Source organism: Cricetulus griseus, chromosome 7 (assembly GCF_003668045.3).
Source record: "Cricetulus griseus strain 17A/GY chromosome 7, alternate assembly CriGri-PICRH-1.0, whole genome shotgun sequence".
Taxonomy (NCBI): domain Eukaryota; kingdom Metazoa; phylum Chordata; class Mammalia; order Rodentia; family Cricetidae; genus Cricetulus; species Cricetulus griseus.
In genome coordinates this window covers 96,126,521-96,411,476 of record NC_048600.1, presented here as the reverse complement: position 1 = coordinate 96,411,476, position 284,956 = coordinate 96,126,521, and the positions used below count along the sequence as shown (strand labels likewise).

Sequence of the window (284,956 nt, the reverse complement as noted above, 5' to 3'; positions counted from 1 at the left end):
ACCCACACACCCATTCACGCAATCGCGCATACTGGCTCAAACGTATGTACACGAACGTATGTACGTGAGGGCACAGGAGGTGCCGTACTCCACAGCAGGTTTCTGTGCTGGCAGAGCCTGTCACAGTTAGCAGGTGCAAGTTAGTGCAAGTGCCTCAGGCCCCCAGTTGCAGTTTTTGGAATTACAATGTTGAAAGAGATTCTGCAGATGGGACTGAGCAACCCCTGTAAGATACTGTCCTTAACTCAGGGACAGAAGTAGAACTGTTACGAACTAACTCAGAGTTTGTCATCTAGAAGCTATTGGAAAAGAGCCAAGGACCTTATGATTGCAGTTTCTCAAATGTCATTTGTTCTATGGCTCTATTTCTTTCTGTTCTGGTTCTGCCCCAACGTAGCCAAGTTCCCAATTTGTTTTTCGAAGTGTATTGATCCAGCCCATCTGGAGTTTTGTGTGCCCCATCCTTACTCTCCACAGACATCCATCCAGGGCCTAATCTTTCATCAACAGTTTCTACAGAGGTGTGAGGGAGACAAAGATCATCTTTCTCCAGTTCTCATGGAACGGTACTATTTCCTACTGGGAGGCATTCTGCCTAACAAACTGTAGTATAGCTTTATTCTGTGACATATGACATTTTTAACATTTTACTTCCCAAAAACTCTGCTATATGGAGCTGAAGAGATGGCTCAGCACTTAAGAACACTTCTTGTTTCCGAAGTAGACCCAGGTTCGATTCCCAGAACCTACATGGCAGTGAACAACTGTCCATAACTCTGGTCCCAGGGATCCAATGCCTTTTTCTGACCTCCACAGACACTAGGCAGGTGGTGCACAGACATACATACAAGCCAAACACTCATATGCATTGAGCCATCTCTTCAACCCCTTTGTCTTTAAGTTTTTATGTAAATACTATCATAATTTGCATGCCCTGCCATAGAACTGCTTTTCCAAGTCATTATTATGTTTTGTAAATTTATGTGTTTTGGATGCACAAAAACATGGTATAGCAGTGTCCAATGTCAATTTGATGGGATATGGAATCACCTAAAAGAAAGGTCCCCAGGCACAAACCTGAGGGATTATGTAATCTGTAGGCATATCTTCCAGTGATTATGGCTGAGTTAATTGAGAAGACCCATGCTAAAGGAGGCTGGCACCATTTCCAGGCTGTGGTGTCTAGGCTGAATTAAAAAAAAAGAGCCGGCTAGCTGAGCACCGTCAATCCTTGCTCCCTCTTCCTGATGGTGGGAGGTTACACTGTGACTGAGCTGTGTAAACTCCAGCTGCCTTGACTGCCTTGATCAGTACTTCTCACTGTGAGCCAAACCAACCCTGCCTTCCTTAAGTTGCCTTTGTCAGGGCATTTTATCCCAGCGGCAGAGAAGTAACAAAGGCACATGGCTTACTTGTTTTCTCTGTAGTATCTTTCTTTGTGCGCACATCCTTCGCTCCCCATGTGGCTGTGATATTTCTTCAAACTATTTCCACTCTATAGCACTACATTTCTCCTCTTACTGTTTTGGCAAAAGCTTTGTTTTCTAGCTGAAGAGGAAAAGGGAAGGCATTAGAAGACTCTCCCTCTTGCCTCCCCCATAGCTATAAACCTAACCTCACTGCCAACAGTGCTTTTTTCCTCTTTGCCTTCTTCCAGATTCTGAACCACAATCTTTTCCAAACCTTGACTCTCAAGACTCTATTGTTTTAGTCACTCAGTCTCCCCCTCCATCTTTAAGATCTCACTTCCCTACCGGCTTTCTCTCATCTATGATAAATATTGTTAAGCCTTTCCCATTTTAAAGAAAAACAATCTTCAATTTCTCTTCCTCCATGTACATTTCTGTACCTCTCTTTTTTAGTAAGTTTATTTAATGGCTGGTTGTCTACACTTGACAACACTATTACTGTGCCTGGTATTCATTATTTAACCCATTGTGACATAATGACAATTAGTATAGTTTTGTTTACTGGACATTTGTGAACCAAAGCACAGTGTTAAGTGCTTGGTAAGTAATTAATCCTTATACTAAGAGTCATATTAAGATAGATGACCCCTGCTCTGTTAACAAAGACATAAGGTTAGGCATTTTAAGTATCCAGCCAAATATAACAATAGTATGTTATAACAAGTCTTTCTCTGTCCTACCAGTCAACTCCCAAATAATGACATGGAGGATTCTTATTAATTATGAATGCTCTGTCTTGGCTTAGGGTTGTTTCTAACTAGCTTTTATAACTTAAGTTAACCCATTTCTATTAATCAACATCTTGCCTTGTGGCTGGTGGCATGTCCTGCTTCCTCTGTATCTGGCTGACAACTCTGCCTTTCTTCTTCCCAGAGTCCTCTCAGTCCCCAGAAGTAATACATAACCTCTTCCTGCCTAGCTATTGGCCAATCAGCTCTTTATTAATCCAATCGCGGTGGCACATCTTCACACAGTGTAAAGGAATATTTTGCAACAGTATGCGATAGAATTGGGAACCAAGCCACATCTGTTGGCACTTGTCCCTAAGACCTCAGCTTCTGCATCTCTTCAAAGTCACAGTTGTGTCATTTATTGAATCCTTTTGGGGGTGGAGTTTTTGAGACAGGGTTTCTCTGTGCAGCCCTGGCTGTCCTGGAACTCACTCTGTAGACCAGGTGGCCTGCACCACCACCTCCTGGCATTTCACAAAATCATACAATAAGACTTTCCAATCTCAACTTGCAGCACCAGTCAGCAGCTTGCATACCTGAAAAATCACAGCAGGTGGCCTCGTGCCCTATTACCTGATACCATATTCCTTTTGTTTTTCTCCTACCTCTCTGTGTTTTCATGATCTTTTTGACATCTCTCACTAGCATATTCTCTATTTACCCCACAATCCACTAGGAATGTGTTCCAAGCTGTGAAATCTTATGCCACGGCACACCCTTGCATTAGTTGATCCCTCCTGCTTCTGTACCTCAATGCTGATGACTTCACCCTAACAATTCCAGCGAATAAGTGACATTGTCTCCTCCTGGGAGCATTAGTAAACGACAGTTTAATAGCTAAATTGGTTCAGACACCTCTTTAATGTGTTTTTCCTCCCATAGCCTATATCACATGTGATGGTAAGTTCTACTTTCATTTCCCCTCAAAACAATTTCTAAGAGAAAGGACTATTTCTATCTTTACTTGGTATTTTATTGCTTTGATAGGATCTATTTCACTTAGACTAAATTTTTCAGTAAGTAGATGAATGAATTGTGGGCATGAGAAAATTAATCTTAATAAAGGTAAAACAAGTGTTTGGATTGTTTGACTGTAGGACCAACATGGAGACAAATCCCTCCTTAGTGGTATCACAGTCTCACCCAGACTTGGTCATCCATGTAAAAGAAGTGACTCTTGGGGAAGAAAACCGAAAGAAAATGAACTCAACAAAGAGAAAAGTGGAGAAGACAAGAATTGCAATGGTTGCCTGTGCTCTGTTAAACTCCGGAGGAGGAGTGCTTGAGATACAAATGGCCAATAACAGTGATCGTCCTGTGGAGATGGGACTGGATTTGGAAGAGTCCTTGAGAGAGCTTATCCAGTCTTCTGATCTTCAGGCTTTCTTTGAGACCCAGCAACGAGGGAACCAGTTTTACATTTTTATTAAATCTTGGAGCTGCAGCCCTGAAGACAGTTCTGCTAAGCCTCGCATTTGCAGCCAAAATTCTTCCTTGTGCCGTAGGTCAGGAACATCTGTGGTTACCATGAATTCAACAGAGGCATTCATATTTCTAAAGAATAAGAAGAAAGCCAAGTGTAGTCTGTCTGATGAAGGAGCTTCCCCTTTTAAAATTCCCAGAACTATGCATCAGAATTGCCTTGAATCAAATCCTGCTTTTGAAATTTTCCAAAGTGAGAAACTTGAATATGGTCAAAGCTTGCCTTTCCCTGAATCTACATCTATAGAGTTTAAACAATTCTCTACAAGACGTGCTCCAGACTATATAAGAAGTGTAATTCCAGAGTATGTCTGTGCGTTTGCAAACACCTGTGGAGGCTACCTTTTCATTGGAGTGGATGATAAGAGCAAGGTCCAGGGATGCCCAAAAGAAAATGTTGACCGAAACACTTTGGAAACATTGGCAAAGGAAGCAATATCCCAGCTGCCAGTTTTCCATTTTTCTTCATCTGAAGAAAAGGTGTCTCACAAGATCAGAATCATAGATGTGTTTCGAGAGGGGAAATTGCATGGTTATCTCTGTGTGATCAAAGTGGAACCTTTCTGCTGTGCAGTGTTCTCCAAACCTCCCACTTCATGGATGGTAGACAAGGAGAAAGGTATCTACAGCCTGACCACCGAGGAATGGGTAGGCATGATGGTGGATGCTGGTCCAGGTAAGAGGAAAGAGGCCTTCCTTCTTTGTCCTTTCTGCCTCTTTTGAAGTCTTCTGCATCCTTCACACTCTGAAAATCTGAGCTCATTACACCTACTGAAGTTGGCTTTCTCTGTATCTTTATGCTTTCTTGGATACAAGGAATTTGTGTGGCTGGAGAGATAGCTCAGAGGTTAAGAGCACTGGCTGCTCTTCCAGAGATCCTGAGCTCAATTCCCAGAAACCACACGGTGGCTCACAACCATCTTTAATGAGATCTGGTGCCCTCTTCTGGTATGCAGGCAGGACACTGTATACATAATAAATAAATAAATAAGTAAATAAATAAATAAATAATTTTTTTAAAAAAATTGATTTCTTTTGTGGCACCTGAGACCAACATGAGTGAGTCACTTCTCCTTCCACCAAGGGGGTGCCAGAGATCAAACTCAGGCCATGAGGCATGGAGGCAGGCACCTGTCTTGGAGTTTCTATTGTTGTGAAGAGACACCATGACTATGTTTTTTTTTTTAATTTTTTAAAATTTTTTTATTTTTTTTTAATTTGGGGAAAGTATGAATGCAGTCCCTCACTACCCAAATTATGCAGTCAAGTTTCCAGAATTTGGGGATTTCCCAAGGGTCAGCATATCCGGAGTGCAATGGATAAGACTTGGACCATGGCAGCAACTCTTATAAAGGAAAGCATGTAATTGGGGTAGCTAGCTTACAATTTCAAAAGTTCAGTCTATTGTCATTATGGTGGGACATAGCACCATGCAGAAAAATGTGCTGGAGAAGTAGCTGAGGGTCCTACATCTTGCAGGCAACAGGAAGTGGCCTGAGAAACTGGGAAGTATTTTGAGCATATACGAGACCTCAAAGCCTACCTCCACAGTGACACACTTCCACCAACAAGACCACACCTACTCCAACAGGGCCACACTTCTTGGTAGTGCCACTCCCTTTGGGGGGGTCATTTTCTTTCAAACCACCACAGCACCTTTAGCCACTGGGCTATCTCACCAGTACCATGAAAATGGATTTCATATTTACACACATATTATTTAAAATCCTCTCACTGTAATTTGCTGGAACCACATAATAATGATCTCCTGGTGCCAAAGCTTAGCATATTTCCAACTCTTAGAGTCAGGAACCTGCACCAGATATGGTGTATTTTGGTTGGACCTAATTGCTCCTTTTGCTAAGTCTTCTTTGGCTAATCAGTCTTTTGTGCTTCTATGTAAATTTCAGGGTTTTTTTCCTTAGTTCTGTGAAAAAAAACATCATTGGAATTTGATAGAATTTGTTTGTTTTTTTAAGATTTTATTTATTATGTACACGACATTCTGCTTCCATGTATATCTGCACACCAGAAGAGGGCACCAGGTCTCATAACGGATGGTTGTGAGCCACCATGTGGTTGCTGGGAATTGAACTCAGGACCTCTGGAAGGGCAGTCAGTGCTCTTAACCTCTGAGCCATCTCTCCAGCCCAAGGAATTTGAAAGAATTTGTATGGACTCATTAGACTGAGTTTAGTGACAGCCATTTTCATAGGAGGCTTTTTCTTCTGGTTTCTGCCTCACTATTTACAAGTTCTCATTGTAGAGGCCTCTTGCCTCCTTCGTTAGGTATGTTCCCAGGGATTTTTTTGATGCAGTCATTAATGAGATGCTCCAGATTTGTTTCTCAGCAAGTTTGTTATTGGCTTATAGAAAAGCTGATGGGTTTGTCTACTACTGCTACTTTGCTGAAAGTTATCAAATGTAAGAGCTCACTGGTAGTCTTTAAGGTCTTTTCGTTTACGATCAGATCATCTGCAAATGGGGACCATCAACTTCTTTCTGTTCAATTTGTACAAGTGCCTTGAATAAGAGTTAGCTCTTGATTTTGGAGGAGGCAGTACTTCTAGTTATTTCTCACCTAGTATAAAGTTAGGCTTAGGTTTGTCATATGCAGCCTTTATCATGTTGGTGTCTATTCTTCCATGATAAAATCCCTGGTTTCTTCAGGGATTTTATCATGGAAGGATGTAAAATTTCAACATAGACCTTTTTTCTGCATCTAATGAGATGATCTATGATTTTTGTTCCTGACTCTAGTTATGTGACACATTGCCTTTATTAATTTGCCTGTATTAAGCCACCCTTGCCTCTCTGGAATATAACCAACTTGATCATGGCAGGTGATCTTTGCAGTGTTTAGTTAAGTTTGGTTTGCAGGATCTTTATGAGTTTATCATGGAAATCAAGCAACTGATTTCTTTTGTTTTGTCTTTTTATGATTGTGCTACCAAGATAATATGTCTTTATGGGGTGAATTAATAGTGTTTCTCCCCTTCTATTTCAAAATCTAGTTTGAAGAACACTGCTGTCATTTCATCAGTGAAGGTCTATTAGAAGTCAACAATGACTTTTCTTTGCTAGCATTCACTTCATCTTCCTTTTGGTTTGGCACAGATGGGATGCTGTACTTCTGTCTCAGCTCTTTGCAAAGAGACAACACAATCTTCTGCAAATATGAGGAGGTGCATTGAAATGAAAGGGATTTAGCTTCATTTTGGTAGCTGCCACTTCAGTGATCTTGATTTAGTTTGAGTAGGTGATATGTGTCCAGGGATTTCTCCTTTGATTCAAAACCTTCATTTTCTCCCCTTTTTAGAATATAGGTTTTCAAAGTATTCCCTGATGAGCCTCTGGATTTTATCAATATATGTTGTAATGTTATCTCTTCTTTCTTTAGTTGATTTATCTAAGGGTTTATCAATTTTTGTGGGTTCTTTTTCAGAGACAGTTTTTCTGTATAACAGCTCTAGAAGTCCTGATACTAGCTCTTGTAGACCAGGCTGCATCGAATTCACAGAGATCTGCCTGCCTCTGCCTCCCAAGTGCTGGGATTAAAAGCGTGTGCCACCACTGCCCGGCTCTTACCTAATTTTAAAAGGTCTGTTTTACTCATTCTTTTGATTATTATTTTCATTTCTACTTCATTAGTTCTACCCTGGTGATTACTATTTCTTGTCATCTGCTAATTTGGGGCTTGGATTGTTCTTGTTTGTTGGATTGTTTCTGAGTTGAAATTCCATGATGTTTCTTACTTGAGGTGACTGTGACTTTCCCATGTAATCGCTCATAGCTATACACCCCACTGTTAGATATGCCTTTGATATATTCCAAATGTTCCTATAACTGTTGGTTTCATTTTCATTTAGTTATGTGAATGTTTTAAGCTCTGATTTCATCAATGACATGCTGGCTATGTTTAATTTCCATGTATTTGTAAAGTTCTGCAGTTTTTCTTGCTATTGGTTTTATTTCATTTTGGGTCTAACAATAAACAAGATATTATTATTTCTTTTAGGTTTTTTTTTCCTTTTGGTTTTTTGGTGTTTCAAGACAGGATTTCTCTGTATAGCCCTGGCTATCCTGGAACTTTCTCTGTAAACCAGGCTGGCCTTGAACTCACAAAGATCTGCCTGCCTCTCCTCCCAGCTAGCACTCTTGACCTCTGAGCCATCTCTCCAGCCCAAGCCTCAGTTTCTGAGTCTAGTCTCCTACCTGAATTTTTTGGCATGTCAGTGCCCAGTCTGTCCTTGCCCCATGCTTACCTTTCACATCTGTCTCCTAGCCTGGAACTGTGGCAGGCTGACACCAGGATCCCTGATTTGAGATTGTTTCTTGTTATCAGAACCCCTGGGTAGTTCAGTACCAAAGAGTGGGTTCTCTCTCCAGCTGGCACCCAGTGAAGTGACAAAGTGGACCTCCTCTCCACTGCTACCCACTATGTCAGAGGAGCCACTGCCTCCCCAGAGCCTTCAATTGGATTTGAAGCTTTTGAGCATCCTAACTTTGTCATGTGGATGGGACTTCCATCTCTTCATCGGGACTGCTTATATTGCCTTCTGGATCAAGCTTCAATTTCTTCTTTGTGATTTCTGGTGTTCTTCCAATGTTTCCCCTTTGGAATAGAGCCAATGCTTTGTTATTCTGATGGGTTTCTTTCACTGTGTCACACAGAGGCAGCTTCCAATCGGCCATCTGCTCTCCATAACCTATGTGAAGATTTTAAGAGTCAGCTGAGTCTCTCCAACAGCCCCCCACGCTGCAGACCAGTGTATTCTAAGAAAGGACTGGAGCATAAAGTCGATCTCCAAAAGCGTTTATTTCCAGGTATGAACAGCTAGTTTTTCCATTAAGATAAAGAGACTATTTAATACCTTTGTTCTACAACACCAAGTTTATGCTGTACCAGCGCTGCAAACCTCTTGGGAATGAGGTGCAGGTGCCCTTGAAGTCATCTAGCATGGTACTAGCAAAATCTGATAGTTAAATATGCAGAGGTCAAGGACCCCATCAGGAATTTACAACAGCAGTCCCAGGGCTTGAGCATGCTCATTTGAGTCAGCTTCTCAAGGGTTCGGAACTCACTGAACCAGTACAGCCATAGCCAAAGCCTTACTTATACTGGCAGGACCATGATATAGTAGATCTTTGCAGTCAGTTTCTGAGGGATGGAGGGAAGAACACAAGCAGGCATTCACATGGTGGAATAGGTGGGCACAGAGGAACCAAAGAAGGTGGTGAGAATGAATCTGTAAGATCTGGGCTTGGTACAAAATAATAATTTCAGATGATAGAATGTCAGCCTTTAGCTACATGTTGTCTAGGAATTCCTACTTAGAAAAGATCAGGGTTTCTGGAGAATGGAAATAGCTTCTTTAACTTCACACTCTGAATATATGTGATATCTGTTCAACATATATGATACAGAGACATCCTGTGGCTATATAAACATGTATGAAGGCCCAGATAATTAATGTATTAGGATGGCCTAAGGTCCATTTTCAAAGTTAATTTAACTGAACTATTTTTCACTTTTTAACTTATCAGAAATATTTTTAAACTTCCACACAGGAATCTGGTGTAAGAATAACTGCACAGATTTTGTTTGCACTTCATTAGGCTCAATAAATTCCATTTTGGTTGACAGAAACTTTTCTGTAAGATAATGGGGGAGCCACATCATTGTAAAAGTTCTTAATTGGTCTAGATAATAAAAAGCTGGAATCAGAAATAGAGGGAAATGCTGAAAGATAAGAGAGAAAGAGTAAGCCACAGCACTCCTTACTTTCTAAGCATCTCTGCAGAAAAGAGAGCGATTTCCTGTTCCTCCCTGCTTATATCCTGTTTCTGCCCAGCTACATCACTTCCTGTCTGTCTGTACAGACCTCCAGACCTCTATGATTAGCTAGTGGCAAGCTCCATTCTCTGAACCCCAGACAGGCCCTATTTGTTCAAGAAATATATCACCACACATCATTCCATCACTTTGGTGAGATATGAATTAAAGGGGATGTATACAGATGGAATTTTTCTTAAGTTGTACTACACATATGAGCTTAGTTGCCTTTTATTTTAAAATGTTTTATAACTTTAATTTTTATTAAAAACAAATGTTTTGCATACAATATATTCTGATCACAGTTTCCCTTCCTCTAGCTCCTCGACATCTCCCCACCGACTCAAATCTGCAAACTTCCCCCCCTCTCTTTTTTTTAAAGATTTTATTATGTTATCTGAGTGCTCTATCTGCATATACTCTTTTATTCCAGAAGAGGGCACCAGATCCCACTGTAGATGGTTGCGAGCCACTATGTGGTTTCTGGGAATTGAACTCAGGACCTCTGGAAGAGCAGCCAGTGCTCTTAACCACTGAGCCATCTTGCCAGCCCCCTTCCCTCTCTCTCTCTTTATAAAACAAACAGGCAGCTAAAACAAACAAACCAGAATGGGACAAAACAAACCTTAAAAAAGAACCAAACAAAAAGAACAAGAAACACATACAGAGCAGACACACACACACACACACACACACACACACACACACACCATAAGAACACAAAATTGGAAACTATAATAAATAAGCAAAAGACCTGTAAGGTAAGAAATGTACCCAGACAAAGCATATGAGGAAAAAACTCCAAAAATACCATTGAGTTTGTTTTGTGTTGGTTATCTATTTAATTCTCTGTTTTAAACAAAATATGTGAGTCATACAGAGCAATGCAAACACTTATTTGAAATCTTGTCTGTTCTTTCCATGTCCAGTGTCACCAGGATGTTTGACATACACTCCTGAATCTCTCTGGGGGGAGTTGTGCACAGAGAATAAGGAACTAAAGGACTTAATAACCCAGCAAATGCACTCTGTCCACTGTGGTTTGCTGATCCTCTCTAGGAGCTGGGCAGTGGACCTGGACTTGGAGGAGAAGGAGGGAGTCATCTGTGATGCTCTTCTGATTGCAGAGAAGAGCTCCCCCACCCTCTACACCATCCTTAAACAGCAGAATGTGTGGGGACAGGACTACTGTACCCGCACCGCCTTTGCTCTCAAGCAGAAACTAGTGAACACCGGTGGCTACACTGGGAAGGTGTGTGTCATGACCAAGGTTCTCTGCCTGAGTCCCAAGAGCAAAGTAGACACCAGTGAGGGGTCAGCCCCTTCTATAGATTACCCACTCTCCTATAACCTTCCAAACACCCAGGAAGTGGAAACCTTGCTGCAGGCCCTTGTGATTGTCTTGCTCAACTTCAGATCTTTCTTGAGTGACCAGCTTGGCTGTGAAGTTTTGAATCTTCTCACAGCCCAACAATATGAGATGTTCTCAAAAAATCTCCGCAAACACAGGGAACTGTTTGTGCATGGCTTGCCAGGGTCAGGGAAGACAATCATGGCCATGAAGATCATGGAAAAGATCAGAAACACATTCCACTGTGAAGCAAATAGAATTCTCTACATCTGTGAAAATCGACCTTTGAGGGACTTGATCAGGTAAGTGTTTGGATCTTTATGTCTGTGTGTTATCAACCTGTTTGAATTTTTCTTAGTTTACCTTGATTCTTGGGAATTAGACAGTACAATGACCTGTAACAGCAGTGCTGTGTTGCTAGGCAAGTGATGAGAAACAGCTAATAACCTTTTCACTGTTACAGGGCAAAAAATATTTGCCAGGCAGTGACCCGGAAATGTTTCATGAAATGTGAGTTTGAGACAAACATGATCCAACACATCATTGTTGATGAAGCCCAGAATTTCCGCACAGAAAATGGGGACTGGTATAAGAAGGCAAGAGACATCACTCAGAGAGATAACAAGAATCTCGGAATTTTCTGGATCTTTCTGGACTATTTTCAGACCAGCCACACACATGAGAGTGGCCTCCCATGTTTCTCACACCAATATCCAAAGGACGAGCTCACAAGAGTGGTACGCAATGCAGATAGAATAGCCATGTTCTTACAAAAGGAGTTACAGGAAATCAGAAATAACCCTCCACCCAGGATCTCTGCTGAGTCTCTGGAGATACTCAATGAATTTACGTGGGCTAATGGCGTATCAGGCAGCTTTAATCTCAGACACTTCAGCTTGAAAGAAATGGTGAGCTATGTAGCAAATAAATGCAATTGTTTCCTGAGGAATGGCTACTCTTCCCATGATATCGCTGTGCTTTTCAGCACAGAAGAGGAAAAGAGTAAACATCAAGATAAGTTCCTGAGCGAAATGAGGAAGAGGAGAGTGTCTCAGATGGATGATGCGTTCGTCTATTCTACTGCAATGTTTGACAGCATCCGTCGATTCTCAGGCCTGGAAAGAAGCATCGTGTTTGGTATTAATCCCCATGCAGTTGAGCTGGACATTTCCAGCAACCTCTTGGTCTGCTTAGCTTCCAGAGCAATGAAACATCTGTATATTCTGAGGTTTCCTGATCATTCCACACCATCAGTGTAGCTCAGTAGCTTGAATGGGATGCATGAGGTCCTAGGTTCATTCGCTGGCGATAGGAAAGCAAAAACTACATTCAGTACAAAAAGAAAGATAAACAAAGGTAAAGATACAACAAAACTCTTGTCCTGTAGTTTCAGAAAATGCTGACAAAAAGATTACCAGTGGACAGTGAAACTAACTGTGGATCTGATGCTGAAAGCAAAGGTGAAGAGAAGAGCGGCAAAACCATGTGCACACAATACAAGCTGTGAGAACATTGAAACCACAAGCATGGAAACTATAGATAAAAACAATGCAATACAGTACGCTGAATCTTATTTTTAAAACAGACTTCCATTTTAAATTGGTAAATGCATTCATGGAAATTAAACGTATTTACAAGGATAAAGATAAACACACCAGGCTCCAAAGAGAAAACACTGGCCACCCAGTACCTTGCAGCACCAGCCAGATGGACACTATTAGTGTGAGCAGATGGACAGCATGGTGTCTTATGGGAGAGACAGGCTGAAAGGGCTGATCCACGAATGAACTCTTCACCAAATCTCAAACTGCTGCCTTTCCTCAGCGTGGCTGGAGAATGAATGCCTCTCTGAGACGTTGCATCTGTCTTATATACTTCCCTAATGTTGGGATTAAAGGTGTGAGCTATCATTCCCTTTTAGACTGATTCACTCTTGTGTAGCTCTGGGTGGCCTTGGACTCACAGAGATCCGTTTATCTCTTAGTCATGAGTCCTAGTATTAAAATTGTGTACCACCACCTCCTAGCTTCTGGCTGCTGGGATTAAAGGTGTGTGCCTGGCTTTTATAACTTGTGGCTGACTTTGCTTTTCTGAATCCTCAGTCAAGTTTTGATAAATCATAAATAACATATCACTATACAGAATGATCAGGTCCTGTGGACAGAGGCATATCTGAAAAGATGACAGAGGAAGGGAGAGAGCTGATGAACCCTTGACCAGCAGCAACACATGGGAAAGTTTGCCCTGCACTTTGTCTGGGCAGCACAACAGAGAGGACTCTGTTGATGAGAGCATAGGTGAGCCAACCCTGAGAATGTGACTGTGGGAGACCTAGCCCCACCCCTCATCTCCCACATGGAGGCATGGGCTGAGGAGAGATGCCCTTCCCCTACCCCATCCATCGACATCTTGGGCAGGTGGGAGAGCTGGCCCTGTGGTCATAAGAGTGAGAGAGCTGTCCCGACCCCTACCAGCTGCAACACTCGGGAGAGCAGACCCTGCACCTGGGGCAGCACAATACAGCCAACCCTATTAGCACAGGTGTGGGTGAGCCAGCCCCAGAATTGTGACCATGAGAGAGCTGTCTCCATTTCCTACCTGGCCAGGCCCAGACCCAGGGTTATGACTTGGCCTGCCCCAACATCCACCCCATCTATGATCTGATGGAGCACCTGAAGGGACCTGGCCCACAGACCCAAAGCTACAGAATCTCTACAAGACAGGATGCCAGAGGGTTGCCCAGGAAGAGTCCTAGCAGGAGTCCAGCATTGAACATGTGGTGGAGACCAGGGGCCTTGAACCAGACCAATGACTCTGCAAGGAACACTACAAGTAGAGATGTATGGACAAAGGGGTATACAACATGATTTTTTGAGTCAGACTGCAGCTTCCATGATGAGATTTTTAATTTCTTCCTTTTTTTGATTTTTCTCATTTTACCTTCTTATTTTTTTCTCTTCAATTTTGTTTTATTTGGGGGGAGGGTGCATGGGGGAAGGGCGGATGTGAAGGGACAGGGAATAAATGGAATCCAGATACATGATGTGAAAAACACATGGAATAAAAAACAAAGACTAAAAACATAATACTATTAAGTGGTAGTGGATAGTCTGGTCCTTGTTTCTTCTAAGTACTGGCTTTCCTGCAGCCAGGGTTAAGAGGCAGCCGGGTTAAGAGGCCAATGGAAGGATACACTGCACGTGAATTCTGCAGGTCTGTTCTTTGTAATGCTCCAGGTTTTTTGTTTTGTTTTGTTTTAAAGGATTAAAAAAATGATGGGGGGGGTGGGAGGGAAGGAGGGGAGGGAGTGGGAACTGGGATTGAAATGTAAAACAATCTTGTTTCTAATTCAAATTAAAAAATGGAAAAAAATATGATCAGATCAGTTTTTGAAATAATTCCATTCAAAGACAAAGAGGCAGGAAAAAGCAAAGAATAAAGGGAGAAAAGAAATCACACAAGATGAAACCCTGCCCCCAAATGGGAGGAAATCCAGGAAATAAGAAGAGTCAGAGGAGGAGGAAGAACCAGAAGAGGCAAATCTGAAGAAGCTTCTAGGGAAAGGTTGATTCAGACTCTGCAGGAGTTGGAGAGGAGTCATAACAGCAGGCGTCTGAGCAGTGGGGATGGGCTTAGGGAAGTGGATGAAACAGATAAGGAAAAAAAAAAGTAAAGTGATGCTTTGGAAGGCTGGTCAAAACCATCCTTACCCCGATTTCATGTAATTTGCCTTGATGCCTATTTTACCTGATATTATCTTGGTGTGATAGTTTGAATGTAATTGGCCACCATAATCTCAAAGCAGTGGCACTTTTGGGAGGTGTGGCTTTGTTAGAGTGGGTATGGCCTTGTTGGAGGAAGTGTGTCACTGTGGGGGGTGGGCTTTGAAGTTTTCTATGCACAGGATACCACCCAGAGTCCCAGTCAACTTTCTGTTGTCTGCAAGATGTAGGACTTTCAGCCATTCTTCCAGCACCATGTCTGCCTGCATGCCACCATGCTCCCTGTAATGACGGTAACGGACTGAACCTCTGAAACTGTATAGCCCTGGCTGTCCTGGAAGTTGCTGTTTTGAACCTTGCTCTGTAGACCAGGCTGGCCTCTGCCTCCGGGTTAAAGGTGTGCACCACCACCGTATGGCTGACATTTTCAAAGGTTCCCACCAAACATTTGAATGGTTGAATGATATTTTACAGGGTCAATGTGGGGCAGGTCAAGAATGGATCATTCTTGCAAATTGCTCATTACCTAGGAGATAAAGCAACACCCTGGATTCCCCAGGGATTGGTGGGAAAGGAGAGGAGGAGCTGGAGCTGGATACCACATCATTAGGTGTTACAGTTTCTGTTCCAATGACTGCCTACAGATCCAGATGGATCCAGTGTGACAGTGAAGCCAAGGAACCTTCTTCCCAGAGAATGAGCTCAGCCAAAATCTCAGTAAAGAGGGAGGAGACAAAGAAAAACCCCTCCAAGCCCAGGGGGCCAGCAATCCCCCATCCCAGGCTTCAGCTCCAAACCCAAAGTCTAGATGGGAACCCTGTCTGCACCTCACTTTTCCTTCGGTGATGGGCTGTGAGCTGGGCCTCCAGGAACACTCACGTTCCTGGGGAAGGGGTAGTGGCAGCCCTGCTGCCTTTTAGGGACCCAGGTACATACATCCTAACCCTCACTCCTGGCCAAGGGCAAGTGAGACCTGGGTTGACCAGCAGCCTGCCAGTATGCCAACTGGCAATAACTGGGACTTATGGTACAAATGGTATCAGCTAAGGCCTGAATAAACTCAGGCATAAGTCCCTTAAGTAACTAGGTGTCACTGTGTTAAGCAAGGCAGGCACCCTCATGGTAGACTTCTGTAACAATAATATATCTATTTTCAGCCAAAACTTTGTGTGATTCTAGTTGAACAGCCTAGGAGTCTTCCTGCCCAGCACTAATATGACATGTGTGATAAATGCACCCAAAAGTATGACTACTAACTTTTCTTTTAAAATTATGTCCTTAAAATAAAATGCTTTCCAGTATCTAATCCTTAACTGAGCATGCTCAGGAATAGGCCCTGTGATGGTTTGAATGAGGGTGGCCCCCATAGACTCATATATTTGAATGTTTGTTCTGTAGTTGGTGGAACTGTTTGGGACAGACTAGGAAATGTGGCCCTGGGTGCCTTTAATCCCAGCACTAGGAAGGCTGAGGCAAGTGGATCTCTGAGTTCAAGGCCAGCTTGGTCCAGAGCAAGTTCCAGGATGGCCAGAGCTACACAGAGAAACCTGTCACAAAAAAAAAAGCACATGCTGAAAGACCCCCAGACTCCTAAGGGCCTCAGGATCCCGAGGAGCCACCGAGACTCAGAAACCAGACCAAGAGCTGCAAAATCAAGAGGGTTTATTGAACGAATGCACATTCGGGTGTCAGCAATATCGGGAAAGCTGCATAACCCAGCAAGGGTTACAGGCTTCTTATATAGGAAAAAAACCACAGATCAGCATACAGGCAAGGGGCGCAAAGTGATTGATTACAAAGTATGATCTCATGTTAGAGTGGTCACCCAGGTGTGACCTGCTTTTTTATAAAGGAAAAACCATAGAACGTACCCTGAAAAGTCCTTGATTGTCTGTTGGCCAGCCAGGTGTGACCCAAAAAGGATTGTCTGTCTGCCCTCGGGTTGGGGCCAACTTCCTTGTCCTGGGCCAAGGCCTGTGGGAAACTTTTTCTCTCTGTGAACTTTCAAAACTTTCAAAACTTTTTCTCTCAGCAAACTAAAATCTTTCAATGCCATTCTCAGTTAACTCTCTCTGCCTCATGCTTGTGGATCAAGATGTAAGCTCTCAGCTATTGCTCCAGCATCATGTGCTCATCTCACTGAGTGAGAATAAGACCACTACCACAATTTTAAGTCAAATTTAAAGCAAGGACCATGGATACTGGCCACGTCCATACCTGGTATTCCCAGAGTATGGCCCCGAATTACATTAGTCAGAGGTTTATAAAGGCAAACCCCACAAGTCTATGTACTTCACACCTCCGACCAATCAGGGACAAGCACACATCCTGATGTACTCCTGTCTATGTAACTCCTGCCTACATGTAATCAAGCACACATGTTGTGCAATTGGTGCACCCATGTTTGTTTACATAAGTGAAAACACTACACTTGGTATCTTACATGAACCCCCAGCATTCTACCTGTCCTTCGATGAGTGGGACTTACAGGCTAGAGGCATTTTTATCTTACCTATGTCTTAAGCACAGTGATTTATTTATTTATTTATTTATTTATTTATTTTTAGCACAGTGATTTAAACTTAACATATAACTTTGGCCATCACACCCTCCCAACCCCAAGTTATATCCTGAGTCAAATCCTTGTCTCTATGGTGGGTACCTGTTTAACAATCATCAGCTTCATGGTAGCCAGACAGGGATTTCTGTATCTAGTTAAGGCATTAATGATACAAGGGTCAACAGTAATTAGCAGAAATAGAAGGGCCAAAGGCCCTGTGATGGCTGACATCAGAGTCACCATCTAAGAGGAGCCTGAAAATCAGAATGAGAACCAGTCATTAATTTCATTTCTTGTCCCATTTTTTTTTTAGTACATCCAGATTATCTCTAATTATTCCCAAGTGATTTGCATAGAAATGATTTTTCCCTGGGCAGTGGTGGCACACACCTTTAATCCCAGCACTCAGAGGGCAGAGGCAGGTGGATCTCTGTGAGTTCAAGGCCAGCCTGGTCTACAAAGCTAGAGAAACCCTTTCTTGAAAAACAAAAAAAAAGAAAAAGAAAAGAAAAATTTCTTCTTAAAGCCATACGATAACCTCTTCTTTTACATAGAGCAGACTGGGTCTCCTATCATGTTACAGAACTATTTCAGGTAATGAACCTACTTGTTGATAGATCTGGGTCTATTTGGGTTTCTTTTTTTGTTTTTTGTTGTTGTTTTGTTGTAGTGTTTTGTTTTTGTTTTTGTTTTTTTTGAGACAGGGTTTCTCTGTGACTTTGGAGCTTGTCCTAGAACTATCTCTTATATAGGTAGCCATTTTGTCCCCTATGCCAGGGAGTTTCCTTCTGAAGTACACTCCAGCCTTTTGTTGAGGACAAGCAGGAACATATTCCCTTCTGTAACTGGTTCCTGATAACATTAGGATGTCATTGTCAGGGCCCAGGAAGGCTGGACAGTTAGTCAAAGGCCAGGAGGGGATTCAGGTGGTGGGGCATTCTGGGAATGGAGCATTCATCAGAAGCATCTGGTTTGCTGACCCAACTGAAGAGACAGGGAGCAATCACATCAGGTGGACTGGTTCACATCAGCTTTGAGCAAGCCCAGGGCTCACAGTCGTCTGGAACAGTTTGCTGTCTGCAGCTGATTCTTGAATGGTATCTGGTAAGTGAAAACTTGCTGAGACAGATATAGACTAGGGACAGAAATTAAAGTTTAGGAACTTGAAGGAGATCTTGCATTTGTAACTTCCAAGCCCGTGTTCCTGGTAGTTGGGGAAGGGGAGGAGTCCCAAGACCAGGAGAAAGACAGCAAAATCCCACACTCAGGAATAGGCAGGTGGGAAACTTAGACAGTTGGTTGACAAGAGTACTTATCCGGAGTCCATTTGATCTGTGAGAGGTTGATCCAAGTCTTACAACTCCCTCAACTCCCTGAAGCTTACATGAATTGTTTTAGTTTACAAGAATAGATAAAAGGTTTTAGATAGTTTAATGGTGGTATACCTTTAATCCCAGTACTTAGGAGTCAGAGGCAGGCAGATCTCAGTAAGTTTGAAGCCAGCCTGGTCTACAAAGTGAGTTCCAGGACAGCCAGGACCATTACACAGAGAAACCCTGTCTTGAAAAAAAAAAGTTTTAGATATATTAGTATCACCAGTGTTTGTAGTCTGTTCTGAAATACACATTGTAGAAAAAGCAGCTAACAGGTGTCTGTAAAACATCTGGAACAGACTCACGCCTTGGAATCATTTTTTAAAAAAAGCTATGGCTGCTTGGGGTTAAAAAGCATGAACACTCTTTTCTCTGTTCAAAGAGCTGAATATATGGATTGAATAGAGATGTTTTTGCCCGATTAGAAGCACCTTTAACTCTATACTTAGAAGACAACAAAAGGAAATTTGGAGTTTTGAGCTTGTGACTAATAACAGCAGTCGTTTTTCCCAGCATATCAGAACATCATTAATCAACGTTAGAACTCTGAACATTTGAAAGATTAGTATAACCATGTAGCATAGAGAAGGAAAGAAATCTGAAACATGTTTCATATACCTTAAATCACTTCCTTAGATCTTTAGAACTTACTTAGGCTTTCGCATCCTCAGACCTTTAAACACCTTAGAGCCCTTTCTTAGATCATCAGAACTTATATAGACTTGAAGCTGTTTTTTTTTTTTAATCCAGTGAGACACAGGTGGTTGATTATTGAGAACAGTTATTTGCAAAGCAAGTTCCTTTAAATAAGGGAATAGTAAAAATAACATCTGAAACCCGGTTTATCCTTTAAATATGAAGTCTGTAAATTTGTCTTTTTCATCATGAAATGTAGCAGCTATAGAAAAGCAAGGCTGGATTCCCATTTATGATATGTACTGACCAGGCAGCTGCAACCTGTTGGGGAGAAGCTAGGTGCCTTCCGCTGCCAAACTGACAAAGCTACAGTTAGCCTTCAACACCATCAGAGATCTGAGGATAAATTATAGCAGGAAATATAAAACAAATGGCCTCTGTATTGACTAAAATGACAGAGACTTACCAGCCAACTGTACTATTACCCTAGTAGGCTGCTGACCCGTCTCGCAGGTCCAGTCATTCAGGGTTCAGAAGGGGGGCTGCCTGAAAGAGTAATGGGCGAGAGAAAGAAAGGAGACCAAGCGGCACGAGAAAGGACAAGAGTCCGTCTGTGCAATGTCAAGGTCTCGATTTATTGGGGCTTAGAGCGGGCTTAAATAGTCCTGCAACAATAGAATTGGGGGGAATAATAGAAGGAACATCAGGTATTTGCTGGGACTGGAACATTCTTCTTATCAGCCGGAACATCTAGTGGTCTTCCTTGGAACAGCGAACAGAAAAGCACCAGACCCTTTCTCGGAACAGAAGCAGTTAGCAGTTCCGCTTGGCCAAACCGTATCTAATTACAGGTTCCAGGAGGCTCACAGAGCTGGCTTTAAGCCGCAAACTTAAAGGTCATTAAAAGGCTTACAAAGGTGGGCTTTAAGCCGCATAGTTTTGGGCCCACGGCCCCTTACAGGCTGCTGTGGTCTCAATGGCTTCAATGTGGGGCGGAGGTCATAGGTCTCTGGCTGTTAAGCAGGATAGCAGTACATCTTTAACTGCTGCACAGGACACCACAGGCCTTCAACTGATGGACACAGAAGGTCTGAGACTTCCCTATGGATGAAGAACTTGGGAAAAAGACCTTGACTTAGGCAGAGTGGGGCAATCAACCCAGCAATGTCCACAGTTTCTGCAGGACCCTGGAAGCAGGTGAGGCATGGAGAAGTTTTTTCCCAGTGGTTAGTGTCACCACAATCCAGGTCTGCGCCCCATCTGTCTTCTTTGAAGACCTTAGGGTTGCCTCTAGGAGTTGCCATTTCTGTCTACCACAGGGAGTTTTTTCCATTAAACATTTTAAATGTCATGTTCAGCAGCTCTCTGAAAAAGTTTTGAGGACCATCTATTAAGTATGCCAGATTTTAAGTAAACTTTGTTTTTAGCTATTTGCTTTAGTCCTAACCATGAAAACACATACAGGAGGCTAAGCAAAACTTATTCCTGTAAATAAATTACATTTGTACTTAGCGTGACTACCATAAAGAATTTGATCATTTATAAGGTGACTGACCATTAACTTGCATGTCATAATCATCTTTGACAGTTCACAGTAAGTTTAATAGCCTTTATATGATTAGGATTTGCATTTTTATTCCTGCTATGTTTAGCCTTTAAAAAAATAACTATTTTGAATTGAAGCTCTCTTAGTATCAAATAAAACTTTAAATCATAAATATTGTCCATAGGGAGATTGGCAACTTTATCCTGTTCCTTTCATAGTGCACTATCACAGAATATAACTGTTTCTTGTATGACTCAGTTTATCAAAGTAGCTAAAGCTTAACAAAGTAGAAAAGACAAGGAGGCTAGACACACAATCTGAAGTCAGGCTCTGTTGCCTGAATAGATAGACCTTTGGGAAAGAGAGACATTCTATAGGCTCTTAGCCAGGCTGTTTAAGTCATTATCTTGCTGCATCATAAGGCAGGAATATCCCAGTTTCTGGTGGTTAGTATTTGGTGCTCATAGCTGTGGCCCTAACTCTTTAGCATTTTGTCTTCTTAAGTCACATACTAATAAAGACATCATAATATAAAACATAAACATATAATGTCCCATAGTCTCATACATTTAAATATTCTTTCAAACTCCAGGATTTTTATTGAAACTTTTTAAAGACTCTGGAATTTCCTTTCTAAAATGGCTTAAATATTCTCAACTGTGAGGCTCCTACAATATCAAAGACTGAATTAAGTCGCTGTTTTACTTCAAGAGGGAAGAAGCAGGGCACAGCCACAGTCTGGACAAGGCAAAACCAAGTTCCAACAGTGCAAACAACTCCATGCTCAACATCTGGGATTCACTCATGATGCTGTGTGGGCTTCCTCAAGGGGCTCAGGTCATTTCTCCGGCTACCTGGGTGACTTTTACATTACAAGTTCGGCTGCCAGCACAAGGTACATTTCTTGTGTCTGAACACATGGGGAAGGAGCTTTAAGACCGCCTTTAATCCCAGCTCTCAGGAGGCAGAGGCAGGCAGATCTCTGTGAGTTCGAGACCAGCCTGGTCTACAAGAGCTAATTCAGGACAGCCTCCAAAGCCACCGAGAAACCCTGTCTCGAAAAACCAAAAAAAAAAAAAAAAAAAAAAAAAAAAAAAAAAAAAAAAAAGAAGACCTTATTAAACAAGGGTTGTTTTTAAGTCCTATCTTTCATGAACTGTGTTTTTATGACTTTGTTTTTAGGACAAGATTATACAAAAATCCATCCTAATCCAAAATATCTTGGGAACCTGTTGCTACCTCCTTAGTAGGTTTATACCACCTGGTCACCTTTAATCAAAATGGTGGTAAAGTCACATGGCATCCAAACCGATCCAGGCCTAGCAATCGTGTTTGCCAGCCATGTGACTGCCTCCATCCTGATGGGGGACACTAGTCAGGGACCTATAAAGTCAAAACGCACAGGTCTATATATGTCACAGCTTTGTCCAATCAGGGACAAGCACACATCCTGGGACACACTTCCTTCCTATGTACCTTCTGCCTACATGTGATCAAGCACACATCCTGTGTAATTGGTGTGACCACACTTGTTTAGGGAAGTGAAAACACTGTACTTGTTATCCTCTATGAAACCCCAGCATTCCATCTGTCCTTTACCAGTGGGACTTGGAGGCTAGAGACATTTGGTCTTATATATATCTTAAGTACAGTAATTTAAACTTAAAAGATAACTTTAGCAACCACACACGCTCAGCAGCGTGCTGCCATGCTCTCTACTGGAGTCTAACCCTCTGCAACTGTAAACATCCAAATGAAATGCTTTTTAAAATAACTCTTCTTGGTCATGGTATTTTGTCACAGCAGTAAAAAGAGATTAAGACAGGCTCACCCCTATATTTGTGGCTATAGGGTCCCTGAATCCATGTTTGTTTGAGAAAAACCCTATTTTGGAAATGACTTTCATATTTTTTGTCTGCTACATGTAGACACAAGTTTCTGTGAAGGGACCAGCTCCCCCTTTTGGCAGCCATGACAGTAACATGTGCTTGCCATGACCTTGTCCTAGTCACTAGAAGTCAGATGCCTGCCTCGTGGCAAAGAACCAATCAGAAGTTAGCTGGCGGCGCTATGCTTTACAGCTCTGGGTGTGCTTTACAGACAAGCACACAGCAATGATGCGCAGAGCATAGCAACCACCCTGGGAGGGCCTGTGGGCCATAACAACCAGTTGGCCAATCAACACAGGGCAAGCCCTCCAAGCCTGGAGGCACACCAATCCTGAGCCTGTGCGTATCCCTAGACACTCCCCTTACGCTGCCCTACAAGACCTATACAGCCAGTTGGAGCTGTCTTTCTTAGCCATCTGCCATGGTGGGAAGACCCGAGATAACATGGGGTTAGCTCCTTAAACAACTATAAAGCCTCATGCAGTTTGCAGCAAGTTTTTGAATCTGCCTGGTGATTGGGGTGACTGAGGTCCTGGGCTGGGACCCAGGAGGCCTGAGCTTTCTGGGGGTCTAACATCTGTCCTACCTGGTCCTGCAGCTGTTTAGTCCCAAATCAACACATAGAGACATATTAATTATAAACTGTTTGGCCAGTTGCTCAGGCTTCTTACTGGCTAGCTCTCTCTTATTTATTAACCTATTTTTATTAGTCTGTGTATCTCCACGTGGTCTTGACTTACCAGTGATGGCTGGGTCTCTGGCTTCCTCAGCAGCTACATGGTGCCTACCTGACTCTGCCTACTACCTTTCTCTATTCCTGCCTGGCTAAATCCTGCCTGTCCATTGGCCAAAACACCTTTATTTATCAATCAATAAGAGAAATATATATTCGCAGCATACAGAAGGACATCCCCCATCAGCTACAGGCAATAAATCCTTTTTGATTGTGCTCATTTTGGCTTGTGGTTGGTCACCAAGATCTGAGCTCCCATTGTTCTCTCAGTTAGTGTTAAGTTACTTTGCCAAAATGGGAGGAGGAGAGGTAGGGTGACTCTACGAACTCTTAACACTTTTTTTTTTTAAAATCTTTGTGCAATTTGCCTTAACTTTAAATTAAATTGAAGACTGTTTTACAGAAGGGGTGGTCACCTCTTATATACCAGGAAGTAATAGAGAGATTGCTGTCTCTGGTCTAGCAAAACAACACAAGTGCCTCAGCCTTTTAACCTTGCTCAGTGTGTCACTATGGGACAGATTAGGGAAGCTTGACCTTCCTTCCCTAGGGGATATGCTATCTCTCTGCAAAGGCATTCATCTAGAAGTTAAATACTGGGTAAAGTTCACTGGGGGGAAAAGGATTTAATGTTACTTAGATCTTGAAGGAGAATGAGGACATGGCTGCTCCCAGGTTTTGTTGAGGAGATTTTTATTGTAGCTATGAGGGAGAGTACAGCCAGAGGCATCTGGAAGGGTCCAGACTGAACTGGGCCATCAGAGGAAAGGGGGCGGGGAGGAGTGGGAGAGGGAGAGAGATCAGAAGAGAGAGGGCAGGCAGACCAAGAGCCCATTTACCTAGGAATGAGAAGCTGGGCAAAGGGAATGGAAACCCAGCCCCTGGACAGGAGAGAGTAGGGGGTGGGGTGAAAAGGACTGGGAGGAGTCACAGGTACTGAGTGAGCCTTGTCCTAGGTTTCTTTGAGAGCTGAAAGATCTGTTACAAAGACTAAGAAATCTCTCTGTGTGTGCCTCTGTCTCTCTCTTGTTTTTTTTGTTTTTGTTTTTTTGTTTGTTTGTTTGTTTTTTTGTTTGTTTTGTTTTTTTTGAGACTGGGTTTCTCTGTATCTTTAGAGACTGTTCTGGAACTCATTTTGTAGACCAGGCTGGCCTCAAACTCATAGAGATCTGTCTGCTTCGGCCTCCCAAGTGCTGGGATTACAGGAGTGTGCCACCGTTTGCCAGCAGAAGAGTCTCTCTCTTTTAAACAACTGAAACTGTGAGTGAAGAACTTTTGTTGAAATGACCGAAAGTAAGGGAATAAAAAGCCAGATCCCAGAGCCATTACTGTCAACCTCACAACCCCATACCGTTTAATACTGAAAAATCATATATGCGTATTTATTGTGTCGGGAAGGCACATGTGCCAAAGCACTCGTCAGAGGTCAGAAGACAATTGTGGACTCTGCCTTCTCTTTTCTTTCTTTTTTTGGTTTTTCGAGACAGGGTTTCTCTGTGTAGCTTTGGAGCCTATCCTGGCACTTGCTCTGGAGATCAGGCTGGCCTCGAACTCACAGAGATCTGCCTGCCTCTGCCTCCCGAGTGCTGGGATTAAAGGCTTGTGCCACCAACGCCCGGCCTGCCTTCTCTTTTCACCATGTCAGTTACAGGGATCAAACTCAAGTTATCAGGCTTGGTGCCAAGAGCCTCTACCTGCTGGACTTTCTCCCATTCCACTCCACTTACTTTTGTGGAAACTACAGGTGCTGGCAGCCAGGCAGTTCCTTCTTCTGGTGGCTCCTGCTGCCTTAAGTGCCCACAGATACTTGAAGAGACTTGGTTTCAGCAGTACAGGCTGCAAGGAAATTTCCAGAAAGTCACAGAAACCCTGATAGTCCTTGCATATTTCCTACAGAAACCACTTCATCTGTTTCAGAGCAAGGTCCCCATGACGACAACAGCAGCCTAAGGCTGGTCTAGGACAGCCACCACCACTCCAGAGGGTTATCTTAGCACCCCCCCCCCCCCCCCGCTGTCAGCATGTCCAAGTTCAGGAGATCTTGTTCCTGGGCATTGTCCCCCCACCCCCGTGCTACAGCAGAGACCCCAATAAAACCCTATCTGGGTTCCTTTATTTGTCTATGCCTGTGGCCTTTTATCAAAGAAAGAGTGAGCTGGGCTACCTGCATGAAGAGCAGACAGCACCAGGGCTGGTAGAACAAGCACACTGTTAGGGTTTTTACTGCTATGACAAAACACCACAACCAAAAGCAAGTTGTGGAGGTGAGGGTTTATTTTGCTTACACTTCCAGGTACCAGCCCATCATTTGGGGGGGCGGTGTCAGGACAGAAACTCAAATAGGGCAGGAACCTGTGCCCACTTCCCCAGTGCTGGGATTACCTGTGCATCAACATGCCCCACTTCTTTACATGGTTTCTAGGATTTGAACTGACTGATCAATTTCCCCAACCGTCTACTATCTTTATAGTTACTATTGTTGCCATAGAAACCAAATGCCAGTCATCTGAATTCCCAATGTCTTGCCTTCCACCTTCACTTCATTCCAATGGTTACTGTGGTCTGATGCCATCACCTGTGTGTATGTGAAATGCTTAACAAATATTCCAAAGACCTGATTGTCATTGTCCTTGAGGGAAGGAAAAAGAGAGCAATAAGGTGGAAAAGAAGAAAGAATAATTCTATTTCAGTTGTAATATTTTTTCAGTTGTAATATTTTTGTCTTTTATTTTTAAAAAAGCGTGAAGCAAATATGATATTGAGTCAGCACTTCTAAACCCTATGTGGTAAAAAAAAAAAACTATTATGTTGTATGGTTTTTCAAATCCCCCTATATTCACTATGTATATGTATTCACTATACATCAATATTCATTATGATTATGAAATGATTGCCCAGGATACAGGTTGATAAAAACTGAGAAAATAATTCATAAAGCCATTACATTCATAAGTAAAAACACATGAAAAATATCCTATCAAGTATTACTTGGTACAGAATCTAGAGTCATAAAAAGCAAAAGCTGGGTACTGCCTTTGGCATCAATTTCCCTTCCCCAGAGTCAAATACTGCTAAAAATTTTGAAGGTGCATTTCTAAAAATCCTTAATGAATCTACAAACACATGTGTCAACTCTAGAAGCATAAGATAGGCATATTTTGGATGACGCTTTGTTCACAATATAAAACATCTTAAAGATAACCTCACATAAATACAATGAAGACCTCACTTTTTATGGCTTCATGGTATGATGGATGTTGTGACATTCTGCAAATCACTGCTTTCAACCCATTTGAGTAATATTTACTATTATTCTGCATGCTGCTACTAGAAGGAAAACTCTATACTTCCATCCAGAAACCTTTTACACACATGCAAGTTGTCTATGTAGAGTAAGTTCCTTGGAGATGAATCTAAGCTAAAGATTTATAAGCATTCATGCTTTGCATGACCATTGCTAGAACCTTCTGGAAGGAAGTACAATACACAGAAGTAGTATTTCCTACCAAAAGGCATGTCATAACACATGCTGGTTATGTCATACGCCTGCTACCATAAGTAATGATTCTATGGATAGGAACTATTTAAATTCCTGTGCCCTTCCACCCATCACATTCTTTGCCAAGCTTTCTTTTGATCTTGGAAATTTTCTTTTATGCATAGAAAAATTTTTTGAAACAAGGTCTCACTGGGCATCCCTGTCTGGTTTGGGACTCACTATATTAACTAAGCTGGCCTCAAACTCATAGAGATCCCTATGTCTGCCTCCTGAGTGCTGGGATTAAACCTCCATGTATAAGAATTTTAGAGGAGAAAAAAACCTACTTATGGCCTTTACTGCCAGCATTTCCTCAGCATATTGTTTCTCAACCATTTTGTCTTTTTGTTGTTGTTATTTGTTTTTTTTTTTCCAGACAGGGTTTCTCTGTGTAGCCCTGGCTGTCCTGAAACTCACTCTATAGACCAGGCTGGTCTCAGACTCAGAGATTCTCTTGTCTCTGCCTCCTGGGTGCTGGAATTAAAGGTGTGCACCACCACCCAGTTTTTTGACATTTTTTTCTTGCAATACTTTTAATTAATCATTGTTTTCCTTCCTTCCTTCCTTCCTTCCTTCCTTCCTTCCTTCCTTCCTTCCTTTCTTTCTTTCTATCTTCTTCTCCTCCTCCTTCTCCTTCTCCTCCTCTTCCTCTTCCTCCTCCTCCTCCTCCTCCTCCTTCTTCTCCTTCTCCTTCTTCTTCTAGATAGGGTCTCTCTACAGAGTCCTGATCTATCCTAAAGCTCACTTTGTAGAGCAAACTGACCTTAAACTCACAGAGAACCACCTGCCTCAGTCTCCCAAGTGCTGGGATTAAAGGTGTGCACCACAATGCCTTCCCATCTCTCTCTCTCTCTCTCTCTCTCTCTCTCTCTCTCTCTCTCTCTCTCTCTCTCTCTCTCACACACACACACACACACACACACACACAGAGAGAGAGACAGAGAGAGACAGAGAGAGAGAGAGAGAGAGAGAGAGAGAGAGAGAGAGAGAATCTTGATGCCAGCTAATTACCCTGGTATCTCTTACTATTACCTGAATTCTTCACACTTGTACTTACCCCAGGCATCAAGGAGAGTAGCTGATTTAGTAGATGACTATACATTAGATGTTTTGGTGTTTAGATGTTTAGATCAAAGAGTTTCAAAGTCATCTAGAGACCAACCCTGCCTAATTGAAAACTGGTATCTCCCTATCAAAGCAAAAGCTTTATAATATAAAGATGGGTTCTTGCCCTGGAAGCCAGACAGAGCAGAACATTGTAGAAAATGGCTGTCTCGAATTCCGCTGGAATGATCCCAAACACTACGCTTCTTTCCATTCCTGAAAATTGCTGAACACTAGTCAACAGGATGTTATTACCCAGAAATTCCGACTCTTCCCTGACCTGCATTAGTGAACTGGGTTCCTCGATGAGCTGAGACATGTTCCTCCTTCTCAATGCTAGGATAATCTTTTCTTTATATGTTTCTATATCTCTGGCTTTGCTGAAAAGAACAGCAACATCCCTGGGATAATACCCAGACCTCCAGAGATACCGGCACTTCTCTGCTACAAAGATTGCCATCTGTTCCAAACTCAAGGCATCAGTTATCTCTAAATTGCCTGTGACACCTGGAACCCTTTCAAGTTCTTGAACCATTGTCAGGGCCTCTGAGGGGACATTTGGGGGAGGATTTCTTCTGATTTGTTGCATTATTTCTTGTAGGTAGTTGGCTATGTTGTCTCCGCTCCGGAGCATCCTGGTGAGCTTCAATATAAACCTTTGGTGCTGAAGGTCAGGGAGGCCACTGCAACACAAGTGGTTGGTCTGAAAGTAATCCAGAAACACACAGAGAACTCCTGGACCGTCTCTGCCTCTCTGGATGATGGAGTTTGCCTTTGCATACCAGTTCCCATCTTCAGTTCGGAAATTCTGAGCATCATCCACGACGATGTGTTTGATGGTAAAAAAGGTATTTTTCATGAAGTATTTCCGTGACACTGCCTGGCAGATGTTTCTCTGGCTGAGAGTGTAAGAAACACAGTCAGGTTTCTTCAGCAAAGTCAAGCAAGTCAACCCAATCTATGGTTACAGTCCCTGAACATGGCTACTACTACAACCCAGAGCTTAGCCTGTGAAAACCACAACCGCTAACATTTCCCAGCAGAAAGAAACTAATGGAGTCAGGCTGCATACATACCTCACAAACCTCTTCAAAGCATGGTTCTCACAGATGTAGAGAATGTCTTCAGCTTGGCAGCTGAACACATTCCTAATCTTCTCCATGATCTTGAGAGCCAGAGTGGTCTTCCCTGATCCAGGTGAACCATGAACAAACAGCTCTCTGTTCTTGCAAAGATCCTTTAAAAGCAACTGATACTGTTGGTCTGTGAATAGGGTCACCGCCTCAGAGTTTAACTCTTCGTTTAAGAAGGATCTGAACCCAAACAAGACGATCACAAGGGATTGCAACAGAACTTCCATCTGCTGCATGGTTGTGAAGTTATAGGATTCGGGGTAGATGGGTATTTCTAAACCGGCCCTTACTGTGTGATGAGGACCCAGCTGCAAGACCAAGGGAATGATGCCTAATCTCCCAGGGTATCCACCCATGTTCGCCAGCCTCTGCTTCAGGGTACGGGCGACTGTCATAGCATACCACCTGTACCCCAGATCCCACTTGTTGCAAATGGTGTACAGGATTGGAACATTGTTTGGGGAAATTAGAAGAGCATCGCAGATGACACCCCGCCTCCTTTGAAGACCAAGATCCACAGCCCAGCTGTGGGAGAAAATCAATACCCCTTGAGAGAAAGAGCGCATTTCCATACTTATTAAGTTTCTTAGTCCTCTGTGATCCGAGAAGAGGTCCCTGTAGACACTTTCCGGAGTATATGTAATCCTGTCAGGTGACACTAGACAAGGAAAGGATCCAAATGAATTAGAGGCTCACAGGACAAGCTATTAGTCACCAATACTGTGGGAATCTTTCTGGAATAAGCACTCTGACACCAATGAGAGTAGAAGGGAGAAGATGCCACCGGGACAGCTCCTGAAAGCCTTCAAATGCCAGGTCCAGTCCTTACTTACATTTTATATTCTAAAACTACAAGGTGGAGTGGGTAAGCAAGCAAGATTTTACAAAAGGGTACAGGGCAAGTCAGCAGAATTTTAAGGGCCATGACCCATTGTTTCAACTATTTCTCCAGGTCATTCTGTTTCAGGTAGCAAGTGAAGTCATCCTTGGCAAACAAGCAATACAAGCAGTTGTTACCATCCTGGCCCCACCCCTCAGGGACCTGGCACACATGGCAGGCAGTACCCTGGCTCTGTATGCAGGTACAAAGGTCCCTTTAAGAGGAAACCTACACCCACTTCTCTCTGCCATTTCTCTGAGGAGGCAGACAGATCTGTCTCTCTCTCTCTTCTCTCTCTCTCTTTCTCTTCTCTCTTCCCTTCTCTTACTCCCTTCCCTTCCCCCAACAAACTTTCCACATAAGTTCTGCATGATGGTGTATTTGTCTCTCACCTACCATGAGACTCGATGAAGGTCCAACCTCGAGACATATTATTACAGTAGTGCTTTAAGTAAATCACTAAATAAGTTGATAAATCAGTATCTAATAACTGGTCTTTTCTACCTTACTCTACTTCACCATTACATGATGTAGATCCTGACAACCTTTGGGCCCTACTATGTGTTGAGGATCAGTTTTATGTCAGTAACAAAAAGATGAGAAATGCTGTGTCTGGGAAAACCCATAGCAGTTCAACTCTGAGTACAAAGTAGCAAAGGCAGCAAGAAAGAGCCTCACTGGAACTGTGTGAACGAACATTAGTGGAAAATACAGCTTGGCAAAAAAAAAGAAAAAAGAAAAAAGAAAAAAAAAAAAAAGACAGTTGCAAGTCTTTGTGGAAAGCACACTTGAGCCTCAGAGGGTGCTGTCTAGTTAGCCATCAAAAGGATTCGGGAATAGAGAGATAATAAAAGGAGAAGTGTGAGCTGGGAGTTTTGGCACACGTATTTAATCCCAGGACTCGGAAGGCAGAGGCAAGTGGATCTCTGTCGAGTTATAGGCCAACCAGGGCCACATAGTAAGACTGTCTAAAAGAGGCAGAAGTGTGTGTAAACACAGAGGCAACAAACCCCACAGTCGATTCAGATAACCCCACACAGCTTGTGTTTCCAGAAATGAGAGACAAAGAAAGGGAGATGGTGGTGTAGGGAAAGCATTCAAGAGCCATCTGGACACCTGGCAAGAGCCACATGCTGGCTGGTTTGGGGAGCAGATCAACACCTGCCACAGGTTATGAGTCATGGCAGCTTCATTACAGGAAAGGCAGCATGAAGGACATTTCGGTTTGTAAATGATGGAACTGTTTTGTATGTTGACTGTGATGGTGGTTACACAAAACTATGGGTGTGCTAATATCCATAGCTGTACAACAAAAATGTCTATTTCATGCAGGTTAATTTTTATTTTTAAAAGTCCTTAATAAGATTCTTATTTACTGTATATATGAGTATATATAAAGATGCATGACACCTATAAAGAATTTTTGGATGTTATACTATTAAAAAATGATGTATGCCTACAGGGTATATGGTATATGTACATAAGTCTCTTAAAAATACATAAACTCTGATTGGAATCTAGCCCAAACTATGAATACTCTTCAAAAAAATCAAATTCACACTTGAAAGGCAGAGGCAGATGGATCTCTGTGAGTTCAAGGCTAGTCTGGTCTACATAGTGAATTCCAGGACAATCAGGACTACATAGTGAGACTCCCTTCTCAAAGCAAACAAAGACAGAAGCAACAACAACAACAAAAAAACCAAAATCTGTGTTTCAAATTCAAGGTACAAAGTAGAACCAAGGATGAGTCCATATTTCTGTGTTTGGTTGAATGGACAATAGACACTCCAAGTAATAGAATTTTGAACAATTAATTTTTTCATTTTTTTAAAAAAAAGTTTTGTTTATTTTTGCATATATGGGTATTTTTTGTCTGCATGAATATCTGTGTACTGTGTGTGTACAGTGACTGCAGAGGCCAGAAGGTGGTGTCTGATCTCCAGGAACTGGGGTTTCAAATGTTTGTTAGCTATCATGTGGGTGAGGGAAACCAAACTAGGGTCTCTGCAAGAGCAGCAAGTGCTCAATTGCTCAATCATCTTTCCAGCCCCTGAACAATTAATTTTTGAAGTACTAATATAGAGCGATATTCAGATTCTAAAGAAAAATGGGAGGTTGTCATAACAAAAGGTGCATTTTGGTGATGCTTTCTTGGTCATATGGCTGATACATTAGCTGGATGAACTAACAATTTGAACACACCAATAAAGTTTGTCTGGACTGAGAGAAATACTAGACTGAACCCAGTAGTATCCTACTATGTTTGTCTACTGTTATTTTAATTTAACATTATGTTTGGAATAATTAAGCAATGAACTAGAGAAATAAAATTGATAAATAAAGGAAAGGTTACTCAAAATTATCTTTCCTCTTTGTATTAAAATACATTTATTAAGTAAAAACTAAGCTTTTCCTGCATATGGGCAGATCACCATCAGAAATTATAATCATAAAAGAGCCCACTCTAAAAATTACATTGACATATGAAAGAACAATGTTATAAAGCTTTGAAACAACTGTCATATTTCATTGATTGTAAATGTATTTCAATGTTTCATGAGTCACATATCTTATAGTTTAATTAGCAAGATTATTTTTCAGAGCTAATAAAATGATAGAAGGTTGTTTAGCAAATATAAGAGAGAAGATTTGTATAATCAACCAGACAATCCATGTTGAACTATGAGAAAATTTACTATTGTAAAACTGACAATTCTTTCTAAGTCAGCTCACTGGCTGCATATATTGGCCATCAAAATAATATCGGATTCTTCTCTTTTCTTTTTGATACAACAAAATGCTTCTAAGATTCTTCTAGAAGAAAATCACCAGAGTAAGACCATATTGGTAAACATGGGTCTGGGCATATATTTTTGATTGCTCTTTGGCAATATTCATCTAAATTTATAAATAATTGTTAATACTCAGAATTTATCCTTAGATCATGTCAGTTATTGATAGAAAAAAATTGTATAGTACTGCTTAAAATAGAAAAGAGTGCCAGGCTTGTAGCACACACCTTTAATTCTGAGTTCCATGCCAGCCTGGTCTACAAAGTGAGTAGACCAAGACAGCCAGGACTACACACACACACACACACACACACACACACACACACACACACACACAAGCCTGTCTTGAAAAACCATAAAAGGGGGGCTGGGGCTGGATAGATGGATCAGTGGTTAACAGCACTGGCTGTTCTTCCAGAGAATCCAGGTTCAATTCCTGGCACCCACATGGCAGCTCACAATTGCCTGAACTCCCATTTCAGTGGATCTCACACCTTCACACAGACAAAACACAAATGTGCATGAAATAAAAATAGTTTTTTAAAGAAAAGAAAAACCAGAAAAGAGAAAGGAAGGAAGAAGGAAGGAAGGAAAGAAGGAAAAAGTTGTCTCAAAAGAAAGGAATCTGAAAAAGAAATGGCAGAGTGATTGCAGGGTTCTAGTTACTTCTTTTATTTAGGTGGTGGTTACACACATTTCATGGTACAAATTACTTATTAAATTATATCTTTGTTCTGTGTCCTGTCTGTGTGCAAAAGTCTCATAGTGAAATAACTAAAACTAAGAAAAAAACCCATGTTTAGAAACACTAGAATGTTTAGAAACATTTTATAACCAATGAAAGAATCAAGAAAATCCACAAACAAGGTCATGACAAAATGTGCCTCAACACTGTTTACACTCAGCCCTGCACTTGCACATAACAACTAATGAACCCGTTTTCACTGCTAATGTTCTATTCCGTAACTGTATTGCAATATACTTACCCATTGTGGTAGTGGTTGTAAGCCATCATGTAGGTGCTGTGGAAAAGCAGCCAGTGGTTTTACCTGCTAAGCCATAGCTCCAACCCCTCTCTAAACTTTCCATAAGTGGTTTTATATGGACACAGGAATCAAGGGATTTTCCCCCTAAATATAGGAACAACCAATATGTTCCAAAGCATCCAGAGATGACAATTACCTGGGAAGAAATCCTTCTGCAATTCTTCCACACACTTCAAATTCTTATGTATGCACACAGTCCTGCATCGGGGTGTGGTGTCTGTAACACTCCTCGAGATGATCATCTGAGGAAAACGGGAAAGCTCTGAGGAAAGAAGAAATAAGAATTGAGTACACAGTGCGTAGACCCCTCTTCATAGCTGAGCCATGTTGAACTAAAAGCTGGGATCTGCAGATATTTGCATTTCCAATACAGATCACCCAGAAACCAAACCCAGGTCCTCTGCAAGAGCTGTCCATGCTCTCAACCTCTGAGCCACCTCTTCAAATCCTTAATATTTATTCATATTGAAATAAATCGTTTTTTGAATACTGTTTTAAGTATATGTGAGTAGAAGCTATGAAGGTCAATGGTATAGAATCCTATGCAGTTTTGAAATAAACTTTTGTTTGTTTTGTGACTTTTGAAGTTACCATTGGCTTTCTCTCATCTTCCCTTTTCCAAAGCATATGCCTATCATATCCCTGTCATTTATGGTTATCATACCTTGGGTCTTGAAATGGGGAAATCCTGGTTTGTTCATGAAAAACCTCAAAGAAAGGATTAAGAATAAATTTTATAGGTTGTGAGATGGCTCAGCAGTTAAGAGCACTGGCTATTCCAGAGGACCCAGGTTCTGTTCCCAGCACCCTCATGATAGTTCACAACCATCAGTAACTCCGGTTCCAGGGGGATCGGATGCCCTCTTCTGGCGTCCACAGGCACTACACATACATTTTGCACAGATATGCCAGCAAAATACCTATGTATGTAAAATAAATTTGTTTTTAAATGAGTACTTTAAAAAAGGGAAGAGGACACTGTCAGGCGGTTAGAAAGGACACATCTCTTGTCCTTGTGGGAGGGGATTTACTGAGTAACTAAATGCAAGCCGGCCATCAGAAAAGAAGAGCTTTTAACATGCGCATCAGGCAAGCTGTGCTGGAGCCGGGGTTCACACCTGTCATCGAACACTCTTGAAGGATGCAGCGGGAGGGTTTTGAGTTTGAGGCCAGCCAAGGCTACCCTGACTCAAAATTAAACAAGAAAAGAAAGGATGTGGAGCAGAAGTAATTAGTTCCGATTGCCCCTGCACCAGCCTCTAATGGGACTGCCATTCTGATGAACACAGGATATTCAAGGGGAGCAGTCAGGGGGAAGGGCAGTGGCCTCCCATCTATAGGAACTGAGCTCCTACCCCCAGCAAACATTCTACAGTGTCAGTCCTGCTTCCTGACCTGTGTCGGTCTTTATCATCCACGCTGCCCAGTCCTTTGTGGCTAGCTGCTTCATCTGATTGTCCTTCATCTCCCAGGAGTCAGGTGCTCTGGAAAATGCTGCACAGCAGAATTGTTCCACCTTGATCACACAGACATACCCACGGACGGCCCCCTTATCATACACTTCCAGGAATTTGCAGTCATGTTGCACTTTATGGACTTGTGAACAGAAGTGATGGACAGGCATGCTCCTGATACAGCGGTCGATGACATTCAACAAGCTGGAATGATTTACTTTTTCCTTTTCGCATCCAATGACTTGACAGGTCTCGTCATGCACACCAAAAAATACATATCCTCCTTCAGAATTGGCAAGTGCAGAAACACACTTGGGGAGTTTCTCTTTAATGCCCTGGGTAAGGTCTACGGAGAACATTTGAAATTCAACGTGTGGGGACTCCGTAAAGTTGAGTTTTTCCAGGTACAGAAGCTGCTGCTGTTTGCCGAATAAATCAGCAGCTAAGATCATCTGATTATCAACTGGAGCCTCCTGTGGATTTAATGAGCTGGGATCATCAACATTCTCGAGAGCCTGGATCCTTCTTCTGAGGAATAGTAGGGCTTCTAGAGAATCCATGACCTCAGTAAATGTTCCACGTCTGTGGTACAAATTGGAACACAAGGTGGCGAGCTGCACTCCTGAGGGTGCCACCTCCCACGAATTCACAAATATTAAAAAGAGCTTTCCCTGCAACATCTCATCTATATGGTTTCTGAACAATGGCGGCAGATCCAGGCCCACTCCATCGCTCTCATAATTATAGTCTTCGTTCTCAATCTCAACCCTGACCACTCCCCCACCGGAATTCAGCAGAGCACACACTGCTTGCGAGATGGCCTCATCCTGTCTCATCCGGTGTGCGGGGTCCATCCCCGCCCTTTGTCTGACCCCTAGGGTGGCCTTTCCTCCATCTAGGATACATTCAGCAAAGTTCAATTCCAGATTTGCCAGGATACTCATCTTCTCAGCCTTTAGCACCAATGTTTTCCTGGAAGCCAGAAAGAGAGAAACATTAGAACAGGAGACGAATGGGAAGGTGGGAAACCAAATGTAAGGACACCTTTCTGAAGTCAGCCCTTTTATTCCCACACAGCTAAAAAAGCTAAGTCTGTGGATTGCCCACTTTTACCACAGAAACAGCCACAAGGCACTGCTCATCCTGATTTTGCTTTTTTTCTAAAATTTATTGTACACACACACACACACACATACACACACACACACAAACACACATCACAGCACGCACATGTCACGACACTTGCATGTGGAGGACAGAGGACAACTCTCAGGAGTTGGTTCTTTCCTACCTTGTGGGACCTGGGGATGAAATGCAGGTTGCCAGGCCCACATGCAAGCATCTCTACTCACTGAGCCATCTTGGCAGGGCTTACACTGTGATTTTGGGGACCATTTTGGTCAAGTTCTCTGAGTGGTAAAGTCTCTTGGGTCATCTGCAAAACTTGGGAAATTTCCTCATAGTACTCGTGGACTCCAGGTAGGAAGCTTCCTCAGTCAAATGCAATCTCTGCTGGATGCGGATGTTACCGTTTTTTCTTGGTTCTTTGCCTCTCTCCACTGATTGAGAGTGAGGGATTCTTAAGATTATTTTTTAATCCAATCTGATTCTGTTAGGAATTTATCATTGTTGCTATTGAACAGATCATTTTGAATCCTCTGATTCGGGTGGATTCCACTGTAACATAAAAGTTACGCACCCACACACACACACACACACACACACACACACACACACACACACACACACTCATACACACACATTTTAAAACATACACATGAACACACTTGCGTGTCCCCACACACAATGTCCATGCAATGCAAATTTGATCTGGGAGGTTGAAACAGAATACTTGCAGCTATACCTGGCAGAATCTGGAGTTCTCTAAATCATAAGGAAAATTAGTAACTATTTGGAACAATAAGAACGTCAGTTTGATGTAGACTGTAGACATTTAGGAAGATGCGTGACTTTGTATACATGTAAGAAGCAGGTTTTTCTAGATGACTTAGAATACTCTGAAGAGCTGTCAACCATCAGGAAGAATGAGAAGTGTCTCTCCACCTGCATCTCATTATCTCCAAACTTTGACCCCAGACTCAACAATTTGTGTTCCCTCAAGAGGCTGTAAGCTAGATAGGTGACTTTTGGATCAAAGCTAAAATCTCAGGACAAAAACTCAGAGAACCATACCTGGTTTTATTAGTGACCTATGGTTCTTTGTCTAAATGGATACCAGTTAGAAAGAACTGCAAATTCATTGATCTGTAAGGCCAATTCTACCCTGAATATCTCATTGTTATGAGCAACACACACACACACAGAGAGAGAGAGAGAGAGAGAGAGAGAGAGAGAGAGAGAGAGAGAGAGGATAAAAAGGAATAGTCTGATTCTACCAAGGACTTCACAAAATGAGAACCATTAACAAAACCCAGGGACTAAACTGACAGTAAATAGCTGTGAAGTCAATGCAAAAAAAAAAAAAAAAAAAAAAAAAAATTCTGAGTCTGGGCTTGTTTACCACATGAGTGCAGAATCAACAAGCTCCTATCAGAAGTGTACAAGAGGTTCAGTGGACGTTCACCTGGCCAAAGGCTGGATCTAGAGCTGCAAGTAGTGAGACAGTGTCTTGTTGGAACCTCCAGGAAACTATGGATATTGATAAGAACACTCACTTGAGAACCTGGTATTGGAGGTCCCCTGAATGTGGGTGTCAGTTGGGAGGCCTGGGCAGTTTATGGGGTTTCTGGCAGTAACCAATATTTATCCCTAGTGCACAAATAGGCTTTGGGAGCCCATTCCCTATGGAGGGATACTCTCAGACTAGATATTTGGGGGAGGGCCTAGGCCCTGCCCCAAATGATGTGACTGACTTCAATGATCCTCCATGGGAGGCCTCACCCTCCCTAGGGAGTGGTTGGGGAGTGGGAGGGGGGGTTGGTGGGGAGGCATGGGAGGATGGGAGGGAGAGGGAACTGGAATTGGTGTGTAAAATAAGATTGTTTTTAATTTAAATAAAAATATATTTTAAAAGAGAGAGAGAGAAAATCTGGTATTGGTTCTGAACTCCCTATAACAAGGAATTGCATTGGCTATAACTCAATGACAGCCAGGGGAGTAAGGAAGCCTGCTAAGCAACCACAAAGGAAGGCTTGGGTGTGGTCTGACTGAGATTGTTACAGTACGGAAAGAGGCAAGCTTTGAGAAATAGATCGTCCTTCTTGATTAATTTGGGGAACATTATTGACTTCCTGACTTGGAAGTGGAGACAAAATTAGGGAAGTTGTCAGTTATTAGCCAATCAGCTTTTGAACAATCAGAGGTTGTATACTGGTTGCTACAGAGTGTGTGGTCAAATTCTTATTCTCTCTCTCTCTCTCTCTCTCTCTCTCTCTCTCTCTCTCTCTCTCTCTCTCTCTCTCTCTCTCTCTCTCTCTCTCACCCTCCCTCCCTCCCCACTGTTCCCTTGGGTTGGGCAGACATTTCATGTAAATTATATTAAATGCATAATAAGAAAGAAAGGGATGGAGAGATGTCTCAGTGAGAGTACTGGATGCTCTTCCAGAAGACCTAGGTTCAAATCCCAGCCCCACATGGTGTTCATAACCATCTGTAACTCCGGTTCCAGGAGATCTGATGCCCTCTTCTGGCTTCCAAGGGCACTGCATGCACATGGTGAACCAGCATGCATGCAAGTCAAACACCCAGACACATAAAATAAAGTAAGTCTTTTTAAAAAATATTTAGTTAGTTAGTTAGCTATTTGGTTTTTGGTGTTTTTTCAGACAGGGTTTCTCTTTGTAACAGCTCTGGTTGTCCTGGAACTTGCTTTGTAGACCAGGCTGGCCTCAAACTCAGAGAGAGCTGCCTGCCTCTGCCTCCAGAGTACTGGGATTAAAGGCATGCACCACCATGGCCTGGCTTATTTTTATTTTATGTAACTGGGTATTTGGTCCACATGAATGTATGTGTGTGCCTGAAATCTGTGGAGGCCAGAAGAAGGGGTAAGATTCCCCTAAACTGGAGTTACTGATGGTTATGAGCCACTATGTGAGCTAGGAATCAGCCAAAGCCCTCTGGAAGAGTAACTAGTACTCTTAATTGCTGAGCCACCACCCTAGCCCTAAACAAAGAAATCTTTCTTTAAAAATAGAAAAGAAAGCTGTCTTGAAAGATATAAGCACCTGGTTGAAAAAACAGATTTGCAAATTATATATATGATGAAGAATTTGTATCTAAATTGCATTCAGAAGCTGTAAAAGGCATTAAGAAAACAGGAGCGAGCTAGGCTGTGGTGCAGCACTTGCCTCGCACAGGGGATATCCTGAGTTTGCTTTCCATCACCACCAGAAACCAAAACAAAGCCAGGAAACAGGAAGGTGGGCTTGGTGACCACCTTGGGACCTGAAACCCTGTGCTTAGTGGAGGTAGGATTTCTATGCTGGGCTGGGATATATAGCTAGACCCTGTCTAAAGAAAGAGAGCTGAGGTGAAAGATGGAAGGTAGAAAGAGAGGAAGAGTGAGAAGGGGGGGAAGAAGGATGAAAAAGAAGTTTTACAATGGATAAAGGAGATGCTAGAGAGATGATTCAGTGGCTGCTTTCCAGCCAACCTGGGTTGGATTCACTAACGCCTCATTAAATCTAAGACTACACAGATCAAGTATCTTGAAGACACAAATTTAAAATATTTCTTTGGGATATCATAAGTTCAAAACCCACCAGGAAACTAAATCTATGGTAAAAAAAAAATCAATGGCTCTAATTTTACATACTGCACTTTGAGACTTTTTTTTTTTTAAAGGTGGGGTCCCTAGTACTTACTTCAAAGACTGAGTTGGCCTTGAACTCATAGGGATCCACCTGCATCTGTCTCCCTGTTGCTGGGATTAAAGGAGTAAGTCTCACCAGGCACTTTAAGATTTGGGGACTTTTAAATGGCTCCAATTTTTGTTTTCCTGTTCCCTGATTTGTTTTAAGTTTAGACTTCCCAGATCCACCAAGTCCTCTCTCAGTGATAACCTAGTGTGTAGTGCAGGAAACGGCAGCCTTATCTCCCTTACAGTTTCATAAGACCAGGATGTAATCTCCTCAAGGAATTTGAGAATTTTTTTTTCTGTTTTGTTTATTTCATCTGTTTTGTTTATTTCATAATGTGAGGGACATTAGTCCTTCACAAAGTACTCCTCCAAGACACCAGGCTTTCTGAGACTATTGTTTGGATGCAACAGAGACTGTAGAGAGTCCTCCCACCAAGATAATTCTGAAATAGATTTCAGCTTTCTGGTGGGCATAATTTCTATCCGGCCAGGAAAGCACGTAATCACTCTCTTCTTTCACTTTCACAAAGATAGTTTTTAAATGTCTCCTGGCATTTAAACCCTTCCTTCTGGTGCAGGATGCTGTCACACTAAGTAGCTAGCTGCTCTACACACACACACACACACACACACACACACACACACACACACACACACACACACACACACACGAGATCAGTTTCTATTTCCCCCTCAGGACAAGCCCAGTTTTGGTCTTTTGAGTAGAGAGTGCCAGGCAGGCCACCTTCGGAGACTGCACCACTTCCTCTTAGGAGCTTCACTTTGAACCACCAGCCACCACCTCACCCCAACCCTATCAGAAGAGGACCTGAGGAGCTACTACCAAATCCCCTCCCCTCTCTTCCTCACTTCTGCTTTCAGAACCACCCTGTGTTAAAGGGAAACAGAGTCACGCTCTGCAGACCTGCTTCTTCGGACTGCCCATTGAATTGTACTTAACCCGGTTGTCATCAGTGCTGGCGTCTGGAACACTAAACCAGGAGCTTAGAAGCGGCTCTGGTGACAGCCCGGACACTACCCCTCTACTCCCCTGGGACAGACAGGACCTCACTTGGCCTCCTTTCTCAGGACGCCCGGTACCTGTTTGCTCTCAGGTGCCTCAAGACAGATCTTACAAGACTGGGTTTGGGGCGGTTTGAGGTTCCTCTTCCCAAGCCTCCCGGCTGCCCAAGCCTCTGGGCTCCTGGCCACCCAGTGGGAAGCGAACTCTGGAATTCAGGCACCTTACCCTGCCTTCCCACAACCTCGCGCCGCACGGGAGGGCAAGGGTGTGGGGGCGGGGGGAAGACCCTGGTGACCCCAGTTTGAGGAATCTTGTGCAAGGGACCGCGGGGAAGTCGTTACCGGCCAGTGTCTGTCCACCGCAGCGCTCACGCCTCCTGGAGTCAGAGATGAAGTCTCCGCAGTCCAGAGTGAAGACTTCTATCCTGCAGGCTCTTGTCCTTTTATAAGTCTGGTGACATCGCACTGGGTGGGGCACTGTGTAGAAAACAGGAAACCCCCGTGCTGCCAATAGCCTTAACTTTGAAGAGAAAGAAAAGGAATGTTTTTGGTTTCTTTTCTTTTCTTTTCTTTTCTTTCTTTCTTTCTTTCTTTTCTTTTCTTTTCTTTTTTCTTTTTTTTTCTTTTTCACTTGGAAGGAGTGTTCTTACCGCCACTCAGTGAAGGAAACCTGGTGTAATCCCACGTCCCCCAAACCTCCCCGACCCTATCTGGCCCTTCTCGGGACACTCCAAACTCCATTGTTCCAGAGTCCCTCTCCTCGGTGCTTGAAGTCCCTCGGTTTCTGCTGGAATCTGCTCCACTCCCAGCGCTTCACCTCATCAAGTGACAACTTGATTGATTGACAACAATTCTCAGGATGGAGGGAGTGGGTCTGTGGAGGCGTCCAGAAGATCTCAAGACAGAAAATTAAGGCTCTCCTTTATCTCTACGTCCCCAAACGTTCGAGGTTGTTGGTTCCCTGCTTTCTTCTGCGGGTGCTCTACCCTCCAGACGCTGGCCCCTACCGGACACGTTGGTGCAAGGGTTGGGAGCCAAGACAGGCTAGTTCGCTAGGATCCAGAGCGGGATATGCTGCAATTGAGGAGATGCGGGGAGAGACCTGGTCCAGTCTAGATCTCCTGATCTTGTGACACTTGGAACTCCTAAAGCGTTCGCTCCAGTCCTGACTCCAGCTGTCGCCTCTTCTACTCTTCCTTCGTCATAGTCTGACAAGCACACGTTTCTCTTCTCACAACTCAGGCACTGAAGTTGTGAAGTTGCTGAAGCCCAGGAGCCAAGAGAAGTCTCCCCCTCCCCCACTTCTCTCCCCAGTAGACTAAAGAAGGCGGGGCGGGCGGGGGCGGGGGGAGTGTTTAAAGAGACTTAAAGTCATTGATAATCCCTCTATTAGCTAGGGACTCAGCTGCCAGAACTTTTCCTCCTTCCCCAGGCTATATGACACAGCTGGAGGCTGCAGTCAGTCAGTCCTGGTCCATGAAAACATGCAAGGGTACAACAGAGAGATTAATGTTAGGATTCTGTGGCATCGTGGCTGATGAGGCTTTTGTGGGGTGAAGGACACAATGGCAACGGAGCATAGAGCCTGATCAGCTCTTTTATATTTTCTTTTTGAAATCCAAATACTTGCTTTATAATATTCCCTTTTAAGCAAAAACACATTTCCCACTTTCCTTATGTGTGTGTGTGTTCATGTGTGCAGGTAAACATGTGTGTGTACAGATATGCATGCACATGTATGTGCTTATACATGGATGTCAGAGGAACTACAAATAATCGAAGGAACTAAAATCTGAGGGAAAAAGGAATTGACTCACACACAATTGCTCCTCTGTATGTTCCTTTATTTTTCTCTTCCTCTGTCTCTCTGTTTCTTCTCTGTTTCTTTTTCTCTGTTACTCTATTTTCTTATTTCTCCCCAGTTCTTGGGGGTACAGGTATACATATGTTTGCAACAGCGATTCTTTTTTACAATACAATGTGAGGCTTGAGTTTCTCAACATCAGCAAGGCAGATAAGATTAACACACAGAGCAATAAACTAAAACTGCTAGGAGAAACTTTTAGTATCAATTGCTTAGGACTGTAGGTCAAAGAGAGGGTCTAAGTTTAATTTGCAAGAAACAAAGCCTGGTACCTTCTAGTGCTCTAGCCTCAGTGACCCCACAGGCCTTCAGGAAAGTTTGCTTTTACTTGACTACCTTTGTCTTTATCTTCTGCTCAAGATGGAGGGAGTGAATTCGAGTGGGGGGAACATGACAGGAGGGAGCAGTAAATCTCTGAGCTAAAATCTTGGGTTAGCAAAACAAGAAGTTTGAGAATCTTTTAGTGCAGGGTTAGTTTAGGTTATCGTTTCTCTAACTGCCAGTGAGGTAAAGCCAGGGCATGCTTATTTTTTCTATCCATCTAGGCAGCTATGAATCAAAAACTTTGGGCTGTAGTAATTCTATGTCCTTGGATATCTGGGAATATCTTAGATAGGGTGTGTTTGCCTGGGCCCCAAACACTGACCAAATACCTATCAATAAGGATAATTGCAGGAAGGCAGATCTCTACAATTGTAATGGAGAGGGGAAGAAGGACCTGTGGGAAACAGGTCTTATACATAGCTAAGGAAGGTAATCAGTAAACTAAGACCTATTAATGTAGAACAGGTTTTACACATTGCTAGGGAGTGTAATCAGTAAACTCCAAATGCAGGGGAGAAATTGTTCCCAGTAAATGATCAGATAGTGCTAAACTGTGGGAAGTAAATCCCAAGTTTGTTGCAGAAAGGAATAAGCTACAGGAAGAATCTACAGCAAGAAACAGCCAATTCATTCACAAGATTACTAAGCCAACTACAGCTTTTGTATTGGTTTAGCCATCAGAAGAATCCTTAATTCATCTGAGTTATCTCGTGATATCATAGCTGTATAATTACTTGAGGCTTGTAGCACTGAGACAGACTCTTTCATTGGCCAGGAACTCACCAAGTAGGTGAAGATGGCTAGCCAGTAAGCCCCAGAGATGTGAGTGATGGCTTCAAGGGTTGGAACTCAGATCCAAGCTACCTCTCCAAGCCTCTTTACCTTTCCTAACAAGTTAAAAGTAAACTTTTCATAGACATGTTTATGATGCTCCTTACAATATTTGCCATCAGGCCGGGCATTGGTGGCGCACGCCTTTAATCCCAGCACTCGGGAGGCAGAGGCAGGCAGATCTCTGTGAGTTCGAGGCCAGCCTGGTCTACAAGAGCTAGTTCCAGGACAGCCTCCAAAGCCACAGAGAAACCCTGACTCAAAAACCAATATATATATATATATATATATATATATATATGCCATCGGACAAAGTAGAGTAAAGCCTTATCAAAACAAGTTCAAGGGGCTGGAGAGATGGCTCAGGGATTAAGAGCACTGGTGACTCTTCTGGAGGTCCTTAGTTCAAGTACCAGCAGCCACATGGTGGCTCACAACCATCAGTATTGAGGTTTAGTGACCTCTTCTGCATGCATAATAAATAAATAAATTTTTTAAGTTCAAGAAGGAGGATTTCAACATTTATCAACATTTGATTAAATGGACAGTGTGTAGCATAGTTAGTAGAAGGGAGAATTAATCCTTCTTTTTGACCCTCAGATCACCTACACCGAGGTCCAACAGTGTTCTGACATTGTTCCTATCCCAGTGGGTAGATGTCTTCCCAAGGGGGCTTAGTCCCATCTGATACTTAATTTGCTCTTGAAGATACAAGAAAATAGAAGTGGCTTGGGATTTTCTTCCTGTTCTCCCCTCAGGCTGTCCTTTGGGTTGTCAGACCTTGAGGCAGTGGACCCTGAGGTCTCTGAAATTTCCTGGGGAATTACACAGCAGTAAAGGGGAAAGGCTGGCAGCAGCCAGAGGAGAAATCGACTCTCAGGAAGAGATTTCACACACTTCTGACAACTTGTCAGAGCATCTTGCAGGACATAAGGGAGCCCAGACAATGATTGGTCAATTCTACACCCTGGCCAGTACTCCTTAATCATGCACACCCTTTGCCTCTGTTTAAACCTAAGCTTCATGTCAGTGCCTAGAGGGACTTGTGGGTCACTGGGCCTCTTTATTTGTTCCTCTTCCCCAGTATGGCCACAATGAGCAAATTTCTCTGCTTGCCACTATTACTTACTTCTGTAATTGTTGTGTTAAGGACAAGTGACTGAGCTCAGCTTATTGGGGGTTCCAGGGTTCAGGCTTTGTCCCTAAAATCTACAGCAGAGGATCTTTCGTCTACCGAGAATGAATGTTGCTACTGAGAGAAGTGGCTTTCCCAAGGTGTCCACATCCTAGTCCCGAGAACTGGAAAGCATACCGTGTTTGCTGGCAGGGAATTAAGGTGGGAAATGCACCAGAGGCTCTGAATTAACAGAGGTCATCACAGTCAAACATTAGGCAGAGAGAAAGAGCCCAAATTGGAGGCTGTAGGGAGACACCCTAGCCCCGCCCAATAGTCCTGGGACAGGTACCAAGTGGGCCCGGGACTCGCCCATAAGGGCGTGGTGAAGGAAAGCTGGGGTGACGTAAGGGAGCTTCTTAAGGGGCTGCACGTGGGGACCCTGGCCCCTTTTGTTCTGGCTGCGCTTGCTGGGTTCTATAACCTAGCTCTGGCCTGTGTTTTGCCTTGGTGTCTTCTTGAATAAAGAGACTTTAATCAATACAGGAGGCCTCTATTGGGTCCCTCCCCTTGGAGCTCACCTCAGAGGAGGGGGAATAATTGTAGGAGCCCGAGGGATTGAGGACACTAGGAGAACACAGCCCACAGACATCAACTAAGCAGAGCTCATAGGGGCTCACAGAGACTGAAGTGGCAATCACTTCATGCAAAGACCTGCATGAGTCTTTGCTAAGTCATCTGCGTACATGCTGTGGCTATTTAGCCTGGTGTTTTTATTGAACTCCTAACATGGGAGTGGGGGGCAGGAATCTCTGACTCTTTCATCTACTCTTGGGACCATTTCCTCCTACTGGGTTGTCTCACCCAGCCTTGAAATGAGGGTTTGTGCCTAGTCTTATTGTATCTTGCTATGCTGTGTTCATTGGACATCCCTGGGAGGCCTGCTCTTTTCTGAAAGGAAATGGAGGAGTGGATCTGGGGGAGAGAGAGTCGGGGGGGGGGTGGACTAGAAGGAGTGGAGGGTACTAGGGGGAGAGAAGGAAGGGGAACCTGCAGTGGGGATATACTGGGGACATGAGGGACGAATTGAGAGGTGGATGGAGGGGGAGAGCAATGAAAGAGATGACTTGATGCGGGAAGGGGCATTTCAGGGTTGGGTAGAAAACTGATGCAAGAGAAACTCCCACAAATCTACAGGGATGACCCCAGCTAAGTAACTCCTAGCAATAGTGGATAGTTAGCCTGAACCTGCCATCTCCTGTAATCAGATTAGTGATTACCCAAATTGTCTTCAGGAAGCTTTCATCCAGTAACTGATGGAAACGGGTGCAGAGATCCATAGCTAGGTGCTAGGCTAAGCTCAGGGAATCTTATTAAGGAGAGGGAGGAAGGCTTATTATAAGCCAGGTGGGGGTGGGGTCAGGGTCAGCATAAGAGAACCCACAGAAGTAAGTGGCCTGTTCATGGGGGCTCACAAACTATGGACCAAAGGCTAGGGAGCCTGCGTGGGACCAGCCTAGGCCTTCTGCATATGTGTGATGGTTGTGTGGCTTTTTATACTTGTGGGTCTTGTAGCAAGGGATTGGGGTCTATCCCTAAGGCTTTGGCTGGCTTTTGGGAACTTGTTCCTAATGCTGGGTTGCCTTGCCCAGACTTAATACAAGGAGAGGAACTTAATCCTACCTCAACTCGATCTGCCATGCTTTGTTGTCACCCATGGGATGAAGGTGGGGCTTAAATGAGTTCACCAGACCCAAGATAAAAGATAAATAGGTTTTTTATTGGGGAACAACTTACACAGATAAAAGTAAAGAACCACCTCATCCTTCCTGCTCCAGAAGATGCCGTCTGTGCCCTTCCGATGCTCTCCTTGAACCAAGAGAGCATGCACCTGCCTGAGGTTCCTCTACCTTAAAGGGGTCATGTCCGCACCTGAAACCTCACCCAAAGGGTGTGGCCGCTACTACAAGTTCACTGGCAAAGGGTGATGCCACTACAATGGGAGGCCTGCCCCTTTCTAGGCAGAGGTGGAGAAGGGATGGATTGGTGGGAGGTGAGTATGGGAGGCAGGAGGAGGGGAAGCTGCAGTCGGGATGTAAAATAAATGAAAAAATAATAATAAAAAATACATTTTAAAAAAGAATGTAGCATGGGCATTGGTGGCGCACGCCTTTAATCCCAGCACTCAGGAGGCAGAGGCAGGCAGATCTCTGTGGGTTCGAGGCCAGCCTGGTCTCCAGAGCGAGTGCTAGGATAGGCTCCAAAGCTACACAGGGAAACCCTGTCTCGAAAAAAATAAAAAAATAAAAATAAATAAATAAAAAAGAATGTAGCATAAATAAATGGATGGGTAGATAGATGATAGATAGATAGATAGATAGATAGATAGATAGATAGATAGATAGATCGTTCATCCTGGCTGCCTATGATAATCAGAAGGATGCTATCAGTGTGAGGTAGGCAACACAGTGATGGGGTGGGAGAAAGGCCTCCCTAGCTGCTGCTAGCCTTGGAAATGGAAGGTGACATACCATAGTTCTTATCTAGAGAGGCAGTTTGGGGCCAGCAAAATGGTTCATCAGGTAAAGGCTCTCGTTGCCAAGGCTGCCAACCTCTGTTCAATACTCAGGGCCTATATGGTAGAAGGAGAAAACCAACTCCCACAAGTTGTCCTCTGACCTTCATTTACACACCATGACACATGCATGCATAGATACACACACTTACATGTGAACATAAAAAAAATGTAAAAGGTTTTAATGAAACCATTTCTTACAGCCTCTTCATTTTTATATATATATAGAAAGATGCTTCAAGCATGGCTAAAGCACTTGTGTTATGACTTTTCCAGTAAGAAAAAAAAATCAGACTGTTTTCTTGGAGTGTCGTGGGAGTCTAAGCTCTCTAGGCTCTGGGCTATCTTAATATGCATGTGAAAAGCTGGAGAACTTTTTTAGCAATTTGTAAGATGTTCATGATAAATTTTTAAAAATGATTGCTTGGGAGGCTGGAGAAATGACTCAGCAGTTAAGAACACTGGCTGTCTTCCAGAGGACGTGGGTTCGATTCCCAGAATGTGGCCATTCACAACCCTCTGTAGCTCCAGTTGCATGAGATCTGATGCCCTCCCTGACCTCAAAGGGCACGCATGTGCATGGTTCACAGATATACATGTAGGCGAACACACATAAAATAAAAATAAGATCTCAAAAAATATATATATAATACAAACATGCATAACTAAAATGGTTCTTTCTGTGACCTATCAAGTAGGAAGAAATCACTCAGCCCTGAAGTACACGTTTCTAAAAAGAAGTTCATAAAGTCAAAGCACCTTAACTTAAGATATGATGGGATTAAGGGAGACTGAGGTTTTTGTTTAGAACCTGGAGGAGAAGATGTTTCCAAGGTAGCGAGGGATTTGAATCAGCATCGGAGGAGTCCATGGAAGAGACACCAAGTACACTAGAAGGCACAAGGAGTCAGCTCGAGAATGCAGTGTCCCTTACTTGCCCTTCCAGTCACTGCCTGAACACATGCTTTCTTGCGCTCTGAAGTTGTCAAACAAAACAAAAGGTAGGTCCTTTATCAGCCTGAGAAACTTTGAATTCTCAATAATAAGGAAACCAGCTGCTTAACCAACAAACTTCCTGTGTGTGCCACAGCCACTGAAGACCAAGAAGCTACCTTGCTGTCACATTGCTCAGAGGGATTTTAGGGCACTAAGAGACTGTTCTGTGTATACTGCAACAGCAGTGTTTGTCAAAATCCACAGGCCACATGACCTAGAGTGAATCCTAACACAGACTGTGGGCTTTAAAAGATTATGCTATGCCAATGCAGTACACTATGCCAATGTAGGCTCATCAGTTGTAATAAATGTGCCACTGTGCAGCAGACAACCTTGTGTGGGTACAAAAGATATGTGGGAACTCTCTGCATTCTAGTCCATTTCTCTGTGAACATCAAACTGCTCCCAAGGGCTGGAGAGATGGTTCAGCGGTAGAGAGCTCACTGCTCTTCCAGAGGACCCCAGAGTTCAGTCCTCACCCTCAGAGTTGTCCCAACTACCTGTAACTTCAGCACCAAGGAATCTGAGACCTCAGGTCTTCTTGGCACCCACATTCATGTGTACATACTGTACCTCCACATACCCACATACACATAAAAAATAAGTAAAACTCCTCCAGATGACATGTATTCATCTTAAAGTTGTGTGTGTGTGTGTGTGTGTGTGTGATACTACTCAGAAAGGAAGCTTACTTTACATAGCCAGGAGTTGTCCTGTGTGTGTTACATGCACTGAAGATCAGGAGCCATCCTTGCTGGCACAGTGCTCAACTACAGAAGGTCCTCATGCTGATGGACGAGCAAAGTGCATCACGGTGCTCTGATGCGATGCTTTGTTTAGTGCTTTTAAGGTCCATATAAGTCAGTCCATATGAATCAGGGGAAAGGAGCAGGTGGAGGAAGAGGAAGAAGAGATAAAAGAAAGAAAAGTGGAGAAGGATACAGTTAAGGCACAATACGTACAGGTATGAAGATGTCACAGCCGGCCAGCAAGATGACCCAGGGATAAAGGCGCTTACAGCAAAGCCTGATGACCAGAGCTCGCGTGAAAGTAGATGGAAACAAATGACTCCACAAAGCTGTCCTCAGGCCTTTATATGTGCCTTGACATTCACACACACACACACACACACACACACACACACACACACACACAATTATATACATATGTAAATCCTTTATTTTTAATGTTCATGTTTAGCTTGTATGTTTTGCTTACATGGATGCATGTGCCTCAGATTCTCTGGAACTGGAATTAGAGACAGTTGTGATTTGCCCTGTGGGTATTGGAAAATGCATCCTGGTCCTCTGAAAGAACCGGCAGTATGCTTAACTGCTGGGCCATCTCTGTAGACATAAACTGGTTTTCGTTTTCATTTGAAGTGAGTACACATGTGTGGGTGACTGCGCGTTTGTATTTCACACACACATAAAAGTCAAAAAACCACCTCCAGTGTCATTTCTCCTCAAGAGTCACCCACCTCAATTTTGTTTGTATGTGTTTAGATTTTTAAAACATTTATGTTGGTGGGGGTGGGGGTGGCAATGCAGAGATAGCTCTGAAGTTAAAGAGTTTTTGTTTCTGGGCGGTGGTGCCTGCACGCCTGTAATCCCAGCACTCAGGAGGCAGAGGCAGGAGGATCTCTGTGAGTTTGAGGCCAGCCTGGTCTACAGAGTGAGTTCCAGGACAGGCTCCAAAGCTACAGAGAAACCCTGTCTCGAAAAACCAAAAGGAAGAAGAAAAAAAAAAAAAGAGTATTTGTTGCTCTTCCAGAGGACTCAAGTTCAATTTTCAGCACCCACATGGTGGCTCACAACCATCTATAACTACAGTTCCATGGGACCTAGCACCCTCTAGGTGCACAGACATACATGCAAAGCACGTATAAAATAAAAGATTAAAAAAAATATGTGCGGGGGACTGGAGAGATGGCTCAGAGGTTAAGAGCACTGACTGCTCTTCCAGAGGTCCTGAGTTCAATTCCCAGCAACCACATGGTGGCTCATAACCATCCACTATGAGATCTGGTGCCCTCTTCTGCTGTGCAGATATTCATGGAAGCAGAATGTTGTATACATAATAAATAAAATCTTAAAAAAAATTATGTGGGTCTATGTGCTCCCTGTACACTGTATGAATGCTAATACCCAAAGAGGCCAGAGGGCATCACAAACCCTGGTATCGAAATTACTGGCGGTTTCCACCGTGTGGGTGCTGAGATCAGAACACAGGTCTTCTGCAAGTAAGTGCTCTTAACTGCTGAATCATCACTCCGGTCCCTGACTTGTTTTTTGATACAGGCTCACACACTGAGATGTAGGGCTCATCAGTCAGGCTTAGCTGGCTGTACAGCAAGTCCTGGGGATCCATTTGTCTCCTCCCCGAAGCAGTACTATCACAAACATTTACCACCACACCCAGGTTTTTAAGTGGACCCTAGGGATCAAATTCAGGTCCTGAGGCTTTATGGACTGAGTCACTTCTCCAACCCCCTCCCACAGCACTTCTTAACAGACTCACAGGAAGATGCTTCATCCAATGAGAGGCAGCAAAAACCAGATCTAGGAATCTCTTTCCTCTGGAAGTCCATTGGCTTCCCCTGGCTCTTCTTGAACTGCTGTCAGGAAGTTCACACTAAGGAATGCATTCTCTCTAACTCCTCAAAAGATAAGATGTGTCCGACCAGCCCCAGTTAGACAATAACCTCGTGAGAATGAAAATGGGTTAGGCTGTGAGCCTACATCTGAGAAACGTTCCTTGTAAGCAGCTTACTGTACCCCCCCCCCGAAATGTGGGAAAAAAGAGTAGAAGGGGCTTCTGGGCAGAGGTCAAGCACACCATTTAGTGCTAATTAGTGTACATTTTCTAAAAGGCTGCACCCCGGTGTGCACTGTCAGCTTTACCATGACAGAATAAGGGCTCTAGTAAGCACTATTAGAAAACAAACCTGTGTTAGGAGTCTATGTGAGTCTCATTGCTACAGAAAACATCCGAGAAGCTCATTCATGTCTGCTCCCATTCTCTGAGAGCCAAAGGGAACACTGCATTAAGATTTGCCCAGCATTCCAATAACCAATCATCAATCAAACAGTATCTTCATCTCTGCGGCTCTGCCCCACACGCCCCTCTCTCTTCCAGGTGGTGTCACCGGGATATTGGATGCTTATATTTATTGCACCAAAATAATATCAGTGTTACATGGAGGACCAAAAACCTGAATATTACTTTCTTCCCAGAGCTGATGTCAAAAGTGTTGTTTTGTTTGTTTGCTTGCTTGCTTGCTTGTTTTAGGCAGGGTCTTGCTTTGTTGCTCAGAATGGCCTCAAACTCATGATCCTCCTGCTTCTGCTTCTTGTATGCTGCTAGTTCAGATATGGCACTACGTCGGCTTCAGAACCGCTGACCCTTCATTAAGTGTGGGTAGAACTGAGACATACTAGAGTAATGATATGTGACAATAGCTCTCTGTGTTTCTTTGTTTTCATTATCATTTTATACTTATGGGTGGTTTGACCATGTGTAAGTCTATACACTACATCTACGCAGTATCCAAAGAGGCATCAGATCTGCTGAGGCTGAAGTTTCTGACAGCTGTGAAATACCACGTGGGTGCTGGGAATTGAACCTTGGTCCTCTGGAAGAGCAGCCGGTGCTCTCTTAACCATCTCTCCAGCTCCGATGTGGCATTTTTAATCATCCCAGGAAGTTCATATCAACAGAGAAACAGATTTCCACAGCGTACTGCTCTTGTGTGGCTAAGCATAATACACAGAATATGTGTTCTTTTTTATTTGCCCAAAACACACTCCCGTGTGGTGAGACACATTCCTTATTAACCCTAATCAGTTTGTGTCAGATGGGTAGAGGTAAGACTCCTTCTTATCCCCACATTTTCATATAGAACACAGGTGCAGCAATGAACATGCACCTTTGGATATGACTGGTTCATGTATGAAACAGGACCCAAGCTAGGTACACTAGTCATCCGTGGGAATCTGCGAGGCTACTGGTCCTTTTGCTTCTTTTCCATAATGAACCATAACAACTAAGTACATCCAAAGCTGCTGGGTTCTGCTTTTTTTCTAGCACATGCAGAGAGCTCACCACAAAAGAGGTCAACTCAGAGGAATGCAGAGATCAGATGTGGAATAAGAGTAAGAAAAACATACATACAAAATAATGCTGGTAATGGTATTGAACCACTGGGTCTAGCAACATCAGACATTCTCCTGGGTGACTAGCATATATTCATTAATGTTTACCTATCTTGTTTAGAGGACTTTGGGTTGATCTTACTGATAGACATCATATCCATTTTTCATGGAAGACTTTCCCAAACAAATCATGTCCCACGGTTACCATAAACTGTGTTCCCACTGAGGTTGGGTGATGGAAAGTGGGTATGGGGCTTGAACAGGGCACTCATAGCTGAGACACATGGTTTCAATGTATGGGAGAGAGGTCATAAAAATCAGCAGAGATCAGCATCCAAATTGAAAGACAGCATTGATCTTTATGGTCACACACCTGTTAGTTCCTACCTTGCCACTCCACAATTTTTCAAAATACAAAACAAACAACCAAAAAACAAAAACCAGCCTATAGCCCTTTATTCTGCTCTTCAGAATAGACACGACAGAATTGTCCTTCCTGTTTCCTGATCACAGATAGATGTTATCCTAGATATTTCTGGGACCTGACAAATTTAGGGAGTCAGGAAGTAAGGCAGCCAGAGGAACACTCAAACTTCCCCAGGACCAATGGGAAGATTCACAACTCGAGAGACAACCAAGTTTTTCCTTTTTGATGAGAATTCTTTGTCACTGCTGTGGTCCTTGGCTGAACTGACACTTTGGGAGGACCCAGCTCAAGACTCCTGAGAGTTCAGGACCAATCTCAGCACCCCTGTGAACCACTTTCTATGACACTGGCTTGATGAAGCCATAATCCATGCACTTGATGAGACATTCCCGGGCTGTCTGAACCACAGTTGCCCTTTTCTCATCTGGCTCCTGTTTTCCCACCACAGTCAAGATCTCCAGCAGCTCACTCTCCACCAGCTTCCTGGCCAGCTCAGCATCTGCTGACAGCAGGTTGTAGGCAATGACCAGGCCCCGGTGTTGCACTGACAACTGGTCATGCAGGCAAAGCCGCTGTAGGATCTCCAGCCACTGGGTTGTCTGCAGAGTGGAAAATGGGTAAGGAAGGGTTTAAGAAATCAGTGGGGAGGCAGAAAGAGGACTTGACAACAAGAGAAACAAAGTATCAGCTATACCCATAACTTGACTATGACCACATATCTGTAAATAGTAATAAACTAAAATGGGCCCACAACTCACAGAGATCTCCCTGCCTCTGCCCCCTGAGGACTGAGATTAAAGGTGTGTACCACCATCACCCAACTCATTGTACACTTTTATTTGGAGAGGTAGCACCCAAAGCTCACTGATCAGCTGCATTAGCTAGCTAGTTTGTTCCTGGAGTGCTGGTATTACAGGCATCCATGATGCCTGCCTGGTTTTTTACATGGTTGTTAAGGATCCTAACCCTGGTCTTAAGGTTCATGCTTGCACAACAAATACTTTATCCACTGAGCTGCTTCCCCTGCCCCTGCCCATTTATTTTTTTAAGCATCTTGAGAAACAGAATGACAGGCCCACTGAACATCTCAACAGAATGAAGATGCAGAATGCCAAGGAAAGAGCATGCTCGTGTGAGGAACACGGATGATGCCCGCTTCTGTCAAGCCAGGTGCCCTTTGAGACAAGAGCTCCAGGTATGTTCTCCAGCCTTGGCTTCAACTGGAATAAACAAAGAATCCAAGGTGAATTCTCTCCTCATTCCTTTTCCATCCACCATCCACACTCGTGAGGGCAGTCGACTGCTGTATATGAGTGCTCAACCACTCTCGTCACCCTTGGAGACAGTGAGGAAGCTGAAAGCACAACACTGTCATTGGACGTGAGAAAGCAGATAGAGCAAACATCTGTATGAGTTTGGATTCAGAGAGAGCAGTCCTCAGGCCCATTTGGCACTTGCCATCCGCATGGCCTCACCTAAGTTATGTGCCTCAAGATTCTTATCTGACACTGTTCTACTAGCACAATTACTAAACCTGTTTCCCAATGGAAAACGAGGGTATCAATAATCCCTTACCTGCTAGATTGATTGAGAATATTAAATGATGTAGTGTGTGTGTGTGTGTGTGTGTGTGTGTGTGTGTGTGTGTGTTATACATATACATATCCCCTTAGGGCAGCATCCCACTCATGAGAAGTGCAAAGAGTCACCAAAGTATCCTGGTTGGCCATGTGTCCACTGAAGTCATTGTGTCTAGTTGCTCCAGAAGCAAATCTAAGGCACTGCTTTCTAAGTGTGGTCCCAGGGCCTGGAGTTCCCTCCCATACCCCAATCTACTGAATCGGAATACCAAGAGAAGCTGTTTTAACTCTCTCCATGGGTGATGCCTAAAAGCAGGATTGTTTTGAAGAGCTTCCCATAGTACTTTTACTCTGGACTGAAGTCCAGAGTCCACACAGGATGAACAGTATCCAGCAAAGACCTCTGGTGGCAGGACAAAAAAAAAGCCTACATGGAACTCAGACACTACACACACACACACACACACACACACACACACACACACACACACACACACATCCCTTCAGTTGACCATGTAAGGAGCCAGCCTCTACCCCAGATGTGCGCATGTTTGAATTGAGCTGACCTTTTCACTCCCATGGGGATGAATGCCCATGAGCTAGGCTCTGTGTGGGGAGATGGAAACAGTTTTACGCTTGAGACTGACAGTATGATTTCCACTACACTTGCTGAGTTGCCCATAGTCTTACCAAACAGCCTGTCATCCTATCCAGGACAGGGAACCTACAGCCTCTACCAAACCACCACCAGCTTCCTGCAGTGTCCCAACCCTTTACACACTTCCACTAAGAACCCATGAGCCCCTCAGCAGTAATGTACATCATGTTATTACCATGCTTCAGGAGGGATTAAGAGCACCCACAAAGGCAATGGGACATACGGTGGCAAGAGGACTTTAGCTAATGGACTTGGGAAGTCCAAACAGTGGTGGTACTGACCAGCAGGCAGTCTCCTCCCTTTATGTGCTGGGAACCAACACTGATTAGGAAAGTTTGCCCTGCAGCCCAGCCTCCCTAGATGAACAGGGACAGTATGGTCTGAGGGTTAGGAGATTCTGTATATTTCATCCAGCTCCCTTCTGTCCCCAGCCTGCTCTTACCACCTGCGTCATCTTGAGGCACAGTTTCTTATGTGCCGCGGTCAGCATGGCCAGGGCCCCGGCAGCTGCATTCTGCAGTTTGTCATCCTCCTCTCCGCAGAGCAACACCACCAGCTTTAGACGGTCATTCCCATCAGCCAGGAACCTCTCCTGAACCTGTTGCAGGCAGGTGTGTGACTCAGTGAAAGATGCCCCCACCCCTGCACCTCCCAAGGATGGAAAGAGGCAGCTGAAGTTCCCTGACCCAGCATCTCTGGGAGATGTGATTTGAGCTGTTCCTGCATAAAGCTCTTCCACGATTGCCTGAGTGAAGGGGCTACAAATCCCCACAGCCCAAAGGCTAAAGGGGAAAAAAAAGGCATTTCCCACCTCCCCTAGATTGTCTGCCCCTTCTCTTTGCATCTCTACTCTAGGAGAAGCTGCAACTTCTCTTTGGGAAATACACACTGCTTCCCTCACAGCCCTGGGCCTTTGTGGTCTGCTGTGTCATGCATTTGCTGTCCCTCAAAGCATGGGGACTTGTATAGAGTCAAGGGCAATTAGGGAGTTTGATTGGTATTGGGGGTGTCTGTCCTGCCTCCAACAGGTGAAACTGAAGCATCCCAAACACCTGAAAGCAGAAGAGCCACTAACAGCTGCCCAGCACTCTGACCTGTCCCAGAGAGAGATTAAGGCTCCCATAGCATCTTACTGCCCTACTTTACATGACAGTAAAATCTAGTTGGTCAAATTTAAGGACATTCTATGGGAGCAAATATCCAAAATGTAGATCTCTGGAAGAAGATAAAGGTTGCAGATATTCAGGTTAGAGTCTCCTGCATCTCCCTGGATCTGGAGCAGTGGCCATCAGAAGGGAGGTGTGAAAGAAGAGGCCAGCATGACCCTCTCTTGTGGGGCCTAGATGGAAGCCACTGGAAGCCGCTGTCGCACCAACGCCTGCAACCCTCTCCTCTGCTGCACTTAATGTGGCCATGGCCTAGTTCTCACTGATGGAATGGAAGCAGAGTTGAGCTGTGTTACTAGCAGGCCACCTTGGTTAAGTGGCACAGTTCTCCTTCTATTGTCACTCCTACTTACTACCAAATAGAGATCACTCCAAGGTGGCAGGAGGGAGGCTCTACTTGATGGTCCAAAAGATTTGGATTCCTAGTCACTGTGTAGACAAGCCACCAACTCAATGGCATGACAATGTAACCAGAAATGAACTTCTGGTTCTGTTGTTGCAGCAGCAGGTGCTCCCTCCCCCAGGGAAGGTTGCCTCCTCTTCCACACTGTCCTCTGTATACCCCACCACTGTCTCTGACTCCTTGGACACACCCCTTTCCTCCCATATAACTTCCAGGTCCAAGCTCAACCTTAGGCCAGCCCCCTCGTGACTCAATCCCTGCTAACTGACTCTAGCAAGCTTTCATAAATTGGGTTTCCCTCCATGTGGCAGTTAGAGTAAAAATGGCCTCATAGGCTCATATGTTTGATTGCTTGGCTTCAGCTGGTGGAACTGTTTGGGAAGGATCAGAAGCTGTGGCTTTCTGAAAGAGGTGTGTCATGAGGGGGGGCAGGGGACTTTAAGATTTCAAAGGATTCCCTGTGATTCCTACTGCTCTCTCTTTGCATCATGGTTATGGATCAAGATATGAATTCCCAATTGTTCTGTTGGTCTGCCATCATGGACTCTAACCCTCCAAAACTGTATGTCAAATCAAACATTTTCTTTTATAAGTTGCCTTGGTCCTGGTGTTTTACCATAGCAATAGGAAAGTAATTAAGACATTCTGGTGACAGGAGAGGGCCTAAGACTTGAATTAGGTATGGAAGTGAAAAATCTCAGGCCTCACATGTCCTTGCATGAGGGCTCACATTCCAGAAGTGTCTCAGATCTAGACCTGTCTTATCTCTGATGTACCCGGCAAGCACAGTGATGCTTAGTCACCACGAGAAGAAGATATTCATTAGAGGTTCATAATTTGTTCTGTTTCTTGACCATGAAGCCCATGGTATGCCCCTAATTCATTTTATTTTATTTTTCTTCCTTTCTTTTTTTGTTTTTTTTTTTGTTTGTTTGTTTGTTTTTGGGGACAGGGTTTCTCTGTGTAACAGCTCTGGCTGTCCTGAAACTCACAGAGATCTGCCTGTCTCTGCCTCCTGAGTGCTGGAATCAAAGGTGTGCGCCACCACCACCCAGCTCATTTTCTTTTTATATCTTATGATTATTCTATGGTAAGTAAGTTATACTGTGTTGCAGGTATATGTCCTTCGGGTCTTTAGTGACTACAAGTAATCTAGCCTCTTTTAACATCCAAGAGCCCTGATCTCCCAGCCTGCCTTGCTATGACATTAATTAGGTTTAATTAACTTAGAAAAGTGGCACTTCTGCCTCACTAAGATGAAGACTCAGCTTCATTACACTATGAATATGTTTCCTTAGGACTCCTACAGGGAAACAGGGCCCTAATCTAGGTGTGATCTGGGGACTCCTGGGTTCTCTGATCAAATGCTGCTTTAATATCATTTCATGGCCCCAGCCTCATCCCAAAGCCAACATTCATATCTTGGTCACCTCGTCCCCTGGAGCCCCAGCCTCAACCCAAGCCTGATGCTTACACCTTGGTGACCCTGTCCCCTGGAGCCCCAGTCTTACCTCCTTGTTGATCACCATGTTACACATGCATTCAGTGGCTGCCTGCCGTAGCTGGTCATGGTTTTCAAACATGTAGTTCTCAATGTCTGGCAAGGCCTTCTCCTTGAAAATCTTCTGCCTAGAGTGGAAGGGAAGGGTGAGGAACAGAGGGCCTTGAGTACCCCTTCCCCCCAGATGTGAGCACATGAGGTTGGTCATGCAGGGTTCTTCCTCTATCTTCATGGGGTCCCTCCCACATCTCAGCCTGTATCGTATAAGGGGCACTGAGCCCACCCCCAGGTGAGGCACCAATGGATATAAATTAAATGACATGACATTGTCTCCCAGTCAAAGCGACAGGCTCTGGGATGAATGTGTCACCCCACTGGAGACATTTATTATTAATAATTTATATTATTGCAAAAGGAAATTCTCTTCCTGTTCCTGCTGTATGTGAAGTCAAAGGCTACACCGTGACCATGAGAGAGGAGAAAAGCCCATCTGAAAGTTAAGATAACAAAGGGGAGGGGAGAGGAAGGGACTGGATGACCAGCAACCAGACACCTTCGTAATCCCTGCATCAAACCACACCTGGCTCGTTTATCCCAAACTTAATTTTTATGAGTTGGTACACTTCCTTAATTCAAGAGCCAGTTAGGCTAAGTTGTCTGCCACTTAAAACTACAACACAATACAGTCCACCATCCCTCTGCTTCCAAGAAGAGTTACCTATTGATCCTTCCATCTGCCTGGCTGTTCCTGTCTACCTTAGGAGACAGTGCCTTTGGGACATGGGATTTCTACGATCCCTGTGTGTTTTTATAGGGTGCCAGCTCAAACCCCCTGCTATACCCGTTTCATCTTTGACGCTGTCATCCAGAGGAGTCAGTACATGATGGGTATGAATTTCAACCCCACACTCTGTGGGCACTTCTGTGTACCTCTGCCCCACTTACCTAAGTTTGTCACTGCGCCCAGACAGGTTGGTGAGACCTAGGAGAGCCTCATAGTTCTGAAGCCCATCCCTCTGTGTATCCAGGAGACTCACGAGGGGCCGCACCACTTCATACACCTGTGGGGATGACACAGGGAGGGTGAGATACCGACATATCCCAGTCTCTTGCATCTGAAGCCCTGCATCTCCCAAACCCTCTCTTTCCCATACTCTGTCTGCTTTAACCTGCACGGTGGACCTGAGAGGCTAAACTGTTCCCTTTCACTGTTCAAATGAGAAAGCTGAGTTCAAGAGGACAATCGTATCATATCACTAGAGGTAGAGGCAGGCCTAGTGTCCAGGTGTCTCTGACTCATTAACCTCCTGTGACAGCATCATGACCCTTAGCAGAGGAGATGCAGGGGCAGGGCCCTAAAAGCAGTGGGGCACTCTCTCCCTTGATTCTCAGATACCCACCCTTTCCCCAGGGAAGGCGATGTCTGGATTAGAGACAGCCGCAATCTTGGCTAGTCCGTGGGCTGCCTTCACCTTGCCAACATCTGTGCCCTCCAAAGCCAGGGGGATCAGGGCCTGCAAGAGAGAGCACATGCAGTCACTAGCTAGCCACAGATATCCAGAGGCCTCTCTCTCCCTCCCTCCTCTGGCTCCAGATGCCCTCTGTCCAAGTCTGTCTCAGCAGAGATTCAGGATCAGCTCTGAAACCCTGTTTCTATCTAGACAAAGTTCCCAGGCCTCATGTGTGTGATGGGAAAGTGACTGGACCCTGAGAGCTCTGAGCTAATCCTCAGATTAATTGTTGAGCTCACAGCTGAGGGGGCTGCTGGGAGGAAAGCCCTACTTGGACCGGTGTGACTGCAAAGGGCAGTGTCTTGTGTCCCTCCTTCCCTCTCCCCTTTTCTCCGTCCCTCCCCTTTCCCACTCGTTCCTCCCACTCACTCCTGACTCATAAATTGAGCAACTTTGCTTGGCTTCACACTCTGCCACCATGGACCCAGGGCCAGATGATGACTTTTACTAAGTGTGGTGGCACGGGCCTAAAGTCACAGCATTCAGGGGGATGAGGCAGGAAGATTGCAACAGTTTCAAGTCCAGCCTGGATTACATACATGGCAAGAATTTGGCTAGCCAGGGTTACACGGCAAGACTCTTGTCTAGAATTGTAATAATAATAATAATGAAAATAAAAAATAACTATTTTTTTTTACATTTTTCCCAAGCCAAATCTAATCCTAATAGCCACTGTTTATTGAGCAGCTACCGTGAATTGAATGTATCTAACCTGTTCCCCATCACTATCTGGAAAGTGAGACTATGACTACTCTACATTTTGCTGAGTTCAGAGAGAGTAAAGTGCCCAGGTTTGCACAGCTAAAAAGAAGAGCAGTGGGCAGTGGTGGTGCACACCTTTAATCCCAGCACTTAGAAGGCAGAAGCAATGGGATTTCCGTGAGTTAGATGCCAGCCTGGTCTGCAGAGCAAGTTCCAGGACAGCTAGGGCTGCTACACAGAAAAACTCTTGTCTTGAAAAAAAAAGAAAGAAGAGTAAAGCTCTACTTCAAGGCTTCTGTGGGGAAGCCCATGATCTGCCTTCACACCTGCCAGAATAGCAGGGAGAGTGGATGGGATTCCAAAGCAAATACCATGACAATAAATCAAGAAGAAACTAGTTTGGGCCCATGAATTAGACAGTGACGATAACTAAGTGAGTCTATTTCAGGAAGTTGGGGAGGTTTGAAGTACATGATTTTCAAATGAGACAAGGGGGGTTCACATATATGCATGTGCGTGTGGCATGTGCAGGCACACACACACAAAAGGGACACACATCTGTGTGTGTGTCTGTGTGTCTGTGTGCCTGTGTGTCTGTGTGTCTGTGTGTCTGTGTGTCTGTGTGTGTCTCTGTCTGTCTGTCTGTCTGTCTGTCTCTCTCTCTCTCTCTCTCTCTCTCTCTCTGTGTGTGTGTGTGTGTGTGTGTGTGTGTGTGTGTGTGTGTGTGTGTGCCCCTTCCCAGTAGATCACTTTCTAGGATAGCAAGGACCTCATCTTGCCTGATTACCTTTCCACCACCTTGAGCTACAATGGTGCCCCGGTCCTTTGGGTTGTCACAGAGTGCCAGGAACACCCTGCAGAGCCAATGATAAGGGAAAATGAATAGTCACTATTCCTGTACAGCATTCCCAGGAATCACACACAGCCGGTCAGAACCAGAAACCCCCAGCACAACAGTGGAAGCCCAGAGGGGCAGACCGTGTGACCTTAACTGGAATGAGCCACCTTTAAAGACACTCACTACCATGCACATCAGTGGTGGGGGAGGAAATAAGACCAAGTAAGGCTTCCAAGGGCCGTCCCATTCCTATTTCTGGAGACAGCCAACAGCCCCGTGCCACCCCAATCCGGGAGAAACTCTCCCTGTCTATTCCCGTCGTCAGGCCCTGGCCCCGTGTAATATCACCACCACCCAGACACACTGCAGGAGAAACCAAACTCTACTCTATCCCTCCATCCTTGCTGCCTTTCACATGCTGTGCCCTCTTTCCTGGAGCCCTTCCCTTCCCTGCAGTTGGCTGGCTCCTTTTATTCCTTCAGGACTCTGTTGAACTATCACCTCTTCCAGGAGGCCTTCCTAGATGTCTACCCACGTACCTTCTAACTGGGTGAACTCCAACCAGACCTCTGTGCTTCCCTGTCACGGCATTTACCTACTGTGCTGTCACTGAGACCTGCCTGCCTCCTCTCTAGGTAACCCTTTCGTCTCTAAGGAAAAGGTCACTAAAAGGGGTGGCGATCACCTCCTGATGCATGTTCTCAACTGTGGTGACCTGCCTTATCACTTCTTTTCTCCTTGTTCTCCAAGACCTCACTTAGTCTCTGCCATTCTAGTCCTCCATCTAGCCTCCCACCTTCCAGTCTCCCCAGCCCACCCTCGTGGTACCTGGCCAGCAGCTCCTTGGTCTGGTCTGTGAGGATAGCACTGTCCGCCTTCACCATGCAGGCCAGTGCAGATATGACCCCTGCCTTCAGGAGCCGCTTCACCCGCATGTCTACGAAGTCCTTCTTGTCCTAGAAGGGACGAAAGGATGGGTGTGGGGAAGGGGCCGGTTGTCAGCCAGCCCCAGGTTGAGTCATTGTGACAGATCATTGTGGGGGGGGGTAAGACAGGAGGAGAGCATGGTGCACAATCTCTGGAAATGTGCTTAAACCTCACACCCAGCCATGGGGCATATATGCGTGCTGCATCCCTGCCTGGATGAAACACAACCCAGTGGTAAGAGCGGTGGAGGACTGCAGCTCAGCGGGAGAGCATCTGCCTAGCACCCATGAGGCACTGAACCCATGCATCACAAAGAAATGGGTCAGTTGAGAGAATGAGATGGCATCAGGAGTGTGCTCCTAATGTCTGCCATGAAGGCAACGCTCACATTCTGATTGTAACTATAGAGGAGAGAAAGGAAAACTTTCTGTGGGCAACACAGGAACTGCCAGCAGTGGTTCTGTGGAAATGGCATCACTTCGGGTCTAGGTTCTTCTTTACTGTCCACCATCCCATTTTGCAACACAGGTATGACTGTTATCATTTCTAAAGTCCAAATGCTCTCACCAGCTGGTAGGATTTTTCCATATTCATTTGTATGCAAGTGGCATACAAATATATCCTTGTGAAGAGGTAATCACCATGCATACCCTTGTGTTAGGGGTTTTTACATTTGCGTATTAAAAACCTGTGTTTCTCCTCAGCATGCACATCCCCCTAAGTCCAGATATCCCAGAAAATCACATTTTTATGACTTGGAATCAGCAACCAATGTTGCAAAATGTTCATCTGGCTCTGTTTAATCAGATTACAAAATCGTCAGCTACCTCATTCCCCACACCACACCACACACACACACACACACACACACACACACACACACACACACACACACGCAATCAGAAAATTAAGACAGGAATCATGAGTGCCACCTAGTGGGCAAAATCTACTACTGTCATTGTCAAACCGCGCAACTCATTCCACACCATGTTCCTGGAGGTCTGACAACACAGCTCCTCCCTCAGCTGCCATGTACCCACCTTGGGGTGCTCCTCTGGCACATGTTGCTTAGAGAACTTGGCCAGCTGCACCAGCTCAGGGACGACCTCCTTGACATCGTAGCTGTTGGTGCAGTTTACCAGAGTGTTGGCCACTGAGTACAGAATGGTCTTGTCACTCGTCTGGAGTCCCCCAGGTTAGGAAAAAAAAAAAAAAAAACACAAAGGAGTCATTTTAGTGGTAGATGAGTGGAATCCTCTGGGGTGATCCTAGCGGACCCACACACACACACACACACACACTTCCAGAAGAATCCTGGGTTTCCTCATGATCTCACTGCCAAAGGGTCACAGGCAGACATGTCCTGACACCTGAACAGGACAGAGTCATGAGTCCACCTCAACCAGGCAAGATGAGGGCCATCCAGTGAAACAGTAAATATAGCTTCACTTCACGGAGGTGGGGGGGGGAATAGAGCCAGGATGAGCCCACAGCCAGCTGAGCCCTGAGGACCAAGGCCAGGCACCCTTTCCTGAGGTTGGAGATCAGGACCACTCTTGCCTTGGCCAGCTCGAACATGGCCTGCAGAGCAGGGATGTCCTGGACAAAGTCGTCCTTCACATCAGCATCCAGTGTGAGGTAGGCCAGGCCCTCCACTGCCCAGCGTCGTGTCCGAGTGTCTATGGCAGTGTTGCACAGCCACCTAGATGTGGAGGAGTGGAGAAACCGCTGGAGAAGGAGCCAGGGCTCTGGACAAGAGTGATCCGGGTTTGGAATAGCAGGTGGCCAGTGAAGGGGGCTTTTCTCACCCAGCATCACTGAAGAATACCCCAGAAACCATCCCCCATCCAGACCCATGAGGAAGCAGAGGATCAGCCTCTTACTTTCGACACTGCTTGGCCAGCTTCTCCGTTGACCCTTCAGCGAACTGTCTGAGACCATAGTCTGAGCCCCCAGCTGAGCCAAGTTTACAGAGGCCCTGTGGGGAAGAGGAATGGAAGGGTCAGAGACACTGAGGCCTGAGTCAGGCGCTGTAGTTCTGTGATCAACACTATCCCCTTTTCTCTGCCTGGATATACCTCTGTGCCCCTCCACCTCTTCTGAGATGCCCTACCCAATGCCCTATGTTAGGGAGGATGCTCACCATTTTCAGCTCATATATGTTTTGAAAACTCTGCACACATACTAAATACCTGCAGTCACTGTGAGAAACCTTGAGATGACAGGAGATGGCAAAGAAGTCATATCATGTGGGCAGCAAATTCAGACATACGAAGTCTAACACAGGGGAAAAAAGCAGACCCTTCTGAGGAAAAGAACAATGTCTTCTGGAGCAGAAAGGCCATCATGCCCATGACAAAAAAAGGTTTCTAAACAATTGACATGAGGGCATGTCATGGTGGCATACACCTTTAATCTAGCACACAGGGGTCAGAGCATATGGATCTTTGTGAGTTAGAGGCCAGCTTCGTCTGCATATTGAATTCCAGGCCAGCCAAGGCTACACAGTGAGACCCTGTGTCAAACAAACAAACAAAAAATTGACGACATGAGGGGCTACTTCAGTGAAGCATGCAAGCATGAGGACCCGGGTTCAGATCCCCAGAGTGCATGTAAAGCTGGACACAGCACAGAGCACAGGTCTATATGCTAAGTACTAAGTGCTCCTTTAGGGAGGTGGGAGGCAGAATGGGAGAATCTCAAGAAGCATATGGGCAGTTAGCCTGACTGCAATGGCAAACAACTACAGACCCTGTTTCAAACAAGGGGGAAAAAGCAAGGATAACACCCAGAGTAGCCACTGATCTCCACACATGTGCCATGGCAGCATCTACACACACACACACAAAGACAGAGAGAGAGAGAGAGAGAGAGAGAGAGAGAGAGAGAGAGAATAGAGACAGAGAGAGAGACAGACAGAGAGAGAGAGATTTAAAAATTATATGACCCAGGAGTAGTGGTATAGGCCTATAATCCCAGCTCATAGGGAGCAGGAAAATCATGAGTCGAAGGCCAGACTGGCCTATAACAGTATATTTGAGGCCAGCCTGGGATCCATAGCAAGACTAGATAAATAAATAAATAAGACTAAAAAGTCTGGAGCTAGAGCCTGTAACTCCAGTACTTGAGAGGCTGAGGTAGGAGGACTGCAAGTTTAAGGTTGACTTGGGACACATTACCACAATAAGCTAGGGGGAAAAAAAAAGGCTAGAGAGTTGGCTCAGTGGTTAAGAGCACTTGACTCCTCTTCCAGAGGTCCTGAGTCCAATTCCCAGCAACCTTATGATGGCTCACAACCATCCATAGTGGGATCAGATTCCTTCTTCTGGTGTGCATGAAGGCAAAGCACTAATATACATGAATAGATAAATCTTTAAAAAAAAAAAAAAAAAACGTGAGTTAAGATCCAGGCAAATGAATCAAATCTTCCCAGTAATTTTTTATGAAGAAAAAAAAGGAGGTGAAAACAATTCAGTAAGGTGAAAACAGTAAAAACAGAAAGCCTGATTCTGCTGAATGCAGCTGGTTAAGGAAATGAATTTGTTGGCGTCTGCTCTGAAAATACTTCCTGGACCACATCCATGTCTGTCTCTTCACGGTGCAGAGGGTAATTTCCTAGTGCTAAACTCAGGGTCATCCTCCTGACTCTCTCTTCCCACAACCCTGCCTTTCACTCTGCCTGCAGGAGCACATGGATGAGCCAGAGGGGTCCCTAGTATGTGACCCCTTGTCCTGGCTGGTTTTCTGTCAGCTTCACATAGGCTAGAGTCATCAGAGAGGAAGGAGCCTCAATTGAGAAACTCCTCCACAAAATCCAATTGTAAGGCATTTTCTTAATTAGTGATCAATGGGGGAGGGCCCAGCCCATTGTGGGTGGTGCTGATGGCCCTGGGTTCTATAAGAAAGCAGGCTGAGCAAGCCAGGGGAAGCAAGACAGTGAGCAGCACCCCTCTATGGCCTTTGCATCAGCTCCTGCCTCCAGCCTCCTGGCCCGTTTGAGTTCCTGTCCTGATTTCCTTCAATGATGAACAGTGACATGGAAGTGTAAGGTGAATAAACCCTTTCATCCCCAACTTGCTTTTTGTTCATGATGTTTCGTCATAACAATAGTAATCCTAGCTAAGACACCCCCTCAAGGATGGGGGCCATGTCTCATTCATCCTGGTGTTCCTGGCACTCAGCACCCAGTCCACTCACCACCAGTGTTCGGATCTTGATCTTCTCGTTCTTTGTGGTCTTGTAGATCTGCTTGAGAAGTGACACGCCATTGGTGATGATGAAGGTAGCCCGGCTGAGCTTAGTGGAGGCGTGGATGAGCGCCTCCACTGCCACCAGCTGGTCTGCCTCACGCTCCGAGCCACACAGTGCCACCATCATCTCCATCACACCTTTCATGCCCAGCAGCTGATTGCCCAGGTCAAAGGGCCCCTGCAAGATCCCGGACACTGTCTGGATGGCATTCACATTCTTGTCCATGTCCTGGGGATCGAACTTGCCCCTAAAACAGAGAACAAGGGAGGTCAAGAGAATCAGCTCAAAGGGGTAGAAAGATTAGAACATGTGCCTCCTCCCCTGAGCTTGTGACATTGAGCAATTCACTGAACCTTTCTGAGCCTCAGCTTTTTGATCCATAAATAGAGTATAGTACTGTGATTTATTACTGACATCACGGCTGGTCACAGGGTATTCCCCCCGCCCCCCGGAAGCACACTCTAACATTGGAGATTGACCTGCAAAAAGCTGAATTATTGAGCAGAGGAGGAAGCAGTGCTGAGGGAGGCACTGGTCTGCAATGCAGTCACCCCAAAGTTCCTCCCTTGAAGAGTTTGGAGCTGGGCCACTCTAAAAACAGTCATTTCAAATTGTGGCGAGTGACAAGTCATTAGCTGCTGGTTACGTGGGGAAAGGTGAGACAGTCCCCTCCCTCAGCTGAGGCAATGACCAACCAGAGACCACAGCTCAGTGCTATCAACCAACAGGTCCAGCCTTCTCAACCTGGAAGGACAGTACACAGCCGCAACCACAGACAGACCCAGTGTGACACCTGTCAAGCTGCCCCTGGCAAGTGAGGATGCAGAATTCAATTTGGGATCTCATGAGATGAAACGGTGCAGGAAGCACCCAAAAGTAGGAGTGGAATAATCAGATATTAGGAAGGTGGCTAGCAAAGATCATAGTCAATTTGTGTTTTCACTGCAAAGCCAAACAAGGACATAAATGAGAACCAGGGTGCACACAGAGCCCAAGAGTTAAAAACACAGCATCATCAGATGCCATCCTACACACACAGGTGTGAGCAGAGTGGCTTCTTGACACCCACCTTGTCCTGGTAGTTCCAGCTAATCCACAAGCTGCCTTCCACTTAGCTCAGAGACATGGACCAATCAGGACGGAACACACTACAGGGGTGAATTCCCCATGAACCTGGAGGACCTTCATGGGGAACTTTGGACTGCAACTCGTCCTATACTCACCAGCCCTTTCCTTTGTTTAGGGCACCACTTGGAGCTTTATCTCCCATTTAGCTGGACATTGCATCTCAATAAAAAAGTTTTGCCTGTAGCGCTCTAGATCCAGACTTCTTTTTTAAGGATTATGGAACCAAGATTCAAGCTCCAAGGATGAGGGAGGAGCACTCATGGGGTGAGCAGGACACGCTGAAGCTCCAGCAGGTAGGCAAGTACCACACGGAGCTTTCAGAGCTAACTAAGGTCAGGGTGAGCTGGAGTACAGGACTGGAAGGGAGCTGGCATGCCTGAGAGCTCGGGATAGCTCTTCATTTGGCAGTTGAGAAAATAAATACATAGGTGAAAACAATGTATAAATTTGCCAGGCATGGTGGCTCATACCTTTCATTCCAGCACTCAGGAGAAGAGGCACTTGAACTCTTTGAATTAGAAACCAGCCTGATCGCGGGCAGTGGTGGCACATGCCTTTCATCCTAGCACTCGGGAGGCAGAGGCAGGTGGATCTCTGTGAGTTTGAGTTTGAGGCCAGCCTGGTCTACAAGAGCTAGTTCCAGGACAGCCTCCAAAGCCACAGAGAAACCCTGTCTCAAACCCCACCCCACCCCACCCCCAAAAAAAGAAAAGAAACCAGCCTGATCTACATAGAGAGTTCTAACCTAGTTGGAGCTACCTAGTTAAGACCTTTTCTAATGAACAAAAACAGATGTATGAGTTTGTCCTATAAGATTTAAACTCTCTTCCCTGGCCCCTCACAAAAACAGCATGCCATCCTAGGAGGAGAGAAAGAACACAGAGTAAAGGTGATGTCTTTGCCCACCTAAGACCCCTCCGGGGGAAGCTTCCTAAGCCACACCCTAGGTTTTGAGATATGGATAGTGACCCAGAAATCTGGACCATGTACAGATTGGAGAGTCACTGGAATTAACTGTCAAGCAGCTGCATCAAAGCAGTGGTGGACAGGGGGCAGGGGGAAGGTAAGGAGAGAGGCTCTTCAGCAGCTCATGGAGAGGTCCACATGGGGGAACGGCAGTTCTTCACCAACAGCTACCACCAGTGCACCACCACGTTAGTGCAGCCTCCTAGAGATACCTTCCAAGCCCAGTCAAGCCATGAAGCCATCGGATGGCTGTGCCCTGATAGGAGACCTTAAACTAGAATTACCCAGCTACACAGGTCCCAAATACCCAACCTACTGAGGGGTAATAAATTACTATTATTTCTGTAAGTTACTGAAGGTGGGGGTGACCGGCTACACAGCCACGGGTGGCAAATGCCTCAGGGCAACTCACGTAATGTACTCCTCGCAGATTTTGCGGAAGTGGTCGCGCTCTGGGTCACAGCGCAGGTCATCATAGAGCTTGTTGATGAGGATGGAGGCCAGCATTCGGGTGTTGTCAGTCAGAGGCAGGCAAGAAGGCAGATCTGGAACCTGCCCCACCACCTTCAGGATCTTCCTTAGACCTAAGGGGTGACAGCAGCAAGAGTGAGATTCCTGAGGGTCTCTGTCCCCCTCAGAAATGTCTCATTGCTGTCTCCCCACCAGCTATGGCTTCAGACGGTACACGGCCTCTCCAGAGTTCAGGGCACTGGAGAGGGGACAAGCGGCCATACATGACTCTGCACAGTGGAGCAATCCCCCTGTTGCATGGCAGTTATTTCCACCATACTTAAACTCAACACTAGTTGATCTCAGGGAGGCTGCACCACCACGTTAGTGCAGCCTCCTAGAGATACCTTCCAAGCCCAGTCAAGCCATGAAGCCATCGGATGGCTGTGCCCTGATAGGAGACCTTAAACTAGAATTACCCAGCTACACGGGTCCCAAATACCCAACCTACTGAGGGGTAATAAATTACTATTATTTCTGTAAGTTACTGAAGGTGGGGGTGACCGGCTACACAGCCACGGCTACACTAGACCAGCACTGCCATTTCTGGATTGTGTATGTATGACTCCATATTATCTTTTCCCTAGGCCTCAGTTTCTTCATTTATGAAGGTGAAAAAGCAAAACCAGTTTTATAGACTTGAGGACTGAATCAGATAATATACAGAAGTGGCCTACCACCCATCCAGGGGCATAATCGCTCCTCAAATGTCTATCTTTTTTTTTAGTAGCTATTAGCATTATCTCTTCTTCCTTATTGAAGAACCTCCTCCAGACTAAATTCAAGATTCACATATTTGTTGAATAAGTAGATTAATAAGCAAGCCCCTTATCTCTCCTACCTTCAACACAGTGTGGGAAATGGGCCTGTAAACCGGGCAGGAAGGCTCTATGGGTACTAAATGCTAATGATGGAAATAAGGCAACTGGCTTCAACAGCTATAAATTCAGTGACTGGGGGTGCTTCCCTAGCCTATGAAAGGCCCTGATTTGACCCCCACGTCCCCAGAAGGCGAGTGGCAGACTGTTCTGAGCATTCCCTTAGTGCCAAGGGGCTTGTGCGTGTTCCCTGAGCTGAGCCTAACAACTACCCTACTTCTTAGCAATCAGTTCCATCTTTCAGATAAGGATACTGCTCGTGTTCTTGTAGCCAGCCAAGTGACACACAGAAAGGACACCTTCCCTGTGATGTCCGGTGTCAAGCCCACTTAACCCTGTCCTTTAGGTGGCTCTACACAATGTTTTGGGGGCACTAAACCCCTTCCCAGGTATGTTCCTGCCCTTAATTCAGAGCCTTGACCTACCTGCTTCAACAGCCCCTGGAAGACAGACTAACACCTGCCACCACCTTCACTTGGGACTAAAGACACTCTCCATACAACATCCTCCCTCTTCTCTCTAAACAGAGACAAGTATCCTGAGCCTACCCTAACTGTGTGACTGAACGTCAAGCGCCATTGCCCATCTCACCGTTATCCACGACATAGATGGTGCGTGAGTTGTCGTGAATGGACAGATCTTTCCTGGGGACGTTCTTATTGAGTAGGTTCAGTGCCTGGTCTCTGCCCTGCCCAGATACCTTCTTACTGACCAGCATGTCCAGCAGGTGGCTGGTGATCTGCTTCAGGTCCTTCTTGGTGTCTGAAGAACAAAAGAAAATAGCAAGTAGAGACAGTAGAAAATTTCACATAGAAAGGATCAAGACTGGCAGAAACTTCTAGAAGGATTCTGGAAGGGCTGAACCCATTGTTTTCTGAGTGTTACAGCTTCAATATGAAACATCCTCTGGACAGGCTTCTATGTGGAATGCTTGTCAGTTGATGGTGCTATTTGGAGGGGTCTGGAATGGGGCAAGGAGGCAGTCCAATTGAGGGAAAGAAGTCTCTTGGGGCAGATTCTTGACAGCTGTTTCTTGTCCGGGGTGGTGTTTCCCATCTCTCTCCATCATTCCTTCTTTTTCTCCTCCTCCTTCCCCTCTTCTTTTTCTCTTCCCTTCCCCCTCCTCTTTCTGTCCCTCTCTCCACCATGAGGAGGCCTCCTCCTCCTCCTAAGACTGCTGCCACAGCATGATGCCTGATGCCTTTCCAAGTGCATGACACTAAGCAACCACCCCATAAACCCTCTGAGTGGGTGAGCAAAAGATCTTCCTTAAGTCATCATCAGTACAGTGCGCATGTACTGTACAAAGCAGTATTGTTCATCTCACACTCCTCCCCCACAAAAGCAAAGAAATCCCCAAGCAACACTTCCAAGGGTCACTCTGGCCCTGAAACACTGCCTCCTCCAACATACCCTTTGTCTTCAAATAGCTCCTGTTCTTGGAAAGCCCCTTACTGTCAGGAAATGATTGGCAGAGATCCAAGGACACTTCATATGGTTTTAATTAACTTTTTTTTGTTTTGTTTTGTTTTGTTTTTCAGGACAGGGTTTCTCAATGTAGCCCTGGCTGTCCTGGAGCTTTTTCTGTAGACCAAGCTGGGCTTGAATTGAGAGATTCACCTGCCTCTGCCTCATGAGTGCTGGGATTAAAGGTGTGTGTCACCACCACCCAGCTAATAAACTTATTCTTTTTTTAAATACCTTCCATGGGAAAAAAATATTTTCCATGGGGCTGGAGTTAAGAGCACTGGCTACTCTTTTTTGTTTTGTTTTGTTTTTGTTTTTGTTTGAGAGAGGGTTTCCCTGTGTAATAGCTGTAGCTGTCCTGGAACTCAGGGTTCAGTAAGAGAGGGCTTGGTTATTCTACACGAGACCCCAGGTTCAATTCCTGGCACTGCACCACCCCTGCAACAGTGTCCCAACAGGAGCGACAGCCTGGACTTGCTGGACTTTGTGTACACTTGCCTTGTCCCTTTTCCCTGGTCAAAGCTAAAGACACCTACTGGCTGCTGTGATGGGAAACACCAGGCCATGAAAGAGTGAAGAGTCCACATCACCTATTGTCTCTCTTTCCCTCACTATTTTTACCACATACTCGGCCACCCTCAACACCCCTGGCATGGAGAAGCAAATTTCTACTCTTTGGCTCCTGAATGAAGCCTTCCTTTCTCCTCAGCACTCTGAGGAATAGAGCGTCAAGCTTCCAGACCTGAGTTTGTGAATAAGAGTAGGAACTACTATTCCTCTCAGAAAGGAACCAGAAAGGTCTTGTGGCACACACCTTTAATCCCAGCACTGGAGAGACAGAGGCAGGAGGTGGATCTATTCAAGGCCAGCCTGATCTATGTAGTGAGTTCCAGGACACACAGAGAAACCTAGTTTTGAGAAACCCTGTTTTGAAAAACAAACAAACAAAAATTATTGAAATAGCTTTTAAGAACCTTAAATGGGCTGGGCTTGGAGGGCCACACAGAGAAACCCTGTTTTGAAAAACAAAAATTATTGAAATTAGTTTTAAGAACCCAGGTCCTCTAGAAGAGCAGTCAGTGCTCTTAACTGCTTAGCCGTCTCTCCAGCCCCCCAGAATTCCAATTTTTATTTATGTAAATATACTGATGTGGATAAGAAAAGACAGGAGGGATCCAGTGGATTATTTGAATGAGTCAGGGTTTTGTTTGGGAGAATATTTTTCCTCCTCATAGATTCCTGTATCTTTCCAAGTCTCCCCAGTGAGCTTCCATTACACTATGATGAAATATGCATAGCATAAAATTTACCATTTTAACGTGTAAAATTGAGTGTCACTGAACATAGTCACACATTGCCACCACCCACCACAGTATCTTCCAGATAGATAAACTGACAACTCCACACTCAGTAACTTATGCCACTTTCACCCTTATAACCACACCACACATACTAAAATCACACCAGGCCACCTCTGCACACAGGAGATGACAATGTGAGGTGGTGATTGGCTCTGTCTTGGAGTCCACATGAACCAGAACAGAAGAATATCTCCTACCTAGAACCAAGGCCTCCTCTTTCCCTCGATGTTCTCGCTTGTCCTCCCCAGACAGGGAATCAATGATGGCCTGGAGCAGGTTGCAGACAGCCAGGGACATCTCTTCATTCTCCGTGGCCATGAGGCTGCAGATTCTGTCTGTGCGGACTGTGTGCAGGATCGCTGTAGCCTAGATCCCAGCAAGAACAGAGTCAGTACCTGCCTCCTGCCTCCTGCCTCCTGCCTCCTGCCTCCTGCCTCCTGCCTCCTGCCTCCTGCCTCCTGCCTCCTGCCTCCTCCTGCCTGCCTCCTGCCTCCTGCCTCCTGCTTGGCATCCATGTTAGGAGACGGGTGGTGACTGTCCTATCCACTTCATGCTTTAAGAAAGTGGGGCTCACAGACTGGGAAACCTCCTTCAGGGGACTCTGAGCTATGTCCTGGGGGCATTGAGTCTGTGTGTATAGTACAATGCTTTTGAATGCAGCTCTTCCTGTAATCCACTTTCAACAATACCTTTGCTTAGTCAAGCCCACTTCCAGCTTGCAGGGAAAGGGCCCGGAGCACTCTTGCACTATGATTCATAAGACCCAGGCTAGAAGGCAGGGAACTCTTTAGGCTTTATCTCAAGTTCTATTTATTCCAGCCACAGCCCTGACTGTGCCACTCTCTGCCTTGTTGGACCCACTGCCATTCACAATTCCTGTCCCAATCCCCAGGCCCTCACCCTAGCTTGGTGTCCACTACACATGCCAGACAAGGTCCTCACTGCAGCTAGCACCAGCTCAGGCCTCTTAGTGTCCATCAGCTGCAGCAGCAGGCCCACCCCATTGCTCTGGAAGATCCTCTCGGCCCCTGCTTCTTCACGGCCCAGGACAATGAGGTTATTGGCAGCCTGAGGGAGAAGCAATGAAGGTTGTCAGGAAGCTGGATAGAGGCCTTGACCATGAACCTAGTGCAGGGGCCAGAACACTGACTGCATCTTCAGAACATTGGTATATTCTGTCCTCTTACAGTCCTACTCCTGGAAACAGCCTAGAGAAAATAATAATAATAATAATAATAATAATAATAATAATAATAATGCAATTTGCATAAGGACTAACTTGATGAAATATGCCACAAAAAAACAAAAAAGAAAGAAAGAAAGAAACAAAGAAAGATCCCACAACCAGCGAATGAGGTCACAGATACAACAAAGCCACATGAAACAACGCTGACAGGTGGAATTGGGGTCATAGACTCACTCGGTGTGCGGTGGTGTTAAAAAACAAATGTATGGCTGCAATGGAAGGAGAAGGGCTAGGAAAAGAGGGAAATATGAATGTTTTTTACATGTTCAAATCATTTTCTTTTAACATGGTTGTCATATGTTTTGTTTTCCTGTTATCTGCTCAAGGGAATCTTAAGCTGTGGGTTCTCGGGAAGGTGGAAGATAGTGCAATAAACAGGACTCAAAAGCCGGGGGTGAGAGTTCAGGTTCTGCTACTGGCTAGCTCCAGTCAGCGCCTCACTGAGCCCCAGTGAGTCTCTTCTCACTCTGATGTCTTCCCATTCGATATATGTGAACCTTCAAAGGCCCCGATGCAAGGGAGCAGAACAGCAAGAAAATCCACAGCTGAGAAAAGAGCAGGAGAGCGAGGTGGACAGAGAGACAGGGAGCCTATGGGTAGGCAGAGAGAGAGACTGGGAGCTGGTGGGTAAGCAGACAGAGAGACAGGGAGCTGGTGGGTAGGCAAACAGAGAGACTGGGAGCTGGTGGGTAGACAGACAGAGAGACAGGGAGCTGGAGGGTAAGCAGACAGAGAGACAGGGAGCCTATGGGTAGGCAGACAGAGAGACTGGGAACCAGTGAGTAGGCAGACAGAGAGACTAGGAGCTGGTGGGTAGGCAGACAGAGAGATGAGGAGCTGGTGGGTAGGTGACCCAAATGTCAGGTAAAGGTGACCTGAACACTGCTATCACCTTAGGGCTTAGCACTTCTCCAGACAAAGCTGCTTATCCCTGACAACTCCTTAGGCCCTCAGAGAAGTTGTATAGTACGTTTTTGTATCATACAAATTCACTGACCACAAAACTAATCCGACACCCTTCCTCACAGGTGTCATTTGCAGAGTGCGTACATAAATAAGGGCAAAACATTCAAATGTTCACTCAAGGACCCTAAAGGAACATGAGAAAGATTTGGTTAAGAGAGAGCTGTTGCTGTTGGTGGCGCACACCTTTAATCCCAGCACTTGGGAGGCATAGGCAGCCAGATCTCTGTGAGTTCGAGGCCAGCCTTGTCTCCAGAGCGAGTGCCAGGATAGGCTCCAAAGCTACACAGAGAAATGCTGTCCTTTTGTTTGTTTGTTTTGTTTTGTTTTGTTTTTTGAGACAGGACTCTGTGTAGCCCCAGCTGTCCTGGAACTCACCATGTAGACCAGACTGGCCTTGAACTCACAGAGATCCACCTGCTTCTGCCTCCTGAGTGCTGGGATTTAAGGCGTACGTCACTACCACCCAGCTAAGAAACCTTGTCTTTAAAAAAAAAAAAAAAAAAAAAAAAAGGTGACAGTTACCAGTAACTACTTTAATATTTTTAATATCTCAGTGTGACCTCTTCGCAGTGTTTCTAAATGACACAAAACATTATTTAAATGTGTCAGTGTTTCTTTGAACCAAAACTATATTGAGGCCAGTCAGATATTCCCTGTAGATGCAAAATTTAAGAAGGCAACAAAAAGCCCAATATCCAGATAAGCAATGTTTTTTTTAATCAAAATCAAAGGCCAAAATCAAAGGAGGGGGTAGGTGTGGGGTGTCGGGGTAGGGGAGAGAGGGAGAAGGGATTGACATGTGAAATTATAATTTTGTAAAAATTAAATTAAAAAACAGAAAAAATGTTTTTAATAAAAATCAAAGGTCAACAATTTCACATTGAACAAAATATCTGATATTAAACAAAGATGTCATCCTACAGTTTGACTCGTCTCAATGGCTTCACCCAAATCTTGGTCCTTCCTACGGTTAGTGCCATTTTCTAATGGAATTTCTTCATATTCGTAGACACAGCTTAACTTCCCAGGCCCAGGAAGCCCTTATCGGGAGCTGCGGGTAGAGCGCGCCCTCTGCTGACAAGCATGAGGCATTACTCACCTTCTCCCGCTTATCAGCCTCGCTGTTTTCGTTGAGAAGGATTTCAAACATCGTCTGTACCCTGGAATCTGTGGAAAACTGCGCACGGAGCTGAGGAGAGAGGGAGAAGCCCTGAGGGAGACAGGAAGCTGGCCCGCATCATTTCTGTCTACTCTTCATGTATTCAACTCAGAAAATATTAGATCTACTCTGGACCCCGGCACATCCATTCATTTAGTCACTGAGCACAAATGGTAACTAGGGCCAGTGAAATGTCTCAGATCTGGGAAAGGCGTTTGTTTGCACAGCAAGCGGGAGACCTGAGATGATCCTCAAGACCCTCATAAAGGTGGGGGAAACCGGGCAGTGGTGGTGCACGCCTTAAATTCTAGCACTTGGGAGACAGAGGCAAGTGGATCTCTGTGAGTTCGAGGCCAGCCTGGTCTACAGAGCAAGTGCCAGGGCAGGCTCCAAAGCTACACAGAGAAACCCTGCCTCGAAAAACCAAAACATATAAATAAATAAAATAAGGGTGGGTGGAGAGAGCCAACCTCTATCTTCTCTGACATCCACAACCCCTCATCATCATCATCATGCTAATGCTAATTTTAGTGTTAACTGAACAACCACTTTATGCCAGACACTGTTCTGGAAGTCAGGGATAGAAAGATGAACAAGCAGCTGGAATGGTGGTAGACTCCTTTAATTGCAGCACTCGGGAGGCAGAGGCAGGCAGATATCTATGAGATCGATGCCAGCCCTACATAGTGAGTCCCAGGACAGTCAGAGCTACATAGAGAGACCCAGTGTCAAAAGAAGAAGGAGGAAAAGGAAGGAAGGAAGGAAAGAAAGAAAGAAAAAAGAAAGGAAGGAAGGAAGGAAGAAAGATGAACAAAATCAATTCTGTGACCCACAAAGCTCTCAGTCCAATTAGTTACAATCATTATCAAGTATAATCACCACAACATCTTTGGAAGACATCAGCCCAGTTTTATAATCTATCTCATAGACAATCAACCACCAGATGTTTAAATGGAGACTAAAGTAGAAATTTGTCTCCAGGCTTTCAAGCATCCTGCCAAGCAAGTGGGAACTGTTCTGCCTTGGGGTCTAGACCCTCACAGTCCCACCCTATGCCACTCTGGATCTTTCATAATGTGGCCTAAATGATCATCCGGCCAGCTCCTTCTGTGCCTCTTAGAGCTGAGAGCCACTGCTCCTCACTCCTGCCGGCTTGGGCAGGCTCCTCCTTCACCCACACTTTGTCTCATCTCCCCCTCTTTAACATTTTCTCAGCACTGAGTCTGCACTCTGGACAGTGTGCCGTGGTCCAGTCACAGGCTGCTCCAGACGCACAGGAGTTACTGAGTGTCTGGAGCACGTGGCTGAATGAATTATTGCCCCCCTGCTCTTCCAGGAGGACGCCGAAAGGTCTGAGGGTTCAATCAGAAAGAAGTCAGTAACTGAGCCAGGGGAGGATACAGGGCTCCTCTTCTCTTGCTCAAGCTTTCCATGCCTTGTCCACATTCCCAGCAAAGATCTCATGTTCCCATGGACTCTGACCCTCTATCCCTCATTAGTCTCCCTGTTTCCCAAGGATTCCAGAACCTCATTGTCCCCCTACAGTCACGATGTAGACTCACTAGGTAACCATACTTCCCTTTTAAAGTTTCCATCTGAAATTTAAAAGAACTGTAGCCATGAGTAGATTGTGCTCTCACCCAGCACCACAGCTCTCTCCATCTCTCACGGGTAGGTGTGCTTGCCCCGATACTCCATGGACACTGCCCATGCTCCATGCTGTCCCCAGCTAGCAGTTGAAGGGGCATGGCTGACTCTGTCATCACATTTCAATCTCCCTAGCCCATCTCCCCCTATGAATAGGACGGAAGCAGCCAAAGTTCTCTGGAAGGGCCCAGTTTACCTGCTCCTGGATGCTGGTATTGAGCCTCCGCAGTGTCTCCTGGAAGTTCTGGTTCCTTGGCTCCAGGGTAGCACAGCGTTGAACATCCTTGAATGCCTGGTCCAGTTTTCCCAGATGCTCCAGTGCCTGGCATCGCCGATACAAGGCTTTGATGTCAGTAGAGTTGATGTCAATGGCTACAGATGAGAGACAGGCAGATCCTCAGGGGGCTGGGCTACAGACTGATGTCCCTATTCCACTGCTCAGGAGGAATGTCTTCCTTAGAGATACCTATTTGAACTATCTGGCTCACACAACTCCCAGCACACACCCCAACTTCTATCTGATTCCCAAGGCTTCCTCTGCCACAGGATTCCTGTCAGGGGCCCATCTGACTGGTGCCTGTATATCTCCTGAAGTAGGGTGCCCCCCCCATCCTTTCTGAGGTAGCCAGGCAACTCCACCAAAAAACCTTTCCCTCTTCCTACCCAAACTCCTCCCTGTTCTTTTGTTCTTTTATCCTAAGTCTGGCCCTGGAGCCCACCGGTGAAACTAAACCCTCTCTCCCACCTGGTAGCTATCTTCCCTGGGTTAAATATTACCAGATGTTTCATTCCCTTCTCCATCTGGTCCTTGACCTTCAGAGCCCACAGACTGTTATAGCACCTCCAAACAATGGCAGCCAGACCCACACTCCTGCGCAGCCATGCTGGGTGAGAGGAAAGTATGGAACTCACCTCTGGAAGCATCCGAAGCTGCCTGGGCATAGCTCTCCTGAGGAACAGGAATGAGAGACTCCATTAGTGGGGGCCCAGGGCAGAGACAATCAGTGTCCCCTAAGTGAGGGAAGAAGTTAGCCTGGGAGCTACAGGTTATCAGAGGCCCAGGACACACTCGGTACCTGGCACAGAAAAGCACATGATTTGGCATCAGGCAACCCTAGGTTTGAATGCCGGCTCCTCTGACACCTGGGAGAGTGTGGCCAAGTTAGTCATGCTCTCTGAACCTTGGGTTTCTTGACTGCAATATGGGAATGGTAACAAGGACTGTCACAGGGCTGCTCTTAAAAGGAGTGGCCTGACAGTAGCCTGGGAAGTCAGAGGCACAGTTTCCAACTTAGGGGGTCAAGATGGCATAGGTAGGATGATGGCTCCTTTCTATCAGGCCATGACGACCTCGCCTCCAGCCTTAACTGCCCTCAGTACACCCATGCTGTCCTGTCCCCAGACCATTTTCAAGCCACAGGCTGCCCGATTCCGGTAGAGTGTGGCCAGCAGGGCCTTGTCCTTGGTCAGCTTCAGGGCCTGGCTGTAGCTCTTGGTGGCCGCCTTGTAGTCTTGACGCTGAAAATGCTGGTTCCCTTCCTCCTTCAGCTGCACCGCTTCTGCCTCTGCCATCTGTGGGAATACCGACAGCCCTATGTTGTCAGCCTCTTGCTGGATACCCCGGGGCAGGGCTCTTGGCCTGAGAGCCAGAGGCCCAGGTTTCTCTCTCCACAGTGTAGGTTGGAGATTCTGCCTGGAAGGGATCCACTCCAGCACCCCCAAATCCACTGACCCCCCCCAAAGAACATTGGTATTTGCTTGGAGCTTGACCCCCATTGAGAGGGTTATCACAGTCTATCTCTTTCAACCAGGTAGGTGTCTGTCACCCACCTTCTCTGAGGCCTTCTCCTTGTCCAGTCTCCCAGCCAACTCACCGTTTCCCAGGGGTGTCTCCTCCGAGGTACTACTCCTGAGCTCTGCTGTCCACCTCAGCCAGTGTCTGTCTGCTGCTCCCAGCCCCCACCCTGCAGACTTTATCACCCCAGCCAGTGACTCCAGACTATATTTGGCCACAGGGGCAGGTGCTCCTGGAGGCTGTCATTGATACAGGGCCCTCCCCCTGCCTGGACTGGACATCCATGACCACATGGAAGGGTTGACTACCCTCTGGCCCTTAAGGACCCTGCTCAGGGGCAGTCCTGCAAGACTGGACTCACACTTCAAAGTGTGGGAGAAAGATCCAGAAGAGACAGGAATTGGGAGACCTGCCCTGACTAGGCAAATTTATAATGCCCCTTCCCCACCTCCATCTCAGATAAACGGCACCTCCCCCACCCCCCTCCGCCGCCCCAATACACAAACTACTGCTATTTTAGGAGCAGAGTGACAGCTGAAGGGCTGATAGACTTGGACACACAGCAGCTGCCCAGGTCCCTCTAGAGACTTCCAGAAAACCCTCTGTGGAGGGAGGAGGAGAGCAGAGTGGAGGAAGATCCCTTCTCTTCATACTTGTTCACAGCGCCTGCATTTGCTCAAAAGAGCCTACTTTTGGAAACTTGCTGACTGGGTGTGTGAGTGGACTGCTGTTTGAGGTCGATTGTCTCCTCTGTGTCTGCGTTGATGAGAATACTCAATCCCCCATCTGGCTGTGACTCCACTGGATGTGGGATCTCTTCCTCTCTATCAGATGGCATTCTCCTGGGGCAAGGATTGGGTCAAACCTGGAATTCCCTGAGCTCAAGGACTGTCACCCATCTTCCTATCCAGCTCTCTCCCAGGACAAGAGGAGGCTCCCTCTTCAAAAGTAGCAACATCATAGCAGAGGGCAATCTCTGGAAGCCAGCATTGCTTGCTTCTCCAAAGCCAACTTTAAAAGGATATCTTCACAGTAGAACTCTCCTGTCCTTTGATGTTGACTCCTGGAAGTCAAGGATGTTGCCCAGGAATTTCTATCACCATTCCAGGTATGAAGCCTGGCAAACAGTGCCCTGGGTGTGTTTTCTTTCTTTCTTCTTTTTTAAATGTTTTTATTTATTTATTTATTTATTTTGAGACAGGTTTCTCTGGAGCCTTGGAGCCTGTCCTGGAACTTGATTTGTAGACCAGGCTGGCCTCGAACTCAAAGAGATCGCTTGTCTCTGCCTCTCCAGTGTTGGGATTAAAGGTGTGTGCCACCACCGCCAAGCCTGGGTGTGTTTTCTAAATGAATGAATGAACAAATGGATGGATGGATGGATGGACAGTTGGATGGTATTTTCATTCTTTTTTTTTTTTTTTTTTGGTTTTTCGAGACAGGGTTTCTCTGTGTAGCTTTGGAGCCTATCCTGGCACTCACTCTGGAGACCAGGCTGGCCTGCAACTCACAGAGATCAGCCTGCTTCTGCCTCCCGAGTGGTTGGGATTAAAGGCGTGCGCCACCAAAGCCCAGCTGGGTATCTTCATTCTTATGCTTTGCTCCACTTACATCTCTTCTCCCCTCACCTCTCATATTTTTCAAAACACACCTGAAGCCAGGCGGTGGTGACACACACCTTTAATCCCAGTACTAGTACTCAAGAGGCAGAAGTAGCTCAATGCCAGCCTGGTCTACAGAGTGAGTTCCAGGACAGCCAGCGATACACAGATTAACCCTGTCTTGAACTCCCCCCCCAAAAAAAAAAACCACACCTGAAAGATAGTGAAGAAAAGCCACAAATGGGGGCATACACAATAGCTTCTGCAAGTAGGGCTGTGGTTTTTTTTGTTGTTGTTGTTTTTTGTTTTTTTTTTAAGATTTATTTATTTATTATGTATACAACATTCTGCTTCCATGTATGTCTGCACACCAGAAGAGGGCACCAGATCTCATAATGGATGGTTGTGAGCCACCATATGGTTGCTGGGAATTGAACTCAGGACCTCTGGAAGAGCAGTCGGTGATCTTAACCTCTGAGCCATCTATCCAGCCCAGGGCTGTGGTTTTAAAATGTCGATATACAGCTACGTGACCTTGGATGTCCCAAGCCCTAACATCTGAGCTTGTTTATTTGTTTCTCTCACCTTGTTTTCCCAGCCGATTTCAGACTGGCTTCAAACACCTAGACTTAAGCAACTCACCACCTGAAAATCTGGAACCAGAGCTGTGTGTCACCATGTCTATCTTAATACACATTTTTTTGAACGGTAAATGTGTAGGTGCGTGGGTAGGTGGATTCCATGCTCTCAAGCGATCCCAAGCCCAGATCCTCATTTGTGACCCAAACAATGAGGTAATGTGACAAAGGATCTCACTGCTAGAAAAGCTTTGGCTCTGTAGCTTTTGGACCAAGGGATCCTTCATTCAATTCCTGATTAATTCACTCCATAAGCATTTCTTCTGTGTCTCCTATACACCAGGACACATGACCGATACTGAGGAGTGCCAGAATGCTTGGAAACCACAAAGCAAGAAAGACCATGTGCTAGGCAAGACTTCCTTAAGTAAAGGATAATTGAGTGAACCTATGCCAAGTTCCTAGAACACTGTCAGGCAGAGAATAGATGCTCAATTCATTTTGTTAGATGAATGAATGTACGCATGAATGAGTATATTTAAGGCAAGACATGAACACTGTGAATTGGTTCCCACCTGGGTCTGTGGAGGCTGTCACAACAGAATACCCAGGTGGAGATGTACTTTCTCACAGCTTTGGAGTTGTGAGTACAAGGTCAAGGTGCTAGCAAGATGGGCTTCTGGTGAGGCTGCTCTCCCCTGCTTACAGACAGCCATCTTCTGGGTTTACATGGCTTTCAGTCAAGGTGGAGGTAAACAGAAGGAGAACGGAGAGACTGGGTGTGCACTTTGGAGGCTTTTCCTCCAGTGACTCCATCTGCTAGGGGCTCAACCTTTCTGGCCTCCTTCAACTTTTATTACTTTCTTAGGAGCTCTGTATTCTTTCGACTTCTGCATGAGAGGAGTGGAGACTCAATTCTGTCCATAACAGCTCCAGACAGAATACACTGCCTATGCAAAAAGACAGATACAGGAGGGGGCCACACCTTGAAAGCGCTCAGAAAAAAATGCCAAGACAGCTGGGCACGGTGGCCCATCCTGTAATCCCAGCATCCTAGGAGGCACAGACAAGGGGATCGATCACAGAGCCCAAAGTCGATTTACACTACACACCCAAAGCCTATCTCAAAAGCAAATAAATTAATAAATAAGTGAAATAAGAAACACAAACCAACCAATAAACAAGGTTTCTGCCTCAACCCAATAGTTTTCCTGGTTTGGATTTCCACTCCAAGAGAAAAGGGGCTGCTGCCTGGACCCAAGCGCTCTGTGAGCTAGGCGGGCAAATCAATGAACTTCTTTGCGTTTTAGCTTCCGTGGTCTACTAAAGTTGGCAAGAGTCGCTATAATGAAGAGTGTGAAAGACCTCTGCCTGGGAAGGATGGAGAAGAAGGCGCAGAGGGAGGCCTCCTGGTGACTCCACTTGCACTCCAGCCTGACTCTCTCCTCCGAACACCAGAGGGCACTGTGACCTGCGGCTGCTCCGCGACGCTCCATCCCTCCGCCTCACTCCTCCTCCACGTGGGGACGCAGGATGGCGGACGCTGTGGCGGTGGGTGTACGCGCACAGGGCGGGGACGCCGGGTCTCCGCTTGGGGGTCCCCGGAGCGGAGGGGGAACTGATCGCCTCCCGGCTTGTTTGTGCAGGACGAAGCGGCGGCGGGCGACGTGCAGCGACTGCTCGTGCAGTTCCAGGATGAGGGTGGCCAGGTGCTGGGTTCCCCATTCGACGTGCCTGTGGACATCACGCCGGACAAGCTGCAGCTCGTGTGCAACGCACTGCTGGCCCAGGTGAGCACTCCGAGACGAAGCCGCGGTGTTTCGGACACACACACACACACACACACACACACACACACACACACACACTTCATCGGATGTCACACACACACACACACACTTCATCGGATGTCACACACACACACACACACACACACACACACACACACACACACACACACACACCGCTTACCGACAGTTGGTGGCATGGGTCGGTCCCTGGAAAAAGGTTCTCCATCGGATGTCACACACACACACACACACACACACACACACACACACACACACGCTTACCGACAGTTGGTGGCATGGGTCGGTCCCTGGAAAAAGGTTCTCCACGCCGGCCCACATGCAGACAGGCTATGTTTTGAATTCATCGGATGTAGTATTTCCGTGACTCCTTGTCTTAACCCAACTTAAGTATCCCCCACCCCTTATACAGAGATGCCCAAGCCTGATTAAATTATTCGCCTGGTGGTGTGCAGTAGTTGTTGAATTGAGCATTGGAGCCCAGATCGGTCTGACCAGGTTCAAAACTTGTGCACTTAACCTTTCTGCCCGTGTTACTGATGTTGCCCGCTGTTGGGGGAGGAGTGGCAGGCTTACAGGTGCAGCTGGTGGACCCCTATCCTCTTACTCTACCAGACCTTGGTCTGCATTTTTTAACCATTCCCTTGAATATTCGTTTTACAGGTGCAGCATGGGCTGGTGATTTCCAAAACAGTATATGATACTGTGTATCAACTCTCATCCTAGACCTTAAAATTAAGAAGAACCTGAATTAGTCAGGGTTAGGGCTTTGAGCTAATTGCTTATTTGCACTAAGCATTTTTTTCAGTCCACCAAATGGGGATATTAATGTTTATTTCCATATGTTTTGAGATGCAGATAAAGGATTCCAAAATTCTGTGAGTGGCCTAAGATTACTGTCAGTGATTTAAAAAGGTCGTGCATGGTGAGGAATAGTGAAGGTATCCCAAGCAGGGAGGCTGGAAGAAGACAGCCTCATCCCCCCACAGCTCCTCGGGGAGCTGGCTTTCCCCAGGGCAGAGGCTCACCTTCTGTGGCAGAGTGGCCCTTTACTCCATTTTTCTTGCCCTCAGGAGGAGCCCTTACCCCTTGCTTTCTATGTCCACGATGCTGAGATTGTGTCCTCCCTGGGGAAGACGCTGGAGTCGCAGTCCGTGGAGACAGAGAAAATCATAGACATCATCTACCAGCCCCAGGCAATCTTCAGAGTCCGTGCTGTGACACGGTGCACCAGCTCATTGGAGGGTCACAGCGAAGCAGTCATTTCTGTGGCCTTCAGCCCTACGGGAAAGTAAGGACATCGGCAGAGTCATTGGGATGTGAAGGTGCAGCCTCGGGCTGGGATGGAGCAAACCCTCCCGAGTTATGGTACATGGGGTCTTAGGCTGCCTGCCATAGACTTGAGGTCTAGATTCAAATTGCAAGTAAGAGATTTTCTTACTAGAGTTTAGTTTACAAAGGCTAAGGGTTCCTGCCTGGAAAGAGCCTGTCTTGGATCTCTGGAGATTTGGGCTGCCCCTTTCTTTCCAAGCTGTGTTACTTAAACAAATCAGGTTTCTGCATCTGTTAACTTCCCTATGAAAATGAATTGTTTCTTCACTCAGTGCTCCAAGAATATGAACTGTTGAGCTGGGTGTGGTGGCCCATGCCTTCAATCCCAGCACCAGGAGGCAGAGGCAGGGGGTCTTCAGAGTGAGCTCCAGGGCTACACAGAGAAACCCTGTTTCAAAAAAGAAAAAAATATGTATCAAACCCTGCTTATAACTGTAGCTGTTCCTGTCAGGAAAGAAGTGAGAAGTGGCCTCTTGGGGTCTTTTCTAGGTGGCATCAGTGTCCTGTTTCTCCTTCTCAGGGAAGGAGAGTCTGTTCCCTGAAGATGGTTGGCTAGGCAGCAGGAGTGCACATGTGCAGTGTCTCAGGGTGGGCCCCACCACTGCAGCAGTCAAGCGGCCTCTCTTCCCCAGGTACCTGGCCAGTGGTTCCGGAGACACCACTGTGCGCTTCTGGGATCTCAGCACCGAGACACCACATTTCACATGCAAAGGTCAGTGTGCATTTAGCCATCTAAGGGGTCTTAATGTGTGCCAAGTGGTTAGCTTAGTATCTTCTGGTAAGACTCCGAAGAATCCAAACCATTGGCATCCTGTTCCTTACAAACAAGTAGCTGACCTGGCGTTGGTGGCACACGCCTTTAATCCCAGCACTTGGGAGGCAGAGGTAGGTGGATCTCTGTGAGTTCTAGACCAGCCTGGTCTACAAGAGTAAGTTCCAGGACAGCCTCCAAAGCCACAGAGAAATCCTGTCTCAAAAAAAAAAATTTTTTTTTGGCCAAGCGTTGGTGGCGCACGCCTTTAATCCCAGCACTAGAGAGGCAGAGGCAGGCGGATCTCTGTGAGTTCGAGGCCAGCTTGGTCTCCAGAGCGAGTGCCAGGATAGGCTCCAAAGCTACACAGTGAAACCCTGTCTCGAAAAACCAAAAAAAAAAGAAGAAAAGAAGAAGAAGAAGAAGAGAAAAGAAGAAGAAGAAGAAGAAGAAGAAGAAGAAGAAGAAGAAGAAGAAGAAGAAGAAGAAGAAGAAGAAGAAGAAGAAGAAACAAGTAGCAACTGGACCAGTGTGGTGTGGAGGGAGGAGCTAAACTATTGGTAGCAGGGGATCTTCTGCCACAGGGGTTTTCAGTCTTTAGCATAGATCAGAATCACCTGGAGCTAGGCCTGGAGGGTTTGTTGAAATGCAAGATGCTAGCTGGGTCCCTAACCACTCCCCACACCCTCACATTCCCCAGAGCTTTTCTTTCAGCAGCTCAAGGGTGGGGCCTGAGTACATTTCTAAGAGGTTCTAGGTTCTGCTGCTGGTCTGGGGACCACATAGAGGAGTTCACTGCAGGGTATAGTCCCTATCTAAAGTTTAGTTTTTGCATCTGGAGAATAAGAGTGACTCTTGCTTTTCATCGTAGAGCTGGTGTAGAAACACCCCGTCCCATATGTCAAGTACAGACTTTTAGAAAGTGGCCGTGTTACCCACAGTAAGCTACACGGCTATAACACTTGGGCTGTTTTTTTCTTCCTTGCCTCTCCTTCAGTTCATTTATTTGGCAGTTGGCTAAGGGAGGTTTGCACTGTGTCATACACTGCTAGGCACTGGCTAGAGATAAAGATGAATGGACCTCTGTCTCCCTCCCCTGTTTTTGTAGGACACCGGCACTGGGTCCTTAGCATATCCTGGTCCCCAGATGGCAAAAAACTGGCTTCGGGCTGCAAGAATGGCCAGGTAGGAGACATCAGGATGAATGGGCAGAGGATGGCCTCTGGGATCTTGAAGAGTGTTGGGGGATAGCTGGGAGATGTTCGGTGGGACGGGTTTAGAAAGTCATTTTATGAGCTTCTGCCCTTCAGATTCTCCTATGGGACCCAAGCACAGGGATGCAGGTGGGCAGGACCCTCACTGGCCACAGCAAGTGGATCACAGGCCTGAGCTGGGAGCCCCTTCACATGTAAGTGACAGCTGAGACATGAACTGGCATGTAAACTGCCCCCTTCCCCTGCTCACTACAGAGACATTTTCTGGAGAGAGTGAGAGAAGCATCCAGATGTCAGTGACAACTTGCTTGGCCTTCCATGGCCACACCCCTGCTGCTCAGAGGTGGCTGAGCACAGCTTTGCTATGCAGTCAGAAAGCTGTCAAGAAGTTGTCATCAGCCTGAGTCAGGAATGAGACACACTATGACCAGCCACTTCCGGGTCAGACCTGAGGTTGCATTTCTCCCTTTACCAGGAACCCCGAGTGCCGCTATGTGGCCAGCAGCTCCAAAGATGGCAGTGTACGAGTGTGGGACACAACTGCGGGCCGCTGTGAACGAATCCTAACTGGGCACACGCAGTCGGTCACCTGCCTCCGCTGGGGAGGGGACGGCCTTCTATACTCTGCTTCACAGGACCGAACCATCAAAGTCTGGAGGGCCCATGACGTAAGGGCTGGTGGGATTCACAAGCTGGTCTCCTGGGTCATGGGTGCCGGTGCCAGTCACAAACCTGCTATCAGTGAGTCTGGTGTTTCCAGAATTATATTAGAGGAGTCCAGCCAGTGCTGCTGGAACATCAGCTCAGTGTTGTAGGGATTCTGGGTTGTTGTAGCTGTGTAGCCACCTACCACATCTCAAACCCATTTGACTGGGTAAACCCTTTTATCCCGATGTACTTCTCTGCCCTGAAGCAGGCCAGTACTCTAGCTTCTCCAATGAAGAGGAGCTTGAGCCTCCAGGTGCGGTTTGACGAAGGCGACCATGCATGAGTGATGAATTCTTGGGTTCCTGATTCTTGTCTTACGTTGTTCATCCCACGATGGGGGTATGATCTCTCCCCCTGATCCTAGGGTGTGTATGTATGTAACTGTGTATGTCTGATCTGTCTCCTTCTGCCCTAGGGTGTGCTGTGCCGGACTCTTCAAGGTCATGGCCACTGGGTGAACACCATGGCACTTAGCACAGACTATGCCCTGCGCACAGGGGCCTTTGAGCCTGCTGAAGCCACAGTGAATGCCCAAGACCTGAAGGGGTCCTGTAAGTGAGGGGAATGGGGAGCAGGCTGCCTGGGAAGGAAACAGTTCTTCAGCCTAGTAGGCGGATGTCTAACCAGTCTTGTGTTCTCTCTCTCTCTCACTCCCTCCCTCCCCCCAACCCCCCTTGGTACCTGCACAGTGAAGGAGCTGAAGGAGAGAGCATCAAGACGCTACAACCTTGTGCGGGTATGTGCCACCTAGCATGCAGCCCCAGCTCAGGATGTTCTGGGGGATGGAGAGGGGGTTCCAGACAGGGTTTCTCTGTACAGCCCTGGCTTTCCTGGAATTCACTCTGTAGACTAGGCTGGCCTTGAACTCAGAGATCCACCTGCCTCTGCCTCCCGAGTGCTGGGATTAAAGGCGTGCACCACCAACGTCCGGCATCGGTCATCATTCTTTATAATCTTCAAATCTTAAAAGACTGGGCATCATTTAACCTTTATTATCTTATTTACTACTATGTCTCTTATTTCCTTTGTTGTTTAAGGAACCACATTTACATGGTCTAAGGTTCAATAGATAACAAAAAGATAATGAAACGTCTCCTGTCTTTCACACAATCATGCATCCCTTCTGGAAGCACCCAGTGTTACCAGTATGGAGTTCATGCATTCAGTATACAGAGACACAGAGAGGGAGGGAGGGGAGGAAGAGGAGGAGGAGGAGGAGGAGAGAGAGAGAGAGAGAGAGAGAGAGAGAGAGAGAGAGAGAGAGAGAGAGAGAAAGAAAGAAAGCCATCTCCTTTTAGCACCATTCTGTATGTTGGCTTGTATCTTAGGACTCCTTCACACATGTATGGGATTCCTCCTCCTTATGGGCTAACCTGGAGTTTTGTGTGAGTTTGTGTCCCTTCCAGGCCTTATTTCCCTGGTTCTGGCCTCTGTCGCTGTGTGAATAGCCAGTATCAGACCACATCCAACACAATGTGCTTTCTTGCCCAGGGCCAAGGCCCAGAGAGGCTGGTATCTGGCTCAGACGACTTCACCTTATTCCTGTGGTCCCCAGCAGAGGACAAGAAGCCCCTTGCACGGATGACAGGACACCAGGCCCTGATCAACCAGGTGCTCTTCTCTCCTGACTCCCGAATCGTGGCCAGTGCCTCCTTTGACAAATCCATCAAGCTGTGGGATGGCAGGACAGGCAAGTGAGTGCAGGGATGGGGCCTGTCCCTGTTAGCAGTGTGGTATGGCATGAGCTTGGTGTAACTGCTTACTACTTGTGTGGCACTGGTGGAGTCTGATTTCCTCAGGCCACGCTTCTCTCTGACACATACACTTTACTTGCATTAGTAAGGTGGCGTCTTTAGGGCCAGCACTAAATGTTAGGGCTAGCCACAGGGCCAGGGATACAGCAGCAGCCTTGGAGAAGGTTAACAGTAGTTAGGACTGTGTTGTTCCTCTTGTGTTGCCCACACACCAGTGGCACCAGCATTTCTTGACAGAATTGCAAAATGTAGGGGTCAAGAAAGATGACTCAGCAGCTAAGAGCATGTACTGCTCTTGCAGAGGACCCAAGTTCAATCCCCAGCACCCACTTCGGGTAGCTCACAGCCACCTGTATCCAACTCCCGGAGGATCCAGGAGGCCTCTGACCTCCACAGGCACCTGCAGTCATGTATTTATTTAGAAATAAAAATGCCATCTCTTTTAAAGGTTAAAAATGTAAATGTGGAGGGGGCTGGAAAGATGGCTCAGAGGTTAAGAGCACTGGCTGCTCTTCCAGAGGTCCTGAGTTCAATTCCCAGCAACAACATGCTGGCTCACAACCATCTAAGGGGGATCTGATGCCCTCTTCTGGCACATGCAGCTAGAGTACTCTTACAAATAAAATAATCTTTAAAAATGCAAATGTGGACTCTAGATCTTGTGAATCAGAATCTGCATTTTGTAAGATCACCTGGTGATTTGTGCTGTCAGCTAAAGTCTGAGAGGCCCTGTTGTGAGGGGGCGTGGTGCACCAGCCATTATTGGATTGGAAAAGAGGCGTGTGAATGAGAGCAGAGAAGGAATGTCTGCCACTCTGTATTTTCATGTAGTTCTTTGAAATGATAATTCAGTTCCTTTAGGAAGCCAGGAAATACCTTTCTTTAATCCCAGCACTCAGGAGGCAGAGGCAGGTGTATCTCTGTGAGTTTGAGGATAGCCTGGTCTACAGAGTGAGTTCCAGGCCAGCCAGAGCTACACAGAGAAATCCTGTCTTGAAAAATCAAAAGGAAAAAAAGCCAGGAAACTGAGTCCCAGGCCTAATGGCTTATCCAGACATCACAGCTAGACACTATTAACTTGAAAGCTCCAGCTGGGCCTGGCCCACTGTTTCTCCATGCCACCTGTCAGCTGGCACCTGTTGTGTTGGAGGACACTGGGCAGATGGGCTAAGCAGGTGGCACATTTGGTTTTTAGACGTGCAGAATTGTACCAGTCTGGAGGCTTAGCAGGAAGCAGCCTCAGAGCAACTCAACTGGAGAAGTTTTACACAGTAGTAATGGCCAGTGATGATTAAAATGATCTAGCATGAGCCCAGGCAATGCCAGCAGTTAGCCAAGGTGGAGAGCCACTGTTGTGAGTGTAGAGGACATGTTGAAGATCTAATATCTGTCACCGGCTTCCCCTGCCTCAGATACTTGGCTTCCCTTCGTGGACACGTGGCTGCTGTGTACCAGATTGCCTGGTCGGCTGACAGCCGGCTGCTAGTCAGTGGCAGCAGCGACAGCACACTGAAGGTGTGGGATGTGAAGGCCCAGAAACTGGCCACAGACCTGCCTGGCCATGCTGATGAGGTGAGGTTGACCCCATGGGGGCTGGGATTAGCCCTCGCTCTGACTCTTGCCCTTACTACTCCACTGCCCAACCTCTTCCATTTAGGTATATGCTGTTGACTGGAGTCCAGATGGCCAGAGAGTAGCAAGTGGTGGGAAAGACAAGTGTCTCCGGATGTGAGTGGGGGTGTGGTAAAAGACTGGGGTGCTCGGTTCTCCTGGCCTCTGTTCTTTGCCGTGGCATGGAATTGGAGGGTGGGGGGCATATTTTTGTGCTCTGGAGGAAGGATGTGGGAGCTGGATTCTCCAGGGGAGGTAGAGCTAGGGGTTATGGGAGATCCTGAGGGAACCTGCAGGTCTCCACAGTGCAGCAAGCAGTAGTTCAATGTTAGGGTATCAGGCTCTGTACTTGTGGGCCATGAGTTCGGGTCCTAGTTGCCAGTATGCAGGCCCAACACCTGTCTAGACAGGAGGGTCACAGAAGAGGACACTGACACTGTCACTCTGCTTGTGACAGCAATTTGATGCTTGGTGATGGGCACTGCAGGATCTCAGGGCAGGATTGAGGGAAGGAGAGAGGTACTGGGGGGGGGACGGGACAGTTGTGGGTCACAGAGTCTGAGTGTAGCTGAGTCACAGAGCTACAGCGGATGCCAGGCTCTTGACAGGGCTGTAGGCAACATGAATCCGTCCCATGACTCCCCCACAGATGGAGAAGGTGAAGAATTCCACAGCTTCCTGACCTTACCTGGACTCAGCCTCTGCCTGCCCCGCCAGAGAACAAAGAATACAGGTGGCCATCTGCCCAGGACAGGCGGTCTACATGTGACTGTCATAGGAAGTTACAACATGGAGTTAAGCCATGGGCACTTCTGACTGTACTGACAGCAGTGGGAAAGCCAGGCCTCTGGTCCCCATGTCCATTTTCCATGTGTCAGCTGTGCGGGCCTACACTCTCAGCCTCGCCACGTGGCCAAATAAATAACTATTTTGCATTCATGTTGCAACTTCTTGTCCTAGAACCCCCACGATCAGTTGAGGACTCTGAGAAGGTCCATCTGGCCCTTCCCTTGCACTGTATGACAGCAGCCCATGCACCCTAGCTACCCTTCCTGCTGCTTCACTGTAAGCAGAGGGCAGTGTGCCAGTGGCCATAGGAAAGGCTAAGGCTATGCTGTCTGTGGTCATGCTGGCCATGGGCCCGTTTGCACCAACTAGAATTACTCACATCTAGAGACTTTTCTTGGCCTGCTCACAAGGGCTCTGGCATTAGAAAACAGAGTCTTGCCACCGCCTCTCCTGGCATTCTGCCTGAGGCCCTGCCACATACCTAGCACTGTGCTAGGCCCTCGGGCCAGAGAGGAAGGCCAGGGCCATCTCAGAGGACTCACCTGGGGGGTGAGTGGCGTGGGACACTAGCTGATATAGGCATGGTGTGATGAGGATCTGGGCCTTTTGAGGACCTTGAAGGAATGAAGGGTATCCCAGTACTTCAGGCCTTGGCTGAGACCTTTGCCCTGCCTTCATTTTCTCTTTGCTGTAAATAGTTAGCTGGGGCTCAGCGCTGTCTGTTCATGGTCTCCAGTCATCTGTGGAGGAATTTCTGGGTCTGCCCGACACTGGATGGAATGCTTCCCACCTCCATTTGGGGCTTTTAACTGTTCAGCACATCACCCAGCTGTGGTGGTCAGCCTCCCCTCACACATAAGAATAGGACTGTAGGGAGCCGGAGAGATGGCTTAGCAGTTAAGAGCACTGGCTGCTCTTCCAGAGGTCCTGAGTTCAATTCCAGCAACCACTTAGTGACCCACAACCATCTGAAATGAGATTTGGTGTCCTCTTCTGGCATGTAAGCATATATGCAGGCAGAATACTGTATACATAATAATTATTTTTTTAAAGAAAAAAAAAAAAAGGACTGCAGGAGAGGCACAGGGAACCACCATCTGCTTGGTGTCAGGCACTTCTGTGTCACAATGACCCTGAGCCTGTGCCTGAATGGCCTCAGGAGACAATGACCTGTTTGTACCTCACAAGGGGGAAGAGCTAGGGTTTAATCATCATATTCCCCCAAAGCTGGGCTCTTAGTCTTGAGTGTCAGCCTGTGCTTATTCTCATGCTAGACTGTTGGTTCTGACAAGAGGCTAGTGCTCTGGCTCAGCTCAGGTTTATGGCAACAGGAAGCAGACTTTCAGGGTATTAGATGGGCCTTCAGTTCTTTAATGAGGGACCCGAAACCAGCCCAGGTCCAGGAGAAAGGAGGGCGCCTACCAGCTGTTGGGCAATGGCTGATCCTGACCCAACCTAAGGTCTCTAGGTGGATGGGGCTCATGTCTATCCTTGACCCAGATCCAAGGGTGAGGTTCCAGTACATCTGCCCCAGGCCGTTGGCTAACAGGGTAACTAGCTGTTCTTTGGCTTGGTGCTTGGTGGTACAGTACATCTCACAATTCTGGTTCCTGAGGATTTGTGGGCAAGGGATAACCTTGACCCACGCCTCCTAATATGGATATAGGTATTCCAGATCCTCCAGCCTCCGCATCTCCTCCATTGCCATGGACACGGTTCTCCTCTGGGGTTGTTTACGCTGCACAGTGACCTGGATGGGATTGTTCTCAGGAAAGCTGTTGAAGTCAGTAGGTACAGTTGCAAACTGAAATAAAACAATCACCCTCAGGATGCCCTTCCAGGCCAGAGAGTGGCTCTTCACTCATCTCCATCACCCTCTTGCTGCTAAGTGAGACCTTAGCCTCATGCAACATAGATATTGTGGGGTCCTCTACCCTAGGCCCCTGACACCTGCAAGCTGTTCCTTTTGGTCTCTTTTTCTCCTCAATTTCTAGTCTGTTCACAATTACTGAAATTGAGGTATATGAGAATTCTTAGCTTTGGAAAATGAACACCGTGGCAATAGTGCTACAATTATCAGTTTGCATTTCTAATGGGCCCTGAACAGCTTAACCCCTAAACCTCCCAGAAGATAGAGGTCTGGGATTAATGCTTCTGGGTCCAGGCATAAGCAAGCAAGGACAACATGACACTGGGGGCATGTTCCAGCCTCCTGTTTGGTCTTCTACTTGTCCACTTGTAGTTTCTCACCTATCTGAGCCAATGGTTCTGTCCTTTGATGCCTTAGTTCTCTGGATCGGACCTCCCTCCCCAGCCCTGGGCCTTTCTGCTACTAGGACTTACTTTATAGGGCTTGCACCACTTCCCCACCCCCGCTGTGTTGGCTGCACGGACAGTAAGGCAGTAACTTGTGTTTGGCTTCAGCTCCATCAGCTTGACAGTGGTGCCCAGGATCTTGTTGAAGATCCAGGGGCGGTTCTTGACCCTGGGCATATCCTTGTCACCCTGCTTGGTTGCCTCCTGCAGTAGGACCTGGTAGAAACTGACTTGCTGCTTGCCCACAGCATAAGTCCAGGAAATCTAGGGGAAAAGAGAGCCCAGGTTTCCTCAGGTCTATCCTGACCCTTGGGATAGGTCACAGTGGCACTTCCATTCCTGTTCCAGGTCTAGAGGAAAGTACACATGCCTCCCTGGGGAAGGGAGGAGCTCTACCCACTGCTCCACCACAGGGTGCTCCTCACTCCGTAGACCTAAACGGTCAGGTCAGCTGAAAGCTACCTATGGAAACCATCTTTTCCACCTGCAGAGAGTGTCACACAGCAGCTAAATGACAGACTAGAAGTCTGGCTCAACATCAGGGACTTAACCATATTGTTTCCATTGCCTGGAACTATTTAAACAGTGTGCATTATCAGGCCTCCTTCAAACCCTCTAGGGATGGAGCCTAGTAGTCTAAATATTAACAAAATGGCCTAGAGGAGCATGACTGTCAGTAGCACTTGGTTAGAAGCAATGACACATTGAGGCTGCTCCTCACTTCTACATTTCCCAGTTCCAGCCATTACTCAACTGGAAGCAACCTTTCTCAGAATTCCTGTGAAACTATCTGAATCTCCTCCGCATTGAACAGGGAAGCAGTGAGCCCATTTCATCTTGCACTAAAGCTCCATAGACACCCCTGCCCTTCTTCCTTCCATAACCATGAACTTGAGATCCAAATGCAGTGCTGAGGCCTTCACACTCCCCACAGCCCCCACACTGTAAGCCTTCACCAAGAGAAAACCATACCACAGCTGTGGAATCGCCAACAGTGTGTTCACAGATGAAGGGGGCCTCTGGCACATCCATGACCACAGAAGACTCGGAGCGTGTTGAGGAGGTATCCGTGTCCACTGCAGGGTTGTCAAGGTCCAACAGGCCCCTGGGGGCCACCTGGCCATTAGATGAGAGGGGGCAAATGGCCAATTTTTCCTTTTCTGTGTTCTTGGCCATTGACGATAAACTGAGTTTGTTCAGCTCACCCTCCAGCATCCCTGCAAAGAAGCTGCTGTTGGGCTGAGTCATGGCCAGTTTGATGGGGTTCAACAGAGTGGATGATATGGGGGACATACTAGTGTCATCGGAGCTGTATTCTGAATCTTCCGGCATCTGCTTCCTGGAGTGGGAAAGACATGGATGTCAGATGAGGGAGGCCACCCCACCCCAATCCATCTAGCCTGAGGAACCCTGAACGCATGACCTGGGGGGCTCACTCTACCAGCATCCCCAACTGTGGAGCAGCTTGGAACATACTACATGTAAAACCAATAGTCTATATTATGTGCAATATGTATATTAGAGGAATGTTCTTGTTCTAGTACTCAGGAGACTGAGGTGGGAAGATGGAAAGTCCTAAGCCAGTCTGGCCTATATGGTGAGACCCTTGACTCAAAAAAAAAAAAAAAAGAAAGAAAAAGAAAATGTGAACACAACAAAACAAAAAATCCTTGTTCCCTGTGGTGTTTTGAATGAGAATGCCCCCCCCCCCCCAGGCTCAGATGTTTGAAAGCTTAGTCCCCAATTAGAGGAACTGACATGGAAGGGGTAGGAGGTGTGGCCTTGTTGAAGGAAGTGTATCACTGTAGGTGGGATTTGATAGTCCAAAAGCTGGCACCAGGACTGGAGATAGGACTCAGTGCTTAAGAGTACAGGATGCTCTTTTAGAGGACCTGGATTCAAGTCCCAGCACCTACATGGCAGCTTACAACTGTCTGTAGCTTCAATTCCAGGGGAATCTGACACCTTCACAGACATACATGTAGGCAAAACAACAATGAACATAAAAATAAAAATAAATAAATCTTAAAAAAAAAAGACAGAGCACCACCCCCCAATCTGTCCCCCCGAAATTTGGGGATCAGATGTAAGTAAGCTCTCAGCTAGTGCTCCAGCACCACACCTGCCTGCCTGCCACTATGCTTCCTGCCCTGATGACACTGGACTAGCCCTCTCTACCTGTAAGCGAGCCCACAGTTAAATGCTTTCTTCTGTAAGCTGCCTTGGTCATGGTGTCTCCTCACAGCAACAGAATAGTAACTAAGACATCCCCCCATTCTTTTTTTTTTTTTTTTTTTTTGGTTTTTTTCAAGACAGGGTTTCTCTGTGTAGTTTGGAGCCTATCCTGGCACTCACTCTGGAGACCAGGCTGGCCTCGAACTCACAGAGATCTGCCTGCCTCTGCCTCCCGAGTGCTGGGATTAAAGGCATGAGCCACCAACGCCCGACGACATCCCCCATTCTTATGTTTTTTTTTTAAATTAGGGGGTATTTTAAATACACACTTTTATTTGCTCTCATCCAACTTCAGAAATTAAGACACATTAGCATTACCAAGACCCCTGGATGCTTCTCTCACACTACATATCCTCCAGTTGGCAAAGGAAGTTTTTGTTTGTTATTCACTATGTGTCATCTTAGGCTTGTTGCATATGTACATTAACCCAAGGCAAGACCTATTACTTTGCATGTCTTTAGACTCTATATAAATAAGAGGCATCGTCCGGCACATACCTATCCAAAACTTGGGTTTTGCTCTGTGTTGTGTTTTGATTTGTCTGTGCTGATACATGTAGCAGAGGCTTCGGCCATTTTGTCCATCTCATGTGTCTTGTGACATGAATATTTGTTGCTTTTAACTTATGTGTGTCCATGTTTTAACTACATGTATGTATAACACCAACACCACTCACACAAGGCCTGATGTTCTTTGAAGGCAGGGGCTATGCTTCCCAGCTTTGCATTCCCAACTTAACACCGGGTTATATTTCTCACCGAGAGGAAAAGAATTTAGTGGCATAAAGTAGAGGAAACCCACATTTACTAAGAGGGCCAGTGGACCAGGGCAAGGACAATCCAGTGGGAGAAATGAAAGGGAGAAGCCCGGATGGGGCAGAGTGCTGGTAGCGACCACCTAGCTAACCAATCCAGAAAGGTCTCCTAGAGGTGGCAACCTGCAGGCATTCACAACTGACGTGGGGCACAGGGGATGCATGGGGAACCTGCTATCTTGTTCTTCCCTGAGGGACCCCAGGGTGGGCTGCAAAGCTTTCCCAGCCTTTGAAAGAAGGGCCCAGAATTGTATCTTACATGACATTGGTGGTGTCTTCCTCTAAGTAGTTGACCAAGCTGCGTCTTGAGGAAAGCGGGAGGCCTTTGGTAGCCATGGGCCGGTTCAAAAACTTGGGGTTTGGACAGGGCTTCGGCAGTTGGTCAACCACATTTATAATGCTGAGGGTTTCCTTCTTCTTCGGTACAGCCTCCTCCCCATCCCCCACTTTACAGAACACCTCTGTTGCCATCTGGTGGGGGTGGGATCAGAGCCGTCACCACTGTGCAGGACAACCAACTGGCAGGAAGCAGAGAAAAACTGAGGCAAAGGTCCCGCCCTTAGTTTGGGTGGGATGGGTGTCTAATGAGCTGACTTCACAATCGTCCTAGAGTGTAACAATTAGGGGCCAGCCTCCCCTTGATGTGAGGTTTTCTGTGCAGCTGGAGAAACCAAAAGACTGTGTGAACGGTGGGGTAGAGCCAAGAAAACAAACTTCCTGGCCCCTTCCAGCACACATGGCCCCTTCTAGGCCACATTTGTGGCCACAGCTGCTCTGTCATCTGAGGACTTCAAAAGGCTTAACAACCTGTGTACTTTAGAGCTGTCCTGGAAGGAGGAGCAGGCTAGTGACAGAGAAACACCACCTGGGCTGAGTCATAGAGTCATTAAAGAGGATGACTTTGCCTACTGATGCTAAGGCTTTCTGTCCTGACATCTAAGCAGGAAATCCCACTGTGGCCAGTAGCACAGGCACAGTGAAAGCTTTCTGTAGGTTGTAGCTCCCAGAGAAGATGGCTTTAATGCTAGAATTCCAAATACCCTGAACAATGGAGAGACAATGGTGAACATGGGGAAATATTTCTAAAAATGGGCCAGACTTCTCTGCTATGGAGAGAGCACAAGGTAGAAAGCGAACCCACATCTTCCGGGGAGGGGAGAAAACAAGTTCAGAAACACTGGCTTTGCAGTTGGATGTGGGCTTGAGATTCAATTCTGTGCTTGCTAGCTGCGTAACTCGGAGAATAAATGTCTTCCTGAGTCACAACTCAACTACAAAATACAGAGAGAAACAGAACCTCACTCAAAGGTTTGTGACACTGCTTTATTTCTCCCACTGGATGTGGTAAAGAACATTTCAAAATAGTAAACTGTGTTTCACATGTTCTAAATACTCAAGCATTGACTCCCACTAAAATCTTTGGAAAATGCCTGGTGGTGATGGTGTACATCCTCATTCAAAACACTCAGGAGGTGGCCAGCCTGGTCTATACAGTAAGTAGCAAGACAGCTAGAGACGCACAGAGAAATCATGTCTCAGAAAAGAAAAACCTTCAGAAAATATGGGGCTAGAGAAGTAGATGCTGAGTTATGAACGCTGGTCCTCTAGAACAACCAGTGCTCCTAACTGCTAAGCCACTTCTCTAGCCCCCATCTGTAACAAGTCCAAGGGAATCTGACCCCCCTCTTTGGCCTCCTCAGGCACCAGTCACGTAAGGGGTGCACAGACATCCATGCAGGCAAAACATTTATATGCATAAGATAAAACTTAAAACACTTTTTTTTTTTTTGGAAAATACAGGGGTGCAGGTGTGAACTTCACTGGATCATACAATCTGTAATGGTGTGAACTGATTGCTCCTTATTGTCTGTTTCCCTAACGTGAATGCTACTAGAAGGCGGGTATGCTTCACTCAGTAAGTAGGGTGTGAATGTCCCTAGCGTTGGGAATGGAGGCTAGTACACAAGGGACTCGGGGGGGGGGGGCAGGGGGAGAGGAGAGGGAGAGAGGAGGAGAGAGGAGATAGAGAGAGGGAGGAGAGGGAGAGAGAGGACAGAGAAGAGAGAGGGAGAGAGAAGAGAGGAAAGAGAAAGAGAGGAGAGAGGCAGAAAGAGGGGGAGGGAGGGAGGGAGTAGCTGAGACTGGCAGGTGGTTGGCCCTAGCCTGAAGGCCGCCGCGTTTGCCCGCTTGGTCAGCAGATGGCGCTACAGGCCTGGGCCACAAAAGCCGCTCCAGTTGCGGAACCCGGAAGCGTCCGCCGGGAGGGGGCGGGTCCAGGGCTCTGGAGTTTGGAAGGGCTGGTGTCCCTCACCCCGATCTGCATCCTCTTCCCGCCCCCTTCCCGCGCTGGCGTGCCGAGACTCTTTCCAGAAGTGGGACCTAGTGGGGGGTCTCGGCGGGCGCCCATGTGACAGCCCCCGGGGCGCCCCGGGTTTGCAGGAAACATGGGCGTGCTCAGGGTGGGGCTGTGCCCGGGCCTCACCGAAGAGATCGTCCAGCTTCTGAAGGGCCAAAGGATCAAGACAGGTGACCTCCTGGGCTCGTGACACATAACATGGGCACGACCGCGGGGGTCGGCGCCATGGTGTTGGCACACGTGCGGGGCGTTTCAATCTAACCGGAGGCCACAATTTGACCTCAGTATGGGGTTCTCAGGAGTCAAGACGGAGACAGAGGACTCGACTGTGTGCTGGGCTCCTCTCCGGGTCCTGCATCAGGGCCTGCGTGCTTGAGATGGGGAGTAGACTAAGACCTTAACGCCATTTCCCAACAGAGGAAAAGGCAAGCGTGGCAAAACTAAAGCATTCCTGTTGTTAATAGGTTGCTCTTGGTCTCTTTCCAGTGGCGGACCTGGCAGCTGCTAACCTGGAGGAGGTAGCCCAGAAGTGTGGCTTGTCCTACAAGGTGAGCTTACCATGTGCAAACTCCATCCCAATGTCTCTTCTAGAGCGGGTCCCCATGCTGCAGAATCAGAGTTCCCGGAAGTTGCTAAGGGGCACTAGACCTAGATTGCTCTGCGGGACAAGCTGGTCACTGGCAGTCTGGGTGCTCTGGAGACTGTGTGTCCGTACTTTTGGCAGGCCCTGGTTGCCCTGAGGAGGGTATTGCTGGCGCAGTTCTCGGCTTTCCCATTAAACGGAGCAGACCTATATGAGGAACTGAAGACTTCCACTGCCATCCTGTCCACAGGCATTGGAAGGTTTGTATGTTTACCTGGGCAAGAACTTGAAAGCCGAGCTTCCCATGCGGAGACTACAAAGGGCAGGACCGGTGAGGGCAGTCTGGATATGTCAGGGAACCTAGAGGCATCTGAACTCCTGAGATTTTTTTTTTTCCCCTTAGAGTATAAAGACAGGGGTTCTTAGCCTCAGCACTATTGAGACTTAGGGAGCAAGTAATCATTTGCTAGGGTAGGGGTATCCTGTGCATTGAGAGACGTTTAGCAGTAACCCTGGGCTCTACCCATCAGATACCAGGTCATTTCTTCTGCCCTGAGTTGTAACAATCAAAAATGTCTCCAGATATGACTCAGTATCACCTAGGAGACATCATTTCCCACTGAAGAGCCATTGTCCTGTAACACATGATGTCACTAATGCCCCATTTTTTATAATTTATTTTTTAAGTTTCATTTTACATTCCAACCTCAGTTCTCCCTCTCATCCCCCCTAATATCCCAGTTTTCAGTAGAGTCTCTGATACTTCAGGATAAGGTAAGTGAGACCAGGACAGGATTGAGATTTCCTGGGAGTCTGCACCTAAAGTCTGACCCTAGGGCAGTGGTTCTCAACCTTCCTAATGCTGTGACCCTTTAATACAGTTCCTCATGTTGTGGAGACCCCCAACCATAGAATTATTTTTGTTGCTACTTCATAACTATAAGTTTGCCATTGTTACAAATTGTAATGTAAATATCTGATATGTGACCCCTGTGAAAGGATTGTTCAATTTCCCAGGAGGGTCAGGACCCACTACCATAGACTCTAGATGTTAGAGATTTTTTTTCCAAAGATTTTATTTATTATGTATACAATATTCTGCTTCCATGTATATCTGCACACCAGAAGAGGGCACCAGATCTCATAACGGATGGTTGTGAGCCACCATGTGGTTGCTGGGAATTGAACTCAGGACCTCTGGAAGAGCAGCTGGTACTCTTAACCTCTGAGCCATCTCTCCAGCCCCGATGTTAGAGATTGTTGACCTCCTTTGTGGTTAGCCTAAGAGGAGGGGTCGGCAGAAGTGAGCCCAGGGAAATATAACCCAGAGCCTTATGCCTTTGCCGTAGGAGGCAGCAGCCAGGAACATGTACACTCACTGAAAAGAGCAGTTATATTGTGCCCTGTTGTTCGGGTTGGGAAAGAATTGGAAGACAGCTGGCATTTTCTGGCCAAGTAAGCCTGACCTCTCTTCTGGCCTGTTTGTGCGGAGTTTGATGAATAACACTGCTATCACAAAGGTCTTTGGATTGGTCTGGCCCTTGCTGTTTCCACAACACACTCTTGGCAAGGTCCGCACAGTCTGGTGCTTGCTTCCACTGTTTGGGGGGTCTGTGTTTGTAATCCATCAAACATTGGCTGAGTGCCTACTGGGTGCCAGACACATGCAGATACTATCTGTACGAGTGAGGCAAGGCTCCCACTCTTAAGTATGGTGGTTAGTGTATATGGGAGACTTGTGGGTGCGGCAAGGAGGCACATTGGCTTTGGAGCCCAGGGAACTTATAAAACCAGCATCCACAGAAGGAACAGTGAGAAGGTACACTGGCAGGATTGCAGCTGCAGTATTCATGGGTGGGGGTGGGGGCTCAGGGTGGGACAGGTAGCCTTGGCATAGGCAGAGCTGGCCCTGAGTGCTCACCTTGACTCTGACACTGTGCTCAGCATTTCATGGCATGCATTTCATTTGTCCTTCATAACCCCTAATGTGAGTTCACTGCCCTTGAAATCATCTATGTATGTGTACATGAAGGAATAGGGACTTAGGTTCAGGCACCGGCATAAGATCCTGCAGCTACTAGGTTAGATGGTAGATAGATTGGGCACTGGAGGTCATGTCTAAGAACTTAATTCTGGCTGGACTGTTTTCACAATGAGAGTCCACTGTGAAAGCATTTGTAGGCCAAGGGGCAGAGATGTGCAGGATGGATGGGCCGGCCAGAAGATGTTTATCAGGGATGATCTGGTGGTGTTGTTATGGGCTGTGAGGAGAGATGTGACAGACTTTTTGTTTGTTTGTTTGTTTGTTTGTTTTGTTTTTTGAGACAGGGTTTCAGGGTTTCTCTGTGGCTTTGGAGGCTGTCCTGGAACTAGCTCTTGTAGACCAGGCTAGTCTCAAACTCACAGACATCCACCTGCCTCTGCCTCCTGAGTGCTGGGACTAAAGGCGTGCGCCACCACCGCCCAGTGACAAGAGATTTCTTTCAGACAGGGTGTAGGTATGAAAAGTTGGCTCACAACCACCCAGGGCATCTGATACCTCTTGTCTCCAGAGGCCCCTCACAGATTTTTTTAAATTTATTTTTATTCTATGTGCATTGGTGTTTTGTCTGCATGCATGTCTGTGTGAGGGTGTCAGATCTTGGAGTTACAGACAGTTGTGAGCTGCCATGTAGGCGCTACTCTGGAAGAGTAGTCATTGCTCTTAACTGCTGAGCCATCTCTCCAGTCCCCAGTTTTTTTTAGTATGTTCTTTGGCTCAAACTAAGGACCTCATGCTTGGAAGGCAAGCACTTTTATTGACCAAGCCCTCATGCCAGCCTAACCTGGATGGAGTTTTTAAACTCTGTTCAGAAGCAGGATCTAAGTCTAGAGTCTCTCACTGTGTTGCTGATGCTGTTGGAGAACACACCAAGAAGAGCTGCTATGATGGACCTGGGCTTCTGGTGTCTCAGGGAGAATGGGATTCAGAAGCAGAGGCTGGAGACCTATTAAGTAGAGGCTTATTAAACACACCCAGGATGTACACAGAAGCCACAGAGCTGGAGTAAGGACCAGATTTTGACAGGCAGGAGCCTGTGGTCCCTGGAGTTAAAATAGGTGGAGTGGTGACTGGTTGCTGCTTGTCATGTGCTGATATGTCATGGTTGGTCATCAAGAACCTCTTCAGAGGCCTGCAGTGCAGTCTTTGACTATATTTGCCGAGTTAGGAAGGGAGGTGTATGACAGTCAGGCATTGATCCAGGCTGCCTGCCACACAGAAACTTTAGCCCACCCCCACCCCCACCCCCGTCCTGGGCAGCACATGGAGAGTAGTGGTAACTTGTTTTCATGTTGGTTGGGGACAGGAGTGAGGTTAGGAAGTGACCATGTTTTGAAGTTCATCTCAAGGATTCCACAGCCTGAGTTTTGACATTCAAGCCACTGTTCTTGTCATTTCTTCAGTAACATTTACTGTGTGCCTTCAGGGTTTTCGGCTCTGTGCTAATACTGGAGACAAAACAAGGATAAAGACCCAGTCTTTGCCCCCCCCCCCCCCGGGATGCTCCTACCAGATGAGGGAGGCAGACAAAAACAAGCAAATAAAAAATAATTACAAACTCCCAGAACTAATAATCGAGTTTAGCAAGGTCTGGGGATACAAGATCAACACGTAAAAATCAATTGCATTTCGGTAAACTCACAATGAACATTTGAAAACTGAAATTAAAAACGCAATGCCATTTGCTGCCACATCTAAGGAAATGAAATACATAGGTCTAAGTCTGACAAAGACCATGTAGAATTTGTATGCTGAAAATAAAAAATGCTGATGAAGAAGATCAAAGGTGAATCAAATAAATGGAGAGACTTTCTGTGCTCATGAATTACAAGATTCTACAATAGTGAATGCCAACGCTCCCCAACCTCCAACCTCCTTCCTGACCTGCCACCCATACTAGAGATTGAACTCAGGGTTTGCATATAATAAGCAACTACTCTACCATTAAGCTTTTATATATATATATATATATACTATATATATAATATATATATATATATATTTTTTTTTTTTTTTTTTTTTTTTTTTGGGTCAGGTCTCATGTTGCTATTGCCCCAGTCCAAATTTATCTGCAGATTTTTGTTTTTGTTTTTCGAGACAGGGTTTCTCTGTGTAGCTTTGGAGCCTATCCTGGCACTCCCTCTGTAGACCAGGCTGGCCTCGAACTCACAGAGATGCTCCTGCCTCTGCTTCCCAAGTGCTGGGATTAAAGGTGTGCTCCACCAATGCCCGGCCTTATCTGCAGACTTAATACAGCTTCTTCTCTCCTTTCTTTTTCCATCCCCTTCCAACCATCAGCCTGGACAAACTACTTGATGCTGGCCTCTATACAGGGGAGGTGACTGAAATTGTAGGAGGTCCAGGTAGCGGAAAAACCCAGGTACCCTTGGAGCCAACAGAGGGGAGGGTTGGGGGAGGTGGGTGCATTGACCTGGATTCCTCAGGGAGTTCTTGCATGTGTCTCTGTGTTGTTGGAAGGTCAGAACAGACCACATAGGGGCTGAGAATGAGTGTGGCCTTAGCCAGTGTATGTTGTTGGAATCTGGGCAGGATTCAGTGGAGAAGCTGCCTGGTGAGATCCTCTTCTCCAAGGGCTTAGGTTTACTCAGTTCCCTATCTTGTCTCTGAAAGGTGTGCCTGTGTGTGGCTGCAAATGTGGCCCATAGCCTGCAGCAGAATGTACTGTATGTTGATTCCAGTGGAGGAATGACAGCATCCCGCCTCCTGCAGCTACTACAGGCTAGAACCCAAGATGAGGAGAAACAGGTAGGGGGCAAGATGGCTGGGTTCCTTTAAAATCCTCATGTTAGAAGACTTCATGACTACATTGTAAGAATATACACCATCTATGAGAATCATCATTTCTTACTTTGAAACTGGAGCGTCCTCTGCATTCCTAGAGCTGCTCATGTTAATGTCATCATCCCAGCTTGGATGCCACCCACACTGATTCTCCAGGAACTTCCAAGTCCTCGAGTACCATAAATCAGAGGCGGCAAAGGCCTGTATCTGTGTTTCCAGCCCATTTCTTGCCAGGGCAGGCATCACTAATCAATCATATCTGTCCTTCCTGCTGGATCCTGAATGTCTTACAGCTCAGCACCCAGGTAGTCACCACTGTGAGATCCAGCCCATTAGGCAAAACCCATTTGCCATTCCGATGCCAGCACTGTGTCTAAGTGCCTCTTTGCTTTTGCAGCTTTGTGATTACATTTATTGCTTTCCGGGATCTCCTTTCCAAGTCCCTGCTTCTCTGTCCCACCCCTCAGGCAGGTGCTCTCCAGAGGATACAGGTGGTGCATGTATTTGACATCTTCCAGATGCTGGATATGCTACAGGACCTTCGGGGCTCCATGGCCCAGCAGGTGAGCCTGCTCATCTGCCTGTTTCTGCTTTACCCATCTGGCCAGGTGTTGTCTGTATTGGGCCAGGTGTCCTACAGACTCTACTTGGATTGCATGTGTCCAGTGTTACAGCTCCAGCTGTGTTTGCCACCCCCCATCCCTCCACCCCTGCCTGCCTGAGCCTCAGGTGGAATTCCTTGGTGCTTAATTCATAATTCATGTGCTTCATTGTTTACAGGCTCACCAGCCCTGTACAACAGTGAGCTCCTTGAGTACAGAATTATATTGTCTTCATCTCTGCATTACTCACTGAAATCAATTAGGAAAACTCTCTCTCTCTCTCTCTCTCTCTCTCTCTCTCTCTCTCTCTCTCTCTCTGTCTCCGTGTGTGTGTGTGTGTGTGTGTGTGTGTGTGTGTGTGTGTGTGTGTGTGTGTGTGTAATAGAGTAAGAGAGGTGGGGGGGCTGGTCTCACTATGTAGCCTGGATGGTTGGGAATTTACAGAGATCCCCCTGCCCTGTCTCCTGAGTGCTGGGATTAAAGGTATACTTCACCATGTCTGGCTAAGAGACTGGACTCTTGAGACAATCTGATTGTCTTTTGTGAGATTGGAGGCTGTCACTGAGTCCTTGGTCTGATTTTCTTACTCATTGCCTCAAAATTGGCAAGTGACTATTATGGCCCCAAGCATTTTCTATACAGATACATGCTCCATATTCAAACAAGTAAGAGATAGAAGATTTTTTTTTTATTATCTCTTCCCTTTTAGGAGAAAAATGTAGTGGGGTGGTGATGACACACACCTTTAATCCCAGCACTTGGGAGGCAGAGGCAGGTGGATCTCTGAGTTTGAGGCCAGCCTGATCTACAGTGCAAGTTCTAGGACAGCCAGGGCTGCACAGAGAAACCCCATCTCGAAAAACCAACAACAACAAAAAAAAACCTCTAAGACCACTAGTAGACTCTGTCTTCTTACATTTAGTTAGCCAGATTGGTTTGGTATTTGCTTTGGTTAGTTTGGTTTTTGGGAGACAGGGTTTTTCTGTAGCTTTGGAGACTGTCCTGGAACTTGCTCTGTAGACCAGGCTGGCCTCAAACTCCCAGAGATCTGTCTGATTCTGCCTCCTGAGTGCTGGAACCAAAGGTGTGCCCAATTGACACCCCCTGATCCAGGTGTTTTCTTGTTCAGTTTTTTCCAAAACGGGTTTTCTCTGTGTAACAGCCCTGGCTGTCCTGGAACTCACTCTGTAGACTAGGCTGGCCTCAAACTCCCAGAGATCTGCCTGCTTCTACTGAGATTAAAGGTTACATCACCGGCCCTGGACAGGTTTGTTCTTTGAATTGTGATGATAGGATCTGGTAAGGAAGTTTCATGGATAAAGGTACTTGCTGCCAATCCTTACAACCCAGGTTCAATCCTCAGGAACCACATGGTGGAAGAAAAGAACTGACTTCTACAAGTTGTCCACTGGCTCCAAGTGGCCTGTCATGAATATGTGTGCACATGTACATACATGTAAATAAATATTTTTTTTTCTTTTTTGTGATGCCAATTCTAGTGATCTAATCCAGGGCCTATACACTTCAGGCAAATGCTGCCCCTGAGGTATCCCTCTAGCTATAGTTGGCCAAAAGCAAGTCATCTCTTTACAGATTTTGAATTGGGGGCTGGGCCCATCCTCACTGATGTCAGGAGATTTCTACCCAGTATCTGAACATGTTCAGACTAATATTTATAAGGAAGGAAGAAGGAGATTTTGCATGGCACTTGGCTTTTTTTCTTTTTCTTTTAGGTTTTAAAATTATATTCTATGTGTATGAATGTATATGCATGGCGTGCTTGTCTGGTGCCCTTGAAGGCAAGAAGAGGACATTGAATCCACTTGGAACTTAGTTATAGAAGGTTGTGAGCCATCTTGTGGGAACTGGGAATCAAATCCAGGTCCTCAGCAAAAGCAGCAAAAGGCTTGCTATACCATTTAGCTGAAAAGGGCTGAGAAGGGCCTAAGCCAGTTTGGTTTTAACTTCTCACATTTCTGCTATGAGTCTAAGGCTGGAAGATTGACGCACAGTTCCAGACTTGAGACACGCAAAAGGCAGAGCAGAAATGCCAGATAGCCAAGGCTTGGCCAATGGAAACAACACAGGTAGCAGAATTGGGATCTGAAAAGTAAAGGAGAGAAGAAAGGAATCATGGAAGACAACTTAGATCCAGAGATCATGCTAGGACCATGCTCACATGTGTGTAAAGACACCAGATTATGGTCTGAGATATGCCATCGGGCTTTTAGAGAAACAACTGCCTTTATTTGTTGTTTGTTTTTCCAGACAAGGTTTCTCTGTATAGCCCTGGCCATCTTGGAACTCGATCTGTAGACCAGGCTGGCCTGGAACTCAGAGATCCACTTGCCTCTGCCTCCTAAGCACTGGAATTAAAGGCATGTGCCACCACTGTCTGGCTGCTTTTATATGGAACCATGGTAGCTATGGGAGGGGCGATTTTGGAGGTAAAATCTAGGAGATGGAAACATGAAGAAGACTAAGGGGCTGAGGATATAGCTCAAGTAAAATGCTTTCTCAGTGTGCTCAGGCCCTGGGTTCTTTAGTGGAGAGCTAACTCTTCAGCAAATGAAGCTTGGGAATTTGAAGTGAAAGTGAGCAGCAGTAAGGGGATTCAGAAGAGGAGAAAGGGCTAACATTAGGCTGGGTGTAAGGAGATTGCCACGGGAGTCTGTATGGGGGTTCCTGGATGGAGAGTTTGTGGTGTCCTATGACTTAGACCCTCTCTCTGATTCAGTAGGATCTGTTATGTTTATGAATGGGCCAGGGGAGGTGCTTCAGTGAGGCCTGTACAGCCTGACTGACTTCTTTCTAAAAACTTCTGAAAAGTAAACTTGATTTTTTTAAATTGTGTGTGTATGTACACACATGCCCATGCATGCTTCCGTGTGTGTGTGTGTGTGTGTGTGTGTGTGTGTGTGTGTGTGTGTGTGTGCGGGGGGTCAGAGAGGCCAACTCTGTGAAGTTGGTTCTCTCCTTCCATCTTTATTTGGGTTTCAGGGATCAAACAACAGTCACCCGCCTTTATTATCTCCCTGACCTCTGCCATCTAATAGAGGAGCTTGCTCCAGGCGTCCCTAGAGGTCACTGGTTCATCACTGCTTTTCCCATCCCTACAGTCGACATCTTCTTCAGGCACTGTGAAGGTTGTGATTGTGGATTCTGTCACTGCCGTGATTGCCCCACTTCTGGGAGGTCAGCAGAGGGAAGGTAAGGGGCAAAGGGGAGCTTGGGGGTGGGGTGGGGACTTCACTTCATGGCACTGTCCTTTTGCCCTCTGCTGCCTCTCCTGTTTGCTCCTCCCCCAGGCCTGGCCTTGATGATGCAGCTGGCCCGAGAGCTCAAGATCCTGGCCCGGGACCTAGCTGTGGCAGTGGTGGTGAGGAGGCTTTTCCTATGAACATAATTTCTAGTTATAGCTAGCTCTCTGTTTCTCTTAAATGTCAGCTTGAAACTATAATAGCTCTTAAGGAAAGGACAGAGCTCAGAGCTCAGCTTCCACATGTCAAAGAGGTGTTTGGACCATGAATAGCTACAGGGGTTAGGGATTATCTTGGTTTGGGGGGGGGGAGGACTTCTGTTTGGTTGGTTGGTTGGTTGGTTGGTTGTTTTTTCAAGACAGGGTTTCTTTGTGTAGCCTTGGCTGTCCTGGAACTTGTTCTGTAGACCAGGCTGGCCTTGAACTCAGAGATTCACCTGTTTCTGCCTCCTCTTGCTGGGATTAAAGGCATGGGCCACCACCAGCTGGCTCTTGTTGTGTGTTTTTTATAATTGTTTCATTGTTATTTATGTATGTATGTTCATTTTCGGGAGAAGGCAGGCAGCTGGGCCATGGTGGCACACGCCTTTAATCCCAGCACTGGAGGCAGAGGCAGGCAGAGCTCTGTGAGTTGGAGACCAACCTGGTCTACAATGGCTAGTTCCAGGACAGCCTCCAAAGCCACAGAGAAACCCATTCTTATAAAACAACAAACAAACAAACAAACAAAGAACACCACCAGAAGACGGCAGGCATTTGTGTGCCACAGCATACATGTGGAGGACAGAGGACAACTTTTAGGAATCAGTTCTCGCCTCCACCTTGTTTTTGAGACAAGTCTTAATTCTGCCGCTTTACTTCCGAATCTGGCTGATTCTCCTAGTCCCTGCTTCCCACTCCTCTGTAAAATGCCAGACTAGGATTACAGATGGCAAACCACTAGCACTTTTACATGGTACTGGGCATCACACTCAGGGCATCCAGGGTTTCCAGGCAAGCGCTTTTACCCGCTGAGCCATCTTTCCCGCCCTGTATTTTCTTTCTAAGTTGTGTTTATTGCGGTAAATCTAAAGAATGAACTTTCTCACTATGGGGGTATCCTATCTCCTTACCCTGTCAAGTTCCCAGGCCCAGGAACATTGTTGGCTCACAGTGTAACTCTAGCTCCAGCGGGATCTGACACCACTGGCCTCTGTGGCATCAGCACTACTAACATACACATAATTTTAAAAAATAAACCGAGTGGTGGTGTTGCACAAACTTTAATCCAGGAGGCAGAGGCAGGTAGATCTGAGTTCAGGGCCAGCCTGATCTACAGAGTGAGTTCTAGCACAGCCAGGACTACACAGAGAAACCCTGTCTGGAAAAACATACAAACAAATAAGATAAAGAGGAGGATAAGCTGTTAAGAACATTGACTGTTCTTCCAGAGGACCTGGGTTCCCTTCCCAACACCAGCAGGCCAGCTCACAAGCATCTGTAACTCCAGTCTCAGGACTTCTAACACCCTCTTCTGGCCTTCATATGGTGCATAGACATTATTGCGGGCAAAAACACCCATACACATTAAAAACAAAATAATAATAACAAATCTTTATTTTTTTTAAAAAAATGCTAACTAATAAGTTTTTCTTTTGTGCCTTGTTTTGAGGGGCTCAAAACAATTTATTCAGATAGTGAATGGTAGGAAAGGTGCTGAAGAGATCCAGGAGATCTGATGTAATCAACAGGGTAGATCTTCCAGACCTCTTTTTGTTGTTGTTGTTTTAATTTAAATTTATTTTACATGCATTGGTGTGTAGGTGTCAGATCCCCTGGAACTAGAGTTACAGATCACTGTGAGCTGTCATGTGGGTGTTAGGAATTGAACCTGGTTCCTCTGGAAGAGCAGCCAGTGCTCTTAACTGCTGAGCCATCTCTCCAGGGCCCCTGGGGCCTCTTTTTGGTTTTTCGAGACAGGGTTTCTCTATAGCTTTGGAGCCTGTCCTGGAACTCACTCTGTATACCAGACTGGCCTCAAACTCAGATCTGTCTGTCTCTGCCTCCTGAGTGCTGGGATTAAAGGCACCACCACCCTACCCCTCCCCACTCCAGGCCTCTTTTATGCTAAAAGCTTTTCTCTTCTTTTTTTGGGGGGGTGGGGTTCGAGACAGGGTTTCCCTGTGTAGCTTTGGAGCCTATCCTGGCACTCGCTCTGGAGACCAGACTGGCCTCGAACTCACAGAAATCCGCTTGCCTCTGCCTCCCGAGTGCTGAGATTAAAGGCGTGTGCCACCAACACCCAGCAGCTTTTCTCTTCTTTTGAAGTGAGTCCCATGTTGCCCACACTTTCTTTGAACTTATTATCTGAGGCTGATCTTGAACTCCTGAACCTTCTGCCTCCCCTCCCAAGGGCTGGAGTTACAAGGGGTTACCTCCACATTTAGCACTATACTTTTATTACAGAGCAAACCAGTAATTATTTAAAGGCTCCAAGATTAGGAATCAGAAAAATCATTGCAGAATAGAAGGGTTTGACAAACTGTAGACTACAGGCCAAATCTTGTCCAAGAATTATTTTGGCAAATCAAGAAGGATGTTTGTTTTAAACAGGGTTTTACCTTGTAGCCCTTGAACTCACAGAATCCTTTTATCTCAGTCTCTGAGTACTGGGATTACAGTTATGTGCCCCCATGTCTTGCTTAAAAATGGCCATCTTAAAGAATCTATATGAAGGGTGGGCTGGGGCGGGCAGAAGGAAGAACTTTGGTTGGAGTGTAAAATGAAATAAAATATTTTTAAAAGCGAGATGGTGGTGGCGCACACCTTTAAATCCCAGCACTCGGGAGGCAGAGGCAGGCGGATCTCTGTGAATTCAAGACCAACCTGGTCTACAAGAGCTAGTTCCAGGACAGCCTCCAAAGCCACAGAGAAACCCTGTCTTGAAAAACCAAAAAAAGAAAGAATGAAAGGAAGGAAGGAAGGAAGGAAGGAAGGAAGGAAGGAAGGAAGGAAGGAAGAAATTTCTGAAAAAGAATTTATGGGGACTGGAGAGATGGCTCAGAGGTTAGGAGCACTGGATGCTCTTGGGTCCAGAGGACCCAGGTTCAATTCCCAGTAACCACATGGCAGCTCACAGCTGTCTGTAACTCCAGTTCAAGGAGATCTGGCCTGCTCACACAGACACATCTGCAAGCAAAACACCAGTGCACATAAAATAAAAATAAATTAATTTAAAAAAAAATCTATGTGAAGAACTAGTATAGTGGCACATGCTTTTGCTTTTCAAACTAAGAGGCTGAGGCAGGAGATTTTCAAATTCCAGGACAGTTTGGGATACATAGTGAGATCCTGTCTCAATAAAACAAAACAGAACAAATTGGAGAAAAAAAAAAAAAAAGGTAGTTGCTAGGTCTCAAACCTGGGACAAATGGCCGAGATGCCTAACATATCAAAGCAGACTCTGGCTGCCAGGTTCCCTCAACATCCCTCAGTCCCTACTTGTCTGTATAAACCTCTAGGAAGGAGAGAGTGTTGGGACAGGAAACAGCTCAGTAAGAACAGAAGTTGTTGGTCTTCTCCAAGAGCAGTGTGTGCTCTCACCTGCTGAGCCACAGCTCCAGCCCTAACAGCGAGCACTCATGTGTAACTCTGTACATTGTATTTCCTGCTTTTTTTGTTTAGAGACAGGGTTTTTCTACATAGCCCTCTGTAGACCAAGTTGGCCTGGAACTCACAGAGGTCCACCTGCTTCTGCCTCCTGAGTGCTGGGGTTAGAGAGGTGTAATTATTGGCTCAGGGCTACCTGTTACTTTTATGCGTTTGACACAATGTCTCACTGGGCTGCTCAGGCTGGCCTCAAGCTCCTAGATTGAAGCAGTAGTCCTCCTTCCATCTCCTGAGAGGCTGTGACTACAGACACGCATCACCACACTCAACTACATGTATTTTAAATGTCTAGAGAGGTCATCGCCCAATTTTGAGGAAATGCTATACTAATCTGTGCACCTGCAAGCAGTGTGAAAGAATGTTTCCTTGCTCTTTTATTCAAGGTCCTGGGTCTTCCTCTCTTGGCTTCTGGGTGTTTGTGGGTACTTGGGTGCCGGTCTCTAGCGTGGTCTATAGGGAAGAAGCTGCTGTCATCAGGAGGCTGTGGCTTGGGTGTTTCTATGGCTGGGTTGCTTAAGACTAGTTCCAGAGTTCCTTATCCAAACCACACACACACACACACACACACACACACACACACACACACACACTCCAGACACCAAGGGTTGAGCGCACTGGTCTAAGATGCCTGTGGCAGGCCCAAGCCCAGCACTAGCTCCGCTAGGAAGGAGTGTATACAGAGTGTGTCAGGCCCAAAGCACTGAGACTTTGTGGAAAGCTGTGTACCGGTCAGGAACCCTAGGTTGTAGCTCTAGATTCAGCTATACGTTGTAACACCTGGGAGAGTCAGAGACCTCAAATTTCTTGTCTGTACAATGAAGTGGTAGGAACAGGTGTCCTCCACACTACCATCATGGATCTATGTCCCTTTCCACAGGTGACCAACCACTTGACCCGAGACAGGGATGGTAGGAGGTTCAAACCTGCTCTGGGACGCTCCTGGAGCTTTGTGCCCAGTACCCGGATTCTCCTGGATGTCACCAAAGGGGCTGGAACATTAGGCAGAGGCCAACGCACAGTGTGTCTGACCAAGTCTCCCCGCCAGGTGAGCCAACTGGGGACACCAGGGATCTTGGGCCCTGGAGAGGGTGGTTCCCATGCCCACTGCTATCTCACTGAAGGATTCTTTTACTTAATTCTATCTCTCCCTCTCTTCTCTCTCTCCTTCCAGCCAACAGGTCTACAGGAGGTGATAGACATTGGGACATTGGGGACTGAGGAGCAGAGCCCAGAATTGCCTGCCAAACAGACATGATGCTGTTTATTGGGAAAGGGACAGCTTCAAGGCCCTCACAGTGTTCTTTCCCAGTCAGCTGCTGTCCACTGCCACATGGGAACCTGGCAGTGCAGACATCTCAGGCTTGTCAGAAGACAAGCTTTGGTCTCCTCAGCTTCACTCTGTGGGCTATCATGGAGCCACTGGCCAGAGGATGCTGCAGTGTGTGTGTGGGGTGGACCTAGAAATCCATTGTAGTCCATCGTGGTCTCAAGTTTTCTTCCTTGATGTCCACCGTATGTTTCCAATGGAGGTTGAGGTCAACCTACCTTGGGATATCAAATACAACAGTGACTGGCCCTATGTGTCACCATCCCTCACATAGTAATTGAGCCAGGAAGCCTTTGTTCCACCCATGCCCATTTATTTTGGCCTCTGTTTTCCCACCTGCAAAATGGGATTTCCTTTGTCTCTGAGTTACTCATAGAAACAGCCTCAGAAATGTAAAGCTCTTTATGTATGCCTCACACTTAAAAATATAGAAAGAGGAAGTCCTCTGAGCCCTAGAGCCATCTGATTTCCCCCAAGGAGGTTGATTTTCAGGTTCTTCGGTGGGACTCCCAGAGAATAAGAGTTCTTCCCTGCTTGCCGACTGGGTTTCACACACCTGCATACATCACCCTGATAGGTGAGAACATGAGCTCGATGCTGTCCCAGGGATATAATTTACCAGGGAGGGAGGATATGACCTGCTCCCAGTGAACCAGACACTTGTTTCATATGCATGGTGCCCTGTGGGGCTCTTCCTCAGTATAGAGTAACCAGAGGTGCTGAACCGTGGCCTAACCCATAAACAGACAGAGGAGAATTTGCACAGTAAATAGAACCAGCTGGGAAAATTGATGCTGGCATAAATAATACATGGCAAATCTAGTCTTTTATACAGAAATTCATTGCTGGTGGCTCTAAGATGCAGTATAATTACACCTCTCGTCCTGCCAGCTGCACCACAGCCTCATGTCTTAGTGAATAAAATAACCCCTGTCTGTTACCAACACTGTGGCCATCCATCTGAGAGTCATAACTCTGGCTGAGAGGGGAGGATGGTACCAGGGAGTGGAAAATAAAAGGCAGAGTAAAGAAATGATCAGGATTGTTTATGGACGACATTTTTTATGGGGAGGTCACGCTTGGTTAGAGAGCCTGTTGTGTAATTAGTTGTGTCTCAGCTGTAGGAAAGGGGAACCAGAGTTACAAGATCTGATATTTAGGGCCAATGAGATGGCTCAGCAGATAAAGGTGCTTGTCTCCAAGCCCAACAACCTTGAGTTCGAAACCTGGGTCTGACATGATAGAAAGAGAGGACTGACTCCTGCAAGTTATCCTCCGACCTCCACACATGCTATGGCAGATGTATGCTCCCTCACACATGATAATAAAAATGTAATAATCGGAAAAAAAAGAAAATATGCCAGGCATTGTGGCACTTGAGAGGCAGAGGCAGGTGGATCTCTGTGAGTTCTAGGACAGCCAGGGCTCTATTATACAGAGAAACCCTGCCTCAAAAAAACAAAAAGAAAATATGACATTTATGGGTGATGGGTATAGCAGGATAGAAGCAAGCCTGCAGGGTGGAGAATGGGTGACAAGTGGCATGAGGGTGTCTGTGTGATGGTAACATGGGTGAACCTAAACCATGACACTTTCTTCCATAAAGACCATGGGAGACAACAGTCTGGTATCTACACCATGGTAGACCAGTTGGCAGGTTCCTGCAACCCTAGTGTGAAGCAATACATTAAGCCAGGTATTGCCATTCCTGGTACTCTTTGGGCATCCTGATCTCATAGCAGACAGCACCAACTAGTTAAGGGCACTCTCATGGAGTGTTAGACAGTTTCTCAGTACAGCTTTGCAGGGAACTGCTACTACCTAGGGGGGCACTGGTGTTCAAGGAGGAGTCAGGTTGCCCACTCTCTCCTGTTTCCTGCAGTTGGTGATTTCAAGTGCTTCCTTCCTGACTGAGGACTCTAGAACAGTGCCGTGTGAGAGGCCCATAAAGATGATTTAGCCTGAGCTGGGTGGTGGTGGTGGTGCACACCTTTAATCCCAGCACTCGGGAGCCAGAGGCAAGTGGATCTCTGTGAATTCGAGGCCAGCCTCATCTATAGGACAGGCTCCAAAGCTACAGAGAAACCCTGTCTCAAAAACAACAACAAAAAAGATCATCTAGTGTGGCTGGTCTTTTATTTGTTTTCTGGGGTTTTTTTTTCCTTGTTTTTTGTTTGTTTGTTATTGCAGTGCTAGGATTCAAACCTAGGGCCTTACACATGCTAAGCAAAGGCTCCACCACTAAGATGCAACCCAGCTCCCATCTCATCATTTTGTTAGAGAAATAACCCAAGGCTCAAAGTAGAAATGTGACAATTCCAGTGGCGAGTTAAAGGCTTCCCGTGTCTGTTCTTTTCTTGTTCTAACAGCATTGTGGGAGCTTGCGGATGAGTGGACTTTAATGAATTTTAGAGGGTGACCTAGGGGTATACATCAGTGGTAGAGTGCTTACCTAGCATGGGCAAGACCCTAGAATGATCCTCAGTACTAGAGAAAATTATGAGAGCAATGTAGGATTGTTTCCCCCCTTGATCTAGATAGTCATTAGGTCCCCACAGTCTATTGTCTTTTTTTTTCCATCTTGATATAAGGGAGTCATTGTATGTCTATTTGAAATTAGACAAAATGTTAAATACCTACTGGGTGTTAGAGCTTGATGGCCTCAGTGAGGAAATTAAGCTTTCTGAGACTAGTGGGGGAGATCTATGTATTATTGAAGCTGCTTTCCATAGCAAGTAACAAAATTCCACTTAGAGAGGCATCAATGATAAGGAAGATTACTCACCCCTGATAATGTGAAGCCAAGGTTAGGTTGATGCAATGGCCCAATGTAGAGAAGCCGAGGGCCTTTCCATCTCTGTCCTCAATTCTCTGTGTTGGTTTTGTCTTCAAGTTTGTCACCCTCATTAAAACCTGGCCGTACACTCTGAACATTGATCCAGACATGACAGTATCTATGGCCAGGGTTGGGATCATCTTGTGTTCTTTGAAGAACAAGGAAAACTCGAGCTTCCTCCGAATGCCTGCTGACCTGCTTCGTATAGAATTGCCTGGTGTGCTGTGTCTAGTTCAGTGGTGGAAAAGGATATGGTATCTCAGTGGTAGGCTCAGACCAACCAGGAAACAGCTATGGAGTTGGGGCTTGGGCTTAGCTCTCTTGAGGCACCTGCTGTGGTCCTACTAGAAATGGACTGGAATTAGAGAGCAGGTGGTCGTATTGCATCCAGAGGTGAGTCTGTCAAGGCTTGTGTGTGTGCTCAGTGCTTACTTAGCACAGGACTTGGCTTTAGGACAAGCTGAGTGGCACTGGCAATCACTTCATCTTACAGTCTAAACAGAGCTCATTGAGGTTTTAGGACATGTATCTATCAAGCAACAGCATGGGAGTCTAAACTTGAATCCATTCAATGCCAGGCTTTCTTTTTTTCAACCTCATGCTGCCTTCAGCTGTAGATATGTAAATATTTTAACAAAATTCTCCTTCATATTCTGCCCCAACAGCCAAGGCTGCACATCGCAACCTCTTTTCAACTGAGCTCACCATAAACAGATCCACTTTATCAGCTTTTTCTGGTTTTCCCCAGGGAAGAGGGAATGACAAACACTCCAGAGAAGGCAGATAGCAAGTGTGTACAAGAGAGCTGAAGGGTTAGAGGGGATAAAGCTGAATGAAAAGCAGCAGGCACTGAGCATGCCTGAGACGGGAGCCCTGAGGAGATAAGGGATTTAGATGCACACATAGCCTGCTAGGCTAGGCTTTCACTGTATTATGGCATGGAGGTGTCTGGTTAGAGTTTCAGCTGTCTAGTTCTCTGTGTTGGTGATGTATACAGCTGAAATTAGAATGAGGTATATTATTCTATATAAATATATGTATTAATCTACACACATCGTGATGGTTTGAATAAGAATGGCCCCCATAGGCTCATATATTTGAATGCTTAGTTATTAGGAGTGATACTTCTTGAGAATGATTAAGAGGTGTGGCCTTGTTGAAGGAAGTGTGTCACTGGGATGGGCTTTGAAATTTCAAAAGGCCATGCCAGGCCCAGAATCCCTTCCTGCTGCCTGTGGGTCCAGATGTAGAACTCTCAGCTACTTCTCCAGCACCATGTCTGTCTGAGTGCTGCCATGCTCCCCACCGCCATTATGATAATGGATTAAATAAACCTCTGAAACTGTAAGCAAGACCACAGATAAATGTTTTCTTTCATAAGAGTTGCTTTAGTCCTGTTGGCATGGTGGCACATGCCTTTAATCCCAGCACTCAGGAGGCATAGGCAGGCGGATCTCTGTGAGTTCCAGGCCAACCTGGTTGAGAGTTCCAGGACAGCTAGAGCTGTCACACAAAGAAATCTTGACTTAAAATAAAATAAACCCAAAAAAGCCCAAAAGAGTTGCTTTGGTCATAGTGTCTCTTTACAGCAATAGAAAAATGACCAATACATACATACATACATACATACATACATACATACTTTTTAATTTTTTTATTCTAATTAGAAAGAAGATTATTTTATATGTCAATCCCAGGTTATATATAATTTTTAATTTTATTTTTTTGAGGAAGGTTGTCTGACCCTGTGAGACTTTGAACCTTCAATCCTCATGTTTTAGCCTCCAGAGTTCTGAGATAAAAGGTCTGTGTCAACTCAGCAGGCTTTGTTTGTTTGGTTGTTTGGTTTGATTGATTTTATTTTTTATTTTATTTTATTTATTTATCTATCGTTATTTGAGACACGGTTTCTCTGTGGCTTTGGAGGCTGTCCTGGCACTCGCTCTTGTAGACCAGGCTGGTCTTGAACTCACAGAGATCCACCCGCCTCTGCCTCCTGAGTGCTGGGATTAAAGGTGTGTGCTACCAACGCCCAGCTTGATTTTATTTTTGAAAAGATTTATTTTATATATATGAATGTTTTGCCTGCATATGGATATGTGTACCGTGTGTGTTCCTGGGGCCTATGATAGACGGAAGAAGGTGCTGGATCTCCTAGAACTGGAGTTACAGATAGTTGTGAGCCACCATGTAGGAGCTGGAAACTGAACCCAGGTCTTCTGCAAGAGCAGCAAATGCTTTTAATTACTGAGCCATGCCTCCAGTCCCTTGTGTTTGGAATATTCCTTTATGCTGTGTGAAGAGGTATCTGCCCAGTTGGTTTTCAGCCTTGCTTTGGTCCAGTATTTTCTCAGTGTGCTCCCTTCCCAATGGTTTGGAATGATATACATCCTGTGCCATTATATGTTGGAAGTATGTGATCTGGTTTTTAATTTTTATTTTACATGGGATTACATGAATCTCAGAAGAGACTTTGGACTTTAGACTTTTAAATAAGTTTGAGACTATTATAGACTGTGGGAACTTTTGAAGTTAGACTGAATGCATTTTTGCATTATGATATAGTTACAAGTCTTTGGGGGGCAGCAAATGGAATGCAGTGGTTTGAAAGAAAAATGGCTTTAATAAAGAGCTGGATGGCCAATAGCTAGGCAGGAGGTATAAGTAGGTCTTCCAGACAGAGGGAGCTCTGGGAAGAAGAAAGGTGGAGTCACCAGCCAGATGTTGAGGAAGCAGGATGGCCATTACAGAGTAAAGGTAGTCAAGCCACATAAAAGAATTGTAGATTTAGATATATGGGACAAGCCTAAGCTAAGGCTGAGTTTTCATAATAATAAGTTAGTTTCCATGTCATTTGTGTGTGTGTGTGTGTGTGTGTGTGTGTGAGCTGGTGGCCCTAAGAAAAAATCCATCTACAACCTTGTCTTTAATGAGAGCAAGGTATGTATATATTATCAGCCAGGTGTAGTTCAGTAGTAGAGCTCTGTCTGGCATGTCTAAGGTCCTGGTTTTGAGTGCCAGTACACCAACCTTTCACAAACACATTCACCATTAATGCTTCTCTCCCCCGCCCCTCTCTAAAGGAATGAGATTTTGACATCTCAACTAACTGGTCTGGTCTCTTTTCTTGCTATCTGACACTAGAGGAAGAACTTGGTTCCTTTAAGCCTTAGTTTCATCCACTGTGTAATAAGAAAAATAATGTTTGCTCCATTGACCTCTTGTAGGGCTATTTAGCTTACCAAGCTTCCCATAGGCCTTATGGTAAGTACTGAGTGCCTTTCCAGGTATACAGTAGGGCTCCAGTCTTACATCGTCTGGAGGTTCATGATGCCTGGGAGATGCTGGTCAGGACCTTCTGTCCAGACAGGATGAGCTTCTTGTTAGTGTGACTAATGCAGTCACACAGGACTATTGGTTTAGAAGAATGGAATCTTGCCGGGCGGTGGTGGTGCACATCTTTAGTCCCAGCACTCGGGAGGCAGAGGCAGGCAGATCTCTGTGAGTTCAAGACCAGCCTGGTCTATAAGAGCTAGTTCCAGGACAGCCTCCAAAGCCACAGAGAAACCCTGTCTTGAAAAACAAAAACAAACAAACAAACAAAAAAAGCAAGCAAAAAAGAGTGGAATCTTGGATTTTTGACCAAGCATCCATGTAGTGCTTACAATTTATGTAGCCAATTGTCTTAGTTAAGTTTTTTATTGCTGCAAAGAAACACCATGACCATATTTATTTGCAGTCGCTCCCTTACAGTTCAGAGGTTTAGTTCATTATGCTCATGGGAGGAAGCAAGGCCGCATGTGGGCAGACATGGTGTTAGAGCAGGAGCTAAGAGTTCTTACATCTTGACTCAAGGCAACAGGAAGTGGTCTGTCTCACTGGGTGTAGTTTGAGCACAGGAGACTTCAAAGCCCACTCCACAGTGACATACTTCCTGAAACAAGGCCACACCTCCCATTAGTGCCACTCCCTTTGGGGGCCATTTTTCTTTCAAACCACTGTATTCCACTTGCTGCCCCCAAAGCTTGTAACCATATCATAATGCAAAAAATGCATTCAGTCCAACTTGAAAAGTTCCCACAGTCTATAATAGTCTCAAACTTATTTAAAAGTCTAAAGTCCAAAGTCTCTTCTGAGATTCATGTAATCCCATGTAAAATTAAAAACCAGATCACATACTTCCAACATATAATGGCACCGGATGTATATTATCATTCCAAACCATTGGGAAGGGAGCATAGTGAGGAAATACTGGACCAAAGCAAGGCTGAAAACCAGCTGGGCAGACTCCAAACTCTATCTCCATCTCTGATGTCAAAGCACTCTTCAGATCTCCAGCTCCTTTCAGCTTTGTTGAGTCCAACATACTTCATTCTCTTGAGCTGGTTCTGGTTCCTGTTAGCAGCTCTCCACTGCAGGAATTCCATGGTTCTGGCATCTCCAATGTCTTGGGCTCTCCAAGTCAATCCAGGTTTCAACTTCACAGCTTCATGAAATGGCCTTTCTAGGCCTCCATTCACAGACACCCCTGTCACATGTCTGGCCTCAGCAGCTTTTCTAGATGCAGAGACAAATTTTGTAGCCCCTTTCTTCTTAACTCCAGAACCATGTGGTCAAAGCTTGCTGCGCCTATCTTGACCAGCAAGAAAGACACAACCCGGGAACTCTTCTTCCTGCAGTTTATTTCAGGAGCCTTGCACAATCTTCTTCTGGGGGCCCTGAGGAAACCCAACCCTCTGCTTAAAAGGCCCTTGGTAGCCCACCCCAGACTGCCACGTGGCGAAAGCAGAAGGGTCCACATACACGGAAGCAGGCCTGAAGCCCAGCCTTAGCCAGATAAGAAATTGTCCAGGACAAAGACCTCTCACCCTCGGGATGGTGGGAGGCAGAGGCCGGCGCCATCTTTTGGGCCGACAAAGTGCAGCTCTCCACAAAAGCTGCCAAGTTCTGCTGTTTACTGGGGCTGGAACATGGCCTCTTCATTCAGTTACATCTTCACCAACTCTCTGGTTTTGGTCATTTCCTTCACTGCCTAAACTTGGCTGTCCTGAAACTGGATCTGTAAACCAGGCCAGCCTTAAACTCAGTGATCTTTCAATTACATCTTCATTACAGAAAGAAACAATTACTTTCTGTTTTTGATAGTTACCTTAACTGTTTAAGTTTGGCTGTTCTGGAACTTGCTCTATAGACCAGGCTGGCCTCAAACTCAGAGATCCACCAGTTCTGCCTCCAAAGTGCTGAGATTAAATACTTGCACCACCACACCCAGCTCTAAACTTTTCTTTAACGCCTTTTCACAAACTGAAAATTTAACTGGGTGGGATCTTGCCCCGAGGTCACCACTTCCTTATTCCATTCCTAATCTGTTTATCTCCTTGAACACAGGCCTTAAATTCCACTCCACTTCCTAGTGCTTCTTTTCCCTTCAAATTATACATTCTGTAATTTACCCTGCTCAGCTTGCTCCTTTTCATTATAAATCTTTACATTAGAGTTACCACTAATAACCTCACAACAAAGTCTATCCTAGGCTGTTTTGAGATTTTTCTCTGCCAATGGAATTAATCCAAAACTATTCACTTTTGCCTCAGACAGACTCTTTGGACAAGGGCAAAAGGCAGCCACATTCTTCACCAAAATATCATAAGAATGGCGGGGCATTGGTTGTGCTCGACTTTAATCCCAGCACTCGGGTGGCAGAGGCAGGCAGATCTCTGTGGGTTTGAGGCTAGCCTGGTCTACAGAGTGAGTTCCAGGACAGCCTCCAAAGCAATACAGAGAAACCCTGTCTCAAAAAATAAAACAAACAAACAAAACCAAGAATGATCTCTAGACAATATATTAATATTCTTCTCCTCTGAAACCTCTTGAGCCAGTCCCCTACAGTTCAAAAACTCTTAGCACTGTTAGACCCCCGGAAAACTCAGGTATCTGGGGTCCCAGGTCACGACCGCAGTCACCCCAATCACCAGGCAGATTTGAGAGCTTGTTGCAAACTGCATGAGGCTTTATTGTAATTTAACGAGCTAACCCCATGTTAGCTCGGGTCTTTTGTCCACTCACCATGGCGGTTGGCTACAAAAGACAGTTTGAACTGGCTGCCAAGAGATCTTGTAGGGCAGCGTAAGGGGAGTGTCTAGGGGTACGCACAGGCTCAGGATTGGTGTGCCTCCAGGCTTGGAGGGCTTGCCCTGTGTTGATTGGTCAACTGGTTGTTATGGCCCATAGGCCCTCCCAGGGTGGTTGCTATGCTCTGTGCGTCATTGCTGTGCGCTTGTCCTTAAAGTACACCCAGGGTCGTAAAGCATAGCGCCACCAGCTAACTTCTGATTGGTTCCTTGTCACGAGGCAGGCACCTAACCTCTAGTGACTAAGACAAGGTCATAGCGAGCACATGTTACTGCCATGGCTGCCGAAATGGGGGGCTGGTCCCTTCAAGCACCATTGTCTTTCATGTTCCTTATTTGTATGGCCCATTAAGAAGTGCTTAAAGCATTCCATTGCTTTCCTAACCCAAACTCCCAAAGTCCATATTATTCCCATAAAAAAACATGGTCTCGCCTATCACAACAATTCCCCAGTCACTGGTACCAACTTCTGTCTTAGTTGGAGTTTTTATTGCTGTAAAGAAACACCATGGCTTCAGCAACTCTTATAAAAGAAAATATTTAATTGTGGTGGCTCGCTTACAGTTCAGAGGTTTAGTTCATTATGGTCATGGTGGTGGGGGGGGGATGGGATCAAGACAGCATGCAGGCAAACATGGTGGTAGAGAAGGGGCTGAGAGTTCTTACATCTTGACTCACAGACAACAAGAAGTGGTCTGTCTCACTGAGTATAACTTGAGCATAGGAGGCTTCAAAGCCAACCCCACAGTGAGACATACTTCCTGCCATGAGGCCCCTCTCATTAGTGCCACTCCCTTTGTGGGCCATTTTCAAACCACCTCACCAGTCTTGGGATGTGTACAGACAGCTCTTGTACTCACACTGCTTTTGGGGCACAGCAGACTTCTTAGGGAATAACTCTATCATGAATACCTTAGATTTTACAGAGGTTTTCCCCCTCTCTTTCTATTTATTTACTATTTTTTTTAAAGATTTATCTATTATGTATACATCGTTCCTCCTACATGTATCCCTGCAGGCCAGAAGAGGGCACCGGATCTCATTACAGATAGTTGTGAGCTGCCATGTGGGTGCTGGGAATTGAACCCAGGTCCTCTGGAAGAGCAGCCAGTGCTGTCAACCTCTGAGTCATCTCTTCAGGCCCCAGAGGTTTTTTTTTTCCCTCTCTTGTTTTCTTTCTTTCTTTCTTTCTTTCTTTCTTTCTTTCTTTCTTTTCTTTTTTTTGCGAGGTGGGAGGGTTTTCAAGGCAGGGTTTCTCTGTGTAGTCGTGGCTGTCCCGGAACTCACTCTGTAGACCAGGCTGGCCTCAAACTCACAGAGATCTGCTTGCTTCTGCCTCCTGAGTGCTGGGATTAAGGTGTGTACCACCACTGTCCCTCCAGAGCATATATATATATATATATATATATATATATATATATATATATATCTGGCTGTCCAGATCCAGCTGCCTTTACCTCCCCAGTACTGAAACTAAAGGTGTGCACCACCACACCTTACTGACTTTATATCCTGAGATGTTGGAGATGTTGAGATGTTTATATCCCGAGATGTATTATATCCTGAGATATTGGAGTGGCCTGTGACTGGTGAAGTGGGATGGTGGTTTAGGACTTTGGAATCAGGGAAAGTGCTAGGTTCGATACCCTACTGTGCTCTTTCTGGCAGAGTTCCTCGGACAAGATAATGTGTTCGTTTTACTGATAGAAATCTATGTTGTACATAGTTACATTTTCCTTATTGGTAAAATATGTATCTCAGGGGAGTTAAAAAGAAGATTTATGGAAAGTGCCTTTCACAGAGAGCCGGGCACACAGTAGGTGCTCAATCACCATTAGTTCTTCTGGCTCCTGCCAGAAGTAACAGAAATCAGGGCACTAGGTCTTAGAAGCCTTCCTGCTACTAATAAAAGAAATAATGTGATTTATTTTTTCAGTACTGTTTGGGGAAAGGCATGTGCTTCATAAATATGTATTGGAAAGTACTTAGCAAATGAGTAGAAATAATAAAAATATGTCAAAGTAAACAGCTCCTATAAATATGTCACTTGGTAGACAAATTAGTGTTTTATTACTACTAAATACTATTGCTCGCCGAAAAGGATTTCAGATTACTCGCACAATGGGTGCATTATTGAATACCTCTGCGGAAGGGCACGATAAAGATGAAAAATAGTGATGGTGATAACGCCGAAGGTGGAAAGAGGAGGGGTGTGGGTAAATGCAGCTCCCAGGCCTCGCTCCAGTGATCTGCTCATTATTTAGTAGCACTCTGGTGATTTAGCCATAATATGGACCAGAGGGCCCCGAGAAAAGGATTTCTGTAGGATGTCATGAATCCAGGCCTTAATTATTGAGTCCAATTAAGGGAGTGAGTGCACTCCCTTTCAGAACTGGGCTTGTGAGCTAAGTTAACAAATAATCCCAGGTCTGGGTCTCATCTCACCTCTGTTCTGGACTTATTATATGTCTGTGCCTATAATTCATATCCAGAGGAGGGGAATGTGGTAGAGTGTGTGAGCCTCCAGCAAGGCTCTCAGACCCGTTTCAGAAACACGAAAGGGTGAACAATGATGGCACATCAAGGAAACAGGAACCAGAGACACCAGAGACCAAAGGAGGAGACGATAGACACCTTTGTGGAAGAAAAAGCCCCAAGAGAAGCAGAGAACACAGGAGCTGTAGAAATAAGCAAGAGAAAGGCGTGAATGTTCCGTTCAGTTGCAGGGGGCCCCTAGAAGGCAGAGCTCCCCGTGCACTCCAGGTTGGAGAAAGAAATGGTTTCACATCCCAGCCCTGCTTTTCTCTGTGTGGAAGTGGGAAAATTACTTAAAATGTAGATTCTTGTTGATAACAAGCAAATAACAGTATGGAGCTTGCTGGGCTCTTTTGAGAACTGGAAATAGTAATGACACTTGTAAAGTGACAGCCTGATATGGATAAATAATATTTTAGCTCTCATTCCCTTCTGATAGTCCTTATTTTAAAATACAAGTGATAGAGCACTTACCCAGTCTATACAAAAATCCCAAACACCAAAATATTGAATAAGTAAAAAAAAACCAAAAAAACAAATTGCTCAGGAAAAACCCTGAGAGGTCTGTGATCGGAACCTGAAGCATAAGAAAACGATGTCACTAGACACTAGGCAGAAGAATTAGCATTTATATGACTTCCATGACTAGGCATCTTCTTAACTCACTGGCTAATGATCCCCTATGCTACCTTGGTGTTTTATGCTTTACTAAGGCCTTTGTGCATCAGCCCATTTAATCTGCAGGCCCGACCTGCTTTTCTGGGATGGGGAAGAGTTCGGAAAGGTTAAATACCTGCCAAAAGGTGCACACAGATGAATGATGACTGGGTGGTCCTTAGCAGTCATTGTACTGCAGCCTTTCTCAGCCGTGTCCCTGTCTTTCTAACGTGAATGTAGCTAATCCTAGTAGGAACGCAAAGGTTATGATACATCACAGATTTTTTTTTTTTTTTTTTCCGAGACAGGGTTTCGAGACAGGTTTGGAGACTGTCCTGGAACTAGCTCTTGTAGACCAGGCTGGTCTTGAACTCACAGAGATCCACCTGCTTCTGCCTCCCGAGTGCTGGGATTAAAGGCGTGCGCCACCACCGCCCGGCTTGCATCACAGATTTTTAATATCTCCAAGTGAGATAGACAATACATTGGGTGAACTGGAAAACCGTCGGGTAAAAGGAAACATGAAATCAAGGGTTCAACATTCAACCTCTACTATAAAGCAAGTTGATGATAAGAGACGCGCTCAAGGTCACGGGAATGACTCAGCCAAGACTCGAACTCTGGACCCCAAACACCTAGCCCACCCCCCTCCGTCCGTCCGCGGCCCTGCAGTCCGAGCCGGGATTCCGCCAGAGGGCGCTCGCGGGAGCTGCGCTCTAGACCGCCGCGCGCCCGACTCCTCTCTATGGTGGCGCGGGCGCGTCGGAGCGGGGCGCGCTCCCGCGGGGGCAGGACCGCACGCGGGCGGGCGGGGCCGCACGCAGACGGGCGGGGCCCACGCCGAGCCGCGGGAGACTGGGGCGGTGGGGGTGGACTTCCTGGGGCCGCCCGTGAGGATGTGGTGCGCGCACCCGGGCGCCCCTCAGCCCGGGAGTTGCGGCGGCGGTGACCGGCCCCGCAGCTCCGCTACCTGAGCGGCCGCGGTCGAGAGCCGGCCTCTGTCCTCCCAGGTGCGGCCGGGCAGCGTCCGCGGCAGGTGAGGAGGCGGTGGCCGCGGCGGATCGGGCCGGAGGACAGGGTGCTCCAGGCTGTGCTCCCGGGGGTGTGGGGCTCCAGCTGCGCTCCGGGAGTGGGACAGCCACTTGGCCTCAGGGACTCTCCGCCGCCAGGTCATCTCACACCTGTCCCATTGAAAGTGCCGCAAAGCATTTCGCCTGTGTGCGCCGTAACCCGGGACGTGTGTCCTCAACTTGTGCCTAAGTGTCGTAAGAGCCCTGCAGGTCCTGCTGGCTCCCGGGGGGGAAGGATGCATAGGTCAGAGAAAACTGAGGCAGAGGAGCTTCGGCGACACTGGCTCCCCGCCTACGGGAGGACCCTGGAGATTCGGAGTTTGGAGGTTAGATGGGAAGTTGGGGATTCCTGTTCTCCCCTCCTCCCTGCCAGGGGCTGCCGTCTGCCTCTTCGGAGTCCTCTCTTCCCGAGGTGTGTGAGGTCGCCACTGTGTGGATCTGGCCGAGGCTCAGGGAAGTGGGGCCCCTCTCCAGCCGGCTGCCCAGGAGACATTTGACCGGGCATGGGGAAGTGCGGGTAGACCTGAGGAGCTCGCAGCTTTTCCTGGCATCTGTCTGCGTAGAGCTTGGTAGAAACGACAGAGTTACAGCTTGGTTTCTCCTTTTTGTTAGGCTGTCATTTGGGGGGTGGTGGTGGTGGTGGTGGTGGCGGGGTGAGAAGGTGCTGGTTGTGTAATCAAGGAAGAGCACCACGTTCCTCGCTGTCCACCACGGAGGAAGATTATTTTTAACTTGGAAATGGGACTTTACCCACAACTCTCACTCTGTACCCTGGTTAAAGGCCATGAACAAACACCCCGGGTGCATGTGGCCTTCTAAGAAATTAGTAAGTTCCTTACGCATGTTTTGGCTGGTGGTTTGGAGAACCAAGAGACTTACTTGTCCACTTTTTTTTTTTTTTTTTTTTTTGAGAGCCTTGTGGTGGTTCTCGCCTTGACAGTTCAGTGTACAGAAATGTGGTAAGGCTGTTCGAGTATTGTGGCATTTTTCTAGGAATGGGAGGGGACTTGGTCCTGGGCCGAGTTTGTAGAATTCTAGGACTGAAGTTGGCCATGATATTTCCTTTCTGGCAACTTATTTATCCTCCCCTCCGCCACATCCTCTCACATTCAAAGAAAGAGAGGGTGACAAGTGTTTCTGAAACTTTTTGCTCATTTGTTAATTCTTGACTCCAGGGTACAGTTCAAAAGTTGTGGTTTATTTATTTACAGGTTTTTTTTTTTTTTTTTTTTTTTTTGGTTTATCGGGACATAGTTTCTCTGTTTCCTTGGCTGTCTGGAACTCACAGAGATCCACCTGCCTCTGCCTCCCCAGTGCTGGATTAAAGGCATACCTCCCAACCCCCAAGACTGTTTACAGGTAGTCTTGAGAACAGATGGATATTGTGGAGGACAGTAGCAGATTGATATGGCAGGTCTAATAATTTGATGGTGTTCAAAGATGCCTATGTAATAGGAGACACACACTCACTTTAATGCTTTTTTGGTTTTTTTTTTGTTTGTTTGTTTGTTTGTTTTTTGAGACAGGGTTTCTCTGTGGCTTTGAAGCCTGTTCTGGAACTCAATCTTGTAGATCAGACTGGTCTCGGACTCACAGAGAGCCACCTGCCTCTGCCTCTGGAGTGCTGGGATTAAATGCGTGTGCCACCAATGCCCAGCACTTAAATGTCTTTTTAAAGTCCAGTCCATTAAAACTTCTTATTGATCACAGCTGTTATTCTGACTGTTTACATTGGGATCCAGGGTTATAAATCCATCCACTAAATTGGCCAATTTATCCAACTGCTAAAATAATAACAAAAAAAGAGAAAGCCGTTCTCAGGAAGCTTAACTGTTTTCAAACTATCCACCAAGCCGGTTGATCTAAGTATTTAGTACCATGCCTCTTATTATCTGATCCATGTGAAGTTTAATGCAGCCACACCTGCCTATGTGGGCGGTACCTGCTACTTACTGACACCATCCACATAATCGTCAGGAATGTTGGGGAAGGAGCTAAGTGCACTGGTTTTTATTCGAATCGTAGAATCTTTTAATACGGCTGTTATTTTAATGGCAGATGAGTGACTTTGACATTAAACTTGTGTTGTTAGTGCTAGTGTTTATGTTTGGGATGGAAAGAGAAAGATTAATTGCTGTACCTTGGAGTCTTCTACAATCTAGAGTTGGCTGAGGATGGGATGGTTCAGATTGCTGCTAGTGAAGTCTCAAGGGAGGGACTGCTTTGTTTTCTTCTGTTTTTTGGAGTTGATGACTTATTTGGTGGTTGTTGCTGGTTATTAGAACTGTGGTGGGGGGGTGGTAGTGGTGTGGTAAGGGGTGGAGTTGAGGGCCTTGCACATAGTAAACATACTGCACCAAGGAACTACAAACCATAACTCCTTGGTTATCTTTGTTTGACTACTGATAGACCTGGTGTGTATTTAATAATGATTTTGATAATTGCAAGGACGATCTTTTCTTATGTAAACCCCCATTCTTTAGTGGGGAAATGCTCAGGTTAATTTCTCGTTTTGTGACTTTATATTAGACATGAAATTTTAAAATCCTAAAACTGATTGAGCTCTCAGGTTCACATAAAGGTCATCTCAGATAGGTAGTAATTGGCCTCTTGTGTGTTTATTGTCCTTAGCCAGCCCTGTCCCCAGGACTTAACAGTTGCTGGACTCTGGACAGTTGGTCACAACTAATTCTGTTAAGCTGATCTTGGTCTAAACCCATTATCTTTCTTCCTTAAGATGGCCATGATGTTCCTCTTTTGCGTTTACTCGGGCTGAATAGTCCACATTTATGGAGTCTGTTTACATCTGAAGTGGAGCTAAGCAGTTGGTTAAGAGTCCTACATGTTTTAAAACGTTTCCCCTTTACAAAGCAAGTATAAAATCGGCATTTCTTCTGGGAGAAACCCAGCTGTTGAATCTGATAGTAAAACAAAAGCTGGTTTTTCCAGCTTTCGGTCTTTAGGAAATCTATGTTAAACTTTTCCTTACTCTGTGGTTTTGCCAGTGCCGTGACTAGTCAGTAGTGGTGAGTGTTGACCCAGTGGTACTGGGAAACCCTGATGTCTCCTGAGCCCGAAAAGGAAAGTCAGATTATCTTCAGTGTCACTTTCAGTCTTGTTTTATTGTAAGGATTTCCCAGAAGTCAGCCACTCCTTGAGAGGTTCAGTTTGTAACCCAGGCAGTCTTGAAAGATTCTGATCTCAGGGCCCCACCTTCTGGAGGTTTTGGTTCATCGAATGATGACCTGCATTTTGAAACCATCTGATTTTAAAAAAGCTCTCTAACTGCTTCTAAGGTGCAGCCTAGTTTGGGAACCATTGATAGGAATATATGTATTTATAAATATATAAATATGTACAATAAAAACAACATCTGTACATCAAATTCTATGGGATTTTGAAAATTAGGGTTCACTTCTTTGCTTTCTTTACCCCCCTCCTCCCCAAGACAGGATTTCTTTGTGTTGCCCTGGCTATCCAGGAACTTGCTGTGTAGACCAGGCTGGCCTAAAACTCAGAGATTCACCTGCCTCTGCCTCCTGAGGGCCGGGATCAAAGGTGTGCAGTGTACTGCCCCCTGCCTGGCTTAACATTTTTAAAATTGAAATGGGATGCACTGAATTCTTTATAAATTGGCAGTCATTCTGATCACATCGTGATATTTTCCGGGATGTTTGGTTTGCTAGAATAGCCCGTCTCCTAGTTGTGACAGATAAACAGAAAGCTTGTATGACTTTTATATTCACTGCTTTACAGCAAGGCCCCTCTCCTGTATTATCTACTGGGAGTCATGAGGGAGGGTTTTTGGTGAAAGTAGCTTTCTTTATTCCCTGAGTGGACAAATGAATGATAATGTAGAAACAGCTGGAGGTTTGAATAGGTAGTGGAATGTAGTTATGATCAGTGCAGGATGGGAGAGATGCCTGGGGACTTTTTGTGTAAGATTTTTAAAACCAATGTGCTGGCTATTTTGTTTCTAGTGGCTGAAGCCCTTATTGAAATTAATGGATGCTTAATAAATTGTCAAAAAGTTTTAGTCACAGGTTCTTTGCTCAGTTCATGGAAAGAAGAAAAGTTGCTCAAGTCTGGAAAATCTGAGTTAAAACAGAATTGGGCACTAGATATATTAAGTAAGTAAACTTGGGTTAATGAAATGGACTAATCTAGTTTTGGAACCCAGCTCTTCACTTCATGGCTGCATGAGTTTAGGTAAATTCCTGAACCTCTGTGAGCTTTAGTTTCTTTTTTTTCCCCCTGGGTTTTCTCTTTTTTATTACTTATATTTACATATCCATCCCCCAATTCCCTCACCCTCCCATCCTCTCATGTTCCCTACCCACTCTACCCCAACTCACCCCCTGACTCCTCCCCGAGCTTTCTTTTCTTATTCTGCAAAATGAAAATATCTAGTAGGATTGTTCTGTGGATTAAGACATGGAAAATATGTATGCATGTGAAGATTAAAAGAGAAAATAGCCTCTTTTTTTTTTTTTCTGTTTGTATATTGAAGCAGCTCATTTAAGTCTCCCTTTAGTTTTATCTCATTGGATTAGTCTACCTTCTTAAGATATATCTTTTTGTATATATTTTTTATTTTGTTTTTGCCAGTACAGTGACTAGTTGGTAATAGTGAGGGTTGACCCAGTGACGTTGGGAGATCCTGAAGTCTGCTGGGTCATCAAAGGAAAGTTACATTATGTTCAGTATCGATTTCAACCTTATAGTGTGTTTATTGTAAGAAGGCCCCAGAAAGCAGCCATTCCTTGAAAATACATTGTCTCCCATTTCAGTTTTTTTTTAAAGTTTTATTTATTATGTATACAACATTCTGCTTCCATGTATATCTGCACACCAGAAGAGAGCACCAGGTCTCATAATGGATGGTTGTGAGCCACCAGGTGCTTGCTGGGAATTGAACTCAGGACCTCTGGAAGAGCAGTCAATGCTCTTAACCTCTGAGCCATCTCTCCAGCGCCCCCATTTCAGTTTTTAAAATGTTAAGAAAACAGAGAAGTGAACCCCAGTTTCAAAGTTCCATAGGACTTGATGTATAGATGATAAAATTGTTTTATTGCACATACTATATAGGTTTACGTCATAAATCGAGTGTTTATATCAGTGCAATACAACAGTGGTTCCCACACTAGGCTGTGTGCCAGAAGCATTTGGAGAGCCTTTGGTTTGAAAAGATGGTTTCAAAGTGTAGGTCATAAGGTTTTGCTTATGGGTTTTGTTATTTTCTTTGAGAAAGTCACAGTAACCCTTAGCCTGGCCTAGAATTGCTATGTCTCCTTGGTGCTGAGATTAAAGGCCTCTGATTTGGCTTTCCTCAGAAATGCTGGGATTACACTGTGCTTGGTTTTACAATAACGTGGGGGGGGGGGCGGAGGGGGGGCGGCAGGCAGGCAGGCAGGCAGGCAGGCAGAGTCTCATTGTGTAACCCAGGCTGGCCTAAATTTAATTCAGTTCTTGTGCCTTTGCCTCCTAAGGGCACCTGGCTTACCTGAAACTCCAGCCTGAGGCCTCAAGCATGCTAGACAAGGGCTGTTGCACTGAGTTTCATCTCTGACCCTCTTGTTACTTATTTATATATACATTTTAGGTATTTTATTTTATGTGATGAATATTTTGCCTGCATGTCTGTGTACCATGTGCATGTCTGTTGCCCATGGAGGTCAGAAGAAGGTATGGGATCACCCAGAACTGGAATTACAGATGCCTATAAGCCACCTGTGGGTGCTGGGAACCAAACTTGGGTCCTCTGTAAGAGTAACAAGTGCTTTTAACTGCTGAGCTGCCATCATCATCAGTCATTGTACTGGCTAGTTCTATGTCAGCTTGACATAAACTAAAGTCATCTGGGAGGTACGAGCCTCAGTTGAGAAAATGTTCCCATAAGATTGGCCTGTATGTAGGCAAACCTGTAGGGTATTTTCTTTACTAGTGATTCATGGTATCCAGCCCTTTCCTTTGTGAATGGTGGTACTCCTGGGTTGGTGGTCCTGGGTTCTATAAAGAAGCTGGTTGAGCAAGCCATGAGGAGCAAGCCAGTAAGCCGAACTCCTTCATGGCCTCTGCTTCAGTTTCTGCCTCCAGGTTCCTGCCCTGCTTGAGTTCCTGTCCTCACTGCTTTTGATGATGAACTGTTAAATGGAAATGTGAGTTAAATAAACCCTACCGGTTGGGCGATGGTGGCACAGGCCTTTAATCCCAGCATTTGGGAAGCAGAGGCAGGCGGATCTCTGTGAGTTCAAGGCCAGCCTGGTCTATAGAGTGAGTTCTAGGACCGCCAAGGCTACACAATGAAACCCTGTTGGGGGTGGGGGGGAATCAGAGCATATGGGTGAGAAAAATGAAACCACATGACAATTAGCAGTGCTTTAAATTTTTTTTCAGAAATAGTCGAGTGTTGGCATGTGCCCAGAATTACTACCTACAGTAATAAATTAATAACATTATCCAAATTCTGCTTGGTGTATTTGGACAGTAGCCCAGAAACTCAAATTAGGCTACCAGGCTTTGAGGGTGGCCCTGTTCAGTAGTGCCTGGCATTAGTTCATGCCCATGTCTCTCTTTCTCTGGGTCTTTGTCCTTTCCCTCTCTACTCTTCCTTCTTCCACGCTGCCCTTTCTTTCAACCTGCTGATCACGCCACGATGATTACAGGCTGGGCTCCTGGAACTGGAAGCAGAAAGAGGTTGCTGGTTTGCTAACACCTGTCTCCCAGCTAAATGAACAGGCTCTTTTGTGGGTAGGATGTTAAAGAAGCTGATTAGTACAATGCTGGCTCCAGGGGCTTACTAATGATACCGCATATGGAAATCATGGGGTGATTTAGAACCATTGTAGACTTCCCCTCCTTTTACACTATATTTTTATTTTTTATATTGGATTATCAGCCGAATTTTTGCATGTGACCTATGAATCTGTTCACTGCCTAAACAGACTAATTTCTGTCATATTGACTGGGAATCATTTATATTCTGCAGAAGTCCCTACCCTTAAGGGCCTTTGTATTGTTCAGTAGATGTCTAGTGTGTAATACAATTAAAGTTTTGTTCACTGAGTGCTGACATAATTAGTTTAATTTCTGCTCTTTTATACATTCCTGTTGGCAGCTGGAAAATTAAAATACTAGATGTTGCATAAAACTGCTTTTTTTTTTTTGAGGGTGATTTTACTGTCAGTTGAATGGACTTAGGCCCCAGGGTACATTTTTTTAGATGTCTTATTCAACTTGCCAGTAATAGTCTCCTTCTCTGTATAGAATTAATGTATTAAGATACATAATTGGCTATTTAAGCATTCAGCAGAGACAGTGTTTGGCCTTTTACCCCGTGATTATATTTCTTTCCTACATCTCTTTTGAGGAAATGTGTGTAATTTTTGGAAACTCTTAAGTATATCACAGTTACATGAGCACAGGACTGTCGCACGGCCGGAAGACCGGAGTGGTTCTCTCTGATAAGCCGTTGTATTTAATTCTCTCCCCGAAGGGTCGGTCTGTTCCTTTTTAGATCATAGCACTTGTAAAGTTGATGGGGGAGTGGGAAGGCTGTGAGGCCTGGGAAATCCTTTCATAATTTTCCTGTATGATTCACAGAAATGGCTTTGACTGTTCTGCGACTGAGCTTGCACTCAAGGAGGCTTTACATTTAATTATTCTAATCCTCACTTAATTTCCTACCGGGTTCATAGAGAGAGCCTCACCAGGCTGCTATCGTGGCTATGACCTACATGGGTTCTATCTGTGCTAAGGCATCAACCTTTATTTACTTATTTATTTGAAATGAAAAGTGACCTTGGTCTGGTAGTTTCTCCATTGTCCTATATAAGGTGACAGCAGGGCTTTCCTGCTGTCTCGGCAGCCTTTATAGATGAGCACAGTGGAATTTTTGGAGGGGTTGGGGTGGAGACTCTGCTTTATGATGCTGCCAGGCTGGTCTCCACCTTGTGGGTTCAGGTGACTCTCTTCCTGAAGCCTGAGTAGCTGTGAATTTTGGCTTTCACTGGGTGAGTGTTACTTGACTTTGTCAAGCTGGCTTCTGACTTCTGTGGTCTCCTGGTCTAACATTCACACCATGGCAAGGGAAGATGAGTCTCCATTGCCTCTGGGATGTGGAGTCCTTAGGGCTAGTTGCGCCTACCACTCAGAACCTGGCTACTACCTCCAAGAGGAGGGGAGTCTCCTCATTTGAACCAGTAGGGTTTGCTCGAGCATTGTAACCGCCTGTCTCCTCCTCCTTAATGAATTGCTGCCTAGCCATCCCTGCAGGTGCCCAGGAGTCAGGCCAGCTGGAGGCTCTGTTGGTCCCCGAGTGGTCAAGGGTAGTTCTTTAGTAGTCTGCCGGACATTGATTGTCTGCTGGGCTATGTTAATAGATTTGAAAGAAAAGAAAGAGCCTTTCCTAAGTGGAGCACCCCTCCCCCGCCTTGCTTTCTTGTTTTACCTCATTTGTTTTGGAAACTTTCCAGGCTTGGGATGATCTCTTGAACACATTGACCTAGTGACAACATGAATCAACATACTGTATCATAAAATGTGTCCTCCACCCCTGTTTCCCTTTTTACTCAGGCATGACTAAGACTAAGATACCTGCTTTGGAATTAACCATCGCAGCATCCTCCCTCAATTGTTTCCAGGCTCCCCCAGGTCTTGAGTCAGTTAGGTTAGGTTGTAGCCTCGCTTAGCCAGGGAACTAGACCATAAGCTTTATTTGAAAACGCTGGATTCCAAAAAAGAAGAAAAAGAAGCCATCGGTGGTGTCTAACAACTTTAATCCCAACACTTGGGAGGCAGAGGCAGGCAGATCTCTGAGTTTAAGGCCAACTTGGTCTACAGGGCAATTTATAGGACAGGCTCCAAAGCTACAGAGAAACCCTGTCTCAAAAAAAAAAAAAAAAAATCTGGTAAATGCTGGAACTTGGGAAAGGAGTGCTTTCTAGCGCCTTTAACAGGTGGGCCAGTGGAAGTTCAGCTGTTTGGAGAATGGTTAAGTTCTTTGGGTTCTGCAGATATGTAGCTATTTTTTGGACAGTTTAGATTTTTGTTGGAATGGAGAGGATTAGAGGCTAAAATTATATGTAAGGGGGTGGGAAGGAAAAATCTGTTTTTGGGACAGGGTAACTAGGGCTGGCCTTCTAATTCTCCATTATCCGGCCTTAGATTCTCAAGCACTGAGATTACAGATGTACATTTAACCTCCCTGACCAAGCATCACTTTTGAAAAGTGGGGGTAGGGATTGGAAATTGCTTCAACATACTTTAAATATGAACGTAGTAAAACTTACTTAGTGTATGTTTTAATATGCTGACTATAACATCTTTATTGGAGATAGCGCAGACATGGTGCCTTTTTGTTTGGGTTTTGTGTGTGTGTGTGTGTGTGTGTGTGTGTGTGTGTGTGTGTGTGTGTGTGTGTGTAGCTCTGGCTGTCCTGGAACTGACTTTGTAGATGAGGCTGGCTTTGAGCTCAGAGATCACCTGCCTTTCCTCCCAAGTGCTGGGATTAATTAAAGACATGTACCACCACCTCCTGGCTGACATTGTGCCTTTTTATTACTAGAGCTTGGTCAAGTTATGTATCTTAAATTTTAGTTTTCAATCTTATTTAAAATTAAGATTCCAGTCCCATGTGGTGGTGCACACCTTTGATCCAAGCACACTCAGGAGGTGGAGGCAGGCAGATCTCTGACTTCAAGGCCACCCTGGTCTACAGAGAGAGATTCAGGACAGGCTTCAAAACAATACAGAGAAACCCTGTCTTGAAAAAACAAAACAAAAAGGGAATTTGATGCTGTGATCTAACATAATTTTCTGTCTAGTGCCACCTTGTAAACTGCAGCAAACAAGTGAGACTCTTCTATTCCTTTCTGAGGAAAGATGTTCCATCACCTGGGGAGTTCCTGGGTCAGAACCATAAAACACAATGTGAGAATTAGGTGAGGGACATTACCTCTAGTGTATTTAAGAGTAAATTGGTAGGACTGTATCAGGTGGAATTATCAGTTCTTTTGACTAAATACTATCATTTCCAACTTCTTGGCCTATAAAGTGTAACTCACCGCCAACAAAGATAGAAAGACATAGAATAGAAAATGAAATTTTAAGGTGTGTTGTTTGAGGCTTGCTTTCCAGCTGTCCTGTGTAAGAAGTGTAGGAAGAAGCACTAGTTATTTGTTTGGCTTCAGTGTCTTAAGTTGCTATCTATTTGGGGCTGGGTAAAACTCTCTTCATGTGTGCTTTCACTCCGGTTTGAGTGATTGTTTAGTTGTATGAAATTTTGAACCTGAAAGACTGTTAGAGCATTATTTGGGTAGTTAAACAATGAAGCTGTTTGGATGTTTGCAGGGAACACAGCTTCCTGTGTCCAGACTTTGCACAGAGATAGTTTCAATTGTTCAGAAGCAGAGCTGGTTATAAAATGTACTGTCTGTGGCTTCTGACACAGCTGCCCAGACTTCTGGCCATGCTGGGGCCTTTGTACAAATATTGCTTAACACTTTGGGAGAGGGTTTGTGTTTCTGGTTCCAGTGTCTATGTTTTTTTCCTGAATAGATGAGGAAGTTGCAAAGGGAGAGTGGCATTGTGGGTGTACAGGTAATTCTTGGCAAGTGGCTTTCTCAGGCACCTCCAGAACAGATCCTCCCCTAGCCAACTAAGGAAGAATGCTTTATGGGACCGCTGGAACTTGACCTTTCTTTCCTGTTAATGACTGGTTGGCTGGATTGCCTGCTGTCAGGTTGTGAGCTATCTTACAGTGGGCCTTGGCTAGTATAACTTCCATTAGAAAAGATGGGTGGTGCCCATGAATAAAGGTACATATGGCTTTGAAAGTCTGTCTGCCCTGTGAAGTCTTGAATTTTGACTTTGAACATTTCCTTTGGTGATGGATGTAATAAAACTCTCTAAAAACAGCCTCCTTCCTATTGGAATCATATGTTGGCCACAGGAGCTTGGGAAGCTGCGTGTGTTCAGCAAGGATTATTTTACTCAATCTATTGTGGAAGATGCTCTTTTTCTGAATGAAGTTGTATGCATTCTAAAGTAAGTGTTACAAGAAGGCTTGATTTGTTTTTCAAGACAGGGTTTCTTTGTGTATCCCTGGCTATCCTTGGAACTTGCTTTGTAAACCTCTGGCCTCAAACTCAGAGATCAGCCTGGAAGGCTTCTTCTTGCCTAAAAATATGAGAGAACTTTGTGTAAGACTGATCAGAAGACTGGCTTTTCTCTTGCTGTGTGGAATATACCTCTTTGTGCTATATTTTACTTGAACGAGAAGCACCCACTCAGTGCTCCGTGGTAGAGCACTTTTCTTCTCCAGCACATGCCAGGCACTGGGTTCCTTCCTGTCCCCCCTCCCCCCCCCCAAAAAAAAAAAAAAAAAACAGAACAAAGCGAAACACACAGCAAGTGCCAGGAATTTTATCCTATTAACCCATGTGGCCCTCCTGGCCATCCAGGAAGATGTCAAATGTTATTACCCGTGTTCCACAGATGTGAAAACACCAATAGCAGGTCTAAGACCACCACCAGCACTGAAACTGAAGCAGCTGAATGTAGTAGTTGAGCGTAGTTGGTTGTTTCACTCTTTTGGATCTTTGTTCTTTGGGACCACCACCTAGATCCCAAATAAGTCAAATAAAGTCTTTTTCATATTTACAATCGCCTGGCCTTAGCTTGGCTTGTTTCTTGCCAGCTGTTCTTAAATTATCACATCTACCTTTGGCCTCTGGGCTTTTACCTTTTTCTATTTCTCTGTATCTTTTCTTTCCTTCTTACTCCATGTCTGGCTGTGTAGCTGGCCCCTTCTTTTCTCGCTCCTCAAAACCCTCTCTTTTTTGCTCCTTGATCTTCTCTTCCCCATATTTCTCCTCCTATTTATTCTGCCTGCCAGCCCTGCCTATGCTTTCTCCTGCCTTGCTATTGGCCATTCAGCTCTTTCTTAAACCAATTGCACGTTTTAGACAGGAAAGTAACACAGCTTCACAGAATTAAACAAATGCAACATAAAAGAATGCAACATTGCCGGGTGGTGGTGACGCACACCTTTAGTCCCAGCACTCGGGAGGCAGAGGCAGGCGAATCTCTGTGAGTTCAAGACCAGCGTGGTCTACAAGAGCTAGTTCCAGGATAGGCTCCAAAGCCACAGAGAAGCCCTGTCTCGAACCCCCTCCCCTCAAAAAAAGAATGCAACACATCTTTACATCATTAAAACAAATGTTCCCCAGTATAAACAAATGTAACCACACATTCTGAAATAATATTCCAAAGCTGCTGAGTCCCCAGCAGTAGGCTGTCATTGCTGCCCACCCATTCAGCTCATCTAGTACATACACTTTTCAGACTGGGCCTTCCCAGATAGATTCCATTTCATATAATGCAGGCTTAAAACTTCTTGTGAGACCTGGGCTTCCTGTGGAATGCTCCTTACTTGTTCCTTATTTTCCTAGTTTACTTTTTGTGAGTATTAAAGAGCTGTCTTATCATTTATTCCTAATCCTAAAATTTTAAATGTATAAACCAGCCAACCTTAAAAGCATATTTGGCTAAATATCTAAGGCTTTGGTTTAGGGAAGACTTCATCGGTGGGTTTGCAGATTATTTTTCTTTTCTTTTTTTGAACACATCTTCCTGTTTGTGAGTAGCCTTCCTCACAGATGGAACCCTACATGAGCTATGTAGATGGGCTTGCAGGTTGGGAGTGACCTGCAAGTGAGAGAAGTGGTGGTGGCGGCCCATTTTGCTAAGAGGCACTGGTCACATAAGAAAGTAAAACTTGGCTCAAGGGGAGAGCATCACAGGAAATAGAAACACCGTCTTTATCTTTTCCTACCCTCCACCTCACATGTGAAAGGCCCTGCTGTGTGGCGACTACCCACTGTGTGAAGGCCAATCTTACACTGAAGACATGCCATGAGTTCACTTAACCAGAGTATGAAAACCAGTTTGCAACAACTGATTGCACTGCCCAGTGCATGAGGCAGCCTGTCTGCTAACCACACCCGGTACAGTCAGCTTGTCTGGCTGCTCTGGTTCTTTCACATCAGGCATTTGACTGCCTGCTGAGCTGAAGCAGCATGGAGAGTTCACTCTGTGTGGCTACTTCTGCCATTGCTCCTGGCTATAGGCAGAAACAGGAAAATGCCAGGAAGGGATAGCACACAGGTCAGGCCTGGATGTGTTTCATTTGGGTCAGCAATCAGTCTTTGCTTCAAGAGTCTTTTTAAATCTCAGCCTTCAGAATAGTCTGAGATGTGCTTTATGTGAACTTTTTACTACTCCTCTATAGTTGGTGGACAGTTCACTAACTGTACTTTATTTTTCGGTTTTTTTTTTTTTTTTGAGACATGGTCTCTCTGTGTAGCCCTGGCTGTCCTAGAAATCACTAGGTAGACCAGATTGGTCTCAACTAATTGAGATTCCCCCTGCCTCTGAGTCTGCGTGCTGGGATTAAAGGTATGCATTACCATGCCCATCCTTCACTGATTGTTCTTTTAAGAAATTCTTTTACTTTTTTAAAGGGATATTTATTTTATTTTATCTATAGGAATGTTTTGTTTGGAGTTCTGATCACATAGAAAGTAGAAGTTGGCCCAAGAGGAGAGCGTCGCATTCATGTGTACATGTCTCATGCTTGTACCTAGTCCCCAGGAGGTTAGAGAGAGTCAGGTCCGCTGGAGCTCTGGATCTGATTGTGAGCTGCCATGTGGTGCTAGGAATCTAACTCAGGCCTCACTCTCCAGCCTCTGGAAACATTCTTATTTTGAGGTAATTACAGTTTCTCAAAACATTGCAAACACTGGGTCCATGAAATGGCTCAGTGGGTAAAGATGTCCGCTGCCAAGTCCTATGTATGGGGCCCATGTGGTGAAAGGAGAGAACCAAGTTCTAAAGCTGCACTCTACCTCCACAAGCAAGCAGACAGCAGCATGTTCTGCCTTCACAGGTGCATGCATAAAATAAAAAAAAAAATGTAATTTTAAAAGTTGAAGAAATATCAGTGTTTTCGTGTGCTACTCTTCTATCAGCTTGACACAAGCTAGAGTTCTCTGAAAGGAGGGAACCTCAGTTGAGAAAATGAGCAAGCAAGATCCAGCTGTTATGGCATTTTCTTAATTAGTGATTGATTGTGAGGGCCCAGCTAGTGGTGGGTGGTGCCATTCCTGGACTGGTGGTCCTGGGTTCTATAAGAAAGCAGGCTGGGCAAGCCATGAGGAGTAAGCTTGTAAATAGCACCCCTCCATGGCCTCTACATTAGCTCCTACCTTGTCTGAGTTCCTTTCCCAACTTCCTTCAGTAATGAACAGTGTAAGCCAAATAAACCCTCCCCCTACAACTTGCTTTTGGACATGGTGTTTCATCATAGAAATAGTAACCCTAACTAAGACATCATGTATCCTTCATCCAGCTTTCTCCAATGGTTACATTGTTTAACCATCATCAAACCAGGAAATTGACATGGTTCTATTAGTCACACACGCATGCACACATATCTTCTTTGTGGTACCCTCTTTAAAGTCTCACACATCCTTCTGTCTCTACTACTAATTCTTGGCAACTAGTTATCTTTTTATTTTTGTCATTTTAGAAATGGTGTGGAAATGGATTTTTAAGTGTGTGACTTTTTAAGATTTTATTTATTTATTATGTATACAACATTCTGCTTCCATATATATCTGCACACCAGAAGAGGGCACCAGATCTCATAACGGATGGTTGTGAGCCATTATGTGATTGCTGGGAATTGAACTCAGGACCTCTGGAAGAGCAATCAGTGCTCTTAACCTCTGAGCCATCTCTCCAGCCCAAGAGTGTGACTTTTTGAGACTAGCATTTTATCCTTAGCGTAACATACTCCATCTCAGTTGCATGTAGTAATAATCTGTTCTTCCTTGTTGAGCAGTGTCGACCATTCACCTGTTGAAGAGCTTGTTGGTTGCTACCACTTTGGGGCTGTTACAGATAAAGCTGTTGTGAACATTCGTGTGCTGTAGATATGTATATGGACACAAGTTTTATCTTTTATTACATTTATTTTCTTGTGTGCCTGTGTGGATAGGCATGTGCCGTGCGTGGTACAGGTGTGGAGGTCAGAGGACAACTTGGCTGGTGTTGATTCTCTCCTTCTATCTTGTGAGTTTCAGGAATAAAACTCAGGTCGGCAGGTTCACAGCCCTGGTTACAAGTTTGAATTTGACTAGATTAAGTGATGCAGTTGATGGACCTTATGGTGAGTGTGTGGTCACATTTATTTTTCTTGATTGTTTCAAAGTATTTTTTTTTAAGATTTATTTATTTATTATGTATACAGTATTCTGCCTGCATGTATGCCTCCAGGCCAGAAGAGGGGTACCATATCTTATTACAGATGGTTGTGAGCCACCAAGTAGTTGCTGGGGATTGAACTCAGGACCTCTGGAAGAGCAGCCAGTGCCCTGAAACTCTGTGCCATCTCTCCAGCCCATCGAAGTATGGTTTTGTTGTATTGTCCAGGCTAGCCTCCAGATTGTTGTTTGGGTGTTTTTTTTTTTTTTTTTTTTTTTTCTCTTGTTTGAACTCCTAAAACCTGGGCAAACTCCCTGCCATGTTGTATTCCTAGCCCTGGGATATTTGGTTTTTAAATTCATCAGATTACTTAGTAAATTGATTTGGCTAACAAAGACAGGTTTTGAGTTGTGTGTTTTTAGCTCTCCTTATGATTCTGCTTCTTCAAATTGTGGCCAGGGTCTGGTGACTCACTGTGGAACTTGCTGCTGTGTGCTGTGAGTTGGAACCAGGACTTACTCATTCCCTTGCTGCTGTTAGCACAGGGATGCCTATGAGCCAGCATCACAGGCGACAGTATCTGGTGACTTCTTTATAAAATTGGCACTGTGACTATACCCTCACAATTTGGCTACAAATAAAACTTGCTCAATTTGTTTTCTTTGTCAAGTAGTTTTAGAAACCTTAAGATCAAGAAATAGTACACCTTTAATCCCAGTACTTGGGAGGCAGAGGCAGGTGGATCTCTGTGAGTTCGAGGCCAGTCTGGTCTACAAGAGCTAGTTCCAGGACAGCCTCCAAAGCCACAGAGAAACCCTGTCTCCTGTCTCAAACACCAAAGGGGGGGGAGGGGTGGGTGGGTGAGGTGTGGGGGGGATCAAGGGATATAAACTGCTTATTTAGGAATAGTGTAGTAGCACAAAATGCAGGTAGACAGAAGGCAAACTTGCACTTCTGCCAGAAGTAACTGAATTAGCTGTAGCCTTGTTGATTCTGTTTCTCTCTGCTTCTGTATGTGTGTGTCAGTGTGTCTGTGTTAAGCTCCATGTCTGCATGCCTTCCCCACCCACCAGTCACAGGGCTTTCCCCCAATGGCTAGTATATCATGGTGATGATTTTCCTTGTAAAGTTTTTAAAAGTACCAAGTTAGAGGATAAGCTTCCTTCCTGTAACCCATGTCCTGTTATACAAGTGATGGGAGGGGCACCTGTTTAGGAAGAGTCCCATTTTAAATTTATCTTTTAAACTGAGACCTTACCATAAAATCGTTCATATTTATGGAGGGCCTCATACTGTTTCAAAATGTATACACTGTGTAATGTTTTCCATCATATCTGTCTTAAACATTTATCAATTTTTTTTTATGGAAAACAGGATCAAACTCTGTAGCTTTCGGAAATGCATAGTATATTTTGTCATTATATGTCCAGTCACCACACCACTTCCTCCTATCTAACTGTAGTTCAGCACCCATTTACCAGCTTCTCCCCAGCTCTCCTTCCCCCACCATTAAGGACCCAAAGAAAATAAGTTTTATTCCTTGTTACATGGGCTTGGTTGAAATTAGGCTGTAGCTTTATTTGCCCGAAAAATCAATAGAATCTGGATGTTATGCTGTGTTTTCACTTTATTATAAATAATGCAAGTCTCATTTGTGCTAAGCTCTCTTGCTGAACCTCTGGGAGGTGGGGACTGTGAGTACCATCATCTTCAGAGAAATGTGCAGTCCTTTGGGTGTTTGTCTTCTCAGCTTAGACAGACAGACAGTTTCCTTAATGCTCCCAAAATGTACAGCTCAGTCTTTGTTTTGCAATCATTCCTTCTATCCTCTCTCCTTCTTCCGGTACTTTAATTACTTGGACGAGACATTCAAGCTGTGCTGCTGTGTCTTTTTATTTCCCTAGCCCGCAGAAACCAGTCTGATGGTTAGCTGTAGGGGAGCAGATAACTGTATCTATTTGGCTAGGCATCACCCTTAAAGGTGAAGTACATGTTGACATAGTCGCCCTAGACTTGGAGACGTGAACAAAGGTAACTCAGTTCTTTGGATTTTTAGGGGGAAATCAGGGTGAGAGTTTAGGAAGTTAGACTTAATGAGACACTGTGTGTGTACTGGGGACGGGGAGGGGGGCATTCACTGTGAATGTGTGCATGTGTTCCTGTGTGTGTGAGAGAGAGAGAGGGGAGGGAGAGAGAGAGAGAGGGGTCATTTCAGGAGGCAAAGCATCCAAAGGTATATAGTAAGGTATCACAAATCCAGATGGCCTCCAGCATTGAGTTACTTTGCTCTGAGAGGAAGGTTACTGGGGCAAGACAAGTAATAGGACAAGAGCCTAATAGTCACTTCATTATGCAGCCATTATATTGTTTGGGTGATGGAGTTTGATGACAGGGGCTTCTTTCCTGCCCCTTTTCTGTATGAGCAGCTCAGGAAGAGAGCTAAGAAATAGTCCTGTGTAGAAAATTATACCCACAAATGGCTCCAAGATTTCCATTGCCAGGTTCTGAAATGAGCTTCCCAAGACAGCAATTTGATCACATCACCGACGACCTTTCTCCCAGTCCCATCATCAGGACCTCAGACTGTGTCCTGACAGCAGCCCCGACTACTACTGTTGCTGTATGCTTGCTACATTTTCAATTACCTACATACAGGAATTCAGTATTTTACTGTGGCTGAAGTAGGTGGTTGCTTGCCTCTTGATATCGGATACCTTTCCTGAGCTATGAAGTATTAGACCATAGTGGATAATAAAGTGCCCACAACTACATTATGGAACAGATTCTGGTAGCTGTACTGGGGGAACGGGCTGGGGTGGTGCACCCACATTCTGCTTGAGGTCATTTGCAGGAAAGTGCTGTTGAACTGAAAAGCAGCTTGAGCCTCAGCTGTGCCAGTTCCTATATCTGAACATGAACGTGGCTCGTTAAAGATTAAAGGACTGCCTGGTCCTTCTGGCCCCAAGATGGAATGATCTCTGCTATGGCGACAGCTTCCCTCTCCCAGGAGAGGGCATTTTATACAGCAGGTTTGTGCTTCCAAATGTTACAGTGAGCTGCACTGTCTGATACTGTGGCGATAAGTTGACATTTGGGCACACTCAAGACATATGAGCTCCATAGCAGCCCATGGTTTGGATTTCTGGGAAAACTGCCTCATCAGGAAGTCAAAAGCCTCAGCTTTCAACCTGTCCCCATGGGGAGGCACTCTCCTTTGTTTTGTTTGACTGTTCTGTGCAGTCAAGTGAACTTGAATTTCCTCAGCAAAAAAAAGTCCATGAGGCCCCTTGTGCTGCATCCCAGGTGTGAGAGCAGCAGGGTAACCAGACTGCAGGTTAAGAGTAGTTAGAATAATTGTCTTTTGGATACTTGTGTGACTGACTTTCAACTCCATGATCTTTGAAGAAACACTTCGTTTTACTCTGCATGCTTCAGGTAAATACCAGTTACCTCCGGGCACTGTCCAAGGCTGGTTATGTCTGAACCTTTTAGAGAGGGAGAAGCTTATTTAAAATTCAGATTCTGGGGCATCCCTCCGCTTGCATTCATTCAGAGCAGTGGAGGGAATGGAAGGAAATGATCATTTCCCCTAAGCACTCTTCTTGGTTCTTAAGCTGCACTAGAGTTGATTCTTGAGTGTCCTGACACTTACTTCATTTCTCCTGCTTAATTTCTGTGATTCATTAGATGATGGATGTTTGTGTGGCACTCATAGTATTTTTATTAAATAGTAGTAGGTACTCTTGCTTATTTATGAAGGGGGGGCAGGTGGAGAGATGGCTCAGTGGTTAAGAGAACTATTACATCAGGTGGTGGTGGCGCAGGCCTTTAATCCCAGCACTCGGGAGGCAGAGGCAGGTGGATCTCTGTGAGTTCGAGACCAGTCTGGTCTACATAATGAGTTCCAGGACAGCCAGGGCTACACAGAGAAACCCTGTTTTGAGGCCTATCCCCCCCCATCCCCTAAAAGAACACTATTATTTTTGTAGAAGATCTGAGTTTGAGTCCCAGCACCCACATCACCTGTAGCTATATCTCTTCTGACCTCCATGGGCATTAAATACACATACCCACTCCCACACATACATAATTAAACATAAATCCTAAAAAAAGAAAAAGGTGTGTTGGGGCAATAAGAGCCCTTCATGCCAACAATTAGAATTTGGTAGTGTCTTGGACAGCCACTGGTTCTTGGAAATTGGGTTTTATTGATTCACTTTCAATAGGATGTCAATGTAAGATGACTTTTATTACAAAGAAGAAACGTGCTGAGTGTGGTGGGCATGCCTACAATCTCAGCATTCAGGAGGTGGAGACAGGAAGATTATTGGTTTGAAGCCTGTCTGTGCTGCACACAAAACTCCCCAAAACATTTACTAATAAAGTTAAAAATGGCTTCTTGGTCCTGTACTCATTGCAGCTCTCCTCCTGACCCTGTTGTCCTCTGACCTCTTTTTGCATATCCTTGCTAATTCATATGGACTTAGGACTTGGGAGTCTAAAGAATCTTGAATGAATATTTTAATTATTTTTTCATAGTAGTTTCTACTATTAGGCTATATTGCAGGAAAAAAGGTCATTGCATGCTTAGTTCAAGTAAAACAATGTTTGAGATATATGCAAGTTTTATAATTTTAATTTTCAGTGTTTGGGGAGAGAGAGGTAGATCAGACATCAAGTGCTTGGGTGTTGGTTCTCTCTTGCCTTGTTTTGAGGCAGTATCTGTTATTTGTGCTGTTCTAGACTAGCTGGTCCACATCTGATTGTCCTGTCTCTGTTTCCTGCATCTTCATTCCTGCCTTTGAGTGCAGAGAATACAGATACACACTGCTGCCTCAGGCTGGCCTCAAAATCATGTCCCGTCTCAGCCTCCCAAATGCTGGGATTACAGACATTAGCCACCACACCCAGCCCATTTTTTTTTATATGCACATATATACTTTGCAACTACCCATTTAAAAAACAACAACCCTATTATAATAGTTTTGGGTGGGTGGTAGGTTGCTTAAAGAGTGAAAGAACTTAATGGCAGAACCAATGCTGTTTTCCTTAGTCTACATAGTCTCATAATTTTTTTACATAATCTCATAATACCTCGAGTGCCGGAAGGAATTAGTTCAAATTTAGTATCTTTAATGATATTAAAAGGAGGTTCCAGGATAGAGTGTGGCTATTAGAATCTCAGAGAGGGTAATGATAGCCCTGCCTACCTGAACGGTATCTTAGCTGATTGAGGAGTTCAGTTGTTTCTGGTCCTGAGTAGTTCTTGGTGTGGGTCACATGACTCCTAGCTCACTGCACTGCATAGATTTTTCTCGCCCTAAAAGCTGACCAGTGTAGAAGGAGCCAGTAGCCTTTGTAAAACGTCACAGCTTTTTGCAAAGCTGTATGAGGACCTTAAGAGTTGTTTTATATTAGACTGTGGGGCTTATCATCAGCTACAGAAGGATTTTCTGAAGTGTGGTTCATGAGATAATGGCTGTCAGCTGCTCCAGAGATGCTGTGTTTTTTGAAAAGGACTAATTAACACACATTGCAAGGAAACTTGTCTTTAAATACTGCCGTTTTCTGAATAGGAAACATTGACAGGGAGAAAAACCACGGGGCGTTTATACTACCTTCCTCCACAGTAGCTGTCCTTCTGGAACTGTGTAGTTATGAAGACTTGGGTGAGTGGGACGAAACAACTCGTTTGTTGGAAGGGAATGAAGTAGCATAGTTTTTAAATTCTGTCTGCATGTACTTTCTGTCTGTTGTTTTTTTTTTTGTTGTTGTGTTTTTGTTTTGTTTTGAGACAGGGTCTCACTATGTAGCCTTGGCTGTCTTGGAACTCACTTTGTAGACTGCCTGCCTCTGCCTTCAGAGTGCTGGGATTAAAGTCGTGCACCATCACCTCCAGGTTTGCCTGTACACATTTATTTACTTGTTTGTTTGTTTATTTTGAGACAGGGTTTCTTTGTATAACAGTCCTAGCTGTCCTGGAACTTGCTTTGTAGACCAGGCTGGCCTGGAACTCACAGAGATCCTCCTGCCTCTGGCTCCCAAGTGCTGGGATTAAAGGTGTTTGCTACTACTGCCTGGCTTGCCTGTACATTTGAATTAACCTAGCATTTACTGACTGGCAGCCTGTGTTGGCAGCTCCATTTAGAGTTCATTCCATCTGAAAGCTACCTTGAAAGATGGAGGAGGCCAGGTGTGGTGGCCTTCAATGCCCTTGCTGAGAAGTAAGTGGTGAATTTGAGGGGAGCACTCACATGTCTTCACCAGAGAACAGAAGGATCTCATCAGTTTCTCTCTTGTCAAATTAAAGCATCCAGAGGCTGGAGAGATGGCTCAGTGGTTAAGAGCCCTGGCTCCTTTTCCGTAGCTTTCAGTTCCTTGTACCTACATGGCAGCTCACAACCATCTGTAACTCCAGTCCTAGAGGCTCTGATGGTGTCTTCTAGCCTCCTCAGGCATCATGTGCAAGGCGTACATGCAGGCAAACACCTGCACACATGTTAAAGCACTGCAAGGACTTGATCTTTGTTTTCTTTGCATAACACCAGTGCCAATTCTAGCCGGTCAGGGCTAATTCAATAATAATGACTAGCTCTTGATGAGCCGTCATTCGCAAATTGATTTTTAAATAAACAGGTTAATAAGAAAGAATTGATATACATTTAGGGACTTTGCTTTCTAAGGGCAGATATTAAGGCAGCCTCCTATGTTCCTTAGGCATCCAAGGGTAGGATGGTAGATGATTTATCTTTAGTATGGAGTGTGGCAATCAGGAGAGAAGAATCCTACTTTTGTTTTAATGAGAGAAGTCTAGTTGTCTAAGGAAATGGAGAGGTCAGAGGAGGCTGAGTGGGAAAAGAAGCGAGCCTGGTTAGAACTGATAAAAATTCACCAGCAGGATTCCACCAGCCAGAAGTGACTCCTCCAGTTCTCTCTGCCCACTGACCCAAGTGTTACCCTTTATAACGGCAAAGCAACTTTTATATCACCCTCCTGGGAAAATCTTAAGAGCTTTGAGCCTGCTACCTGCGGCAGCGGGGAGCCTCAGGTTGTTCTCAGATGAAATTTCAGAAACTGGCCACCAGAGCTTTCCAGGTAAGGGCTCCTGCAGTGGGGGAAATGAGCTCTACCTGCCCCCCAGGTGGATCTACCCTTGATTGAAGACAGACTGTGGGGTGCCTCGTTGTTAGGCTGCAGTTGATTGCTGCTGGCACTGGATGGGTTGTTTGGGAAACAGGAGTTATGCTGGCATGAGTCAGCACTGTCCTGGGTGAAGCCTAAGCTCTTGTTGCAACGTTGCTTACCAAAGATCCGTCCCCAGGCGTCACCATTCACTGTGCCTGAAAGCAGCTGCTGTTGGCCCCTGAGATGATCTCATCAGAACATGGCTCCAGCGACCTCAGCTGCAGCTCCTTGGGGCAGCCTGCTGTCTGCTGTGGCAGTGTTTTAAGACAGGCAAAAGCAGGTAACCCCAGATGGCTTCTTTTATGTTTGTTTTTTGTTTTTTTCCCCTAAAGCCAGATTAAGCTGGGAGTAAAAACTGGAAAATCCTTAGCCTTCAGACGTGAAACAAGGCTTCTCAGTATTTGGGAGTCTTCCTTTCTTTGAAGTGGTCCTTACGGGGACACATTTCCTTTCTCTGGGAAATCGGGCATATTTGCTTCTCTTCCCAGTCACCGGCTACTGAACTGGTAACCAGTGGCTTGGTGCCCACCGTCCTTGGTCTGAGGGCTTATGAAGAACGTCCTCCTCTAGTTCCTGGTTTTGTTCTGATCCCTGCCCATCTCTTTCCTGTTTTTGGCCTCTAAGCTTTTTATCTGTTTAGCTGGAGTGACACTGTCATCTCTAGACATTCTCCCTCCTCCCATGCTTTGTACATGTGTGAGTTCTCTGAAACAGCTGGCCAGCTGATTCAGTCTGGAAGTCACTTCCTCAGAGCCGCCACTTACTTTCCAAGGCTGGATAAGGCCCCATCAGAGTGTGTGTTGTTTATCCCAGCCATAGAATGGGGATGAGAGAATCTCATTCTTGTTCTGTGTGTCTACGGCACTTGGTTTTCAGTTAAGGTAGAATGTGGAGAATGCTACACTGAACCTTCTCATCTCTGGCCCGCATGCGGTCTCTGTCATTGCACACCTAGCTGCCTGTCATACTTCCCCGAAGTTCAGCAGGGAGCCTGCACTTAGTGATGCCCCTCACACCTTGCGTGAGCGCCCCCTTCACTCTCTGTCTTCCAGCTCTGCCTGACAGGTACACTGTTGAGCTGTTCTCCCAGCAGTCTTCATTTTTTCCTCTCCCAGTGCCCTCTATTTTTTTTTCCCCACATTCTCTTTTCACTATCTCATAAATGTTGAGGTGTTCAGGGCTTTGCCATCATCCTTTCCCTCTAAGACCCTCAAATGCGCTCATAAACTTGGCTACCTTCATTCTGTCTTGCTAGCCTTGCAGTATTTCTAGGACCTGAGCCTTATTGGCAACTGGACAAACCTTGACGGACTGTCCTTTGTGTATGTGAGACATAGCCAAGGCCCTGGCTGTCCAAACCCTTTAAACTCAACATGTACACGACTGAACTCATCATTCTCACCTGCTGTCTTATGTACGTGCTATCTATGTATATTGCTGTATGCTTGAACTGTTTATTATACCCACTAAATCTTCTTTTTCATTCATTTTTATGTCTATGTCCTTTCAATGTGGTAGACCCATGGTTGCTAAGTCCGGCTGACTGTATTGGAGTCCTGTTCATGTGGCTTTTCTTCATCCTCGGTCATTAATTTAAATTGCAGATTAGTGGACATTTAAAAAGTTTACCATAGCCAAGCATACTGGCACATGCCTTTAATCCTAGTACTTGGGAGGCAGTGGCAGGTGGATCTCTGTGAGTTCAAGGCCCCCTGGTCTAGAGCGAGTTCCAGGATAGTCTGAAACATAGTGAACCCTCGGGGAGGGGTGATGCCAAAAAAATTTTCTCCTTAATTTTATTTATGTGTAAAGTGTTTTGCCGTCATGTTTGCATGTACATCGTGTGCATGTCTGGTGCCTACAGAGGCCAGAGGAGGGCATCAGATTCCCTGGAACTGCAGGGAATTATGAGTCATGTGGGTGTTTGAAATTGAACCATGGTCCTGTAGAAGTGCTCTTAACTGCTGAGCTGTCTCTTTAGCCCTTAGACACTTGTATTACTGTGTTTTGTTTTCTTTAAGCATCTCACTGACTTAGAGTTTTGTTTGTTAATACTTATAGACAGGGCCCAGCTTCTTCAAATAAAGAGACTATCCGTTCCCAAGAGTTCACATACCAAAGACTGACTGGCTTTGTCTAAAGGAATCTGGTGTAGGTTCTGTTCAGAACTTCTCTTCTGGACTTCTGCCACTTGATGTAAATCTCTGTGTACTCGAATCTTCTCTGTGTTGTTGCCAACATTTTCTTCTTAAAAACAAAATCTCACCTTTCTCTTCCTGGGTTTTAGAATCATTGCTGCTGCTGGACAGTGGTACCAGCACTCAGGAGCAGAGGCGGGCAGATCTTTGTTAGTTCAAGGCCAGCCTGATCTACAGAGTGAGTTCCAGGAAAGCCAGGGCTACACAGAGAAACCCTGTCTCGGAAAACAAAACAAACAGACAAAAAGAATCATTGCTGCTTACTGTGATTGTAAAGCTCTCCAGACTTGACAGTGTCCTGTGGGTACTGACGCTAACCCGTCTCTATCTCCCTCGGCTACCCTTACTGAATTGTTCACTTTCCCATTCCCTGGCCATGACATATCCCTTTAGGCCAGTGGGTCAAGACCCCTGGGGTCCAGTGTCCTTCTCACAGGAGTTGCCTAAGATCATTGGAAAACACAGGTATTTACATTATGGTTCTTTTTTTAAGATTTTATTCATTTATTATGTATACAACATTCTGCTTCCATGTATATCTGCACACCAGAAGAGGACACCAGATCTCATTACAGATGGTTGTGAGCCACCATGTGGTTGCTGGAAATTGAACTCAGGACCTCTGGAAGAGCAGTCAGTGTTCTTAACCTTTGAGCCATCTCTCCAGCCCTACATTATGGTTCTTAATAGTAGCAAAATTACAGTTATAAAGTTGCAATGAAAATAATTTCATGGTTGGGGGGTCACCACAACGTGAGGAACTGTATTAAATGATTGTGATTGTAGAATTAGGAAGGTTGAGAACCACTGTGTTAGGGACTGATCATTTTCCTAATAGCATCCCCTTCCCTAACTGGCAAAGTCTCATCCCCAGAAGATTTGTTCATCTATAAAGTCCCTGACCTGAGTTTGAGAATTCTTCCTTATTTGGATTTCCACAACTCTGTCTTCTCTCCCCTCTTCTCCCCTTTCCCCTCTCCCTTTTGTCTCCACCCACCCCATTTCCTCTCTCTTTTGTTCTCTCATTCTCTAGTTATCTTGTTCCTTGACTGAATTTGGTTCTTAGTCTGGAGCCTGGTATATCAAGCAGAGGCTGAAATGGATCCCTGGGGTCAAGCCACTGTTCTAAGTGTCTTTATTCTTTTAACTGTTAGATGATCCATATGCTCTCTCAGTAGCAGGATGCTTTGGTTCCTGTTGGATGAACTCAGACTCATGACTGCTTGTTTATTTCACTGGAGTCTAGATGATCACTCTGAGTTTGTTTGAAGATTAAAGGGCTTGCTGAGATCTTGGCACACCATGTTGCCTAGTGTTTTTATTTTGTATGTATGTTTGACTGCCTGCATGTTTGTATGTGTACTATATGCATGCCTAGTGCTCTCAGGGGCCAGAAGACATCAGAACCTGGAACTGGAGTTAAAGGCAGTCATGGGCTGCCTGAGAACCAAACCCAGGTCCACTGCAAGAGCAGCAGAGCCATCTTAACCACTAAGCCATTTCTCCAGACCCATTGCCTAACACTTTTATTACATTACAAAACTGTTTCTGTATTTCATTTTATCTGATGTATGCAATAACACCCCCCCCCAACCGGTGGTTATAAAGCTAGTTCTGTATTCACATGAGACTCAGGGGGGAAGTATTCTTTTATAGATTTAAGCAACTAGCTGGTCTCTTTGTAATTAAATAAACTCTGTCCAGTTCTACATAAATGGTGCCTTTTCTCAGAAGGCAGGGGCTAAGGATTGTTTCTTCATGAGGACACTTTATGACCAAGGTAGAAGGAGGTGTAACAAGAGATCTGGCTTTCTGACCTATGGAAAGACCCCTGTTATAGTTAGTGACTTCCACACTCCAACTTCTTGGGCTATGAGTAAGTGTTCTTGTGGCCATGCCCTGAGGATTGGGCCAAGTGCCTCACACGTGCTAGCATGGCAGTGCCCTTTTCCACTGAGCTACAGTCCATCGGGCTTTCTGTTGTGTCTCCAGGTTTGTTGAGGCTTCCTTTTGTACTGTGAGCCCAGGTAAAGAGAGAAAGCATGGAGTGGAGTGAACTGTGTGACAAGCAGGAAAGGTCTCAGGCATCCTAGTGGGTGATTATGTTTGTGGAGTGTGTCACAAGTGGGTGCTCTCATACTTGGATTGTGAAATTATAGAAAAACCCATTGGGGCTAGGAAATAATGTCTGTTAGGAACAGATGACATTCAGTTTTGGTTCCATCATACTTAAGAGATGAATAAAAGGTTGAAAACTAGGTTCAGTTACTTAAAAAGTTGTTAGCCTAGAGAGAAGCAAAAGCTAAGCCATACCAATTCAAGTAGAAGTATAGTTGCCAGGGGGAGTTATGTTGTAGAATATTATTTTAAGGTGTGTTACTTTTGTTTATGCTCTGGAACATTTGTTTAATGATAGAATGAAATGTTTGGTTTTTTGTTTTTGTTTTTGTATTTTTGAGTCAGGGTTTCTCTGTATTGCTTTGGAGCCTGTCCTGGAACTTGCTCTGTAGACCAGGCTGGCCTCGAACTCACAGAGATCCTCCTGCCTCTGCTTCCCGAGTGCTGGGATTAAAGGCATGTGCCACTAACACCGGGCTCGAAAAGAAGTGTTTGATTAAATAAACAACAATCAGGAGGTTGCATCAGCAATTAGCTGACAGAAAGTGGTAGGGAGGAGCCAAGTGGAGAAGGGTTTTTAAGGAGGGTGGAGGAGAACATGAGGACTTCTGGAGGAACTCGAAGGATGGGAGGTGAGCTACTTGCTCTTCCACCTCTCTGAGGAACAGAATTTCACCTGTCTTTGAATCTTGAGTTCTTTAGAGGGACAGAGATTTAGATAAGTTCCCTTTGGAGCTGTGAAAGGGCTGTTGATATTGGCGGAGTTACATTTGCCGATTCAGACAATTGTGGTGTAAAAGACTTAACAATTTAAAAAGAGAACAACAGAGTTATTAACTGTTCTTAATAAACTTCAGAGATTTAAGAATAAATGGCCTTAAAGGAGGAAGTTATTATAATTATAATTATTATTATTATTATTATTATTATTTTTTTTTTTTTTGGTTTTTTGAGACAGGGTTTCTCTGCAGCTTTGGAGCTTATCCTGGCACTCGCTCTGGAGACCAGGCTGGTCCTGAACTCACAGCGATCCTCCTGCCTCTGCCTCCCGAGTGCTGGGATTAAAGGCATGCACCACCAAGGCCCGGCGTTAAAGGAGGAAGTTATTTTGATGACTGGGAGGGTTTTTTTTTTTTTTTTTTTATCATCAAAGTTAGGAAACATTGGAGTGATTGCTACAGAGAGTTTTGAACTTTTTTTTTTTTTTTTTTTGAGACAGGGTTTCTCTGTGGCTTTGGAGGCTGTCCTGGAACTAGCTGTTGTAGACCAGGGTGGCCGTGAACTCAACAGAGATGCTAGTGCTGGAACTAAAGGGGTGCACCACTACCACCTGGCGAATTTTGAATTTTGAATTTTATTGTAAACAATTACCCTAAAGCTTTTGGTATCGTAGGATGACAACTGTGGGCTCATGGTGCTTCACGCGATGCTGGTATAATGTAAGGATCAATTTGGCTTTATTCACATGTTGGGATCTTGTTGCTCGTCATCATTTGGGACTTATTGGTAGTCCTCCATGCAAGTCTGTCTCTTTCTTGGTCTCTTTCATTGTTGAGCAATATCAGGCTCCTGAGCCATAATGGAAGCTGCAGAGTCAAAATCTTCAAACTGTCCACTTTGCCTCATTATTTTTGCCAAATCTAACACAGAATCAACAGGCTAGTTCGTGGACTTCACTCCTTGGAGGGTAGAGTGTTGAAGTCACCCTGCAAAAGGGTATGTTCTCTGGTTGGGATTATTGTTACTAATTTTGAGACAATTTACCATATTAACCTTAGAGATTTTTCATGAGAGAAATAGTCAATGTACAGTCATGGAATGGATAGATAGGCATATGATTTATGGATTTGGCAGCAAATCTGAGTCACCTGGGGGAATTTACAAGCTTGGACTCCTAGGTACCAGACGCATGACTCAGTGTCTCCTGGGGGGGGGGGTGTTAGTTTATAAGAGACACTATGTACTCTCAGGTAACTACCAGCAACACAAGAATGGGAGTCGGGACAGGTCCAGAAATTTTAATATATAAGATATGGTGGTAGGTGCCTTAAGACGGTCACACCTGACCTACTGCTTCCTGCACTTGGCCAAAGCTGTGCCTGGTGTACTCCTTCATCCACCCTTCCTCCTGTAAGTTATACCTCATTCAAACAGCACCTTATCAGGACTTCTTTCTCCTAGCGTCAAGCACATCATAGTATGTTTTAGTCTCTAAGTATTCGACTGTTTTCCTTTTCCTCTACCTAACAAAGTACTTCCCCCTGTAGGAGGCCTCTCTGTGTTTGTTGAATGGATAAGTGGTGGATTGAATGCATTCAGGAATGAAGTGATACTTAAATTCAGTTTCAAAGGTGACTAGGATTTTGGACAGGTAGAGCAAGTGAATGAGAAATTAATTGTTCTGAAGTCTCCAGTGTAGATCGGATTGCTTTCAGAAGGTGGAGGAACTGGTTTGGAAGAGTTGAAAGGTTTGATTTTTACTATACTTAGAATGCCATGTTTGAGCAGGCTTTCGGAAATACAGCACTGAAGTTGAGGGTGAGACTGATGCCAGAAAGAACACCATGGGGTGTATTCTTTCAGCCACTACAGTGAGCCCTGCTGTGTGCCAGACAACCATGCAGACAACGAAAGATGATAGAGCCTCCTCCTGAACTGTGCCAGTGAGAATATTCCAGTCAGGAAAGGGACACAGTGTGTAGGCCCGGGAGTAATAAATGCTACTTATTTTTGAGAAATTGAAAGTAGAGCAATAGAAGGTTAGAATGAGGTGAATAAAGTCAGTGGGAAGACAGGCAGAACCACTGCCACGTGGGGCCTTAGTGGGCCATACAGGGAAGGGAGTCTGTGCTTTATTCAAAAGCATGATGGGAAACCATTGAAGGTTTGAAGCAGGGAAGGAATAAGTAAGAGAGGCGTATCTATTTTCTTTTAAATAATGTATTAATTACTTTTCTCAGTCTATCATGGCGGGGATGGCATGGCAGAGTACATGGTGGCTGGAGTATGTTGTAGGCACCTAATGTCTTCAAAGACCAGGGAGCAGCCAGCAGGGGATTTTGGCATCCCCCTTGCCTGCCCCCTCCTCCCCACCCCCCTTTAACTAGACAGCAGATCATGGGATTGTGCTGCCCACATTCAGGGTGGGTCTTCTCCCTCTAAAATACTTTGGGAGATACACCCAGAGCTGTGTTTCCCGAGTGATTCCAAATCCAGTCAAATTGACAATGAAAACTGTCACAGTGGCACAGAAGTAAGGGATTAGCAAAGAAGTGTTTGCTCTCCATCTTGGGAGCAGAAGGTATAAAGTTTACACCCTGAGAACATTTTTCTTAGATCTTTCCAAGTTTCTCTCTTGACCACTGTTTGATGTAGTTACATTCTTTGTTTTGTTATGTTTGCTTTGTAATTTATTTTTATTTTATGTGCATTGGTATTTTGCCTGCATGCATGTCTGAGTGAGGGTGTCAGATCTTGGAGTTACAGACAGTTATGAGTTGCCATGTGGGTGCTGGGAATTGAATCCTGGTCCTCTGGGAGAGCAGCCAGTGATCTTAACCGCCGAGCCATCTCTCCAACCGTGTTTGTTTGTTTTTCCAGCCAGTTTTGTGCTTTATTGCTGTGACCACCTCATGTCTTGACCTCACACTTGCACAGCAGGTACAGCCTTTCCTTCCTCTGATTCTTGGTGAGCTGGTGGCACATGACTCTAGTCTTCTTGGGTAGCAGGCCGAAGGCTTCTACCTCACCCTTATAGAATTTCCTGAAGTTTTCCTTTTGAATCTGGTTAATGACAACAACGAGGACACTCATGATGGATTTGGGGCTGACTTGTAACTTGGAGAGCTTAGGCAGCACTGCCTGTCATTTTAGCAGGAAGCTGGGACAGTTCCACCTCCAGATAGTTTAGCTGTCTTAGCAGCTCCTCCTCCTTGCTTCTATGATCTTAGCCATGGTTCTGCTGCTCACCACTTTGAGCTGTTTGGCCCATGAGCGGCACATTCCTTGTTTAATATATTAATACCATATCACCATCAGAGACTTTTTACATACTATGCACATAGAGGTTATGGGCCAGAGTTTTGAGTTTCTTCAGGCTCCTATCTTGTCAGCATCCTCTTCTTCCATGATATTTAAATTCAGATTCTAACCCTGATCTGAAGCCTCACTCTGGTCCTGGTCCAGTTGTCCAACTTAGTCATGGCTCTAGGATTGCTAGGATTATTAAGACTGCCTTGTCTTCTTGCCTGCCTGTGTCTCAGATCAAATCCAGGTACTTGTACTTATGCATCCTTGATTTCTTTCTCTCAGGCACCTTTGTTTCTGCCCTGCTTCTGACTTAAGAGTGTCATCCTTTCTATGAAGCTTCTTTTGTCTGGCGTGTCACAGGGAGTTCCACACCCTCCCCTGAGTCTTCTAACGAGAGTCTCTTTTGTGTCACCTTTATGTCACAGTGCCTTTTCTGCCTTTTCTATCTCACTGGGTGCTGTGAGTGGATCTGTGTGCTGACTTTTGCATTTCCCCTGGTGTCTGGTTTTGTTCCCTGCACACAGTAGGCATTGTGTCTGTCTGTCACGTGAACAAGCAGAGCTTCTGACTGGCGTCTGTCCCCTTTCTTCCTTTCTGAGAAGCTTGTTGTGATCTGCTTGTGTGCTGACTCACATACTTGTCTTCCCCACTCCCTCTTCTCACCCAGATTTTGCCTGATTCTTTCCCCCATTAACAGTCACCATGTGGGTGTGCCTCCTGCTGCTGGTCCCATCTCCCCCACTCTCTTGTGCTTCTCTTCTTCCACAAGTCATATGACTAGTGTGGGAACAAAGTGGGATTACATTAAACTCATAATAAAAAGACCATAGATGAAGAACTATCCTTAAGGTTTATCAGTAGTTTGCTTTCAAGTGGGAAATTTTCTATCCCACATTTGAAAGGGAAGAGAGGGGGGATTCTTTGGGTACTAGATTGAGGCATGTAATATTCCTACTATGGGATGTGGTCTGTTAGAGACATCTTTTTTAAACCAAAGAAACCATCCAGGAAGCCACATGCACTTCCACCAACTGCTAATTTTAAATCTCTGAGTATTTTTTTCAACAGCTGGAAGAAACATTAGAAATTAGTGGAGTCCCACCCTCTTATTTCCAGATGAGGAGACAGACAGAGACTAAGTGACTTGTCCATAAAACCCAGGCTGCCCAGTGTTTGTTCCTAACAACTGAGTGTGGTCTGGGGAACCTCCAGCCCCTGGAAAGCAATGGAGTTAGGCCATAGACCATAGGCCATCCCTGCTGTGAGGGGTCCAGGCCTCTCAGGTGCTGAGGCTCAACAGTAGCTGCTAGGGGGTTGGCAGGCTGGGTTCAGGGCAGTATGAACCACAAAGACCCTTTGAACTGTCTCAGACATTCCATTCGGGGGTGGGGGGAGTCTGCTCTGTGGGGACCAGCTGACAGAAATCTGTTTCTTCTACATTTGAAAGGGGGCCAAGTTTTCATTATGAAAACATTTCCAATTTCTTTGGCCCCTTTTTTTCAACCTTCATATTCCAAGTTTTGTTTTAGATTTCATTTCCTTATCTCAGCACCGTTTGTGGTATTTTTATTGCTTATTGAAGGCCAGATGTCAGTATGAAGCATGGGAAATCCAGAAAATGTCCTAGAGGTTTGTGACTTAGGAGTGCTTGGTAGGCAAATCTTTGACTTTAAATTATAATGGATTTTACTGTCCAGTGAGTCGGTTGTCAGAAGCCATGAAAGTTTAACCTGTTTGTCAGAGTTCTAAGGTAGAGCTGCAGAGCCATAGAGCTTCCATGCAAAGCAATCTGACTGCCCCAAACAGGAAGTCCGGTTCAAACAGACCGTGCTTGTCTCCACTGCAGCTTGAGTGCTTGCATTTAGGAACTTGCTGTGGGTAAAAAGTCAACCAGGTGTGGTGCGAACCTGTAATTATTCCAGCATCTGGGAGGCTGAGGGAGGAGTATCTTGGAGGCCAAGACTTTATTGAAGCCTGCCTAGAGAAGTCTGCTCCTTGTGTGAAAAGGAGCTAATAGCCATTTACTGCACACATGAGTTACTTTTCTCAGAGTGTGACCCCAACCTGACTAGCAGCAGTTTAGGGGCAGAAAGGGTGGTTGTGGTTTTTTTGTTAGTTTATTTTTTTATTTTCTGGCTTACAGTTTGTGGAGGTAACAGTCTGCCGTGGCAGGAAATGTATGGTACCAGGAATGTGCCTGGTCACATTGCATCTGCAGTAATAGGAAAGCAAAGAGTAGACAGTAGGCTATAAAACTTCAAGGCACATCCATAGTGCTGACTTTTTGTGAGGCTCCATCTCCTTTAAGTTTCACAGCCTTCCAAAACAGAGCCATCACCTGGGGACCAAGTGTTCGAACACAGGAGCCTATGGGGACATCTCATATTCAACCACAACACAGCTCTGGCCTCTCAGCATAGCAGCCTTTCTTCTGGGGCCCAGGTCTGTCTCTCTTTGGAGTCTCAGACGTGGTGTTTTCCTTGGTTTACACCACATTGCATCCATATGGTTCATGAAATGAAATAGCACTGGATTGACAACTGCTGGTCTGCTACTTTTAGTAGGTGTGGGATTCAGTCTGTGTTAGGTCTTTTTTTTTTTTTTTTTTTAATAACAATAGGAAATTTTAGCACACAATTCACCAGACTTTTGAGTAACAGGTTCAGTTTGTGGGCCTCCAGGATCCCTAGCACCTTCTTCCTCAAGTGCACTCTGACCACAAAGTACTGTGGGCCTTTGTGAAGGCTTTTTTTTTTTTTTTTTTTCTTCTTTGAATTATAAGTTTCCTTGCATACTGGAGGCAGGATCTAATAGTAGCTGCTCAATTGTTTCCCCCTTTGGCAAGTCTCTGGAGAAGTCATTAAATAAGTAATTTGCCTTGGGGTCACTCAGCTGGTAAACAATCTCAACTGCCCCAATTTTCTAAGCTCTATTCCCCCCCCCCTTTTTTTTTCATTGCTTCCTACTGTGAAATCTGCTTTATTGCCTTGATTAAGGGACGAGATGGGCTATGGGATAGCCTCCTACAGAGTCACCTTGGAATCTTTGTGGATTATTAAAACTGCTTGAGTTATTTCAAAACTGGTCCATTCTGCCATCTCAAGATATAATTAGGTGCAGGTGAAGGTCTTTTAAATTATCATTTAACTAAGGAATACATTTTTCCTGTGCTAAGTCACTGGGATTGTTGACTACTAAGGCAGGTACCTCTTGTATCAGGTTCCATTAACACACTCTGAAAGCCTTTTGTTTCACAGAGGATTGTTTAGGGGTGTTTAAGAACCAGCCAAGGTCACTGAGCCTTGGTGTGTCATTCTTTCAGGTGCTAAGAGTAAAGTTGGTTCGGTACACTGAACTGAGTGAGCATGCTCACAAGCACCCAGGCTTCCAGATAAAGGCCTTAATTCATTACATCCCCCCCCCCCCCCGGTATTTCTTATCCAGCCACATTGCAAAGTCTGTGTGTCCTTCTGCTTTGTAACTTAAGAGGCAAATGGGTAAGAAGAAAAAAAGTTTATAAAAAATGGGGGGATGAGACTGGACTGGTGACCTTGCAAGTTAAGGTAGTGAGGACTTCACTTGGCTAAAATCAGCACTGGGGTTTTGACATTGGGGATGTTGAATAGGAACCATTTTATTATTTGTTGTGGGGTAGAAGCAAAGAATGTCTGAGAGCCAGATTAAGCACAGGTTGAAATTGTTGTTCTTTTGTTTAAGCTGCAGCTGCTAATAAGGAAAGGAACAACGAATAATCAACCCACGTGGAGTTTATTTATCAGAGAGGGGGGAAAGGGGATGGGCAGTCAGCCAACCCTAGGGAAGCCGAGAGAAAAAGGGAGAGGGGTGTGGGGCAGGACCTTTTAAAGGGAAGATTGCATATGCGCAGTAGGGCAAAGGTCGAAAGGCATGGCGGGTGAGTGAGTACCCGCTTGTTAGGGGGCGGGGTTAGGGTCATCCAGGTGTTTTGTTCTTACAATCCCGGCTGTTGTTTATTATAAAAGTTAGAGAATTGGGCGTGGCAGGTTAGGGAAGTAGGGGCGAAGATGTCTTAAGGCTGCTTCCTGCTGGCCTGGGGCGTTGATCGTCTTTGGGGGGTTGGGGTGCTGCCACGTCCTGGAGTTGATTGTTGTTTCATTGTAGTCCGGGCCACTCTGATGCCTTTTAGTCCTGGCAAGATGTTTGTAGAATAGAGGACAAGGTTAAGTTTAGAAAAAAAATTTTTCTTAGGTCCTGTCATTTGACGGGAAGAGGGAGGGGTTCCCGAGGAGTCCCAAGATGAGGGAAGGGAAATTGGGACTGGGGAAGGGTTGGATATTACCTGGAGTGAATCTGACCTGTTTGGATCTGATTCGGCTCCCTGGAACTTATAAGAGTCCTTAAAGTTTGGGAAAATAAAGATTAGACATATTAAATCATATCTAGGTGGTATGAAATCTTTCTGGTTACCTTTAACCAGAAGGCACAAACACTTGGTGATCCTTGTATCTTTAGATCCATGGTTTTTAGGCTGGCATTCCTGTAACAACAGCTAAGTAAATTATTGTGAGATACTTTGGAAATTAATGAGCAGAGTGTAATTAGAAGCAGGAAAGTTTAAAACAGCCTTGTAAAAATTGAGCCTTATTCTTCTGAAATAGGAGGTAAAGTGGATGATTTCAGTGTCCTCTGAAACCTAAGGGAACAGGGTCCTGTTGTAGAAACTGTGTATGAAGGGCGAGTCTCAGGTGGAGAAGTAAAGGGCTTGAGGTGGGATAAGTGAATCCAGTGGGGAAGGCCCTCAAGCTTAGCTGCTGTTGGAGTGACAAGAATTACTTTGAAAGGGCCCTTCCACTTAGGAGACAGGGGGGAGGGGCTCTGGTCTGGGGGAGAAAGAAGTACTTGATCCCCTATGTTAATTGGAGAGGTACAGGGGGTGGCACATGGCCGAGGTAGAGAGTGGTCAGCAAATTCCCAAAGGAGGGAACGGAGGTGATGAAGTAAAGGTGTGAGCAAGCGATCAGGGAGAGGCGAGGGTTTAGGTGAGAGGCCAGGTGTTAGAGCCGGCCGCCCGTACATGAGTTCAAAGGGTGAGATGAAAAGTGGTTGTTTAGGGAGAGCCCTAAGCCTGAAAAGGGCCAGAGGCAGAAGCTTTACCCAGTCAAGGTGAAGTTCCTGTGACATTTTAACCAGAACAGTCTTTAAAGAACGGTTAGTTCTCTCCACCTTCCCTGAGGACTGGGGGTGGTACGGAATATGAAAATGCCAAGGAATATTGAGAGCTTTAGACAGGGTTTGAGAGATCTGAGAGGTAAACTCAGGACCATTGTCTGACTGAAGAGAGGCTGGAATCCCAAACCGGGGGATAATTTCCCTGAGAAGGATGTTAGAGACAGTCTGAGCTTTCTTGTTAGTAGTAGGAAACGCTTCTACCCATCCTGAGAAAGTATCTACTAGTACCAGGAGGTATTTAACTCGCCTGACTGTGGGCATGTGGGTGAAGTCAAGCTGCCAGTCAGTCCCTGGGAGAGAGCTCTGATAGTGGGAAGGGAACGTGAACTCTAACCACGCCGTCCACACCAGCTACCTCACGCAAGGGGAGGATGGTGGCCGGATCAGCTTTAGTAGCCCTGGATCCGGTCCTAGAACGGGTAATAGGTGGGGTGAAGGTAGGAGCCAAGAGTGGTTGTTTAGAAGTAGCTGAGTCAGAGGAAGCCGGAGCGGGGACGGTTGAAACAGAAGAGAGGGAAGGTTCAAGGATCTTAGTAGAAGCTTTAGAAGGTGCAGCTGAAGGGTGAAGGCGAACCGGTGGAGGTTCATCAGCTGGATCCAAGTCTATAAGATTTAATTCAGGCTTAGATTCCATAGCCAGAAGAATTGGGGATGAGGAGGGAGAGAGAGAGTGTTTAGCAGATAGATAGAAAAAAGCCTGTACATAAGGTAACTCCTTCCATTTTCCGGTTTGCTGACAGAAGTTAGATAAGTCCCGTAAAACCTCGGGGTCTAATGTCCCGTTTGGGGGCCAGTGAGACTGGTTTTCTAAGGAATACCTAGGCCATTTTTTAGTACTGAGATATGTGAGTCTAGATGCCTTAATTAACGGCATTAGGTTGAAGGGTTTTAAGTTTTCTAAAAGACATCCCAGTGGTGTGGATGGGCTTATTTCCTTAGTTGGCTTATTCCCCATGGGTGAAAAAGTTAAAAACCGGTAAAAGCCCCTCTCCGGATGCTCGTCAGCCCGGGGGGGTACCGAGGGGCCTTAGCCCGATAGACCCTGGGTCTGAACAGGGACTCAGCTGTCCCGAAGAAGAAAAAGAAAACAGAAAATCCCACAGTCCCGCAGCGCAGCGACTAACCGCCAAGGGAGCAAGTAGCTACTGATGGGACCACCCTTAGGAAGTAAGCCAAGAGAGATTGTCGGCGAAGGGGGTCGACCGTAACCGTGAAGGTCGTGGCCGGGTGCTCCCCCGCCTCCAAGAACACCAGAGGGGTGCCGGACGATCAACGGTCAGTCCCTCGGGTTCAGGGAGACGTTTACGCTGACTGAAAGGGGTAGCCTTACCGAATTGGGTCCGATGTTGTATGGAGAATCCAGCAAACCGGTGATCTGGAATGTGGGTTGTTTATTCGCGTGATAAGGATGTCCTCGGCCCAACACGTGCCCGCCAGCGGGACGTGGAGGGGGGTACCAAGGGCAGAGCCTTCCCACGTCCAGGGCGCCAAAAACAGAAATTATAAAGGTAGTTTTTATTATTGTTTGTTTTTTGTGGTGCTGGCAGGCTACAGCCAGACCTCTGCATTTTCTTCTGCTTCTTGGGATGGATGCTGGGCACATCACATCCAGCAGGAGCAGAAAATGCTGCAGAAAGTCAGCATAATTTTCAGACTGAGAACCAAACATCAGAGCAAGCTAAGAGTTTGGGAGAAAGACAGTGCTTGGTCTGGCTTCCTCCTCCGTCACTGATTTGTGTCCAGGTGCAGTGTGGTGCCAGTGCCGGTGCCGCTGCAACTCTAGGTTGGAGTGGAGGTGAGGATGGTTGTTCTAATTTGGCAGGGAAGCACCAGATTGTGAGTTGGCTGGACTGCAGGAGAGGAAGACAAATGGGACACTTATTGCAGAGGGATGGAATGTCTCAGTCTGGCCTGCAAGGAAGGACAGGCCACTTGTAAATGGCTTCAGAAAGTTCTTCAAGGGGTTCCACATTCATTTAGAGCCAGTGGGAAAAGGCGAAGATCATTGAGCCTCTTGCCAAGAACTAGACTGAAGTGGAGTAAAGGTTTTTGGCATGTCTCAAGGAGGCAGGAAAGCAGAGGAAAGGGGTCTTTGCCTTCTAAAAACCTTGAAAAGTTGGCTATGCTGGCATGTACCTTTTGAGGTGGCAGGATGCTTTGAGTCCATGATGTTTGAGACCAGCCTGGGCAATATAGATTCTAGCTGGGAAGCAAAAGTTAAAACAACAACAACAACAACAACAACAAAAAACCCCACCAACTTTGAAAGCAGTTAGTTTAGACCAGCAAGCTGGCTCAGGTCCCTGAAACCTACATTTAAAAGCCTGTCACCCCAGCCCCAGCATTCCTCCAGTGTTATGGGAGGTGACACAGGAGGATCATCTGACTTACACAGCACCTGTGCAGCAGAGCTGCAGAAATAACAAGAGAGGCTGCCTTCAAAACAAAGTGGAGGGGGGCTGGAGAGCTGGCTCAGACATTAAGAGCACTGTCTGCTCTTCCTGAGGTCCTGAGTTCAATTCCTAGCAACCACATAGTGGCTCACAACCATCCCTAATAAGATCTAGTGCCCTCTTCAGGTCTGGCCTGTAGGCATACATGAAGGCAGAACACTGTATAATAAATAGATCTTTAAAAAAAAAAAAAAAAAGAATAACAGAAAAAAGTGGTGGGCCAGCAAGCAGCCTTAGTGGATAGAGGTGCTTGCTGCCAAGCCTAGTGACCTGAATTTGGTCCCCAGGATCCATGTGGTAGGAGAGAACTGATACCTGGAAGTTAACCTCTAATTGGACATGTGCTCTGGTGCATGCCAATCCCAAATAGAGTAATAATTACATTTTAATGTAATCAAAGTTTAAAAAACTCCATCTTTATATCCACCTTCCCCTGAGTACACAGGTAAACCCTTAAAACATGCATATTTTAACCCTTTTAGTGACTGTTGTTTGGAGGAAATGTATTACATTTGGCCACATTTTGTGGATGGCACTTTGGAAGAAATGTAAATTGCATCGTTTGATCCTAATTAGAATTAGTGCATTGCTCCCGATCACACCCCCCCCCCCCACCAGGAGCCCTCTCCATTGACCCCTGGCTTCTTTATTTTAATCCTGGCTCACTTGTAGTCTGCCATCTAGATAGTGTTTTGTGAAAGCAGCTTCTTGAGTCAGAAAGTTTATCTGATGAGTCCTGTTTCCTGCACAGGAGGACTAGAGGGGGCTGAATCTCTCCAGGCCTCATGAGCTGTGTCATCAGTTTTGATGGAAGATGGATCCTGCAGTAATTAAACTGTGGGTGCGTTTATTCTGTGTTCAGCCTCGTTAGAAGACTCCACTCCAAACTGCTTCCTTTTCTGATTGACTCCCCCTTTGGGGCAGTGTGCTTGGGCTGAAATGAATGTGTGGGTTTACTCCGCTGTGTTCAATCTGTCATCTCTCCTAAACGCCACACTAAGAAGCAGCCATTTAATTGGTCCGACCCCAGGGGTGATATTTTGGCACCGCTCCATCGGTAGGAATTACTTTTCCTTGAACTTCGGAGCAGATGCTGAGATCCCGCTGCAGATATTTGTCATAGACTAGTTGAAGCCAGGGAGTTCCCAAGAACATTTATAACTTGTGATTATTATGTATGTTTTTCAGTTGTTTACAATGGTTCGAACTTCAGGAAGAGATCTCATTTGTTGCTGGTGGGAAGTATGGTCTCCCTGTTATCCTCAGTAGTTGTGTTGTTTTAACCCTTTATGTTCTGGGGCCCTCTAGTGTCCTATTGCTATGTCTTTACTGTTGCTTCTTCCAGCCTGTGTGGGGTATATTGGGTAGAACAGGCAAAGCTCCACCCAGACTTGGGTATATTGACGAGAGTGTGCCAGTGTTTCTTTGCACCCTTTGTAGTTCCCATCACAGCTCCATGGTAAAGAGCTTAGAGGCCTCTGACTTCTAGAGAAGTGATGTGGTGTCTTCGAGGGAAGTGATGTGGGAGGGAGGGACAGTGGTCCAGGCTGAGGACACTGCAGGATGATGCTTAACACCAAAATAAGTTTGGCAAAGAAAAATAGGGCAGCTCAAGCTAGGAATAGGAGAGTGAGGCCCTGAGTGCTAGGGGTTAACTTCCAGTGCTACTCAGTAGATCTGATGAAAGCCCTCATTAATAGGTAGATAGTAGAGCATTAATTGCAGTTTTGAGGCAAATCAGAAACTGCTCCTTGAACTGAGAGTGTAGCTCAGCAGTAGAGCGTTTGCCTAGAATGTTCTAGTCCTGGCACTGTAGGTCAAGCAGCTAGCCTGCCTCATCAGCTCGGACAAAGGTGTGTGGGAAGAGAAACTGAGAGGCATCTTGGGGTATTAAAGGCTTTATCTTTGGAAGTATGCCAAACTATAAAGAGTAGGAAAAGCAAATGACTTCCTAGATGTCTAAGCTAAAATTCTGCATGCTCAGGAGTGGTTTTCTATTCTGACAAAGTGCTCCAGTGTTGAAAGGTTGACTTATGGGTCGCTTTCTTCCTCCCCCTCCCCCCCTCCTCCCTCCCTCCCCTCCCTCCTTCCCTCCTCCCCCCTCCCTCCCTCCCTCCCTCCCTCCCTCCTCCCTCCTCCTCCCTCCCTCCCTCCTCCTCTTTCTTTCTTTCTTTCTTTCTTTCTTTCTTTCTTTCTTGGTATCTTAGGAGGAGTGAGAAGTTAATGATACAATTCTTTCCTGCATGCCACTTCAGGTACCTTACACTGTCTTGTCTGGCAGTAAAACCCTTGAGCTATTAGTGGTGACTCTAGGCAAATGGACAGCATAGGTAGGCAGCACCTCTTTCTGTAGGATGCTTAATTAGTCAGGTGACTTGGTCTCACATCTCTTACCCAGTAGCTGTGTGACCTACTCTCTTCATTCATCTTAACTTGATTTATGTAAGATTAGTTTCTCAATGAGACATTAGAATCAGGCATAACAGCACACATTAGGTGTTTTGGGATGTTCTTATTTTGTTCTTTTGTTTGTTTGTTTTTGAGTCAGGGTTTCTCTGTGTAGCCCTGATTTGTGCTACCACCACTTAGCCTTACTTTGTTCTTAAAAAAAATAAGGTATTTTTCCAGGATCACTGAGGAACCTTGAGTCTGAATAATTCTTCCAGTTTTCCCTTTGCCCCTCAAAATAGCATCACAGAAGATATCTCATTGCCAAAGGTTTTGATCCTTTGTCAAAGTGTTTTGTTTGTTTGTTTGTTTTTGAGAAAGGGTTTTTCTGTAGCTTTGGAGCCTGTCCTGGAACTTGCTCTGTAGACCAGGCTGGCTTCGAATTCAGAGATCCTCCTGCCTCTGCCTCCCGAGTGCTGGGGTCCAAGGCGTGCACCACCACCACCTGGCTCTGATCCTTTATAAAGAAGTATCTATCTAGCTTGGTAGTAGAAACGAACTGTCAAACTTAACTGTCCTAAAAACACTTCTTGTGCATGCATGGAGGCTCTGGAAGCTATTGTGGAGAGAGGCAGACATTTAATCCTTACCAACCCCTTGCCCAGTAATGTTTATGCCTAGCACTGTTCCCTGCTGTAGCGTGTGCATGTGGGGTGGGGTGGGGTCCAGTTGTGTGTATGTTCCTGTGAGAAGGTGTGTGTCTCAGTACAAGTAAGCTTTCTCCATGGAGAGCACCATCTCTGTGGCCATCTAGTGAGTTATAGAGATGTTTATTTCTGTAAGTCTGAAGCCCAGAGACCACATTCAGTCGTACTCAGTCACTATAATAGCTAGAATTTAAGGAACAGTCTGATTGATGCTAAAACCAAATTAAAACATAATTATATTTGGGAACAACTCCCTTCCCCACCAAAACTGTTTTGTCTTCTCTAATTTTATCCCTCAGATAAAATTCTCATCTAGGAAATCTGTGTTATCCATTACCCGAACCCAAAGGACTGCATTGGAGGGTGGGGTATATCTCTTAGGATTTAAAGGAATTGGAAATGAGTTCCCACCTTGTAAAGTCTTTGTTTATGTCTGGCCCGTGCACCACTTCAGTGAGGGTTTTTATTTAGCTGTGGGTTCTAAAGTTCCCACCGTATTCTTGTTTCCTCTGTGACTTAGGGTTCTGAGTTCTTTATTCTGAAATAAATATTTCAGAAATAATCCCAGAATCAGAGAGAACATGCTCCATTGCTGCACACCCCACACATGAGGCCAGTTGGTAATATGGTTCACTCGGCAGGTTGCTTGCTTATGACTGCAACAGTCACTTAGATGATGTTCCTTGTGTCACCAGCATCTTAACCCTTCCCACATCAGGGTTAGATGCCCCAGGCAGGTGTGCTGGAGAGTTCCAGTTGCAGCCCTGAGACTCTTAACAGCTTCAGGGAGTTCAGATTTCTTGCCTAATCAACTTCTTTTTAAAAGCAAGCCGCCTTCCAAGTTGAGAGATGATTTTAAATTTCAGGTGAGTTTTTAAGAAACAGGGATTAGCTAGGCGGTGGTTGACTAGGTACTTTATGGATATTACTTTCCATCCCTACAATTACCTACTTCTGGAAAGTATACAGACTTAAAGATTAAGTAGGGGCTGAGGAGACAGCTTTGTTGGCAAGTGCTTACTTTCACATCACAAGGACTGAAGCTCACGTCCTCATCATCCACACGAACGCCAGGTGCAGATGTGTGCATCTGTCATCCCAGCCCTGGAGAGGCAGATACTTGCCAGCCAGTCAGACAGTCAAATTGATGAGCTCCAGATTCAGTGAGAGACCTTGTCTCAAAAAATAAGGTGGAGAGTGATCAAGAATGACACTCGATGTTGACTTCTGGCCTTTACAGACATCGGCACCCGTGTGCGTACGCCTCCACCCACAGCCGTGCACACACCTGTGTACCAGGTACAGACAACACATATACATAAGCTTAAATTTGTTCACGAAGGATTTTTCTTTCTCGGTCACGTTGTCCCTGTAAATACCGAAAACGAGCTTTTTGGTCCTTAGGAGAAATGAGAACTTGCCGTATCAGCTTTGCTGGTGAAATATGAGCAGTGTTTGACCACAGTCTGTTCATCCCATAATTTGGGTGTCTATAGAGTCACGTATTATAAAAGCTGTGAAGGAAAGCAGGGGACATCTGGGCAGTGTGTTTAAATGGGGGAGGATTCCAGAGACAGGGTCAGACTTGAGACCTGGGGAGTGGTCCAGGCAGCAGACACGCTGGAAACCTGAAGAACCTGAAGAGGGGGAGGGAAGTAAGGGATAAACAGCAGACTGCTGCTGGGATGGAGGAAGTGCTGATGGGAGTCTTCAGTTTAAGAGTGTTGTTTAAGCCGGGTGGGGGTGGGGGTAGGGTGGTGTGGTGGTGGTGGTGGTGGTGGTGGTGCACGCCTTTAATCCCAGCACTCGGGAGGCAGAGGCAGGTGGATCTCTGTGAGTTCGAGGCCAGCCTGGTCTACAGAGCGAGTTCCAGGACAGGCTCCAAAACAATACAGAGAAACCCTGTCTCAAAAGAGAGAGAGAGAGAGAGAGAGAGAGAGAGAGAGAGAGAGAGAGAGAGAGAGAGTGTGTTGTTGAAAGCCCTCTGAGGTGTACTGGAGTGTGCCTGGCCTCTGAAAACCAGCGGCGAGCTCTGGAGTTAAGAGAAGGTTAGATGGTATAGAGCTCTGGAGTGGAGATGGTTGGAGTCAGGAGAGTCACTGTGTGCAGGAATGCTGAGAAACTGGGGAGTTGAAGGTAGATACGTGTCAGTAAGATCTGGTGCTTTGGGATTGGCTTTGGTGACAGAGATTATGTAGGACACCCAGGTCAAGGAGTTTGGAGAAGCTTGCCGAGTACTTAAGAGATTAAGGAACTGCAACAAAATATTGAGAGGCATTTTGATGTAGAGAAAATGAACTTTACAGGGGTGGGAGCCAAAATGCTTTCTTTTTTGTTATTACAAATTGTATGTATTTTACTAGGTGCTTAAAAAAAAATCCCATATGATGTGGTGTGGTGGCACATTCGTTTAGTCCCAGCACTCAGGGGGCAGAGGCAGGTGGATCTCTGTGAGTTCAAGTTCATCTCAAAACCCAACAAATCCTGAATAAAACTGTGAATGTGCATGGTAGCACATGGCTTTAATCCCAGCATCTGGAAGAGTAGAGGCAGGAAGATTACTACAAGGTCAAGGCTAGCCTGCTTGTAATGAGTTTCTAGGTCAGCCAGGGCTACAGTGTGACCTTGCCTTAAAAAAAAAACCAAAAAAAACAAAAAAACAAAAACAACAACAAAAAACCTCACAAGAGAAATACACAAATAATATGTGTAATTTAATTCTTACAAATCATGTCTATGTAATCACCTAGGAAACATTGAGGTTGGAGAGATGGTTCAGTGGTTAAGTGCTCTTGCTGCTCTTAGGGAAAACTGAGGTTCCATTCCCAGCACTGCCTATGTGTGGCAGCTCTTAACTGCCTGTAATTCCTGTTGTAAGGAATTTGATGCCCTCTTCTGGCTTCTGTGGGCATTGCAGTCATGTACACATAACAGACAAGCAGGCACATACACTACACATAAATAAGAAATTTAAAAAGAAACAATGTTAGCAGAAGTCCCTGAGCCACCTTTCACTGTACCTGATTTTGTTCTGATTGATTGGTTATATCTTACTGTGTTGCCCAGGCTGGCCTTAAATTCATGGACTCAAGTGATTTAACTGACTTAGTCTCCCCAGTAGGTGGGACTATGGGATATGCCCAGGATACACTGTCCTAATTTTCACACCAGATTGGCTTTCCTCTTTTTGAATGTAACCATTTAGTGCATATACATTGGTGCCTGTTTCTTTCAGCCAGCATTAGGTCTATATAAGATTTGTCTGTACTGCTGTGTGCGTCTCACAGTTGCACAAACTGTGATATGAGCATCTGAGCCACTTCTAGCTTGGGGCTATTAAACTAGTGCTTCAGTGGATATTCTTATGTGCTTTCTTTGGTGAGTGCTTTTCTTTTGGCGAATGTATTATACCTGGAAGCAGAACCGCAAAGCCATGGACACACATACTCTCACATGTCTGTTCACATTGTCATTAGTGATGCACACTTGGTTCCAAGTGGGTGCCTCTTCTTCCAGCAGTATTAGAATCCTAGTTGTTCTCTAGCCTTCCAACACTTGCTAGAATCTATCTGTTATAGTTCTGCCAGTGGGTATTTAATGGCAACACAGTGGCCTATAATTTGTATTTGCCTTGTGACAAGGAAAAGTTTTTAAAATCTGGGGGATCTTGGAGCATGCCTGTACATTGGCAAACAAACAAACAAACAAACAAACAAAAAACCATTTCTAGTAGAGTCAGAACCCACAGGCTGCAGGGTAGGTAGACTTCTGAATCTAGGTCCTGTGTTTAGGGTCTGACTTTGCTACCCACTTTCTGTGACTTTGAGCAACTTATTTCTCTTGGTTTTCTTACCTGAAAATGCTCCATTCATACTAACGTGTTAGAATTGCATGAGCTAATAATGCTAGGTGAAGCACCTAGGTTGGTGTCTGGCAGAACAGAAGCATTCTGTCCATCTCAAATACATAATTACTTTTCAGTTACTTCAAAGAACCTTGACTAAGCCATATTGATAGGTCTTCCACAGCATTCCCCTCCAAAGCCTTTGCAATTGTACTTTAATTGCTTTTTCAGGATAATATACAAGATGAAATTCAGCCCATTTTGTACTAACAATCCATAACACTGGATACTTTGCTTTATGCACTTAGAGCATAGATGCTGTCAACCATTCCAGGAATACATTAATGGCCATAGGTGTGCCACCTCTGGATAAACGAGATGATTCAGCCATTTGATGATTTGCTGTGTCAAAAGGTACTTCTCTGAGACTTAAGAGGGCATTTAACTGGGTATTTTTTTTTAATTTGTTTTAAAGATTTTATTTATTATGTATACAACATTCTGCTTCATGTATATCTGCACACCAGAAGACGGCACCAGATCTCATAGAGGATGGTTGTCAGCCACCATGTGGTTGCTGGGAATTGAACTCAGGACCTCTGGAAGAGCAGTCAGTGCTCTCAACCTCTGAGCCATCTCTCCAGCTCTAACTGGGTATTTCTAAGGGATCTTTGTAAGGTGGTCATGTACAGTAGATTCTCTATGAATGTGTTTCTGAATGCAGCTGTTTGCATCTGTGGAGCTCTTGTTGCAGAGCCACTTAAGTGCAGAGAACTGTTAATTAAAGTCAGGACAGATTGCATGCAAACCTTGGGGACATTGCAGCCTTTGTGTTTTGATGAGTAGTTAGGTGGTTTTGGAGTGTCATTGGAAATCAGCACTCCCTTTCTATCCCCACTCCTTTTGAGGCCAAGCCCACAACAGCCAGTGAGCCACTTTATTTGCCTTAGGCAGGTGTACAAAATGAAGGAATGTTTTAAAATTACTTAGGAATCTAGTTTTTTTGTTTGTTTGTTTGTTTGTTTTTGAGGAGCCTTATTACCTGCCCTCTTGCCTCTGGGACTGTACCAAACCCACCTGGAATAGGCAATTTGTTTTTACCTTAGTATTAACACCACAGTTTGTCTGTTCAGCATCAGAAATACCAACATTTCCCACCAACTGACAAAACCCACATGCTCACTAGCCATACTTGTCTCTCCCACAGGGTTCTTTGGGGAACAGTAGTTTCTTGTTCACTCCCCACCTCTCTACTCTTCTTGTGTGGTAGAAGGCTTCAGTCAAGCACAGTAAACATGCAGTTGGTGTTTGAGGCTTCTCAGAATGGCTGAGGGGGCCGAGGAGGAGTTTTTGAGCCCTCAAGAAAGGTGTGGTACTTGCCATCATTTTAAGATCTAGGAAGGGGTTTGCAGGACAGAGACTAGCTTTCCAAAGTGTCCTGTTTGCCCATTCCCCATAGCTGGCTCCCCTGTTTGTCATTTAGCGAGGTAATCAGATGTTTGTGTGTCTATTTAGGGCTGAAGGATCAGAAGAGCCTTCCCAAGAGAAGAGGCTTGCATGGTGGCCTTGTTAGTCAACATGACAACCTCCTGTCCTGGGAACTAACTGTGAATATAGTGGCTGGTTAGAGCCTGCCAGCTTCATAGGAGAGCTCTTTTAACTGACCACAGCCACAAATGTTTCTTTTCTGAGATTTAAATATCTCAGTGAACAAAAACCTAGTCCACTGACTGTTTAGATTTATTTTGTTAGACTGAGCAAATCTGAGGCATTCTGACACTGCTACTGTTGTTGCTTGCTACCTCTGTTCCATAGTTCATCTTCCTGGAATGTACATTCCCAGATGAACACAGGCCTGTGGGGTCACAATGTGGCAAGAGTCAGGCCTTCTCACAGGGCCATCTGTTCCTTTTCAGGGCAGCCAAGACCTGAATAGGCTGTTCTTCCAAGATGTTTAGAAGAGGCCCTTGAGGTTGGAGAGAATGAGACAGTGTGGAGGAAGCTAGGCTGCCCTGACTCCTGGCTGAGAAGTGGGCCTGATCCTGCATCACAGCGGTGGAGGGTAGCTATGGTGTCCTTCTAGGCCCTAAGCTCTTCTGGATGAGGGCCTTGCTTGTGCAGTTCCTGTGTCTCAGCATAGTGGCTGCTTCCTGAGTGTTCATTAAGCTGCTGGAGTACGGTAGCAGGCTTTCTTTTGGGTCACCAACCAGCTCCCAAATAAAGACACGGAGACTTATTATAGTTATGAATGCTTGGCCTTATCTTATGCTTGTCTCACTAGTTCTTAACTTAATTTAACCTGTTTCTCTTCATGTTTTGCCCTGGGGCTTTTTACCTTTCATTGTGTATGTCCTACTTTTCCTGATTCTTTGGTGTGTGCATGTCTGTCTGGCAGCTGGCTGGCCCCAGGTGTCTCCCTCTTCTCCTTTTTTCTCTCTCCTTCTCTTGAGCCTAGATTTCTCCTCCTACTTATTCTCTCTTCCCACCATCCCTGCCTATCCTCTGCCTAGCTATTGGCTGTTGAACTTTTTATTAGACCAATGGGATAGGCAGACAAGGTAATACAGCAACACATCTTCACTTAATTAAACAAATGCAACATAAACAAATGTAACCCGTCTTGGCCTAGTTAAAGAAATATGCTGCAACATAAACAAATGTAATGCATCTTACATAGTTAATGTTCCATAACACAGTAAGCCATACAGCCTTTGTTTACCTGTTGGTTGTACCTTACAGTGTAGGTCTACCCCTTACGTGACAGAGGATTTACCTCCTTCATTTGTTTGTTTTTAGAAATCCTTACCTTTGTCATGATGAGGATGAGCCTATGTCCTTGTGCACGCTAAATACTGTACCTCAATGAATCCCCAGAAAAAATTTTAGTAGCCAAATCTGTCACCCTCTTTTCATTTTATTCTTTCACTTTTCTGTTGTTAATGCTACCCACTTCTCTTTGGTTCCAAAGTTTCCCTTGTGCAGGAGTGTTTTGGCTCCTTAACTGATCACAATCCCTTGTCCTCCTAGCGCTTGTTCCCCTCACCGATGGCTTCCCATCGTCTGCAGTCTATGTGCCTGCACTTACCCTAGTGACCCTGGGTCCTCTTCAGCTGCTGCCTTCTCTATTCCCCCCAGTCAAATTTGTTGAAAAGATAGCTTTCAGTTAAGGGTTCTCACTTTTCATTCTCTTTCCTGTGGCTACCTATCAGTTGCTTCCCTCTAAACTGCCAGGCAGCGCACACTCACACTTTGTTAAGACAAAGTCCCTTGGATGTTTTGAAATCTCTCAATGTGTTCCAGTCCCTGGGTTACTCAACAGCACTGTTCACTTCTTAGTCTTCCTGTTCTCCCACTATGAGCATCCTTCTGCCCTTCCCTGGCTGGCTTTCCTCTGCTTGTGTTTCTCAGAGCCTTCTTGGGATCCCCAAAGCATCCAGTCGGTCCCTTGCCCCACTCTGGCCCTATGTATTTCCAGTAGGTAAGCATTTAAACCCTCATCTTCAGCCTAGATGTGCACACATGAACATGCATGTCCCACAGGTGTGAAACTCAATTTTTATTATCTTAACTCACCTACATGTGTTCTCTCCTGAGAATGTCATCTTAGTAATCCATCCCGGTTAGTTATCCTGGTGTGTAAATAAATAGGAGACCCTTAGATTTGCCTTGCACTCTCTTCCTCCCCTCTTTCAGCTAATTGGCACGTCTTGCTGATTGTGTCAGAGCTCTGCCAGCCCCTTCTCTCATTCCCATGGCCTCTACTTCTGCAGCAGTGGCCTGTCCTAACCTGCCCCTTGCTGGTCTGTCCCACAGAGTGCTTACTATTGCAAGTGCACCTGGATATTCCAAGTAAGGTTGTCACAATAGAGTCCTGGTTCTTTCTCCTGGATTACAACATTTTTCCATGGCTCCTGGTTAGCGTGTATCGTTTTATTTATTGACCTCATCTACCCCCACCCCTTCTAAGCATTTTGTAGTTTTTTCTTCTATGGTGCGTATCATATTTATTTTGCTAGAAAAAGCCTCTGTCCCTGACTTTGTGGTAAATTCTTCCTGCTGTCATAACAAGATATGGTAGCTTATTAGTGAACTCTTGTTCAGCCTCTGCCATCTTTGTACTAGCCCCACTCCCCAACCCCTACCATACTTTGTACAAACCTCCGTTAGAGTACTGGCAACTCTGGTAGACCATTAACTCCCTGGGAATGGTTACTGAGCACTGGGAAAGGACAAAGGGATTGCCATTAGTAAAGGGTACGTGTGTGAATGAGAAGATTTTTATTGTTTTTTTTTTTTTTTTATTTTTTGACGGAGTCTTACTAGTTAGCCCTGGCTAACCTGATACCATGTAGACCAGCCTGGCTTTGAACTCATAGAGATCTGCCTTTCTCTGTCTCCTGAGTGCTAGGATTAAAAGGCATGTACTGCATGTCTGGCTAAGGAGAGTTTTAACAGAAGTTACTGAATCATCCATGGCCTTGTCCCCTGCAGACAGGTCTAGAGAACTTCATGGTAACTGGTGAAACCTTTGGGTTTACAGTCTGTCTACCCTTGCCTTCCCGGAGGAAAATTATAGTTAAAGGCATTTTTATAGTGCAGGTAGAAGCAACTCATACTTGTCGAGTGCTTTATTTTCCTGTTGAGTGTCAGAGGACAAATATGAAGTACAGAAAGGGTGTGACCTGTTTAGAGGTGCACAGCATAGCCCACAGGCAGCAGAGCAGGGTAGGATGTGTGCCCTGTCTGTACACACTCAGACGTTATCAACGTGTGATTTAAAGAATCGTGGAACTCCCTTTTCAGAGAAAGGCTACTCATGGCCTTGACAACAAAGAACTCCTTTTAGGCTGGGCATTCACGCTGGGTGTGGTGGTGCCCTTGAGAAGTGGATGCCGGAAGATCAGGAGGTATGGGACATCTTAGCCATGTAGTGAATTTTAAGGATGGCCTGCACTACTTGAGAGCTTTCCTTAATACAAATAAAACCCACAAAAACTCACTCCTTTTAGCTTAGGATGCATGTGTGATGTGCTCTTTATCATTATGCCATGTGTAGTATGAAATTCCAGTAAGGCAGATTGGGTCTGTTTTCTCTGGTAACTTAGAGGCTCAGGTAATCGACAGAGCAGGGGACAAATGGTTTTGATGTGTACTTAGCCAAGATGTCTTGATTATTCAGTAGCCCTTACTGAGCCACCTGGGTAACAGCCTGGCTACTGTCACATTCCCTTTTCTCACAGGGGTCAGGTCAGGAAGTCAGGCGTTAATCCAAGGTGCTGACAGAAGAAAATGAACTGTGCCGAGAGTGTGTCAGAGGCCATGTTAGAAAGCTTAAGCTTGGGAGAAATCAAGAAGCCTAAAATTGTATCCTATGGGGCCTGGCAGGTTCCCTTCCCTGACTGTGCCATGTTCTGTTGTTCTATAAAATGATCAGTGTTGGACTGATTTGCCTCTTAGTTCCTTCCAATTTGCTGTCTTTGAACTATGAAAATGCCTTTGTTAAAAAGAGACAATGCAGGAGGTATCTCTGTGTGTTAGTTATTGAATAATAACACTAGATGTTTCATCTGTTGTCTCTGTGAGCTAAGAGCACCGGCTCAGATTGTTCACACCACTGACTACTTACTTACTCTCCCATGGTATGCACTTATGCCTCCAGCAGTGCTTAGTGTTTAGTAGACCTTACAATCACCTAGTCGTTCTGACATTTGAAGGGGTGAATCCTTTTTGTTCTGCGAACTTAAAAACCAGTCTCTCTTGTCCTTAATACCTAAATTTGTTATATGTGATGGGAATAAATACATGAAACACTCTTTATTAAGGGACCCAACATTGCTGAACATTTGTTGCATGCACAGTGCTGCCAGGGTCAGTATAGACATTAAGAAATAGCTCCTGCCCTAGATGAGCTAAAATTAGAGAGTAGAAAATAAATGATCACTGTAGGCAACTGTTTAAAGTGCTGCCATGGGGCTAAAGAGATGGCTCAGCTGTAAGAGCCCCTGCTGCTTTTCTAGAGAAGCTGAGTTGTTCTAGCATCCATGTAGGGCAGCTTACACCTCCTGGAACTCCAGCTCCCAGGAATCTGATGCCCTTTTCTGGCCTTTACGGTTCCAGCACACACTAACTAACTCACTCACACAGACACACATACACATAAATAAGAAGATAAATCTTTAAGAACAGTGCAGCCACAGAAGCTTAGAGGAACAGAAGTGTGGATCAAGAGTATTTTGTATAGGCTAGTGGGAGGGAAAGTCAGGGTATTGTGGTGTGAGGGTAAAAGAGATGGGCTTTTGCAGTCTGTCTTCTTGTTAGTCTCTGGTGTTAGCTCTATACTTTTGGGGTCTGGTTGGTTTCAGACAGGGCCTTGCTCTGTTGCCCAGGCTCCAGTTACCCCTCCTCTTCTGTCTCAGCCTAGTAACATAGCTGGAGCTGCAGGTGTTTGTCACTGCATCTGGCTTGCCCATTTATAATACACACCTTCCATGGTCAGTGTGTGTGTGTGACAGAAAGTTCTGTCTGAGCCTCAGGGCAGAGAGATGTTCTTGAACAAAATGGATATTAAGCCAGTTGTAATAGCAAGGTAAGAATAATTTTAATGAAGTGAGATTTCAGATTAAACAAATCAGGACCAGGCAACCTTACAAAGGCTTTATACCAGCTTGGTAGCTCACCGTGCTCTGGTGGAGCACTAACTGGTTGTAGGAGAGGTGACAAGCCTTCCATCCCCCCCCCCACGTCAGGGCCCCATACTCAGCAGGTGTGGAGATGTGTGTCCTGCCCTACCTGTGCCTGTGGAGATAAAACTGCAGTAATGGTACATCCTAACTCTTACCTCTTCCTCTCCTGTACCAGATTCCAACATGTGGGCTTCCTGCTGCAACTGGTTCTGCTTGGATGGACAGCCTGAGGAGGCCCCACCACCACAGGGAGCCAGGACGCAAGCCTATTCCAACCCTGGGTATAGCTCCTTCCCTTCCCCCACAGGCTCAGAGCCAAGCTGCAAATCCTGTGGGGTTCACTTCGCAAGCACAACCCGAAAGGTAAGTGTCATTACACTGTGACCCCAGAATCTCAGGCCAGCCACCTGGCTTCTACCTGTGTGATGCTGAAGATAAGTCCTGACTGCAGATTAACCTTGTCCTCATTATCAAAAGCCTGTCAGAGCTTTCCAAGCAGAGGAACTGGAGCCCGCTCAGGAGCATAGACGCCATCTGCAATGGGCTGCAGTGGGGTATGGCTGTTCCTTTACTAGTGCCCTCAGGCATTACATGTCCCTCAGAACAAGAGGTTCATAGCCCAGAATGGCTGGTAGGATTTGGGGATGCAAGGGTGACAATGGAAAACCACGGGGAAGGAATTCTTTTTAAGTTTTCTACTGTATGAGAGGAACTGTTGAAGGATTTAGCCAGATGTGGTGAAATACATTTGATGTGAATTTGAGGTCACCCTGAGCTATGTAGTTTCAAGCAACAACAAAAAATTTAGACTTTTAATTTTACTAAGACTTTTTAGTTTTTGTTTGGGGATTTTGTTGTTGTTTTTGAGAAGGGGTCTTACTCTAAAACCTAAGTTAGCCTTGACCTCACAATGTTAACCTTGTTGGTTTCAAAGTCAAGGCAGCCTCCTACCTCAGCCTCACAAGTGGTGAGATTACAGGTATGCTACGATTCCTTGCTTAGATTGTTTTATTTTTGTCTTTCAAGACAGGGTTTCTCTGTAGTCCTGACTGTCCTGGAACTTGCTTTTGTAGACCAGACTGGCCTCGAACTCACAGAAATTTTCCTCCCTAGTGCTGGGATTAAAGACATGTGCCACCAACGCCAGCAGATTTGTTCTAAACTTAGATCTTTGTTTGTTTCATTTAATCCTCACAGTAACTATTTCAGTTTTAGAAACCACAAAATCCTGTTTTAAAAAGAAAGTGGGGTGATGGTGGTGTTTTTGAAAAGGCAGGTAAATCTCTGAGTTTGAGGCCAGCCTGGTCTACAGAGCGAGTTCCAGGACAGCCAAGGAGAGACCCTGTCTCAAAGAACCAAAGGAAAAGAAAAAAAAAAAAGTTTTCAAAGTAAACAGCATGTCAGGTTCTTGGTAAACAGCAAGAGACATGAGTATACTCATTCCTTTTCTCACAAACGATACTTCACTATACATGCGTAAATACTTAGAACCAGGATTCAAACTCACATCCTAGACTTTAAGTAGCCTACAAGTAGACATGTGGAGTGTTGAAGACTGCAGGTAACAGGCCCAGGTTCTCAGGAAGATGGGGTTGACTAACTTTGCCCTCCTCCCCCATTGGAAATAGGAACTGAAATCTAGCTGGTGTCAACATTGCCTGGCTAGCAGACAGGGATGAAGGAGGTTGTCCTTCCCTGCTTAGGGAGCTTGCACTGGGACAAAGGGGTCAAGGCAGAGTGCACTGTGTAGTCACACTAGGGAAAAGTCCCTGTAGCCTGATGTGCTCCATCAGGGGAGGCGGATCCTAATTTGGATGATGAAAGATGATATTGGTGTAATGTTTTCTTGCTCTAAATTATGTTAATGTTGTGCAGTTTACAGTGACTTTTGTGAATATTAAGGATGTTTTCTGCTGCAGGTATTTTTCATTTGTCATTCATGCTTAAGTGGATTGGCCTTCTTAGGGTTTGAAATTTCCCAGCCAGAGACTTTTAAAAAGTAGCTTTTCTAGAAGTAGTTGAATTGCCTTGATTACATGGATCCTACCATCGTTTCTTTTTCTTTTTTTCCCTTTGTGGTCAGTATTTTCTACATGCTCACTGGGTTCAAAGCATGCACAATAGCAAAGACTTGTACATAGAATATAGGTCAGAAATGTCCCCTTCATCCTCCAGCTTCCCAATCCTGGAGAGAAGGGGGGAGGGGCAGGCTGCAGATTTGCCATAAGCTAACTGTCCCATCTGTACTGGTAATGCCCACCTATAGTATTGCAGTGGCCTAACAGTTTCAGAGTGAGTTCTGGTGCCCAGCCTCTTCAGCTGGACCCCTATGAGGTGGTGGAGGACGCTGTACTAGGTTGGCACTTGGGCATAGTATTCAGATGCAGAGCAGAAGTGGACTTTTGGGTATTGAGAAGATCTGAGATGGACTAGAGGGGAAAGAGAGTAATAATGTCTTCCTGTGAGTGTCTGCTTTACGACGTTTTATATAAATGATCTCTGGTATTTCAATGGTGCAAAAGCCAGCAGGATAAGAGTGTGGGCCTGCACAGTGTCACTTTGGTTGAGGATGCATGGGAAAGTAAGGACAGCCTGGCGAAGGGGAAAAACCAGGCTGGCTGCTAGCTAGCTCTTGCTCCAGTGTAGGCCCAGAACCTCTTCTGATGCGTCTTTCTTGCTATTTTGTTACTCTGGTTTTGATCCATTGGTTAGGATTTACACATGTCTGTCCTTTTCTCCTTCTCCTGTGGTTTGTTGACAGCCTTCTTCCTTTCTCTCTGTTGTTTCCCACCGTTATACTCAAGTGCCCTCCTCCTCCTTTAGAGCTGTTTTGGAGGCAGGCATACTTCAGACTCTCTGGTGGGCAGGGGTAGCAGAAACTGGGTTGTCATCTTTGACTTCTGATCTTGTATCCAGTAGCCACACACATTTGAAGAAGAGAGATACTTGGATCTGGCTGACTGAGCAACACAAGCTTCGTAATTCTGTCGATCTTGGTCTTGTCAAACTGCCTTGACTTAAGCAACACTCCATTTGGGGACCACAACTTCACGATACTGCAGCCTCTTCATTTTCAGCCAGGCATCAAGAATGAACCCCAAATACTCAACTCCTATTTTCCACTTTCGTGGCTGCTGGTCACAGCTGTTCTTTGCTGGTGTGGGCACATGTCCTTTTCAGTCTCTGCACAGTTTACTGTCTGGTTATAGCTGAGTAGAAAAGAGGATTGGTGTGTATTCCCTGCAGCACCCAGGTTTCTTACTTTGCCTGGACTGTGTGGATGGCATGTAGACAAACACTAACTGTGCGGACTCTTCAGCCCCTGCACAAAGATTGCCCTGATCCTGCCTCTGAGAATGTGTCTCGGGTGTTTTTTTTGGTAGCTGAACAGATTGCCATATTGAGAAAAAGGAAGCAGAAACATGTAAGCTAATGTAACATTTAAGTGATGATGAAATGAAAAGTTCCTAACCTCTTGAGAAGGTGCCCTTGAATAAACCCCAAGGTGTTGAGGAATGACCTCTTGGGAGAGCGACTTGTTATTGACTGGAGCAGAGCTCAGTCAAACATCACCACTGTACTTGTGCAGCCTGTGGATTGAGTAGCCTTGGTGTGTGGTCTGTGACTGTGGGGGTAGCTGCACCAGGCAGTGCCAGCTTGTGGGTCAGTCACACTTGTCTCTAAACTGAGACACTGTGAGCTTTCATAAAGGAGAGAAACTAGCATCCCGGTCCCTTGTCCTGGCCAAATAATTATCTCAAAGTGACCTTGTGTACCACCTACTTCAGTACTCTAAATGGCCTTGCTGGAGGAGGGGAATCTGTGAGAAGTCTCTATGGACAGGGTACTGACTAAGAAGTTTGGAAGTGGAAAGCCAGGCCCCTGATTTGGTCCTGTTGGCTGCTTGTGTGGGACTCAGCAAGGCACCATGGCCATGTGGAATGACCACAGTTGAGGGCATTGGCTAATCCTAGCTCCACCTTTACTAGCTGACCTTGAATATAATACTTGATCTCCCTGATTCTTGGTTTCCTCTCTTTGTAAATCAGGGAAGAATACTAATACTTTTTAAGGGGCTTTGAGAATGAAAGGATAAGCCAGGTCTTACTGTGGTATCACAGTAAATTCTATTGATACCAGTATTAACAATAGTTGCTAGGTGAGCATGGTGACACATGCCTGCATTGGAGGCCAGTCTGAGTTACACAGTGAGACCCTATCTCAAAAACTAAAGGTAGGTTGGGTGGTGGTGGCACACACCTTTAATCCCATCACTAGGGAGGCAGAGGCAGATGGATCTCTGTGAGTTCAAGGCCACCCTGGGCTATATGAGAGTGAATCAGTCTAAAAGAGAAACAGCACACACCTTTGATCCCAGCACTTGGGAGTGCTACAGCTTCAGTTTTTTTTTTTGTTGTTGTTTTGTGAATTAAAAATTACATAAGCTGCTGCTGGATGATGGTGGCACATGCCTTTAGTTCCAGCACTCCAAGACAGGCAGGCAGATCTCTGAGTTCAAGGCCAGCCTGGTCTACAGAGTGAGTTCTAGGACTTCCAAGGCTACACAGAGAAACCCTGTCTGGAAAACAAACAAAAATTATACAAGCCTTAAATGACATTATAAATGTAAATGGTTGTGTTGTGTATATGCATAGTGAATAAATGTCAGGTGTCCTGTTGGTGGATACAGCCACAGGCAGTCTGCCACCTCCAAGTGGCCTTTAATCTGAAATCCACAGTGTGGCTCAACCTTGGGTCTAGGGAACAGTTTGGTAAAGCAGGAGCTACTAAAGGAGGTCCTGCTGGCCCTGGTGGCCTTGTAGCTCCCATCTCACTTCCTGACTTATTCTTCCGATCTGACATGCTTTCCCCTGTCTCTCGATCTAAGCAGCAGACTTGCTTGGACTGTAAGAAACATTTCTGCATGACTTGCTCAAGCCAAGAGGGGAATGGACCACGCCTCTGCCTCCTCTGCCTACGGTTCCGAGCCACAGCCTTTCAGCGGGAGGAACTCATGAAGATGAAGGTGAAGGACCTGAGGGACTATCTCAGCCTCCATGACATCTCTACCGAAATGTGCCGGGAGAAGGAAGAGTTGGTGTTTTTGGTGCTTGGCCAGCAGCCTGTAATCTCTGCGGCGGACAGGACTCATGCTCCCACCTTGTCCCAGGGCTTCCCTGAGCAGCAGGCCTTCCTCACCCAGCCTCCTATCGGCACAGTACCTCCTACCTCAGCTGACCTCCCTTCCTCACCTGCACAAGCCACCTCTGTTCCCCTAGCCCAGGCTCAGGAAAACCAGGTAGGGGCCAGCACGCAGTCTCTTCGTCTCTGTGTCTGCTCCCGGGCTCATTTTCCTCTCCCATTGCATTGTGGGAATGGGGTGTGAGGTCATGTCTAGATGGTGTGAAGCCTTTCTGCCTGTTGATTCTGGAAATCTGTTTCCTGGTCATTAGGCTCATGCTTTGGCTTTGGGGATGGTAGGCCTGATACCATGTTTTTGTTGGTTTTGTTTGTAAAACCTTCATACCCTAGTTAGACTTAAAAAAGAAAATTCATTGCTCCAGAAATATTGTGAGGAAAGTCACAATTACTTCTCTGGTTTGGTTCAAATTTGCCTTCCTGCTTACTACGGTTTTGACTGGTCTGTCCCGACTGGGCAGGGAGGGAGAGGTGGGAAGCACTGTGATGGGACCTTGCTACTGTCCTGGTCACTGTGTGGGAGCTGTCTAATTAGGTAAGCCAAGAGAAGCAGGTTGAAGCATGGAGAGTCTGTAGTAAGCAGATACTGTCTCCACCCTCAGGAAGCCCTGGGAGAGAGAAGCTGAACATAATACCCACTCTTGGGTTTGTCAGGAGTGGTGGTGTCACACAGATCTGTACAAGTCCCTCGCCGATGCTGCAAGTTACAGGGCATGGACACTGTAAAATTAGGACCTAGGTCAGGACTCTGTAGCCACTGATTTCTTTTTCTTTTCCTTTGTAAGACAGGGTTTCTCTGTGTACAGCCCTGGCTGTCCTGGAATATACTCTGTAGACCAGGCTGACCTCAAACTCTCAGAGATCCACCTGCCTCTGCCTCCCAAGTGCTGGGATTAAAGGCATGCGCCACCATAGCCCAGTTGATTTTTGTTTAATTTGGTGCTAGGTATTCAGCTCAGGACCTCTAGCATGCTGGGCAAAGGGCTCTCCCATGGAGTTACACCACCAACCCCATAATTAATTTTGTCTGACTCCTTGGTCAGCTGGGGCATACTGTGAGCCTAGAACAATGGAAGAGACCCCTTTGGGTTTGCTAGGTTGCAGAGAGCTCAACTACCATAGTATATCTGTGGAGCATGGAGCTGCTGAGAACCGGCAGCTCCTTTCCCACTTGACATGGCTAACTATGCCTCTAGTCTATGGTTACCTCCTTTGCAAGGACTGGTACTCATTCAGCTCTTAGCACATTTAAAGGCCAGCATGATAGCAGCTGGTCATTAATGCTCTCCTAAGCTCTGGTTCTTGGTATGTTGGACAGGTTTTATTGCTAAACTTTCCTTTTTTGCTTGGATTTTTAGAGCACTCTAGTCTGCATGTAGTGAGCAAAGAGAGGAACCAGAGTACATATTTTTTCATGAAGAACCTTTAGGCAGGTCAGGTGTGGTGCTGTGGAGATGGAGGCACATGGATCAAGAGTTTGAGGATAGCCTCTCCTACATACTGAGTTCAAGGCGTGAGATTTCTTTCTCAAAATAGGAAGCAGGGTTGAGGATTGGAGAATGAACAAACCTTCAGGAGATTTTCAGTGTAAGATTACAAACTTACCATTTTGTCACTAACCAGAATTTTCCTACACCAACAGGTCATACTGTGTACTGTGTGTTATTGGGTACCTTTCTTCTTGATCTTTTAGAAGATTTTAGTGTCAGTTTCCTTCTGTTCTGGTGATACCTGAACCTTGCAAACAGGAAAAACAGGCATGGGGAAGTTAAATAACTTGAATAAGGCTGTATGCTACATCACAGCAAGCAGGGAAACAAATCTAACAGTTCTAGAGCTTTGATGTCCTAGCAGTATTTGCTAGGGAAGGAAGCGTGTGTGTGGGTGTGCAGTAAGCAGAATAGTGGACAGATAGATACTAGTTGTAGATTTTTATTTACCCACTAGGCAAACTGGGAAGATAAAAGTATTTGCAGCCTGGATTCCAGTTGCTCTTTCTAGGGAACAAAAGACATTCAAAAGTTGTCTACCCAGGAACAGATTAGCCTATGGAAGACACCAAAGTTAATACCAAGGGGATAGTACCTGAGGGCCAGTGGATACCACATCTACATAAAAATAGTAGGAAACCAGAGGTGTTGATGCAGACACTGTTGGCTGCATCTCATATGTAGTTCCTGTCATGACTTAGGATGTTTTAAACTCTGCTTTTCTATTTCCATTGCAGTTGTTTGCTTTTTTCTCTCTCTCTCTCCTCTCTCTCTCTCTCTCTCTCTCTCTCTCTCTCTCTTTTGTTTGTTTTGTATTGTTTTTCGAGACAGGGTTTCTCTGTGGCTTTGGAGGCTGTCCTGGAACTAGCTCTGTAGACCAGGCTCGTCTCGAGCTCAGAGATCCAACTGCCTCTGCCTCCCGAGTGCTGGGACTAAAGGTGTGTGCCACCACCGCCTGACAGTGTTTGCTTCTCTTGATGAAAGGCTAGAGCTGTCAGGTCAGTTTAGTTTCCCAGGTTGTCCTGTCCTATCTTGTCCTGTCCTGTCTGCCTGCCCCCCCCCCTTTTTTTGTTTTTCTAGACAGGGTGTGTAGACCTGGCTCTTCTGGAATTAGCCCTGTAGACCAGGCTGGCTTCAAATTCAGAAATCTGCCTGCCTCTGCCTCCCTGAATGCTGGGATTAAAGGCGTGTGCCACCACTACCTGGCCCAAGTTGTGTCTTTACTGTTCATCCAGGTTCTAAGGGAAAGACCTGTGAACTCATACATGTCTTTTGCTCTGAGTTTACACAGGCCCTTTGCCTGGAGGCAGCTGGAAGTGAAGAGAAGGAGCTAGGTAGGGGTTTGTGGCAGAAGTGACTAATAAGAGTTAGGAGGTCACAATTCTGACCACTCTGACAAAAGCAAACCCTTTTGAGAAGTTAGAATGCTGAATAAAATGGAACCCAAGCTGAGACATTTGTGCCCTGTAGTCTTAGGGTATTAACTTTCTAAATTCATTAAAACACATTTGAGCAGCTACTGGTATGTCATACCATGTCCTATTGGTTAGAACACATTTCTAGAATGTTGAGAGACTGCAGAGTGTGATTTGGGATGGATGATGGTCAGTTGAGGCCAGGGGGTTTTGGTTTTGGTTTTTTGAAGACAGGATTTCTTTTGTGTGCTTTGGAGCCTATATTGGAACTTGCTTTGTAGATCAGGCTAGTTACGAACTCACAGAGATCCTCCTGCCTCTACCTCCTGAGTGCTGGACTAATGACATGCACATTTGGTTTTTTTTTTTTTTTTTGGTTTTTCAAGATAGGATTTCTCTGTGGCTTTGGAAAGCTGTCCTGGAACTAGCTCTTGTAGACCAGGCTGGTCTCGAACTCACAGAGATCCATCTGCCTCTGCCTCCCGAGTGCTGGGACCAAGTGCGTGTGCCACCACTGCCTGCACTCTTGTTCTTGAAACCATCCATTGAAACCTGTTCATATTGTTTCTCTGTCTGAGAGAGGTGCTGTTAGAAAGCAGGCGTTGGTGGTACTGCTTTGGGAGGAGGAAGCCTTGGTTTCTGGGGGGAGATGGGAATACATTTTGAACATTTGTATGAATTGAAAGAGGCCCATGATGTATTAGTCACTGAGACATCTCTGTGGATGTGATGGCACCTTTCTCTTCCCACAGGCCACTGGCCATGTGTCTCAGGACAATGAGGAGCCCGTCTTCCTGGAGAGCACAGCCAGAGTACCTACCGAGGATGAGACCCAGGTGGGCCTCTGCTCGGTCTGTGCCTTTGCCTTTGTTCTTTCCCTGGTCTTCTTGGGATGTTCTTAGGAGCCTCAGCAGACTCAGGTGGAACAAGAAGGGTCAGTCTCTGAGGATTAGCATTCCAGATTCACATTAACATTTATTGCTGTCAGTGTGAGCAGGCAGATGCGAGGCCACAGTGGAGGATGGGGAACCTCCAGGCCCACAGTCTTTCTGAGAGCTGCCAGAGGGCACGCTCGGGTGCTTCTGTGAAAGTCGTCTTCTTGTCCTGTGTTTCTGGGTGCAGTAGTCATTGTTGGGAAAGGAGGTAAGATAAGGCTTTCAGGCCTCATCCACACAAGGGACCGGTACAGAGCATGTTCTAAGGGGCCATAGAGCTTAGGTGAGGCCATGTGTGGAGTCCCTCCAGGGAGGTCTGTACTGAGAAAGGGTTTTCCTATTCTGTCACATTTACTTTCCACAGGAACCCTGTGTGACAGTATAGCAGTCTCTCCTTTGCTGACGGGTAACAGGCTCAAGATGGTAAAAAACTTGAAAAAAAATAATGTCTAATATTTAGTGGTGGCATCAGCATTGAGAATCAGGGCCCTCTAGCCAACTAACTAGTGCTCCTTGTATGCCTAGTATTGCTAAGCAAGTGTGTGGCTGTCTGCACAAAACACAACAGGATGGAGCAGGGAAAGATGAGTCTTTTTTTGCTGTGCCAAACATTGTGCCAGGAACCCTCTTTTCCATGTTCCTTGAGGTTGGTCAACAAAGTGCTTTTTTTTTTTTTTTTTTTTTTAAAGATTTTATTTATTTATTATGTATACAACATTCTACTTCCATGTATATCTGCACACCAGAAGAGGGCACCAGATCTCATAATGGATGCTTGTGAGCCACCATGTGGTTGCTGGGAATTGAACTCAGGACCTCTGGAAGAGCAGTCAGTGCTCTTAACCACTGAGCCATCTCTCCAGCCCCCCAAAGTGCATTTTTTAAATCATTTTTCTATTTGAATTAGAAACAAGATTGATTTACATGACAATCCCAGTTCCCGTCTCCCTCCTCCCTTCCTCCCCTGCCCCCCACCCCCAACAAAGTCATTTTGATGGGTGCTCTGGGTTCCTTGAAGAGAGCCTAAGGGACACAACTGAACCAGCTGATCATCACATCTTTGCTGTTGTAGTCCATTGGCTCCGAGGACAGCTTCGTCCCCGGCCGGAGGGCCTCACTGTCTGACCTGACCCACCTGGAGGACATTGAAAGCCTGACGGTGCGGCAGCTGAAGGAGATTCTGGCTCGCAACTTTGTCAACTATAAGGGCTGCTGTGAGAAGTGGGAACTGATGGAGAGGGTGACTCGACTGTACAAGGATCAGAAAGGACTCCAGCACCTGGGTGAGGGGCCATCTGGGTGGTGACTGAACAGAGTTCTCGGCTGCCATCCCATATGTGATGGCATCAGACTGGCTTGATCTGATCCACATGTGTTTAGCCTCAAAGGAAGCCAGCCTACACATTTGTACTTGTCAAGTGCCAAGACTAGGGACAGGCATTGAATATACAATTTAACCCTCAGAGCAGCCTATGCAATAGGTTGTTTTAGTATCACTTAGAGAGCCAGGATTTGAACTAAGAATTTCTAAGCCCAGTGACACACACTCCATACTCATTCCTCTGCTACCAACAGTACTTACTTTGAGTCAGTTTTGGGTTGGAAAGCAAATTCCAGCATATAGTGGGCTTGAGCTTTTTCCGTGTGTTCACTTCCCAAAGCATTTTACATGGTGTCATTTGAAATGTTTTACACTGTCCTCACACTAATTCATTGAAGATGTTTTTCTACTAAATGCTGAAAACTCCTGCAGAAGAGAAACATGTTTGGCTGTTTGGCTAGGCAAGCACTCTACATATTAAGCTGCATCCCCAGCACAATAGCCATAGCTTGGGTTTTCTTCCCTGGTGATGGGGATCAAACCCAGGGTCTTTGTCCACATGCTAAGCAAGCATTCTATCACTGAGCTTATACACCCCCTCCTTTGACCAGGTTGAACTGGACATTCTCATCACCAGATGATTTAGTTCTTTGAGCATTTTGATTCTTTGCATGATAAGTGGTTGTTAAAGCCAAGCTTCAGGCCTTCCTCTAATAAATTTGAGTAACACAGATTTACCAAGTTAGGGGAAGTCTTAACTGCACTGGTTATAGACCTGGAACCTTACAAGGAGTCTGTCTTCTCTTTCTCTTTGGGATTATCTCGAGTCTCCTTAGAGTTCCAAAGACTTTGGGAGTAGGTTTTTGTTGTTTGTTAATTCTGGATCTTACTCTGCATCCCTGTCTGGGCAGGAACTCGCTATGGAGATTAAGTTGGCCTCAAACTCACAGAGGATCTACCTGCCTGTCCCTCCTCAAGTGCTTAGAGTTAAAAGTGTGTACTACCCTGTCCTGTCTTGTGCTGCTGCTGCTCCTGCTGCTGCTGCTGCTGCAGCTGGTGGTGGTGGTGGTGGTATTTTGTTCTTTTGAGAAAGGGTTTCCCTGTGTAACACCTCTGACTGTCCTGGAACTCTCACAGAGATTTGCCTGCCTTTGCCTCCCTAGTGCTGGAACTAAGGGTGTCTACAACCACCACCACCACCACCCATAGTTTTTAAAAATAGGCTCTTAATAGCTCAGGCTGGCCTGGCACTCACGATCCTTCTTCTGCCTCTTGTGCTGGGATTATAGGCATGTACCACTATGCCTGACAATAATATGACTGCATGTGGGAGCTTTGGCGGACTCCTTGGCTCATTGAAATAGTCGAATTCTTCATTCCTTTTACTCAGTGATGGCTTCAGAGGCAACATTAAAAAATATTATGTATGTGCAGTGTCCTGTCAGCTGACACAATGGTCACTGTAGACCAGTGGAACCTGCTTTTCTCAGAACAAAGCAGTTAGAACAGCTGGGCTCCATGTGAGTCCTCAGCACAGAGTTGGTAGGGTGAGCTAGTGCCATCCAGATTCCAGCCAGGTCCCGTTCTCAACCTAGAGCTGATTGGAGTTTGGAAATGATGGCAGGGTGATGGGAGACTACCTTTGTACCATTGCACTCATATTCACACATCTTTTTCTTTCCTTTTCAGTGTCTAGCGATGAAGACCAAAACGGTATGTAATTATTTCTGTTAAGGATGGACTTAGGCTTTTAGTGGTTTTGTTTTCCTGTCTGCAATCCTGATGTCTGTCCATGGTCTGTCTAAGAATTGTAGGCATATGTGTTTATAGAGAGGCTGTGGAAAGCACAGACTCAGGCATTCTCCTTGTCCCACCCCTATGAAGGAAGACCTCAGCAGCCTTGGGGCTTGGCTGATTTGGAGCAGATACCCTGTTTGGTGATTACCATGCTCAGTCTCTCCATGTGGCCTGTTTGGGGAGAGTTTATACTTGCAGAGATGTCATTGGGTTTTTTGTTTGTTTGTTTGTTTTTTAAGATGGTGTCTGTCTGTGTAGCCCTGGCTGCCCTGGAACTCAACTAGGTAGACCAGTTGGTCTCAAACTCACAGAGATCACCTGCCTCTGCTTCCCAATTGCTGGCTGGGATTAAAGGCTTATATCACTGCACCTAGCCCACTTTGGCCAGCCAAACCAAAAAGCAAGGGTGGTGACCCAAGCAATGGTAGTCAGAGATGCTCAGGAGACAACAGAGGTGTTCTGTGGTTGCCTTCTGAGTTCCAAATGCATATCCCACCTGGCTACCTTAATACCCACCTCTGTTAAAGTCCACCACTGGGGCATCCTCAGAGCACATTATAGAACTCCAGTAGCATGTGGGATGTCACACACATTGTACATTTTTGAAAGCCTTGAGGAATGTGGGCACAAACTTCCCATAGCTATTCTCAGTAGTGTTACAGCCTACAGAGCACTTTAAAACTTTTGCAGAAGACTTCCCGAATTTATCCTAAATAAAATGGTCTTCAGTGTTGAGCATTTTTCTTAGATCCTGTAATCATCTGGGTTACCCCTCTCCCCACTCCCACCCCAGATAATACCAAGATCAGATTGTATCTACTTAATACCATCCCTTCTTTCTTCTCATTCGCTGGAGAGTGCTGAGCACTGAGTTGATGCATTTATTGTCTCCCCTCAGTGAAGTAATGAGTGACCAGAAGTCTGTAAATGACTCAAGCTTGTTTTAGGTATGCCTGTACCTTTCTAATCTCTGTATTAAAGCTAAAAGAGGCTTTAACTAGGTTGAACAATCACAGCCAGCTGCCTCCTGTGGGAAGTGTTCTTTGACTTGATGTGTATTTCATACAAAGTTGTATTTTAAATAACTACATCAGAATACTCCAGAATCACCAAACTAGCAATAAACAAATATACATGAGAGGATTTGGGCATTCAATGACCTGACTTTTTAGACTAGCCCAGAATAGAAAAGAAAATCCAGAAGTAACAGATAAAGGATAATTCCCCTGGAGAAGTCCAGGTGGGAGAGGTGGCTGGTATGAGAACAATTCTGCTTTATGTCTGCTTAGTTTAGGCTAGTTTGACACACTGGAGATGGGTGAGCTTCTAAATGTAAAGGTTTTTCTCAGCTGAACTAGGAAAGCAGCTGTGTCCACCACTAGCATAAGCCAGTTAGTATTCATTGAGAGTTCTTGTTCTCAACTATCGGGTAGTCAATATTGTCTTGATAGCCTCTGCCCTGGAGCCCTTGTCCAGAAGGCCAAATGTCTATGATTTGAATGTGAGCTACCTCAGCAGCTCTGTGTCCTTGGGCAAGCCACTTAACTCTAGCCCAAGTTGTCTCATTATAAAATATCCTTCAACACCTCTGGGTTAATACAGAAAGCTCTTAGGGCCCTGCCTGACACATGGTAGGCAGCTAGTCAATGTGAGCAGTGATCATTCTCTGGGCAGAACGTTCTTTATCAGATGTTTAAAGAATAGCTACCACGTGACTCATTCACGTTTTGGGAATTCAAAGATAAGTATCTGACCTCAGAGCACAAAGGAAATGCTAAGCTTATGATTGAACAAGCTGAATTAAGAAGTTCTTAGTCTACTGTGGGAGATAGGTGAATTATCATGAAGTATGATAAGCAGTCAGGGGTAGGAATAAAATTCAATGATTGGAGCACAGAAAAGGGAGCAGCATATCTGCCCATGCCTCTCTATCAGGAAGTCTTTTCAGAAGCCTAGAGGTAGATTGTGGGATAGCAATGGGGTCCCACATGATTCTCAGCTTTATTAAATTGGGAATTTGTTTATAGATAAGACTTATGATTCCTAATGAACCATTTATTACAGTTCTGCTTATATTCAGTGTTTTCTGAACCAGCTTTATCATTTCTGTACATTCTGCCTCAGGGGATGTGGTACCTAAACCCTGCTCACTGGCTGTATTACAGCTAACTCCTTGTCCTAAGTTCCTTCTTTCTAGTTCTGAGTCCTGGGGTGTGTTTGATCTGAGAGTACCACCCTCAAACCTCTTTCTCTCTGGAGTGGAGGCTTAACAAGCAGCTGGAACTGGTTTGGTTACTGGGGTTTTTTTTTGGGGGGGGGCACTCTATTTGAAGGAAGTGTGAATTTGAGGGTTTGCTCTATGCAGCCGCTCTCATACTCAGACCTAATCTTTTCTTCCTTTCTGCCTTGTTTGTCCAGGGGGAGCAGTGCCTTCTGGTCTGGAGGAGAACCTGTGTAAAATTTGCATGGACTCACCCATTGACTGTGTTCTGCTGGAGTGTGGCCACATGGTAACCTGTACCAAGTGTGGCAAACGAATGAATGAATGTCCTATCTGCCGGCAGTATGTCATCCGAGCAGTGCACGTCTTCCGGTCCTGAGGGCTAGCATTGGCTTCTTCAGTGCCTTACAGGACATAGCTCAAAGTGTCTGGGCTCAGGGTTGGTCTGATGCACAAAGGTTGAGAGAAACTGGCAGTGTTCTCAAGACTAGGACAAGCAGAGGTGCTTGGCATACCTGTCTTGCCATGGTGTATACCTTAGGTGGCAGAACCCAAAGCCAGTGGGAACTGATTCAGATCACATGGGTGAGTGCCTGCTTCTCAGATCATGGGGTGGTGATGGTAATCAATGAAGAGGACTTTCTGGAACTTGGACCATGTCTTCTTCCTTTCCTGAAAACCTAAGACACATTTCACACATACCATATACCTATTCCTCCTGTTTCATCAATCAAAAGTCCTGCTGGAAATGGTTCCTGTCCCCCTAGCAGTTGGATTTAAAACACACAGAAACCAGAAATTTAAGTCTGCTACATTGCCTAAAATCCATTTGTTTCGATATATATATATATATATATATATATATATATATATAATTTATTTATTCTGACCTAGTATTCCCTAGGTCAGAATTTGGATCAGTAGACTGGTCTCTGGTGAGAAATTAAGTCTAAATGCTGTAGAAGAATTTCTAAGTTGAGTCACTTCTGTTAGTGTTGGGGTTGGAAATGATCAGTGCTGATCTTACCCCCTAACTGCTGGGGAGTCCCTAAGAGATGGTGCATGGGTCATCTCTGCTGCTTTTCTTTGGGTTTGACTGCACCATCCTTAACTTGGGATTATGAGGAAAGAGAAATGAAGGCAATGGCTTTCTGTTGATCGCTGGCTTTTGATCCTTAATTTCAGTAGGCTAAAGTTTTTTTCAGAAAAACACTTTAATAGTTTCTCTTCTTTGGAATTTAAATTTGCTTACCGAAGGCATAGGAACTTCAGCAAAGAGCTCTGCTCTTGTTTAGCTTGGCTGCTCATGGAGATCCCAGAGAGCAGACATATAGGACAGTGTATGAGGTATTGGAAGGTGCTGAGAATGGACTATGCCCATGGCTGTTTCTCAGCCTTTTGGGCAGGTCAGAATGAAGCATTCTCTAAATCATGATTCCAGCCTCATGGGGTCTTCACACCACTGACACAGCTGAAGGGTTTGAGTGGTGTTTGCTGGAACAGCTCAACAAAGAACAAAGGAGCTGTGTGCTCCTCTGTAGGGTGCACCCTCAGCACTACAGCACCTGGATAAAACTGCTACCCTCTGCCATGCAGCTGAGACTGGAAGAACCAGTCATGATCCCGGAAAGCAGAGGGACACCTCTAAGGGGCTACTAGAAAGAAATACTTAGGCTTTTTTCCCATCATTAACCACTAAATTCCTTCAAGGAATCCAGTAGTTGTCAGAGGCACCCAGGCCACTTTACCTATGCATTCTAGGTCCACATGACCAGGTTGTGGGTCAAAGCCTTTGTAGGTATCAAGACTCAAGAGACCCCTCTATAAAGACTACCTTCCCTCCCTCTCTGGATAGTGAGTAGTCTGGATTGTAGTTTACAATGTCTTCAGTTTAGCACAGCCCACCAGTTTTGCTGCTCCTGGACTCCACTGTGAAACAGGTCTGATTATGCAGCTCAGTTAAGACTTAATACTTCAAATCTGGCTCTCTCTTCTTACAACTGCTTTCTCTTCTGAGGCCTTACTTCCCTACCTCCTAAACAGGAACAGAAATAATATACTGATGGTCCGTTAGTAACCAGAGGAAAAGTCAAAGCTAAGGTTACTTACTTTGAAGAACTTTTATCTTTTGGGAAAAAAAAACCAAAACACATGTCCAACAACTTTTTTATTGTTATACCAAATAAAAGTTGGAATTCTAAGATTCCATCCCCATTAATATCTAACCCAGGTAGAAAACCTGATTTTTTTTTTTTCTTAAATACTTGAGCCCCTTTCTGTTCTTCACGGATCCTTGGTCTTAATTAACATGGAAACACCTAATCCTTTCAACTAGTCTATGGGTTTTGATGTGATTTCGCCAAGATTTCAGTTCATACTTAGTTTTAAAAGACAGACAGCTGACTGGTTTATCGGTTGGAATAGCTGGTTCTAAACTAATAAGCTGTAAAGAATTAATAGTCTATATTGTACAAATTTGTTAAAATCTTTTGGATGTGAATGTGTTGCTCCAAGTGGCTTATATTAAGATTTTTCTCACCTGGGTGTTAAAAAGCAAACCCAAATGTGTATTTTTTGTTACAGAGCTCTGCTTTATAATTTTGTAATAAAGTTTAAATACAGATGCCTGTCCCATCTGGTGTGGGGACGATGCCAGAGGCCTCACAGTACCAGTGAGGCAAGCATCAGGCCACATGCACAGAGCTATTGCTCTTCAGGGATTACATTCCACTCTTGGAGATGCTTGGGCCGCCTGGTCTCAGCCAAGGCCCCCTTGCTGCATGCTGTGACTGCCTTCAATCACAAGTGTGTATGGGAGAAATTGAGGGACTGACTAGAAGTGAAGCTAGCGTAAGGACGATTCTCAAGAGCAAATGGGAAGCACCATGTGAGTTATTTACACTGTCCCACTGGAAAAGGACCTTCAAGAGCTAAGTGGAAAAGAATCTGAGGATACCTAGGTAGCCAGTTCTGAAAGACAGACAGTAGCTTTTGGATGTAGTTGTGACAGACAAGAATGGCTCAAAGGTTGACCCAGCCTAAAGAGCTAACTGCAAAATAAGCATAGGCCTATACTAACCTACCTGACCAGGTGCCTGAGGGCAGGGGAGTGTGTCACCTCCTGGAGAACTGGATGAGACAGGATTCTACCCTGTCTCTTGGAAGAGAACAAATCTTGCTAATGGCTGACCTGTTCAGCATCCAGTGAGGACCCCCCATTGCTGGCACTATGTAAACAAAGGCCAAAGAGAGCAGGGGAGGTTTAGGGTGATATTGCTTAAGGTTGTGTGGAAAGACAGGAAAAGGTACAAAGGTGTACATACAGTCTAAATCTCCCTGCAGAGGGAAGTATATCAGAAAGAATGGAAGCAATATACAAACACTGGATAGTTAATTGGAGTGAATACATAGTAAGGCATTCAAGGGACAACTTTTGAACTTTTGGCTCTGTGTGGTGGGGAAGAATTGTCTTTGATGTTGTTCTACCCAGCTGCTTGGTTCAAAGAAATTGGAGATCTATGCAGGCAAGTACTCAAAGCAAAAAGAAGCTTTTGCTTTGAGGATGGATTAAAAAGTATCTTATTCACTCTGCCCTAGTTGTCAGAGAATCTTCTACTCACTGTGACCTCCCTCTGCACATTTTAAACATGTGAAAGGCAAAGCCATATTAATAAGCAACTCTCTAGTAGGGTATTAGGAATACATGGGGTGGTAGGTTTGTATCTTAGAGACCCACACAAGTGTTTAAGAGGTTTGGTCACAGTGACCTAGCTTATAGATTACAGATAACCCTGTTGAGTTGGTAATAAGAATAGAATCCATCTTCAAGAGGTAGCACAGCATAGATTTGGAAGCCAGTCTACCACAGTACCTTGAGAAGCCCATGCTCAGAGCCAAGTAAAATTCGCCATGTAAGCCAGACCTCCCAGATAACATCTATACCAGATGGTTCTGTGCCTACACAAGGCATCTGAGGTTACTGACAGTTGTCCAATGACTCAGGAGCAATGCCTCTGCCCCTTCCTTTTGGGGAACTGATTTCTGTGATAGTCACTGGTGACTTGAGACCATTTGAAGTTGTCTTAAAATGAGGGCTTTAGTGTCACATTTCAAGGGCTTGAGAACCAGATGAGGCTAGTTTAGGACACTTCCACTGTATGCAGTTGTACAAAGAAATCATCTTGCCTTTCAAGTACATCTGCCACAGGTGGCACAGGTGCCAATCTTAGTAAGCAGGGTATGTAGAGTTTCCTGGCTATGGATCTGTACTCTATGAAGCCTCTGTCTCCAAGGAGGCCACTTTTCCTATAGATGACAGCTGGAACCTGGAAACTACAATCACTGGAGTACACTTTTGTTTTTTCACATGAGGTGTCACCCTAGCAAAAGGGATCAGGCATAATAAAGGTTTTGCCACACATAAGTGTCTGAGGACAGTTTAAATACAGCTTTTAAGATGCACATGGAAGTGAAAAGGAGCAGACAAGGAAAGCAGATTCTGCTCAGCCTTCATTCCTTAGTTATTGAGGAAAACTGGAGATGGAACTGGGGGGGGGGGAGGAGAATGCGTTTCGATCCTGACTTCTTGCTCCTCATGCACTACCATGCCTGGCTTGGATTTCTTATAAAATTGTATTTCAATGGCAGAACACTGTGCCGAGCATGTATAAGGGTGTAGGTTGGTTATCAGCACCTCAAATAACTAAGGTTGGCTTCTTTTTCAACAAGAAGACAAAGCTAGCACCCAGATCTGAAAGATCTAGTTAAACTAGCAAGAGAATTGCTTGTGCCCATAGCAACTCCTGATCCATAAGGGACCATGAAGAGTTGGAGGGTGTAAGAAGGTGCACTGCTTAGCGAACAGCCCCTACCATCCAGGCTGAGCCTCATGTAGAAGTAGAGTAGGAACGTGAGGACAGCTCAAAGAGCAAGCAAGACCAAAGTCCTAGCAGGGAGCTATCAGCCTCCGTTTCCGGATACATGCCCAAATCCACTCTGGAGAGACCAGCTGGGCCTCAGTGTTGTCGTCCCTGTTACCCAGCACATGTGTGGCGGAGGCCATGTCAAATTCTTGTACCAGGTCTCCATCGAATGCCACAAAGTAGCGTTTGAGCTGTTTGAAGTCTGGTGTGGAAGGAGGCAAGTAGAGCCGCACCCCAGTGAAGACATCCAACAGTACCTGCAAACAGAGTGGTCCATACAGAGTGAGTCCTATACTGGGTGCAGGTAGGACTTCACCCACCAGAATACAGGACATCCAGGGATGCATAGAGTCTAGGATTTAGGACACAGATGGTGGCAGAGGTGTTGCTAACCCATCCTTCAGTCATTCTGGCTGACCCAGGTCTGACAATTCCTCCTGTCTCTAAGAGAAAAGGGAAAAGTGATGGGCTCCAACATCTGAAGCCAAGATATGGAAAAAGAGTGGCTCTTGCAGAGAGCAAAATACCTTCTAAAGATGAAGTAGTCTGCTCTGCGGTTTTCTAGATAGAGGGCCTGGGAATTTTGCTCATCAGAGTGGATGAGTTCAAGGGCTTCAGGGAGGGAAGACAGATGGGAATGATTTCTATGAGAAGTGGGTTTAGGCCCTGAGATTTCAGTTTATGAACTTATGCTTGGGCATGGGTGCAATCTCTCTGCTGATCATGTTTATTTACCCTCTGGGCCAGAAGCTACCCAGGGTACCACAGACTAGCTAGTTGCTGATCTCAGTATGTATTCAACAGATGTTGTCAGACCAGGGACTAACAAAAGGGAAAACAGGCTCCTTAGCTGGGAGTTGTCTATGCCATGGCAATTTCCCTTTCCTTGCTGGGTGGACCTGCTCCGAGAGACACAAATGCACTGCTGCACCCCACACCCAGACTGGGCTTCGTTTTTTGTTTTTTTTTTTAATGTGAACTGTAACTTGACACTGGTGGCTGGTTGGGCCCCTGCAGCCTCTCCTGCTAGGCCGGCGGCTCTATCTCCTGCCTGTTGGCACAGCTCTCCTTCCTCTTTGCTGTCTGGCCCGCCGCCTCTGCAAGGCAACAAGAGGGCACAGGGTGGAGCAGCAGGACTGCTCGCTTGCCCAGAACAGCAAGGGAAGGACTCCAGTAGCCTTCCCCCAGACCAATACACTTTTTCAACTTCACACACAGGAGCTTGGAACTCCAGGCTGAGCCAATCTGGCCTGTCTCAAGCACTATTATTACCCTCACCTTTGTCGGGCACTGGGTTTCATCAGCAGCTTTCCTCTTCACCCCTACTTTCACTGGAGAAGACTTCATAGCCAGCTTGTCTCCTGGTTTCATGGGGGAAGGCTTTGGAATCACCTTGTTGCCTGTAGGACATCAGAGGTCAGGGTATAGTTAGTAAGTACTTACCAAGCATGTATGAGGCACTAGGGCCAATCCCTAGCACTGTACAAACTGGGACATGCCTATAATCCCAGCACTAAGGAGGCAGAGGCAGAAGGCTCAGGAAGTTCAGGGTCATGATGGGCTGGCTACATAGCGAGTTAAAGGCCAGCCTGGTGTAGAAATCTGGCTATTAAAAAAAAGAAACTACAAAACCCAAACCCAAACCAAATCAAGAATAGTAAGAGGCAAAAAGGGACTGCTGGTGTCCCTGGAAGTTGGGGGGGGGGGCCCGCAAGAGATGGGTCCAGCACTTCTGCTATGCTCATGAAAGGGGAGCAAGGCTATCAGCTATACCCTTTAGCTCCAAGGTCAGACTGGCCTGCCCTGGGTACTTTGTCAATCAGGTTTGCTGAGCAGGTAAGGGTTGCCTGTCTGGTAAACAGTTTCTGGTCCATGGCTAGTCATGCCAGGAATGCACTGAACATCTGTTGTAGCGGACACCTCATCACAGGATGGCAGAGTCAAAACGTATGCCTGCCCTGCCATCCCTTCCTGCCCACACTCTCTCCATCACCTCAGGCCCTCTTACTCACCATCTCTGCTGTTGGGGTTATTCAGCTTCTGTTTGGCCTTCTTGTCACTGGCAGAGGACTTACTAGGAGGTGCCTTGGGGGCCTTGTGGGGTGCAGCAGACCCAGCAGTGCCCTCATTCTCACCATTGCTACCTCCGGTACTGGAATTCCCCTCATCTCCAGCCACTACATCGAAGTCTGCCTTTTCTTTGGACAGCTGGTATAGTTCCTAAGAAAGGTGGGGGGTGGGGTGGTGGTTAGGTGTTGCCACTCCCTTCCCTGACCTGACCTGGGTCTAGGAGAGTTGTGCCTGACACCTGTAGCTAGGGAACAAAGTAGAGCCATGTAATCTGAGTAATTGTGGTAGTACAAATGACCTTTCGTGGCCCCCAAACTTTTCTTTTTTGGAGGGAGGCTGGCTTTAAACTTGAGAGGCTGATTCCTATTTAACCCCTATAATGCTGAGATTACGGGCTCAGATGAACCACAGTTGTTTTTGAGACAAGGTCTCATTGTGTAGCTCTGCCTAGCCTGGAATTCACAATATAGATCAGGCTGACTTTGAACCCAGAGAAACTTTGTCTCTGCCTCCTGAGTGCTAGAATTTTAAAGGTGTGCAATACTACATTCTGCCTAAATCCCAGTTCTTTTTCTTAAAAAAAAAAAAAAATGTATGTTTGCCTGAATATGTGTCTATGCACCGCACCATGTAAATGTCTGGGCCCTCGGAGCCCAGAAGAGGGTATGGAATTCCTTAGAACTGGAGTTACAGACAGTTGTAAGCTGCAGTAGGAATCAAATCTGTGTTCTCTGTAGGAACAGCCAGTGCTCTTAACCATTGAGCCATCTCTCTATTCTGTGAACCTCAGTTCTTAATTAATGAAGTAGGGCTATGTCCCAGGCAACTTCTAAATAGACTGTGGGAAGCCAGAGGGACCTTCAGGGGACCTGAAGAGGGTGAGTTGGGAGGAAGAGTTTCAATTCTAATTGCTCTCCTTGTTTTGTCCCCGTGGAACAGAGAAAATAAGCCAAATGACATGTGAACAGGCCAGATGCCCAACACTATGGGCAAGACAGTGGGGTGGTGGACATTTACAAAGCCTAGGAACTGGCACCTTGAGTTGGGGGAGGTTAGTGGCAGATTTCCAGTCCTTGTCGTCCCGGATTCGAGTGCATCGAGGAAATCGGATGGAGATCCCATCAGCAGTGTGAGCCTCAGATTTGGAAAATTCTGCCCCTGTGATCTCCCACACAGCAGCTTTCTGTCAGGAATAAAACAGTGATGACTGATTAGCTCTGTGCCTATCATTTGGCTAAATATCCAAGTCCCATCCTAGGTGGACCTTTAGCAAAGCTGGGCTAACTTCTGTGGCACTGGAGAACTACATACTGCTTCCTGGGTGGGGACCATAAACCATCAAGTCGATACCTTTGGGTCTGAAACAATGAAGTCAGGATAGTAGATCTTGTTGATCTTCAGCCAGCTAGGTATCTTGCTGGGATCCTGAAAGAAAAAAGACACTGTTTTTGGGTTGTTGTCATGCTGGAGCAAGACTTAAACCCTGTCTTTGCAATGAGACTGTGAAATATGGCTTAGCTAAAAAGAATAAACCCTTAAACCATGTAATCCTTCCTCTCCAGAGAGGCCATGGCTCACAGGACACGGGCCATCATCCACAAGGCAGGGCCTCTGAGATTTTAAAGCCTAATCTTGCTTCTATGGCGAAGAAGCAAGCTCCTTACTGAATTAAAAACGAGACCTGCAGACCTCAGTCCCCACAGCATAGCCTGTGTCTCAGGAGGGATGACTGTCAGGGCCAGAGTCAATCAGGCGCCTTTCTCACCTTGCTGATCTTCACCATATCTAGCTCCTTCTGCAGTCGGGCAAGTGTGGCATCATCGTGGCCTCCAGCACATTTGGTGACAGTGCACCACTTCTGGCTGTCAGGGTCATAGCAGCCCATGAGGAAGATGGACATCATACCACCTGGGAAGGGAACATGAACGAGTGTGGGCTAGAATAGGCAAGGCCCGTGATAGGCTGGTTGGAGAAGGGCCAAGACCTTAGTAGCATCAAGAGTGTTAGAGCATGGGCTGGAGAGATGGCTCAGCGATTAAGAGCACTGACTGTTCTTCCAGAGGTCCTGAGTTCAATTCCTGGCAACCACATGGTGGCTCACAACCACCTTGAATGAGATGTGGTGCCCTCTGCTGGCCTGCAGGCAGAAGACTGTATCCGTAATAAATAAAAAATCTTAAAAAAAAAAAAAAAAAGTGTTAGAGTAGCCGGGCGGTGGTGGCACACACCGTTTATCCCAGTACTAGGGAGGCAGAAGCAGGCAGATCTCTGAGTTTGAGACCAGCCTCTACAGAGTGAGTTCCAGGACAGCCAAGGAACAGAGAAATCCTGTCCCAAAAAAACAAAAGTTAATCACACTCAATTTACTGGGCTCTGAGGAATTGAACAGTGCCTGACATTTGCAGGCACAACCTGACACACTGCCTTAAGTGTTCCACAGACCTCATCTTCTTCCCCAGTCAGGAAAAATTTCCTGAGAAGGAAGCTTTTTTTTTTTTTTTTTTTTTTAATTTTTCAAGACAGGGTTTCTCTATGTAGCTTTGGAACCTATCCTGGCACTTGCTCTGTAGACCAGGCTGGCCTCGAACTCACAGTAATCCATCTGCCTTTGCCTCCCGAGTGTGGCATTAAAGGCATGTGCTTCAGAAGCTATTCTTGACCACCTTCTTTTTATTATTTTCCCTTTTTTATTAAAACTTATTTGTTTTGTTTTGTTTTTTGGTTTTTTGAGACAGGGTCTCTCTGTGGCTTTAGATTTAGAGCTGTCCTGGAACTAGCTCTTACAGACCAGGCTTGCCTCTTGTAAGGCCTCTTGTAAGAGATCCGCTTGCCTCTGCTTCCTGAGTGCTGGAATTAAAGGCATGAGCCACCACCACCCAGGCTTATTAAAACATGTGGGTATGTCTACATGTATGCAGCCAATCATACTCTAGTATTCAAACATGCTACAGTGTACTGTATGTGTGTGTGTGTGTGTGTGTGTGTGTGTGTGTGTGTGTGTGTAGGTCAAAGTCAACTTGTGGGAGTCAGTTCTTTGCTTTCACCATGTGGGTGTTAGTGATCAATTTAGGCTGAAAGGCTTGGGGGACATCAGCTCTTCTTACCCAACTTCTCTGTGTAAGCCTGTAGCTCCCAGATGTCCCTGCCTGATGTGACCAGGGCCCCAGATCTCAGGAACAAGCAATCCATGACCAGCAAATCAAGCTAGCAAGAAGGTCAGTGTGTGTATTCTGAGAGAGTACAACCACAGGAACCAGACGCACTGACCTTTGCTCCCTTGCCCATAGAAGGCCCCAAGAACCACCAGATCAGCTGTATCTGCCATGGCCCCCTCGTTCAAATAATCTTTCTTAACTTTCAGCCAGTGTCGCTTCCCAGGCTCGTATGTACCCTGAGGGGACACAATAAACAGATCACAGAGAATGGAAACTGCAGGAGGGTAGGGTCTGTCTGTTCACCAGATCTCTGTGTCCAGGCACTACAGGACACACAAAGCCATTTTCAGATTCCAGAACTGGCCTGCCCCAGTTAAGTAGGAAAGACTCCCATGTAGACTTCACTCTCTCCCACCTACAGTGCCTGTATCTCCCCAGGAGAAGACAATGGTGTAGCCATCTTACCTTTACATCCTTTAGCACCAGCCCTTCTAAGCCCTCTCGGATCACCCGGTTTATCATGTCAGCCAGGTCGGAGGCTTTCTGAGGGACAGTTAAGAGAGATGTGCAGATAATGTGAGAATATACAGCAGTGTTCATTTCTATACACTATGTAAAAACATACAAGGAAAAGGTCCTAAAGAGCTGCTGTGGCTTTGAGATGTAGGCTGCTTACCTAGGAAAAGACCTTCATTCCCTGCCCTTCAGAGTGAAGACAATTGGCAATATATGTACGCCACAAAAAATACTCAAGGCTCATCCTCTCACACCCCATGGGGTTCTCTGCGGTTTTATTTGTTTATTTTGTTTTTTCGAGACAGGGTTTCTCTGTATTGTTTTGGAGGCTATCCTGGAACTCGCTCTGTAGACCAGGCTGGTCTCGAACTCACAGAGATCCGTCTGCCTCTGCCTCCCGAGTGCTGAGATTAAAGGCATGTGCTATCAATGCCTGGCCCTCTGCTTTTTTAAAACCATCAGATGCCCACCTAGGATAGGAATTTCACTTACTGTGACTTGCTTCATTTCTGAGAACATGATCCGGTTCTGGATTTCAACCATGTTGTCGTGAAGAAGCTTCCTTCTCTCACAGAGAGGCCTGAGGGAAATAGCAGAGCTGAGGGAAAGAGCCTCCCTCCTACCCTTAGCAGGGATTCTAACAAGGGACAGTGCCCAATGATAAAACTGATGCTCCCATATGAACAGTTCTGCTGCCAAGGGTTGTAAGGACTCCATCAACACTGAAGATGCACCACTGTGAGCTGTGGCTCACAGCTAGTTCATAGCTGTGCTTTCTCCTCTAATGAGCAAACCTGAATAATGTTACAATTCTTGTGCTAATGCCCCACTCTGTCTAACCCTAACCACCAGGCTGGCTAGCCTCTGAGTGAACAACGTGACAGGTTATGCACCATACCCTGACTAATCCCTAACCCAAGGCTGGTATAGGCTTTGGGGCCCTAACCCATCAATTTTTTTTTACTTATTTTTAAAAAAAAACATTTAAAATTTTTTTAACCTATTTTATGTGTGTATGTGTGTGCTGAGAGTACAACTTTTTAAAAAGAATTTATTTTTGCCAGGCGGTAGTGGCGCATGCCTTTAATCCCAGCACTTGGGAAGCAGAGGCAGGCGGATCTCTGTGAGTTCAAGACCGGCCTGGTCTACAAGAGCTAGTTCCAGAACAGCCTCCAAAGCCACAAAGAAACCCTGTCTTGGAAAAAAAAAAAAGAATTTATTTTTAAATTTTATGTGCATTGGTGTTTTGCCTACGTGTCAATTTGTGTGAGGGGTGCCAGATCCTCTGGAACTGGAGTTATAGACAGTTGTGAGCTGCCCGGAATTGAATCCAGGTCCTTTGGAAGAACAGCCAGTGCTCTTAACCTCTGAGCTATCTCTCCAGCCTTCTACTTTCTTAGTCATGGATATAGCATCTACAGAAACAGGATTAAGGAGATATCCTAAGTGTGTAAAGGACAAGTATCAGTTATGTAGGTCTAAGCCTGTGGATGCAGCTGATTATAGACTGCCAGATCTCCCCTGGATGTTTCACCCATGGCATCATCCAATCTCTTTCCTTAACTGAAGCCTCTATAGGCCCAACCCAGATAAATCCCTAGTGCACATAGATTCTGGGTTTAAAAATGGTAGTCAGGGAGTAAAATCCAATGGTAGATCATATGCTTAATACATGTAAGGCCCTGGATTTCATCCCTAGTACTGCAGAACATGAAGAAACCAAAAACCAAACCAAAACCAAAAAACCACACACACACACAAGAAAACATACCAAAACACTAGCTAACTTACCTGTCCATCAAGCTGACATCATTAAAGTAGATACAATCAAAAACAAACAGGCAAACATTAGCATCCTGGAAGGCAGCTTTCTGTGAAGAAACGAGGCAGTAGGTACATGTGGGCACAGAATCGGGAGTAGCAGTCCGCTTCTGTACCCCCAGTGGACAGTCCTGTCAGTGCTCTGCAGGGCCCGGGCTATAGAACACTCCATAGATTGTGCTCACCAAACTTCAGATCTCCAACATTTCCCAAAAGGCTCAGGTGTTAAAGGCTTGGTCCCCAGGGTGGTGAGGTAGGGGAAGGTTTTAAGTCAATAGTGGTGTGCTCTTAAAAGGACTGTGGGGCTTCCCCTCTGTGCTCCTCAGTTCATGAGGTAAATGATTCTGCTCTGCCACCTGTTCTTTCTAGGATGTGATGCATTAGTAGTGAGCTAAAGGTATGGGCCTTTGTAGTCCCTGACCATAATCTCTAGAGCTATTCTCCTTCACAGAATAGTTACCTATGGTATTTTGTTACAGTAATAGAAAAACATGTGCTGAACTGAAACCAACTAATTCTAAGTCCTAAGTGACTTATTCCCTCTCTGCTCCCTTTTTGGATTAACAGCACATTTTGCAAACAGGACTCTGAGCTGTACCTTGTGCACTCCCAGAGTCCCAAAGGGCAGTGGTTTGCCAGTGTTGTTGTCAATCAGGAGCACTTCGGAGTCCAAGATCATGCTCTGACCCCCAGGAAAGGCTTTGGGGATGTAGTCCTTAAAGTGGGCCACCTAGAAATAGAAAGGTAGCTTTGAAAAGGATGACTTGGCAGTTAAGACCTAAAACCAAGCCATAGTGATCAAAGCCTAGGCAAAATAGTACAGAGAGTATGTGGAAGCCCAAGTAATGGGTGAAATGCACTGCTTGGCTGTGTCAGTCCACCCTGAAAGTAGTCCACCCAGGCTATCTGCTTTACTCTCTAGTCTAGACCCAGAAAATGGTCAGCCTCTTCTGAGTCACATTCTGTGGGCTATACAGACAGTTGGGAGGACAAAGGAAAAACAGAGAGAGTATGCTGGGAGGACATGGAGGTAGACAACTGGAAGGAAAGGGAAGAGAAATGATGGGCAGGTGGAGACTAGTGTCCATTACAGAAGATTGGTATTATCGGGCTGAGGACTGGGATGGGGGAAAACAGAAGGGTCGCACAGCTGACAGCAACAGAGCCCTGGGAACAGTGAGAAATGAGAACAGGGTCTTCTCTAAGTGGGAGCTCTGAAGTCCCTGCTATCTTCAGAGTATGACCCTGGCGCTGGATTTTTCCTAACATAGAGCCCTAATTTCTGACCACTCAGTGGGTGAGGTCCCACTGCAACCCCACCTTTTCCTTGACAAAAGATACCAAAGAGCCAGATGATGGTCTAATTCCTCAGCTGAGAGCAGCACACAGGCAGTCACTGCCTAGGGTATGGAGTGGGATGAGGAAAGACCTGACCATCTATTCTTACTCCCTCTTATCCAGACCCAGCCCTTCTAGAACCAAAGGGCCATAGAGTGGGGACAGAGCTTAGTGTACAGCCCTTGCTAGCCTGTATAAGCCTAGGTTCAATTTGCAGGATTTAGGAAGGTACAGAAAGCATATTCTGGACATCTGTGTTCAAATGTCCCAGGGTCACAAGAGGGTCTGTCTAAAACCATCCTTTCTCATAACGGTTCCTGATCAGTTTCTAGCGCCCCTGGGACCAATGCACCTCACTTTAAGCTCCATGCAACACTACTGCTCAGCTCTCTTGCTGAACACATAAAACAAGTGGCCCAGCTACCATGTCTCTACTGAACCACACAACACATTCCCCAATCCACAGGCTCCGAGAAACCAAGTCAGACCTGGAAAAGAAGGGGGCAGCAAAGACAGGAAATCCATTTCCTCACAAGCTAGTGGGGCCAAATAACCCAGCTGCTTCTCTCCACAGACCCCAAAAGAGTGGCCCTGAGAGCTGAGAAGGACTGAGGAATGAAGTTCTCACTTCCCATCAATCCTGATTAAGGCAGGAATCAGGGATCCCAGACAGCCCCACATATTGTACACTTAACAAACAATAAGCTCCATGAAGGCCAGAACTTTCACCTATTGTTAGTACCTTCATATGTCCACTAGCTACAACAGTACATAGCATTTGAGAAATATTTGTTGAGCAAACTAATGAACGACAGCCCAACAAGTTCCTTGTACCATGAACCTTAATCTAGCCCAGAAGGAGCAAAGGGGACACACAAACACTGAAGATTTGCACTGAGCTTACTGTCACACTGCACCATCCAGGGAACTCTTTCCTGCCTGACTAACCCCAGTCTGGGCTCTTTGGCTGTCCCAGATGAGTAGCCTTTCATTACTAGCAGAGTGCAGGAATGAATTCCCTCCATTCATTTACAGATAAAAACAAATTCCCTTTTGCAAAGCACAGCTGGAAAGGCCTCACAGTTCTGGCCTGGTGATTCTTATAGGCAGGAAGGAGAAAATCCTGGCCAAAAGGCTATTACCTTGTGAGGCAGGACAGGCTTGAGACTGCGGCTGAAGTAGCTGAAGTGGTCCCCCTTCTTATGCACCTGGACTCGCTCACCATCGTACTTGATCTCAGAGAACATGCCATTGGGATACTTCTTCATTGCATACTCGATGGACTTGCAGGCCTCAGCCTTGAGATGGAGAAAGCAAATGGTGGATTCCTTCAACTGGGGCTCCTTAGCAGAGCCTGGGGCTGGGGTTGTCAGGATAGAACTGGGTTCTGGAACTGACTCAGGACAGACTGCTGCTGAAGGGGTAATGACATTGCAAAAGGGCCAGGCAATGCTATATTCTGATTATAAAATTACTAGTTGATACATAGCAAGATTGTCTCAAAAAATATGTAATCCATAACCAGAGTTGGCTTAACAGTTTGCATTCTGAAAAAGATAAATGCTATCCATTCTAGAATAAATAAAATTCTTCTGAAGAAAGATTTTTTTTTTTTTTTTTTTGGTTTTTTGAGACAGGGTTTCTCTGTGTAGCTTTGGAGCCTATCCTGGCACTCACTCTGGAGACCAGGCTGGCCTCGAACTCACAGAGATCTGCCTGCCTCTGCCTCCTGAGTGCTGGGATTAAAGGCGTGCACCACCAATGCCCGGCTAAGTTTTTTTTCTCAATAATTTAGGCTCTTGCACGTTACCTGGCTTATAAACATACTTGCTATCACAGTGTAAGTGACAGTGGAGGTAAAAGTGAAGAGGGCCAGTGACAATGAGGCTGGCAGGGTGACTGCAATCTGAGACTGACAGGACAGGATTCCCAGGCACAGGCACACTCACTCACATACTGGCACAAGCCAGACCCAAACAGTAACTACCATTTGGGGCGGGGTGGGGCAGGGCGGCGGTGGTGTGTGTGTGTGTGTGTGTGTGTGTGTGTGTGTGTGTGTGTGTGTGTGTGTGTCTTGTCAGGTCATAAAACATAATGTCATTTCCTCTTTGATGACCCTTACATGACAAATGCTGCAGGAAGAACTGAATGTCTGGGAGGTTATGCATTTACTTAAGGTCAGGGGGCCAGTAAACAATCACTCAGATGTGCATCTACGCCCTCCTCCCACACCATTCTTCAGACAAGGCTATGGGAAGCACTCTGGGAAGCACTGCCATAGAAGCCAAAAAAGCCCCTTCTTCAGGTGAGGGAGGTGGTTCTGTCCCTGGTATGGAGACCATACTATTTTAGCACTGGCTATCCTGTATTTCTGGTAGCAAGAGAATTCTTCCCTATCTCAAACATAAACACCTAACCCAAGGATTTACAAGGATTTAGTATCACAAAAGTTTCAAAAAAAAAAAAAAAAAAAAAAGAAAAAGAAAAAATTCCCTGAATACCCCTGGGAAGCTCAAGGGACTCATAGCAAGTGGCAGAGTAACAGATTTTGATTCTGTTGTAAATAAAGACAGCCCATCCTCACTAAAGGTGCAGAAACCCAAGTTACGTCCTGGAGTGAGGCTTTATTCCTTGAGCTTCTTCTGTCTGTGACAAGAGGCCTGGCTCTGTTGCCAGCTCTGAGCAACAGAGGTCACAGCCTTGGGGGCTACTGAGCACAACCCTGTCTTCAAGTGTGATGCTAAACTACTTGGTCTCATATGCCACTCCCACAGGGAAAGTAAAGTGCCAAGGAGGCCGGGTGACCCATCCAGACTCTAGGGCTTGCTGGTGGCAGTGCCAGAGACTAGGCTAAGGTTGTACTAGATCGCCGCTGCCGCCGCCTTCTGCACCTTTACTTCCCCGCCTAGCACTGCTCTGCTAGTCTCCACTCTTCCTTCCCCACACTTTTCTAGGGAACCCCCAAGAAAGAGCCCTTGCCTTTCATCCCCTGTCAGATGCCAGCAACTTGAAGAGGCATGGACAACAGGGACAAGGCAGTGTTCCTCACCAGCATGGGCTGCACAGGAGTCATCAGTGAGGCCTGAACGCTCAGAGTCCGTCGCTGGCCTTGGTACTTCACCTCCTGCTCATTGTGAAGGACTCGCTCCACCACATCCTGCAGGTTTCGCGAGGCTTTGAAGGCTTCATAAGCATTGGGGTCAAGGGCATCTAACCTGCCAAGAGGGTCAGGAGCAAGAAACAAACTTCTACATGACATCATGGCATAGGGAAGCAGTCTGTCACAGACAGGAGTGACACTGGGGAAGTAGCCTTGTTCTATCCTTTAACTTGGAAGATATGTTCAACCTATAGCAGTAGGCACATGGAGCCAAAGACAGTTATGAATGTGCACCAGCACAAAGTGGTCAAATTTATTTAAAACACTACGCTTTCTTTTTCTAATTTTTTTTTAAACTCGAATAAACAGTTCTTGAGCATGAATTTTGTAGATGTTACAAAGGCAAAAGGTTGGAAATCAGAGCTGGCACAGGAAAAGACAGAACAGAACACTTAGGGTTTTGAGACTCTATGCCTTACTTGGTGCAGCCTTGGCAGAGGATGGGGCTGGAATGGGCAAGAAGCCTGTTCTGGACTTTCAGCTGTAGCAGCTTTGTGTTAAAGACAGCTATCTCCACTTTACATGTGAGAAAATGGGTGTGTAGCTGCGTTAGGGTCCCAGAGGAAATAACAATTAGGGTTTGAATCTGTAGCAGGTCTCCCAAGTCCTGAGAGCAGTGGGGAACGAGTAAGTTGGCAGGCTGTCAGAGGAGCTATGGTACTTACACATGCTTTGCACCCGAGTTCATCTTCAGATCATGCTTGATCAGCCGGATGATGCACTTAAGGTCATTGGCTGTACACCTAAAGAGATGAGGCATATTCAGCTTGACCTCCGAAGAACTCTGATCCCAAACCTTCCCAGAACAGTCCACCTCCCTAACCCATCCCCATTGGGTCTGGTTTGAATAGGGCAGCTCCCCCACCTGGAGGCAATGTCCTGCAGGGCCTGCTGCTGCTCATCCTCTTTGGTGAGCTTGGAGAGGTGCAGGAGGAAGGCATCCACTTCCTGGATGGTGAGGAGGCTCTTGGCAGCTGGGGGGAAAGACTTGCTCTGCTCAAAGAAGACTCTGATCGTCTCTGATACGTCACCCTGTCTCCAAAAACCAAAACGCCACTGCTGCAACCCCAGGGAGCTTGGGGCTAACAATAAGTCAAGAGTTCAACCACAGCTCCTGACCCAAAGCAGTTCTCAGGAACTCTCTCCCAGCTGGATCCTAGAAGGGGCCCATCTAGCCACAGGAGGCTGCTTACTTGCTCAGGAGAGACATAGCACTAATCCCAAGACCAAGCCAATCTGATTCCTATTTAAGAACAGGACTAAGAGACACAGTCCTTCTAGCAGTAGACGTTTGGGTAGAAACTTTCCATGGCCCCAAGACTGGAGTCATGAACAAGCCAAAGATGAATGGAAAGTCCACAGAAAGAGGGAAAGCAAGCAAGCAAATAAAGCCCACAACAGCCAAAAGGAAGTCTCAAGTCCTGACTTTTCAGATAAGGCCTCTTGTGGCTTGGCAGTGGTATGTTTTCAGTTATCAAACTTATGAAAGGAACAGCTGTGTCCTCACACTCAGCTTCCCCAGTCTAACAGAATCTTGTTCAGTAAGTTTCGGTTCCCTATCCCAGTAGGTTCTCCGTTATTTTTAAAACTGGCTGTGGGAAGGCTATCCTGACAGAGTCCCACCCGGGGTATGGCCTCCCAACACTCGCCTCTGACCTGTTCTAGGTCCCGGGCCATATCATCTGGGTTGCACTTAAAAATTCGGCTAAAAAGTTTCACAATCTGCTTATCGTTCAAGTTGTAAACACTCTTAACGACTCCCGGCAGCAGTAGCTTCACTGTTAGGTACACATCACCGTGGAAGCCATCTGAAGACAAAAGGAAAGAAAATTCAATTAAGAAATGGAGCTGCCAGGTGTGGTGGTACACAGCTTTAATCCCAGCACTCAGGAGGCAGAAGCCTGCAGATCTCTGAGTTCAAGACCAGCCTGGTCTACACAGTAAGTTCCCAGACTGTGAAGGATGCACAGTAAGGCCCTATCTGAATTACCATTTTTTTTTTTTTAAAGGCGGGGACTGCTTCCCACAGCTCTCTGCATGTATTACTACAGTAGCAGTAGTCAGTGGCTGTGGTTTTTGTCTGCCTCACCTATACCCCATGATCTCCCACTGGGCGAAGATCTGACTTTCACTTTGTGATGACGTAACAGATACTGACTGACAATTTGTTAATCTATGAAAGAAACAAATTAGGGTGATTCTACTCCACATTGGGCATGTGATTCACCTAATGACATATGCAAGAGGACGATTTCTCTACTGGTTAAATGGGCTCTTCTGCCTCCTTAGGACAAAATAAGGGCAGAGCAAGAAAATGGCCAAGCACTGTGAGCAGAACTGGCTATATGATATGCAGGGTCTGGCGACAGTTACAACTATAGGATTCCATTTCAAGATTATCAGCATGTCAAGACTCCATTGTGTTATGCCCATAAAGCTGGTCATGGCTCTGAGCTTTTCAGAGGGAACACATACTCGGGGTCCTCACAGTCCTACCTCCTGCAGAGCCTTTCTGCAAGAAGTCCTGGATGATCTGGGTCTTTGTATTGTAGCTAGGATTTTCAGCCACCATGGCGCACAGCTTCCGGAACTCTCGTAGTAGACAGTCTTTGTGCTTAGGGTCACATTTACTTGTAGACAGACTTGTCTTAGGGGCAGAGCTTAAGGAGCCTTGCTCAGAGTTGTTGGTTTTGGCTGCTGGAGAGAGAAATAACACAGATGATTCATTTTTCCTTTTTGGGATGCACAAAAAGTAATGAAGAAAGTGAAATTTATATGTAGTCTTATTTAACCCCCCCAAAGAGTGACTGGAGGTAGATGTACTGGATCCATGTCACAAGCACTGATATGAAGGGCAAGCAATTGGCTCAAATATCACTGCTTGATGACTGGACTGAGCAGTATCTGTTCATGTGAGCATCTCACATAGGAACAAAGGCTGACGCCACAGCCATCAGGTGGAAATCAGAGTAATTGTAATTCTGACTCCAGAAAGGCTAGGATGAGAAAGGGAGAAGACACCAAAGGACATGCTAATTTGAAATATTGCCACCATGGATTGTCAGAGCTGTTGTAAGCCTGTTGGATAACAGAGTTCACCGTCCTCTTACTGATGAGACCAAGGCCCAAGAGCAGATAGCTTTCAAGACCAACTACTTCCTTGGTAAAAGAACCAAGACAGGAATGCTAGCAAGAAAGTCAGGACCACCAGTACACCCTAGTTTGTCTTTTCTCATTGTCAAAATAAAAGGCAGTTTTATTTTGAGAGTGAGAATTCTTGGTGATTATTCCTTACTTCTTTGTGGCTATTTGCAAGGCCAAGGCAGAGGTAATAGCAAGGAACTATTTACCAAGGCTTCCTGTTTGGGTTTCATACACTGTAAATCTGTCTCTGACCTGGAATCTAAATCTGATGTGGGCAGGGAATTTTCCAGAGCACAGTATTTTGCTAGGTCCAAGAAGGAGAGCACCCTATTCTTTTCAGCTCCTCTAAATTCCACGCACAAGACCAGGGCCTTTCCAGAATCATGTTATCTTTATTGTCACCTGGACTCTTCTGCATCCCTGTTATTGGCCTACTACCAACAACAAACCTGAGTTTTCAAATAATAAAAACCGCCAGAGATGGCAGCACATGCCTGCACTTCTAACACCCAGGAGGCTGAGGCAGGAGGATCTTAATTTCAGAACAGCCTGGACAGAAGACTGTGTCTCTTATATTTCTGGGTTGTGAGCCTAGCTTTAACAGTTGAGCCATCTCTCCAGCCCAAGGCTCTCTCTCTTAAACAGAACAAATTCTCTCTCTCTCTCTCTCTCTCTCTCTCTCTCTCTCTCTCTCTGTGTGTGTGTGTGTGTGTGTGTGTGTGTGTGTGTGTGTGTGTGTGTGTGTAAAACTCCTACAGATCCAGGCATCATTTTTTTTTTTCAAGACAGAGTTTCTCTGTATTGCTTTGTACCCTGTCCTGGAACTCTCTCTGTAGACCAGGCTGGCCTTGAACTCAGAGATCCGCCTGCCTCTGCCTCCCAAGTTCTGGGATTAAAGGTGTGCGCCACCAATGCCCAGCCAGGCATCATTTTTGTAACGTTATATTCCACAGTCCCCATGACAGGACTAATGTCTTAATCCCAGACAAAGCCACAGAGGCTCACAACAGGTAAAGAATTGCTCAAAGCACCAAGCTGTTATCATAGACCAAACCTCAATTTTCCTGACTTCACATTTAGGCTTCTTTGAACCTTTAAATTTCTCAAGTCCAAAGGGTTTCATTTTATTATTTTCTTCAGCTGAGCCAGTCATAAGAATTGTTTATCTCAAACAATAAACAGAATATAGGGTATATATGATAAATAACACACTACTGGGACAAACAGACATCAGAGCAATAATAGCTCAATTGTGAGCCTGAACTTCAGTTCATTCATAAAATGTGCATAATGAGCAAGACAGAAAAGCACTTATTCAGGTTAAGTGAAGAACAAAAGCCTGTAGATGAATGTTTTCTCTTACCTATAGCCAATAAATGACCCTCTCAATTCCCATTGAAGCACAGGTTCTAGCAAAGTTTTACTGATTCCAGTCCAGGAATAGTAGTTTTGTTATACAACAGAAACAACTTACGTATGTGTGTGCATGATTACAAATTACTGTTTGTTTATCTTTCCAAGACATAAACAAGAGATAGGGGATGGAGTCTGAATCCAGAGCCTATTAATTCCCAAGTCCACCTGCTTTATCACTGGGCTCTACTGTCTCCCAACAAAACATGACACCTGTCATTCAGATCTTCCTTCTGCCTCCTCCCTCATACATCTAAACTACAGGGATACAGGGACAATGACTATCAGGGGAAATGAAGGAAAAATGACCTGTCCTCCCACACTTCCATCTCCAGTTCAGGCAAGTTTGGGGACACTTCTCAGAATTCTGTCATTGAAAAACAAGTAGTAGCTAAGTAGGGGTGGTGCACACCTTTAACCCCAGCAGGCAGGCAGATCTCTGAATTTGAGGCCAGCCTGGTCTACATAGTGAGTTCCAGGACAGCCAGGGCTACACAAAGAAATCCTGTCTCGAAAAACCAAACCAAACCAAACCTAACTAACCCAACTAACCAAACAACAAAACACCAAGAAGCAAAGAGCAGGTTAGAAAAATCTTTTTGATCCTGGTAATAACTTCAAGTAGAAGTCTTGACAAAACCAATATGTTCCTACTACAATAGAGAAATACTATGCAAGTAGTCAGCTGGGGTTGGACTGCCCCAGACAGAAGCCAGTTACTGACACTCGGTAATACAGTATTTTCACTTAGTCAGAGACCCAAAGAAGACACAAACAAAGGAGAGCCTTAAGAGCGAAAGTAGCCTTAACCCATCTTACCTGAAAATCCAGAAAATTTCCGAGGATTGGTACTGGTGACAAACGAAGCACCTTTCACTGGGGATGACACCTGGCCAGTGGTTGTCACCTTAGCCTGGACAGCGGTTTTCTTCTTAGGTGTCCCAGCTGCCTTAGAGGACAGGTCTATAGGACCCACACAGAACAAAAATGTCCTTCAGAGAAAGACTGCCGAGGAAGCTTCTCGATTTTATCAACAGTTTTCAAATCCTTGCTTGGTAAGTTTCTACTGCACTATGACCCCAGGCTGGCTGGTCTTTTTGAGTGTTGGGAGGAGGTAAAAGAGTATTGTACAGAGAACAAAAAGGTATTTTGGGGATCATTTACCTCTATTGGTAACTTGAATTTTCATCAAAATTCCCCACCTCATATTTAATATATAATAATTTCTTCTTCCTTTTTTTTTGTTTTTTGAGACAGGGTTTCTCTGTATTGTTTTAGAGCCTGTCCTGGAACTCACTCTGTAGACCAGGTTAGCCTTGAACTCACAGAGATCCATCTGCTTCTACCGCCTGAGTGCTGGGATTAAAGTACAGATTTGGGGAAACCAAATAATCATTTATTTATTTTTAAAGATTTTTATTTTTATGTGAATGGGTGCTTTGCATGCATGTATGTGTGTACCATGTGTGTGTGGTCTGGTGCCCAGGGAAGCAAAAAAAAGGCACTGGATCCATTGGGATTGGATTTACATAACCATGAGCTGCCATGGGGATGCTGGGAATTAAACTCAGGTCCTCTGGAAGAGCCAGCCACCTTTGCTCTTTACTGCTCTCCAGCCCCAGTAATCATATTTTGATAGATAAAACTTGGGCCTAGCTCTGTGAAATAGCCCCAATACATAGAAACAACAAAGTAAAAATGAAGAAACCAGAGCATGCCTTTTTGGCACAGGTAGAATAATTCCCGTTGACTACCCTTCCCCCGAATGAGACAGAATCAGTTAACAAAGGCCAAGAATAAGAATAAAGGACCATCGTTAGAGCCACAGCCTTTAGATCTATTACTCTAGAGACTCTAAGAGTCCTCAGATATGGATATAGGAGTAAGCATGTATGTGTGGATATATGTATGTGATTTTATGTATATGCATGCATGTATCTTTCTAGTTGTCTGTTCTAAGGACTTAGCCACAAAGATATAATATGATGACGAGATGTAGAGCATCCAGATTTTGTTTTCCAAAACTGTTTTCCATTAATGGGAATTCAGACCCCCTCAGAGGAATGGCTACCACCACAGCTAGGGGAGGACACATAGAAGAAAGTCAAGAGCATCCTCTTATGCCTAATGCATAAGTACTTATAAAACATGGTCCAGCAGGTCTTAAACTCACTCCTGAGTGTCTAGGACTGCAGGCTTGTGCCACCTCACCTAGCTAAAATTCAGTGAAAAGTATTTGCCAGGCATGGCCAGCAGACGGGTACAACTTCAGGACTTGAGAGGCTAATGCAGAAAAGACTGAGAGTTTAAGGTCAGCTAGGGCTACACAGCAAGACTGCCGGGGGGGGGGGGGGGACACGGACAGACGGACAGACAGACAGACAGACAGACTAGAGTATGCAGGATATAGAAGCCACCCTAACGGGACTACTAGCTGGCCAAATATGGAACAAGTCAGTACCATAATGAACTGTAAGTCTCTGGTGAAAAGTAGTAATCTAAAAGTTGGTAAAGACATCAAGTTGACAGCTAAAATGGTGGTAGTGATCTTTTATTCTTTAAAAATATCAACATCTAAAAGAAAGACAGAGAGTACCAGACTTGGTGGCACAAGGCTGTAATCTTAGTCCTGGGGAGAAGGCAGGAAGATTGCTTTGAGTGTGAGGCCAGCCCAAGCTACATGGTATGGCAAGAATACATCTAAAACCAAAAAGACACTCTGGAAATGCTGCAGAGTAAAGGAAGCCAAAGAGACATGACAATTAAATGCAGTACCTAATCTGATTCTAAACCTGCATCCTCAAATGGAGGAAAATGTACTATTAAATTATAGCGTTCAGTCAACAGACAAAACAGTATACAGATAAGGAAGTATTGCATCAAGGGAGAGTTTACTGAGGTTAACAGGTAAACTATGATCATGTAAGAGAAGATCCTATTTTTAAGATACACACTGGAGTACCTACAGGGCCTGATGACACAACTTTCTCTGAGTGGCTCAATAAAAAAATAAGCCTGATATGTAGAGAGCGAGCACATAAACAGAAATGAGAAAGTAAAATGACTAGTATCAAGAGGGAAATCTGTGTCAAGAATGAGTGTTCTTGGTACTAATTTTATTCTTATAACTATTCTGTGAATTTGAACTTATGTCCAAGCAAAATGCACAAAGAAAGAAATATCCTAGCCTCTAGTCTCCTTGTGCCCTATTCTATTAGCACCAGCAAGCCGAGAAACCAGGTTCTAAACCCCACCTGCAATGTGCTGGCTGATCTGTTCCTTTTCGTCATCTTCCAGCTCTTCCCAGCCTTCTAGCTCTGTGAGGTCTTCAATTTTTTTTGTGGTAGCCCGAGCCCGCTCCAGTTTCTCAAATATGCACTTAACATGGTACCACTCTTTCATATCGCCCGCAGACTCTGAGAAGGGATTGGGCACCACTTTGCCAATGCGGCATACGCCCTTTAAAATCTTCTCCTTGCATTTCTTGCAACCAGCTGTGCCCCTCTTGGCATAGTCCACACAGAACCGCTGCTCCGCCATCTCATAGGGGCCAGTATAGAGTCCCACATGCGACCCTGGGAAGAAAACAAGGTGGGTGGCACGTGGTCTTAGATGACCTCCCTGGAAAGATAGGACAGGCTTTCTTCTCTGGAGGAGGCAGCACCCACGAAGGAGATCTGTTTCCGACCACTGGCTGAACTGTCTTATGACAGGCCAGTGATTCTGTTCTGAGAACAGGCACAGTTCTTTTCTGCCAAGGGCACAAAGGTTTCTCGGGAAGAGGATCTTGAAAGCCAAAGTCATATAGCTGAATGAAAGGACGGGAAATAAACAAACACAAAGATATGAAGAAGTTAGGCTTCCAATTTATTTTCTTTTTTAAAGATATTTGTTTATGTATTTTTTTGTATATGATTGCTCTATTTTCATGTATGCCTGCATGGCAGAAGAGGCCATTAGATCCCATTATAGATGGTTGTGAGCCACCATGTGGTTACTGGGAATTGAACTCAAGTCCTCTAGAAGAGCAGCCAGTCCGCTTAACCTCTGAGCCATTTCTCCAGCCCCCAAGCTTCCAATTTCTTAACGGCCAGAATCTCATATGTGATTATCAAGTACTTTCCAATGCATTCCAAAGGGGCATGCAACACCAACAGCATGAGATACTAATAATGGACTGTGCCCTTTAAATATTACCAAGACTCTGAAGCTCTGTCTTAAAAACTAAGAAAAATTATATCGTGTTTATGAAGTTTCCCTGTGAAATATAACACATGAGCCACCTATAGAAAACAATTAAGACACTATAACAGATTTAGGATTTCAGAAGAGGCTCTCCTTTGAGAGTCAACTCATCAGAACCTATAATCAGACTGATGACTGCCTGGCTTCAAAACCTTGCTCAGCCATTCATCATCTATGTGACCCTCAGCAAGTTACTTTACCTCTCTGCTCCTACTCCATCTGTAAAATGTAGCTAGCTCACAGTAGTGCCTAATTCAAGTAATAGTGTACTAAGAGTAAAATCCTTAGAAAAAGAATAAGCAATCCCCTTGCTTAATTCAACATCCTGAATCAGGGAAAGTCGAAAAAACTGGACTGTAAGAGTCAAGTGAAGTGATGTTTGAAACAATCCAAGTGGAAACAGGGATTATACCTATCTCTTCTTATATTTGTAACTAAATGGCTTTATAGTTTTACTTTCCAATATGCTAGAAACTATTTTTAGTCTGTACACTGCTGTAAAGTAAAACTGCTATTATGTCAACAGAAAGCCTGCTTCACTTACTGCAGTGCCTCACAGAGCAGAGCAGAGCAGAGCAGGTTTACTATGAAAGAAAGAATGGGAGGCCAAGCCTACCCATGGGGTGGGGGTGGGGGGCAGCTTGGTTTCTTCCAATTTACTATGTAAACAAGGTCAACCCTAAAGAGCCAATCCTCCTGCCTCCAGTTCTCTAGAGCTGGGATTATAAGTGTGAGCCACCAAACCTAACTTCAATTTATCTATTTATTTAATTTTTGAGTTTTTTTCTTTTGTTTGTTTTTTTGTTTTGTTTTTTGAGACAGGGTTTCTATGTGTAACATTCCTTGCTTTCCTGGAACTCTTTCTGTATACCAGGCTGGCCTGGAACTCACAGAATCCACCTGCCTCTGCCTCCCAAGTGCTGGGATTAAAGGAGTGCATCACCACGCCCGGCTTCAATTTATTTTACAGCTATTTATTTTTTTGTTTTGTTTTTCGAGGCAGGGTGTCTCTGTGTAGCTTTGGAGACTGTCCTGGAACTAGCTCTCAGACCAGGCTGGTCTCGAATTCACAGACATCTGCCTGCCTCTTGACTCCCGAGTGCCAACGCCCAGCCCCAGTTTTATTTTTTAACACAGGACTAAGAGCTAATTAGTGTTCTCGCCTGTAATCTCATCACTCAGAAGGCATGGGCAGAAGGACTGCTCTGTGCGTTTGAAGCTAGAAAGTCCGGCTTACTTAGTAAATTTCAGTCTTGTCAGGGCTCCGCAGAAAGCCCGTCCGCCTCCAAAGGAAAACAACCCCCAGGATTAGAACTATCTCATGGGGTAATTTAATTACGACGAGTTCGAGGGCGAGCTGGTGGTGGTGGAGTTCTGAATTCCCGGTGTACCAAACTTGTGTATTTGACAATGTACGATTCGGGGGGAGAGGCGGTCCGTGAACTGCGAGACTCATAGTGGGTCACACAAGCCCCCAAGTTTAAGAATCGGAGAGGCGAGTTAAGGACTGCAGGGCCGGGAAGGAACTAGGGGCGAATAGGAGTTCAACTTTCCGCAGACTGTGGTGGGTGGAGGCAGCCCCGAGCCCGGGACAGGACAATTAACCACCGGGGCCGACCGGCGCGGGGAGGCTGGGGAGCTCCCGGGCCGCGGAGAGCAGCACGCCGCTCTGCCTGGAGGCTTTCCCGGGGAGCCCGCAGCCGCGCAGCAAGCGGCGGGGAGAGACCCCGAACCGCTGGGGACGCCCACTCGGGCGCGGGCGGCATTCCGCTCTCCCCGGTGCCCGCCTGGGGTCTCAGGGGCCGCGGGCCTCCCGTGGGCTCCCGTGGGGCAGCCACGTCACGGAGGGTGTGCCCCCAGGCTGAGCGGCGGGCGGGGGAGGAGCCACGGGCTCTCCAGCCACGCCGCGCTCGGCCCCGGCCCCATCCCTCCCCACACCGCGCCCCCCCGCGCCGCCGCCCCTCACCTTCCTTCGCCGCTGTCCAGGCTCCGACGCTCCACACCGACCTCCCGACTAGAGCCCACAAGGCCGCGGCCTCGCACGATGACTAGAAAGCCTGTCTCTTTAAATACGGGTCCTTGAGCGAGAGGCAGCGCGGCGCAGGCGCAGACGCCGGGCCGGGCCGGGCCTGCGCCTTCGGGCCCCGCCCCCACCGGCCGCTGCTTGTGTCGCTGTTCGGTTCCCGTCTGCAGGGTTTGAACTGAGGAGTTGTGGGGTTCAGTGGCAGCTTGGGGCGCTGCGGAACAGAACTTCCTAGAATGTCTCAGATTCTTAGATATTGAAGATAGTAATGGAAAATTTTATTACAGTGAGCCCAGGGACGAAGGTTCGAGTCGTTCCACCTGTATTTTCTATTCCTGATCGCCTGAGTTTTGCTGAATTAAAAAGAGGCTACTTTAACTAAAAAGGCAATTAGGAACTGTGAAGGAACGACGGGGACAGTGGCCCCGATTGTATGTCATTTAGTGTACTACTGCTTCTAAACCTCAAGTCGGCTTTGTGATTGTGAGGTGGCTAACTTTACAAAAATAAAAGTATCCAGGCCAGAAGGTAAGTGATCTTGTTCAGTCTGGGAAGATCAAACAATTGGGCGTTGTTAGGTAAAGAAAGGGCAGAACTTGGAGCGAAGTTCTATTTTGTGTGATAGAGTTTAGCCTTTATTACGTAGAGAAAGAACGCTATGAAGGACCTAGGGAATAGTAGCTACAGTTGACACTGATCAGGGGAGATGCTAAAGCAAGAGAACCCATTATGTCAAAGTGGCCTTGTAGTGGAGAGGAAGGTGCATGTCTGAAATATTTTACACTTTAACATCACCTTTGTGAGATGCTCAGTTATCAGTTGATTAAATAAAGATGACCAGAGTGAGCAGATAGACACTAAGGCCATTTACAGAACTGGAGAATGAGAGCTGAGGCTCTCTGGAGTGAAAGGAAGAGTGGTGCACTGAGGCCAGCTAGATCCGTGTTTGGAATGAGACTCTAGGCTTCTTTTAACTTGTGGCAGGATAAACCTGGGTTTGAGAATCTGAAGGGCATGCCCGGCAGTGGTGGCGCATGCCTTTAATCCCGACAGACACTCGGGAGGCAAAAGCAGGTGGATCTCTGTGAGTGCTAGACCACCCCGGTCTACAAGAGCTAGTTCCAGGACAGCCTCCAAAGCTGCAGAGAAACCCTGTCTCGAAAAGGGCTTGGGAAGTTAAAGGCCTCCAATGAGGAAGAACAAACATTTTGACTGGAGAATCTAAACTGTGCTCGACTTCCTTTTGCTCTGTGCTGTCTATCCTTTCATCACTAGCCATATGTGTGGTTGTTGAGCACTAGAAATGTGACCAGTCTGATGCTGTAAATGAACAGTGGACACTGACAAGATTGCAACCCTTCCCCAAAGAGTGTAAAATAGCTTATTAATAATAATAATAGTGCATATACTCCAATTATCTGCCGAAATGATTTTGATATGTTGGGCTAAATAAAATATATTTTTATGTTCCTTGCCTGTTTAATTTTACTTTTTTGAAAACGTGGCATCAGAAAATAGGCTGCAATGCTTGACTCCCACTGGACTCTACTGTACAGCACTCCACAGATTTAAAACTTATGGTTTGGGTGGTGGAAATCTGCACCTCTGCCACCTGTATCTTGAAAAGTTCTCACTATAGAGCCCAGGCTTGTTTGAAACTTGGTCTGAAGCCAGTGTTAACCTGAAACACCCGAATCTACCTGCTTCCCTCTTCCCCCAGATTCTTTATGCATCTTTTTATCCTCAGTGCCTAGAAAAATTGCCTGCACATAATAGGCACTCAGCATATACTCTAATTGTTTTTGAGACAGGGTTTCTTTGTGTAGTCCTGGCTATTCTGGAACTCACTGTGTAGACCAGGCTGGCCTTGAACTCATAGAAATCTGCTTGCCAAATACTGGGATTAAAGGCATCTGTCTGATACCACCACTTGGCCAGTATATACTTCTGAAAGAATAAAATTCATGGACTGGAGAGAGGGCTCATCGATTAAGAGCACTGGCTGTGCCGGGCGTTGGTGTTGCACGCCTTTACTCCCAGCACTCAGGAGGCAGAGGCAGGCGGATCTCTGTGAATTCGAGGCCAGCCTGGTCTCCAGAGCGAGTGCCAGGATAGGCTCCAAAGCTACACAGGGAAACCCTGTCTTGAAAACAAAAACAAAACAAAACAAAACAAAAAGCACTGGCTGTTCTTCCAAAGGACCCATCAATTCACAGCACCCACATGGAAGCTCACAACTCCAGTTCTAGGGGATCTGACACCCTCATACATACATATGCAGGCAAAGCACAAATACAATGAAATTCATGAGCTAATGAAATGAATGGCAAATACTCTAAGAGTGCTCTTTGACAAGGATGTAGATATAAGTTTACAAAAAGACACAGGCCCTAAGTGTTTGGCTTGCTTGATTAGAAGTACATGGCACCCATAATGATCTCTGACTAGGGTGCCCCTGCTGTGAAACATAACTAGAATAAAAGCTGGCAATTGCATTTTTATTTTGATGGTAAGAGCACTGAAGTTCATTTAGCATGAATCTAAATGCAGTTATTTTTATTTTTCCATCTTACGGGGGGCGGGGCGGGGGGCAGTCTCACTGTGTGTCTGTAGATTTGTCTCCAATGCACCATCCCCCTACCTTGGCCTGTAGTACTGGGGATTCAGGTGTGTGCCCCCATGCCAAGCTTGCATTTTTTTACATAAAGGTGAGGACCAATCAGTCAAATAGAGGTAAAGTTTGGTGAGGAAATAGGGCCTTGGAATAGCACAGTCAGGTTTGAATTATGTTCTATCCTGAGCTGGGTAAAACCTTCATTTTATTTCTTCTCTGGATCTTAGTTTCCCTGGAATGGAAGAGTTCTGCGTTTTACATTTAGATCTGTGATCTGCTGAATTGCTTTTTTCGAAGAGTGTAAGGGCTGTTATTCATGTCCTCCCCGCCCCTCTCCCCCTTTGCATATGGATGTCTAGGTTATTCAAGCACCAGTTCTTGAAAAATTGTCTTGTCTCCCTTTTATTGCTTTTGCTCCTTAAAAAAAAAAATCAGTCTTTTAAAGCACATGCCTTTCATTTTGAGGTGGAAGCAAGTGGATCTCTGAGTTGGAGGTCAGTCTAGTTTTTATATTGAGTTCCAGGCCAAGCCAGGCAGGACTTCATAGTGAGAGACCTTATTTCAAAGGAAAGAAAAAAAAAAAAAACAGTTTATCTTTGAGGTTGGTGCACAAAGTAACAGATTTCATCATGATGTAGATTAAACTGTTTTCTTTTACCCTCCCCCACTGCTCTTCTTGTGCCCTCTCCACCTCCAGCTGGATCCCTTCCCCCATCAGTTCCCCTTCTGTTTCCTAGGACAGGTTTTCCATTACCCTACTTCCCACCACCATTGAGATCTCTTCCTCCCCTTGCTAGTTCCTTGACCTACAAACACACACATGAATAATTTTAAATTTAGGTTTCACATATGGGAGAAAAGTGCAGTTTTTGTCTTTGGTTTTGCTCCTTTTCAGAGAACATTTGACTGTGTGAAGGTCTACTTCTGGGCTTTGTATTGGTATAGTTCTTTTATTAATACCACCATGTTGGTATTAATATTGGCATACCAATATAATTAGATGTTAATATTAATACCTAAACTTTAGAGTGAGCCTTGGCATCAGCTAGTGTAGATCCTCTAGCTGTGTTCTGTTCTATTCCATTAGTAGTTATGTCCGCTGTTGTGGGTCTTTTGCTTTTTCATGTAAACATTGGAGTTATTTAAATCTAATACCCACAAAGTGACTTGCTGGGAGTTTGACTGAGATTGAACTAATTCAGAGATCATGTTGGAAAGGACTGACATTTTCTTAGGTTTGAGTCTTCCTTCCCATGAGCATAAAGTTTTCTTTTTATTTATTTATTTTTTTGTGTAACTATGTGTGTTTATGTGTGTGTGGATGTTCACTCATGAATGTGTATGTAGAGGCCAGAGGCTGACATGTCTTCCTTAAGTGATTTTCTATCTTAAAAAAAAAAATAGAGCTGGAGAAATGCTCAGTGGTTGAGAGTGCTGGCTGTTCTTCCAGAGGACCTGGGTTCAGTTCCCAGCTCCCACAGTTCAATTCCCAGCTCCCACATGACAGCGCACCACTCTCTGTAACTCCAGTAACAGGATCTGACACACTCACACAGATACACATGCAGGCAAAACACCAATACATATAAAATAAAAATAAGCGGGTCTTTGTGAGTTCGAGGCCAGCCTGGTCTCCAGAGTGAGTGCCAGGATAGGCTCCAAAAGCTACACAGAGAAACCCTGCCTCGAAAAACCAAAAAAAAAATAAATTACAAAAAGATAAAAATAAAAGAATATCTTTTATTTATTCTTTGACAATTTTATACATGTAAGCAATGAATCTTGATCATATGCACCCCTAGGTCTCCCCTTTCATTCCTCCTAGGAACCCCCAACACATCCCTGTCTACCTTCATGCCCTCTCCTATGTTGTTAATAACCCACCTGTCCAGTTAGTGCTGCCTGTTGGAGTGTTGACTAATCTTGTTGAGATCACCATAGCACCTGTGAGTTCTTGGTTTCAGTAGCCATTTAATGTCCAGAAAACAGCATTTCACAGCTTTCCTCCCCATCCTCCAGGTCTTACATTCTTTCTGTTTTCTCCAATGTTCCCTAAGCCTTCGTGGGACAGGTTGATATTGATGCTCCATGTAGGTCTGAACACTCAGTAGATATTTATTCTCAGCATTTAGACCAGTTATGAACTGCTGACCACCACAGAGAGAAGCTTCTCTGGCCAAGATTGAGGGCAGTGCTATCTATGGAGATAAGCATATTTAGAAGGCATCTAAACATGTCATTTAGCAAACAACAGTGGCAGATTCTTCTGTAGAGCCTATGACCCTCAGAGTTTTGGACTTTTGACCAGTTTGATGCTACCAGGCTTGAATTCTTTACCATAAGCAGGTCTCAAATCCAGTCCAAAAGCAGTTGGTTACCCCCATAACCCTAATGCCATGATTGCACCAATGAGCACATCTTTCCTGGAAGGTCAGTATTGTGCTATGTGAGGTTGGCTGCAGGGACACCATTGATGTCTTTTCTCACTCAGCATCCTGCAATGCACCTTCCAGCACTGTGAAAGGTAGTCAGTCATTAGGGAGAACAGTTCCAGCTTGGTGTCTCTGTCCTAAGACCCGAAAGTGTTGGGTCTTTAGCAATAGGGTCTACCACTTAGTTTTTGTTCTGGTGGGCAACCAAGAACAATGGTAATAGCCCGTGTTGTTTTAGGGACCACTGGGACTTCCCTGACCAGTATCTCAAGGAGGTATCCCTCACAAGGTTCTGAGATTTTCATATACTAACCCATGTCATCTAGGGTAATGTTCACCATGCAGGGTGTCTGTGTTCAAATTCCCTCCCCTTTTGGGGTGGGCAGGGTCTTACTTTGTAGTCCTGGCTGGTCTGGAACTTGTTATGTAGACTAGGCTGGCTTTGAACTCACATAGATCTGCTCGCCTCTACCTTCCAAGTCATGGAATTAAAGGTGTATACCACCACAATACCCAGTTTCTTTCTTTCTTTTTTTTTATTAGCTTACAGAGTCATGGGCTTTCATAGGGATTTTTCATACATCCTTAGTTTTTTTGGTTAATCCACTCAATATTCGCCTCTCTGTTACCACTCCATCATGGTTTAGGTAGAGGGCAGAAATATTAAAGGTTTACCTTAATTTTTATGGCAAAGTTTCTCAACTCACTGTTTCTTTTAGACTGGCAGGTCAGTGAACCCTTGGTAGCCACTTGTCTCTGCCCCTCTGCCACTCCCCACAAGATGACAGATGTATGCACCACTGTGACCAGCTTTTACATGGCTTTGAACTCAGGTCCTGGTGCTTGCAGTGAGCTCTTTGCCCACAGAGCCATCTATTCAGCTCTATTTCAGAATTTTGAGACAGGATCCCACTATGTAGCCTAAGCTGGCCTGGAACTTGTGATCTTCCAGCCTTGGCCCCCCCAAGAACTAAGGTTATAGGAACATACCAGAATAAAGGCCCAGCATTCTACTCTGTGTGTGTTCATTCACAGATGCATTCATGTATATGCTGGGGTACATGGGTATCCATGCATGTGGAAGCCAGAGAACAATCTCAGGTGTGCTTCCTCAGGTGCTCTCCCTCACTGTTTTTTGTTGTTTGGTTTTTTGGTTTTGTTTTGGGTTTTCTTATTTTAGATTTAGCCTCTCACTGACCTAGAACTCAACATGGAGGCTAGGCTACTGGCTGTCAAGGTCAACTCTAGGATTACTTGGCTTGATTGCTTGCGTGTGTGTGTGTGGGGGGGGGTAGTAGAGGGGCTTCCGGGGCTTCTGGTCTTCATACTTGGAAGGCAAGCATTTATTGACTGAGTTATTTCCCAAACCTTCTCCTTTAATTTGTTCTTAGATTTTTCATCAGTTTTATGATAGATTTAGTTCATTTTTTTGTACCTTAAAATTTAATTCAAAGGGATGATGAAATAAGAATAAAAATACCTTCCAGGATTATGGTGAATATGGCAAATAAAACAACTAATGTTAATTTGTAAACCGTTGATTGCAGCTACTTCAGTAAATGTTCATTTTCTTCCATCCCCAAACCTGGATACATTTCTATCACTGCAGTGTCTCTAATCATCCCATCAGTCAGGCACTCAAGTGCTTATTGAATGCCTACTGTATGTCAGACAAAATTCTCGGACCTGGAATCCAGCAAAGATCTTTGCCCTCTTGGAGTTAGCAGGTTAGTGTGGGCAACAAAAAATAAGTAAAATATGTAGACTGTAAGATATTAATGGTGTCATGGAGAGAAGGAGGCAGGATCAGAGGTGTGGGGCAGTGGAAGTCGGGTTTCAGTTTTTAATAGATGTCAAGAAGGTCTCATCTACCAAGTGACAGCTAAAATAAGACTTAAAGGAATGGAAGTGTCACTTGCAGATCTAAGATAGAGCATCAAGGATCTGCCAAGAGAGCAGCAAGGAGAGCTCCATGGCTAGAGTAGCCCAAGAGTGAGAAGAGCAGCAGATGAAGCCTGCAAGCAGATACACCCTGTGGGGCCTTGTATGACATTGTAAAAAGACTGTCTTTTATTCCAGTCGAGATGGGGAGCTAATGGATTGTACTGTGCAAGAACGAGACATGATCTGACTCAGGTTTTAACAAGATACCTGTCACTTGGGCTGCTCTGTAGAGAAGGTGGCCAACAGTAATTATCTATGTGAAAAAGGAGGGCAGCTTTACTAGCAAAAGTGAAAGAGGGAGAGGTAACAGGTGCTCATGGCCCCCTAGAGGATCTGTGCATGGCCTCAGGCATCCTTAAATCTCCTGATATTTTAATATGAATGTTTTTGTGTGAACACATTTTGGAGAGTAGGACTGTGGTCAAAGTCTTAAGGCAATTCTCTGAGCCAAATCAGGAGACTTAGTAATGAATAATCAGGATATCCCAGTTTGTTCTGCCTACCCAGAAGCCCACAGTTGGCTCCATTCCTCAGACCCTAGTTACAAATCCTCCAGGGTATTGATCTTATTTGTTCCTGTTTCAGAGCTAACACCCCTTCCCTTTAATATGACCATCCCTATCTTCCAGATGAAGCTTATCAAGATTATTAATTAAAGAGAAACGGTAGAAAGACAGCTCAGAAGTTAAGAGCTCTTGCTGTACAGGACCTGAGTTCAATACTTAGCACACACAAAGCAGCCCATAAATGCCAGTATTTCCATCTGCAGGGGGCCACACCCTCTTCTTTCCTCTGCAAACTCTTGCACTCATGTGCATATACACACAAAAATAAAAAATGAGGGCTGGAAAGATGGCTTAGTGGTTTAAGAACACTGGCTGTTCTTCCAGAGGTTCTGAGTTCAAATCCCAGCAACCACATGGTAGCTCACAACCATCTGTAATGATATCTGGTGCCCTCTTCTGGCCTGCAGGCAGAACACTATACATAATAAATAATCTTTAAAAAATAGATTGCTTAAAAAAATAAAAAATAAGATTTTATTATTGTTTTGTTTTTTGAGACAGGGTTTCTCTGTGTAGCCCTGACTGTCCTGGGACTTGCTCATGTTGGCCTGCAGAGATCCACCTGTGTCTGCTTCCAAGATTAAAGGCATGTGCTACCACTGCCTGGCTGAAAACAAGATCTTAAAAAAAAATAAAGAGAGAGAGAGAGAGAATTAAACAAACAAAGGACCCACAGGAAGATGTATAGACTGTGTTCTATGCTGCTCACTTAGAAGCCATGGACAATGCTAGAGTGAGCACTTCACATTGTCCCAGAGAGGGCAGACACTTGGGAAGTTGGTTTCATCTTCCCATTAAAAAGTGGATTCCCTTTTTAATAAGTTCTGTTCTATGAATCACATAAATTTCAGCAGCAATATCTGATCTTACAGTGTGGTTTGCTTAATGTCATGCAATTAAAGGAAGTTTTAAAGAAATATGGTAGAGGTGTTTGCCAGGAAAAGTATTTGGAAGTGAGCAGCAGCCTGCAGGAATATATGGTAATTCCGCTCAGCCTTGTACTTCACTGTCAGCAGGTTGCAGAGTTTACTTATATTTTTGGTTGTGAGCCTAGCCTTTAATGGCTGATCCATCTCTCCAGCCCCAGAGTTTGCTTCTTAACCAGAAGGGTTTCATGGTCTCTTCTCTGAATGTCTTGTGTTACAGCTGCCAAGTTGAGCCAGAACTGAGTTGAAGTGTAGAGTTTGAGGGTCCAGTGCATGTCAGAGGGGTGGGGGTTCTGAGACGCAGGCAAGAAGCCCCGGGTCTCACCCGCACAGAATTCTATTCAATGTGCTTCTTGTCTTCCCTGAACTCCTTGTTGGGTTTTGTAATATGAGGTTCCAGTAGATACATCTCTCTAGGAATCAAGTGAATACTTTTCAAAGCAGTATTTACTTTACAAAGGGGTCAACCTCCTTGGGAATATATTAGTCCCTTTTCTTGCTGTGACCAAATATGGAAGGGACTTAAGGGGAGGAGGATTCATTTGGTTCACAGTGTAAGAGGATACAGTCCAGTATGTTGGGGAAGGTGATTTGGCTCACAGTGTAAGAGGATACAGTCCAGTATGTTGGGGAAGGTGATTTGGCTCACAGTGTAAGAGGATACAGTCCAGTATGTTGGGGAAGGTGTGGCAGAATTCAGGAGCATGCCCTGGACTCCACATCCAGGCAGACCTGGAAGCAGACAACAGGAATGCTGGTGCTCAGCTGGCTTCCTTTCTCCCCCTTTTATTTATTCCATGGGATGGTACTACCCTCATTCAGAATGGGTTCTCCCTCCTCAGCTAAACCTCTCTGGAAATGCCCTTCAAAGACACACCCAGAGGAGCAGCTAGGTGGCTTAGTGGGTAAAAGTCACTTGCTGCATATGCCTGATAACTTGAGTTGAATCACCAGAACCTATAGTGGAAGGAGAAAGTACTCCCACAGGTTATCCTCTGACCTCCACACATGCTGTAGCTAGCATTCATGTACCTGTACTCACATATACAGTGTACAGACAAAATAAGAATTAAAATTAATATTAAACACACAAGGACTGCAGAAATGGCTCAATGGCTAAGAACATTGGCTGCTCTTCAGAGGTCCAGAGTTCAATTCCCAGCAACCACATGGTGGTCCTCTTCTGGCCTGCAAGCGTACATGAAGATAATGAACTCATTTACATAAAACGCATAAATCTTTAAAAAAAGGGAACACCTTTTGCTGGTTGAGTAAGAATGTCCTCATAGACATAGATTTGAATGTTTGAAAGGATTAGGTGTGGTCTTATGGAGGGAGTGGGTCACTAGAGGTGGGCCTTCAGATTTCAAAAGCCCAGCGTGGCTTTCTTCCTGCTGCCTGTGGGTCCAAATGTAGAACTCTCAGCTACTTCTGTACCATGTCTGCCTGTATGCTACCTTGCTTCCCACCATGATAATAATGAACTAAACCTCTGAAACTGTAAGCAAGCCCCAATTAAATTATTTCCTTTATGAGAGTTGCTATGATCATGGTGGCTTTTCACAGCAACAGAACAATGACTAAGACACAACCAGAGGTATTTTTCCTAGGTGATTCCAAATTCCAAATGAAGATTAATCATTGCAGGAAGAAAACTTAGATTCCGTATCCTCCACCGAACTCAGTGCTGGTTTATAGGTGGTGCTGGTGAATTGGTGATAGTTTTTCCACCTTTGGTCTGGTAGCTAGAAGAGATTAAAGCTAGATACTTTCTGCCATTCCTTTTTAGGGTTTTGTTTTTTGAGACAGGGTTTCTCTATAGCTTTGAAGCCTGTCCTGGCACTTGCTCTGTAGCCCAGGCTGGCCTGGAACTCACAGATATCCGCCTGTCTCTGCCTCCCGAGTGCTGGGATCAAAGGCATGCATCACCATCACCCGGGCAAAAGGAGTGTTTTGTTTGAGACAGGGTCTCACTATATAGCCCTCCCTGGCACAAGACTGGTTATGTGGACCAGGCTAGTCTCAAATTCAGAGACCTGCCTGCCTCTGCCTCTTGAGTGTTGAGATTAAAGGCATGCACCACTGTGCCTGGCCACTTGTAGTTTTCTTGAAGGGCTACTTTTTAATTTTTATTATTATTATTTTTTTGAGACAGGGTTTCACTGTGTAGCCCTGGCTGTCCTGGAACTCTCTGTAGACCAGGCTGACCCCAAACTCAGAGATTCTCCTGCCTCTGCCCTCCAAGTGCTAGGGGCTACTTTTTAGTTAACTTTGTGAACAGGTATTATGTGTCACTCTGTCAACAAGGCATTGGCTGGTACTAGATCCATACTATCAAACACAGCCCCTTCATCACAATGTGTTGACATGTCTTTGAATTTCCTGTAAATGTGATAGCTGACAGAAAAGGAATACTCAGTGATGGTTATTATATTATTAAGTCCTTCTCATATACTGGACAATGTGTTGAGGCAGGTTCCATTATCATTCTTCAGTTTGGCAGGTTTCTCTATTGTGTTAATCACTGGTTTCTGCCATTGCAGAACTGTCTGAAGTTCTTTATAGTGCTGTTCTCACATCCCCAGTGGAGAGCCAATGACTAGCAATCTCCTAGGCCAGGCTGGGCAGTAGAACCATGCTTTAAGGATGGGCCTGTTTGGGTCAAGTGAGATAGCCTTTTGTCTGTCCATAGCTTAGTGTTGATGTCTGATGTTGCAGATGCCACCTAGGTGTCCCCTAGCAAAGCATCCTCTGGAACTCTCTTCCAGAGCTCCCACTGAGAGTCAGGAGGCTCTAGTCCAGCAGACCCTGGGACTGAAGTGTTAGGCAGGTAGGTAAGCTAGAAGAAGCAGAAAGCCACCATTTTGTTAAGATATCAACCTACAAATGGAAACCTAATTCTCAAGAACTTAACCAACAGTGGCATTTACTGGCCGGTGGTAAGGTGTGATCAGGACTTTGGCTCTACATCTCTTCAATGCTCTTAGCTCTGCCCTGGCTGTAGGTTGAAGTCCTAGCTTTAAAAAAAAAAAAAAAAAAAAAAAAAAAGTCAAGGTTGGTATAAACTTGGAGCCTTCAGTAAGTTCCATGAGCTGGGCTGAAGGAAATACAAATAGAAAACACAAGGCAGACACAGTAAAGTCTACAAGAAAAAAAAAATTCAGTGTTTCATGACTTTTGTTCCTGTTGAAACCCAAACTTATTCCTGGCATCACAGACATTTAGTCTGAAAAAGACTAATGTCAATCCAACCATCAGACCCACTGATAAACTCAATTTTCTGCATATCTGCCAAGTTGCTGGCCAACTGGTACTTCTGACAGAATTTTATTTATTTATTTATTTATTTTTGTGGGGGACAGGGTTTTTCTGTGTATCCTGGCAAGAAAATGTATTTTTCATTAAGATTTTCTATTCTGTATTTAGAATGAGCTCATAGATTCTCAGTACATTCTTGTGAGGACTATGTGTTTTCATTTGACACTTAAATAAACTGAAGTTTAGACAGGTGACTTAGCTAAGATCTTTAACCACTTAAAGGTGGTGAAGGCTGCAGATACAGCTCAGTGATGGAATTCTTGCCTAGCATGCCTAAGGCCCTGGGTTTAAATCCCCAGTACTGCAAAATAAATAAATATAGTGGGGCAGGAGCTTGAACTGGGCTTTCTGTTGCTAACTGCTTTGCTTTATTACTCCATATTAATCTGGTGTTTGTTGTTATTAAAGGTTTTAGGTCTGAATTTTATATTATTTTTCATGCAAGTACCAGAAAAGCAGCTATTCAATCATGAGTGAAATACAGGTGAAGCATTTCATAACTGTAAGGCACTGGACAAATGTTTATTTGAAGGCCAGTAGTATTGGCATTTTTTTCTTTCAAATTAGGGAGGACTGGACTGTTAAATGAAACGAAGACAATATCTTTTTATCCTTTACAATAATTCTTATTGTGATGATGGCCGAGTTAGGAGCCTCTCTAAAAAGAGATGGGACTAGAAGGAATCCTTGGGATTAATTCTGTCGGGGAACATTGAAGTTGAGCATCAGACCTCTGACTCAGCTCAGGGCATTAAGGACCTTTGCAGTTAATGGAGTTGCTCACTCCCATCACTGTTCCATTGGTCTCAAATTCAACAAGGACTCACTGAGCACTGGTTATGATCAGGGGTCCTTCTCTCCTGTTCTTAATAAGAACCACTGAGATCAGAGTTTGATGCTCTTGGTCCTCTTAAAAGTTAGTGGTAGTTCATGTTCATCAATACACTACATTCCTTGTGCCTTTTATTTTTTTTAAAGATTTATTTATTTATTATGTATACAACATTCTGCTTCCATGTATATCTACACATCAGAAGAGGGCACCAGATCTCACAAGGGATGGTTGTGAGCCACCATGTGGTTGCTGGGAATTGAACTCAGGACCTCTGGAAGAGCAGTCGGTGCTCCCAACCTCTGAGTCATCTCCCCAGTCCTCCTTGTGCCTTTTAAAAGAATCAAATATTCAAGAATAAAATGTTAACTGAGGGGCCTGGATGGCTGAGTGGTTAAGAGCACTTGCTGCTCTTCCAAAGGATACTGACTGCTCTCCTAAAGGATCTATGTTGGGTGGCCTACAGCTGTTTCTTTGCTCTCTGTGGGCATGGGCATGCATGCACGTGCGCGCACACAGACAGACAGACAGGACACACACAACTAAAAGCCAATCTTATTCTTTATATCTTGATATTCAATGATAAACTACCTTATTACACCTAACCTCCACTGATGCCAAGAATGAAACTTTTACTCCTACTTCATTTTTTTTCACCTACATAACTTTTTGATCTGTGCTGTCCTTTAAGGAAGCCATTAGTTGCCAATGACTATTGGGCACTTAAAATGTATATGCTGTTAAATACACTTAAGATTTCAAAAATGTATGCAAAGTATTGAGAACTGAAATTTAATACTTTGGATATAGCAGTGTAAATAAAAACATCGAAACTTCACCTGTTTCTTTTTAAAATGGCTTCTAGATTTAATAGTTTGTACTTTATTTTTGTGCTTTAGTTTTTTGAGATCGTGCCTTCCTATCAAATGTATGGCCTCATAATGACAGGAATCCTCCTGCCTCAGCCTTCCCTAGTGCCAGGTCTACAGATATGACCCACAAGCCCAGCTCTGTATTTCTAATGAAGGTGCTCCTGTGGATCATCACTCACCTTCCAACCCACCTTTGTACTTTGTTGCATGCTCAAACAACTGAAATTTCTGGATGGGGAGAATACACCTGAGGCAGGTCCACACTTTGTGGTTATCAAACTGAAATGCCTATCACTAGTCAGTAGGCAAAGGATTCAGACTTTGTGTCACAGGCAGGATTATTACTAATGTGTGGCACATACCACATACCATCAGACAGTGTCTTCTTGGTACTCACACCTAAAAGAAAAGCCTTTGACATCCCATCCTTATCCCCTCTATATTTTTTCTTTTACTTCTAGTCACTAAAATGTTAGCTCTTCCTGAGAAATTCTGTTACTTTCCCTCCACTTAGTCCATAACTAATCAGTCTTATTCACTTAACTTTTGAAGTAGTTTCTACATAATTTCCCAGTTTTTTTGTTCTGTGCTCCTTCTATACCATATACTACAACTAGAGTAACACCTAATCATCACACAGTCCTTCTGCTTAAAAACAAAATATCCTCCATTTATTTCCACATTGCCTCTGGGAACAATTCTTTAGAATGAAAGGCTTCCCCCCGCCTACTTACTTTAGACGTGGTAGTTCAGGCTGTTCCCAAACTTTAGCCATCTCCCTCAACTTCCCAAAAGCTGAGGGTGTCAGGTGTTGAGTCACCACATCCAGTTTTCAAGGCTTTTCAGACCTTTTTCTTGGTGTTTCCCCTATAAAGTCTGAACTAGAATGGGTTAATATATGTAAAGTACTTAGAATCCTGTCTGGCTTATGCTTACAACAGTATGCATTAGCTAATATTATTAAATTTGAACAGTATGCATTAGCTAATATTATTAAATTTGAACACACTGTATGTTAAACATTGCTATTTATTTTCCTTTTTGAACACCTCATTCTCCAAAGAGAGGAGTGCTTTAAACTATCAACAGCTAGTAAGGCAATTGTCATTTCATTGCTTTCCTAGCAATGTAAACATCTTCCTTCAATTGAAAGGACCTGTAAACACAAGTCTAATTTAACACACACACACACACACACACACCAAAAAAAAAAAAAAAAAAAAAAGTCAAATTTCAGACTCAATGGGGTAGGGGTAGAAAGAAAAGGTAGTATTTCCTTCACTCAAAAACTAGCTCAGTTGTGGTAGCTGTACCTCGCATTCCCACAGTCCTGAATAGAGTGCCTAGCACCACTGCTGGGCAGGGAGTACAGTATATTTATAGAACTTTAGAGAAAAATAAATCCTGAAAAAAATATATGAATAGGTTTGGACTTAGGGCTCTGCAACTTGAGCATATATTAGAATAACCTGGGAACATTCAGGAATACTGTCATGTGGACCCCATTTAGATTTATGGAATCTAAGGCTAGGATTCAGCACGACAGCTTCATTCATAGGTGATTTGACAGTTCAGGCACAATCAAAAGTTTCACAGGTGATACTGACCTACACTTGACAACCATTGGTCTTGTTAAAAGAAGTGTTGGCTTAAGGAGGTTGGGCATTTGTGTCATGTTTGTCTCAGTGATTTCATCTCATGAAGTATGTTTTTGAAACAGAGTACTCATTCACTGCTTTACAAAAAAATATATGTGTTTATGAATAGCCTTTTAAAAACAACCTCCCAAAAGCCCCAATCCCTGGAGTTTAAGGCGTGAAAATATACATGTACATCGAAGTCATATAAACTTGTCTTTTTGGTCAGGCTTCTGGATTTATAAGTTTCAAAAGAGTGACTTATCTAAATATATATTTAGCTATGTAAAATATTTACAATTTAAGATTTTACAACTGAAAATCAACTGTAAACACGAAAAAGTTGGCAAATTTGCGGTTATAATTTCAAAAATATCAAAAACAGTTTTACCTCAAACATTTTCTAATAAATAGCACCGAAGTACCTTCCCCGAAGTATTACTTCTCAGTGGCTTATTTTATCTCAACAACTCAGGGTACCCAAGGACACAACACTTTTTACGGGGCAGCAGAGACTGATTGAAAGCTTGGATCTTCAAAACCTTACAGCAAAGCCCCTTTCACCCGCCAATCCTGCGACAGTAAATCCTGCAATTCTCCCTCATCATCACTGTCCACATTCTCTTCTTCCTTTTTCTGTAATTCTTTTATGGTCAGAACCTCTTTAAGTTTGTTTTTTATTTCATCCTGGCGATTCCGCAGCTTTTCCACCCGACGGTAACACTCTATCTGCTCATCAATCTCTCCAATCTGCCGGTCCAATCGTCCCTCCTCATCCTCTTCAGCAACTATAGCTTCGGAAATAGTGTTGACTTGCCTCATGGCCTTTTGAAACTCGTCCCACTCTTTGTCCATCTGATCTTTTGGGGCGTCAACCTTCCGGACCTTTGCGTCTACCTCAGGGTCGTCGAAGAACCCTTCTGGTAATGCTTCGGCGGTGTTCTCCCTCCTTTCCACCACTTTTTCGTGTATTTCTGCTTTCTCAATTGACCCTGAATGAGGAACTAAGGGGGCCTTGGGAGGATTTGTATTAAAGGGATCATTTGGCAGCACATTGCTAGTGGTCTCTCTCGAAGAGGCAAGCGAGTGTTCGTTGTCTTTGCCCTGTGCATCTGGAAGATGCTTGCTGCTGTCCCTTCTCCCGTCTCCACCTCCCTCTTCTTCCTCCTCCTCTTCCTCATCTTCATAATCAGGGAGTAAACCGAGTCCAGGTTTACTGGAGGTTGCCTTAGCTGCCTCCTTTCCCGATTTCTCAAAGTTGGCAGACGAGGTGGAGGGCTGTACCTGAGGTCCCACGGAGGCCTTGGCTTTCTTGGCGTCTTGGTTCTCCACATCCGTGGCTCTCCTCTTGATGGGCTGAGGCGCTGCGCCGGCCGAAGGGCCCTGGGTTGCTCCCTTGGTGCCTTTCAGCTCGGCTACTCTTTCCCGGTGCTGCTTTCCCAGAACATGGGTCTGCCACAGGAGCTCGCTCTTGACCGGAGTGTTACAAAGTGCGCAGCTCAGCTGCCCCAGACGGTTGTACTTGGCGAACGGGGATTCTATCCTCTTCCGGTTGGTGCTCAGGCGCTGCTTCTCCCTCATCAACCGCCTCAGTTCTTCCTGATTCACCACCCGCTTCCCCGCCGGAGTCCCAGCAGAAGCGGAGGATGCCATCTTTGCGCCAGGGGTTCAGGCGATTCTGGCTTCCGTCCGGGCGAGGCGTGATAGCGTCACTTCCTGTCACGGGGCCGTTGGGCCGATTGGCCGAAGCTTAGGACTGTGGGTGTGGCGCCAGAGTTCTGAGTCCCGGGGTTGCGGGGCTGAACCGTTGAACCATGGCTGCGATCAAAGTCGCCAATCCTGCGGCTGAGGTGACGCGCAGCCAGGCGGCCTTGGCTGTGAACATATGCGCCGCCCGAGGGCTGCAGGATGTGCTGCGGCCCAGCTTGGGTCCTAAGGGCGCGCTAAAAATGTGAGAGGCCGCTAGGGTGTGTGGGCTGTCGCGGCGCCCTCTGAGGCTGGTGATGTTCAGTGAAGACCTGCGAGCAGAGCTGCAGCACTTAGACTCCGGTTTTCCTCCCTCTCGCATTCCGCTCCCAGAAAGCCTGTTTGCCGAGGAGAAAAGGCCCCACCAGTAGAAGTTGTGACACCCCCTTTTCACTAGGGTTCATAAACAGCCTATTCATACCGTGGGTCACTTGGAAACGTTATGTCTTGAACGCTTCTGGAGCTCCCTCCACCCCTCTCCTGTTGGGGATGAACTTAACCTTGTGCGCGCGCTCCGCGGACGTTGCACTTGCAGCCCCACTTTAGGATTGTTTTGACTTAGCAGTATGTTGTACTGGTTTTGGAGCTAGGCATGCATAGGTTCAAATTCAAGTTCCATCTTCTTCCATCTGTTAGTACTTAGTCACATTATTGCCACTCTCTGACTCTAGAGTTCTTTATATTTATTCATCCACTTGGACATACGTTTATTTAGCACCATTGTTTGTTTTACACAGTAAGAAAAGAGTAGGGAGAACAAAAAGTGACACCCGGAGAGGAATGAACAAACTAACATTAATAGTAAACGAGGCCACTTAACAGTAGATGCTAGGAAAACAGATGAGATAGTTTCTTTTCTTTAAAAGCTTGATTTAATTTGTGTATGCACCTGTGTTTATCTGCATCAGGTGTATGCAGAGGCCAACATAGGTCAGAGGGTGTCAGATCCCCCGAACTTGAGTTATAGGCAGCTTGGAGCCATCTGATATTGGTGTTGGAAACTTATACAAGAACAATAAGGGCTTTTAACTGCCAAGCCATCTCTCCAGCCCTTGAGATAGCATCTGTTCTTAAGGTGACATGGTAGTGACAGATGTGTCAGTTGTATATAGATGCAAACGACTTTTACAGAGGAAAGGGTCCAATAACCGGTGGCTGAAGGAAAAGCCTCTTACATAACAGGTGCTGTTTGGTCAGAGTTGTAGAAGAATGAGTTGAGCAGTTGGTGAGGGGAATAAAGGCCACCCAGTGGTGTAAATCCATCAGAAACAAACATTATAATGCATTAAGGGGGGACTGAAAGACCTTCTGTGGGAATGATGGTGGATGGAACAGAAGAGTTGGGGAAAGGCTAAGTATGTTACTGTTAAATTATTTTGACTTTTACCTTGAAGATGGTGATGAACATAAAATCATTGAAGGATTATTGATCAGGAAACTGAGTCACATTGCCTTTTAGAAAAATATAGTGCAAAGGGTTGATTAAAATTTGGTGATAAGATGGCTGTCTAAACAGTCTAAAAATGATAAAATTGGAGAGAAGAGGAAAAGATTCAATGGTATTTTGAATTGTGGAATTGACAGAATTTGGTCCATTTAATAAATGCAAGAGATGAGGCAACTAAATTCAGTGACTGAATTATGACACCAAAATAAAAGCCTACAGGAAATTTGCAGATTTGTGCTTTGTTTTATACTTTTTATTAGCCAATGTTTATAACCCATCAGCTACTCTCTAAGTTCATAAATGCTCCATTTGTAATGAAATCACTATAAGGTCATCTGGGAGAAATAATTCTATGAGATGAAAGTGGCATTCATTACTACAGTATCACCCTATTCAATGTAGAGTTTCCAAGCCCAATCATTTGTGTGTAGAACAGTGGACAGCAAGAATTGACAGTGTTTTTTGTTTTTTTTTTTTGACTCTCGACTTATGGAGTAATAAGTACCATTGTTCTTTGAACAGGCTTGTTTCTGGGGCAGGTGACATCAAACTCACAAAAGACGGCAATGTTCTGCTTCATGAGATGGTGAGCTAATGCTCCTCTTCATTTTCTTTTCTGAGACAGGATCTGCCTGTGTAACCCTGGCTGGCCACATACTCCTGCCTCAGCCCCTGGGTGTTGGATTCTGACATTTGATATAATGCCCAGCTGCTGCTGATTTTAATAAACCTTGTAAACCTCAATAAAAAACATGGCACATCAGTTGGGAATGCAGGTCAGTGGTAGGGCACTCCCCTAGCACATGCAAGATTCTAGGTTCAACACTGGGGGGGGGTGATAAGGTATGCTTTGTATTATCATGTACAAGCTTATCTAAAGGTATTTTTTTGTGGGCTGGAGAGATGGCTCAGTAGTTAAGAGCACTGGCTGTTCTTCAATAGGACTCAGCTTCAATTCTCAGAACCCACATGGCAGCTCACAACTGTACCTCCAGTTTTAGGGATCCAACATTCTCATACAAGCATACGTTCAGGTAAAACACAAATGCACATAAAATGAAAGAAAAAAATATCTTAGCCACGATTGGTGGTGTGCACCTTTAATTCCAGCACTCAGGAGGCAGAGGTAGGTGGATCTCTGAGTTTAAGGCCAGCCTGGTCTATAGAGTGAATTCCAGGACCGCCAGGGACACACAGAGAAACCTTGTTTTGAAAAAAATTTTTAAGTATTTTTTTCAGTGATAGAGATTGAGCATTGGACCCTCATATGCTAGGTGAGTGCTCTTTACAACTAAGGGATAGCTTCAACCTTACAATTTGTATTTTTAAAGATTTATTGATTTGTTAACTTTTATGTGTATGAGTGTCTATCTGTATGAGTGTGTGCCACATGTATGCTGGTGCCTGCAGAGGCTATAAAAGGGTGTCAGACACCCTGGAGCTGGACTTAAGACAATTGTACGACACCTGCTATGGGTGGCGAGTGCCAAACTCCACTTCTCTGGAAGAATAGAATATGCTTTTAGTGGCTGAGGTAACCCTCTAACCACACAATGCTTTGTTGTTGTTGTTGTTGTTGTTGTTTGAGATAGGATTTTTCTGGGTAGCCTTGGCTAGTCTGGAGCTCAATTTGTAGATCAGGCTGGCTTTAAACTCCCAGAGATCCATCTGGCTCTGTTTCCCGAGTTCTGGGATTAAAGGTTTGCACCACTACTGTCTAGCACCACAATTTGTATTTTATAAGATAAGGCTACTAGCTAAAAACTACACTCTTGAGATAGGGTTGTTGGATTAAATATCAACAAAATGAATTTTGGCTATTTTCAAATGTTTATAGATTCTAATATTTTAGGGACACTTACAAATTAATAATATCTTTTTTGGAGCACTTCATTATAGTCTTTGTAATCATGGAAAAAGAAAAAGTCCTTTGCCATTTTCATAAATGTATTTATCTTTGAGATTGAGGGCTTAATCTTTTCTTGGAAATGTCATTGCATTTTGAGGCAAAGACTTGCATGAAATGTTCAAACCTCATTAATTTTCAACTTTAAAATTTTGGATTTGACATTTACTAAATATTGATAATGTAAAACTTGTAAATTTGCAGAATGAAGTTTGTTTCTTAATTTTACTATTGACCCTTGAGTTATCTTGGGTTTAGTGGCCTTCTTTATCACACTCCATGTCTTTTTAAATCTGGTGTTTACCTTTTCCAGCAAATTCAGCACCCAACAGCTTCCATCATAGCGAAAGTGGCGGCAGCACAGGACCACATCACAGGAGATGGCACCACCTCAAATGTCCTGATCATTGGGGAATTGCTCAAGCAAGCTGATCTTTACATTTCTGAGGTATTACAATTTCACACTATCTCAAAGAAAGTTTTGTTTTTAAGTTTAATTTTATAGAATAAGAACTAATTGCAGCTGGGTGGTAGTGGTGCATGCTTTTAATCCCAGCACCTGGGGATACAGAGGCAGGCGATTTCTGTGAGTTCAAGGCCAGCTTGGTCTAAAGAGGGAGTTCCAGGACAGGCTCCAAAGCTACAGAGAAACTCTGTCTCAAACAAACAAACAAACAAACAAACAAACAAAAAATAAAAACAAAAAACAAACTAATTGCAATTAAGATAATCTTAAGCAGTTGTAAGTGGTAACTGATTTTTATTTTGTGCCAAAGTAATGGCTTTTATTGCATATTAAAACCATTTAATATAAAACACTAAAAGATGTATAGAAAGATTAAAAAAAAGGAAAACCTGGGGCTGGAGAGATGGCTTAGCGGTTAAGAACACTGACTGTTCTTCCAGAGGTCCTGAGTTCAATTCCTGGCAACCACATGGTGGCTCAACAACCACCTTGAATGAGATCTGGTGCCCTCTGCTGGCATGCAGGCAGAAGACTGTATACATAATAAATAAATAAAATTATTTATTATGTATACAGAAGGCTGTATACATAATAAATAAATAAAATCTTTAAAAAAGGAAAGAAAAATACAAAATTTAAAAAGGAAAACCTCCATGTATCCATGAATCATGTTTTCAAAAGAAAATGTAACTAATAAACATTGAAACAAAATTATGTTCCTTTAAAATTAACTGGGGCAAAAATTACTGAAGGCTTTTCACCTTGTGACTGTGTTTACTTTTCTAGTCCCTCTATCCTTTATAAACCATCTAGCTAGACTCATCTATTCATTAGCCTATGAAGTCATCATTTATATTTCTATGTCTGTGCCTTTGTTCAATTGTATTCTTTTCTCAACATTGCATATATCCTTTCTGTAAGTATTTGAGTATTCCCTCCTATTCAGAGACTATCTTGGCAAAGCATAACCTGGTCAAAGAGGAGATTCTGGGTTCTTTGTGTTCCATTTAGTGTTGGGAATTATCCGTTCACTGTCTGTAACTTATCTCAGTTAGAATGATTTGGGCTTAAACAGTGGAAACTTGACTAATACCCTCTTAACTATGCAGAAATCATCATCTCACACAAGAGAACAGTGAGGGATAAGGTAGGGTCTGTGGCTGTTAAATTTAAATGTTCAGCCAGTCATCAAGTACCCAGGTTGTTTTGGTCTCTAAGCTCTTGTGCGTATAATAAAGCTTCATTCTATGGTAGATCTTGAAGATCAAGAGCATCAGAGGAAGTCAGTGCTACTTATTTCCCTTGGTAAGACTCAGCAGGAGAGGTCAAGATAAAGACATTTCTTCAGCTATAGCATATGAATCCTTCCTTGGGCCAACCCTTAGTCTTATGCCCATCTTAAACTGATAACCATTGTCAGGGGAGTTGATAGATTAATCTAGATCCCACTGCTTGAGCTAGGATTAATGTCCCCCTGAAGCACAGGTGAAAGACGGACACCTCCCAAAAACTAGGGTTGGGTGAGGAAGAAAGGAGAGTGTCAATGGTGAGATGTTGGCAGATCCGTAGTGTATATCTGGACATTAATAATTGGGGTATGGACTATGATAGAAATACCAGGGATGCATAAGATACTAAATTAGCCTGAAATTGTCAGGAAACATCCAGGTAAGGAGCTTGAACACAGAGCCTTCATGATGGAATGTAAGGTGTATGGTGTTCCAGGCCGAAGCTCCACCCTCAAATTGGTACAGAACTATAAGTACTTGGTGCTACTGGAGTTTAAGGGTGTGTGTGTGAGAGTGAAGAGGTTGGGAAAGAAAGTGGGAGACAATCTCAGAGGGTGAGGAGCACTAGGGTCAAGAAGCATATGCTTTCCCTCTGTAGTGAACAGGCCAAATAGTAACGTATTAATGACCGCTGTGCACAGATTGGCATTTTAAATATTTGGGGACAATTTTATGGCGTCCATAATCAGAGGCTTCCTAATAGTCCAGATGAGTGATTATGAGGACCTAGATTGAGGACATTTTTATAAATGATAATAGCACAGGTTGGATTAGAGTATCTGGTCTTACAGATTTAAATCTTGGCTCCATTTCTGAACTAGCTTGCTGATGTAAGACAAATTACATTATCTGTGTAGAGCAGTAATAGTGCCCACTTTATACTGTTGTTGAGAGGATCATATTAGATAATTCACATAGAGCTCTTAGAATTATGCCCAGTACAAATGCTCAGTGTCACTTTTTAAGTATCATAGGAGTAACGCAAAGAAATGAAGTGAATGAACCGTGGTTTATGCCTTTCATGTGGTTCATGCTTTCACAATGTTTGTGTATTATTTTGCAAAATAAACAATACTGGAGAGAGGAAAGGTGGCTTAGTGGGTAAAGTGTTTGCTGTTCCAGTGAATCCTCAGACCCTTGTCAAGCTGGACATGGCAGCACCTGGCTATGACCCTAGTGCTCCTATGGGAGATGAGACAAAGACAGGAGAATACCCTGAAACTCATGGGCCAGCAAGCCTGAAAAGTGTGACACTGAAGAGACCCTGCCTCAAGCAAGGTGGAAGGCAAGGACCAGCACCTAAGGTTCCAAAGTTGCCCTCTGACCCTTCGCACTCATGCTGTGGCATGTACATTCACCAACATCCATACCCCATACATAAAAGATAGAAATTATTCATTAATACACAAAAAGAGAATAAACAATGCTGCTATTTCTTTTGATGACTATTTCAAAGACCTAGGACTTTTCTCATCCTAGACAGTTGCTCTACCCCTGCACTATCCTTGGTCTCAACAGTATTAAAAAACCTTTTAATTTTGTGAGCCAGACATGGTGGCACGTGTCTGTGATTCTAGGACCAAGAGGCTGAGGCAGGGAGATTGAAAGTTTGAGGGCAGCCTGGGTTCAGGATGAGACACTGTCTCAGAAAAATTGATTTTGATCAGAATTTCAGACCCACAGAAAAGCTGCAAGGGTATTGCAAAGAATCACCATAGTGATTTTATCCAAGTTTCTACAAGCATTATTGTACCTCTGCTATGTTTTCTGTGTGACATGTGATTAATATTAGGTATCTGAACATTATCTGAATCGGTGAAAGTAAGTTGCAAATGTGTCTTTTTCTTTTCTTTGTTTTTGTTGTTCTTTTGTTTGTTTGTTTTTGTTTTGAGATAGGTTTCACTGTGTAGCTCAGTCTGATTTCAAACTTGTGTAGATGGGACCGATTTCTAACTCACCACCTTCTTGCCCCAACCTCCCAAGTGTTGGGGTTACAGCCATGTACTCTAAGCATTTAGTGTATAAGTTTTAGAATCACTGAATTCTCATATATAGTCACAATATATGTATATAAAGCAGGAAATTAATCTTAAATCAACAGCTCCTAGAGAATACTATTATCCAGTCTGCAGATTTCTTTCAAATCGTAAGAGTCATAAGAATGTATTTCACAGAAAAAGGAAACTCTAGGATAATGCATTGATTTAGTTGTCATGCCCCTTTAGTCTCCTTTAAGCTGAAATAATTCCTGAAGTGCCTTTTATAGTTCATGGCATTGCTACTTTAAAAAAAATTACCCTTATGAGGCCTTACCCTCTCCAAGGAACAGATGGGAGGTGGGGGGGGGTGGGAGCGGGAGGAGAGGAAGGAGGGAGAACTGGGATTGGAATGTAAAAAATAAATTAATAAAAAAAGAAGAAAGAATGAGGCCCCCAGAGAGTTTAGTAGAACACCCAAGAAAGTAGGGAAGAGAACTAGGAGTTGAAGGCCAACCTGGGCTATGCAGTGATTCAAGACCAATGAACCTATACAGGGAAACCCTGTCTGAAATAAAACAGAGGAAGAGTAAAGAATGAAAAAAAGTTACCCTTATAAGTTGTATGTGGAGGTCAGATATCAATCTGTGAGAGTCAGTTCTTTCCTTTATTGTGTGGGTCCCGGGAGCAAACTCAGGTTGTCTGTCTTGGTGGCAAGCGCCTTATCTGAGCCATCTTTCTGGCCTGGGATTGCTACTTAAAAATATTTTAGATTTATTTGTTTTATTTTATGTATGTGCATGTTTTGCCTTCATGTATGTATGTCAACCACATATGTGCCTGGTGCCCTTGGAAATCAGAAGAGGATATTATATCCCTTAGAACTGGAATTATGGATGATTGTGAGCCACCATGTGGGCTCTGGGAACTGAATCCAGGTTGTCTGTAAGAGCTCTTAACTCCTGAGACATCTCTCCAATCCAATTCATTGCTACTTTTTTTCAACAATGCAGCTCTTTATTGCAGAAAATATTTCAGGGAAGAAAAGGTTGTCATGGCCAGTATGGATGGCCGAGACATTGGTGGCAGGGACAGGCTCCAGGACATCTTTCTCTTGGATAGGCATGGCACTCAAGTGCTGCTTCAAAATCTTCAGGCATCGTTGCTCGGGGGACCATGTATGATATCGCTCAGCATGGATATTCTACCATTCCTCCTGAAAATGGCTCTCCTGTTTCGAAACCAATCCTGCACATTGGCTTCCGGCACACCCTTCCATCTTGCTAGATCCTTCCTTGCTCGCAAGCTGGGGTAGCGAGACCCCTGGAAAAGATGTTCCAGATCCTGCAGCTAAGACAGGGTGAATCTGGTGCGGCGCTGGACAGGCCTCCTGCCTGTTCACAGCCCACAGACTCCTGCTGCCCTCAGGCATCGCAGCCTCTTGCTGAGGCTGTTGTTGATCACAGCCACCATGGCCGCCTTCTCCTTGGATACCCTTGGTCACGGGGCCAGAGCTCCTATTGCCCGCTTGTCCTCCTCCCATTTCTTCTCTGTTTTCTCCCTCCTCTGCCACTGTTGCGGCTTCCTGAGCAAGACCGAGCTGAGCAGGCTCTTTTTGAGCACACTTGCCCTGAGCAAGGTTGACCAGAGCAAGTTCGCCCTGATCAAGCTCACCCTGAGCAAGCTTGCTCTCTCCCATTGCTACATTTTTTTGAGACACGGTCTCTCTTCATGGCTCTGGCTGTCCCAGAACTCACTATGTAGACCAAGCTAAGCTGGCCTTGAACTCACCAACCTTTGCCTCCCAAGTCCTGGGACTAAAGGCATGGGCCATCACATCTGGCTGACATTACTACTTTCAAGTTGCATAGGCCATTATTATGTAGAAAGCGCTTCACTAGGTATTGCCCATTTCCTCATGATTAGGCTCAGGTTGTTAATTTTTGACAATACTACAACAGAAGTTCTGTGGTGTTCTGAATGTATTCTGTTGGGGGCATGAGATGACTACTGTGACGCTCTTTTCTCAAAGTCAGTGTAGCTCTTTCCCTCTACACTGAAAGGAATATTTTGTGTGTAGATGTAGTTGCAACTTTTGAAAAAACACTTTGACTATTATGCTGAGCGTTGTGACACACACCTTTTATCTCAGCATTGGGAAAACTGAGTCAGGAAGATTGTGAATTTGAAGCCAGGCATAACTATGCATGCATCAAGGCTCAATTTCCAAATGAGTGAATTAATTTATAGTTGTTGGGTTTTTTTTTTTTTTTTTGTGCTTGCAGCTGTTCTGTAGGCTTAAGATTGTTTCAGGGGCTGGAGTGATGGCTCAGTGGCTAAGAGCACTTGTTACTCTTGCAGAGGACCTGGGTTTGGTTCCCAGCACCCTCATGGTAACTCAAAACCATCTGTGACTGTAGTTTCAGGGGGCCCAATTCCCTCTTCTGACATCTATAGGTACAGGCATGTGTATGGTGCATATAAATACATGCAGACAAAACACTCATATAGGGTTAAAAAGATTGTGTCTGGGAAATACGAAGCCTGAGAAATAATTTATGAATGATATATACTTACATTAGTACCATCACTGTGGGTCACATTATTTTTAACATACTTATTACTAAGAGAGTATAGCTAACTTTTACTTTGCATATTTTCTGTGTAATTTATATATTTATGTTGCTACACCAGGGCCTGCACCCTAGAATCATAGCTGAAGGATTTGATGCTGCAAAGACGAAAGCACTTGAAGTTTTGGACAATATTAAAGTAGAAAAGGAGATGAAGAGAGAAATCCTCTTAGATGTGGCTAGAACATCCCTGCGAACGAAAGTTCATGCTGAACTGGCTGATGTGTTAACAGAGGTATTTGACCCTACTGTTATCTAGCAAGGATAGCCAGACATGCAGTGATATTCTTCTTTTCTTCTATAAGACAACCAAATATTGCACATGACTTTTTCAGAAATATAAAGGCAAGCATTTAAAATTCAATTGATTACAACAGTTTTTAAATTTTTCCCAAGGTGCTTACATGACTTGATAGTTGGGAGGGCTGACTTCCTGTGGCTTATCTCTCATGTAAGCTCTTGGACAGAATATTCAGTAAAACCTAGATTCCTTATTTGATTATATCAGGTGACACATGAGCAGGCTGTTTTGGCAGTTGCCTTGTAGTTAGGGTTGCTGCTTTAACGAGGCAAGATTGACCTGATATATCCGATTCTCATGTTAATTTGATTTATTTCTAAAAGTAAACTATATGCAATGCAAAGACCAAACTTGCCTGGGCAGTTCTGGAAGACTTTGTATCTGGTAGCTAACATTTGATTATATTGTCCTTTCTCAGCTTTGCTGTTTCTCAAAATCAGAAGAATTCGCAATAACCTTGCCTTGTGAAACAGAATGTTCTACTATTAATATGCTTTAAGAAACACAAGTGTGCCAAGTGTGGCACTTGGTGGCTATGCTTTTGGCTTTGAAGCTTGAAGCCCTTTCCCTAGTTAGTTTGGTGATAGGTCACTTGGAGCAGGACTTTCTTTTAGTCTGGGTAATATCCCTCATATGCTTCTCTTTTAGGCTGTGGTGGACTCTGTCCTGGCTATTAGAAGACCAGGTCTCCCTATTGATCTCTTCATGGTGGAAATCGTGGAGATGAGGCACAAGTCAGAAACGGACACACAGTAAATTGCATAAAATTTATAATACCCCCCCCCCTGTGTGTGTGTGTGTGTGTGTGTGTGTGTGTGTGTAGAGGTTAAATGGTGACTTGAAGATGATCTCCCTCAGCACTTCGTGAACTCCAGGGACCAAATTCAGGTTGTCAGGTTTGTTACCTTCTGAGCCGTCTCTCTGGCCACACTTTGGCAATACATAAGTTCTGAAATATTTGGCTTTCTTCAAGTGTTCTTTCATTAATTTCACTAGTTTTACTCAATGTCAATGTATTCATTTCACATATGAGTTAGTTACAGAGAGCCTGTCACTTTCAGGTGCTGCAATGAGGAGTAAGCCAAACATACTTTTCTCAAGAAGCTCACATTTCTAATCAAACTAGAGGGTGAAACACAATCATGTGTAATTTTTTAGCATTCAGAATAAAAACATTCTGATTAGAAACTGAACTACAAAGCTTAGAGGCCTCTAATGAAACAGGGGAGCTAGCCATGTCAAAAAAGAGCATTCTAAGCAGAGAAAATAATTGAAAATATCCAGAAGTAGAAATGGGCTTGGAGTGATCCAGGGTGCCTGCAGCACAGGTAAGAGGAGACAGCAGTAAGGGATGAGGCGAGGGCTATGAGGGTCCATGATGACTATGGATTTAGTTTTTTAGAATATTCAACCCATATATATATGGGCAGAGATCTCTCATGTACCTCTGACTTTTATCTTTATCAGTTTTCAATATAATTCAGCTATATACTTCCCCATATTCTCCTTCTTCCTCTTTTTTCTTTTATCTTTTTGTATATCTACAGAAGTTATTTGTTGTTAGGAAATGTTGGCCTAAAAATGAGGGTTTTTTTGCATGCTTTCCTATGGCTATGTAGTTGGTCTCACTGGCAGACAGACTGGCCGAGGCTTGCTGGAAAATGTAATTAATCCATTTAAAAAATTGTCTTTCTTTCTTTCTTTCTTTTTCTTTTTCTTTTTTTTTTTGTTTTTTGTTTTGTTTTTCGAGACAGGGTTTCTCTGTGTAGCTTTGGAGCATATCCTGGCACTCGCTCTGGAGACCAGGCTGGCCTTGGCCTTGAATTCACAGAGATCCGCCTGCTGGGATTAAAGACGGTCGCCACCAACACCCGGCCCATTTAAAAAAATTTCTAATTTCTATTTTCAGCATGTGTCTTAATTTCAAAATGTATAGGAGAATTTAGTTATTGATGCTAGTTTAATTACATAACAGTAGGGGACATATTCTATAAGATTTCACTACTTTGAAATTGGTTGCAATTTGCTTTAAGGCTTAAGTATAGAGTCAATTATGGTTTGTTTTTTTCAAGGGGCAGAGTCTTACACTTACTGCCCAGGCTGGCCTTGAGCTCACAGTAATCCTCTTGCCTCAGCCTCATGAGTCCTAGGATTACAGATGTCAGCTATCATGCTTGAGTTGAGAGAATTTATTTTTAATGTTTTATGTACTTGAAAAGAAGGTATGCTGTAGTTGTGAGGTACAGTTTTTTATCAAGGGATCAATTTTGTTAATGCTGTTGTTCAGACCTTCAGTATTCATATTGATATTCTGACTTTATTTTGTCAATTACTGAGAATTGTTGATATCTTTGAATATTATAGCAATGTCATCATAGATTTGTTTATATTCTCTTTTAGTTTTGAATGCTTTAATATATGTTAAATGCATATTAAACAAACATATACATATACAGGCATATATAATACATATATGTTTTATTTTGAGACAAGGTCTCTCTATGTAGCCTTGGGTGGCCTGGAACTCACTATGTAGACTGGTCTGGCCTCAAACACACAGAGATCTACCTGCTTCCTGAATGCTAAGATTAAAGACCTATGCCACCATGCCTGGCTATTTTATATATTTTGAGACTGTCTTGGCCTGGAGATGACTCTGAGCACAGAACCTTGACCAATATCTTCAAGAATCTGAGTTCTATCCTCAGCAAAGAAAAACAAAAAAAAACCCAAACTGTCTTATTAGGTGCATATAGGATTTGCTGTTGTTTTTGTTCTTTGACAAAGTCTTGCTAAGTACCCCAGACTAGCCTTTAATTTAGGATTCTCCTACCTGAGCCTCCTAAGTGCTGAGATTACATGTTTATGTCACAATGCCCAACTTTAGGTGTGACCAGCTTTTAATATAGTATATGTTCCTCACACAATGAACTTTTTGTATCAATATAAAGAGGCCAACTTTTCTCTAATAATGTCTTTTTATTCTAGTATTGAGGATTGAACCAGAGTCTTACACATGCTGTGTATATACTGAGTTATAACACCATTCCTCTTCTCTTATTTTTTATTATGAGATAGGGTCTTATTGATTTATGAGGGCTGGCCTTGAATCACTCAGTAGCTAAAGTAGATCTTGATTTCTGATCCCCCTGTCTCAGCCTCTCAAGTATCTGGGATTATAGACATGTGCCACAAAAGCTGGTTAGAAATATCTTAAAAGTAGAATTCATTTCACATTGATACAGTTTCTATACCAGTATTCTCTTTTTAAGTTTTTTTTTTGAGGGGGGCTCAAGACAGGGTTTATCTGTGTAGCCCTAGCTATCCAAGAACTCTGTAGACCAGGCTGACCTTGAACTCAGAGATCCGCCTTTCTCTGCCTCCCAGTGCTTTGATTAAAGGCCTGAGCCACCACTGCTCAACTATGAATATGTTTTTAAAAAATTTATTTTATGAGTGTTTTGTCTGCATACATGTATGTGCAACATGTGCATACCTGGGGCCTGTAGAGGTCAGAAGAGGGTGTCAAATCCTCTGGAACTGGAGCTAACAGGTTGTTGTTGTCCACCATGTGGGTGCCAGGAACTGAACCCTGGTCTTGTGCAAGAGCAGTGCATGCTCTTAACCACTGGACCATCTTTCCAGTTCTCACCAGATTTCTCTTAATTAGTATAAGCCTGTCATACTGTTTTTGTCTTACTTTCAATCTTGTCCTTATATTTGAGAAGATTGTTTTTTGTAAGTGACATATTGGGACAAGTAGAAATTCTTAATCAGATAGTCTTTATATCTTAATTGAAATAACTAATCTATTACACTTAACATTGTTATGAGGATGTTTGATTTCAAATATTCTATTTTTTTTACTTTCTATTTATTTCCCATTGTCCTATGTTTCTTTTAATCGACTTTTCATTTTATTGGTTTCATCATTATATTTTCCCCTCTACTAATTTGCAAATTTCACACCCCTACTATTTTTCGATTAGTAGAAATTATGTCATTATAGTAACTTATAGGAGTCTAGTCTTAATATGTTAATATCTTTTCTGGATAGTATCCCCATTTACTCCTTCCTGAAGCATGATATTGTTACTTTTTTTTAAAATCCCATTTGATACTACTGCTATTTCATACTGTGTTTGCAGAGATTTATCTTCATAATTCCAACTTGCTTTGATGTTTATGGCTTTTTACATCTCAGCTTCCACTTGAGATTGCAGCTTTCTCCCACTTATTTGCTGGAGATATTTTCCAGGGTCCCCAGTGGATGTCTAATAGTACAGCTAGTGTTCAACCTTCTTTCTCTCTGGCCCATCCCAGAATACTTGGAGCTCAATGCAGTCAGTTCAGCTTCTTCTTTTTCACCTTCTTTTCCTCTATGGATGACTCTACAAGTTCAGGAATTTCCTTAGTTAACATAACTTTGATGTGGCAGTGGGTCACTGAGACTAGAGAGGAAACCATGGATCCTGCCTCAGTCAAGGGCTCATTGTTGTATTTTCCTCTGCTTACTCTTCATCCTATAGATTTCCTCTACTCAAAGTTTGCTGGAGGCATACTGTCAAATGCTGATTTGCTTTCATTTTCACTTTTTGGTGTTTTTATTGTGCATAAAACTAGGCTTACAGTTATAGATGGTCTGACTTACAGTTCTTCAGCTTTACTATAGTGTGAAGGTGATACACATTCAGGAGAACCTGTACTTTGGATTTTAAATTTTGATTTTTTCCCCCAGAAATATATTATATGATACTTTCTTGTGATTCTGAAGCAGTGGCAGTGAGCCATAGCTCACAGCTAGCCATGCAATCACAAAATTTAACAGCCAATACTCTGCAATATCCAGCATTGCTAAATGACAATGGTAGGAAGGTTAGGTGGGTTAAATGCATTTGACATGATAGTTTCAACTTTTGATGGGTATTTTGGAATGTAACCATGTGATGGTTAATTTTGATGGGCAGTTTGATGGGATTTAGAACAGCCCAGGACACAAACCTCTGGGTATACCTGTGAGATTATTTCAAGAGATTTAACTGAGGAGAGAAGATCCATTCTATGTGTGGGTGACATGATCTGAGACCCTGGACTGAGTTCAGAATAGAGATCAGGATGAGAAATACATATTTGAAAAATACTGATACATGACACCTGCAAACATGGCTTTTAATGATACCAGAAAGCAGCCAGGTAGTGGTGGCACATGCCTTTAATCCCAGCACTTGAGAGTCAGAGGAGGGTGAATCTCTGAGTTTGAAGCCAGCCTGATTTACAAAAATAGATACCAGGAATGGGGTTGTAGAGATGGCTTCAGTGGTTAAGAGGACTGCTACCTTTCCAGGAGACCTGGGCTCAATTCTCAGCACCCCTTTGTAGCTCACAACTGTCTGTTTTAAACTCTAGTTTTAGGAGATCTAACACCCTCTTCTGGTTTCTGCTGTTATTGCATGTACATGGTGCACAGACACACATCCATACACATTAAAAACAAAAAACCATAACACCCCCAAAGATACCCATAGAAATGGAAGTGGTGATCCACCAAATTCAAATCCTTCTCCCAGCCATGATGTGAAGTTTCTGACTTGATCAGAGATGCAAAGGAAAAGAATCTGAAAGTAAAAGGACCAGTTCACATCCAGTACAACAGTAATCAGGTTCTGAGACATGGGATCGTTTCCAGATGAGAATCTATATCGACTGAATGACTTACACAGTCCTTCTGAGATCGTTAAGTGATTACTTCCATCAGTATTGAGCGGGGAGAGGAGGCTGAAGTTACTATTGCAGCAGCTGCCTGTGTCAACTATTTTAATATATCGACTTACTCAGTTAAAACAAACCCTGAACTTTGGAAACTTCAATGTTTAGAATTTGAGAAGAGATTAAAAATTCATCATGGAGACTAAGAATGGGTGAGCATGGAGGTGGGGAGCCAAAGGAGTGTTGTCTCAGTACCCAAGCAGAAAGAGTCAATGGTGTTGAAGTACAGAGTTGGGAACTGAAAATTGATCGTTGTATTGATTCAGTAAAGAGGCAGAGATGGGCGTTAGACTGAAGGCAAGCTCAGGAGAGAATGGTGAGGGAAGAGGTGTACTGTGGTTGGTTCTGATGCCAACTTGTGACAAATTAGAATCACCTGAGCAGGGAGCCCCTCCTAAAGAGCTGTCCTGATTGCCTTGACTGATGCAGGAAGCCTCACCCTGACTGTGGGTGGTACCTTCTGGTAGCAGTGCAGATGAAAGGGTGTGTCAGGAGGAAGATCATCCAGCCTTTTTCGTGGCCTCCCTCTCCCCCAGACTCTGCTGTTGCAGCCGCTGATTCTTTGCCAATATCAGAAATTGCTTCCATGCTTTCATCCTGGATTGGGGCCAGGGGCTTCCCAGGACCCTCCCGAGGTCTTCCAGTACCAGATTGGGACTGCTGAGGTTCCCACCATTGTTCCCTTCCCTTCAGTGAGAGACAGCCATTGTGGGACTACTCTGACTACCGAGGCACCCAGTCATTTCAGATTTCAGTCTTCCTTCCTTCCTTCCTTCCTTCCTTCCTTCCTTCCTTCCTTCCTTCCTTCCCCCCTCCCTTTCTCTCTTTCTTTCTCTTTCTTTTTGGTTTTTCAAGACAGGGTTTTTCTGTGTGGCCCTGGCTGTCCTAGAACTCACTCTGTAGACCAGTCAAACTCACAGATAACAACCAGCCTCTGCCTCCTGAGTGCTAGGACTAAAGGCATGTGCCACTCAGTTGAGGCACCCAGTCTTAATGACCAAGAACTGCTGAGTTCCCAGCTCTCAGTTATGATTCTGCCGTTGTTCCTATTTTAATGCTGACTTCATAAATTCTTTAAATAATATATTCATCCCATTGGTTCTGTTTCTCTAGAGAACCCTTACTAATACAAGGTGGAATTGCAAATGTAGACAATTCAGAGTGTAGCTGTAAACAAGAGCGGTTAAATAGGGACAGTGTTCTGTGCTGGAAGGGACTTTGGGAATGGAGTGAGAATTCTTTGTTTTAAAGAATTGGAGACTTGGTGGGGGACTTGTAGAGGTGGTGATGGGGCAGTTTCTATTTTCTCAAAGCAGCAATTCATTTTCTGAGGATGAAGAGAGAGTAAGCATGAAAGATAAAGAATATTGAATCTATAGTTTTTTCCCCTGAATAGTCTTCATTTCAGACTTAGAGTATCTAGTCAGATTAAAAACTTGAAAACTCCTTTACATTTATATTTAAAAAATGTTCTGCCTCCCTCCCTCCCTCCCCCTCTTCCTCCTTCCTTCCTTTCAACAGGATTTTGCTCTTTAGCTGAGGCTGGCCTGGAACTCACTATGTAGACTAGGCTTACTTCAGACTTGTGGTGATCCTCCTGTTTATGCCTCCCAAGTACTGGGGTTATACGTGTGTGCTACTATGCCTGGCTAAACTTCCTCCTCTTCCTCCTCCTCCTCCTCCTCCTCTTCTTCTTTGAAAGAAAACATGTGACCTTTATTTTTCTGGGTATGGATAAACACATTCCAGACAATTGGTTCCTGCTGCATCCACTTATACTCAAATTTCAGAATTTTAGTTTACTTAATAGCTGAATAATATTCCAGAGGGTAAATATATTATGTTTTCATTATCCATTCACCATATGATAGACATCTAGACAGTCCATTCCCTCTGTATTATTAATAGAGTAGCAATGAGCATGGATGCATGTCTCTATAGTAGGATACAGAGTCTTTAGGGTATATGCCAAAGAATAGTATAGCTGTATCATGTGGTAATATATATTTTTGAGGAATTTTCATACTGATTCCCATACTGCCTACCCCAGTTTGCATTTTCATTATTTTCAAAGTATACCTTCTATGATTTATTTTTTATTTTAGAAGCACTCTTATTCTTTTATCCCCCTATTCCTTTGCCCTCCCATCCTCCCATGCTCACCACCAGCCTCCCAACCCACCCCCCATCCCCTCCCCAGGGATAGTGAGGCCCTCTACAGGGGACCATCAAAGTCTATCATATCATTAGGGGGAGGGCCCAAGCCCTCCTTCCTGTATCTGGGCTGCAATATTATCCCTCCATAGGGAATGGGCTCCCAAAGTCTATTTGTGCTCTAGGCATAAAGACTGGCTCCACTGTTAGAGGTCCTATAGACTGTCCAGGCCTCCTAGCTGGCACCCACATTATGGGGCCTTGGTTCGGTCCAATCATGGTTCCCCAGCTTTATGACTAGGGTCTCCATGCTCTCACTAGGTCAGGTCAGCTGTTTCTGCGGGTTTCTCCAGCACCGTCTTGGCGCCTTTGCTCATCCCTCCTCCCTCTTCGCAACTGGATTCTAGGAGTATGGCTCAGTGTTTAGCTGTGGGTGCCTGTTTCTGCTTCGATCAGCTACTGGATGAAGGCTCTAGGAATGGTAACCAAGGTAGTCATCAATCTCATTATAGGGGAAGGGCATCAAAGGTAGCCTCTCCACCACTGCCTAGATTTCTTTAGTAAAGAGCAAATATTGGGTTTGAACAATTATTAAGGGGCTGGGAGTATAGCTCCATGGTAGAGTACTAGCCTAAAATGCACAAGACCTTGGTTCAATCCCTAGCACCATACAGTTCACGGAGAGGGCTCAGCAGGTAAAATGTTAGCTGATAACCTGTGTTTGATCCCGGGAATCCATGTAAAAAGCTGAATGCCTGGGCTAGCCCAGAGTATGTTGCTCAGTGGCAGAAGCAACAGGAGAGACCATGCACCATCAAGGTGGAAGGTGAGAACTGACCCCACAAGCTGTCCTCTGACCTCCACGTGTGTGCTGTGATGTGTACATGCCCACACTCACACACAATGAATAATTCTTTTAAACATTTCAAAGAGAGCCGGGCGGTGGTGCCTTTAATCCCAGCACTCGGGAGGCAGAGGCCGGCGGATCTATCTCTGTGAGTTTGAGGCCAACCTGGTCTACAAAGCTATACAGAGAAACCCTGTCTCGAAAAAAACAGAAAACAATTAAATTTATTTATATTTTATATATATTTACATCTGCATGTATACCTGCATGCCAGAAGAGGGCATCAGGTTCTATTTTAGATGGCTGTGAGCCACCATGTGGTTCCAGGGAATTGAACTCAGTACCTCTGGAAGAACAGTCAGTGCTCTTAACTTCTGAGCCATCTCTCCAGTCCAAGTGACTTTTATAAAGTTATAAAAATATTTACTCTAGAAAAATATATTTGGAAAACTGAAAAAAGCTCCATAGTCTCTATTTGTACCATCTAAGTCTAATCATACTCGAAGGGTCCTCTATCTATCTAGTTAGGTTTCGTTTTCTTTTTAAATTTGTTTTATGTGTATTGGTGTTTTGCTTGCAGGTATGTATGTATATCTTGTATGTATGTATGTATGTATGTATGTATGTATGTATGTATGTATGTATGTCTAGTACCCTCAGAGGCCAGATGAGGGCATCAGATCCCTTGGTTGTAAGGAGCCACATGAGTGCTGGGAACCACAAGGTTCCCTACAAGTGCAGCAAGTGTTCTTAACTGCTGAGCCATCTCTCCAGCTCTTTTATATATTTATTTTTATGGTTTTGGGAATCAAAGAGTGTAGAATCTCAAGCAAGCTAGTCATGCACTCTACCAACCAAGCTACATTTCCTTTTAATTGTCAGCATCTAAAAAAAGAATAGTTACAATCATGTTTTACATACAGTATACACTTGGTTTTTCTGTACTTGTAAATATTTTTCATCTTACTAGAAGTTTTCATAACCATTGAATTGCTGGGCCTTTATTTGCTGAACAATATCCTATTGTGCTGGACATTTAGGTTAACAATTTTTAGTTATTCTATATAATTATTTTGAACAAATGACCCTAAGAAATTCATTGTGTACCTATCTTTTATGATTTGATCAGCTATTCCTATTTTGAGCTGTATAACTTAGAGAATAATTCTAGACTTGCTTTTCATTTTGACTTACAGCCACACTGTTAAAACAGATTCTTTCCCTAATTCTACTAATTATATGTTAGGTTTGAAGTTATACAAGGAAACAATGTGTGTCCTGGCTGTTCCTAGCTTTGAATAGCTTTTGAAATTCTAATTTTAGTATGTGTATTTCATGAAACATTATGTATTTTAATAGGTTGATTCGAGGATTGGTTTTGGACCATGGTGCCCGCCATCCAAGCATGAAGAAGCAAGTGCAAGATGCATTTATCCTCATTTGCAATGTATCACTAGAGTATGAAAAAACGTGCGTATCAGTTTGTCTTCATAGCATTTGAAACTCTCTTAACATTTTTTCTTTTGTGTAAATTGATTTTTACTTTTAATTATGTATATGTATCTGTGTGTGGGTATGTGCATGTGAGTAAAGGTACCCCAGGAAGCCAGAAGAGGGTGGCTATCCCCTGGAGCTGATGTTACAGGCAATTGTGAGCCATCTGACGTGGGTGCTAGGAACTGAACTCAGGTCCCCTTAGCCTGCACCATCTCTCCAATCCCAATTTTAAAATTAATTTTCCATCTCCCTCCCCCTCCCCCTTTCAGTCACTTCTGTCTGTCTGTCTAAGAGTTTCACTCTTTAGTCCAGGATGATCTCTAACATGCAGCACTCCTGTCTCAGTCCCCTGAGTATTGGGATAGAAAGTATGACCCACCATGCCCAGGTTTCTTTTCTCTAAAGGTGTTTTGCAATCTCTTTTTCTCTTCTTCCCCACCTCACTGGCTTTTTCAGTTTGTTTGTTTTGTTTTCTTAATAAAGGGAATTCCATTGCTCCGGGTGACTTCAGACTTATAAACCTCTTGCTTTAGCCTCCATACCTGGTTTACTAACTTGTTCTTATTAATTCTTTAGAGAAGTGAGCTCTGGTTTCTTTTATAAGACTGTAGAAGAGAAAGAGAAATTGGTAAAAGCTGAAAGAAAATTTATTGAAGATAGAGTGCAGAAAATAATAGACCTAAAACAGAAAGTTTGTGCTGAGTCCAATAAAGGATTTGTTGTCATTAATCAAAAGGTGAGAAAGAAGTTTACAGCTATTTTTCAGCATTTCTCAAAGTGTGGCCTGTTGACCCTAGAGGGTCCCTATGACATTTTCAGGGAGTTTGGGGAGGAAACTTCATAATAATATTGCCTTTTCTACGGTGTGGACATTTGTAAGGAAGGGTAAAGCTGCTGGCTTCTTCCTGCGCATCAGGAGAGCAGCACCAAACTGTGCCCGCCATCACACTCTTTGCTATCACACCACCAGGGGGAAGGGCGCTTTGTTCCAGAGTGTTGTGATGACAGGTCTGGAAAGGTGGCTCAGCAGTGAAGAGCATGTCCTGCTCTTGTGGATCTGAGTTCAGCTCTCAGCACCCACATGATCGAGTGGCTCACAACTACCTGGGACTGCAGCTCCAGGGGATCTCTGGCCTCCAGGCCTCCACATACCTGCACTTAGGGGCACATACCCACATACAGACATACAATACACACAATTGTTCTTTTTTTCTTTTTTTAAGAAAAGAATGTCTTCAAATGTTAACTATTGATTTTTGTTAAGTATCAATCCTTAAGTATTCATCTTTTTTATTTTTTATTTTATTCTTTTATTAGTTCAAATTAGGAACAAGCTTGCTTCACATGTCAATCCCTTTTCCCTCTCCTTCTCCTCCCCCCCAACATCCCACCTGCCCCTAACCATCCCCCCTCCACTCCCCAGGCAGGGAAGTATTCATCTTTTTATAATTTTGTGTGATAAAATATGAAATATACACAGAGTACTTCTTTGTAGCAAAACATGATGGTTGTTTTGAAGAAAGCCTATGTGTAATTGGATTTTGAGTTAAACTAGCTACTTTTTCATGAAAAGCCATTTTTAGTTGAAAGAAGCTTCAACAGATTGACTATGGTTGTCTAGATTTGGATGTTCAGTGAATTTTTTTCCTGAAAAATAAATGCAACAATCCCACTACTCCAAGGAAGATACCTACCTCACAGAATGTGCTGCCAGTTGTAACACTTGAGCCCAACATAATGAACCAGTACCTTCTAAATGACTAAAATCACATGATTTTTACAAAGTCATGCACGAATAAATAACCCACCTAAATATAAGATTAATGATTTTTAAAACCCTTTAAAATGTTTTCTTTTTTATTTATGTTTAGGAGTGTGTGTCTGAAACTGGAGTTGCAGGCTTTTGTGAGCCACACCACAAGGGTGTTAGGAACTGAACTGAGGACTTCTGAAAGAGCAGCCTGTGTTCTTAACCACTGCACTTTCTCTCTGGTCCCTGTTTTTATAATTTGATACAGATAACAACTTACTATATAGCTTAGGCTGGCAAGGAACTTGCTATGTAGTCTGGAACTTTAGATCTTCCTTGGTCCAGCCTCCTGAATCCTGGGATTACAGGTGTGTGCCATCTTGCCAAGCCTTGGTTCTTCTTGATTTTTAAGAATGTAAAGTGGTGCTGAAACAAACAAACAAAAAGAAACAAAACCAAAACAAACAAAAATCTTGAGAAATACTGGCTTAAATTTAAAAAAAAATTAAGGTTTAGAGTAGAGCTCAGCGATAGAGCACTTGTCTAGTGTGGAACAAAAACCACTTAACTTTTGTGTTAACTTGACTACAGGGCATTGATCCATTTTCCTTAGAAATGCTTGCAAAATATGACATCGTAGCTCTTCGAAGGGCAAAGAGAAGAAATCTCGAAAGGTAAGTGCAAATTATGTATTTGAAGTGTTTTCTGTTGCTCTTGGTGCTGCTATCCTTTGTTTGTAGTGCCAGGAGTTGAATCCAAAGCTTTCTAAGTTTCCTTTTTCTTTTTAATGAATTTTTGAGTGTGGTAGTACATGCCTTTTCTTCCAGCAGTGGGGAGGCAGAGGAAGGGAGAATCTCTGAGTTTGAGGACAGCCTGGTCTACAGAGCAAGTTCCGGACATCCAGGGATACACTGAGAAATCTTCGAAAAACCATACAACAACAAAAAACCCACAAGATTTTGGACTAGGAAGGTGGCTTAGTGTGTACGGTACTTGCTGTGCAGACATGAGAACTTGAGTTCTGCTTCCCAGAATCCATATGAAGGCCAGGAATGGCAGCATTGTATGCCTGCACCCCCAGCTCTAGCCAGCAACAGCAGCATTGCAGGCTTGCACCCTCAGTTCTAGGGGCTTGTTGGTAAGCCAGTCTAGCTGACACTTCGAACTTCATGTTCAGTAAGAGACTCTGCCTCAAAATAAATAAATAAAGATGGAGAAGTAACCAAGGAAAGACAACCTGGTATCACCTTCTGTCCACCCCGACTTGCATGGGTGAGTGCACCCTCAGGTACATGGACACACATACACTCCCTCCTGAACATAAAATAGATTTAGAAACATTATACTACTGTATGATCGCACTTATATGTGGAATTTAAAAACGCCGAACTTTCAGAAGAAGGTAAGAGAATGATAGTTAAGGGAGGCTGGAGTGCTAGGGAAGATGGAAGAGTTTGGGAGCTGTTGATCAAAGGATACACAGTTTCTATCAGAGAGGGCAGATATATTTAAGGATTTATTATTCAGCTGGTGACTGTAGTTAATAAGTATATATTTGTTTGTGAAAGAGTCTCAGATATAGACCTGGCTGACTTAGAACTCATCATATAGACCAGGCTGGCCTTGAACTCACAGGAATCCACCTGCTCGGCTTAGTGCTCAGACTAAAATGAGATCATGCCAAAAAAAAAAAAAAAAAAAAAAAAAAAAAAAAAAGAAAAAGAAAAGAAAAGAAAAAGAGAAATTAACCTTTGTATTTCCCATAACCAAAGTGAAGGTGACATACATGTGATTTCAGGCTTACCCTTGCTTGTGGAGGAATAGCTGTAAACTCATTTGAAGACCTTAATGAAGATTGCTTGGGACATGCTGGCCTTGTATTTGAATATTCATTAGTGAGTATTTCTTTATTTTTAGTTTTTAGACAACATTTCTCTGTATGTAGTTCTGGCTGTCCTGGAACTCACTCTGTAGACCAGACTGGCTTTGAACTCAGAGAACTGCCTGCCTCTACCTCCTGAATGCAGGGATTAAAGGTGTGGGCACCACCGGCTCATTAGTCCTTCTGTGAATTGCAGCTATAGCATGATTCATAAACCATTTTTGGTATTTTATACCTTTTAATTTGTATTTTATATTTTCAGGTCTTCTAGGACAGAGTTTATAATTTATTTACCTAGTGTTAAGAGTTTGCTATGTAGCCCCAATTAGTCTTAAACTGTCTTCCTAACCCAACCTTCCCAAATGGTGGGATAATTTAACACCTTTAAAAATACATCTTTAGTTATGTTTGATAAGAAAAATTTACGTGAAGATTTGATTTTAATAGAAAATAGATTTGAATTTCATGATGACATCATTTATATGTAAAAACACAATGTGTCAAATGTTATACTTGTCGTGTGTGTGTGTGTGTGTGTGTGTGTGTGTGTGTGTGTGTGTGTGTGTGTGCTCGCGCTCGCGCACACGTGCGCGCATGCTGGTGATTCAAGTCAGGATCTTATGTGTGCTGGGCAAAGTGCTCTACCACCTGTACCCCTCAGCCATATCCCAACCTTACAGCTATGATTTCTCTTGTCCCCCGTTAGGGTGAGGAAAAATTCACTTTTATTGAGGACTGTGTGAATCCTCTCTCTGTCACCTTGTTGATCAAAGGACCAAACAAGCATACTCTAATACAGATCAAGGACGCTTTAAGAGATGGACTTCGTGCGGTCAAAAATGCCATTGAAGATGGTAAGCAAGCTGTTTGTGGTGGATATGAGCCTCGTGCTTTTTAAGTAGTAATAAATCTGTCATGGTTTGTGTTGTAATTTAAGAAAAGCAGTGCTGGAGAGAAAGATGCCATGTGACAGGGTTCAAGCAGAGGGTTTTTTTTTTTTATTAGGAAAAGGGATCATAAAAAGGGGAAGGGGGAGACCAGCTTCTGGGGACAGGAGAAGAGAGAGACAGACAGACAGAGAGAGAGAGAGAGAGAGAGAGAGAGAGAGAGAGAGGGAGGGAGGAGAGATGGGAGGTGGGCAGGGCCTCTTTAAAAGGGAGCATAGGGAATATGCACAGGTGGTGCTCTTAGTGGCTGCAGCTGAGGGCGTATCCTGTCAGAACCCCAAGGACAAGCCAATACAGATGCTTGAATACTAACAGTACGTATAGTATTTTAAGGTACAAATATTAATTCTTTCATTTCATTTTAGACAATTTTCTAATTTTCCTTTGGAATATCTGTTAAGAATAAAGATAAGGTATGCCACCTTACTAATTAGTCCCTCTCTCAGAGATGAAAACCACTTAACTTAATACTATACTGTTACTTTTTATATTTAGGAATTTATTTTTCAAACCACAAGAGAGCTTTTATAGCTTGGAACTTACTCCTTTACCTCAGGTGTAGTGCAATTGTAAGAAAGGTTAGGAAGGGATGTTAACATTTTAAATTTATTGATAATTTAGAACTAGCTTGTATCTAAAAGGAGTTAATGGAGGTAATTCAATAAAAGTATCCCTTTAAAACAGAGTAATAGACATATGGAAAGATGTTCAAAACCCAGTCATTAAGAAGTGGAAATCAAAAGCACAAGGAGTTGTCATTTTACATCGTCTAGGATGGCTATAAAACAAAAGCTGAATAACAATTAAGTGTCCTTCTTTGGCAAGGACGTAAAGTAACTGGAACCCTGATGAGAACTGTTGGGTGACAGGTGTTGCTGGTGGACCATATAGTAATTCTGTCTTTTAGATTTTTGGTGAATTTCCACACTGACTTCTGTAGTGGCTGTACGAGCTCATGCTTTTACCAGAGTTTAAGGGTTCACCCCCACACACACAACTTCAGTGGCATTTGCTGTCACTTGATGATGGCCATTCTGACTGGAGTGAGGGGGATGTTGGTGTAGTTTGAATCTGCATGACGGTAATGAATAAGGATTATGAACATGCTCATGTATTTATTGGCCATTTGTACTTACTTGGAAATGGTATATTATCTCTTTAGCGACTGAATTATTTCATGGTTTGGAGCCCTTTATATGTTCTGGATATTAATTCCCCAGCAGAGGAATAACTAGGAAAGTCTCCCATTCTTAGCATCTCTTCCATCTTCTAAGGTGTGCAGAAGCTTTTTAATTTCACAAAGTGGTATTTATCAGTCCTTGCTGTTTGGTTGGGCTTTGAGGAACATATTCAGAAAGGTTTGCCTTTGTCTGTACTATTTATTTATTTATTTATTTATTTATTTATTTATTTATTTATTTGGTAGAGTTTCTCTATATAGCCAGGCTGGACTTGGAACTTGCAGAGATCTACCTGATTCTGCCTCCTGAAATTATAGGATTATAAACATGAACCAGCATGTCTGACATATGCCTGTGTTTTTTTTTTCCCTGATAGTTTCAAAGTTCTAGGTCTTTATGTTGATGTCTTTGATCTATTTTGTATTAAACTTTGTACATGGTGAGAGATAAGATCTAGTTTTATTTTTCTACATATGGATATCTAGGTTTTCCATATGGACATCTTTGTTAAAAAGTCAGTGGCAGCCAGGTTGGCACACATGCCTTTAATCTGAGCACTCTGGAGGCAGAGACAGTCAGATCTCTCTGAGTTTGAGATCAACCTGGTCCACAGCTCAAGTTCCAGGACAGCTAGTGCTGTTACACAGAGAAACCCTGTCTCAAAAAACAAAACAACAACAACAAAAAGCCATACCAGTGTGGGTCTATTACAGGATATTCTGTTCCATTCCATTAGCCATGTGTCTGGTTTTGTGGCTAGTCCAAAACAAAATTTCCAATTATCTAAGATGGGAGCATCAAACTATTGCTTGTAAATTAAATATGATTTGCTGCATGTTTTTAGTAAGTAGATTTTATTGTAACTCAGTCATACCCCCTTGTGTTTATTGACTATAGCTGTTTTGTGCTGTAGTAGTGGGATGAGATAACTGTATAGGGAATGGTAGAACCCACAGAACCTAAGTTGTTAGCTGGCTTAAATTGTTTTTCAGTACTAGGGATATGAACATTCTAGCAAGCTTTCTACCACTGAACTATACCGCTAGATAAGTAAAAATCATATTTTTGTGTGTGTGAGGATGTGCTCATGCCATGGTGTGCATATAGAGGTCAAAGAACAACTTTCAGATATTAGTTCTCTCCTTCCACTTGGGTTCTGAGGATGAAAATTTGGTCTTGCATGATTGGTGCTTTTACCGTCTGAGTCATCCTGCTGGCCCTTACTTGACCTTTTGCATAAAGTTTATCAACCCTGATCTAAGTTGTTAACTTTAATGGTATGAACTTGTTTATAACATTCCTTACTTCTCTATCTGTGAGGATGCATTTTCCCTCTTCTGTAGGGGACAGTAAGCCATGCCTGTTAGAGGCTGGCTATGGGTGTGCCTGAGGGGCTTTTAAGGGGCAGCAAAGCACATGGGAACCCTTTTCTCTGGCCTAGCTGCCTCGTCACCCATGGCACACTCTGGCTTGTGTTTGGCTGGTGTTTATCTGAATAAAGATATCTTAACCATATGGACATATAACGGATCAGTTCTCGTTATACTCTTCCTTCTTCTTTCTCCTTCCTTTTTTATTTTTTAGAGACAAGGGTTCACTCTAATACAGGCTGGCCTGGAACTCAAAGTATAGCCCAGGCTGGCCTTGAAGTCATAATAATACCCCCATCTGAGCTTCCTTAGTGTGGGACTACAAGTGTGAGCTCTGTTTGTCTTTCTTATCCCCTAGTTTTCCACTCTGATCTCTCTTATTTCCATTCCCTCACTTAAACTGAGTGATGGTTGCCCCTCTCTAGTTTCTTAAGGAGGAAGCTCAGCTCACTGGTTAAGGGCTTGGTTCTTTTCTGATGTAGGTAGTTCTATAAATTTCTCTCCCACAGCATCCCACAACTTTATGTTATACTTTCATGAGGAATGGGCTCTGGGAAGCTCTCAGAAGTGCTGTAACATCTTTCTTAAGATGGATGGGGTGGGAGGTACTTGGGTACATGTGTTTATTTGCATATTTAGTTTTTATACCTCTCACATACAAATATTATCTTGAGTATATTCCTTCTGAGGATGGAGCTTTTCAAAATGTGATGAGATATAAGGATATATTAAGTTTATGATGAATACCTCCTTCAAAACTTACATTATGAAATGACTCAGAGAAGGAAGATGGTAATAAAAATGCTGAGCTGAGAAGTAACTGATTTTGTATTGTTTTGCTATAATTATAGGTAATTCTAAATCAAGCTTGTTGATTTAAACAAGTCCAAAGTCTTATGACACTATACAAGCAGGCCTGGGGTCTATAGTTGAGTGGTAGAGTCTGGGCCTATCATGAGCAGGGCCCAGTTTAATCTCCAGCACAACACAGCTACCCAAGCTATATGAGCAGGTGTGAAACTCTTATCCAGGTGTGAGAATTGAAGTACGTTAACACCAAGCTCTTGGCATAGAATAAAAAGACAGGTACCTAACTTTTTTCTTGGGTAGCAGTTTAGATTCTGCTCCAATATAGAAAACAAATACTTCATTGGGTCCCAAGAATTCCATACCAAACTCTTTGGCCATATTACTTGCCCTAATCAGTGCCCCCCCTCATTTTAATACATCTTCACATCACTGAATCCTGGGAAAGGTCCTGAAAGTCACACTTTCAAATTGATTTTAAATAAAAAGAAACAAATAAAGGTAATTTTGCATGGTTTTAATCCCCCCCTTTTAAGAAACTATTCAGGACTAGTTTCTAGATGTATCTAACAGTGTAATCACTCTCTAAAGCATAATGAAAACATAATACACTGTCAGTAAGTCATTGTTCCCACCAATGACATTGACATTCACATGCTGAGATTAGATAGGATCAGGTACAGTCCCGGTGGCATGGCTCTATGCATTCCTTCAATTAAATGGCAGTGTGGATACATTGTGGATGGATGTCACTATTGAACTGCTGTGGTGAAACAGGAACATTGAGCCAGAACTGTTACATCTTGCATTTGCTCCAGAAAACACTGGAGAGTTCCTTTTTAATTAAAAAATGTATTATGTATATTCATTGTACATGGCACAATGTTACATAAGGGCATCTCACTCACACAAGTATATCATGTATATTGAACATGCTTCCCTCCATCTCCCTTCCTGCCTCCCCCTTCCCATTAGTCTTCTTTGTTCCCTTAGCCAATGTCACTTACACTTTTATGCTATATATGGGACATGGGAAGAGAAAGGAACCCTTTCCCCCTTTCTGCTTGAAGCTTCTTGCCAGCTGAGAGTTGAGATAGTTAACAACATTCTCGGTGAAGGTTACCTACATAGAGACAATCTTACAGTGGCAATTCAAATAAGAAAGTTTAAATAGCAATGGACTATGCCTGAGGCCTAAGTGTAGGTGACCTTTTCCCATTCTCATCTGTAAACCAGCAATTTTCTAGAACTCTCATAAGACTCTCCACTTACGATAAAGGACATATCTTAACCCCCTTGTGCAACCCTTGTGGCTCAGGGTTTTATCTTTATTAGATTTTAATCCCATCCAAGACACCCTTGGAGCTACCCTATAACCTCACTTATCATAAAGAGTGGGATGGGACTGGCAAGCCTGCTGCTCAGTAGTAAAGACACTGGCCGCCAAGCCTGACAGCACGAGTTCAATATCGGGATCCTCATGGTGGAAGGAGAGAACTGACTTCCTAATGTAGTCCACTGAACACTGGGATTCATGTACCCCCGCCCCCCCAACACAAATAAGTGTAATAAAGAAAAGGAAGGAAAAGGCTTTTTCTTTTCTTTTCTTTTCTTTTCTTTTCTTTCTTTCTTTCTTTCTTTCTTTTTTTTTTTTTTTTTTTTTTTTTTTTGAGACAGGGTTTCTCTGTGTGGCTTTGTAGACCAGGCTGGCCTCAAACTCACAGAGATAGATCCGCCGGCCTCTGCCTCCCGAGTGCTGGGAGTAAAGGCATGCACCACCAACACCCGGCTGTCTTTGAAATGTTTAAAAGAATTATTCATTGTGTGTGTGAGTGTGGGCATGTACACGCCACAGCACACATGTGGAGGTCAGAGGACAGCTTTGTGGGTTCAGTTCTCACCTTCCACCTTAATGGTGCATGGTCTCTCCTGTTGTTTCTGACACTGAGCAATATACTCTGGGCTAGCCCATGCATTCAGCTTTTTACATGGATTCCCGGGATCAAACACAGGTCATCAGCTAACACTTTACCTGCTGAGCCCTCTCCTTGGCCTGTAAGAATCTTTTTTGAATATGTCTGGTGCTAGGGATTGAACCAAGGTCTTGTACAGAATCCAGATGTTTCCCTGTTTATGATTCATTGTGATGACCTGTCTATTGATGAGAGTTGGGTCACTCAGTATTCTTGTATTGGTTATCTGGGTCTTGACCTATAGTAGTGATGGGCATACTCGTGTCATTCATATATATATATATATATATGTATATGTATATGTATATGTATATGTATATATGTATATATATGTGTGTGTGTGTGTGTGTGTAACAGTAGTATTGTCTTATTAGAGTTCTCCTTTAGTCAGAATGAAGTGACTTTCTTTGTCTCTTTTTACTAATTTTGATTTGGAGTTTATTTTGTCAAATATGAGAATTCTGTTATAAATCCGGCCTTTAAAAATTACTCTGTTTATTTTATTTATTTAGTTTACACCCTGACCATAGTTTCTTCTTTCTCCTCTCTTTCCAGTTTCTCCCCCGTGCCTCCCTGTATCCACTCCTCCTCCGTTTCTGTTCAGAAAAGGGCAGGCCTTTCCATGGACATCAGCAAAACATTGCATATCGAGTTATAGTAAGACTAAGCACCTCACTTGTATTAAGGCTGGGCAAGGCAACTCAGTGTGAGGAATAGGGTCCCAAAAGCCAGCAAAATAGTCAGAGACAGCCCCTGATTCCACTGTTGGGAGTCCCATAAGAAGACCAAGCTACACAATTGTCAGATATATGCAGAGGGCCTAGGTCAGTCCCATGCAGGCTCCCTGGTTGTCAGTTCAGTCTTTGTGAGCTCCTATGAGCCCAGGCTAGTTGTAAATTCAGCCTTTTAGTCTGTCTGCTATGTGGGGAGTTGAGACCATTGGTGTTCAGAGTTACTATTGAAGGGTGTGTGTTGGTTCTTGTTACATTGTTGATCTTATGGTGATTGATGAGTTCTATCTTTCATTTCCTTCACTTCTCTTCTAGCATTACCTGCTCTCTTCTGCAGTCTCATAGTGTGGCTTTTTTTTTTTTTTTTTTTTTTTTTTAGATCTCAGGATTCCTTTGAATATCTATGGTAGAGCTGACTTAGTTAGTGACCATGAACTCCTGGCCCACCCATAGAAAGTTTTTCTTTGCCCTTCAATTATGAGAGATAGTTTTGCAGATAAAGTAGTCTGGATGAGCAGTTATTGCCTATCAAAGGTTGAAATGCATCATTCTAAGGCCTTGTATCCAGTGACTTGCTACTATAAATTATAATAAATAGCAACTTTTGAATGTAGTCATGTAACTATAAGATATAGGTAAAAGAAATGTCTACCTAAAAAAGATTTATTTTTAAGTTGTGTGTGTCCCTGTGTGAGTTTATGTATATAATGTTAATGTAAGTTACTGCAAGACAGACGGTGTTAGATTCCCTGAACTTGAGTTACAGGTGCTTGTGAGCTGTCTGATGTGGGGTCTGGGAACCATCTCTCTGGCCCCAGAATTCCCACTCTTATTTTCCAGAGGCTAAACATGAAACAAGCTATTTGTGGCCAGTGTTTGTACTGTGCTTAATTATTTGATTTTAGAATGCTCTATGGAGAAACCTAGCAATTTCTGAACTGTGGAATTTATTTGATTCTAAACGTATTCAAAACATTCCAGAGGTAGTCAACTAATTAAACACGCTTGCCTTTGTAGCTAGTTGCTTTTCTCTGTCCTTTTCCCTGCTTGACATCTTTCTGTTATTTCCCTCTGGCAGGCTGTGTGGTTCCAGGGGCTGGAGCAGTTGAAGTCGCAATAGCAGAGGCTCTTGTTAACTATAAGCACCGAGTGCAGGGAAGAGCTCGCCTTGGAATCCAAGCCTTTGCTGATGCCTTACTTATTATCCCGAAGGTACAACTGTCTCCTAGCCAGATAACAACCTGCTATACTGAAAGATCTTTGATTACAAATTGCCCATCTTGCCCAGCAGTTTGTAGAGCTGGAAATGGGCTTATTTGCATTTCCTGTTGTGTTAAATATTTTACAAACTCAGCAGAGAAACTGTGGGGACGGAAGCTTGCAGTGCTCTGGGGAGCTCCAGGAAGCTGTCAGGTTTTCCTTGTGTTCAAAAGATCCTTCAGAAAGTTCATTACTAACCAATCCTAATGGACAGTTTGGAACGTAAGTTTTGTTAGATACTAATTTTTAGTATAGATTCTTGTTTTGTTGGTGGCATCCAACATGTTATTACTTTAAATTGTGGAAAGAGAAGGACTTCAAAGTGTTTAGTGTCCCCAAATACTATTAGTTTGAATTTGTTGTAATTTCTAGACAAGGAGAGAGGCAGCGAGAGGACAGAGACCTGCCCTTCCTTCCTCTTTGTCTTCTGTTGGTTGTCAGCCACATAGAAATATAGAGAGCTATTTTCCAGCATGCTGTTACCATGAATTAAATCATTATTAACAATTCTAGCAAAGACTTAAATAATTTATATCAGAATTATTCATAATTTGTGGGTTGTTTGTGAATCAGATAATCTATTTTTTTTCCTTTCCTCCAAGCAGCCAAGTCATTAAGTAATGATGTTGTTGACATGAATTGGTGGCCCTGGCGCACAGTGCCTCTTTCTCTATCAGCTGCTAGTAGAGAAAGTAGGCTGGTATGGAGTACAGGCGTCTCCATCCAGTGCTGTAGCTCATGGCTCTCCTTTGAAGCCGAGGGACACACAGTGCTGTGGATGCTCTACTTCTCTCTAGCAAGTGCTGGGAAGAACAGGAGGGCATGGGGCTCAATAGGCCAGGGGAAGTAAGACTGATCTTAAATTTTCATAAGAAAAGAAATAAGCTTCGTGTGCCTTATGCCAGCACTTGGGAGGTGAAGCAGGAGGATTGGGAGCTCAAGGTGCTTCCTGCCCACATAAGGAGAGAAGGGGTCTGAGGTTAACCTGAACTACATGAGACCTTGCCTAAAAAATATGTGGGAATGGGGGAGTCTGGTGCTTAGAACTTAGGGCTCTGTTCAAATATAAAATGTGCTAGGTAGATAAAGCAATAATGTGGCTTAGGCTAGGAATGGGATTCTTCTAAAGGAGATGACACTGTATTGTCCACTAAAGATTAGGAACTTACTCTTGTAGTTGATTTTCAAATACGTATGTGAAGGCATTCCACAAGTCCTTATTGTTTTTTTCATGAAGGTTCTTGCTCAGAATTCTGGTTATGACCTGCAGGAAACATTGATAAAAATTCAGACTGAGCATGCAGAATCGAAAGAGCTTGTGGGCATCGACCTGAATACAGGTAAGAAACTGAAGGAAAATTAGCTTTACTCCAGAGCTTGTTCTTCGAGAACCCAGATCTTATAACAGAGAGTGGTAGGCTGGGACATTTTGTTACATCAATCTTGATTGTATCTAGCTTACTTCAAAAACTATTTAATTGTTTAGGTGTTTTGCACAATGTGCATGCAGTACCTATGGAGGTCAGAAGAGAGCATCAGATCCTCTGGAACTGGCCCTGAACCTGGGTCCTCTGCAAGAATAACAAGTGCTCTTAACTGGTGAAACATCTCACCAGCCTTGAAACAGAAGAATTTTTAAGTGTGGGTTCTAGGGACCAATCTCAGACTCAGTCTTTGGGTTTGTACAACAGTCAATGACTGAACTATCTACATCTCTGGTCCTCTCTGCCCCACTGATGTTTAAAAAGATAAGCTTATTATTTGCTTATTATTTGGATTCACACTGGGAAAAATAGAGCTTCCTTTATAGTGAGTGAAAACAGGCAGTAAGCAACAACCTTAGCAAATAAATTATTTAGCATCTAAGAACAATAAAATTGATAAAAATAAGAGATCCACGTAAGGATGATCATGAATGCTAATTGAGGAGGGGAGGGAAGGGATGAAAATTAAAACATTTGTACAGTATAAACCAGGACAATGTCTACTGAAGAAGTAAGCCATGGTGAGGGGAAGCATTAAGTGCTGTTTCAGGAGAGGGGATAGTCAGTGGAGAAGGAAGGAGGTAAGAGGCCATAGGTCAGAGTATACACTGGCATGTGGGCTAGTCCGAGGCCTTTGCCTTTTGTTTTTTAGTAGGGAAATTGGGAGCAATTTTGAGCAGAGATGTGACATAGTCTGAGCACGTTCCACTCTGGAGAGGAGTTAGCTGAACAACTAGTAGGTTAGAATTGCACTAACTGTTGGAGACAACTAGATAGAGCTGGTTGTGGACTGAGGAACTGTTCAGTTTTGGCAAAGTCTGGTTTGAAGAACTTATGGTTTTTTTCTGGGATAGTGGTTCAATATGTTGAGCTCAAGAAAAAGATATGTGTTGTGGGTAAGAGAGTTATCAGGATGTAGATAGTTTAAACCCAGAAAACTGAATGAGACCACCTGGGAAATATGTTGTGCTAGATAGTTTTATGTCAACGTGATATAAGCTAAAGTCACCTGAGAGGAAGGAACCTCAATGAGGAAAATCACTCCATAAGATCAGGTTGTAGGCACACCTTTGACAATTTTTCTTAGTGATTGATGGGGGCTGTGGGTGTGGTGGAGACCAGTCCATTGTGGGTGGTGCCATCCCTGGGCTGGAGGTCCTGGGTTCTATAAGAAAGCAGGCTGAGCAAGCCAGTAAGCAGCACCCCTCTGTGGCCTCTGTATCAGCTCCTGTCTCCAGGGTCCTGCCCTATTTGAGTTCCTAGCCTGACTTTTTCGATGATGATCAATGTGCCTAATAAGGCCTAATAAGCCTAATAAACCCTTTCCTCTTCAAGTTTCTTGGTCATGGTGTTCATCACAGCAATAGTAATCCTGACTAAGACATATGCATAGTGAGAGAATAGAAGAGTCTTGGACTGGATGGGGGTTCCACCAGCGAAAAAGAAAGGGGAGCTTGGTGCCTGAAAGCCAAGCAGGAATTGTCAGAAGGTGGGATGAGCTGTCAAGCAGGAGGTAAGGCTGGCCATGGCCCGTAGGACTTAGCAAAGAGGTCATTGGTGACCTTGACAAAAGTAGTTCTGTAAGAGATTAAAGATTGTTAGAATCCTCCAGTCAACATTGACAGGGTATTCCAGATTGCTGTATTAAGTGGTTTGTTTTTACTTTGCAGGGGAGCCGATGGTAGCAGCAGAAGCAGGAGTTTGGGATAATTATTGTGTGAAAAAACATCTTCTTCACTCATGGTAAATTGGCAATGAAGAGACAGCCCTTTAGGGATATAATTGATAACTTTGAACATTTTCTGTTATTTTTGTTTTGAAAACATTGTGAAGTATAGACACTGTAGTTCCCTGCTACTGAGACTAGCTTTTGTCCTCTTATAGTCAGTCCCCAAAGCATTGTATTTGTTAGGAAATCTCACCTAACCCTCACTGCTTGAGTGGGAAGGGGAGGCAGGAAGTACTGCAACAGCACTGTCTGTGTAGCAGGGAGGAGCAGCGACATGTGAAAATTAAGCTCAGCTTTGCCGGGGTATAAATTAGACTTCCACCGAGTCAACAAAGCAGTTGAAATTATAGTGCGAGTTTGAACATAATATCTTTGTTTCATAAACTCACACACCAACATAACCAAAGGAAAAAGCACCCCATGCTGCTGAAGATTGCTGGGGAGACACAGGCATGTGTTAAGAGGCTCGACTCACTCTCATTTTTTCATCCTTAGCACAGTGATTGCCACCAACATTCTCCTGGTTGATGAAATTATGCGAGCTGGGATGTCTTCTCTCAGAGACTGATTGAATTCAAAATCAATTCATCTGGAAGACAAGATATCATGCATGTCACATCTAACACTGTCTTATGTAGCCTTAACTGTTACAAAATAAATGTGGTGTGTATCTTTTGGTCTCAGCTGTTTCAAAAACACTTAATCAAAGTATAAGGAACACACAAATTTTCCCAGTAAAGGAATAATAATGGTAATATTTTCTGAGTCTTAACTCCCCACCCTATAATATATGTTATTTCAGTTTTCATAAAATAAAATGTGTCACGATGCCTATACCTTCTGGGCACAGGTTTTAGAGTATACAAGTCAATTTCCAGTTTATCAGAGATCATAAATGTAGTAAGATAAATGTTCTCTTTTCTTTCCAAAGTCCTTCAGTCATTTCCTGCTGCCACTCTCTTACGAATGTGGCATCACTTGTAATATAGGTTTCTCATGCACAGCCCCTAGCCCAACCTATTTAGTATATAGTTGGTTACAGTTTGCTTAGCCTTTAAAAATGTGGGCAGGGTATAGACATGTAACTTGGGCTGGAATTTAGAATCCTCCTGCCTCAGTTTCTGAGTGCTGGTGTTATAACACTGTTCTTTTCAGCAACCTGTATTCTGCCCTGGCTCTGACAGCCCTGACCAGACATCAAGGCAGCCAGTCCCTCTGGAAAGACAGGGTTCATTAGGATGGGCTCTAGGAGAACATTGCTTTTGGTTCAAATGTGGCTGGGCTGTAGATATACAGTACTGATTTCCATTTGTTTAAAGCTCTACATCTGTCATACTTACCATTGGTAGCGTCCTTGTCCATGTTTTTTGCGTGAATTCAAGTTGAGAAGATATTAAAATGTCTCAGATGCATTCTTAGAACTTGTTTACAGCATTAGGATAAGGTTCCTTTGACCATTTCATGCCTTGGTTGAAAAAATTCTATAATTTTATAGGCTGTTTGATTTCACTTACTGTGTTTGTTGACATCTCTTTAAGTCAGTACCCAATACTTCTAAATGTTCTTGCATGACAGTTCATTGCAAGACATACTTCTATTTAGTTTACTTTTTATATTTTAAGTTTCCATTGTCATCATACCGTGTGCATCAAGACTTTTTTTTTGAAGATTTTCAGGAAAGAGTCTCACACTGTAGCCCAGGTTGAACTTGAACTCTCAGCATTTCTCCTGTTCATCCTCCCAAGTGTTGGGATTACAGGCATGAGCCAACATGTTTTGAATTATCTTTAAAAAAGCAACAGGTAGATGTTAAGAGGCTGTGAAGACAGCACATACAGCACTTTCCTCACAAGCATGAAGGTCTGAGTTTAGCCCCCATGAGAAATGCCTGCTGTGGCCTGCGCTGGTTATCCCAGCACTGTTGAGACAGAGAGGAGGAGGATCCTGGGGCTTGCTGTTCCAGGCCAATGAGAGAGCCTGTCTCAAAGGGAAGTGAGCAGTATTCCTAAAGGTGAGGTTGTCCTATGGCTTCCACATGTGTCTAAACACCTGTACCCTAGTGCACATACATGTACACACCATGCTTAGGTGGATGCTGAAGCACCACCTGTCTCTCTCCATCATATGCTCGCCTATTCAGCCTCCGTAGATGTAGTCTTTGACTTCCACACACTGTCTTTTTTTATTTTATTATTATTTTTTATTTGAGTTACAAACACGATTGAATTACATGACAATCCCAGTTCCCTTCTCCCTCCCCTCCTCCCCTACCACCCCCCCAACTAAAACCCTATCTATTGCATATCCTTTCTTCTAATCTATACCTGACTCAACCTTTCTGCTCCCTCATGACCTCTGCATCCTTCTTCTTCTTCCCTTCTTCTTCTCGTAGCTCCCTCCCCCTCTTCCCATGTTCTCAATTTGCTCAGGGGATTGTGTCCCTTTCCCCTTCTCCAGGGGACAAAGTTTGTCTCTTTTAGGGTCCTCCTTGTTTACTAGTTTCTCTGGCAGTGTGTATTGTAGGCTGGTAATCCCTTACTCTATGTTTAAAATCCACATATGAGTGAGTCCATATCATGTTTGTCTTTTTGTGATTGGGTTACCTTGCTCAGAATGATTTCTTCAAGTTCCATCCATTTTCCTGCAAATTTCAAGATTCCATTGTTTTTTTTTTTTCTGCTGAGTAGTACTCCATTGTGTAAATGTACCACATTTTCTCTATCCATTCTTTTGAGGGGCATCTAGGCTGCTTCCAGTTTCTGGCTATTACCAAATAGTGCTGCTATGAACATCGTTGAACAGATGTCTTTGTTGTATGAATGTGCTTCTTTTGGGTATATGCCTAGGAGTGGAATTGCTGGATCTTGTGGTAGACTCATTCCCATTTTCTTGAGGAGTGGCCATACTGATTTCCAAAGTGATTGTACAAGTTGGCACTCCCACCAGCAGTGGAGGAGTGTTCCCCTTTCTCCACGTCCTCTCCAGCATAAACTGTCATTGGTGTTTTTGATTTTAGCCATTCTGACAGGAGTAAGATGTTTTGATTTGCATTTCCCTGATGACTAAGGATGTTGAACACTTTCTTATGTGTCTTTCAGCCATTTTAGATTCCTCTATTGAGAATTGTCTTTTTAGTTCTGTATCCCACTTTTTAATTGGATTGTTTGGTGTTTTGAAGACTAGCTTCTTGAGTTCTTTGTATATTTTGGAGATTAGCCCTCTGTCAGATGTGGGGTTGGTGAATAGCTTTTCCCAGTCTGTGGGCTGCCGTTTTGTCTTGCTGACTGTGTCCTTTGCCTTACAGAAGCTTCTCGGTTTCAGGAGATCCCATTTATTAATTGTAGATCTCAGTGTCTGTGCTACTGGTGTAATGTTCAGGAAGTGGTCTCCTGTACCAATTAATTCAAGGGTATTTCCCACTTTATCTTCTAATAGGTTCAGTGTGGCTAGGTTTATGTTGAGGTCTTTGATCCATTTTGACTTAAGTTTTGTGCAGGGCAAAAGGCTTGGGTCTAACTGCAGTCTTCTACATGTTTGCATCCAGTTATGCCAGCACCATTTGTTGAAGACGTTCTCTTTGTTCCAGCATATATATTTGTATTGTTTGTCAAAAGTCAGGTGTTCGTAGGTGTGTGGGTTAATATCAGGGTTTTCAACTCTATTCCATTGGTCAACCTGTCTATTTTTGTGCCAATACCAAGCTGTTTTCAGGACTATAGCTCTGTAATAGAGCTTGAAGTCAGGTGATGCATCCAGAAGTTCCTCTATTGTACAGGATTGTTTTGGCTATCCTGGGTCTTTTGTTTCTCCATATAAAGCTGAGGATTGTTCTTTCAAGGTCAGCCACACACTGTCTTTTTAAACTTCTAATATATCTGCACATACCTGTGATGATATAAAACATCCTCCCTGAGGCTTTAATCTATAAATAGGTTGTTTTGTGTATATATATTTACTGCTTTTATTTTCCACTAAATGGCTTTGATATTTATCCATTTATTTTAGCAATTTTGGAGTACCCTAGTACATTTCATATTCATCTTGTTAATGGACTTTTTGGATATTTTTAATTCTACATAACTTTAATCACATGGTGAAGTTCTTTGTACATCTCTTCTGGGAAACAAAGTGTCAAGTTTAGTCTCCATCTCATATTTGCTAAGTAGCTTCACATGTTTCTTAATATCTGCAATATAATATATAAATTCCCTGTCTCTACAATCTCAAAGTCCTAATTTTGAACTGCCTTGGTCACTAGTGCAACTGAACATGTTTTTCATAAGCTCTTGGCCAATTTGTTTTTTTTTAAAGATTTTATTTATTTTTATTATGTATACAACATTCTGCTTCCATGTATATCTGCACACCAGAAGAGGGCACCAGATCTCATAAGGAATGGTTGTGAGCCACCATGTGGTTGCTGGGAATTGAACTTGGGACCTCTGGAAGAGTAGTCGGTGCTCTTAACCACTGAGCCATCTCTCCAGCCCCGGCCAATTTGCTTTTTTAAATCATCATTAATGGTGTGGTGTGGGAAGACGTGTGTGTGTGTGTGTGTGTGTGTGTGTGTGTGTGTGTAAAATCTGATATTCTGCCTCAAGAAATTCCTCTATACTTAAATAATAAACATGTAACCTATATTTTACAATTTGTTTTTTCACATTTGCTTTTGCATATGACATGGTGTGGCTCTAAACACTTGGCATGCTGCCAACCAAGTGGTCTCATGCCCACTTATGTGTGATAACACCTCTGTGGTAAATCAAGGTTCATCGTGTTTCATTAGGTTGGTCACATTTTCTTTTTAAATTTATTTATTTATTAGCATGTGGATGCTACAGCATGCATGTGGAGTTCAGAAGACAACTTGTGGAGTCAGTTCTCTCTTCCCACTGTGTAAGTTCTGACGATCAAACTCAGGGCATCAGGCCTGGCAGCAAGTGTCCTTGACCACTGAGACATCTTGTTGACCTTGATCAAGTTTTCATGATTTGAGAGAGCACCACATCCTAAGCATTAGACTACCGAGGAAGCTGAGATTGTTTGGTTTAAATCTCTTGTTCTTGTCCTGTCAGATTGTTACCATGCAATTACCACATTGTTTTAATTCTTAAAACTTCATAAAAAAGTCTTCAAACCTAGGAGTGTGACCAAGTCCTCCTACTTTCACTTTTTCTTTGTTTTCTTCAAAATTGTTTGGCCTGTTCCTGGATCTGATCTTCTCTCTCACACTTAGTTTTACCATGAGCTCACTGAGGGATTTATATTTATTAGGATTGTGATGATTTTATAGATTTTTTTTCAGGTAGTTGTGAATAGCTTGTATAACTTCATTTGTATCTTCCTCATGCTCCATGTTTTTTATTAATTAGTCAACGTTTTGCTTTTAACTTTTAAATGTTTCTTATAAAATGCATTACTTTTGGCTAGATTTGTTCCTGTGTATTTTGTCTCAAAAATTTTATGAATAAGACCTTTTATGAGAATTATATTTTTAAATTGTTTGTTGCTGCCCTGTAAATCCTCTATAGAGGCTTTTTTGGCGCGCGCGCGCGCGCGCGCGCGCGCGCGCGTGTGTGTGTGTGTGTGTGTGTGTGTGTGTGTGTGTGTGTGAGAAGTACTAGAGAGGTACTTTTTTTAAATATTGGATTCTGAGAACCAGTATTTATCGCTAGTGCATGAATGGGCTTTTGGAGCCCATTCCCTATGGAGGGATACTCTCTCATCCTAGATACCGGGGGAGGGCCTCAGTCCTGCTCCAAATTATGTGACAGACTTTGATGAGGCCTCACCCTTTCTGAGAGGTGGATGAGGGGGTGGGATGAGGAGATGGTGGGGAGAATGGGAGGATGGGAGGGAGAGGGAACTGGTATTGGTATGTAAAAAATAAAAATATTGGATTTTGTATTTTGCAACTTTACTGGGTTCTCTCATTAGTGCAAGCATGTGGATGTAGACTGTCTTAACATATCTGGGTTAAGATCAAGTTACTATGAATAACAGCAGTTTAGCCCTCCACCCCATTCTGATTTTTTTTTTTTTTTTTTTTGTTTTTTTTGAGACAGGTTTTCTCTGTGTAGCTTTGGAACCTATCTTGGCACTTGCTTTGGAGATCAGGCTGGCCTTGAACTCACAGAGATCTGCCTGCCTCTGCCTCCCGAGTGCTGGGATTAAAGGAGTGCGCCACCAACACCCGGCCCATTCTGATTTTTATATTAGTATCAACTGTTTCTGTGTCTTGCTGATCTGGTTAACCCCTTTCATTTATTATTGTATAGAAATAATGGCAACAGTCATCTTTATCTCGTTCTTGCCTTCAGAGAATGCTTCTGCTTCCTTCTCTCCTGTGCTGGCTAGTTTATGTCAACTTGACACAGGCTGAAGTCATCAGGGAGGAGGAGCCTCAATTGAAAGGATGCCTCCATAAGATCAGGCTTCAGGCAAGCCTGTAGGGAATTTTCTTAATTGGTCATTGATGGGGGAGGGCCCAGCCTGTTATAAGGTGGTGCCACCCCTGGCCTGATTGTCCCAGGTTCTGTAAGAAAGCAGGCGGAGCCAGCTATGAGAAGCAAACCAGTAAGCACTAAGCAAACCATGGCCTTTGCCATCAGCTCTTGCCTCTAGGATCCTGCCCTATTTGAGTTCCTGTCCTGACTTCCTTCAGTGATGGACTACAATGTGGAAGTGTAAGCCTAATAAACCCTTTTCTCACCAACTTGCTTTTGGTCAGTGTTTCATCACAGCAATAGAAACCTTCACTAAGGCACCCCCCCATTTATTTTTTATGTGAGACATTGGCAGGTAGCTACACAAGGTTAAATCTGTTCCTGTTTTGCTCTGAGTTGAGCTTTTTGTTGTTTTTTTTGTTTGTTTGTTTTGGGTTTTTTTTTTTGAGTTTAAGTGATTTTCTCCATACATTGAGATGTTTTTGCTTTAATGTGGTCACCTATTTTAATAGATTTTTTTTTTTTTGAGACAGGTATTACTGTATAGCCCTGTCTGGTCTGAAACTAGCTATGTAGACCAGGCTGGCCTATGTTTTTTTTTTTTTTTTAATGGTTTTTCAAGATAGGGTTTCTCTGTGTAATAGTCCTGGATGTCCTGGAACTTACTTAGAACAGACTGGCCTTGAACTCACTGAGATCCTCTGCTTCCTAAGTGCTGAGATTAAAAGCATGGACCACCACTTCCCAGTCATCTGGCCTATTTTAACTCATTTGTAAACTTTTTTTTTCATTCCTGAGATAAGCCCTATTTGTTATGATATACCGTATTCATCAGTTGTGACATGCATATTTTTCATACGTCAACATTTCTGTAATTAGGATATGCTTTGCTGACAATGGCATCTATTAATTTCTCTGGCTTAAACTCAGCCACTTGTAATCCCTGATAGACGTTTTACAGATCATTTGAGGAAGAAACATGAATCTTGGTTGACCAAAGCCTTACTGTTGTGGTTTTCTAGCAAGTCAAAGAAATCTTCAGCATCAAAACTCAGAGAATGTGTGTGGGCTTAGTGGGGAACACTCTGGAGACACAGCAGGGGTTAGTATTCAGGCATCTGTACTGGCCTGACCTTGGGTTCTGACAGGATATGCCTTCAGCTGCCGCCACTAAGAGCACCACCTGCGCACAATCACTATGTTCCCCTTTAAAAGGTCCCTGCCCACCTCCCATCTTTCTCTCTTTCTCACTCTCTGCTTTCTTGTCTGTCTCTCTCCTTCTCTTTTTCTCTGCCTCTTTTCTGCTGCTCCTGTCCCCAGAGGCGGCCCCCCCCTCTGCCCTCCTCCTTTTCCTGTTTACTTTCCCCCAATAACCCCCCCCCCCAAGCTCTCTGTTGACTTTACAGCAGTAGGACTCCTAGGAAATCGTTAGTTACCACCTCTTGATTCCAGAAATGATACCAACTGTGTTGAACAATGACTTAGAAGAGTTGGACTCTATATATGAAGTTTGAAGAGTACCTTTTTTTATCTTGCCTATGTTTTATTTATTATGAATCCCTTGACAGTGATCTATGGTAAAAATCTGTATGAGCAATTCTAAAACAAGTTCCTCTGGTAAGTGTAAATAAAATGTATGAGTATCAAGAAAGCATTGTCATGGTTAAAGTGACAATATATTTCACTCTTAGTATATAAGGAGATGGTACGTCTCATAGGCAGAGATGTTTTAGATTTGATGAACTGTTACATCTTATGCATTTCTGGGCTCAATGCTAATATTTATTATTTAGGGATGCATATTTATCGGGCTGACAACACAAACAGCAGCAGATGAACAGTGAGTGAGCAAACTTGCCATTGCCACAGGCAGACACATCTAGGTTTCAAATGTGCTCAGTGCAGCACAGGCTTACACTTGGCTTGTTCTTCTATTCAAAGTTTGGTGTCAGTGGCATGTCAGGCTTCCAGCCTGAGCTGTGCAGAGAGCCTCTTTGTCTATGCTGTGGCACAGTTTGAGTCATAATGACGAAGGGTTATTTATTTCTTGAAAGCTTGGACTGGTCTAGTAGTCTCTTAAATAGCAAATAGAGATTTGTCTCAATTTTCTTTATTGCTCGAGGTCTCAGATTTTCTATCATTTTGAGTCTGGTTTGGGTAATTTATATTTTTATAGAAATCCATTATAAAGTGATTTTTCCCTTAAAGTTTGTTTTGTTTTATGTTATTCTAGATGTGCCACCTCTTTTGATGAGGGGATTGAGAAAGGAACCATTTTAATTTGTTGCATACTTCAGATTGAATCCAGAACCTGGCGCATGCTCGGCAAATACTCTACCACTGAGCGACATCATCCCTAGCTCCAGATAATCTTTCTTAAGTAGAGGTTTTGGTTAATTTCTCCGTTGTTACTGACATGTCGAATTTATTTCTAACATATATTTTTGGTGTTTTTTTTTACTTACATTTATAAACTTTTCCCTTTCATTATCATTTTTAAAAAATATATATATATAATAGTGTTGGGGCCACACAGTGAGCATGTGGAGGCCAGAGGATAACGTGGTGGCCTTGGTTCCCTTAGCCAGCTGAGCCATATTTCTGCCCCACCCCACTCCTTTCACTGTCTTTCATTGTGTTCAGTTTTGTCTAGTGCCCCTCTTTCTCCTCTGCTGGTTTGAAAATGATACATCCAGACCCCGAACACCTATCCAGCTCTTTCTGATTCATTTTTATCCCTCTTTATTAAATATCCAGTGCCAGTTAGGCAGATCAGCTCTGTCCTCCTTTGCTCCCATTTCTATTTTTCTATTCTTTTTTTCATTTTCCTTTTGATGGACCTTCCCAGGGAACGTAAATGAGACTATTTTTGCAGGGAGGTCTCTGTGCCTCAGCCTCTACAGAGGATGATTGTTTAGTTTACTTAACTGATTTATTTGCCTCTTTTTACTTGTAATTCCCCCTTTAGTCAGGGACATCCCCTCTTCCCCTGCCCCCACTCCCATCCATATAAAGCACAAGCAACACATGAGATCTATGGAGGTACCATGAAAAGATGGAATCTATAAACCATGGGCATTGATGTGTAATTTTACACTAAAGGAACAGAAGAATTTCAATAGGATCATAGGAAAAATTGACCAAATTTAGGGGTAGAAATGTCATCCATGTATATGAGACATGAAACACCCAATATGCAAGACTAGGAAAGAGCTCCCATGTCATATTGTAGTTAAAACACTAAATTTGAAGATCAAAGAAACCATACTGAAAGCAGCGAAAGAGAAACAAACTATACGCAAAGACAGGCCCATCAGAATAACAGCAGAATTCTTAACAAAATCCCTAGAAGTCAGGGGGGTGTGGAATGATGTCTTTCAAGATCTAAAAGACAGCTGCCACCCAGACTACTATACCTAGCAAAACTATCATAATTGAAAAAGAAAGAAAAACTTTAAACAAATACAGACTACAAGAACTGATGATCAGTAGGCTAACTCTACTTGGGAGAATCACACAGATAAGGTGACAGGGGAGAATAAATCACCCTACTGGTTCAGCAGATAAGAGCACTTGTTTTTGCAGAGGACCCAGTTTTAATTCCCAGCACCCACATGGTGACTCAGAATCATACGTACCTCACTGATCTCCATGGGCACCAGTAGAATTTGTTGCTGTGACAGAGGACCTTAAGCAATATTGGGTGACTCATGAATAGTCTAAAACTCTTAACTCCAGGGATCTGAAGCTATCTTCTTGCCCCTACCAGCATTACAGTCATGTGCACAAATCCATTGCATGTTCTCTCTCTCTCTCTCTCTCTCTCTCTCTCTCTCTCTCTCTCTCTCTCCCCCCCACACACACACACACACACACACACAATTTAAAAAGACTTAAACAACCAAACACAGCAAAACAATAAGAATTAATACACAGCTTTCGATCCCTAACTATAAGTGGTCTCAATTCTCCAATCAAAAGACATGTACTAAAAAACTGAATTAAAATAAAAAGAGGATTCAGGGCAGGCAAGATGGCTCAGTGATACAGATGACCTGAGTTGATTGCCCAGGATACATGTGGTGGAAGGAGAGAACCGATTCACTCAGGTTGTTCTTTAAACTATATGCTTAACATGGCACACACAAAATAGAAAAAAAAATAAATGTGAAGATGGTTCATTAGTTAAGAGCACTGGCTGCTTTTCCAGAGAACTGGAGTTCAATGCCCAGCATCCGCATGGTGGTTCACAACTGTGTCAGAGGATCCAATGCCCTCTTTTGGCCTCTGGGCACCAGGTGTACACATGGTGCAGTAGTACATGATGGCTGTCTTTTAGTTATTACTTTTCTATTGCTGTGAAGAGACACCACTACCAAGGTGACTTATAAAGGAAAGCATTTAATTGGGAGCTTGCTCACAGTTTCAGAGGATGGGTCTGTGACCATCATGGCAGGGAGCAGGCAGGCAGGCATGGTGCTGGAGTAGTAGCCGAGAGCTTACATCCAGAGAAAGAGAGAGACCCTGGGCCTGCCTTGGGC

General features: G+C 44.5%; 10 protein-coding genes across 20 annotated transcripts; 5 read left to right on the top strand and 5 right to left on the bottom strand.

The window, feature by feature from the left end:
* Positions 1 to 3,304: 3,304 nt before the first annotated feature.
* Slfn11 (schlafen family member 11) lies at positions 3,305 to 12,128 on the top strand. The gene is made up of 5 exons (XM_035448133.1): positions 3,305 to 4,358; positions 6,153 to 6,163; positions 8,392 to 8,509; positions 10,448 to 11,171; positions 11,333 to 12,128. Exons 1-5 carry the CDS (start codon positions 3,305 to 3,307, stop codon positions 12,126 to 12,128), a joined length of 2,703 nt encoding a protein of 900 aa, XP_035304024.1.
* Positions 12,129 to 27,832: 15,704 nt separating this feature from the next.
* Slfn5 (schlafen family member 5) lies at positions 27,833 to 36,222 on the bottom strand. The gene is made up of 4 exons (XM_035448070.1): positions 35,220 to 36,222; positions 33,961 to 34,086; positions 29,047 to 29,761; positions 27,833 to 28,869 (listed from the first exon to the last, which is right to left on the bottom strand). The coding sequence occupies exons 1-4, from the start codon at positions 36,220 to 36,222 to the stop codon at positions 28,059 to 28,061; spliced, it is 2,655 nt and encodes an 884-aa protein (XP_035303961.1). The 3' UTR covers positions 27,833 to 28,058.
* A 17,089-nt stretch (positions 36,223 to 53,311) lies between these two features.
* Unc45b (unc-45 myosin chaperone B) lies at positions 53,312 to 79,842 on the bottom strand. The gene is made up of 17 exons (XM_035448004.1): positions 79,675 to 79,842; positions 79,183 to 79,219; positions 78,467 to 78,642; positions 76,564 to 76,653; positions 74,153 to 74,320; positions 73,450 to 73,618; positions 71,016 to 71,186; positions 69,449 to 69,620; positions 66,889 to 67,189; positions 63,732 to 63,872; positions 62,593 to 62,720; positions 61,714 to 61,780; positions 60,114 to 60,227; positions 59,659 to 59,774; positions 58,724 to 58,841; positions 56,086 to 56,241; positions 53,312 to 54,004 (listed from the first exon to the last, which is right to left on the bottom strand). Exons 1-17 carry the CDS (start codon positions 79,840 to 79,842, stop codon positions 53,744 to 53,746), a joined length of 2,553 nt encoding a protein of 850 aa, XP_035303895.1. The 3' UTR covers positions 53,312 to 53,743.
* Positions 79,843 to 83,735: 3,893 nt separating this feature from the next.
* Nle1 (notchless homolog 1) lies at positions 83,736 to 92,356 on the top strand. Of its 2 annotated transcripts, none has more exons than XM_027426480.2 (13): positions 83,736 to 83,792; positions 83,888 to 84,031; positions 85,123 to 85,340; positions 86,014 to 86,093; positions 87,241 to 87,317; positions 87,443 to 87,540; positions 87,822 to 88,014; positions 88,470 to 88,605; positions 88,744 to 88,790; positions 89,546 to 89,748; positions 91,221 to 91,380; positions 91,466 to 91,536; positions 92,069 to 92,356. In XM_027426480.2, the coding sequence occupies exons 1-13, from the start codon at positions 83,775 to 83,777 to the stop codon at positions 92,079 to 92,081; spliced, it is 1,458 nt and encodes a 485-aa protein (XP_027282281.1). In that variant the 5' UTR covers positions 83,736 to 83,774; the 3' UTR covers positions 92,082 to 92,356. The 2 variants fall into 2 exon arrangements, with proteins under 2 accessions (XP_027282281.1, XP_027282280.1); XM_027426479.2 differs by having other exon boundaries at positions 83,745 to 83,798.
* A 1,503-nt stretch (positions 92,357 to 93,859) lies between these two features.
* Fndc8 (fibronectin type III domain containing 8) lies at positions 93,860 to 98,045 on the bottom strand. The gene is made up of 4 exons (XM_027426481.2): positions 97,834 to 98,045; positions 95,497 to 95,863; positions 94,552 to 94,788; positions 93,860 to 94,012 (listed from the first exon to the last, which is right to left on the bottom strand). Exons 1-4 carry the CDS (start codon positions 98,043 to 98,045, stop codon positions 93,860 to 93,862), a joined length of 969 nt encoding a protein of 322 aa, XP_027282282.1.
* A 1,783-nt stretch (positions 98,046 to 99,828) lies between these two features.
* Positions 99,829 to 115,228, top strand: Rad51d (RAD51 paralog D). Its single transcript, XM_027426482.2, has 10 exons — positions 99,829 to 100,100; positions 100,417 to 100,478; positions 100,655 to 100,773; positions 104,853 to 104,934; positions 105,186 to 105,320; positions 105,824 to 105,919; positions 109,078 to 109,168; positions 109,267 to 109,337; positions 113,743 to 113,910; positions 114,037 to 115,228. Exons 1-10 carry the CDS (start codon positions 100,019 to 100,021, stop codon positions 114,118 to 114,120), a joined length of 990 nt encoding a protein of 329 aa, XP_027282283.1. The 5' UTR covers positions 99,829 to 100,018; the 3' UTR covers positions 114,121 to 115,228.
* Positions 115,229 to 127,189: 11,961 nt separating this feature from the next.
* On the top strand, positions 127,190 to 196,500 carry Rffl (ring finger and FYVE like domain containing E3 ubiquitin protein ligase). Of its 6 annotated transcripts, none has more exons than XM_027426492.2 (7): positions 127,190 to 127,387; positions 179,677 to 179,864; positions 184,390 to 184,800; positions 188,358 to 188,441; positions 189,613 to 189,823; positions 191,551 to 191,574; positions 194,077 to 196,500. In XM_027426492.2, exons 2-7 carry the CDS (start codon positions 179,685 to 179,687, stop codon positions 194,256 to 194,258), a joined length of 1,092 nt encoding a protein of 363 aa, XP_027282293.1. In that variant the 5' UTR covers positions 127,190 to 127,387; positions 179,677 to 179,684; the 3' UTR covers positions 194,259 to 196,500. The 6 variants fall into 6 exon arrangements, with proteins under 6 accessions (XP_027282293.1, XP_027282295.1, XP_027282294.1 ...); XM_027426494.2 differs by lacking the exon at positions 127,190 to 127,387 and adding an exon at positions 127,524 to 127,747; XM_027426493.2 differs by lacking the exon at positions 127,190 to 127,387 and adding an exon at positions 127,754 to 127,833.
* Positions 196,034 to 221,779, bottom strand: Lig3 (DNA ligase 3). 5 transcript variants are annotated; one of them, XM_027426483.2, is made up of 20 exons: positions 221,630 to 221,779; positions 218,673 to 219,226; positions 216,238 to 216,381; positions 213,358 to 213,558; positions 212,518 to 212,669; positions 211,727 to 211,893; positions 211,527 to 211,604; positions 210,751 to 210,916; positions 208,844 to 208,999; positions 206,962 to 207,093; positions 206,334 to 206,413; positions 205,035 to 205,122; positions 204,492 to 204,569; positions 204,139 to 204,262; positions 202,637 to 202,779; positions 202,222 to 202,296; positions 201,908 to 202,054; positions 200,814 to 201,021; positions 200,080 to 200,201; positions 196,034 to 199,058 (listed from the first exon to the last, which is right to left on the bottom strand). In XM_027426483.2, the coding sequence occupies exons 2-20, from the start codon at positions 219,220 to 219,222 to the stop codon at positions 198,825 to 198,827; spliced, it is 3,045 nt and encodes a 1,014-aa protein (XP_027282284.1). In that variant the 5' UTR covers positions 219,223 to 219,226; positions 221,630 to 221,779; the 3' UTR covers positions 196,034 to 198,824. The 5 variants fall into 5 exon arrangements, with proteins under 5 accessions (XP_027282284.1, XP_027282285.1, XP_027282289.1 ...); XM_027426484.2 differs by having other exon boundaries at positions 213,358 to 213,555; XM_027426488.2 differs by having other exon boundaries at positions 218,673 to 218,993; positions 221,630 to 221,777.
* Positions 221,780 to 236,203: 14,424 nt separating this feature from the next.
* Positions 236,204 to 238,518, bottom strand: Znf830 (zinc finger protein 830). The gene has a single exon (XM_027426496.2). The coding sequence runs from the start codon at positions 238,478 to 238,480 to the stop codon at positions 237,371 to 237,373; it is 1,110 nt and encodes a 369-aa protein (XP_027282297.1). The 5' UTR covers positions 238,481 to 238,518; the 3' UTR covers positions 236,204 to 237,370.
* Positions 238,519 to 238,592: 74 nt separating this feature from the next.
* On the top strand, positions 238,593 to 274,652 carry Cct6b (chaperonin containing TCP1 subunit 6B). Its single transcript, XM_027426497.2, has 14 exons — positions 238,593 to 238,778; positions 240,543 to 240,606; positions 242,240 to 242,374; positions 248,352 to 248,525; positions 249,240 to 249,343; positions 258,718 to 258,828; positions 259,432 to 259,591; positions 261,197 to 261,279; positions 262,404 to 262,500; positions 263,194 to 263,341; positions 270,575 to 270,708; positions 271,994 to 272,096; positions 273,911 to 273,983; positions 274,465 to 274,652. The coding sequence occupies exons 1-14, from the start codon at positions 238,642 to 238,644 to the stop codon at positions 274,535 to 274,537; spliced, it is 1,596 nt and encodes a 531-aa protein (XP_027282298.1). The 5' UTR covers positions 238,593 to 238,641; the 3' UTR covers positions 274,538 to 274,652.
* Positions 274,653 to 284,956: the final 10,304 nt, after the last annotated feature.

Bases quoted from the DNA above. Each gene is read 5' to 3' on its own strand.
- Cct6b (XM_027426497.2), top strand. From the start codon at position 238,642: ATGGCTGCGATCAAAGTCGCCAATCCTGCGGCTGAGGTGACGCGCAGC. The intron at 238,779-240,542 runs GTGAGAGGCCGC...TTCTTTGAACAG, and splicing joins CCTAAGGGCGCGCTAAAAAT to GCTTGTTTCTGGGGCAGGTG. The intron at 270,709-271,993 runs GTACAACTGTCT...TTTTTCATGAAG, and splicing joins CCTTACTTATTATCCCGAAG to GTTCTTGCTCAGAATTCTGG.
- Nle1 (XM_027426479.2), top strand. From the start codon at position 83,775: ATGGCGGACGCTGTGGCGGTGGGT. The intron at 84,032-85,122 runs GTGAGCACTCCG...TCTTGCCCTCAG, and splicing joins GCAACGCACTGCTGGCCCAG to GAGGAGCCCTTACCCCTTGC. The intron at 91,381-91,465 runs GTGAGGTTGACC...TCTTCCATTTAG, and splicing joins TGCCTGGCCATGCTGATGAG to GTATATGCTGTTGACTGGAG.
- Slfn11 (XM_035448133.1), top strand. From the start codon at position 3,305: ATGGAGACAAATCCCTCCTTAGTGGTATCACAGTCTCACCCAGACTTG. The intron at 8,510-10,447 runs GTATGAACAGCT...TTCCATGTCCAG, and splicing joins CCAAAAGCGTTTATTTCCAG to TGTCACCAGGATGTTTGACA. The intron at 11,172-11,332 runs GTAAGTGTTTGG...TCACTGTTACAG, and splicing joins CCTTTGAGGGACTTGATCAG to GGCAAAAAATATTTGCCAGG.
- Fndc8 (XM_027426481.2), bottom strand. From the start codon at position 98,045: ATGGCAACAGAGGTGTTCTGTAAAGTGGGGGATGGGGAGGAGGCTGTA. The intron at 94,789-95,496 runs GTATGGTTTTCT...CTTTTCCCCTAG, and splicing joins TTGGCGATTCCACAGCTGTG to ATTTCCTGGACTTATGCTGT. The intron at 94,013-94,551 runs GTAAGTCCTAGT...GTTTTATTTCAG, and splicing joins AGTGGTGCAAGCCCTATAAA to TTTGCAACTGTACCTACTGA.
- Lig3 (XM_027426483.2), bottom strand. From the start codon at position 219,222: ATGACTTTGGCTTTCAAGATCCTCTTCCCGAGAAACCTTTGTGCCCTT. The intron at 207,094-208,843 runs GTAATAGCCTTT...TTCTATTTCTAG, and splicing joins AGCCTGTCCTGCCTCACAAG to GTGGCCCACTTTAAGGACTA. The intron at 202,055-202,221 runs GTATCGACTTGA...TATTCCTGACAG, and splicing joins TCATTGTTTCAGACCCAAAG to AAAGCTGCTGTGTGGGAGAT.
- Rad51d (XM_027426482.2), top strand. From the start codon at position 100,019: ATGGGCGTGCTCAGGGTGGGGCTGTGCCCGGGCCTCACCGAAGAGATC. The intron at 105,920-109,077 runs GTGAGCCTGCTC...CCATCCCTACAG, and splicing joins GGGGCTCCATGGCCCAGCAG to TCGACATCTTCTTCAGGCAC. The intron at 109,338-113,742 runs GTGAGGAGGCTT...CCCTTTCCACAG, and splicing joins ACCTAGCTGTGGCAGTGGTG to GTGACCAACCACTTGACCCG.
- Rffl (XM_035447787.1), top strand. From the start codon at position 150,057: ATGATCTCATCAGAACATGGCTCCAGCGACCTCAGCTGCAGCTCCTTG. The intron at 150,154-179,676 runs GTAACCCCAGAT...CTCCTGTACCAG, and splicing joins TTTAAGACAGGCAAAAGCAG to ATTCCAACATGTGGGCTTCC. The intron at 188,442-189,612 runs GTGGGCCTCTGC...TTGCTGTTGTAG, and splicing joins CTACCGAGGATGAGACCCAG to TCCATTGGCTCCGAGGACAG.
- Slfn5 (XM_035448070.1), bottom strand. From the start codon at position 36,222: ATGAGTATCCTGGCAAATCTGGAATTGAACTTTGCTGAATGTATCCTA. The intron at 34,087-35,219 runs GTCAGGAAGCAG...TTCTTTCCTCAG, and splicing joins GATGATAAAGACCGACACAG to AGCTTTCCCGTTTTCCTCAG. The intron at 29,762-33,960 runs GTAATTGTCATC...TTCCTTGTCTAG, and splicing joins GCAGAAGGATTTCTTCCCAG to TGTCACCTGACAGGATTACA.
- Unc45b (XM_035448004.1), bottom strand. From the start codon at position 79,842: ATGGCAGAGGCAGAAGCGGTGCAGCTGAAGGAGGAAGGGAACCAGCAT. The intron at 76,654-78,466 runs GTAAACTGGGCC...CTCTCTCCTCAG, and splicing joins ATACCAGCATCCAGGAGCAG to CTCCGTGCGCAGTTTTCCAC. The intron at 61,781-62,592 runs GTACCACGAGGG...TTGGCTCTGCAG, and splicing joins ACCAAGGAGCTGCTGGCCAG to GGTGTTCCTGGCACTCTGTG.
- Znf830 (XM_027426496.2), bottom strand. From the start codon at position 238,480: ATGGCATCCTCCGCTTCTGCTGGGACTCCGGCGGGGAAGCGGGTGGTG.